This window comes from Plectropomus leopardus, chromosome 16 (genome assembly GCF_026936395.1).
Source record: "Plectropomus leopardus strain MGB_pleo_1.0 chromosome 16, ASM2693639v1, whole genome shotgun sequence".
In the NCBI taxonomy this organism is placed as follows: Eukaryota; Metazoa; Chordata; class Actinopteri; order Perciformes; family Serranidae; genus Plectropomus; species Plectropomus leopardus.
The window spans coordinates 6,066,636-6,305,000 of NC_142191.1; the positions used below are offsets into that span (position 1 = coordinate 6,066,636).

Here is a 238,365-nt window from a genome sequence, read left to right on the forward strand (position 1 = left end):
CAATATGATTGTCTTTGCATATCTTGCAGCCCTGATATAAAGCGAATATATTGCAATAGTTATGCTGGAGCAAAGAAGGTTCAGATCCAAATAATCCCTAATGACTTCCAAAGATGAAAAGTACCTTGTAATGCTTGGTGGATATGGTAATGGTTCAGCGATACTCAGGCTGTGTTTTTTTTTTGTTTTTTTTTGCATGCTTCCACTGTTTTGACTGCCTGTGAAACATGAACATCAGATATGATGTTCCTGCTGGCAGAAGCACTGAGAGAACTGGCTGTGTTGTGATTCGCGAACTGTCTGTTCTGTGCTGATATTTTATTTTGACATCCACTGTTTCTTTCTTTTTTTGCATGAGACTGAAAAATGAATCACAATGGGCAATGTCCATTGAGTTGTGCAAAATTATGCATTTATGAATATAGTTAAACTACTAATATTACTAGTATTACCCAGGTTCAAAGGGTTATACTACATAAGATAAGAAAATCCTTTCTCATTCCCATAATGGGGAAATTTGCATTGTGACAGCAGCAAGATGTGTAAAAGATAAAAAAGAGAAAGAACAATATAAAAGCAAAATGAGCAATATAAATGAAAAAAAACAAGGTGTAGCAGTAAGAAATTTATATCAATTGCACATGGAAGTCCAGTTGGTGTGAGTGGTCTACTGAGAACGGTGCTGGTTGTACAGTCTGACAGCAGCAGGAAGGAAGGACCTGCAGAGCCGCTCCAATGTTTCATTACCTTTAGTTTACTTCTCCCCAAAACTGTTCAACACATACAGGCAATATATCAGTTAGCTGGAGCAAAGACGGTGCAGATGAAGAGAAGCTTATGACTTCAGTTATTCTGGTTTAAAAATACAAACTCTGTATTTATTTGCTGCGTGCTCACACAGTTTTTACTGCCTGTGAAACATGAACATAATGTTCCTGCAGACAGGATCATTGATACAGCAGGCTGCATGTTGTTCTTTGTTGACACATTTTTCTGCACTCAGCACGTTTCACTTTGACATCCATTGTTGAGTCCTGCACAAGCTTTATTCAACATGAAACATGCACACAGTATGTCAGGCAAACGAGAACACAAACAGACGTGAAAGCACAGATATGGCATTTTACACAGAACATAATAAATAATCATAATATCAATACATAAACCAATAAAAAAGAATGGACACAGACAGGAACTATTCCTGACAAAATCAGAGAAATTAATTTCAAAATTTTGCATTAAATCTATCTGTGGTATGTAGATGTTGAAAACTCTTGTTCTTTTTGTGGCCAGGCTGATAAAACTTGTGTAAAATAACAAATTTTGGTCTGATTTAAGTTATTATGTTTATGATAACTGTAACATCACTCATGATTGTACCCTTAAATATATAATGTGTTATTATGATGACACAGGTAACAAATCTTTTATGTATTTTTTTTAAATGGAGAAATTTTTTATCCATAAACATTTTTACCCCTCTTTTTATTTTTTCTTGATTAATTTCAACTTTCCTCTCTTGTGTTTACTAATAACAAAAAACAAATTTGACAATTAAGAAAACTTATTTAGCGAAATCCACTTGATGTGATATGAATTGTTTTTGTTTTCTTGCTTTCTGCACGTGACCTTTTTTTTTTATGCACGAGACTAGTAAACAGACCCGACGGTGACGTCACGGCGGCGGAGCCGGTAGCGCTCACAGACCGACGGACAGCCGGTAGTCGGACATCATGGTGAGCTCTGAGTGTGTTTGGCGTTCAGAAAGTCTCTGTAATAGTCAGCTACAGGTTGTCGGCTGTTTGTTTTGTCGTTTTCAGTCAGTTTTCGTGGTTTCCTGTGAGGATTTTGGCTGTTTTGAGGAGCGCGCTGTGACGTACGGCTGTTTGCTAACTAACGGTTAGCTTTTCGACTAACGTTAACTCCGCCGCTGTTTGTTTCAGTGTTTTCGGTTTGTTTTGGGAGTTTTATCTACAAGTTTGATGCTTTCCGAAGAACATGCTGTAACGTTACCGTGTGATTTCTGGCTAACTGGCTTTTTTTAAAACTAACTTCGCGTAGCATTCAAGCTAGCTAACTTCAACATAACTGACGCTAACTGAATGAATGAGCTGAGAAACGGCGACAACAGAGCAGCTGGGACAAATGTGTATCAACAGCAGAAAGGTTAGACCCTTTTTGGGGTTATCGTCATCATTTTAGTGTCGGAAGGGTTAACCATAACATACGACAAGCGAGCAGTTACGTTAACTCTTTGCATCCTGAGCAAATGGGTTTGATTTCTTGTAAAAACATGAGGAAAAGGTAATGACCAACTTGGAAAAAAGTCCCATAAATTGCATGGGATTAGTAAAAGGTGATGAAGATCCGAAGATTACAAATACATATTTTTTATTTTTAAAAATAAAAATAAAAAATGGGGAGACTTATTAGGAAATTCTCTAAAAACAAACAAAAAATCAGGGAAAAATATACAGGAAACCAAAATCATTATGATTATTTCAAATTATGTTAAAGAGAAAAACTTACTCGTTTTGGGTTTTTTTCAGGTAATTTTCTTTTTTTTTTCTTTTCACTTTTTTCTTATTTCTTGGTTGCTGTTTTTTGCTCATGTTCAGGTAATTTTCTTTCTTTTTCTTTCCTTTTTTTCTCATTTCTTGGTTTCATTTTTTTTGCTTATGATCAGGTATGATCAGGTTTTTCTTTTTCTTTTCCCCTTTTTTCTTATTTCTTGTTTTTGTTTTTGCTAATGTTCAGGTAATTATCTTGTAATTGTTTGCTAATTTTTTCCTATTTTATTGGTCATGTTTGGCCTTCTCCCTATGTTTTACTTTTTCTTTGCTTATTTCAGTTTTTAATTTTTTTTTTAACTATCTTCAGGTAATTTTTCTTGTAATTTTTTGGACTAATTTTTTCCTATTTTTTGGCCATGTTTTGCGTTCTCCCCATGTTTTATTTATTTATTTATTTATTTGCTTATTTCAGTTTTTTGGGGTTTTTGCCTTTGTTCAGGTAATTTTTTTGTATTTTTTTACTAAGTTTTTGCTATTTTTTGGCCCATGCGTTGCCTTCTGCCCAGGTTTGTGAAAAAAAATGTAAAGGTGTCAAAGGGTTAATGCTCTCGCCCCCTTTGTTATTGAAAAGGCTGGCTTATCCATTCAAAAATATGGGAAGAAGGCAGCGAGCAACAAAAGAAGAAATTATCCCCAGCTCAGCAAGAAGTTAGTAAAAAGTACAAGAATCTTTCCTGAAAATTCATGAAAAAACAAAGAAGAAAAAAAAGTCGCTATATTTTTTTTAAAGAAAATGATCTGGATAAAGGTGCTTTAAAAATATAATAATTCTATAACATAATTTTAAATATGTTATTAAAATTCTAAATACAGTTTTTCCCTGAATATATTTTTCCCCCTAGCTTTTGAAAAATTAGCTTCTGAATCTACAAATTTCTTGCATTTTTTTCTTGTAACATTTTTTGTTGCTCATTGCCATTTTTCCTTGTTTTTGAAAGAAATCGCACCAATTTGCTGAGGGTTCAAAGGTTTCAGTGCTTGCAAAAGGCATCTGAAAGAAGCACAAGAGAAGTGATGTTTCAATCGCAGTTTTGTGAAATATGGCTTTTTCTGATCCCCTGACTTACCACCTGATGCCAGCGTAATTTTTTTTGCTTTAGTTTTTTTTTTTTTTTTTAAATAACGTGTTTCTATTAGGTGTATTTTATATTTGCAACTTCAATTTGTGCAGTTTTAGGGTTAATGAAAACCTGCCTAATTTCTGGCTATATTAAATGGTAAATTAAAAGTAGATTTTTTTTTTTAAAGCAAACATGCCTATTAAACCCACTTGTGTGTTTTGGGGTATTTATGATATACATAAACTGTATGCCCCTCCCCAAAGCCAAATCCAAAAACATAACTCCCTCCTCAGTGCACCATGGAGAGTTTGCATTTTTGTTGTATGCTTGTTCATTTAATAATAAATAAAGTTCTTATTGGTGCCTCCCACACTTTGCAGCCCCTCTCATAAACACCGAACAGTCTGTCTCTGTGTTGGATTCACATCCAGACAGACTTCACCGGCAGATAAAACGTCCCTCTGCTGTTCGTAGTTTCAGTGAGTCACCGACAGTGGATTATTAACTTTATAGACTCTGCTGCACTAGATTTTCTGGTTCATTTCTGTCAATGCTTCTGCAAAAGTACATTTATTTTAGATATAAAATTCAGTATCAAGACTCGAGCACAGACACATCCAGCATAGAAGCATCCTGAACTACCCCGAAGCACCAGAATAATGGTTTAAAAACAGACGCTTGATAAAGCATTCACTCGAGAAAAAGACATCTACAGCATTATTCTGACATTATTATCTCTGAATTACGCTATTATTTTTATGTAAAAATGATCTTTTTCTTAAGTAACTTGATTATCTCAGAAGTATAACATTGAATGGAAAAAATAATCTGTTTTTCACCAATAACGAGTATTATCTCAGATTTATGAGAGCTTTTTTTGAAAAAATAACTCCTTTTAAAAGTGATGAGGGTATTATCTAAAAAATATGAACTTTTTCATGGAAAAAAATCTACTTTTTTGAAGCAATGAGTTTATTGAGTCGACACTATAAGAACATTGGAAAATAATGGAAAATCTGTTTTTCTGAAGTAAAGACAATTTTATCTTGGCATCATGAGAAAACTTTATGGAAAAATAATTTTTAAGTGAGATTATTATCTAAGAATTATGCGAGAAAAAAAAATCTTGGAATAAAACCCTGCTTTTCTTTTTTTAATATATCCATAAACCTGTTTTTTTTTTTCATTTTTCAGAACAACAAACCTTTTTTTCTGAAATGAATGCATTAGCTTCTGTCGAAACTACAAGCAAACGTCACTGGTAATCTTTTAAAAGATCTTGCATGTGTGGCTTATTTATGAACAGGGTTTATCACAAAAATCAACTCTCTTACAGATGGAGTCTAGTTTCCATTATAAATTCTTCTCATATTGTTTTCTTGGTTTGGAAATGTTGATGTAGTCGGATTAAGCATGCAGCAGGGAGAACGTTGTTTGGGACACGTTCTGCAATGTGACTTTGAGAGTGCAGTGTGACTGCTGCCTTTATTCAGCAGCGGGACTTGAGCTATTTAAGAGCTACAAGAAAGTTTTATACAAATGTTGCAAAAACTCAACAGGATTATAAGGTGATGTGAGTGAATCATGCGCGGCTTTCTCCTTTGTTCTCCGAGGATGACACACTTCCTTCTTTTGCTCTGCCTCAGAGCGTCCTGCCCACTGTGGAGCCACAGATTTACTTTACATTAATACAAGTCACCGGAGACCGCAGTAAACCCACAGTCGCTTAAGCACACATTTACACACCGCCAGACTGGTGAATACTTTTTATAAATATGTGCTCTTCTCACATACTGAGAGGTAAAGCATGTGATGCCCCATGATGAGTTCACTGGCAGTTTTTTTTAACACATAACTGGATCTGTACACTGAGGCCTGCTGGAGTTTGATGTTTAGTATTTGCATCTTTTTCGTGCAGAGAGCAGCTTTAAATGAGCAAACATGCAGGCCGCAAATGAAAATGATCTTATGCGTCTTTTTTAACGTCGCACAGAGGAGCTCACACCCTTTGCAGAAGGCAAATAAAACCTTTTTTTGGCTATTAAAGTTAACAAAAACAAAAATAAAAGCTAAATCTAAGTGTTAAACTTGTTAAATAAAAAATAAACTAAAATGTTATTGTGCACTTACAAATTAAAAATAAACAGGAAATGTCTGTTGGTGTTCTTTGATTTGGTTAAATTTGTATCAGCGTTAGGAGGCGTTAGTATGTGTATTTTTTCTAAACTGGTGTGTTGACATGAAAGTGAGTCCGGTGCCTTCACAAAGTGTTGTTTGCATCGCACAAATATAAATCTGAACTTCTTAAATCTCCTTTATAAATACTGCCAAAATAAGAAAAATACAAATAAAATAACACTAATACTGTAACAAAAACTAACGAAAAGTGCAAAACTATAATAACTGATTTGAAGTCGTTTCTCTTCTTTACAGATACCATTTAGCTTCTGAAACATTTCAGCAACAAACGAATGATAACAGAATAAGAGGACACAGCCGGGGGGGTCTGGTTGTTATTCCTATGGCATGTCCAGTGTCTAATTGCAGCATTTCTATTAATTTTTGTGACTCGTTTCACACAAAAGCACAAGATAAATGGCGAAGAAATCAAACTTATATTGGAATTCACAGGCAGTAGAAGTTCTCACACAAAAAATGTCTTCAGTCTCTTGAATTTTTTTGTAAGCAGACTGACGGTGTCTCAACAGGACTTTCCTAAAGAGCTGCCTGATTGAGGCTATAAAGAAATTCCTCAAATTAGATATCTGAGTTTTGTAGAGAGCTGTGGAGACGCGATGCTTGAGTCGCTGTGTATTGATTGAAGATCAAGATCAAAAGGTTTAAGTCGTCAAATGTTAACTTTGGTATTTTTCAACCCGGACCCTGTTTTCCCATGTTTTTGTGTCTGAATGACACAAAAACATGGGAAACACTAATGGAAACACACTAATGGCAACAACATTTTTTTGGGCTGCATTTCCTGTACGAAAGGTGTTGTGCAAATAAAGTTTATAATCATTATTATTATTATTATTATTATTATTATTATTATTATTATTATTATTATTATTATTATTATTATTATTATTTGACATTGTTCCAGCACTGAATGAGAGGGCTGCAGCCGGCAGCTGTGAAACAGGCTGCAGTGTAACCGCTCGGGGTGTTTTCGCACCATCAGCTTACAACTTAACACTGATGTTGCATTAATGACACAGATCAGAATAGAGGAACCAACAACACCCCTATACATTAACCACATTTAAACAAACGACAAATAAACAAGCTTTTCTTTTAGGGGAATAAATGAGAATTACTTTTCCAGGCGCTCCACTCTAGAAAGTTTAAAAAAAAACATAAATTGTCAGCATTTGAAGTCGATAATTTAACTTTTTAAACTTTTCAAACTCCAGTTTTTGTAAGTTCATGTTTGTTTTCCCTCAGTATTGGTTATTGTTAAATTCGTCTTTAATTTCATTCTGAGAGGAACTTTTAAAAAAAAAAGTCTTCAAAAGTTTTAAATCTAACTTGCCTTAAGCTGCAGGAGCTGAGTCTGAGTCCAGGAGTCGACTCAGCAGGTATGGAGAGGCTGATTTTTGGGTATGTCTCTGTGGTTGCGTAGAAGTCTTGCAGGGTGTGGTCTAATGTAAATAACTATTGCTTCTTACTCCTCTGTTGTTTGTCACGCTGTAATTTCAACATCCTCCATTACTAGTCAGCAGCAGTTTGAGCAGCTTTTTTCAGGCAGTCCAGAAACATTTAACAGAATAACGTCTTTACGGTGTTTTAACAAAAACACCTGTAATTTTCCTCTTTGGTCCTCCAGAGTGAAGATGAAGCTCACCGGGACACTTCCACTCCTGGTCCTGCTGGCTGTCGCAGGTCTGAGCCGAGCCCAGGTCCAGGCCTCTCCGTTGGATTTGACCAACAGCATCGGGAGCATCATTCCCAGCCTGAGCCGACCGGCGAACCACAGCCGCATCTTCTATGCCGTCATGTTTGATGCTGGGAGCACTGGGACACGCATCCATGTCTACACCTTCATCCACAGTGACTCAGGTAATACTGGACCCGCTTCTCTCCGCGCTCTCAAACATGTTCTCGTTAGGGGTCGACAGACGGCTTTTCAGGGCCGATGCCGATGATTAGTAGTTAATGAGATCGATTACCGATATTTGGAACCGATATGAATTTACAGTAGTTTAGTTCAAACTTTGTTTGAATGTCGTGTTTATTCAAAATGTCAAATCAAAACTGAAATGTTCAACATCATACACAGCAAGTTACTTTTAACTTTTAAGTTTTGTTTTTTTTAATAAAATCAAGTGAAAATTTAAATTAAACAAAAAATGAATAAATAAAAAACAGACCCCAAAAATAAAAGTGTCTCCCATGCTGAAACTTTCTTTGCACTTTTTAATTAATTAATTTTACGGGTGATCATTGAAATAAAACGCTGATGCTGATAATATGAAGCAGACATAGGATGCAGCAGGATTTAGGATCACTTTAGATTTAATTTCTGCTTAAACTATATTTAAGAAAAATGACAATAAAATTTCCTCGTAACTCGTTTAATCGGCAAAATGCCAAATATCTGCCCAAATGATCAGCCAGGCCGATAATCTGTCGACCCCAGGTATCATGTCAGCATCACTGCGTGGAGGCATGTTGAATCAGATCTGTGTTGATTGCAGCGACTGCTTCATGAAATGTGTTTTCATTGTCTGCGATCAATGATTTACAAAGCAAACAGCAGAGTAACAAACTGATTATGAGGCTTTTATTCCTCCGCTCAGCTTCCAGCTCTGTAAACCTGTGAATTTCCACCTCGGGGGACAGAGGTTATACTCGACTTCATTTACTTTTGAAGAAATAATCCTATTTTGTCAGATTCAAGTCAACGTGCCTCGTCTTGAGAGAGGGGATCTATTCTGCATATGTATGCTAAGCAGATTTAGGCCTCTTAATGCTTTTAATAGCTGCTGTATATTTGATGTGGGCGGATCTTGTATCTTTCAGAGGAGCTGCCTGTTTTGGACAATGAGATGTTCCATTCCTTAAAGCCGGGTCTGTCAGCATATGCTGACTCCCCTGAAATGGTGAGTTCATTGTCAAATCTAATCAATTATATTGAGCCGGAGGAAAAGGTCCTCTGGCTCTACATTGTATTCAGAAACGCTGCCAGTAGCCTCCCTCTGCAGGGAATCACATTGCTAATGAAAGTAAGTAGGAAGTGAGAAAACCAAAGTGAATATTCAAGCAGCCTGATATGTAACACTGCAAGTGTTTTCTCAACTCCAGCAAGTCACCCTGTTGTGCAAAGACAGCTCTGAGCAGGGCTGTTTTGTAGTAAAGCTGGACGACATGCAGAAAATCAAATATCAGGATATTTTGACCAGATATCTCCATCAATATGCCAGGCGGCTGCAGATGTGAATTAGCTTTGGCTATAATCTGGTACGATGCATCAAATGGCATCATTTATGTTTTAAACTAGACATGGTCTCTTTTAAAAATAAAAAATAAATCAATAAATTTTGCCTGTGACTATTGGTGCTTTCACAAAATATTTGCACAGTGACATTTTTGATAATCACCAGGAATGTGGATATAATTAAAGACATATTCGCTTGGGACTCGTATTATGTTGGGACCTCTGGTGATATGTAATAATTTCGGAGGATGTCTGTGATTTTAATCCCCTGCAATGGTCCATGTCCGTACTTTGTAAAGTAAAAATTTCAGGGCAAATTACCCAACATATTTCAGCAAACACAGAGGTCATGGGATCGGCATCTCTGATTTTCTGAGGGAATAATGTCAGTGAATTTGAGTGAAATTAGACATTACAAATGTGTTGCATGAAACACAGATGTATTTTTTAAATTACATGAGGTCCCCAACCAATACTTGTCCCATGGGAACAGAGTTTAAGTGGGTAAGAGCAAAGAAAACAGCCAGAACATTCTGGTAATTTCCAAATATTATAGAGATGGGAACCAAGAACCACATCCAAATTGTCTGATCGATCTAACTTGTGTTCCTCCGAGCTAATCAGTTCTTTTATCGATATAGGCATGTTTTTTCTGACAGTTGCGCATTGCAAAACTATGATGTCAATCTCATGCGTCTATGCTGAATGCAAAAAGGAGTCATTGAGGGGAAACGGTCCAAAGCGTGGCTTCAGTGCTGCTTGTAAAGTGTCGAAAATAATCATTAAATAAACAGCAGCAATATGCTAAAACACGAGCTGAAAATGCAGCGATGCTTTGTGTTTGCCGCGGCTTCCTCATCGGGCAGCACGGTTTCTCCTGACGGTAAATATCCTGTTAAAATAGCATTAATGGCACACAGGCAGGCTTAGCAGGTTTTTCCAGATTAAGATAAATGCTGTGCAAATATGTTTTGAATATTAAATATTGTTTTATCTTCAGTGTGCTCAGACTCAAAAGTCTTCTTTGCACTGGACTAGTTTTACCTTGGGACCTCTGGTAATTTGTAATTATTACGAAGGTCGTGACCTTGATCCCCTGGAAAATCTGCCGTGTATGTTATTTGTCAGGTAAAAAGTTCCACAGTGAATTACCTGTTATATTTCGCCAAACACAGAGGTAGTGTGACGATATTAGTCACATGCAAATTGGCATCTCGGTGTTTTTGTGTCGGAATCAGTTTAGTTTGTTTCACATTAAAAAGAAAAAAAGGGGTTAACTATACATCTCCATCTGCCATCATATCCACAGGATAACGGCAGTAAATTTACGTAAAATGCAGACTTTGCTCACCCTGTGTGAATGTGCCACACAAAACACAGACGTGGGGTTTATTTCTGAATCACAGGAAGTCTTCAGTCCCGTTTGAATGCGACTAAAGCAAATCAATCAGCTGCGTTGATGTTGGAAACTTGTGTACGCCTGCTTTTTATCCGGCAAGCTAACTGACACAAAGTGGTCGCTTTAACTGCCAATGGTAATATTTGCTCGTCTGGGTGTTAATATTGTGTTTTGTATTTGTTTGTACATAAAAAAGAGGACAGCTGTTTATATTGTAATGGGTCGTATGTAAAACTGCGATAGTTGTTTTGTATTGGGTTACATATACAGGTGTGTACTTCTCCCTACTCCTTTTCCAACATATTATATATTAAAACATATTTAGGTTTTAGTGACTTGAGTGTAAGTTAACTGAGATTGATGTATAGATTTTTTATAGGCCTTTTTTTGTCTTGTTTTTGTTCATTGCTCTCGGCCACAAGACTTTTCTTGCTTTTATTTGTGTGTTTTGTTTTTGCATTTTCAAAATAACGATTAAAGATCTAAGACAATATCTAGTCTCATATCACAGTATATAAAAATCTGTTTATTTATTTTTATTTTAGAAGATTATTTTTGGCATTATAGCCTTTATTAGATAGGATAGATCAATAGTGTGAAAGGGGAAGAAAGACAGAGAGAGAGATATGACATGCAGCAAAGGGCCTCAAGCGGGGTTTGAACCTGAGGCCACTGAGGCGAGGACACCTCCTTTATTCCTGATGCACCTGCTTTATCCACTCAGCCACAGACGCTCCTCATATCATGTCATCGACATAAAATCACTACATTGCCCAGCCCTTTTTTGTAGTGGTCGTTGTAGTTTTCCTTTTAAAAATATAGATACATTTTTATTTGTTTTAATCCTCAAAACACAACATTACAAACATAAACATTTTTTAAAAAACACATAAAAACAAACAGTGTTGAAAATCAATATAAATTTTCCACTTTTTCACTTCCTTCTCTCACAGACTCAAAGCGTCAAAGCACTTCTGTCAAAATAGTCATCAGCAATGTATCCTGTGCGAAGGCTCTTATTGATATAGCAGTCAGGGTTACATCAACATATTGCAAAAAGGGTTGCCATGTCTTATGAAAACTGTTTTAAAATGTGTTATGGATGTTAGAAAGTCCAGGGGCCTTAACAGATGTCCAGCAGATAACATGTTCTTCTCACACAGAGTCAGGATGTTAAAATGTTTTTTTCTTATGTGGCCTGATAATAAATTGTGTTTTTTGTGAAAGGCTGGCCACACAGTGCGGATGCTGTTGAAGGTGGCCAAAAAGACGGTGCCTCGTCTGGAGTGGAAGAGGACTCCGCTGGTCCTCAGAGCCACAGCTGGACTCCGGCTGCTGGCCGCAGACAAAGCTCAGGCTCTTTTGGAGCAGGTAAAAGAGCGCAGCAGTACTGAGACATGACACGTTGCTGAGATCTCTGTAGAGCGGAGCGCAGTGCTTTTTCACAGGGGAGTTGTTCGGCTCTACATTGTCTGACACTTCCAGGGAAAGTGCAGCGTCTCATCCAGCGAAGACAGAAGGAGAGAGAACATTTTCAGTGTTATGGCAGGTGGTACACAGACGAGAGGGAGAGTACTGTTATCAGAGTGGTGTGAGCTTACTGAGGACGGCTCTTGTGGAGGGGATAAGATAGTAATGGATGGCCCTGGGGCACCTTGGAAGATAAATGATACTTTATTAATCCCCCTGAGGGAATTAATTAATCCCTTCAAGCGGAGGGCACCTCTGGATGAGCTACCATTACAGTAGATAACATTAAGGCCATTTCTCTGCTGCTCTCCGTGGCGCCCTCGTGCTCTCACTTTTTCTCTCACTCATCCTGCCTCTCCTCCTCCTCCTCCTCCTCCTCCTCCTCCTCCTCCTCCTCAGGTTCAACATGTGTTTGATGAATCTCCTTTTCTGGTCCCAGACAACAGCGTCAGCATAATGAATGGCACAAACGAAGGTAACGTCTGCCCTCGAAAGCACCACATTCGTCAGTCATCGCAGCCACTCATGTTCCTCCTGCAGCTCGGTGGCACCGCTGATCCTTCCTCCCTGCTTTATGTCTGCAATTTCTATGAGGAATCTTTGTTTACTGCAAACGTTTAATTAAGTTGCAGCAGATTATTGCTGTCTTTTATGATGACACTTAAGAAAACGAAATCGCTCTTCCACCACAAAGTTGTTGTGACCCTAAACGTCTGTAATTATGTGGTGAAATAATGTTATTGTCTGTTGTGCCACGGTGTACTTGATTTGTCAGCATTTCAACCTTGTGTTTCAGAATTATAGCTCTCACTCACATGTTTGCACATGTTTGTTGTGCAGTAAGCATTGTCATTTCTGTGAACATTTGTCGTCAGCTTTTCTAAAATTGCCGCCTGAAGTGTCTGTTTCTTGGTTTGCGGATCTCTTTACTCTAGGAATCCTGGCTTGGATATCTGTAAACTATCTGACAGGTGAGTACTGTAAACTCACATCCAAATATAATTTAGTGTCTGATATTGTTGTTGTGTCTTATTATAGATCCTGCATCACAAATACAGGCTGAATGCATACAGCTATGTTTGCATTGCCTCAGGGGGATAGCTCTGATCTTTATCAGGCTCCGTGTTGGGATTTTATACTTCTGCGTTGCACATTCTGTGTCAAATAGGCCTTTTGAAGATAGCATCTAAGGTGTAACTGATTAGCTCTTCTCTGTTGTGGCTGCTGGATTAAAGTAGGAAATGTTTTCAGGTCACCTGAAAGCTCAATCCAAGAAGACCGTGGGGATCTTAGATCTGGGTGGAGGGTCCACGCAGATCACTTTCCTACCAAAAACGAGGGTGAGTTGTTTGTTTGCACATGTCGAGATTTCTGTACAAATTCAACTCTTTAGTGTTTATTAACCCACTACGTCCTTCATATTCCCCTGCAGGAAACCATCGAAAGTGTTCCCGTCGCTGATTACATTGCCAGATTTGACATCTCCAACCAAACATTTGAATTGTACACTTACAGGTAACAAATTTGATCATTAATGCACATTTTGTAAAGCATCAAGGCTGCACCAGATAGTTGAAAATTTGAAGCTCATTCATAAGATTGACATTCAAATTGTATTTCAACATTTGAATGCTGCTCAGCTTTTTTTTCCTTTTCTTTTATTTGCAATTTAATTCCAGAGGTGGCTGCATAAGATCGTTTCTAACTTATGATCCAAGAATTTCCAAAGCATATTTTTTTAAAAGTGAAAATGTATTAAAGAAAAGAAAGATGTAATCATTTGCAAAACTGACATGTTTTTACCTAATGAAACTTTCTGCTGCATATTATTTGTTGGAGTTGAGCCTTTGAAAAACATTTTAACTGGGGTCATGAAACTGCTCGCTCCGTCCGTCGCTGCACACAAAGGTTGGCCCTCACCGCTGTTAACCGGGCGGACCAGCAGCAATCTTACAGCATCATAAATTCCATTTATGCAAACACAAAAACAAAAAAATGTATTACGATTTTAAAACAACTACAGTTAGATGAGTTATATTCATCAAAAAAGTTGATTTGGTTAAAAAAGCCTGATTTATGGTAGGCACTTGACACCTAATGAGTGCTGCTTGACAGAAATGACGTTATTTTGATAGAAAATTGTGTGACTGAACACTTTTGTTCTTTGTTTTTGTATGTTGTTGGTTTACTCTGTGTAAAGGGTCCTTGGGTCTCTTGAAAGGCTCTAGATAAATCTCGTCCATGTCCCACATTCGTTTAACCAAAACATGTTCAGTCCGTAGCTTTGGCTGCACAGATCACCTTTTCATGCACATGTTTTTGTCTTCTCAGTAGAAATAAGTCGTAAATCACTTCCTCTTCAGGGAACTCAATTATTTAATTAAAATCCCTTTGTTTTCTAAATGCAAAAGGATACAAAGTGGCCCAAATACAGATATAAAACAAACAGCTGTCCGAAGGATATTTATATCATTCGGTAAGATAAAACGTAACTAGACAAGCCGGCAGGAGGATCACATCTGGTTACCGTGGATAGACTAACCTTTTGCCGAAGCATGAACTGAAAATTTTGCAGAGCTCCTCCCTCTAACCATTTTTAAATCAAAACTAAAAATCATTTTTTAAACTGCCTTCCCCACCCAGTAATGACAACTTATTATAAACTTGATTTTAAATCATTTAATATTTTTATCTTTGCACTGCTCGTCTGCACTTTTGCTATTTTTGATGGTGATTTTTATTTTAATTAAAAAAAAAAAAATTTGGTATTTATTGCAACATTTTATATCTTACCTCTATACTCTTTTATTGTAAATCTGTATGCTTTATTATGTTTTATATTTTATCACTCTGTACAGCACTGTGAATTGCCCTGTTGTATGAAATGTGCTGTACAAATAAAGCTGCCTTGTCTAATTTCTGTCAAGGTACAGTCATCAAAAGAGTAGAGCGCCCTACTACAAATCAGGGCTAATTTATTTAATCTGGTGAATCCCATTATTCAAATTGAGAATTCTGTTAGAGGCTTTTTACCATTTGTTTTATGGTGATGACGTCGTAAATCATGAGGACAGATAATTTAAGTTTATTTCGAAATCCTCAATAGAAGCTTAAAATGTAAATAAATCATTCAGTAAAGCCCTAATAATCCTACATTTGAATTATATCCGATCAAATCAATCCCCTGTTTAATCTATATTCAGGGCAATTTCCATATATTTTTAAATTGGCCTCCATTATTGACTAACTATGTTACAATTGCTGCTGACTTTGTTGTAACTTTGCAACTTCACTCGTATCTGTTTTTAATTAGGAAAACTTTTAAAATCCATTTAGTCATTAGGACGTGAATAATAGGCAGACACCATTTGTTTGGCCTATTTTCAGAATGACTTGCTTGTTACATGCACAGTCTGTTCCCGGCTGCTTTTGTAACCATTTAACAATGCTTTGATTTGACGCAGTTACCTCGGACACGGACTGATGGCAGCGCGGCTGGCCGCACTGGGCGCTCTGGGTGCAGAAGGTACGGTGCTCTGTTAGGATCGGCTGTGGGTCAGTGTTGTTTATTATGAGCGTGTCTCTGAAGGGTGCTGAGACACAATAGTGAGTCAGTTGTCAAAGTGCTCTCTCGGGTGTTGTTTCCTTCCTGCCTGTTCCTCCAAATACTGAGTAAAAGGAGGGATGTTTTTTGGGGGGGATGTTCTTTCAAATCTTCCTCTCTAATAAAGAATTCAAGCGAGACCCTGAGATGAATCACCGATGGGCTTCAGAGGAAACGTGTTAGCGGCTGAGTCAGTCTCAGACCGCGGTGACCAGGTGTGAAGCCGTTGAGCCAGTTGGAAGATTAAACGAGTCACTTCTGTGCTCTAACAGGGTTGGAGTGGCGGGTTTTTAAAAGTTCCTGCCTGCCAAAGAAGTTCAGGGATGACTGGAGATTTGGAGGGCTGACCTATCATGTGAGCGGGGACCCAGATGGTAAGATCATGTTTACTTAAAGGGATGGTTCAGGTCTTTTGAAGTGGGGTCGCATGAGGTGCTTATCCACAGGCAGTGTGTTAGCTGCAGCACACCGCAGAGGCAGGCACGGACACAGAGGATAAACAATGTACTGCTGTGGATTTGTGCAGCAGGAAGACGTTTTTGCCACCTAAAACAATCTGTATCGGTTTAAGTGCATGCAGTTTTTTGGAAGATTTTCACAGCTTTGTCCTGCCATCAGACAGGATTTCTTTAAAGATTTTTTTAAAGGTTTTTATTGCCTTTAATGAACAGAAAAGTTGCGTGAAAGAGAGACAACATGTAGCAAAGGGTCAAGGCCGGAATCAAACCTGTGGCCACTGTGGCAAGATACAACCTCTGTATATGTATATGGGGCAACGCTCTATCCACTGAGCCACCAGGCGCCCCTCAGACAGGACTCCTTTCTTTTTTTTTTAAGATTATTTTTGGGGGCTTTTATTGCCTTTAATTGACAGGACAGTGAGAGTGTGAAGGGGGAGACATGCAGTGAAGGGCTGGGGCTGGATTTGAACCCACGGCTGCTGCAGTGAGGACACAGCCTCTGTACATGGGGTGCTCCTCTATCCACTGAGCCATCAGGTGCCCCATCAAACATGATTTCTGACCGGGAACCAAAGCTGTCATATCGCTCTCTTCAAAGCCAGACTCCATTGAGAAAAACAGTAATTTAACGTAACTGAACACAGGAGCTGCGGATCTACCGCTGCCTCCATCAGTTAGTTTGTGATACTGTGTGACTTTGGCATTTTATAAGGTTAGTTCAAATTCACCAAAGTCACACAAAAACCCAAACTAACGGATGACCAGCAGCTTCTGTGTCAGCAAGCTAAAATGAACATTTCTGTCAATGGAGTCTGGTGGTTTTGGTGAAAGCATAGATGGAAGCTGCTAATTGACCTCCTGTCCAAAAGTGCTGTTTGATAGCAAGCTAAAGCAGTGGAAAATATTCTGAATACAGCCGCGTACACTTTTTTTTAGGCGGGCCTTTTTTGGCAGCTAAAATATGTTTTGTTGCTGACCCGTCCGTAGCAGTAAAACGCTTAGCTTCTGTGGCAGTGCTGCAGTCTGCTTCTCTAAACCGGGGGACTGACATTTAATGTATATAATACACTGATTATGGAGTACCACATAAACCCCACTTTAAAGATCTGAACTATCATTTAAAGTATAATCTGTCTGTTGAGTAGACTAAAATGAAAGCTACTGAATGTGGGAATTAACATTTTTCAACATACCTTTGAATTTCATTGTGATGGGTTTTAAGGAATAATTCACCCCCAAATCAAGACATGAAGAAAACGTTGTTGTCTCAACAGAGGACAGAGAATCCAAAAATGGAGAAAAGTGTTGTTGTATTGGAGTAAAATGTGTCCATGTTGAACAACAGTACAACTTTCAAAACATCAGTTTACAAACTCTCAGGTAACTCGATGCAGCATAATACGAGCCTCATTTATCCAGGTGAATGTGTGGTACTTTTAAAACTCACACATTTTTGCTAAAACCTTATTATTTACAACTCTTTCACATAAACAGTCTAACAGTCGAGGGGCGTGCCTGGGCAGCGATCAAACGAATGCACTTGCCCATGCACGCTGCTTGTCTGCAGAACTAATTCGGCAGCTTTCAACCAGCAGCTCAAGTTTTCAGTGAGGTAAAACTGCTGTTTTTTTTAGTGGAGTCTGGCTTCGAAGAGAGCATTGATGAGTTCAATTTAAAAGATTATAGTGAAAATGCATGTGTTTGGGAAGCACTGAGACTTGGATTAAACTGCACAACTTTGGTAAATCCAAATTAAACTCTCACAAATCTGAGAGTATGTAAACAGATGCATTAATTTCAGTTTTTTTATTGAAACAAGCAGGTGGTACAGAGAGCAAAAAGAAAACAGACAATATTTTCAACGGCCTCCAGTGAGAGTAAAATCTATCAGAAGAGCTATGAGAAACTTTTATTTTTTTCCGATTTCAAGAGTGACAGGATATTGTGCAACCAAACTTTAAATGAGAGAGCCGTGAATTCCACAAAAGAGGATTTTTCTTCCGGCTATTAGGGAGGCAAAGGCGATGACATTAGTTTTAATGGCTGTTGTAGTAACTTAAGTTGGGGCTCTATTGAAGACAACTGTATGAGGAGACGGATGGACTTTCAACTCCGAAATGTCAGAAAGCATAACGAAAAATGTTTGCCAGAGCCTGGACAATTTTTGAACTTGACCAAAACGTGTGTCAGGTCGCATTGGACCTGGGAACGTAAACTGATGCTTTGAAAAATGTTTGTTTTTGGATTCTTCGTTTGACATAGAGAGAAACAAGAAAAACCTTTCTTAACAAATTCAGCGTTACACAGGTTAAGTAACTGATACACAAACGATCATTTCTGGTTGAAGTATTCCTTCAGATGTAGGATTGTCAGACATAAACATCCAAAGTTAGAGTATTTGACCGATTTGAGCAGCTGAACATTTTGTTACAGCGACCAAACATCTGCGGTTATGTTTCCGAAGCCCATTGAAGTGATCATTGTTAAATTACGCTACATTTCAAAATGTTGTTCCAGCCTGAGATGCATAATTTACACTTCTGTCTCTGTTTCGTCTTCAGGTTATACAGGATACAAGCTTTGTTATCAGGAGGTACTTAAGGTGGTGAAGGGGATTATTCATCAGCCGAACGAGCTCCAAGACAACAATGTATTCTATGCGTTCTCCTATTACTTTGACAGAGCTGTGGATGCAGGCCTTATCGGTTAGTACACACACCGTCTGTACGCGCCTTACAGAATTATACAGAGCCAGCAGGATGTTATTACCCATTTCAGTGCGAGACAGAGGCAGGAAAATGTGAGTCATCTGCAGCCGTCTCAGTGGATTTGACGAGCTATAGGTGTGTAGTTATTACAGAAATTGCTATCCTCTGCCAGTACAAGCTGAAAGGGCACAAGCTCTGTCATTAGTACTGTAGAACTGCACATTTAGATTTATTCTCTTAATGAATGTTATAGCATTTAAGATATGTAGAGGATGACCCCAGTCTTACTCCCTGTTGCAGATGGAGTCCAAGGAGGGATGCTGGAGGTCAGAGACTTCAAGAAGAGAGCTAAAGAGGGTGAGTTAGGCAGAGGAATGCATCCTTACTATGACAGATCTGCAGCATCCTGTACATGAGACACGGTGTGCATGTCAGTAGTCTGGACTCGTGTCCTCGCTGCTCTCTGAAATCCTGCCCTCATCCTCTCAGCAGAATACAGATGACTGATTACTCGACCTAACAGCAGTGATTCCCTTTTGTCCGCTCAGTGTGCAATCAGATGACCAAGCACCCTCCCGTCAGTTCGTTCCTGTGTATGGACATGACCTACATCACCTGTCTGCTCAAGGATGGGTTTGGCTTTAAGGAGAGCACCGTGCTGCAGGTGAGCATCAGCAGTTTTTGTTGTGTTTCTTTGAACAGGCATCAAATTCATTAATCTGAAAATAAGGCCTCTGTTGGTATTAAAATGTCTTAAATCAATCTGTCAAAAGTCTCAAAAGATATGGGAAGAAGGATGTTATGAGTGACTTTTTTTCAAAGACTTACTATGACATTTTTGGGATGGTTTTATGACATACTACTACTGTGGCATCTTTATGACAGATTATACTAAGGCTTTTTTATTACTTTTTAATGACATGCTGTGCTATGATACTTTTTTTAATACTTTTTTAACCTTCTTTACTTCTTTGACATGTAATACTTTTCATGATTGGTTATGACAAACAATATTATGACCCTATATTATGATTATTTTGTGACTTTTTGGTGGCGTATAATACAATGACATTTTTATGACAAACTATACTATGACTTTTTATTCACTTTTTAATGGCATACTATACCATATCTTTTGTATGACATACTGTACTGTGACTTTTATGACTTTTTTGAGATACTATACTATGTAGTACTATACATGACATACCATAGTATGTCTTTTTGTTCTATTTTGATTGATATGCTGTAGTATGATTTTTCGCACTATTTTTGACGACATACTATAGTATGACTTTTTGGCACCGTTTTGGACAACATACTATAACATGACATTTTTGTGCTATTTTGAATGTCATAGTATAGTATGACTTTTTCGTGCTACTGTTGACAACATGCTATAGTATGACTTTTTCTTCCTATTTTGGATGACACGCCATAGTGTGACTTTTTCGCTCTGTAGAGGATTTGCACGTGACATCGCAGCATGCAGAAGTCACTGTGGTTATGCCCACTGAGAGGCAGAAAGATGAGTGGCAGAGTAAGCTTGAATGCTGCGAAAAAACAAAAACTACATACAAAATGGGGAAGAACTGTTGTGCGATTGACTGTTCAAAAAGATTCAACAAGCAGTCAGAGCTTTCTTTTTATCAACTGCTGAAAGCCAAAGAAAAGGGAAGCAAATGGATCACTGCAATTCGCAGAAACAACTGGAGTCTGGGTACTGAAACATGGATTTGCTGTTCCCTTTTCATATTAACTGCACTAGTATCAAAAGGCAATTTCTGGCAATAAATGTACTTAAGTATCAAATGTACACGTACATGTAAATTTTACATAAAGGCTATTTGCATGTGTTAATACACTATAAATTGACTTATTATCAGCTGGTTATTTGATTTAATATTTTGCTTTTTCTGATATTTAGCATTTTTCATTTTTGCTTTGCTTTTAAATCTAGCCAATTAAATTAATTTTAAAATATGTGTGTTAAGTCTGTTGTATGCCTTCAGGTTTTTGCATTGTGTATTTTTCCGGCATCAAAGCCAGGTACATAAATGACAGGACACCTGATTCGTGACCACATGTCAATGTCCATGGACCGCTGGTTCTATGGTAAACTGTAAGGATCATTGTTGAGTGCAACTGCCCTTAACTTGGGCATATAATCGTTTGTTTTACTCCCGGTTTTGCTGTTTCCACTGCTAAATTCGAAGGTTGATGGATGTTTTGCTGCTCAGTCCAACTGTAGGGGGCGAGTTTCTTTGGGACAAATGACGTCAATGCATGCCCTCTATTTTGGACGACATGTTGTAATATACATTTTTATGCTACTTTGGATGATGTAATATACAGTGACTTTTTTGTGCTATTTTATACAACATACTATATTTTGACCTCTTTGTGCTATTTTGGACTATTTAATATACTATCAGTTTTTCGTGCCACTTTTTGACGCTTTTTTGGAGTTCTTGATGCAGTTTCGGACGACAGGTTATAGTATGACTTTTTACTGACCTTTTTAATGACATATTATACCATGTCTTTTGTATGACATACTGAACTGTGACTTTTATGACAAAGAGATCGCAACAACAACTAATTCAATAGCATTACATCAATACATGATACACACTATATGATGAAAGACAAAGTAAACAGTAAGAGTTCTTTGGGTTGGTGTCTGAAGACAAGAGGTTCCTGTTCAGTCACTGCACAGCCGGGGCGGGCTTCTTCTTTATAGAAAAGAAAGACCAGACTCTGAGACCTGGTATAGATTAACAGAGCCTGAAAGACATCACTGTCAAGAAACGTTTCCCTCTGCCACTCATCTCGTCTGCCTTTGACCTGCTTCAAGGGCCCACCATTTCTACTAAACATGATCTTCACAGCGCCTACCACCTTGTCCACATCAGAGAGGGAGATGAGTTGAAGACAGCGTTCAACACTCCCACGGGGCCCTTTGGCCTCACCAGCGCCCCCGCCGTCTTCCAAGTCCTGGTCAACGACGTACTCAGAGACATGCTCAAAGGCTTTGTCTTTGTCTACCTCGATGACACCCTCATCTTCTCAAAGACCTGGGAAGAGCATGTCCATCTTGTCCAGTCTGTGCTCCAGTGCCTCCTCGAGATTTCCCTGTTTCTTAAAGCAGAGAAGTGCGAGTTCCATGCTTCATCTGTCTCCTTTCTGGGGTACATCGTGGCTCAAGGCAGCGTGCAGATGGACCCAGCTAAGGTCTCATCTGTCGTCTCATGGCCTGTTCTTGACTCCCGCAAACAACTTCAACGATTCCTGGGGTTGGCTAACTTCTACCGCCGCTTCATCCACAACTACAGCTCTGCGGCCGCCCCACTCTCAGCCCTCACCTCCTCCAAGTTGCCCTTCCAGTGGACCTCTGCTGCTGACGAGGTTTTCCAGACTCAAGTCCACGTTTACCTCAGCGCCCATCCTCCAGATACCTGACTCTGAGCGCCTCTGATGTGGGGGTGGGAGCTGTAACACTCGTGACTTTGTCAAGGCCTGCTTGGTCTGCAACCAACACAAAGCTCCCGTCAGGCCCCAGCAGGCCTTCTCTAGCCTCTCCCAGGCCCACATCTCCTCGGACTTTGTCTCGGGCCTTCCTTCCTCTAGCGGCAACACGGTTATTCTCACTGTGGTCGACTGTATTAGTAAGATGGCCCACTTCGTGCCCCTGCCCAAGCTGCCGTCGGCCAAGGAGACTGCCCAGCTGGTCCTGCTCGATGTCTTATGCCTACATGGTTTCCTTGTTGTGGTGGTGTCCGACCGGGGTCCCCAATTCTCCTCTGTCTTCTGGAGGAAATTCTGCAGCCTCATTGGAGCCACTGCCAGTTTCTCCTCCAGGTTCCATTCCCAATCCAAGGCAGACCAAAAGCAAGAACCAGGAGATGGAGACAGCTCTTCGTTGCTTTGGTCTCTCAGGATCCATCCTCCTGGTCACAGCAGCTCCTGTGGGTGAAGTATGCCATAACTCCCTCACCAGCTCTGCCACTGGCTTCTCACCCTTTCGAATATGCATCTTCCTGAGGAGGGGCCGTCCAACGATGAGGGTTCCCTCCCCTTTAGCCCTTTCTCCATCCCGGCTGGGGATGTGGACTGGTCTGGCTCCAAGGAGTTCTACTGCTTCGGCTCCCTTAAGAGATGGCCATTCTTCCTGCCATCTTCAGAGCCTCCCGCCGAGCGAAACATCTCTTCTGTGTGAATGCCTCTGGTATTTATCGTTTCAATGGTACATCGATTCCCCGCCTGTCCTCGTTGATCCTGCTGCCTGATCCTACTGGATCCGTCTGCCTGCCAGCCTAACGCCGACTCTGCTTCCTCCTCGACTACTAGCCCGGCCTGCCCCTCTTCAGAGTCCCTGCTTTTCCCACAAGCTCCCTGTTGTAAGTGTTCCTGCAGCTTACCTGATACATTCACCTGCCAGCTCCACGTTCACCATTTCTCCATCCAAACTCTGAACAACCCCTGTGAACTCTGCTCCACCCCAGAACTGATAACTGTCCCAACTTACCTGCAGCCTGACTATACTCGCCTTTGCTCTATTAAACCTGCCAAAAGATTAAATAAAGGTCATTACCAACTACTCAACATACTATTCTATAATGTCTTTGGTAATTTTATCGACATGCAATATTATGATGTTTTTCACCGTTTTCTTTCAAGGTTCTACACTTATGACTTGTCTTGACTTGCTATTTTATGTGGTTTTCAGCTGTTTTTTGGACATGTCATATTTTTCTTTTTTTGCCATAGTATAACCCTGCTTTTTTTGGTCAATTTTTAAACATGCTATTTTATTGTTTTTTTTGTCTGTTAAGGGATGTTTAGGGATCTATTTTATGGGATTTCTGGCCGTTTTTGGATGTTTTTTCAACGTTGTATACTTTAACATGACTCTACATGCTACACTGAGTGGTTTTCAGCTGTTGTTGGGAGATGTCATATTTTCACATTTTTCGCCATACTACAGCCTATAGCTTCTTTGGTCTTTTTTTTTCAACATGCAATTTTATGGGGTTTCTGACCATTTTTGGCTGTTTTTTCAACATTGTATGCCATAACAATACTCTACATGCTATACTAAGTGTTTTTCAGCCTTTTTTTGACATGACATATTTTGACATTTTTGCCATACTTTAGCCTTGCATTTTTGGTGGATTTTTCAACATGGTGTTTTATTGTGTTTTGGGCCATTTTTACAAAATCCTTTGCTGTGGTGTGTTTCTGCACACTATTTTATGTGGTTTAAGGTTGTTTACAGCAATTTTTTGCATGTGTCATATTTTGACATTTTTGCCATATTTTTGCCTTGCTTTTTTTGGTGGATTTTTCAACATGTTATTTTAAGCATTTTTAGGTCGTTTTTGCAAAATCCTTTGCTATGGTGTGTTTCTGCACACTATTTTATGTTGTTTCGTGTGGTTTTCAGCATTTTTTTGGATGTGTCATATTTGGACATTTTTGCCATACTATAGCCTTGCTTTTTTGGTGGATTTTTCCATATGCTATTTTATGTTGTTTTGGGCCATTTTTGCAAAATCCTTTGCTATGGTGTGTTTCTGCACACTATTTTATGTGGTTTAATGTAGTTTTCAGCAATTTTTTGGATGTGTGATATTTTGACATTTTTGCCATACTATAGCCTTGCTTTTTTGGTGGATTTGTCCATATGCTATTTTATGCAGTTTTAGGCTGTTTTTGCAAAATCCTTTGCTATGGTGTGTTTCTGCACACTATTTTATGTTGTTTCGTGTGGTTTTCAGCATTTTTTTGGATGTGTCATATTTTGACATTTTTGCCATACTATAGCCTTGCTTTTTTGGTGGATTTTTCCATATGCTATTTTATGTTGTTTTGGGCCATTTTTGCAAAATCCTTTGCTATGGTGTGTTTCTGCACACTATTTTATGTGGTTTAATGTGGTTTTCAGTATTTTTTTGGATGTGTCATATTTTGACATTTTTGCCATACTATAGCCTTGCTTTTTTGGTGGATTTGTCCATATGCTATTTTATGCAGTTTTAGGCTGTTTTTGCAAAATACTTTGCTATGGTGTGTTTCTGCACACTATTTTATGTTGTTTAAGGTGGTTTTCAGCAATTTTTTGGATGTGTCATATTTTGACATTTTTGCCATACTATAGCCTTGCTTTTTTGGTGGATTTGTCCATATGCTATTTTATGCAGTTTTAGGCTGTTTTTGCAAAATCCTTTGCTATGGTGTGTTTCTGCATGCTATTTTATGTTTTTTCGTGTGGTTTTCAGCATTTTTTTGGATGTGTCATATTTTGACATTTTTGCCATACGATAGCCTTGCTTTTTCTGTGGATTTTTCAACATGCTATTTTATGGTGTTTTGGGCCATTTTTGCAAAATCCTTTGCTATGGTGTGTTTCAGCATGCTATTTAATGTGGTTTAATGTGGTTTTCAGTATTTTTTTGGATGTGTCATATTTTGACATTTTTGCCATACTATAGCCTTGCTTTTTTGGTGGATTTTTCAACATGCTATTTTATGGTGTTTTGGGCCATTTTTGCAAAATCCTTTGCTATGGTGTGTTTCTGCACACTATTTTATGTGGTTTAATGTGGTTTTCAGTATTTTTTTGGATGTGTCATATTTTGACATTTTTGCCATACTATAGCCTTGCTTTTTTGGTGGATTTTTCAACATGCTATTTTATGGTGTTTTGGGCCATTTTTGCAAAATCCTTTGCTATGGTGTGTTTCTGCACACTATTTTATGTTGTTTAAGGTGGTTTTCAGCAATTTTTTGGATGTGTCATATTTTGACATTTTTGCCATACTATAGCCTTGCTTTTTTGGTGGATTTGTCCATATGCTATTTTATGGTGTTTTAGGCTGTTTTTGCAAAATCCTTTGCTATGGTGTGTTTCTGCATGCTATTTTATGTTGTTTAAGGTGGTTTTCAGCATTTTTTGGATGTGTCATATTTTGACATTTTTGCCATACTATAGCCTTGCTTTTTTGGTGGATTTGTCCATATGCTATTTTATGGTGTTTTAGGCTGTTTTTGCAAAATCCTTTGCTATGGTGTGTTTCTGCATGCTATTTTATGTTGTTTAAGGTGGTTTTCAGCAGTTTTTTGGATGTGTCATATTTTGACATTTTTGCCATACTATAGCCTTGCTTTTTTGGTGGATTTGTCCATATGCTATTTTATGCAGTTTTAGGCTGTTTTTGCAAAATCCTTTGCTATGGTGTGTTTCTGCATGCTATTTTATGTTTTTTCGTGTGGTTTTCAGCATTTTTTTGGATGTGTCATCTTTTGACATTTTTTGCCATACTATAGCCTTGCTTTTTCTGTGGATTTTTCAACATGCTATTTTATGGTGTTTTGGGCCATTTTTGCAAAATCCTTTGCTATGGTGTGTTTCTGCACACTATTTTATGTTGGTTAATGTAGTTTTTAGCAATTTTTTGGATGTGTCATATTTTGACATTTTTGCCATACTATAGCCTTGCTTTTTTGGTGGATTTGTCCATATGCTATTTTATGGTGTTTTAGGCTGTTTTTGCATAATCTTTTGCTTTGGTGTGTTTCTGCACGCTATTTTATGTTGTTTCGTGTGGTTTTCAGCATTTTTTTGGATGTGTCATATTTTGACATTTTTGCCATACTATAGCCTTGCTTTTTTGGGTGGATTTTTCAACATGCTATTTTATGGTGTTTTAGGCTGTTTTTGCAAAATCCTTTGCTATGGTGTGTTTCTGCACACTATTTTATGTGGTTTAAGGTTGTTTACAGCAATTTTTTGGATGTGTCATCTTTTGACATTTTTTGCCATACTATAGCCTTGCTTTTTCTGTGGATTTTTCAACATGCTATTTTATGTTGTTTTGGGCCATTTTTGCAAAATCCTTTGCTATGGTGTGTTTCTGCACACTATTTTATGTTGTTTAAGGTGGTTTTCAGCAGTTTTTTGGATGTGTCATATTTTGACATTTTTGCCATACTATAGCCTTGCTTTTTTGGTGGATTTTGCCATATGCTATTTTATGGTGTTTTGGGCCATTTTTGCAAAATCCTTTGCTATGGTGTGTTTCTGCACACTATTTTATGTGGTTTAATGTGGTTTTCAGCAATTTTTTGGATGTGTCATATTTTGACATTTTTGCCATACTATAGCCTTGCTTTTTTGGTGGATTTGCCCATATGCTATTTTATGCAGTTTTAGGCTGTTTTTGTAAAATCCTTTGCTGTGGTGTGTTTCTGCATGCTATTTTATGTGGTTTAATGTGGTTTTCAGCAATTTTTGGATGTGTCATATTTTGACATTTTTGCCATACTATAGCCTTGCTTTTTTTTTTTGGTGGATTTTTCAACATGCTATTTTATGGTGTTTTAGGCCATTTTGTAAAATCCTTTGCTATGGTGTGTTTCTGCACACTATTTTATGTTGGTTAATGTAGTTTTTAGCAATTTTTTGGATGTGTCATATTTTGACATTTTTGCCATACTATAGCCTTGCTTTTTTTGGGGGATTTTTCAACATGCTATTTTATGTTGTTTTGGGCCATTTTGCAAAATCCTTTGCTATGGTGTGTTTCTGCACACTATTTTATGTTGTTTAAGGTGGTTTTCAGCAGTTTTTTGGATGTGTCATATTTTGACATTTTTGCCATACTATAGCCTTGCTTTTTTGGTGGATTTGTCCATATGCTATTTTATGGTGTTTTAGGCTGTTTTTGCAAAATCCTTTGCTATGGTGTGTTTCTGCACGCTATTTTATGTTTTTTCGTGTGGTTTTCAGCATTTTTTGGATTTGTCATATTTTTACATTTTTGCCATACTATAGCCTTGCTTTTTCTGTGGATTTTTCAACATGCTATTTTATGTTGTTTTGGGCCATTTTTGCAAAATCCTTTGCTATGGTGTGTTTCTGCACACTATTTTATGTTGTTTAAGGTGGTTTTCAGCAATTTTTTGGATGTGTCATATTTGGACATTTTTGCCATACTATAGCCTTGCTTTTTTGGTGGATTTGTCCATATGCTATTTTATGGTGTTTTAGGCTGTTTTTGCAAAATCCTTTGCTATGGTGTGTTTCTGCACACTATTTTATGTTGTTTAATGCAGTTTTCAGCAATTTTTTGGATGTGTCATATTTTGACATTTTTGCCATACTATAGCCTTGCTTTTTTGGTGGATTTTGCCATATGCTATTTTATGTTGTTTTGGGCCATTTTTGCAAAATCCTTTGCTATGGTGTGTTTCTGCACAATATTTTATATTGTTTAAAGTAGTTTTCAGCAATTTTTTGGATGTGTGATATTTTGACATTTTTCCATACCATAGCCTTGCTTTTTTTGGTGGATTTTTCAACATGCTATTTTAAGCAGTTTTAGGCTGTTTTTGTAAAATCCTTTGCTATGGTGTGTTTCTGCACACTATTTTATGTTGTTTAATGCAGTTTTCAGCAATTTTTTGGATTTGTCATATTTTGACATTTTTGCCATACTATAGCCTTGCTTTTTCTGTGGATTTTTCAACATGCTATTTTATGGTGTTTTGGGCCATTTTTGCAAAATCCTTTGCTATGGTGTGTTTCTGCACACTATTTTATGTGGTTTAATGTGGTTTTCAGCAGTTTTTTGGATGTGTCATATTTTGACATTTTTGCCATACTATAGCCTTGCTTCTTTGGTGGATTTTTCCATATGCTATTTTGTGGTGTTTTGGGCCATTTTTGCAAAATCCTTTGCTATGGTGTGTTTCTGCAAACTATTTTATGTTGTTTAATGCAGTTTTCAGCAGTTTTTTGGACATGTCATATTTTGACAATTTCAAAGTCAAAGTCAAACTCTGCTTTATTGTCAATTCTGTGATATTTACAGCACATACAGATGATTGAAATTGCGTTCATCTAAGACCAAAAGTGCAGCCGGTGAAATACAACCATAAGAAAAAAGACAGAAAGGGCATGCAAAATCAGCAATATTTACAAATGAAACAGTCAATAATAACAACTAACAACAAAAGCACATACAAGGTTAAAGTGTTCAAGTGTTCTGGCTAAAATGATCAAGTGTCAAGTGTTCAAGTTTTCTTCCTTGTAAGGGGGAGTAGTCCAATGCTGCATAAAGTTACTGTTGCAGTCCCTGAGTTCAGTGGAACAGTTTCTGGGGATGACAGAGTTCAGTTGTTGGAGGGGCAGTTGTGGGGGGGCTATGTCCAGGGGGCAGAAGAAGGAGAGGGGACAGAGCAGGGAGAGAGTTCAGCTTCCTGACAGCCTGGTGGAGAAGCTGTCCTTGAGTCTGCTGGTCCTGGCCCAAAGAGTCCGCAGTCTCCTCCCCGATGGCAGCAGACCGAAGGAGCTCTGAGCCGGGTGAGTGGGATCACCTGCAATACAGAGAGCTTTGTGGATGAGGTGGGTGCTGAAAATGTCCTGAAGAGAGGGGAGAAAGACAACGACAACGGTTTAAGGTAGTTTTCAGCAGTTTTTTGGATGTGTCATATTTTGACATTTTTGCCATACTATAGCCTTGCGTTTTTTGGTGGATTTTTCAACATGCTATTTTAAGCATTTTTAGGTCGTTTTTGTAAAATCCTTTGCTGTGGTGTGTTTCTGCAAACTATTTTATGTGGTTTAATGTGGTTTTCAGCAATTTTTTGGATGTGTCATATTTTGACATTTTTGCCATACTATAGCCTTGCTTTTTTTGGTGGATTTTTCAACATGTTATTTTAAGCATTTTTAGGTCGTTTTTGTAAAATCCTTTGCTATGGTGTGTTTCTGCACACTATTTTATGTGGTTTAAGGTTGTTTACAGCAATTTTTTGGATGTGTCATATTTTGACATTTTTGCCATACTATAGCCTTGCTTTTTTGGTGGATTTTTTCAACATGCTATTTTATGGTGTTTTGGGCCATTTTTGCAAAATCCTTTGCTATGGTGTGTTTCTGCACACTATTTTATGTGGTTTAATGTGGTTTTCAGCAATTTTTTGGATGTGTCATATTTTGACATTTTTGCCATACTATAGCCTTGCTTTTTTTGGTGGATTTTTCAACATGCTATTTTATGCAGTTTTAGGCCATTTTGTAAAATCCTTTGCTATGGTGTGTTTCTGCACACTATTTTATGTTGTTTAATGCAGTTTTCAGCAATTTTTTGGATGTGTCATATTTTGACATTTTTGCCATACTATAGCCTTGCTGTTTTGGTGGATTTTTTCAACATGCTATTTTATGGTGTTTTGGGACATTTTTGCAAAATCCTTTGCTATGGTGTGTTTCTGCACACTATTTTATGTGGTTTAAGGTTGTTTACAGCAATTTTTTGGATGTGTCACATTTTGACATTTTTTCCATACTATAGCCTTGCTTTTTTTGGTGGATTTTTCAACATGCTATTTTAAGCAGTTTTAGGCCGTTTTTGTAAAATCCTTTGCTGTGGTGTGTTTCTGCATACTATTCTCTGTTGTTTAAGGTTGTTTTTAGCAATTTTTTGGATGTGTCACATTTTGACATTTTTCCATACTATAGCCTTGCTTTTTTTGGTGGATTTTTCAACATGCTATTTTAAGCAGTTTTAGGCCGTTTTTGTAAAATCCTTTGCTGTGGTGTGTTTCTGCACACTATTTTATGTGGTTTAAGGTTGTTTACAGCAATTTTTTGGATGTGTCACATTTTGACATTTTTTCCATACTATAGCCTTGCTTTTTTTGGTGGATTTTTCAACATGCTATTTTATGGTGTTTTGGGCCATTTTTTTACAAAATCCTTTGCTATGGTGTGTTTCTGCACACTATTTTATGTGGTTTAATGCAGTTTTCAGCAATTTTTTGGATTTGTCATATTTTGACATTTTTGCCATACTATAGCCTTGCTTTTTCTGTGGATTTTTTCAACATGCTATTTTATGGTGTTTTGGGCCATTTTTGCAAAATCCTTTGCTATGGTGTGTTTCTGCACACTATTTTATGTGGTTTAAGGTTGTTTACAGCAATTTTTTGGATGTGTCATATTTTGACATTTTTGCCATACTATAGCCTTGCTTTTTTTGGTGGATTTTTCAACATGCTATTTTATGCAGTTTTAGGCCGTTTTTGTAAAATCCTTTGCTATGGTGTGTTTCTGCACACTATTTTATGTTGTTTAATGCAGTTTTCAGCAATTTTTTGGATTTGTCATATTTTGACATTTTTGCCATACTATAGCCTTGCTTTTTTGGTGGATTTTTTCAACATGCTATTTTATGGTGTTTTGGGCCATTTTTTACAAAATCCTTTGCTATGGTGTGTTTCTGCACACTATTTTATGTGGTTTAAGGTTGTTTACAGCAATTTTTTGGATGTGTCATATTTTGACATTTTTGCCATACTATAGCCTTGCTTTTTTTGGTGGATTTTTCAACATGCTATTTTATGCAGTTTTAGGCCGTTTTTGTAAAATCCTTTGCTATGGTGTGTTTCTGCACACTATTTTATGTTGTTTAATGCAGTTTTCAGCAATTTTTTGGATGTGTCATATTTTGACATTTTTGCCATACTATAGCCTTGCTTTTTTGGTGGATTTTTTCAACATGCTATTTTATGGTGTTTTGGGACATTTTTGCAAAATCCTTTGCTATGGTGTGTTTCTGCACACTATTTTATGTGGTTTAAGGTTGTTTACAGCAATTTTTTGGATGTGTCACATTTTGACATTTTTGCCATACTATAGCCTTGCTTTTTTTGGTGGATTTTTCAACATGCTATTTTAAGCATTTTTAGGTCGTTTTTGTAAAATCCTTTGCTGTGGTGTGTTTCTGCACACTATTTTATGTTGTTTAATGCAGTTTTCAGCAATTTTTTGGATGTGTCATATTTTGACATTTTTGCCATACTATAGCCTTGCTTTTTTGGTGGATTTTTTCAACATGCTATTTTATGGTGTTTTGGGACATTTTTGCAAAATCCTTTGCTATGGTGTGTTTCTGCACACTATTTTATGTGGTTTAAGGTTGTTTACAGCAATTTTTTGGATGTGTCACATTTTGACATTTTTTCCATACTATAGCCTTGCTTTTTTTGGTGGATTTTTCAACATGCTATTTTAAGCAGTTTTAGGCCGTTTTTGTAAAATCCTTTGCTATGGTGTGTTTCTGCACACTATTTTATGTGGTTTAAGGTTGTTTACAGCAATTTTTTAGATGTGTCATATTTTGACATTTTTGCCATACTATAGCCTTGCTTTTTCTGTGGATTTTTCAACATGCTATTTTAAGCATTTTTAGGTCGTTTTTGTAAAATCCTTTGCTATGGTGTGTTTCTGCACACTATTTTATGTGGTTTAAGGTTGTTTACAGCAATTTTTTGGATGTGTCATATTTTGACATTTTTGCCATACTATAGCCTTGCTTTTTTTGGTGGATTTTTCAATATGCTATTTTAAGCATTTTTAGGTCGTTTTTGTAAAATCCTTTGCTATGGTGTGTTTCTGCACACTATTTTATGTTGTTTAATGCAGTTTTCAGCAATTTTTTGGATGTGTCATATTTTGACATTTTTGCCATACTATAGCCTTGCTTTTTTGGTGGATTTTTTCAACATGCTATTTTATGGTGTTTTGGGACATTTTTGCAAAATCCTTTGCTATGGTGTGTTTCTGCACACTATTTTATGTGGTTTAAGGTTGTTTACAGCAATTTTTTGGATGTGTCACATTTTGACATTTTTGCCATACTATAGCCTTGCTTTTTTTGGTGGATTTTTCAACATGCTATTTTAAGCAGTTTTAGGCCGTTTTTGCAAAATCCTTTGCTATGGTGTGTTTCTGCACACTATTTTATGTTGTTTAATGCAGTTTTCAGCAATTTTTTGGATGTGTCATATTTTGACATTTTTGCCATACTATAGCCTTGCTTTTTCTGTGGATTTTTCAACATGCTATTTTATGGTGTTTTAGGCCGTTTTTTACAAAATCCTTTGCTATGGTGTGTTTCTGCACACTATTTTATGTGGTTTAAGGTTGTTTACAGCAATTTTTTGGATGTGTCATATTTTGACATTTTTGCCATACTATAGCCTTGCTTTTTTTGGTGGATTTTTCAACATGCTATTTTAAGCATTTTTAAGTCGTTTTTGTAAAATCCTTTGCTATGGTGTGTTTCTGCACACTATTTTATGTTGTTTAATGCAGTTTTCAGCAATTTTTTGGATGTGTCATATTTTGACATTTTTGCCATACTATAGCCTTGCTTTTTTGGTGGATTTTTCAACATGCTATTTTGTGGTATTTTGGGCAATTTTTGCAAAATCATATGCAATGGCTTGTTTCTGCACACTATTTTATGTGGTTTAAGGTTGTTTACAGCAATTTTTTGGATGTGTCATATTTTGACATTTTTGCCATACTATAGCCTTGCTTTTTTTGGTGGATTTTTCAACATGCTATTTTAAGCATTTTTAGGTCGTTTTTGTAAAATTTTTTGCTATGGTGTGTTTCTGCACACTATTTTATGTTGTTTAATGCAGTTTTCAGCAATTTTTTGGATGTGTCATATTTTGACATTTTTGCCATACTATAGCCTTGCTTTTTTGGTGGATTTTTTCAACATGCTATTTTATGATGTTTTGGGCCATTTTTTACAAAATCCTTTGCTATGGTGTGTTTCTGCACACTATTTTATGTTGTTTAATGCAGTTTTCAGCAATTTTTTGGATGTGTCATATTTTGACATTTTTGCCATACTATAGCCTTGCTTTTTTGGTGGATTTTTCAACATGCTATTTTATGGTGTTTTGGGACATTTTTGCAAAATCCTTTGCTATGGTGTGTTTCTGCACACTATTTTATGTGGTTTAAGGTTGTTTACAGCAATTTTTTGGATGTGTCACATTTTGACATTTTTGCCATACTATAGCCTTGCTTTTTTTGGTGGATTTTTCAACATGCTATTTTAAGCAGTTTTAGGCCGTTTTTGTAAAATCCTTTGCTGTGGTGTGTTTCTGCACACTATTTTATGTTGTTTAATGCAGTTTTCAGCAATTTTTTGGATGTGTCATATTTTGACATTTTTGCCATACTATAGCCTTGCTTTTTTGGTGGATTTTTTCAACATGCTATTTTATGGTGTTTTGGGCCATTTTTTTTACAAAATCCTTTGCTATGGTGTGTTTCTGCACACTATTTTATGTGGTTTAAGGTTGTTTACAGCAATTTTTTGGATGTGTCATATTTTGACATTTTTGCCATACTATAGCCTTGCTTTTTTTGGTGGATTTTTCAACATGCTATTTTAAGCATTTTTAGGTCGTTTTTGTAAAATCCTTTGCTATGGTGTGTTTCTGCACACTATTTTATGTTGTTTAATGCAGTTTTCAGCAATTTTTTGGATGTGTCATATTTTGACATTTTTGCCATACTATAGCCTTGCTTTTTTGGTGGATTTTTTCAACATGCTATTTTATGGTGTTTTGGGACATTTTTGCAAAATCCTTTGCTATGGTGTGTTTCTGCACACTATTTTATGTGGTTTAAGGTTGTTTACAGCAATTTTTTGGATGTGTCACATTTTGACATTTTTTCCATACTATAGCCTTGCTTTTTTTGGTGGATTTTTCAACATGCTATTTTAAGCAGTTTTAGGCCGTTTTTGTAAAATCCTTTGCTGTGGTGTGTTTCTGCACACTATTTTATGTTGTTTAATGCAGTTTTCAGCAATTTTTTGGATGTGTCATATTTTGACATTTTTGCCATACTATAGCCTTGCTTTTTTGGTGGATTTTTTCAACATGCTATTTTATGGTGTTTTGGGACATTTTTTACAAAATCCTTTGCTATGGTGTGTTTCTGCACACTATTTTATGTGGTTTAAGGTTGTTTACAGCAATTTTTTGGATGTGTCATATTTTGACATTTTTGCCATACTATAGCCTTGCTTTTTTTGGTGGATTTTTCAACATGCTATTTTAAGCATTTTTAGGTCGTTTTTGTAAAATCCTTTGCTATGGTGTGTTTCTGCACACTATTTTATGTTGTTTAATGCAGTTTTCAGCAATTTTTTGGATGTGTCATATTTTGACATTTTTGCCATACTATAGCCTTGCTTTTTTTGGTGGATTTTTCAACATGCTATTTTAAGCATTTTTAGGTCGTTTTTGTAAAATCCTTTGCTATGGTGTGTTTCTGCACACTATTTTATGTTGTTTAATGCAGTTTTCAGCAATTTTTTGGATGTGTCATATTTTGACATTTTTGCCATACTATAGCCTTGCTTTTTTGGTGGATTTTTCAACATGCTATTTTATGGTGTTTTGGGACATTTTTGCAAAATCCTTTGCTATGGTGTGTTTCTGCACACTATTTTATGTGGTTTAAGGTTGTTTACAGCAATTTTTTGGATGTGTCATATTTTGACATTTTTGCCATACTATAGCCTTGCTTTTTTTGGTGGATTTTTCAATATGCTATTTTAAGCAGTTTTAGGCCGTTTTTGTAAAATCCTTTGCTGTGGTGTGTTTCTGCACACTATTTTATGTGGTTTAATGCAGTTTTCAGCAATTTTTTGGATTTGTCATATTTTGACATTTTTGCCATACTATAGCCTTGCTTTTTCTGTGGATTTTTCAACATGCTATTTTATGGTGTTTTGGGACATTTTTGCAAAATCCTTTGCTATGGTGTGTTTCTGCACACTATTTTATGTTGTTTAATGCAGTTTTCAGCAATTTTTTGGATTTGTCATATTTTGACATTTTTGCCATACTATAGCCTTGCTTTTTTTGGTGGATTTTTCAACATGCTATTTTATGTTGTTTTGGGCCATTTTTTACAAAATCCTTTGCTATGGTGTGTTTCTGCACACTATTTTATGTGGTTTAAAGTGGTTTTCAGCAATTTTTTGGATGTGTCATATTTTGACATTTTTTCCATACTATAGCCTTGCTTTTTTTGGTGGATTTTTCAACATGCTATTTTAAGCATTTTTAGGTCGTTTTTGTAAAATCCTTTGCTATGGTGTGTTTCTGCACACTATTTTATGTGGTTTAAGGTTGTTTACAGCAATTTTTTGGATGTGTCATATTTTGACATTTTTGCCATACTATAGCCTTGCTTTTTTTGGTGGATTTTTCAATATGCTATTTTAAGCATTTTTAGGTCGTTTTTGTAAAATCCTTTGCTATGGTGTGTTTCTGCACACTATTTTATGTTGTTTAATGCAGTTTTCAGCAATTTTTTGGATGTGTCATATTTTGACATTTTTGCCATACTATAGCCTTGCTTTTTTTGGTGGATTTTTCAACATGCTATTTTATGGTGTTTTGGGACATTTTTGCAAAATCCTTTGCTATGGTGTGTTTCTGCACACTATTTTATGTGGTTTAAGGTTGTTTACAGCAATTTTTTGGATGTGTCACATTTTGACATTTTTGCCATACTATAGCCTTGCTTTTTCTGTGGATTTTTCAACATGCTATTTTAAGCAGTTTTAGGCCGTTTTTGTAAAATCCTTTGCTGTGGTGTGTTTCTGCACACTATTTTATGTTGTTTAATGCAGTTTTCAGCAATTTTTTGGATGTGTCATATTTTGACATTTTTGCCATACTATAGCCTTGCTTTTTTGGTGGATTTTTTCAACATGCTATTTTATGGTGTTTTGGGCCATTTTTTTACAAAATCCTTTGCTATGGTGTGTTTCTGCACACTATTTTATGTGGTTTAAGGTGCTTTTCAGCAATTTTGTGGATGTGTCATATTTTGACATTTTTGCCATACTATAGCCTTGCTTTTTTGGTGGATTTTTTCAACATGCTATTTTATGGTGTTTTGGGCCATTTTTGCAAAATCCTTTGCTATGGTGTGTTTCTGCACACTATTTTATGTGGTTTAAGGTTGTTTACAGCAATTTTTTGGATGTGTCATATTTTGACATTTTTGCCATACTATAGCCTTGCTTTTTTTGGTGGATTTTTCAACATGCTATTTTAAGCATTTTTAGGTCGTTTTTGTAAAATCCTTTGCTATGGTGTGTTTCTGCACACTATTTTATGTTGTTTAATGCAGTTTTCAGCAATTTTTTGGATGTGTCATATTTTGACATTTTTGCCATACTATAGCCTTGCTTTTTTGGTGGATTTTTTCAACATGCTATTTTATGGTGTTTTGGGCCATTTTTTACAAAATCCTTTGCTATGGTGTGTTTCTGCACACTATTTTATGTGGTTTAATGCAGTTTTCAGCAATTTTTTGGATTTGTCATATTTTGACATTTTTGCCATACTATAGCCTTGCTTTTTTTGGTGGATTTTTCAACATGCTATTTTATGCAGTTTTAGGCCGTTTATGTAAAATCCTTTGCTGTGGTGTGTTTCTGCAAACTATTTTATGTTGTTTAATGCAGTTTTCAGCAATTTTTTGGATGTGTCATATTTTGACATTTTTGCCATACTATAGCCTTGCTTTTTTGGTGGATTTTTCAACATGCTATTTTATGGTGTTTTGGGCCATTTTTGCAAAATCCTTTGCTATGGTGTGTTTCTGCACACTATTTTATGTGGTTTAAGGTTGTTTACAGCAATTTTTTGGATGTGTCATATTTTGACATTTTTGCCATACTATAGCCTTGCTTTTTTTGGTGGATTTTTCAACATGCTATTTTAAGCATTTTTAGGTCGTTTTTGTAAAATCCTTTGCTATGGTGTGTTTCTGCACACTATTTTATGTTGTTTAATGCAGTTTTCAGCAATTTTTTGGATGTGTCATATTTTGACATTTTTGCCATACTATAGCCTTGCTTTTTCTGTGGATTTTTCAACATGCTATTTTATGGTGTTTTGGGACATTTTTGCAAAATCCTTTGCTATGGTGTGTTTCTGCACACTATTTTATGTTGTTTAATGCAGTTTTCAGCAATTTTTTGGATTTGTCATATTTTGACATTTTTGCCATACTATAGCCTTGCTTTTTTTGGTGGATTTTTCAACATGCTATTTTATGTTGTTTTGGGCCATTTTTTTTACAAAATCCTTTGCTATGGTGTGTTTCTGCACACTATTTTATGTGGTTTAATGCAGTTTTCAGCAATTTTTTGGATTTGTCATATTTTGACATTTTTGCCATACTATAGCCTTGCTTTTTTTGGTGGATTTTTCAATATGCTATTTTAAGCAGTTTTAGGCCGTTTTTGTAAAATCCTTTGCTGTGGTGTGTTTCTGCAAACTATTTTATGTTGTTTAATGCAGTTTTTAGCAATTTTTTGGATTTGTCATATTTTGACATTTTTGCCATACTATAGCCTTGCTTTTTTGGTGGATTTTGCCATATGCTATTTTATGGTGTTTTGGGCCATTTTTGCAAAATCCTTTGCTATGGTGTGTTTCCGCACAATATTTTATGTGGTTTAAGGTTGTTTACAGCAATTTTTTGGATGTGTCATATTTTGACATTTTTGCCATACTATAGCCTTGCTTTTTTTGGTGGATTTTTCAACATGCTATTTTATGCAGTTTTAGGCCGTTTTTGCAAAATCCTTTGCTATGGTGTGTTTCTGCACACTATTTTATGTTGTTTAATGCAGTTTTCAGCAATTTTTTGGATGTGTCATATTTTGACATTTTTGCCATACTATAGCCTTGCTTTTTTTGGTGGATTTTTCAACATGCTATTTTATGGTGTTTTGGGCCATTTTTTACAAAATCCTTTGCTATGGTGTGTTTCTGCACACTATTTTATGTGGTTTAAAGTGGTTTTCAGCAATTTTTTGGATGTGTCATATTTTGACATTTTTGCCATACTATAGCCTTGCTTTTTCTGTGGATTTTTCAACATGCTATTTTATGGTGTTTTGGGCCATTTTTGCAAAATCCTTTGCTATGGTGTGTTTCTGCACACTATTTTATGTGGTTTAAGGTTGTTTACAGCAATTTTTTGGATGTGTCATATTTTGACATTTTTGCCATACTATAGCCTTGCTTTTTTTGGTGGATTTTTCAATATGCTATTTTAAGCAGTTTTAGGCCGTTTTTGTAAAATCCTTTGCTGTGGTGTGTTTCTGCACACTATTTTATGTTGTTTAATGTAGTTTTTAGCAATTTTTTGGATGTGTCATATTTTGACATTTTTGCCATACTATAGCCTTGCTTTTTTGGTGGATTTTTCAACATGCTATTTTATGGTGTTTTGGGCCATTTTTTACAAAATCCTTTGCTATGGTGTGTTTCTGCACACTATTTTATGTGGTTTAATGCAGTTTTCAGCAATTTTTTGGATTTGTCATATTTTGACATTTTTGCCATACTATAGCCTTGCTTTTTTTGGTGGATTTTTCAATATGCTATTTTAAGCAGTTTTAGGCCGTTTTTGTAAAATCCTTTGCTGTGGTGTGTTTCTGCAAACTATTTTATGTTGTTTAATGCAGTTTTCAGCAATTTTTTGGATTTGTCATATTTTGACATTTTTGCCATACTATAGCCTTGCTTTTTTTGGTGGATTTTTCAACATGCTATTTTAAGCATTTTTAGGTCGTTTTTGTAAAATCCTTTGCTATGGTGTGTTTCTGCACACTATTTTATGTTGTTTAATGCAGTTTTCAGCAATTTTTTGGATGTGTCATATTTTGACATTTTTGCCATACTATAGCCTTGCTTTTTTGGTGGATTTGTCCATATGCTATTTTATGGTGTTTTAGGCCATTTTTTACAAAACCCTTTGCTATGGTGTGTTTCTGCACACTATTTTATGTGGTTTAAGGTTGTTTACAGCAATTTTTTGGATGTGTCATATTTTGACATTTTTGCCATACTATAGCCTTGCTTTTTCTGTGGATTTTTCAACATGCTATTTTATGGTGTTTTGGGCCATTTTTTACAACAGGATTTGCTATGGTGTGTTTCTGCATACTATTTTATGTGGTTTAATGTGGTTTTCAGCAATTTTTTGGATGTGTCATATTTTGACATTTTTGCCATACTATAGCCTTGCTTTTTTTGGTGGATTTTTCAACATGCTATTTTATGCAGTTTTAGGCCGTTTTTGAAAAATCCTTTGCTGTGGTGTGTTTCTGCACACTATTTTATGTGGTTTAAGGTGCTTTTCAGCAATTTTGTGGATGTGTCATATTTTGACATTTTTGCCATACTATAGCCTTGCTTTTTTGGTCAATTTTTCCATATGCTTTTTTATGGTGTTTTGGGCAATTTTTTGCACAATCGTTTACTATGGTGTGTTTCCTCACACTATTTTATGTGGTTTCGTGTGGTTTTCAGCATTTTTTGGATGTGTCATATTTTTACCTTTTTGCCATACTATAGCCTTGCTTTTTCTGTGGACTTTTCAACATGCTATTTTATGCAGTTTTAGGCCATTTTTGCAAAATCCTTTGCTATGGTGTGTTTCTGTACACTATTTTATGTTGTTTAATGCAGTTTTCAGCAATTTTTTGGATTTGTCATATTTTGACATTTTTGCCATACTATAGCCTTGCTTTTTCTGTGGATTTTTCAACATGCTATTTTATGGTGTTTGGGGCCATTTTTTACAAAATCCTTTGCTATGGTGTGTTTCTGCACACTATTTTACGTGGTTTAAGGTGGTTTTCAGCTGATGTTTGGACATGTCATATTTTGACATTTTTGCCATACTATAGCCTTGCTTTTTTGGTGGATTTTTCAACATGCTATTTTGTGGTATTTTGGGCAATTTTTGCACAATCGTTTGCTATGGTGTGTTTCCTCACACTATTTTATGTGGTTTCGTGTGGTTTTCAGCATTTTTTGGATGTGTCATATTTTGACATTTTTGCCATACTATAGCCTTGCTTTTTCTGTGGATTTTTCAACATGCTATTTTATGCAGTTTTAGGCCGTTTTTGCAAAATCCTTTGCTATGGTGTGTTTCTGCACATTATTTTATGTGGTTTTCAGTAATTTTTTGGATGCGTCATATTTTGACATTTTTGCCATACTATAGCCTTGCTTTTTGGTGGACTTTAAAGCATGCTACTTTTTTGTGTTTTGGGCAATTTTTAAAAAATGCTTTCCTGTGGCGTGTTTCTGCACACTATTTTACGTGGTTTAAGGTGGTTTTCAGCTGATGTTTGGACATGTCATATTTTGACATTTTTGCCATACTATAGCCTTGCTCTTTTGGTGGATTTTTCACCATGTTATTTTGTGGTATTTTGGGCCATTTTTGCAAAATCCTTTCCAATGGCGTATCTCGGCACGTTATTTCACGTGGTTTAAGGTGGTTTTCTGCAGTTGGAGATAATTTAACCTTTTTGCCACACTATAGCCTTGTATAAATGAATAAAGAAGCAAGGCTATAGTATGGCGAAAAAAATCAAAAAATGACGCGCAAAAAACAGCTGAAAACTACCTAGAATAGCATGTAGAGTCATGTTATAGTATACAATGTTGAAAAAACTTCCAAAAATGTCCAGAAACCCCATAAAAAAAGCATGTTGTAAAAAAGACAAAAGAAGCAAGGCTATAGTATGGCGAAAAATTTCAAAATATGACGTCCAAAAAACAACCAAAAACCACTTAGAATAGCATGTAGAGTCATGTTTTAGTATGCAATGTTGAAAAAACGTCCAAAAACCCCATAAAATTGCATTTTGAAAAAATGACCAAAGAAGCAAGGCTATAGTATGGTGAAAAATGTCAAAAAATGACCTTCGAAAAAAAACCGGAAACCCACTTAGAATAGCATGTAGAGTCCTGTAATACTATACAGTGTTTAAAAAACATCCGAAAATGGCCAGAAACCTCATAAAATTGAATGTCGAAAAAATGACCAAAGAGGCAAGGCTATAATATGGCGAAAATTGTCAAAATATGACATGTCCAAAAATCAGCTGAAAGGCCTGTTATACTATACAATGTCTATACTATAGTATACTATGTACTTAACAACTATCGTACTATAGTATTGCTTTTTTGACCTTTTTTTCGACATGCTATTATATGACGTTTTGACGCAAGCTTGGAGGACATAGTATACTAAGACTTTATACAGCATTGCATTATTATATTGGGAAAAAAACACCCCAAAGCTTTGTTTTTTCATTTAATAAATACAAAAGGCATTTTTGTGATTTGGTCTTAGTTTTTCTTTTCTCATCCCAGTTGACTAAGAAAGTGAACAACGTGGAGGCAAGCTGGGCATTGGGTGCCACATTGGACCACTTCCACAACCTGAAGATCCACTGAGGAGAAGGGGGGAACAAACACTGCTGATGTAGGTTTTGTTCAATAACAAACACGGGTAATGTGTGCCCTCTCTGCTCATGGGACAGATTAACCCTCATGAGTTATACTTAACTTACTTTAAAAAGCAGTTATTCTCCAGTGTCAATATATCATACTGTAACTGAGCAATATGTTGCCTCAGACGAGAAGTGAACCACTGGAGGTAAACATTTGAGTGAAGATAATCTCAGTTAATGCAGTTTAGGCATTACTGAATGCACAATCTGTTTGGAATATTTTGAGATTTTTTTTGTTTTCCTCAGGCTGATGGACACTTTGGCCTTGGTTACATACATAAGTGCAAAGTCTCTTCAGGATGCTGCAATTGCAACAAGTAACAACTTCAATCAATCACAGCAACTTTGCCAGAAATTTTACTTACTGATCCAATATTTTCTTTTCAAAAAACAGCTGTGAAATCCAAGAGGGACTGTTTGTGATTTACTTTGCTATGGTAAATTTTGAGGGAATACTTCTCATACAAAATGATAATTTGTATATTATTACTCGCCTCATGTTCTGTCAAATTTTTCAAGAGTACAAGACTGGATAAATGACACTTGGATTGTACTGCCTGAGTTGTGTGGTTTAATTTTGAACCCCAGTGACTTTAATTTATCGAGGATGTTTGCTGCTTTTGGATTCTTCATTAACTGTAGAAGCATACGAGAAACCCAGGTTCTCCGCAACACAAGGTTAGTGATTGATATATATGTCATTTTGTGGGGGAAGTGTTTCTTTGATGTAATGAGTTTCCTCATTAGTAATATGGATAACATTTCTGGTACATTTAAATTTGAAAGTTGATTATATAAGCCATTGAAGTTTTTAAAAAATAAGTGGGACTGGTTTTACAATATATTACTGCATTGTATCCAGACTGCTTTTTACACTGAAAATGCGCATAACAATTCATGATAAATTTTCATAAACTTTTCAACCCGTCTCAGTATTTCTTTGGGAGTATTTGTTTTCAAAAAGTTGAGAAAAAAATGTTTCCACAAACATTGCCATTTCATGTGTCAAAATAAAACCATTGGTTGCTAATTACAAATATCTACAGGGGTGAATGTCGGCGATTAATCTATTTAAAGATAGAAGTCTATATTTAGTCCGCTGTTTGTGTGCTGCTGACACAGGCAGTGTGTAAAACTTTTTCATGATGGTTGTGAGACTACAGCAGCGCCACCACATCGTCTCCATATGCATGGCCTTCGGTTGTCATGGTCACCAATTCGTGTGGCTGAGAGAGAACAACCACTGAGTCTGCAGAACCTGGATTAACAGACACAAAGGGAGGTTCAGAGAGAGATTTTTCTTTTTACGTAAATCTGAATGTACAGTCATTAAATCAGACAACTTTCAAATCAAAAATAAGCTAGCGCATTGCCCTCAAGTTACTACAAGGTTTCACTTAGTCATGCAAAATTGAAAAAAAAAAAAGTCATACCATTGTCTGACGTTCAAAACTGCATAGAAAAGTCATAGTATAGTATGTCGTCCAAAATAGCACAAAAATGTCATACTATAGTATGTTGTCAAAAACTGCAAAAAAACAACAAAGTATGGTATGTCATCCAAAATAAAAAAGTCATACTATGCCGTCCAAAATGGCACAAAAAAGTCATACTGCAGTAGGTCCCACAAAACTGCATAAAAAAGTCATACTCTGTAATGTCCTTCATAGTAGCTTGAAAGTGTCATACTATAATATGTCGTTCAAAATTGCATGAAATAATCATGGTGTAGTATGTCATCAAAAACAGGTTGAAAAAAGTCGCAGTAATTTAGCTCAAAATATTGATGTAGTCATAGTATAGTATGTTGTCCAAAATATGATAAAAAAGTGATAGTATAGTATACCAAATAAAAGTCATCGCCCAAAATCCCCTGCAAAAGTTATTATAGTATGTCATCTAAAACAGTATGTTGTCCAAAAAAGTGACTTTGGACAGCTCGCTGACTTACAGCCAAGTTACACCAAACGATCAAGATCACAGGAGTGCGCCACAACTCCAACTCAACATCGGAAATTTGTCTGACAGTTAAATCCCTTAAAACGTCGTCTGACTTCATGCTGGCATGATAGTGATCAAAAGACATTCACAAGCTACGACTGAAAAACACAAAAACACACCACAAGTTTGACTCATTAACACTGTGAGCGTCACTAAATGATTCTTTACAGCAGGTTACTGCACTGTGACATTTCGTCCGCGCTGTCTGTTATTGTGTTTTCTCTGTCATACATGTGCAAACAGCCTACCTGGGGATCTCAGCATGGCGTGGTGAAGATTCATGGGCTCCACAGTTGTTGTCATGGTGACCATACTGTCTCCGTTTTCACCGTCTGCCTCCAGCAGGCTGCTTTGTGTCAAAGCCTCTCCTGGAAAACAGACAACGAACTTTAGCCTTTCCAACCCTCGACACAAAACAAGTATGAAATGGAAAGACGGGCTGCAACTCACCATTTTTCTCATTGTCAATGAATCTGTTGATTATTTTTGAATATTTAATTATTTGTTTGGTCTGTAAAAATGGTGAAAAGTATCAATCAGTGATTCCCAAAGCCCAAGATGACGTCTTTGTTTTGTCTACAACTTAGTTACATTCAGTTAATTGTCATACATGAGCAAAAAAACCTGAAATATTCACAAGCTGGAATCAGACAATTTCCATTTTCTAATGTTTTTTTTTTAACATTTGCTGCAACACAAAATGCCCCGAAGAACAGATAAAAAAACTGACTTGAATTGAGTTGGCTCCTGCCAACAACAGCCTTGAGCAGAGGCATTATGTTTCTGGGTATCTGTCTGTTCGTCTCTTTGTCCCACATGAAATTTCTAAAAAAAACGCCTCGAAGAGATTTCTTCAAATTTGGCAAAAGCATTTGAGTGGACTGATTTTGGTGGTCAAAGGTCACTGTGACCTCGTCCGTCTCATTCTTGTCTACGTGATATCTCAAGAACACCTTCAGGGAAAATTTTCAAATATTAACGTTCACTCGGACTCAACTATCAGGTGGTTAGATTTTGATGGTGAAAGGTCAAGAGTGTTTTGGCAAAAACATTCACGTTGGACTCAAGAATGAACTGATACAAATTTGGTGGTCGATGGTCAAAGTAACCATGACCATGTCCATCGCATGATGGTATCTCAAGAACATCTTAAAGGAATTTTTTTTTTTTTTTTAAATTTGGCACAAACATCCGTATAAAATCAAGGATGAAGTGATTAGAATTTGGTGGTCAAAGGTCACCATGACCTCACAAAACAGGTTTTAGGCAATAACATCACACAGAATTTCACACAAATGTCTATTATGACAAAATGTAGGGGTCGACTGATTATCGACCTGGACAATTTTGGGGCTGATATTTGGCATTTTGCCGATTATCTGTATCTGCGTTTTATTTAATGATCGCTGATAAAATGAATTAATTAAAAAGTAGCACCTCAGGGAGCTTTTTATTTATTTATTTATTTATTTTTAATCTTTCCAATTGAAAATTTCCAATTGACTTTATTAAAAAAGTTGCTGGGAATTTCCTGTATATGATGTTGAAAGTTTTAGTTTTTATTAAACATTTGTTAAAGGCATTTAAACAAAGTTTTGTGTCGGAGTTGATTATATTCCATATTCTAAATTTTGACATAAAGATTTATATTTTTATTGTAAATGCATATCGGTTCCAAATATCCGTTATCTATCTCATTAACTACAAATTATCGGTATCGGTATCAGCCCTGAAAAACCAACAACGTTCAACTCCTTCTGACATTGTTTATACTGAAGAGGTCAAAGGTCACCTTCACTGTGACATTATAATGTTCTGCAAAAAACTTACTCAGAGTCATAAGACTGAGCTGAATAATTCAATAGTTAATTAATCAATTAATCGCTGAAGCTCTAATGGAGAGCGATGCACACTGTACTTAATCCTCCGTCTCTACAGACAGGAAGTTTGAGAAATAAATATTCGAAACTGAAAACTGCTCATTATTGACTTTAAAGTTACCTTTTGACGCTTGTGTAAAAATGTTTGTTTGGGAGGGGGGTTGTTTTGAGGGCTATAGTTATTCCAAGACAGTCGATTTAATAATTCATCCAGTAACTCAAAGTGCCCCTCTGTCGAGAGGCTGCATCTTCCTTTTTGCTCTGCTTTTACAAAAGACCGGCCTCTTTGGGGAGGCTGACCCGAATAAATCTGCTGTTTATAATTAGAGCTTTGGCAGCGTTTCCTCCGTGGTGATTCAGCTGCGGAGCTTCCCCACTGCTACACAAATGTGTAAAGGAGGCAAATGTGCTCTCGTTTCACGCAAGAAAAAAAAACATATTTAAGCAGATTTTGTAGAATTAGACCATATGTTGGAACGTAAAGAGCTCATTGAGAGATGATTTTAATCTGAAGAGGTGCTGAAACTGATACTAAGAATAGATGCAGGAGCGAACTCTGGTAAATTTCTCGCAGCTGCAGTGGAGATTTACTCAAGTATCCACTCATTTATCTCTGTAATTTGTAAGGTGACGGCAGAGGGACGTTTGAGTGAGAAGCTCGGAGAGACAGATTTGAGCTGCTGAGCCGTTTTAACTCGGTGATTACAGACTTTTCAGACAAATTTGACCCCATCACAAGACGCCTAACAGGCCTGTTTCTGCAGCAGAGAGCTGAGCTGTCGCTGCTTTTGAGCCGTCTGAAATTCAGCTACTGGCACTGATAATAAAAAATTTGAATGATAAATTTTTAAGAGCTAAAAGTCATTAATTATTCAAGAAATGTCCCTAAATGTAACTTAAACCAACACTATCTCTATGCACTTTTTAAAATGTATGGGCTGCTTGAAGCTACACATCCATGGATTAGCATAACCACCTACTGCCGTGTGTGTGTGTGTGTGTGTGTGTGTGTGTGTGAGAGAGAGAGAGAGAGAGAGAGACAGAAAAAAAAGATAATGTGAGAAAGAAAGAAAGACCTGTTTCTCTGCTTTCACTGCTGAGCCCCTCCTCTCCATGTCTCTTCCTCATGTGGACGTTTCTGCTGCCGGACTGAGAGAACGTCTTCCCACAGATCCCACAGTGATGAGGCTTCTCACCTGGGAAACGCACACACAAAGACGCCTTGTGATTCTGAATTGATACAGGAAGCATCTCTCCAAGGTGCATGATGATATACTGTTTCTGTGGCACACTAATTACAAAAAAAAAGCACTCAGCTGTCCAGCTGTTGCCTCTCTGTCCCGCTCACCAGAATGTACGAGCATGTGTTTTCGTAGACTGGAATACTCTGCAAAGGATCGCCCACAACCATCTGCTTCACACAGAAAAGGTTTCTCTCCTGGAAGATGCCACCCACCACACACACACACACACACACACACACACACACACACACACACAAACAAACAAACACAAACACATTGTTAAACTTCACAATACTGACATTTAGTCCCAGTCCACAAAAAAGACCTTTAACCCCCACCACTTTGCTGTGCCCTCTCCATTTCGAGCATTTACGTAAAGGGGTGGTGTGTTTGGGCCCTTCAAACGGACCCAAAATTGACTGTTACAAACATCACAGGCAAGATGGCTGCACAAGCAACAAAAGAAACACATTTTCTTTATTAATAAAGATGTAAAAAATTAAGTTAACTATTGTATTATCTTAATTTAATGTTGTTCCAATTTATTGTGGTCCTCTTCTGTCTAACCATAACAAAAAAAACAAAAAAAAAAGTGAGTAGCGGGCTGATGTCCCTCTTTTTAATTAGCTAAAGTGGCATTGTTATCGTTGATTGGTGCATGACAGTCCTTTACTCTCTTAAAATTGGACATAACTCCTGCAGTTAAGTTGCTGCACTTATTATCGCTCCTCTAATATCGGTGCAGATTGTCAGAAGGGCCGTTAGGGTTGCCAAACGTTAGCCTGGCGGTGATGTGACACTGTTTTTTTCCTTTTCATTACTTGTTTGATCAACTGAAAGCACTGAATGTAAAAATGTATTTCACTGCTGGAAAAATTGAAAAAAGGCTGTCTGTGCAGTAAAAAGACACAAATACTGACATTTTTACTACATATATAGAGAAAACAGAGAACAACGGCCTATAAACACTCCTGCTGATGGGTTGCATAATGTGAGTTTGGACTTTTTTTTCCACAGGAAACTATATTGTGGCTGTCTGGCAAAAACAATCCGGATAAACAGTTTAAGGGTGAGCTAAAATATATTTCTGAAAACATTTTAGGCGAGAAAACGGTAACAGTGACAGAATCTTGGTTTATATTCAATCAGGGCTGCTTCATTTTACAGCTCAGGAAACATTATGTCATCCACTTCTCTTTCATTCTCATGTTACAGCCAAACAGGGCACGAAAATATGTTTCTGAAGACATTTTAGGAAAGAAATAGACAGTCACATAATCTTGGTTTAGATTTGATCAGCACTGCTTAATTTTACTTTCTAATCTGAGTTTGAGAGGGAGAATCACGTCTTTCTCTCTATCCACTTCTATGCGCTTTGTGTCTGTGGTGGCGGACATACAAAAACGCCGATGTACAATCTGAAGTTCGAGCAACCACCAAAACAGTCAGTGAAAGTCCACCGGATTTGAGCAAGGAGGGAAGTTTACCACAAAACATTTACACAGAGTACACCCATTACTTTGATACAAAGCTGGTTTAAAATAAGCAAAATATTCCTTTAAGATGTGAACAAATCACCAGCACCCATGCTTTTCTATCTCAATAGATAAATGTCACTGTGATAAAAATCATTCTTAACATAGTTGCAATTTTTTATCTAAATGCCATCTACGATTATAGATGACATATCAGGGTCTTTAAGTGTTTTCTAATTTCACAGGGGAAGATTTCAACCACTAACTCGTGTAAATCTGTTCTGAGAAAACGGGGAGTCGGGATAAAAATAAGAAATTGGATTTGGCCTTAATGTAGTAAACTTGTGGTGACAGCTGACCTATTTTGATGCACAAAAGTGTAAAAAAAAATAAATAAATAAATAAATTATTGCATCCAGCTAAGTGGATATAATTGCTCATGGAAAGCTGTTCTTCCAGACATATGAGCAAAATATAAACACTGTGCAGTGTATCTGGTCTGCTAACTGGTCCCTGGATAGAAGGAGCAGACTGCAGAACAGGCCATCAAAAATCTTAATGTCACCCTAAATAAAATATGACAGAGTACTGTTACTCATTGCAGCAGTGAAATGGAGGCGCCAGTGCTGCTGACTCTTCAAATCTGCGGCCACGACTGCACCGAAGATGCATTAAATGAGCAGAGTCAAATGGCCTGAGTCAGTTATTGCCTCCAGCGTGTTTCTCACGCCGGTCCCCACCTGTGTGTATGCGTCTGTGGTTCTTCAAGTTTCCAGCCGTGGTGAACTTCTTGCCACAGTTCTTCTCCTTGCAGATGAAGGGTTTCTCGCCGTTGTGCGTCCTCATGTGAACCTGCAGCCTCTGCAGCACGTAGAAGCTCTTCCCGCAGCCCTCTGCGCCGCACCTGAACATTCGGTCGTTCCTGGGAGAACACGTAACCAAACAAACAAGCCTCAGTGTCTCCTGTGCGCACGTTTCATTTGCAACAGCCCACCACAAGGTCAGACGGGGCGACCACAAATAGATTTCCTGCGCTGATGTCAAGAGAGCTCCTGCAGAACAAATACACGCTTCGCTCTGAGCCTCAGCTGTGATTCTCCGGCTTGTCTGCCTCCGCCATAAACAACCTGTGGAAAACATCTCAACAGCCAACACATCTGTCTTTGTGATGAACAGTAAACCCAACATTTACTCTACCACTCTGACAGGAAGACGGCAGGATGAACTATTTCATTAGGGTTTTAATTAATATTTACTCTGATTTCTCCAGTATTATACAATAAAAAAAATGTCGGTAATATAATGAGTTCTTTTTTTAGAAAATACGAGTTCTTCTGGTCTTTTTAATTTATTTTTTTGGTAACATTTCTTGAAATTGTTTAGACAAAACTTTATTTTTTTTATGCTGTAGATTTGTGGTGCTTTATAAGCACATGAGGGCTGGTCATATGTTTGCATAAAACGAAGGCACAATTTTCACGCACGGAGAACAAAAGCACTTTAAAGCGACTTCAAACATCTGCGTTACATTTTTTTTTTTAAGTCAATACTGACTTAAAGATTTGCACTTTGCACATATGAAACTTAAAGTTTTTATGCATGAGTTATTAATTAAATTTGTTATGTTGGTTTTTACTTCTAAACAAACGAAAAATTATTCCCATAAATTTTTATCCCCAATGTTATTCTGAAGGAGTTATCTGTCCACTGCGGTGGACATCATACATCAATAGTAAAACAAGTGATCTAATAGATGTTACTATCAGTCCAAAAAAACATTACATTTACAGTGTTTACTAAGAGTCAATGGTATGAATACTTAAGACTTAAAACAACAACAATATTAAAACAACAAATATATTTTTTGGACCTTTATTAATTTCCAGCTGAAGCATGGTGTCCACCGCAGTGGACAGACATATACCCTTTACTGGAGCTGACAGATGTATTTTTGGTCCCAGAAATACTTTAATCCACTTTTTTTAAAACTCATATATTTATTTTCTACCATCTTATATAGTTGACAAATATTTTTCTCCAAGGTTTTCTCAAAATGACAAAAAAGAGAAAATAGAGTGAAAAAAATCAAATGAAACTGTAAAAAACACTTTTGAAGTCTATCACCAGGCGGTGTATCTATACATTTTGATTCTGAATATATGAAACTATGTCAATACTCATTTTTCAGTAGTACTGATACATCTGTACCCGCTGTGCTTTCTCTTATTGTTTGTTTCCTACAGTCCTGCTGCTCTCTGCTACTAACCAAGCGAGGAAAAGTCCTTCTCATGTACAGATTTGTTATATATGTCTATTTATTTATTACTTGTATCTTCCTAATGTAAATATACATCGAGATGTGTGTGCAGGCTGTGACTACTAGTCCTTCCCACTTAGCTCCTCAGTAGTCGGGCCTGATACCCTGGACATCAGTGATGTTTTTATTTATTTATTTATATCATTATTTCTGCTTATTCTTATTGCAAGGCACTACCTTTACTAATGTTCTATCTGGGATTATTATACTGTATTTAACTGTCTGTTATTTTCTTTTTACTGTACATTTCCACTGTTTCATAATTACACTGGTCCCTTGCAACCCAAGAAAGAGGTCTGTGGGATGGGGTAGGATTGACTAAATTTTATGGTTAGGGTTAAGGTTCTGATAACTCTTTGTAAAAACAAATCCCAAACTTGTTTAAAGAAAAGAAATATAAAAATGTTACTTGTATGCCCTTAGTGTCAATTTTTTCATGGTATCTAAAATGCATCAAATAATAAGATTTTCTAAAGTCCTGTATCAAAGTTAAAAATACAAATAAGGAGTTGTGAAATTGCATGTATAAAAAAGCTGACTGATGTACTTGCTTGCATTCATTTTTGTCAATTTGGAAAATGTATGGAATAGCAATGGTTGAACAGTGTTGAATCTGGAGCTTGAGCGACCGTGTGTGTGTGTGTGTGTGTGTGTGTGTGTGTGTGTGTGTGTGTGTGTGTGTGTGTGTGTGTGTGTGTGTGTGTGTGATTACCTGTGTGTTTTGAGGTGGTATTTGAGATGAGCCGGCCAGGTGAACGTCCTGCAGCAGCCCTCAAACGAGCAGCGGAGGATCTGCTTGGAGAGGGGGCGGCTGGCCCGAGACGGCAGCTCTCGCTTGTCCCCGTCCGCTGTCAGACTGTGTGTGTGGTCACCTAGGCAACAAAAGAGGAAAGTGAGCTGAGGTCCTGCAGGAAAACAATTCAGGACTGCCAGGTGGCCGGCCTCTGGAGCCCGGCTGTATAAAAGCTAATCATCGAGTGCTGAGTGAGACCTGCCGAACAACTGTGGCCAAAAGAACACCACCCGAAGCTGAACGCAATCACTCCCTTTTCACCTGCCCGGACTCCCCGCGCTGGATGCCTTTAACAGGCCAAATTTTGCTTACGGCGTGCTGGCAGTAATGCCCCAATAACTGACACCCAGCTGCTGACAGAACTTGTCTAATCTACAGCGAGTTAGTGGGAGGGCGCCATTAAACAGGCTCAGATAGTGGAGGTTTAATCCACCACTGAAACCACTTACAGGCTGCTGCAGACATTCATTTAACCAAGTATTTTAAGCTCCTGTTTAACCCTTTGACAACAAAACACAACAGTGAAGCAACCAAGAAAAGTCATGCAAATTGCACAAAATTAGACTTAAATTAAATTGAAACGCTAGGAAAAAAATATCCCCAAACATTTAGGATAATATTTATAATCTATTATTATTAATATATTGTTTTTGGGTTTTTTTTAAGTCTCAAAATTATCATGACTTTTTAAGCACATTTTCAAGTAATTTTCTTGGGTTTTTTTGTGTTTTACTTTCCTTTAAAATAATGTTTCAAAATTACTTTTTAAGTACTTTTTCAGGTCATTTCCTTGTTTTTTGGGCTATTTTTTTAAACAGTTTTCTGTTTGTTTGTATTTAATAATTTAAATTATTTTTTAATTGTTTTCTGCACCCTCAGCCTGGAATTGAAATGAAACTCAAGGAGCTGGTGTCGTTGATTGTTTTAAAATCTAAAATGAAAGACTTAGAAGCAGATTTAATGGGATGTTGATGTTTTTAGTCTATCTGGTTGTACAACTGACTCCCAAAAAGTTCTCTTTTGACTTACTGATAATTCTCTTTTAATGCACATTTTAGCTCTTGTGAACTGTATTTTGTCTCCTTTTGTGTTTCTGTCTGCAGCTTTGTGTTATGACTGCTGACTGTCTTGGCCAGTTCTTCCTTGAAAACCTGACCAACCCGGTTAAATAAAAGTTAAATAAAATACATTTCTTGCAAAAATCAAACCAGTTTGCTCAGGTATCAAAGAGTTAACTGGGGCAGAAGCTCAGAATAAGACATTTGTATTATGTGTAAAACACTTAATTTTGGGCGCTTTGATCACATCAAAGACGTCCACGCGGTTTAAAAAATGTTCCTTCCTTTGCCAGCTGTAAATGGAAATATAATGAGGTCAACGATAAATGTGGATAAATCACAGGGATGTAAGAACTCCTGCTGTGCTCTGAGAGTCCATAGGCTGCGTGATAGCCAATATATAGTGACAGCAGCGTAAACACACAACACGCACACTGAAGCAGCATCTCAGTAAAGCATCATAAACACAGAAAACAGATCCAGGTGGGGAGTAAATAAACCAGGAGCGGGAAAAAACTTCACTCTCGTATCACTTTTCTAACAAGGACCTCTGGCTGCAATTCGGCTCAGACGGAGTTCAAAGATCAGAGATGCAGCGGGGAGTCATGGTGCCTTGAATGTCATGGGCAAATTCTTTATCTATCAGGCCGCCTGTGGAGGGAAGTTAAAATGTGCTCTGATGAAGTGCTGACTCCTGGTGTGGGTCAACAGCTTTCTGCGGCGCTGTGAGCTGCAGGAAGTGAATGTGTGTCTCAGATCAGAGTCCACAGCTTCGCGGTGAAGAGAGTTTAGTAACCGACAGGTTAAGACATCATTTTGGCAAGTGAGGAAGCCGGAGTAAACAACTCTTTACAATCGAAGCAGAGTTTGGAAAGATGTTTTTTAACACTTTTTTTTTTATCCTACTAGATTTAGAAACTTTTCGAATCTGTTTGCCTGCATGAGTATGTTGGCAGAAAGCTCCCGTCCTCTCTTCAGCCAGTCTCTTTAATGGTTTCTGTATTCTGGGAGATTTGGTCATTTTACAGGCTGTATCTCCCAAAATAAAAACACTGAGGGGGAAGACGGGTCAACGACTCAGGTCATGTGACATCAACATTCAAAAATATATTCATCATAGGTATCAAAATTTAAAATGTAATCCTACGTGCACAAAGTTGATGGCCATGAGGTACCTGTTGTTGTTGTTTTTAAGTTTATATTTTTTGGGGGGGTGGGGGGTTAATTCTTTAAAAAAATAAGTTTTTTAAGGATAATTTTGTTAAAAAATAATGCTTTGCTTTTTTTTACAACTTTTTGTAAAAATTGGCAATTAATGTCTGTATCTCGGATGACCGAGATAAGTATATAAAATAAAAATAAGCAATAATCACTCACAGATATATTTGTGTTTTTAGATACAGATAATAATATAAAGGTGTGAAACATCAATTGTTATTTATTTTCTATTTTTATTGTTTTTCTTCCTGTAGCCACTGCACCAGATAAATTCTCCACTCCACTAAACACGACTCTGCATGTGATATTAATAATGTCGGAGCACCACAGTGAAGATGAGTGAGTGTAAAAACGGGAATTCACTGTTTTGTTTCTAAATGTTAACAGGTCGTTGTTTATCCGTTATTTATTTATTCATTTTTCGAGCATTCAAAAAATACTGCATGTAAATAACAATTGTTTTTTTCACTTTTAAATAAAAAAAAATGCAAAACATGAAATAAAGCAGCTAATTAATTGTTCATAAAATGTTCAAAAAGTTTTCAAATGAATTATTCAATAAAATGCAAAGTGTTATTTATACCCTAAATGGGCACTGTATCTCAGTGAGATATGAAGTGTAATTTGGAAACTTAAGGTTGTTTTTTGAAAAAGAAAAAAAAATCACAATATTCTGCTATTTTAGCCTATTTAGATTAGAAATTATTATCTAATTGAGTGAGAATTTTAACTTTTTATGTTCTTTTAAAAATATTTTTAAAAATCAATTATTAAATCTGTTGGTGATAATTTTTATAATTGACAACTAATCAATTAAATGTTGCAGCTCTTTGTTTGTTTTGGACAGTGCCAGGCTAGCTGCTTCCCCCAATTTCCAGTCTTTGTGCTAAGCTAAGCTAACTGGCAATAGCGTCATTTTTGGCGTACAGAGATGAGAGAGATATCAATCTTCTTATATAACTCTCTGGGGGAAAAAAACTAATTAGTATATTTCCTAAAATGTGGAACAACTTAGAACCATCAAACATTTTTCCTGATCACCTGTGTGTCCTCTCTCCTTTATCTTTCTGGTTTCTCTCTGCAGGCTCGTGCCCCCTCTCTCCTGCATTAGCCTCGCCACTAAATGCACATTAAATCATCACAGACGGCACCACAATATGTGCTGAAGCTTTATCGTTTCACCATAGTTCTGCATTTAGACCTTCACTGGATGTTTGCAGCCAGACTTTTAAATCTGTGCAGACAAAGTTACAAATTCACTCTGATCCAGAGACGAATGAGGAGAAGTGTTGAACACAGTTTCAGTCGCTGCTGATTTCGCCACATTTTCATCTCATCACTGACCTCGTTTCTCGTCTTTCTGTCTTTGATGTGTGCCGTACGGAGACCGGCTGATGTTATCTCACCGTAGAAATGTGAAGCTTCCTGTACACAGACTAAATTTCTTATTTATTTTTGTTTTACTTTGTAGTCGTAAACCTGACGTTACATCACAAGCTGGATGTGACTCACGTGCATGAGGCACCGCACACATCCACCGACAACAAGATCAGCGTTCATCTGGGCAGCTATTTTAGAATTAGTCTGCTTATTAGTTTTTATCTCCAGTTTTAGTTGACCACAGTCATTACTTTTAGTCCAAATGTTGTCTCTCTTTGAACTAATCAAATTGGACTAATGCAGGCATCGAATATTAGAATCAAGGCGACAGGTTGTGTGATATTTCATTTCAACCTTTTTTTTTAAAAAAACTAGAAATAATTGCTACACATTTACAAAATTTCTCCATCAGCGTTTCTGACAGGTTTAAAGGACGATTTAAGAGCCCACACTGACTGACTGTCATTTAAAACACTTGAAATCTTTGAGACCAGAAATTACGAAACTGAGACAACTAGACAACTATTTGTAAATCAGCTTCCCTTTAAACTCTGACTTGTCTGAATGTTTGATAAAAGCATGCAGTGTAATATCACTGATAGTTTTTAGGCTTGGCTAATTCATGCAAACAGTGAAGTTCAATGACGTGAACATCAACAACCAACATCTGCGCTCTCTGCGGCTTCAAACAGGAAGCAGCAAACTGGGAGACTGGGAGCTGGTAGACATGGAGGGAGCGAACCAAACAATTCTCAGTTTCGTTGCATAAAAGGAGAAACTAAGAGGAGAAACTGGTGGAGTTGTGGAGTAAAAAAATGGTCTGTGTTTAACTCGAATCTGATCCAACTTCAGCACTTATTTTAGTGAGAAATTTTCATTTTTGAAATCTCTCATTCCCACGGTCAAGAAAGAAAATAGTGACCCTGAAAGATCTGCAGTCTTTGCAAAATCAAAAGTCTTAAATGTGAGGGTGAATCAGACTGAATTTTTCCTCTTTATGCTGGGCATCAATCTGGAGGTTTAAACTCAAATCTCCTCTCAGAGTCTGTTATGAAAAAATAATTCTGAGTAAACATGGCTGCTTATTTATGGTCGAATTACAGCTCAAAACTGGCTGAAACACCCAGGTGAAAACTATTTATTGGTGTTGGTGCTCGGGGCTCATGTCATTATGGCATTAGGAATCTTGTCTCAACAACAAAAAACAATAAACATACATTTTGTAATAGTTTCCATCATCAAAGATCTATTTTTAGCTTGTCAGCGTCTCCTCGTGGTCATGGAAAAAAATCCCGACATAGTTTTTGTCAACAAAGTTACCACTGCTTCATATAATGTTATAAAGAGCCTGTTTGACTTTACTTTCTTGTGTGCTGGACCACTAAACCCGCTTCCACCAGTGTTGATAAGAAGATGTGACTTTACCGTTGCTGACGCTTGCAGCTCTGGCGTCCTGGCTGGCTTTGGCATCTCTCGCAAGCTGTGCCCGCGTGGCGGCAATCAGGCTGTCGTGTGCCAGCTCCTGAACCCGCAGATACCAGGGAGCACTGCCATCTATGCCGTAGTCGCCTGATGAGACCCCCTCATCGTCGTCCTCCCCGGCGCCATCTGCGGCGAAGATCAGGGACTCCGAGGAGGCTGTGATGCCTGAGAGGGAAGAAAAGGCAGCAGGAGAATCACTGTGAAACCAGGAATTTAAGGCCAATGTAACAATCTGCATGATCATCAACGGCCCGAGCCCCTCCAGCTCTGAATTCATTATTGTCCTCCCATCGCACTCAGCAATTTAATGTTTTATTCTGAAAGGCTGAGAGGATGCTGGCCAACACACATTCGAGAAACACATAAAAACAATAAAAAAAAAACAATCCCTGTTTTTTTCCAGATTTGAAGTTAATGTAACAATAGACAGAAAGTGATCCTGCCGACTGAAAAGCCTTTTTTCTATCCTTCACGTCGCTCACTGAGTCACAGACAGAACACGGCGCGCCGCACAAAAGGTGCATGTCAAGAGACCAAAATTAATTTTTTGACTCTCCTGCCAAGGGCTGATGAACCAAGAGAATGTGCCTGCCAAGGATCATTTCTTTCAGCCAAAATAATTCACAGTTCCTCATGAAAATGTGTCACCCCATTTCTTTTTAACGCTGTGTGTAGAAGCGGGAGCCGTGCAAGACACACAAAGGACTGACACCAGATCAGATTTAGAGTCTTAATGCAAAACTTTTTTTTAAAGTGATGTTTGAAATCCATCAGGAAGTGACTCAGGAGGAAAGTTCGGACTTTGGCACACGTGTATAGTTAGAGACACTTTGCTGATTTTCAGCCAGCTTTGTATCATAACAATGAGGGTAGTGTGTGGAAATGAACTGTGGAAAATTCCCCGCCATCTTCATCTGCTCATCGCCCAGCTCAAATTTTCACTGACTCTTGGGATTGTTGCTGAGACTATCGATTGTACTTTTGCACTTTTGCACTTTTGTACACCCGTCCCTAAAACGGACACAAAAAATATGTGTGGAATAAGTGGATTGAGACGCAGACGCCGCTCTCTCTTAAATTCAGACCAAACACTAAAAATAAGCAGTGCTGATCAAATATAAACTACGTTTCTGTTACTGCGTTACCTATTTCATACTAAAATGTATTAGCTTATTACTTAACTGTAACACCCAGGTCACACCGCATGCATGTGCAGTGTGTGACGGCTTCTAAACTGCTGTGGCTCGCACGCTTGCGGTGTTTACACTGACTAACGTTTATGGGGCACTGCTGCAGAGCTGCCTGCCACTATAACTACTTTATTTCCACAATGAAATTATTGAATTTCCAAAAACATTAGCGCCATCGTATTGTCAACAACATGGTCATGCAAATATTTCAAAATAAAAAGTCTTGTAACTGAGGGGGTTCTGCTGACAGAAATGTTGTCAAAGGTGGGACAATGTCAGTGTGACCATTAAAACACCATTTTCACTGTCTTTTTGCTGAAAACTACAATCGTCATGTGGTAAAACTTAACCCTGAATACAGATGTACGCAGCTGAGCAGCGGTGTGGCTGCTGGCGGGCATATTCTGTGTCAAAATGGACAAACTTGCATTGCATCACCCTCCAAAGATGAGTGCAGTGTGGTGCAGTGCATGCTGGTATTTGTGGGTTTTCTACCTCTTGAGCAAAAGCGAATGCCACATTCTTTTCACTCTGTTTTGTCTGGTCATGTAGCACCATTTTAAAAATAAAAAATAAAATTATTTGTATCTTTCTACTGCGTAGACAAGACAAGTTTTATGAAAAGACCATCTTTCCAGCAGTGAAATACTTATTTTAAGGGTTGGTTTCTTACCTTTTGCGAGGTTCAGCAGGACGTAGGAAGTGCTGTCTGACTGTTGGAGGTCATGGAGGATGGGTGGGGGGCTTGGTGAGGCCCGTGGATGAGAGTGAGTCTGGACCACCAACGGGCTTCGCTCTGACACACCTCCAAACTCTGACAGCGAGGGAGACGTCTCCGGCTCATGGCTCAGGCCTCCGTCTGAGGAGAAAAGCAGCGTTTATTCATTTTAGTCCAAAAACACTGCAAATTAATATCCAAACTATGGTTTACACTGTAAAATAGAAAGCACTGTGATTGCTTTAGTGGCATGAAGGCAGACTAGCAAAAATATAAATGTAAAAAATAACATTCTCAATTATGTAATAAGCACAAAATGTATTCAACACATAAAAGGCTTCAAGGATACACATAATGTAATCTGTAAGAAATCACTGAATATTAAAATATCAGTGTTTGTGCTCAAGAAAACCCCGCAGGGCATGTTTTTATATATAAATACATACAATATTTATGACTAGATCCATCTGCGCACACACACATAAACATATTGGGCCTCATGAAGGACGGACGTGATATAAGAACAAATTCCTCCCTTTGGTTGATATCCAACATTTTTTCTTATTTTGTTCACCTGTGTTTTGTTGGGGGTTTTTTTTAAACTATATTTATTGGTTTTCAGGTTTACGGGTAAGTTGAATGGTGATCATTTTTGTGTTTTGCATGCAAAAAACCCAAATGGACAAAAACTAAATAAATCATTTACAGTTGTTCGAGTTGTTTAAAAATTCCTTATAAAAAGATGCTCTGATGACAAATACTGTAGTAAATACAAATGCTGGTAAACACCGTCTGCATGCTACATGTGAGGATATTCAAGGCTTACGTTTAGTGTAGAACAAAAAAGAGACGCCACATTTTCTGAAATTTGTCAGCAGATACTCCAATGATTTATGAAGCTGTGCAAGCCATGCATATATTTCAAAATTAAAAGTTATCAACTGAAGGAACAGAAACATTGTCATAGGGCTTTTATTTTTAAATGTAGCCAGGAGTGATTGAGTAAATCTGATGCATTTGTTTTTCTTCATGTCTGTGATAGATAAAGACCTAAAAACCTGCATTTCATGTGATTTTTTTTTGTCATTTCTTAATAAGTTGCTCACTGCCTTTTTCTTATGTTCTTGAAAGAAATCAAGCCAAATTTAGAAATCTACTTAAGATCTTTTACAGCCTCTCTTTGGGGCATCCCTCCAATTTTTCAGCATGTGCCAGAGTCTTTGCACACAGCACATACATCATACAGTGTTTAGGGGGTATTATGTATGCTTATAAGTAATTTATGATCAAGTGTGATTCATCATTCAGCACACATGACTAATTTGGATGGTTAGAAATGTTTGGTGCATCTGGAATTGAAAAAATAAGATCATGCAAGAGAAATGTTGCTGCATGAGGCCCATTTAGCCTCATGCAGGGCAGGTTTTGTGCCGTGTGCAAAGACTCTGGCACATGGCCGAGACTGGAGACATGACACCAAAAAAGTCTGAAAGAACTTCTGCAGTAGAGAAACTTATTTTTAGCTTATTTTTTATTGTGTTGTACAACAATTTGTGGACAGTGAAAGTGAATGTTTTTCTCTTGTCTTGTTAAAAGTGCTCTGGACCACTCGTAAAATGTTCTCTTACCTAAGAGAAAAGCAAAAATAAGAAAACGTTGGTGAATCCAAAAAAAATCATTGGGCACTAACACAATAAGAACAAATCCTGGATACGAGAGAAAATTTGTTCGTATATAGTTTCTTACATGAGGCCCATTGTGTCATAAGTGTCAGCTGTCCATCCAAACAGAAAAGCTGCGGATGTTGAAGTATCCAAAACAACTAATTAACTATTCTCAATAACAGAGTGAGATTGCTTATTTGAATAATTCAGGTTGAGAAGCAACGCTGATGTAAATCTCCTTGATCCAACTCTGAAGGGCAAAGAGGTGAAACAAGAAAAATACCCATGAACATAGAAAAGTGAAAAACTGTGACATAAATAAAAAGGTGTAGATACAGAGAGCCAGAGATATTTTAAACTTAGTGGCTGAGGAGAATCTCTGCACACCTGAAACAAACGCTTGCACAGGCGTGCTGCTCATCTGCACTTATGCAGAGGTGCTTCAGATAGTAAGGTTTAAGTTTTTGGGAAAAAAACAAGAAAATGTGAGAAAAACAAAGTTTTCTTTACAAATGTAACATAACAAATGGTGAGTGACTAATATACAAATGATCACTTTGTGTGGAAGAATTCCTTTAAAAAGATTCAAACAACATGTGAGAAGTAGTAGCTGGTACTGTTGGTATTTTGACCTGCGGTTGATAAAAGATCAGTGAGCAGCTTCTGACCTGTTAGCTCCAGCGGGCTGCACAGCGAGCTCTCAGCTGGAGCCAGCAGAGGCAGGCAGGAGGAGTGTTTAGACTCCGAGTCCTCCAGACCCTGCACCAACGGGATGGACGCGTTCTGCACAAACTGCACCAGCAGCTGAGAGGTGAAACACAGAGAGCCATGGCATGATAATACTGCTTGTTTCTTACATTTCATGCATTATTCTGAGTCACAATGATATGGGGAGTAGCAAAACTAAGAATGCAGACTGTGGCTAATAGCTGTGTCACAGTTGGTGGTACCAATTATAAGCACTTCTAATGTAACGTTACGTTCTAGTTTATTTATTTAACATAGACCATGTAAGTAAAGCAGCAACTTCTCCGTTCGTTCTCAGTAGAACTCAGACAGCCAAGTCCAACCTATTTACCATTTCGAAACAAGTGGTGATGAGACAGGAAAAAACAGCCGAAGTCACAGGGCTGCTGCTGAGTTTATTTGAAAGACAGCCCTTCACTTCAGTGGAGTAGAGTTGGTTTAGGTATGCTAAGAATTAAGTCTAAAATGCCCTAATAACAAAAACATTAATTAACAAGGACTCTAGTTAACTGTTAAGATTCACATGACAAGTTATATTGTAGAGAAAACTTGCAGTTTGTGTAGGTAGTGTCAGTCAAAGAAAAAGCTACATTATCAGACATACAGGACAGGAGAGAAACCTTATTGAAATAAGTTATCAAATATAATTTAAACAGCCAGCATCAGATGAGGGGTCATACAAATCAGTGAGTTGCTCAATTTGGGGCAAAAACAACATAACTTTTTTCACAGTTTTCCATGTCATTTCTTTTTTTCTGCATCAAATAATTCAGATTCAGACAACTTTATTTATCCCAAAGGGCAATTCAGTTTTGCAGTCTACCAGACCATACATAGAGAGTAGTATCGATAAGTATCGATACTGATAACCAGCACTGGTATTAGTAAAATCGAAAAAATACCCATCTCCACTCACTTTAAAGTATCCTCCCTCAATAATAAGCATGAAAATGATAACATGATTACCTCTGGTTTGGAGTCGAGCTCATCAGAAAGCATGGGTCACCCTGTGTGAAACCTGTAGAACAACAGGACAACACTGATCAAATACACACACAAACACACACATATATATACCTGTGTACTTGCTTAACTCGTGTTATCCACACTCACCTCAAATTTGCCAAAAGTGAGATTCTGCGTCGGTCATAAGCGCAGGCTGCAGGTCATCTTTGTGCCAAAACCATCGCACAACCTGCGATCAAACAACAACAAACAAAATGATCCGGTGAACATCTCGGCTCTGCTTGCAAACAACGAGTAGCTACAAGCTGACAAAAAAACACTAAAAACTAACAAACATTGCAGCTAAATGTAGCTAAAGCTCCGCCAGAGTCTGAGCTGTGCTGTTGAATCAGGTGTTGGAGTTAGCTAGCAGGGTTAGCAGTTAACAAACTAGCTACCGGAGCTAACGGACGGACGTTAGCTGCCCGGTGTTAAAGTCCGGCACTTAGAGAGACACCGAGCGCTCATTTAATGCCGTTAAATCTTTAGTAACTTTCAACTAACTCATTTTACCTGGTTAATGTTTTGAAGCTAAGCTAAAGAGTGAGAGCTCCATTCCTCTTCTTCTTTGAAGTTTGACGGCATCTTCACCCACTTCTTCTTCTGTGGTTGCAAACAGGATACAAACCAACATTAAAGGTGTTATACCGCCCCCTATCGTACCGGAGCGTAACAGCAGGACTTGGCGTGTTCGTGCATATGCCATACATTTTGGCAAGGTTGTGTATTTTTGTTTAATTTTGGAATTTCCAGCTTAGTTTTTACAAAAAGTCTTGAAAAAATTAACTGAAAATCATTACAGACTGTTAAATGCAACAAATGTGCCATTGAAACCCATTCAAAATGCATTTTTTTTTTTATCCCGCAGTCACCAAAGCATAAAACATGTATTGTATTATTTCTGGGTGTCATTCTGGGCTTTTGCCTTGGAATTTGTCATGTATTTTATTTTATTTTATTATTTATTTTATTTTATTTTATTTTATTTTATTTTATTTTATTTTATTTATATTAGCCATATTAGGCATATGGAGAAAATGCATGCTGTTTTAACTAGGTGCGCTGTCATAATTAATATTGCTGCAAATCACTGACAAATCCCAGGCTGTGAATTTTTTTAAAACTTTGTATGTAGTATATTGAAATTTTTTTTTTCATCTAATAACATAGTGGTACTATGACAAAGATCTTAAATTTAAAGGGTTTAAATTTTTTTTTAAATTAATGAAAACTCATGATTGGGACTGATGTTGGTTAGAAATAACTAAATGAAAATAGAAAATAATATCAATGTATGATATTTTTAATAGACTGATTCTGAAAAGTGCATATTGTGTGCAGAGCCATACCAGTGCATGTGTGTAACTCAGATCTGTTAGTTGTGATGCCTCTGGTTTCAACCAGTTTTTTGTTGTCTGTTTTAGTGTTGCTGCTCTTAAATTTCTAAAATGGTACTTTTTTAGTTTGTTTAGATAGTAGCTGTGTTGTTTAACCAACTAAAAATTGTTTTTCTTCTTACGTTTTTATATTTTCATGTTACAACCTATGGATAAAACAAGAAACTTTCCTTCTTTTTTGCAAGATATTTCATATTATAACAAGATGTTTTGCCACAAAAATGTAAAATAAATAAATAAATAAATAAATAATATATGGCTGGACCGTGTACAGTGGTTCCCAACCTTTTTCCTTCAGGAGCTTCTTTACTATCACTGAGTACACTGAAGACATATCTTAGGTATATTTTATATTAAATCAAGATAAATGTTGAAAAAAAGACATTGTGCCTGTGGCCCCAGGACCCCAAATCTCTACATCTGCCCCTGGTAATAATAATAAGCGCTCAATAAAAAAAAGAAAAGTTTTCCACACAAGGATCTTGTATCATTGTCACCATCCAGTGGTCAAAACTGTAAACTACAACGTCCGACCAGACGACTCACTCTGGAATCACAGAGGTATTAAGGCTTTATTGCTTTATTGCAAGTTAATAAATAAATATATATATGCATTCAAAATACCTGAAATATTAAATATACTGTAGGTTTACAGTAAGTGACCCGAGAATGTCTTCATCCTTTTATTGTATTGTGATTTTACCTTTTTATTTTGCAACTACAATTGACAACATATTTTGTTTTCATCTTAATTGATGTTGTGTATTTTATCAGAAATTTAATTATTTGTTTGATTATTTTCTCTATAAGAGCAGTAGTGTACAAAAACTGGAGCCAAGATGAGAATCCCCCCTTCTTTTTTTGGCTGTAAATTTAAGTAGAGCTGCAACGATTATACGAATAACCAACTATTTATCAAGTGAAAATGTGCAACATTTGGTGCTTCAAGCCTCTTGAATGTGAGAATTTGCCCTTTTTCTGTTCTGTTGGTTTTACAAAAGAAGCAATTTGAAGGACTCTGGGAAACTGTGAAGTGCATTTTTCCACTTTTTAAAAAAGATGAATTAATTCATCATGAAAGTAGTTGCTAGTTTTCAGCTGTATTTTCAAGTGCAAATATTTGAAAGCTTAATTTAAAGGCCTCATATCCACAAAGGTATTCTTCTGTTATTATGACTGATGAGATCTTCAGGTTCAGGTTGAATTTGGGGGGAGTAACAGTCACTAAACTACACAACACTTGTCTTAATACGACAGCTGTGCAGTGTCCCACCAAAGACTTTAATCTAGTGATTTACTGCAAATTATTTAACAAGATCCCTTAATTAAGGCCTATTTGAGGGGAGGTACACTGAAGAGATTAAATGGTTAATCCTCCGTATGTTAACAAAGTATAAAGTGTGTAACAAATAAGGTGTCTACCACTGATGTCCATAAATCACATATTTTATGATTTGGGATATTTACAACAAGCACAGCAACTTTAGTTTCAAAAATGTAAAGAATAAACCTAAGAAATATTTGACTGCAGAGGAACAGATATATGTAGATATATTTATGGTATAATCTCTCACTTTGGTAAATCATCTCATTATTCAGTGATTTTGTTGTCCATTTGCACAACTCGAGCAGAGGTTTATTTTTAATTTCTCCACATCTCCAGGTTTGCTAGGCAGATGAGAGGTGTGTGGAAAACTGCAAAAATAAACACCTCAAGTCCCTCTCACCTCTATCAAAGATCCAAGACTTGACACTTGAAAACTCAAGAGGCAGCAGCATTAATTCAGCGATAAAGTGAAAAAATTAAGCATATAAAATCATATCCAAGAAGTAAAGTTTCTTTGGAATGACATTTATTACACCAGCAATGAGCCTCTAACGTAAATGTACAAAAATATTCCTAAAGCATGTTACAGCAAAACCTTTCTCAAGCAGAGATTTTTGATTGATATAGCTGAAGTATCATTATTTATAACTGATGTTTTGCATTTATATTTTTAGAATAGAAAATGGATTGCCGGCAAACCACAATACATCCAATCTGCCTAAATCTACTGAGGTGTTTCCACCACAATTCCTTTGTTTCACATAAAAAAACAGCAATTATTTGGGCTGATGATCATTTTGTCCATCATGAAACATTTTGATAAAATATTCACAAATATTTTAAAATGAAAAAAGGCCCACATTTTGAATAAAAACTTCAAAATCCAGTGTTATAAAATTACTTGTCGTATTGTACAAGCAAAACTAGCCGTTTTGAGTTATCAGAAAATTGCGGTCACATAACATGATCATTTCACAACGACGGCAACAACAATCTTTAAACAGCATGTAGCATATATGAACAGAAACATATGATCGGATACATAAACTATCCTAAACGTTATATGACAGTGAGCTCATGGTAGCCGCTCTCATGAATTCATGTGCTATGTTTAAAGCTGATGGCAGCGAAAAAGTAAACCTCTTAAAAAAAGGCTGGACATGACCATTGTTGTTGTGCTTTTTAAACAAAACTTCGACCTTTTTTTTTTTTATATATATTTTCACTCGAGTATTGGATAAGCCAGACCTAATTTCAGCAGAAGGCAAACAGATCATTTCAAAGATTTTCTAACTGTACAGAAAAGCTTTAGAGGAGCAATGTGTAGGATTTAGTGACATCTAGTGGCAAGGATTGGGGATTACAACCATCTGAAATTCCCTCTGGTTCCTCCATTGTACATTGTACATTTTTATCGGGAGCAGATTTTCAGCAGAGGTCTCCTCATCTCCAAAACAAACGGACCAAGTGATTAAAACCTGTAAAAACGCTGAAAAAGCAGTTTTACATCCCACTTTTGTGCGTCTGTGATGCTGTTCGGGTGTTGCCGACGGGCTGCTAGCTCGGGCTGGCTGATTTTACTGGTGGCCGAATTAACCGCAGAGTTCTCTTCGGCTCCAAATCAAACAGACCATGTAATTTAAACCTTTAGAAACACCGAATACAACAGTTTATGTTAAAAATCAGTGTTTTTACAACACTTTTTGGCTCGTCATTAAGGGGCTGTAAACTATAGCGGCTGACATGAAATGCAAATGGCCCTATCTAGAGCCAGTGTTTGGTTTGTCCCTTCTGGGCTGCTGTAGAAACATGACTGACTCTGAGAACGAGGAACAGCTCCACATTTACATTTAAACAGCTCGTTCTAAGGTAACAAAAACACGAAAACTCTTAATTTCAGTCGATTATACATTAAGAACACAATCTTATCATATATGATTTCTGCCATTACATCGCCCTAAATCCTACACACTGGACCTTTAACAACAATATCCACATGAATTCCAAGAATATAGTACTTGTCGTTGCATCTGACTGAAGAGAAAATGATCAAAAAAATATTTAATTATTACATCAAATATTAAAATACAGTTAAAGACACAGAAAATGCAAAAAGTGTGAAACTGCAAGAAATTAAAAAAAAGAAAATTGGACAATGTAAGTGTTATGCACAGCTGTCCGTTAGGAATAGTACGTATACACTGGTAGTGTGCTTATGATGCCTCTCAATGCACTTCAAGTAATTTAAAAAGACTGCCTCAAAAGGTGCTACCGTAGCTGCCGTTAAATTCTGCCCAGAAATTGCTTAAGAGCTGCTCTCAGATTACTTTAGTGCAAATGCAAAGCTCTGTGACAAGGTTTGGATATTAAGGCCATAATTTATAAACATACAAAAAGTTTATATGAAGCATCAAAAACTGTTCCTAATTCGGACAACAAACTTTTTCCGGACTCATGAGGCCCAAATTTGAGCTGGTCTCAATCAAGAAACTCGACTTGATGTTCGTCTTAGTGGTTCACAAAATGATCATTTCATACAGGTGAAAAACAGACAAAGCTTTCAAAAGTCTGCACTTAAATTAGACAATACACGCTAAATTACATCCATGATTATATAAAAAAAACACAAAAAAAATGACAGAACTCATACACCAGTTAGTGATAAATATACAACAGGAAGCACTCTTTACACTGGGATGTTACCAGGAAGCATCTGAATGTCTGTTAAGAGCTTCACTTCCAGCCACTTTGCACTACAGCTGCCATCAACATGATGGGAATGATAAACTTGAAACAGTCATCGAGGCGTGCCAAATCTTCCACATCAAGTTCAAAATGCAGCAGGAGTTTAAAAAAAAAAAAAACACTTTAGGCACATTTGTCTGTTTTAAGATGCTGCCTGGCAGGAGGCCATTCAATGTGACACGAGATCATTTCCATAAGCCTGTCATAATGATTATCAACTTTACATAATTGTAACTGCTGCCTAAAATAATTTGGATTATGCGTACTCTTTGACTGTTGACTGGATGTCTGTCAGTGGAACATAGCTGAGAGGACTACCATGAATGATGCAAAACTGTTGAAACAACAGAAACGTCAACTGAATTCAATCAAAGTAGAGAGACATTTTCAGCTGTTTTTCAGTTTTACATGAGAACACCTGGCCATGCACTGTTAAAGTTTACATATGCAGTCTTTAAATTTTGCATAAAAAACAACACAAAAAGCTGTATTCACTGCTTCATGCATGGGATCCAAATCTCTCAAGGATCTTGATTGCCGATGAGCAAAAGATTTCTGTGCAACAGAGAGGCAGTTTCAGCGGAAGAGTCGAGTCAGACTGTAGTGTAGCAGAACTGAGCTGTGGTTTTGGCCCCGTTTCACCGTAGGTCCCAAACACACCGAGTCGGCAGCTGCTTACCGAACAGCACCGTCAGTGTGTGGCCGACCATCGCACATAGTTTTTTCTCACAGTGTGTCCTTCACTGATGGCACTGCTCGACCTTATCTGTGGCTGTCTGGGTGATTAAGCTTGTTGATTCAGGGACAGAATAAATGGTGAAAGGTCTCAGTGACCCTGCAAATCCATGATTTCACTGATTAAGTGAGGGTTCTTCTCGTTTTTTTCACCTCTATTATTTTCTTTGTCCACAAGCTAAAGACATGCCCCACATGCTGGAAAGCTTTAATCATTTCCATGGTAACTAAAATCTAAATCAGTCCTCTGATGCTTCCCTTTTTTTTTTTCACTAGTAAATTGGTGGAGGAAAGAAGGTGGCCAGTGTCGGACACGAATGAAGCCAGTGTCCTCAGCGCGGGCATTGACCCCCGCTTCAAGCAATTAAATTTACTGTCTGACAAAGAATAGAAACAGGTGAGTCTAACTGTAGCTGAAAACTGTGGGTGTTTGCTTTGCATCTAGTGATCTGGCCTGACCCACAGTGTTCGAGTTATTAATAATTAACACAAAAACTGCACACAGTAATCCACCTTCCACCTTCTCTCCCCCCTCTTTATAACACAAGGGCAGTGGCACCAAGTTCTACCAAAGTCAGGTCATAATAGTGTGTATGAACGACACCCTCAAGTCCCATCGCATCAAATCGAAGCTTCGAATATTCACACATGATTCGGTGTTTCCCACAGAATGACAGTATGTGTGGCAGTAGCTGACGACGAGGGGGGCGGTGGGTGTTCTTTCATGTTTTGTATTTTTGAAATCATTATAATATAATCATATCATGCAGATGTTTGTAAGTGAAAGCGAAGTTTTAAACCCAGCAGAATGAACGGTTAAGTTTCACTTTCGATGCGCCTGACATTCTACTGCACCGTCTCTGCCCCAGTGCATTATAAATAACCAAACGTGTATATATATGTATTAATATACTCCTTATACCGATATTCTCACTTCATAATCTGAGCGTCATGAATTCAGAGCGAGTTTCACAAATTCAGTGGCAAAAAAAATGGTAGTTTGCTTCTCAGTGATGTTTCCTGGATTGTAAAAGCTGACCACCTCTCTCACAGGTGCAAAACTTATGTGCTCGCTGTCAACTGGCCGTCAGCTACAGTTTTATCAGTCCAAGCACAACTCTTAACAAAAGAGGCAACAAAAAGTCTTTAACTGCACTGATTCTTCGAGGTCGGCTTGGTGTGTCAGGGCCCTCAGGCAGCCGGCAGCCAAAATGTAGGCCACAGCACACTGTCTGAATGAGAGAGTTGGGGGCTGGGTGTGTATTGAGGAGCACATTACTTTCGGTCCATCTGTCTCTACACACACCACCCCCCCCCCGAACACTGGCCTTCCTTTACCCATCTCAGTCTGAAGGATTACCCTCTCGCCCTAGTCTAGGTCTAATCTGCCTTTAAGCTGGTCTGGGCAGCTCTCTCCCTCTCTCTCTCCAGCCTCCTCCTGAAGGCTGGCCTGCAGCTTTACAAAAATGCTGTTGTCGCCGCTACACAGAGCCTGAAGGAAGAGGTCTGTGTGCTCTTTTAGCCGGTCCAGGTCGCTCTGGGTGCGTCGGTTCTGCCTGGTGAGCTCCTTAGTGCGCATCGCAATGTCCAGCAGGCCGGATTTGCTAAGGATGTTGTATGTGTTGCAGAAGCGCTTCCTCTTTATGTCAGCGTCACTGTCACTGAGGTTACATTCTGCTGGCGAGCTGCTCTCCTGGGTGACCATCCGGGGAACAGGGCCAGTGGTGTGAGTAACAGACAGGGAAGTGGGAAACTCGGCCTGGCTGACAACTAATGAAGGCTTCTCCCTGGCAGGACTGCTGCTGGCCCTGGTTTCTGTTGTGGGGACAGAGAGTCGGCTCTGGAGCAGAGGGGACGTGGTGGCGGGGGTAACAGGAAGACTGGGAGTGGTTGAGGCTGATTTAGTAGTACACAGATTTCTCTGCTGCTTCTCTCTCAAACAATGTTCCCGGTGGCTGGAGGTCAAACTGCTGCCCTTCTCTGACCCTGAAGAAGACGAGGAGGAGGAGGAGGAGGAGGAGGAGGAGGAGGAAGCAGTTCCTCTCCCTGAGGAACTGGAGCTGTCCCCAGGATGTGGAGCGATCTTGGGGTAAGATTTCAGGATTGGAAGATACTTCTTAGGGCGCCTGTGTCGAGAGGAGGCTTCTTTGGAGGCAGGTGAAGCTTGACGAGAGACCACAGGCTGAAGGAAGACCACCTGAGGCTGCTGGACTACAGGCTGGACCACGGGCTGGACCACCTCCACTGTAGGACTGAACCCCCAGGGCTTCAGAGCAGGAGGATTATCACGAGGCTGCAAAGGGAACAAAGACAAAATTGAGAGCATTAAAAAAAACGGGTCCCACGAGCACTTGCCTATTTTACATTTGTTCGTTTTCCTTTGTTTGTTTGAGAACAATAAAATGATTTTTTTTCCAAAAAGTGAGCAACTGCAACTCTCTTCGCAGAAGATAAGAACAGAAACCATGAACATATCGCACCAATTAATCATTTAGTCCATGAAACACTAACACCCTGACAAACACCCATCACAAATATCCACAAAGCAGAGATTCCAGCAAAATTAATGACTTAATGCAGCAAACAAACCCATAAATCATAAACTTTGTGTGCGACAGGAACAATAAGATTTAATTAGGGTCCCATGAGTGCAGCGATGCAGAAAACACAGACGGAACAGCAGAATTTGACGATAAAAATGGAATTAACTTTCAAAAGCAGAAAGTGGTTGTTATATGTTGAAACTAGGAGCAAGAGCTCCTAAGCTAAAAAAAGGGTGTCTTCCACATTATTGGACTCTTCAGTAATGTGGAAAACATCCTCTAAAGACATTGTCACAAAAGGAAGGAAACGTATCAGAGCACTGTCTAATGAAATGTTGTCTTCAAAATTTTCAAAATTATTCATACTCATTAATTTTTCTTATCAAATTGTTGACATTTTATTTATGCACGACATGATAGTACACTTTTCTAATGACAAAACAGGCTCAGAATAAAACAAAAACACGGAATGTGGGGATAATCATTAAAAAGGATTTCATTGGTCCTTTTTTAATCATTTAAATTGTCAAAACTTCTAATGTTTTTTTCTGATGATTAACTGTCTATAATAGTGTCTCCACTGCTCCCCACAGAGCACTGTCACAGCCACATAGCAACCCAATTAGATGTTCTCAGATAACTAATCCCCGTTTAGAGGATTGGTGTCTGATGCAGATCTGACTACACAACCTGAGTCTGACTCATTCATGAGGCAGCTGTCACAGGTCAGACTCCAGTCTGCGGCGGAGTATCCACCTTACCATTAAACCACAGAGTGACGTTACATAATAATCAAATAAAGCTCCACTTTGACCTTTTAATGTCTCACTCACACTCTTGCTTTTCTTTTAAACATAATAACTGTAGGTATTTTATTTTATATGATACACTTCAATAGGCCAATAAATTATTTGAATTTGTGAGCATCTCCTAACAGAGAAAAAGAAAATAAAAATATGTGAACTTGAAAAATATAACCTATCAAGGCAAGTATTATGTAGACTAATGACAAAATTGTGGTTATATGCATTCAATATGAGATAAATACAAATTAAAACACACACAGTTTTGATGACAACACTTGGCAAATTATAAATTACAGTAAAAGAAAATATTTCAGGTTTAGATAGTCACGGATTTGAAAACAGATCCATTTTGTTTCACACTCTTGCTAACCCTCACACTCACGCTCTCCGCTTCTCTCTCTTCATCTTTAGGTGCCCCAAACGAACTTTTGTCCGATAATAGAACTTAATGAATTTCTGTCCCAGGGTCAGATGACGAGTGCTGATATGCAGTCCATTCATTCAGACAAAATGCACATGCAGGTTACACCCACATTGGGTTCGTCATAATGGAGTATGAATATTAAGGATACACAAAAATACAGAAAAATAACTCAGCTTGAGGTACAAAATGTGCCAGTGACAATTCTACATAAGCAAAAAACAAAAATGACAAGTTATTTTAAGAAGAACAGCACTGTCAGCAACATTGTGGTGATATGATGGAAATAAGTAATTTCAATTAATCATTAAAAATTAAAAGGTTTAATGCAGACTTGAGTGATCTCATTGAGTTGAACTAAACTGGTGTGCTCAACAAAATGTTTGAAGACATAATCTTTGTCATAAAATCTTAAATGACCCATTAGAGAACCAGAAATCAATTAAACATCATTTTTGGTTTTCACGGTCTCATCTTTTTGCCTATTTTCATTCTTGAAATAAGTCGGCTTTCATTTTGAGCTCCTCTACTTCAAGTTTACGTCCCTCCTGTTGGTCACTCATTTGTGTCAACCCTGAGAACCTAAACGCATTTTGCTTACAAAAACGACGTAACAATTTCTACTCGATGTTCACAATACAGTCATTTTATAAATTGCATGTGAAAAGAGAATATTCACGATATCGCCCACCCCTATTTAAGGTTTAGGAATGAATCTGAGTAGAAACGGGGAATAAGTTCTTCCACACAGATCAAGTTATCAGCGTTATGTTATAGTTTTGAGTAGCAGCAGTGTACCTGCTTGAGGAGGACGTTGTTCATGATGATCATCGGAGAGAGGCTGGAGTAGGAGCCTCCCACCACAGCCAGCTGCGAGGAAGTCTGCGGTCCCTGCTGCACCACAGGGCGGGGTGAGTCCTCAGAGTCTGTGGTGTCCATGTTGCTCATGTGCTCTGAGCTTGCATCTATAGACCAGGAGGAAGAGTAGCTTCAGTGAAGTGATCCAGTGTAATCTAAGCACTGTGACAGGAGTTTGGTCAAACCTGAGAATCCAGAGTCTCGCTCTGAATCAGTTCGCGAGCCTGCAGACTTCATGATGCGTGGTCTGTTTGCTGCCCTCGAGTGGGTCTCTGCCTTCCTCTTGGTGCTCATCTCGTTTCCTGCTGCACTGACGACGTCCTTGGCTCAGCAGGCTCTCACAGCAACTACATGGCCAATGACAGAAAATGGAGTTGTGCACTTACATTTATAACAAGACAAAAAGCGTTAGCTGACGGGTTAAGTTAGAGCCTGGCAGCATAGGCGTAGTGGTAGGTGATGAGGTGGGTAGTTAACGAGAAGGAAGTGGGTATACTCTCCTATACACAGACCAGCCATAAAACTAACACCACTGACAGGTGAAGAGATTAACCTTAGAGATCAACCGATATTGGTTTGTCGGGCCGATACAGATAGTGATTATACTCAAACTCAATGAGGTTTTACAGTAAAAGTTCCTCCCACGCTGACACTTCTTTGCATGTATTGCAGACTGCCTCCCCTGGTGTTAGCTGAGCATAATACGCACACTTTTTCTTTAATTAATTTCATGTATGATCATTTACCTAAAACGCTGATACAGATAATTGGCAAAATGTCAAATATCGGGCCGATAATCCGCCAGGCTGATAATCTGATGACCCCTAGTTAACATTGACTATTTTGTTATCAAGAAATTTTGGGCTGGGAAACCTGGGGTCCTGGGATTCATGTGGATGCCCCCCAAAACACTCAACCCACCAAAACACTGTTGCAACAAAGTAACCCCCCTAATGGAAATGGCACTCCCTTGATGACCCTCCAGGCAGGACAATGCGCCAAGCCACACACAAGGAATTTGACAAAGAGCGTCAGGTGTCAACCTGGCATCCAAATTCCCTCGCTACAAATCTGATCGAGTATCGGATGTCCCGGTACCTCACCTCACAATCCATAGAACCCAAAGGATCCGCCACCAGCACCCCAGTGCCAGACACTTCAGGACAAGCCAAAAAGGCCTGTGTCCATGTATCGACAGGCCAGAGCAAAATCCAAGGAAACCTCGTTGTGGTTCCTGGGTATCTTTCGGGAACCAGCACGTCCCATGTAAGCTCGCTAAGATAGTGATCTGGGATATTTGTGGCCAGGTTGATGTCTTGAGCTCTTTCTTACATTCCTCAGGCCATTTCTGAGCAGTTTCTGGGGTGTGGCATGATGCATTGTCCTGCTGTAGGGCCACAACCAAAGGGAGTGCCGCATAGCCTCGAGTGTTTGGGTGGGTGAAGGGCGACAGGTGGCATCTACACAAATGTCAGAACAAAACGTTTCCCAGCGTCACATTGCATTGTATCAAAATGGTCAATGTTGTTCACTTCACCCGTCAATGGTTTTAAAATCATGGCTGATAGGTGTATTTCAGTGATAGGTGGGTATACTATAGTTATTTCAATATTGTGATATAAAACAGCTGTTAATGGTTTTACAGGCTGCATTAACATTATACATTGTCTGACCTTACTGGACAGTTCAGGGTGAGCATAATTAACAATGACACCTTTTATATTACCTGTTTGGCCATCTTTTTTTCCCCACAAACAGCATTTAAATCATCCTCCTTTAGTTTTGCCCAATCAATGCCACTGAATAAAAACATCAAACACCATAGCTATCGCACAAAACATGTTGTCAAAGCACCCATATTAATATTAAAGTATTCAGCGCTCTTCTCCTTTCTTGCTGTTCTGATGACATCCTTGACTCAACAAGCTCTCACAGTAACTACATCAGCATTGAAAGAACATGAAGATTATTTCTTATATATAAGATAAACACAGAATGCTTTAGTTAAGAGGTTCAGTTAAACAGTGGTGTAGTTGATAAGGTGGATGTACTACTAGGTAGATGGTAGGTTACTGAGTCTGAAGTGGCTATATTTTCCTATATATTCCAAAGGTTTTTTGGCTGATAGGTGAGTATACTGTAAACGGTCAGAAAAAGAGGTGGTTATACCCCCACTACATGTGTAACCTCCACTACACCAATGCTGGGCAGCATAGCCATATCATAATATGTTGGTAATACTATACTAAAAGAGATGCACTTACACTTTTTTTTGCAATTTTAGTACACATAAGGTACCAGAGTGCATTAAACAGCATCAAAATAGAACATGTTTATCAAAAAAGAGCCAGTGGAGGATCCCCTGCACCCTGACAAAGGTCCAAGCTGGGCCAGTAATGTCCTAAAACTATAGAAATATCCTAAAATCCAAGAAATATCCTCAAATTTGAGAAATTTCCTTAATTCCTAGACACGTGCTAAAATCTTAGACATGTCCTACAAGCCAAGAAATGTAACAACATCCTAGAGTCGTCCAAACAACTTAGAAAGTCCTCAAATCCTCGAAACATCTTAGATCCTTAAAACGCCCTCAAATTCAAGAAATGTCCAACAACCTAAGAAATCTCTGAAAATCCTTGAAACACCCTAATATCCAAGAAATTTCATACAACCCAAAAAATGTCAGAAATGTCAGAAAACCTAGAAAAGCCCTAGGTCCAAGGAACATCCTAAAAATCCTAGAAACGTCCTAGAAACGTCCTAAATCCAAAAAATGTCCTAAAATCCTAGAAACATGTTTGGGGCTGCTGCACTGGCCCCTGGCCTCCTGTCATTTTGCACAAGTGGCCCCCATGCAAAACAAGTTGAGTGTGCCTGATAGACGCTGAATAAGCTGAAACCACAAACGTTAATTTTGCACGTTAACATTAGCTTTAACTGTTGATATAAGACGACCTAACGTTAGCTAACTAGCTAAACACAAACGAACACTTCATGAATGAACACAATAATAAAAGTTAGCACTTTTTTTGGCTACCATTAGCGTACGTTAACGCTAACGGTTAATTCAAAAGCTAACGTTAACCGACGCGAAGTACTTACAGTTAGGGTTAGTTGACGTTACAAAAAACACCACAAAACGTTAGAGAAACACTAAAGAATATGCCTGAGTTACGTTGTCCTCGGATATGCTCCCACGACGCTGATTTAAAACCCGGAGGATGCGAGCTTTCAGCCGGGTGGAGGTGTCCGCTGTGTCTCGGTGACTTGTTTCCGTCGGTGTGGCCGCGGCTGCTGCTGCCGCCCAGCTACGCTCACTGGAACTCGGTGTTCCACGGTACAATACACGAGACACGCCGCCCCTCCCCTGTCCGCTCGGTCACATGCGGAGCACGGTGGCAAAAACAGCCGTTAACCGTTGCAGTTTAGTTGTCTTTTACAGCCGCCAAAACAGAAAACAGACCACAGACGGGCGGTGCGCTTTCACTCACCTACAGACTATTGTTCCGGGGCAGCGGAGGACAAAACGGGCACGGTGTTAGGTTCAGACACGCTGCCATATTTGGTAGTGAAGGGCGTGGTTTAGTCAGGAGTAGCGTACACGTCACCGCTACTCCCGCCCACTGTTCAGATTTCCTGGCTTCTGATTGGCCCGCGGAGCCAGCAGCTGAAAAACGTGACTAGCTCCGAATGTGTGGCAAGTTAAGGACATTGTGTTCAGTGTGCAGTCAGGAGGTGTACTGTACAGCGCAGGCATCTCAAATGTACTGTCGGGGAATCCAGTGACGCGAGGTTGGGAGCGTAATGTACTGGTGTATTACATAACAGCCTGGATGGCCCACAGCTAACCTAACCGAGCAGAGCACGTCTGATCTGCAGCGTGTTTTAAAGGAGTAAACAAACATTACCCCATCGGAACAAAACGTTCTCACGTGCAGACATGCTGCTCCTGACTTTATTAATTTTTTTATGAACAGCATGCCAAAAAAGAGGATGAGGTGGCATGGTTTCTGATGGAAGTGTGTAAAGAGAAGTAAGACGTAGACCAGGGATACTAAACTTGCTTTGATTTGGGGGACACTTTTGCAAAATAACAAGGGCCCAGTCACAACAGCCCAATATCTGTTTCTAGGATTTTAGGACATTTCTTGGATTTTATGATGTTTCTAGAATTGTAGGATTTTTCTCAGATTTGATGACTTTTTAATGTTTTTTCTCAGATTTTATGACTTTTTAAGGATTTTAGGGTGTGTCTAAGATTTTTAGATATTTCTACAATTTTAGGACTTTTGTAGTATTTATCAGATTTTAGGAATTTCTCAATTTTAGGACATTTGAGGCATCACTAGGACCCCTTTCAGGGGATGCTGGATCCTCAACTGGTGCTTTTTTAAATATATAAACAAGCTCTATTTTGATGGTGTTTTATGCACTATGGCACCTTATGTATACCAAAATGTATACCGCTTTTTGTCTTGTTGTATACAAAAACAATTCCCAATGTGAATCATTTTATTTTCATTGCGAATTAGAAAATGATTAGGGGGTTCAGTTCCTTAATTAACACTAAGTAAAAGTACTAATACCACTCTGTGAAAATACTCTTTTACAAGTTAAAGTCCCACATTGAAATGTCACTCAACTAAAAGTAATTAAGTATAATCAGGAAAATGTACTTTAAGTATTAAAAATAAAAGTAGTCAATGAAGAGACGAACAATAAAACCTCAAAATTATATATATATAAAAAGAAAAAGACTTAAATGTTAATCAAAATAGTTGGCATTTAATTTTTCCGTCAATTTGCTAACTGATTTATCTGCCAGTCATTTCTGCTGTTCTTTCATAAACTCTTCTTCTACAGTAAGATAAATATAAAATACAACCATTTAAAGTTGTAAGTGCCTCCCTCATGCCAAAATAATACACATAAATCCCTCTCAGTGCTCAAAGAGTTATTTGACATGCCTCCCCTAGTGCCCCAGTGACTAGCCCTTCCCTTCTCATAAATGACAAATAGTCCCTAAATCATACATTTTAATGACAGCTACTTTTCATCGCTTCACAATGCTGGCGAGACTGAACATCCAAATATGTGAAAAGAGGAAGCTCTGTCTTGTTATGTGCAATACCAAATGAGGAAGCATTGTTGTTTAATTAAACCACACCTCTATCATCTCACATGTCTCTGGAAGGCTGTGAGCGCAACACAAGTCAATTGATTAACAGTAACCTCTTGTGCTTCGTTAATAATGTGCCTATCTGCAGAGCGGTGTCAGTGAAAGAGCTCTCCGTGTTCTTACGTGTTGCAGATTCTGATAGTCTACCCGATCAAATAGAGATGCCACAGAGGTTCCTCACATTTAGGCTGCATTTTATTGAGTACTATGTCCCATTATTAGTATAAAAAGTTACATACTTAATGTTTTTTGTCAATTTCAATACACATATAACAGTTACAACTCTGCAAAAGTCAAAATGAACATGAAGTCATGAAGGTTTCCAGCCTCTCTTTGAGTTTTGCTATTGGTCTGACAGTTTATCAGTGAACACCTGAAGATGGATTAAGGCCTTAAAGGGACAGTTCATCCAAAAATCAAAAGTATATATGTTTTCCTCTTACCTGTAACGCTTTTTATCTGTCTATATTGTTTAGTGTGAGTTGCAGAGTGTTGGAGATATCAGCTGTAGAGATTTCTGCCTTCTCTCCAATATAATGGACCTAGATGGCACTTGGCTTGTGGCGCACAAAGCGCCAAAAAAATTAGATTGGAAAAAATCAACAGCAATGTCTCTTTTCAGAAATCGTGACCTGGATACTCGAGGTAATCCGCAGATCTTGTCAGAAGCAGATCATGGAGGAACCTTTTTTTCCTACCGAACTATGCTCGCTAACTGTATCACTGCACAAAGGGAAGTGTGCATCGTCATTCACTTTGTTACTGGTGGTGGTATCTTGAGTCCAGTACCAGTACCCAACGATTTTTCCATACATTATTCCATAGGAGCTCCATGACTGGCTTCCTGTCTTCGGGGCATTTTGCAGTACTTCCACCTCCTTTCTGACTCCGCAAAGTTCCATTTTCTCCACTGCAAAGCACCCAAAGTCGGCCAAGGTGTTCTCACCCAGATGCACTCGTAGGTACCGGACTGATTTAACATGAATCAGGACTCGGCGGTACCAACGCAATTCGGTTGGTACCCTAAAGAGTACAGAGCGTGGGGCGTTAGGTCACCTTGTTGAGCGGGCCTCATGCACAAAGGCTATGTCCTTGCCACAGCGGCCACGGCCCTTTGCTGCATGCAATCCCCAATCTCTTCCCCTGTCATGCTATTATTGGGCGGCTGTGGCTCAGAGGTAGAGCGGGAAGGTCGGAAGGTCAGCCTTTCGATCCCCAGCTCCTCCAGGCAACCTGTCGAAGTATCCTTGGGCAAGATACTGGACCCCTAATCGCTCCCAATGCTGCGTCATCGGAGTGTGAGTGCGTTTGAATGGTGAGTAGCAGGTGGCACCATGTACGGTGTGTGTGAATGGGTGAATGTGACATGTAGTGTGAAAGTGCTTTGTGTGCTCAAAAAGAGTAGAAAAGCGCAATACAAGAGCAGCATATTTAACATACCAGTCCTATCTAATAAAGGCACAAAAAAGTACAAAGCATTACAGCAGCAGTAAGTCGAGGACGCCATTAATGTTTACATCTTGCACTGTCATCAGCACGAGCCTCTCGTCCATGAGTAGCTGCTCGCATAGGTCTGCGTGGTGATACAGTCTGAGGGTTTAGTTCAATAGAGAGAAAACAGATCCTTCATGAAACTGCTTATAACAATGTCTGTGGATTATCTTCAGTAATCAGGTCATGATTTCTGGAAAGAGACTTTGCTGTTGAGTTTTTGAATGTGTTTTTGGGGCCTTGAGCACCAAAAGCTGAATGCCATCTAGTTCCATTATATTTGAGAGAAGGCAGACATTTCTACAGCCGATATCTCCAACATTTGGCAACTCACACTAAAACTATCTAGACTGATAAACAGCAAAACAGGAAAGAGGAAAAATATGTATTTTGGATTTCAGGTAACTATCCCTTTAATCTTTTCCCCTGGCAACTGATAAACTTTCAGCATACCACCAATTATCTCTTTACCTGTTCTGAATCTGTTGTCTTTTTTTTAAAACCTCCCACAAGCTTTCTAAAATTAAAACTGCCAACGATTTGTGTCTGTTAGAAACACGAGTTAGAGCCACAGAGTTTGCAGATATGTTTGTTTGCTTTGACAATTAATCAAAGAAGAAAAAAATGTCATGGACAAGTGGGGATGTCTGATGGATGCACTGGAGGACGAAAGATACACAGACTGAAGATGAATAGTCAGAGATGATTAATTGACAAATGAGCTGTTGTTTGCCACTCCAAAATCACTCCTTCAAATTAAACTACGGACAGATGTGAATCAGTGAAGATCAATCTTGTTTTGAGGAAACTGGCACCTAAAAAAAGACAAAAATAAACGATTAAAGACATTCACGTCCGGTATATCAATGAAAAACATCTTGTCCATCTTTTTAACCAACACTTTTTGACTTCCCCGAATCCTATTAGAATTTCAACTCTCCCAACGATGCAGCAAAACATTTGTTGTTAGTTATATTCATGAGACACTACTCTATTTTACTGATCTCATTGCTGGATTTGTTCTCCATCAACAAAATACTGCAAGATTGGAGGAATTGGTTATTGGATATCATTGTTTGCTCTCCAGAGGGGAAACGGTTCCAATGCACCATTTAAATCACATCAAAACATTGGAGAAATAATGAGAAGTAACTGTTTCATGTTTTATAGCTCTTACATAACATCTTTGAGCAGAAACCAAAAGCAAAAAATCATTAGTTTCCATAAAACTCATTTTAAGCAGAGACATATTACATGAATCAGGACTGAGACACTGTTTCAAGTCATGTTGCTGACTATGACGCTTTTTTAAAAAAAACAAACTTTACTCAGATGTTTTTGGGGTTGAATATGATCTACATTGTAAGTCAGATAAAGCACTCTTTTCACCAACAGATGAGCTTCCTAAAATTGTTAATTCTCTGTCTGATGCCTACAAACGACCCAGATCAAATGACTCTGCAGCAGTCATGGGTATTTATCGCTTTTGGCTCCGATCGGCATTGATGGAAACACAACACCCGAATGAACACAGTAATTTTAGCTCCTTAACCACTGACATGCACTAATGTGCTGTAACTAATTACTGTCCTTCTCCACCTAAGCAGCGCTAAAATATCAACCCAAATTAGTCTGCAACAAGTTTGTGCTAATTTTGGTGGGAAAGGGGTAAGAGAGAGGGCGTTTGGCTGTCTTACAACTGCAGATGTGCGTACACGCCCCTAAAGTTGCAATTCCAGCATTGGCAACAACTGCCTAGACTGCAAAGCAACAGAAAAAAGGAAGACTGACCTAAAAGAGAGTCTGTTCATCTTTAATGTTTATGCAGCTTGCGAGAGCCTCGAATCACAATATGTCCTTTGCTCTGCGTCACTCTCTGCAGCTTCACAACAGATTCCCTTCCAGCTCTGTTTAGGCTGCTGGATGAAATGTCCCCCTCGCTCTCCTTCTTAGTGGAGGAGATAGTAAAAGCGTATAGTTTCAGACAACTGACCTAGTTTTCACCAGACTGAGCACCTACTTTAAATCGTCCATTGTTCCTGTTCCCCTTGAGGGAGACATTTACGCGCTTCAGTGACTGAACGAAGAGTGATGCCTCCAATACTGATCCTGAGGATCTTTGATGAGGGCTTAAAGGACAGTTCACAGGTTTTCAAGTCTGTCTTAACAGCACCCATTTATACCTTAAAAGTCTTGATTGTCCCTGACTGTGAGGACATCCCTCCATATTGTCCTCAGACTTCCTTCTTTGCAAAACTGCATTCTCACGTTAAGCTGAAGCCAATCTGAGGCCTCAGCAGTTTGAGTTAGACCAACAGAAAGGTTATCTTCCAAAGTTGCAGTCTTTGTAGTACGACATGCTTTCTTCATCTTATCACAGATAGACGGTGTTTCCTTGCTGAGTCAAGGAGAAAAATAGTAACATAGCGTTTTTTTTCTAATTGTACTAAAAGAACTGTAAGTTACCCAACTGATTTATAATAACAATAATAATATTAGCTTTATTTATAAAGCGCTTTTTGAAACAAAGTTTTGAAGTGCTTTACAAGGTTGATCGCAGATTTAAATAAATGCAGGATTTAGGCTTTTTGAATGAGGGAACTTCAAGAAAAACAACACAACACAACCCAAAAATAACATTAATACCATCTATGAGCAAAGCTGGCAGCTCAGAGCCCAAAGGATTGCACTGAGGCATATAAAATCAGACAGTTTAAAATGTTTAAAATTAAGAGTGTGCTAGAATTAATCAAAGGCTTTTTTGAGCAGATACGTTTTAATAAGTGATTTAAAAGATGTTACTGATTCTGTAAGACTCAGATGCTCAGACCTTGACTGCAAACGTCCGGTCACTTGACAAACTCAGACAACTATATTCAAACATCTCAGCCTCAAATAGTTTCAGTGCAACTTTATAAAAGCTGTTTTGCATAAAAACAGGATGCACAGATCTGAAAGTGAAATTATTTTTTTCAGGGCCAACGTGGACAGGAGCTCTAACTGCAGTGCAAACTGTTTCAGTGTACACATGCTGTCTAAAAATAGACAAAATATGTGAACTAATTGGTGATTCAGTGTTGCACCTCTGTAAAGTTCAGGGTCTTGCGGTGCTGATCGTCCCTGGATCCTACAGTTCCTAAAGTGACTGTCATGAGATCTGAAGTTTGGCCCCTTTAACAGAACCACTTCACACTCTGCAGAGCTGGCTGCAGTTTTAAAGTCGTCTTTTATAGCAATGCCTTCATTGTGCACTAATATAATATTGGTTACGATTTCCTGAGTCAAAGGAGAATTACTGCCTCATGATTGTACAAACCAGTCGAGCTGCACTTACAGTTTAGATCAATCTCCGTGAAAACATGGATGCTTCACACACGTCTTCGCCCCAGCAAACAATCAGCACAGTTTCAGTTATGACGTTAAGTAATGGCCAGAAAAGTGTCTTTACAGACCATTATGATGTCACATTTGAGTTGACCTTTGACCTCTTGGATATAAAATGTCCTCACTTCCATCATTTTATCTTCTCAGACATTTTTGTGAAATTTTGCCATAATTAGCCAATGAATTCTTGGGTTATGGCCAAAAATAATACTAAATTTGATTAGATTTATTCCTGAGTCCAAGTGGACGTTTGTGCCAAATTTAAAGAAATTCCCTCAAAGTGTTTTTGAGCATCGTGTTCACAAGAATGAGACGAAAGAGGTCACAGCGGGGCTCCTACAGCCTAAGACGAGTTAGATTTAAGACTTTTTAAATTGCCTCTCATAATGAAATTTAAATCCAATTTCACAATCACCACGACTGAAGGACAATTTTGCCCAAATGTTTATTATACTATAAAACAAGTCCAGTGAGAACGTTAAATGTGTGAAGTGTTGAGAAAAAAAACCTTTTTTAGAGTGGAACGAACGCACAACAATGAACATATTCTATTATAATCATCTATTTGGTTTACCAAAAACAGTGGGAAATATTTGTCAGTTTTTGTCTGGTTTTCTTGACGATTTTGATTTTCACTCTGCATGTGAAATTCTGCTGCCTGGATTCTCATCATGACCAGTTTAAGAGAAGGAATTTGGTAAATTATTTAAAAGACAAAGTTATTTTGAGATTTTAAAATGCAATATCAGAAAAAAACTTAAAATCCCACTTTAAAACTTTTGAAAGATTAATTGAAGTCATTTTAATACAAATTAACGCCTTATGTTTGGATTAATGAATTTAATGCCTTTTAAGACTCTTTAAGGAACCGCGGGAACCCCGTCACAGTGACCTTGACCTTTGACCCATGTCACCAAAAACTTATCAATTCATCGTTGAGTCAAAGTGGACGTTTAAGTTCCAAAATTGAAGAAATTCCCTCGACACGTTCTTGAGATATCTCGTTCACGAGAATGCGATGGACAAACAAACGACCTGAAAACACAATGCCTCCAGCTGAGGCGAACACCTGCGCTGAGTCATAATAAAAGACGAAAAAACAGCAGAGGCACAGAGAGATGATCTGTGACACATGCTGCCATTTTCACCTTTATGTGGAAAAAGTGAGCTCACAGACAAATCAAATACCAAACTCACTGCACATAAAACTCATAGAACAGACTGTAAAAGTCTGATGTTCCTCCAAGATTGAACTGTTTGGGCTTAAAAGTTAATTGAATTCTACTAAAACAAAAAAAAGGCATTTTCACTTGTGTAGAAGGTAAATTCGATTGCTTTTTGGATTAATCCCTTCATTAAATCACATTCTGCCTACAAGAATGTGACAAAAATACACAAACACATTGGTTTTCTGAGGAGGTGTACTGCGACATTGAGGCCCTATCTTTACAGATCTCTTTCCCTCTCTGGTGTTTCGTTTTATTATTTTCCCTAATATGTGAATCTGGTTATTTCTAGACTAAACCTTTACGCATCAGTCTTTGGTTGAAATCATCAGCGGCTTTGGATTATTGTGCTACGAATGCTCTGTGGAGGAGCAACACAACAGGCAATATGTTGTGATATTGTTAATCTCATCTGTCCTTTGTGGTTCGACAGTGTGGAGGAAAGAGAGATGAATGCAGCCGTAAATGTCCAAATATTATGATGCAGTGTGTGTGTGTGTGTGTGTGTGTGTGTGTGTGTGTGTGTGTGTGTGTGTGTGTGTGTGTGTCACAGGAGGGCAATCCATCTCTTACTTTCCGCAGCCGTTTGCTGTCTTCTTGTGTTTCCTCCTCCTCGGTCTGTTCTTGATAGAGTCGCTGCTGCTGTGGAGGAGGAGCAAAGTGCACTGAAGATATTGATGTTTTCACGTTCCGATAGATAAAAAGTTCATCTACTGACCTTTTATTATTCGTGGGTTTCTGCCTGAGTCTAAAAAGACAGAAGAAAAAAAAAGTGGCTGTTAACTGTGTTATAAAAATCTCAATTTGCATCTGGTGTTTATTAGAAAGATTTACCTGCATTCACATCTCTGATGCTCCACAAATGTGAGTTCAACATGATGCATAGATAACATGGGGTGAATCCTCATCACCTGACAGACAAAGTGAAGGGAAAACTGAATATTCTGCTATTTACTTAACACTGGTATATTTAAACGTCTGAAAACATTATTGTTAAAATATCGCTTTCTGTCTAAAAAGTCGCTTCGGACACTATTTTCCCATGTTTTTGTGTCCATGTAACTAATAGGAACAGTAATTTTTGAAACTGGGCCAGTATTAAGCGAGAGGGCTGCAGCAGCCAATCAAGCTGTAATCTAAAAAACGTAACCCTAAGAAAATCTTAACCCTTTAAAACCTGAGCAAACTGATGTTGTTTCTTTTTTTGGAGAAACATTCATGAAGAGATAATGAGCAACTTGACAAGAAATTACTCAAAATTAGCACAAAATTTCTAAAAATAAGTAAATAAATAAACAATAAATACCTGGAAATTATAAAAAAGATTTTAAAACAAGAATACAATAAAAAGGAATTACTTTAAAAAAGTGCTAATATGAAAAAGTGTATACATTTCTGTTACATAATTTTTTAAAAATACACTTTGAATAATTTCATCTCTCCTTTTAAAAAAGAGACAACAGATTTCAGCTCATTTTCTTGTCATCTTTTCCAAATTTCTTGCAGTTTAAGAAACCAATAATTTGTCTTGTTTAGGTCTTTGAGGTTTTAATGCTTGCAAAAGGCATCTGAACGCAGCACAAGAAAACTGATGATGGTCCAGGTGTTAAAGGGCAATTATGCACCATCGATGTGCATCCACCAAAAGTTGACAGGTGTAGATTGGTATTTAGAGTGTCTGCCAAAATTAAAGATAGGATCCCTATAGAGACCTTTTTTAAAACAGTAAGATACTTTTTGTTTACCTGAAACAGCACTGAGATCACCATCACCAACCACACCAGACTCCATTTAAATATGCAGTAAGTTTAGCATGTGTAGAAGAAGAAAATTCTCACATCTAACTGAGTGAATTAAAGGTTCATTTCAACCAAACCAGAGCTGGTGATCGCTGTAATGGCGGGAGGACAAATCAAGATGGTTTTTATGGGTTTCATTTTGTTTCTGCCGACTATGAATGAAGTGTGTTTTAGGATGATAAAAATACTGTTTCTTTAAATGGAGTCTGGTGCATCTGGCAACAGTGATTTTGACACTGTTTCTTAATAAAAAAAACCAAAAAGGATCTTACTCTTTAACAAAAAGCTCTGTCTCCGTAAAATAACAATCTCAGCCTGTCAGCTGCAAAAAAACAAAAACCTTTAGTGGACGTACATTGATGATGCACCAATGCCCTTTAACATTAAATTACAGCCTGTTTCACTGCTGCAGTCCTCTTGCACAATACTAGACCAATTTCAGAAATTGTTGTTCCCATTAGTCACTCACAAAAAAAAAAAAAAACGGGAACATAGAGTCCAGATTGAAATGTACCGCAGCTACTCCTTAAAGAGAAACTGAACTTTTATTATCCTCCAGCAGGTATTTCTGATAAATCATGTCTGATTAGAGATCTTAATGCACCTGCAGAGTGACATTGCGTTCCAGCGTCGCCTGGCACTCCAGGTTCTCGTCCCCACAGCAACCAGAGCAGCGCCAAAGTGGGACACACGCAGGCATGTAGATGAACTCCACTTCTCCTGGGTACTCGTGCTCCACATCCACCAGCTGCTCCATGGGCCGACACAAGCTCTTCGCCCACACCTCCTGAAACGCCATCACTACGGGACAAAATAAACCTTTAGTGATGAAATCATTTTAGAGAGAGGTGGGAATAATCATTTAGTGGGACAGGCCTTACCTTTTGAGTGACCAAGTTCTGGAGGATGTGAAATCTGCAAAATATTAAATACAGATTAAAAAAACCCTTGTGATCGAATCTTTAATTTCACTTAATAATTTAAGTTAATGCTTTTAAATGTTCTGTTTTTAACAGTTTTAAAGCTTTTTTACTGTTCATTAGTAAGTAGTTCTATTTACATAGTATTTATTATTATTATTTTTTTAGAAGTGATTTTTTAAAATATTTATTATTTAGTACTTATTTTTAAGCTTTTTTATAAATGTTTCTGTGTATATTACAGATGTACTTTTATGTTATGTGTGTTTAGCTGTATTTTATTTATTAGTATTTTACTTATTTATCTTTTATTATTGCTATTATCTTTCTTTCTCTACTTGTTTGTTTATTTATTTATTTCAATTTGTAGTAGGTTTTATTCTGGTATTTCCTAAATTATGACAGCAGTCCCTGAGTTCCTGGTTTTCATGAGCACTTATGTTTTTAGTGCTTTAGTTATTCACAAAATCCTGTTTTTGTGTGCTTGTGTGCAATAAGAATGCATCTTCAAATGGCTAAAACCCACTTAATAATACCAGAAAAAATAAGATGCAATGCAAAGTTGCAATGCAATGTTAAGTTGGAGCTACTTAAAGGGTAAAGTGAAGAGATACCTTCTTAGTTGCCTTTTGAAAATATCTAGTGAGGTGGCCTCGGATAAATGAAGCACTTTGTGTAACAGTTTGTATGAAAAGTGCCATACAAATAAAGCCTGATGTAGTTTGTTCATGTGCAGTTGCAGAGCGCCCTCTTGTGGCACAGAAACAAGACGCACACACAATGATCCAGTGAAAACAGTGATGCAGCATGATTTCAGGAGCGCACCACTGAGCCGCTGTTTAAGCAGTAAAACGAGCCAGAAGCAACAACAAAAACTTGCTTGATTTCTCAATCTGATGTAACACTAGAGGGTTTATTGTCGTAAGAAGCAGAAACCTACGAAGAATGCAAAGAATAACAGCAAGAATAGTCGCTGCCTTCACTTTTGGGAGTTTTTACACACAATAAACAGTTTAAACAAAGGAAAAAGTGTCATGACTCAGCGTGAACTGCTTGAAGTTCTCACAGCTCGACCTCAAAACTCACAGTGACAATGTTACTGATTTCTGAGCGCCAATTTGAGCAGAAACAAAGTTGATTTTGGCCCGCTTCTTCTTTTCAGTATCAACAATCCTTTTCTGACTCCTCACCTCTCCTCTCACATTGTGAGCATCGATGGGAACATTGTCTCCTGAATGTGACACGCAGGGAATACTTCATAGCTTTGTTTGCTGGAAGTGAGTTTGCATTTGTGCCAAAGAGTCTGTGCTGCTTCATCCAACAACAGAGCCAGATGCATTACAGCAGCTATAATTGGCATAAAATACACACACATGCATAAACATTAGAGTGTGATTGAAGTGGCTGATGAGATGAGAACTGAAACTGTTGGCTTACTAAAAAAGGAAAAAAAATGGAGAAGAATTAAACATTATTTTTCTTCGTCTAATTCTGTAACTTCCACAAAGCTGCCAAACAATTGCAAGATGGTTATTATCATAATAAAGGTATTTGCAAAGCTGCATTTGGGACATTGTTTGGAAACTATACAGAAAGTGTGAAACAGTCAGGAAAGATGAAAAAAAATTGTGGTCAATTTTTAAAAATGGCATCATAATTTATTAAATTGTAGATGCATTTGTTCTGATTCTGGAAACTAAATCCACATTTCCCTCATGAGGACCCTTTGAAAACTGAACCAATTGGCTTGATTTTATTTTTTGAAAGCATAAGAAGAAAGCACTGAGCAAAAAATAAAAGTAATATAAAACTGTAAAAAGTACAAGACAATTACCTGAAAATTAGCAAAAAAAACCCCCAAAACAAAAAAAAGTGCTTTAAAAATTATAATAATTCTGTAACATACTAAGTATGTAATTATAATAATTATAAAAATAGTTTTCTGTAGATTTTTTCCTTTTTTTTACCTAGACATTTTTAAGCTTTTTAAAATCTAAGTAAATCTCTTCTAAATAAATTTACTAGTTTCTTGCAATTTGTGCAACGTTTCATACCGAGTCACTCACTGTCATTTTTCCATGTTTTTAAAAGAAATCACACCAATTTGCTCCGGGTTTAAAGGTTAAAATACTTAAAGGGCTTTTGAAAGCAGTAAGAAAAGTGTTGACTCAGAGAGTCAATGCTGTGGTCATTTTAGATTTAAAATGATTTAGTTGCATTTGAACTCAGACAATTAAAGTTATTTCCATCCTCAACACCAGAGCTGCAACGATTAGTCGACTAATCAATTAGTCAATCAACAGAACAATAATTGGTGACTATTTTGATATTTAATTCATTGCTAAGTGGAATCATGCAAAAGTGACATAAAACGCTGTCTTTAGCCTCAAAAACTCAGATGTCTTGCTTTCTCTGTTTCCTGGCACATTAACTGATTTTATTTTAAAGAAATTACTGTAGAATTTGAGTAACTGCGACTGCTGTGTTGTGTTTATGTTAATGCTTTTACCTTGTAGCACTTTGAGATTAGTTTCAAATGTAAAGTGAATAACAACCATTTTTTTTCTTTTGCCATTTAATTTTTAATTATTTTTTGTGTTTAAAAAATTTCCCTGTGTATTTCTGCGATTTTAAGTGTAAATCCCTTTGTAACATTGGTTTCGATAAGTGCTACATAAATAACCTTTATTATTGTATTATTATTAAATGAAATCCACTACTATTATCATTAGTATTATTATAAACAAAAATAAGAAATAAAAATATTCAACTCCAAAACAAACAATATAACACTCACAAAGAACACAAAATATACTGAGACCCCAACCATTAACACCTTTAAAAGAAATCTTTAGCATTTTCATAATTTATATTTAACAAACCATCTTCCCCTGTCTCTTAATCCCTTGTTTTATTGTGTTCTCATTTGTTGCATTGTTAATTATCTTGTATTTGAAGTATGTTAATTTATATAGTTATTTATTTTTCTCTTTTTATTGTCAAGCGCCTTGTATTGCAATTTTGTACAAAAGGCGCTTTATAAATAAAGTTCAATTGAACTGAACGAAGAATTACGTAATTATATGTTATAAGTGAAACTTAAACACAAGACAAATTTAAAGACCAGCTAAGATTCACTCTAATATTGGCAAACAGAAAAAAAGTCGCGCAACCTAGAGGAATAAATGTTTCTTAAATAAATGTCACCTTAAAAAAATCGTGAGTATCTCTCGAGTAAAAGAAAAACTCGACTCGTTGTAAGTAGCGTAACTAAAATGAACGTTTTGAAGCGGTTTGACTCACCTGCGCAGGTACCAGCTGCAGCAGAAGAACCGACAAGAGGTGCGACACTCCGACGAAACTTTGCATCTCTGCGCCAAACACAAGTTTCCGTCACCTCCTCCTCCTCTCCGCTCCTCCAGAAACTGGGAAAGTCAAAATATCAGCAGCCTCGTGAAGCGGCGGAGGCTCTTTTGTGATTGGCGCGCCGTCTGCTGTGCGCGAGCTGGGAGGATGGAGAGCGCGCGCCAAAGCATTGAATAAATCGAGTTGATAATCGGGAGGAGAGAGAGGCTGAGATGAGATAACACAGACTCTCTTACTCTTACACACACACACACACACACACACACACACACACACACACACACACAATTATTAATATATATCAATAGCAGCAAAACAGTATAATAGCCAATAAAGCCAATAATAAACAAAACTTACCTGTAATTTGTGAAGTAATCACGATTAAAGAAAGCTAAGGCAAAAACTATGAATTAATATCTACTCAGGTACATTTGTTTTTGACTCTGTCTGTAAATAAATGTATTTTTATACTGAACTAAACTTTGTAGGACACGAAATATCAATGTGGCTGCAGCTTCATGTCCAAGTTCGTCATCTATAGTTTTTCCACAGCAGAATCATAGGTGATAAAAGCACGCCTATGCTGTCTTCCACAATTAACATGTAACTGAAATATAGGCCTACTCTGCAAACCCTGCTGCTGTTTTTGGTGGATTTTACTGTATTTGTATGAAGAGGCACCCATTGATTTCTATTCATGTTAAAGCAAAATAAAAATCTACAACACAGGTTTTCTGTAAAATGTCTCCAACTGAAGGGTGATATTGATTTTTATTTTATTTGATCTTTTGATAAAATTTAAGAGTTAGGTGTTTCTGATAGATTAATTTTCCTATAATTTTCCAATAATTTACTTCCTGTCATCGGAAGGTCAGAGGTTTGATTCCCGGCTCAACATGTCAAAGTGTCCTTAGGCAAGATACCGAACCCCAAATTGCTCCCGATGCTGTGCCATTGGTGTGTGAGTGTGTGTGAATGATTACTGAGTTGCAGGTGGCACCATGTATGTCAGCCTCAGCACCAGCGTGTGAATGTCACTCGTAGTGTGAAAGAAAAAGCACTTTACAAGTGCAGTCCATCTACCAGCTACTACTGCTAACATACACAAACATTTTGAAAACATAATTTCATTGTTGAGTTCAAGTGGACGTTTGCACAAAATTTCCTCAAAGTGCTCCTGAGATATTCACAAGATTCGGATGGATGACCCGAAAACATAATGCCTCTGACTGTGGCTATTGCTGGTGTGGAGGCATAAAAATTAAAAAAATACCTCAAAAATGCTAAAACTGTACAGCAAGCAAGTGAACAAAAGTTAAAGGGAAACTTCCCCCATTTTTAAAATTCATACATTATTCCCACAGTCGATGACAACAGATCCCAGCTGGTCAAAAGTGGGTCGTGGGTCCATTCTGAGTGGACCACAAGTGACTCGAAAACGTGTCAAGTTTGTAAAAAAACACACCTACAGACTTTGAGGACCTATTTTATCACACCAGCATGTTTTTGCCAGTACAGCAACTATCTGATTGGCTTGTCGTTGGTATCATTCGGCCCATTAACATGCTGTGCCTTTGCAGCGTCACTGGTCTTGAAGCAACAATAGGCACTTTTTTTGATTGCAGTCCTGTTTATTTAAGTTTTAAGTAATTGCACTTTACTCTTGCAATGGGTTTGATTTCAGTGTGTTCTGACCCCTCGAGTTGTTTACATTTTGTGAAATAGAAATGAATATGTGGTATCTTAGGTAATGACTAAGGAGAAATCTGGACCCTGTGGCTGGACCAACCGGGAAGACAGTCCAAAAAGTCCAACTCTCCCAAATCCAAAAGCTAAAGCTCCACAGACAATGAATGTTGAAAGATGTTACTGATGACACTGAGGATATTCAGAGTTTATGGGAATATTTTCTGCTTGAGAACTGAGAACAATATGAGAAAATAAAGCTCATTTGGGTCTAAAAAAGAAAACAAACATTTTGTGCTAAATCGAGCTCATACTCATCGTCTGTGGAGCAGCTCCAGACTTTATTCTTGGTGACATCACAAGTTAGAGACTTCTCTGGTTTCTGGCTTTTTGGGGAGAGTAGTTCACAAATACTGATTAAGCTTTCCTAGACAGTAATAATGCTTTCTTTACATGCTCCTCCGAAATATGATACATTATTTACGATTTACAAGCACATGAACGGCCCTCCAAAGTCGTCTTTACGAGTGGGAAATTGGGAAATTTCGATGATACACGAGCTGTGATGTTTCAGGGCAGAAGAAACAGCGTGAAGAAACAGTGTCAACAATTGATGGTAAAAAATGATATATTTTGTTATTTTGTTCCTATTAGCTATCATTTCATTTTAGTAGTTGCACATTTTAGTATTTTTGTTGCACCTATTAGCTGTAAGTGAGCAAACAAATGTTTAACTGTAAAGCATGAAAGGCGGGTTGTCAAGAGTTGTCTACTTGATGTCATAAATGCATAAACATGGCGGGCAAAGTTTGGTCAATGGCAAAAAACCTTTTTTTCAATAATCCATGTATCAATAATAAATGTTTCATCATATGTTAAGTGTAATATTGTATTTATGGTAACTGCTGTCCATGCAGTGACCTAGATAAAATATGAAAAAAATAAAATTATACAAAAAGGTTTTTTTCCGCCATGATTGACAGCTGTGACAGCCAATCTGTGCGCTTACCTTCAAGTGAGGCTGCTCACGATTAGTCTGGCGGATGTTTTGGCGGGAAAGCCTCCAACGTGGAGATTCTGGCTCTTAATGACGTCACCGGCGCCAGATGGCAGCGATAACATCCGGGATATTTTAGCTTGACTTCAGCATAAACGAGGGCTTGTTGTCCACCTTTATATAAACTCTTCGGATTATAAAAATGAAACTGTCTGCCACAGAGCCAGGAGGTATCTGCGCTCACGGCCGACACACAGCAGCTCTGGATCTGGTTCCTGGTTTCAGCGCTTTGTTTATGCACTCTGACCGTCAGCGTGCTGCCTGTTTAGTCTTGGCACAAACGCAGCAGACCTGAAGTTATCAACACTGATGCTGCAAGAATGAGCAGAAGTCTCAGAGTTTAAACCCCCCTCAGTCCTGATTATGCCGTGTTTACGCACAATCGCGTGTTTACGGCAGATAACACGTCCCTTATCATCAGTTTATGTCTGGTACGAGAGCTGCAAACAACTGCTGTATGACCGTAGCCTTCTTGTTACATAATGTCTGGAAAAAATGTAGATGCTTTCAGTCATAAATGATCCTGATTATGTACTATCAGCCAAATCATGTCTCTACTCGCTCTGCAGGGCGTGAATGGCAACGATGGAGGCGCCCCTACACTCACATGGAGGGCTCAGGTGTTTTTTTGTTTTTTTACAGCTGCTGTGATTTACAGGATAATTGGCTCGATGGGCTGGCCTCTGTGGAGGAGATAACTCTCTTTTATCCACAGTCAGCTCTCACACTCCCTGCAGACTACGATAGTGGACCGGCCTCATGCAAAGTCAAGTTTGACATAAACATGACTTGATTTAATGTGTGGATTGAGTAAAGAATAAATTACAAAAATTAGTGAACTACTAATCTGGAGCACGGCTCTTCTCTTGTGCTGCTCTCAGACACCTCTCACAAGTATTTAGACCTTTGATCTCTGGTGCAATTTCTTTAAAAAACATGAGAAAAATGCAATGAGCAACTTGGTTAAAAGAAAAAATATTTCACAAATTGCAAGAGGTTAGTAGATTTAGAAAATTATTTTATAAAAGATAGGAAAAAATGTCTATGGAAAAATGAAAAAGATATAGAAGAACTATATTCATAATGATAATGATTACATATTTAAAATGATGTGACAAAGTTATTACAAATTTTAAGCACTTTTTAGGTCATTTCCAGGTTGTTGTTTTTCATTATTTATTATTATTATTATTATTATTATTATTATAGGCACATTTAGTTATTTATTTTCAATATTTTTCAGGTAGTTTTCTTGTACTTTTTATTAATTTCTTAGTATTTTTTTGGTCATTTTTTTTCATTGCTCTCTTCCCATGTTTTCAAAATTAAAACAAAAATTAAGCCGATTTGCTGAAGTTTCAAACCCCATGCAGAATACAGATTATGTATCAGGATTTCATCTGTAACCCGCCATGAACGCTGACAGATTTGGGCGTGTGAACTGCTTTTGAACTTCCTCGTCCTCCAGTGAAAAGCTTGCCAACTCTTCTTACGAGCTGGGCCCGGCTCACCCACTTTCCGGGGGTTTCCCTCCCTCCCTCCCCGCTCACACTCCCAGTCTGACAGCCAGAGGTCATACAGACAGACAGGCAGCTGCTGCTTCCTGTCTCTGGGAACCACACTGACGCTCCAGTCCCAGTCCCCCATCAAGGGAGGATGGGGTTTCCCTCAGCTGGAGCAGCGGCAGCAGGTGGGACGATACAGCTCTGAGTCCCCAGATGTGGGCTGAGTCTGTCTTTAGCTGTATGGTCAGAAAAGGACAACGTGAGTAAGTTTAGACTTATGCAGACGTTAGCCTGCATCCACAGGTAGGAGCTGCTTCAAAGCCTGAAATATTTGAGTCACAAAGCTCTTATTTTTCTTCTACAAAATGGAGTTAAAGAAGATGCATTTTTTAGCAACCTCAATTTCCAAAAAGTTGGGAGGCTGTGTAAAACATGAAGAACTAGATTTACGGCCACACGTTTGTACGGCTCCGTGCACCGTTACACTTCCTGTTTACATCCATGTCTGTGAAAACATAAATGCTTCACACACAGAAGATCTGTACAGTCAGCAGTTTCAAGGTGGTTCTCCTGCAAAAACATGCTGAATGAGCTCACCATGACCTTGACCTTTGACCACCAGATTCTAATCAGTTTATTCTTGAGTACAATTGGACTTTGAGGAAACTCCCTCAAGGCTATCTTCAGTTCACGAAAATGTGACAGATGCAAGGTCACAGACCTTGACCTTTGACCACCAAAATGTAATCAGCTCATACTTGATTCCACTCAAACGTTTGTGCCAAATTTGAAGAAATTCCCTCAGGATGTTCTTGAGATATTGCGCTCAAGAATGGGACGGACACACGGACTGTTGGACAATCCCAAAACACACTGCCTCTGTGCCGGTGACAGCCGCGGATGTGCAAATCTATTCTGACCTTTATTCAACTGTTACATAATGCCCAAACTGATAAAATGGATTTCTTGTGAATATACACTCATTCTGAGTTTGATGCCTGTAACACGTTTTAAAAAACTGGGGGGCGACCAAAAACTGGGAATGTTCAAAAACACCAGTCTAGGACATCGAACAGGTAAACAGGTGAACTGGTAACAGAACTGAGTGTCATTACAAGACAAGAAAAGCAAGGAATTACGCGGCTCCGTAGGAAAAGAGTGCAGGTACTAGACTGGCCAAACTGCGGTCCGGACCTGTCTCCCTCTGCAAATATGCAGCGCATTATGAAGCGCAAAATACAACACACGGACACCCTGGACTGTTGAGCAACTGTAGCCGTATATCAGGCAAGAACGGGAAAGAATTTCACTTTCAGAGCTTCAGGAATTATTGTCCTGTTACCAAACGCTTCCCGAGTGTTGTTACAAGAAGAGTCGATGTAAAACAGCGGTTCACATTCTGATGTCCCAACTTTTTTGGAACTGGTTGCAGGCATCAAATTCAGAATGAGAGTATACTGCAAAAAAACCAATGAAGTCTGAACATCAAATATCTTGTCTCTGCACTGTATTTGATTAAATAAAGGTCAAAAAAGGGTTTGAAATGATTGCATATTGTTAACATTTGACAGAGTGTCCCAGCGTTTTTTTGGAACTGAGGTTGTTCGGCTGATTAAAATGAAAAATAGCCAGATTTTAGCCTTAAAGTCACGGTCGTTCACCTACAAATCGCCAAAATCCCTTGTGGTTAATTCCAGTGAGGACAAAAATGGTCTGGGGAGGTTGTTTATAGACCTTGAGAGTTGCTGAGTTTTATAGCCGTCACTGACGCAGACAGTAGACACAAACTTATTATCCACACTTTGATTGCTGCAGTCTTTGCTTCTCCTCCGCTCGATGTTTATGCCTATTTTTATGTCTGTGATCAGAATCCGGACTTTTATCTGATTTCCCACACTTTTTGCCAGTCTTGGGTTGCAGGTGCATTGTGGGTAATGCTACTGGTTCCCACGCCAACAGTGACTAGACAGAGTGATGAATGTGACCCAAAAGGCCAAACAGATGCAGCTCCATTCTGGGACATTAACAGTGTGTTTGGGGGTTTCTTAGATGGAAACACACGACACTGGAGATTTGTTTTTTTGCTGGATAAAGCTGATTAAAACTGAGAATAAAGGAGGAAAAAAAACAATTGTCAAAATATAATTGGTATTGAACACTTCTATCGTACCATGGATATATAACTTAATTATTATTATTATTATGAAGTGGACATGTTGAAACTTTATTTTTTTTTATTTTTATTTTTTTTCACCAACACTTTGGTTAATGTGGTTATAGCTAATGGCTTTAATGACTAACACATAACCACATTAAACAAAGTGTTAAGTTATTTTTAAGTTTCTTAGTTTTGAGTTAGTGAGTTATGTTAATATATATTTTGCCAACAGTAAGTGCAAGTATAAAGTGAAAGGACAATATTAGGTTTAGCGGTAGTTTAAAGATTTGTTACATCAGAAATGTGAACTTTCACGCTGAAGAGCTTGACTAATTTTGACAAAAATATATTAAAAGATAGATAATTGAAATTATATCAAATGTGTGAGACAATTAAGACTGTTTAATGACTTTTAAGGCCTAATATTTATAACACTGAATTTAAGACATTTTAAGAAGTTTTTTTTAAAAAAAAGTTATTTATTAATTTTTTATATGTAGGTTTTTTTAATCATCTTTATTTAGTGTATGCCTGTGTGTGTGTGTGTGTGTGTGTGTGTGTGTGTTGGGGGGTGTCAAACATACATAGAGGACAGAAATTGTCCGACTGTATATTGAAATATGTATTTGTTTTAATAGTTGGGTTTAAGGGTAACAGAGCTAGATGGCATTGTTCGGGAGATGTTTCACAAATAACCGAGAAGACCTGTGTGAGTGTACGGGACATTTATTGAGTTCAACAACCATTTTACACGGCAAGATCCAATCAATAAATAAGTGGAACCTTTATTGGAGGGTGGGGTAGAGGAGTGGGGGGTGGATTTTTAGGGATATTACCCTCAAAACCAACAGTCAGATTTTTACAGTTTTGCTGACAAATTGGGGGAATAAAGATCAACTTGGTAATTTTCTGGTAGCATTTCTGTTGCAAACGGTATGTTTTTCAGTTCAAAATCCAGAACAAAGGTGAGTAAGAGTTACGGTGAGCACAAACGGGTTCATTCTTTCTCATCAGTCAGGTTTCCATCAGAATTTAGTTCAATTTTTTTCCAAATTTTCCAAAAATCAGCAAAAGAAAATGCCAATTTATGCACCCTCCCATCCACTACTATTATACACATATTGGGAGTTGGTTCATTGAGATGAGGAGTAGTTTCTCCACTCAGGTGCCACTAAAGAAGACGCCGCAACGAGATGCTGTAATTAAAAAAACGGCAGTCAAATCTCAAACAAAGGAAAATAATGGATGTATAAAGATGAGAGCACACTGGACAATGGAAATATTGAGTTTTGAGTAACTTATATTTCAGCTCTGTGCTCTTGGATGAGTTCTGGTGACAGACCTGTGTACATGTAACCATGTTAAATACCATATTCGGCGCCGTGCAACAACAGCAGGCCATCATTGATTCACTAAATCTGCTCCAACTGAACTTTTGTGTTATTTTGAGATTTTTTTTTTTTCAAATGTGCAATTCAAAATGCTCACAAAAAGAGTTTGACAGAAACGCACCTAATGTGAATTCAAATGAAAGCGGAGACGCGGCTGCATGTAGCACAGGACCTACGTGAAATTCTAACACTGTAATCCTCGTAAACATCAATGCAAACACCTAAAATCCCGACATCTGCTCTGTCCGGTGAGGTCAGAAAGCAGCTCAGCTGATCATCAAACAGTTGTGCATACAAACAAATATTCATGTGACTACTAGACATTAAGAACATCTAGCGCTGTTTGTGTCGTTAACACTTGAGCTTGTGTTGATGTTACGTTTAAGATATCTGAGCTGTTCTATCACGTAGAGTTAAGGAGAGTAAATGTTTGAATTGTGTTTCAGCGCGTTCTACTTCTCTGTGGAGAAAGCTCTCTTCATCAGCGGAGGAGGCGTCTTTCCTGCTTCGTACAGAGACTCGGGAGGAGGCGAGCTCAGGCAGCACCAGTCTGGGATGCGGCCTGTCTGGTTGTAGTAGTCTCGGGACACCGACCTGCTGCCCAGGACGTCCTGCAGCGCCCCGAAGATAGCACCTGTGGAACAGATGATATGAATTAGGGGTGATAATAATTCATAAATTATTGATTAATCAGGTGTTAAGAATTTAATAGAATATACTAAATTTGACTGATTATTCGAGGCACATGCAGTACGATGTTGTGCCCCTTAATTAAATATATATGCTGTTGTTTTTGTTTTTTTCAAATAACGTTAAATCAATTAATTGGTCGTTAATTTGACCAATAATAAGTAAAAGAAAGTGCTTACAATTTGCAACCCAGATATGAATACAAATAAGACTTTCCAAAAATAATTTTAGAGGCCAAAAACACTATTTTTACGGACTTTTCTTAAAAAAAAAAAAAAAGGGGGGGTTAAATTTTGGCTTCTGTAGTATGCTGATGGTAGAGATTTTTTTAAAATTTTCTAACTTGGATAGCCCTCAATTGTACGGAGCCCCCAAAAGGGACATGGAGGAGAAGAACATACACTGTGGGAAACAAAATCATATAGTGAAAAAAAAAAAGAAATTAAATGGTGAAACAAATGGTGTAAAAATTATAGTGAAAAAGAAGATGGTTAAAAATAATAGAGTACCAATAAAAGATGGAGATAAATAATGGGTGTTGGAAAAAAAAATCTGAGAAACATTTGCGTTCTCCTGAGAAAGGTACTTCTTTTACTTATGTTATACTGAAGAAGTAGAAGAACATCGAAATCAAAACCCAAGGAAGAAGAAGACGACAACGGGCCGCCGGACTAGAGCGTAATAGGAGGATACAAAAGTTTCCCGGAAGAATTTTTTTTCTCCACCATCTATTTTTTTCATAACATCTAATTTTATTTTCACCATCAACTTTTTTCCGCCATCATTTTTTTAGTCATCCTATTTTTTTATCTTTTTTTTTTTTTTTACATCTAATTTTATTTCCACTATTAATTTTTTTTATCATCCCATTTTTCTCCCTATCATCTATTTTTTCTCCCCCATGTCCCTTCAGGGGCTCCATAAAATTCAGCAGGTAGTGATAAATATTTAACCAAAATCTCATCTCTGACCTCCGAGCCAGGCGGTGCAGTTGGGCTTGGCGGGTGGAGCGTGGATACGCAGGCTCTTGCTGGCCAGCACGTCGCTGTACTTTGGTTTCTCCACCAGGAGGCGTATCTCAGCCAGCAGCCGGTGCAGGAAACCCGGCAGCATGGCCGTGCCTCCGATCACCACCAGGTTCTCTGAGAGCACCTTACGGGTGTCAATCGGGCACTGAGGGGAAAAAAAAACACACACACACACACACACACACACACACACACACACACACACACACACACACACACACACACACACACACACACACACACACACACACACACACACATTTACCAATCCAGATCATTTATAGAGAAAACATGTCGTTATCAGTCACAGAGCTGCAGGAAACAGCAGTTCTTCCACTGCAGGACAGCACTTTCCTGTTTTCAGGTGCAGACTGAAGTAAAATGTGATGGATGAAAGCAGCTGAAGTGGCATTACTGCAGCGTCTTCTCTCCTGTGTGTGCTGATGTATCAATATATCCTGAGCGCAGAGCTGCTGCACGGATCTGGTTTAAACGCTTCACTGTAGCAGAGTAAATCTGACGCTGTGTAATGTTTGCTGCTGCTGCTGCTGCTGCTGCTGCTGCTGCTGCACCCGCTGAGATTAATTAGGCCAATTTGATCCCCACACGGAAAAATAAAACTGCTCTCTGGTACATGGAGTGGCCTGAGCTGAGAGTTGCCATAGCAACTGTACCGACACTAAACTCCACCGCTGTGCAACATGTGCAACCAAACGGGGTTCCTTTTGTCAAAGACACTGAAGGTTTGCAGCAGCGTAACTGCAGAAACTGGTCTTGTGTGGCCAGGCCTCCCTCCACAGCACTGTGTCAGCGCTGGAGAAAAGCTGGTGGCACATATTCTCCTACAGCGGAAAAATGCTCTGGTCTGTATTTCTTTAAACCCATCTCAGTCGTCTTGTTTTGTCTTTTTTTTACAGACTCCTAGTCTGGAAAAAAGCACTGAACTGAAAAACTCTCCAACATCATGATTAAGACTCTTAATCCCTGTGAAGGGTTGTTCCTGTCCTGGCAAAGAAAGACCTTAAATCTCCAATTTATTCACATTTAGAGGCTGCATCAAGTAGGCGACTGCTCATAAACATCTTGCCCTCAAACATGCCACCACATACAGAAAGAATAAGTTTTCTCTACCTTGACCAGAGCGTCAAGTATCAGGGAGGCCACACTCTTCTCCTCGTTGTCCTGTTCAAACAGGATCTCCATCACAGAGTCCCTGAAAGAGAAGAGAGAAAAAGTAATGAAAGACAACTCTGAGACAGAAATCCAAGGACAGCGCAGACAAATATGCTGAGACACAGACTGACGGTACAGAGGACAATCAGAGATTCGATGAGGACATCACAGCATCTCATTTTACAGACGGACCTTCTACGACAAATGTGACTTCAGTGAAGTATCTCAAGTTTTAAATAGTTTTTATACTGACGAATAAAACGAAATCTCCCTGTCTGCTGCCTCAGCTAAAGGCAAGAGCAGATGTAAAAGTATAATTTGATGAACTACCTGATGGATCCTTTGACGTGCAGGATTTTCTCACCATCCAGAGGATAATCAACATCTGGAGGAGGAGCTGGACGCTTCGAACACAATTCACAAGAAAGAAGAAATGTAAACGAATTCACAGCAAAGCAAGTTAATGAAAACACATATTTACAGACTGAGAAAAGTCTGACACCTTTTTACATCTGAGGACAATGTGAGTTTTTAGTCACACAGCATACAATTTTGGAAAGACATTTTAGTCTGCAGACCTAAATCATACCTGCTGCGAGACCAAAACATCATTTTTTCACTAATAAATATGTCATCAGTAAGAGGGACAGTGTGCAGGAGTTTCTCTCTATGAACTTATTTTTAAGCAAAAGCCAAAACAAAATATATTTAAAACTTTTCCAAATCATTCTGTTAATCCTAAACCATTTTTTTCAGGAATGTCATGACTGTGGGAACCCTGAAAAACTGACAATGATATTATACATGTTTGATTTTGTCTGAACTTAAAAACAAGAAAAAAAAGACCGACCTAAACCAGCTGGGACTACACATTTTTTGAGACTGTCCAAAAAAGTCATACTGGTCTTTCTGAAGACTGACATACCATTACACCCACTCTGTCTTATTTTAGGAGCCAGATGGAATTATGAAGAAGAAAAAGGTTCGTTTGCTGCGTATCCTTTTATTGGTGGCAAAAAAATACGAACAAATGTACTCAATGGAGAAAATAAAGCAAAACTCGTGTTCAGATGGTCAGGGTTTTGATTTTATGGGCTCCTGTAATCATGTTTTTCAGGTTGTCCATGTGACAAGGCGCTGAACTAGTTTCATGTATTTTTATTTTTTATGTTACTTACTAATTTATTTTCCTGAAACGCCTTTGTATAAGCACATATCGCCATGATTCATAATTTGTACGTTGGTGTGCCGAATTGTGACTAGTTCTTTATTTTTAATCCTTTCTATTGTCTGAGAAAATAACAACGGATTTTTTGACTAAACACTGTTAAAAATAAACAGCTGGGGCTAAATCCATGACTACCTTACACCAAACAATCAAGAACATGACACAGAGGAGGAACGTCCGACATTAGCAAATTTGTCTGAGAGTGAAACTGCTTAAAAAGCTGTTTGGTGTGAGGTCGGCGTAACATAACAAGTATAAAGACAAAACATTTCACTAACCTCGGCTGTACCGTCCAGGTTAAATTTGGCTTCCTGGATCTTGAGACCTCTCTGCAGATCGCTGACGAAACATGTTCTGACTGCAGGAAATAAAACGAAACCAATGAGCTGACATCCAAACTAAAATACAGGTGCATCTGTAACTAAGAAAGAACATTTAAACCATCGTCTTTAATGACCGTATACAATATTAACAGCTGATAATGAATCTAAAGGTTATAAATGCACTTTATTCCTCAGTTAAAGCTTTCATTTCATTAATGACTTTAGCTATTTTGCAGCACAAACCAGGTAAATATGATATCTGCATCATTATGAAACACACTTCAGTTTTTAGCTGCATAATATTCCAGCGGACGAGTAGTAACGAAGGAAGCAGCCACAGTCTCAACACAAGTTTGGATTTTTTTATGTTGTTGTCTTTTGGGAATGCTGCCCTTGAAGAGAATAACTGATAACAATCCATCAGCCTCACGGGAGCAAAGCAAGGGATGAAAACTTTAAAACCGAAAACAACTCCGTCAAACCTACCCTTAATATCCTCCACAGTCTCCTCTGGGATGGTCCCTGAAGAAGAAAAAAAAGATGATAAAGAGATAAAAATGAAGTGAAACTTAAATTTTCTTCGGTTCACTTATTCACAGATCAGCCTTCTCCCCAATTTCACATCCAAGTTAGATTTATGATGAGGCTGAATCAGCGTTTGGGGAGTGTGTGCGCTGACTCTGCAGCAAAGGACTAATTGTGACTGCTCGCTGTAAAACCGGAGACTGAATAAAAATAATGGACGCAGCCACCGTGAGGTCGACCACTGGTGTGTGGACGCTGTTTTGAAGCCTCAAGTTTGGCATTTTGACCCTTTCTGGAGCCAGAAGTGGCCATATTTGGACGAGGGGGTGCAGATAACACTAATGTTAGCTGCCAGCTTGGATAACATGGTGCATTTACAGCAATGATTAAAATAACAATTAAAATAAACTGTACTCATAAGAACAACTGAATATCTGATAATGTAGAATCTTTTAGTACAACCGAATGCTGAACAAGGCTTTTTTAGGAGACTAAACAGTTACAATTATCGTTAATGTACTGGAAAAACACTGAAATAGCAACAGAGAGGCCTGTAGTGAATCTACGGATATCGCCCCTCAATGGCCAAACAGTGGAATTACAACTTGTGGGTCTGACGTGTGATGCCATTGAACCCAAAAACACTTAAATCATCAGTGGAAGCATTTTTATGAGCATCAAATCCCCCCAAAAATGACTTGTTTCACTATCAGGATTTGATCCATTATGTCCAATATCATTTTGAAAGTCTAGAAGAGCTGCATGATTAAATTATTTTAATCCCCATTCAGGTGAGCCGACAGCTACACCTGAAGTTTAGCTGCTCAGCCACTGAAGACTCTGCTGTGTTTGATCGATGGCCCTGAAATGCAGAAGATGCAGTAAAATTCCCATCACAAAAATCGAACTTTTTTGCCTGCTTGCACCACAGAGTGACTTAAATGAACGGAGTCCTGCCGTAACGCTGTTACCGCTTCTTTTCATATCAGTGATTTAGCATCATCGTTACCTCACTAACATTGACGCTGAGGCACCAACTTGTCAATGGACAGCATCCATCTGTCATTTAAAGGGACTTTGCCCTTAATTATGCATAACTTTAGGCATTAATAACTTTAAAACAGGAGAAATTAAAATTAAATTGAAATTCGCTATAAAGACGAATACTATTTTTGTACCAGGTTGGAAACATGTTTACTTCTTCAGTAAAGTTGAGCATTTTAACATAAAGGTCTGCAGGTATTTACTCAGTTTTGGAGTCAGTCTCAAGTGGACATTAGAGGAACTGCAGTTTTTGGCGCTTCTGTGTCAGTCTTATTTTTCAGCCTTGGAGGTTGCCGCTTGCATGAAACAATCACAAGTTTGAGAAAAGTTGTTGCAAACGAAGCATGTTTTACAGTTTTTTGTTACGACTGTCATAAATACAATTAAAAATCCCAGCATCAGATTTGGGGTATTCATTTCTTCTCTGTTAATCACGCTCAGTTTAAGGGTTGATTACAGAGATCTCCGCCTCTCTGTAACTGCAGAAAAGTAGTTTGTTTAACAGTCCGCTCAGGTGAGTCAGCCTGCTGTCTGTCTTAATTATTGATGCACAGATGTGTAGCTTCTCTCACTCTGCTGCAGCTGTACGTCTCACAGCACAACACCACCATTCGGTTTCCTCCAGCAGGACAAAGCGTGGAGAGAAAACTAAAATAGACTGTATGCATATGTATAATTCACAAGTGGAGAGAAGGATTCACTCGAATGTCACACAGAGACAAGTTCTTCTTATGAATAGTAAATGATGCATTCTGGGTCAAAGCCACTACATTGTTCTGCCACTGTTAAAGTTAAAGTCTCTCCCTTAAAAGACAAAAGTATTTTTCTATAATTACCGATGACGGCCGGTACGCTCTGCCCAGTGGTGGTGTCTGTGTCCACGGTGCACTGTTCCACAAGAAGTCCATTTAATTCTCTGCAAGAAACAAAGACACAAGCAGTCAGGGGGTTAGCGCTTAAAAAAGGTACTATTTTATGGTCACAAGATTTTCAGTCGACACTGAGCAAACTGTTAAAAAAGAGATGTTCTTTTTACAGCCACACAACAGTCGCACACAAATGTGTTAGAGCTGCTCACTTATGAATGGATTTCCCTCCCAAAGGCAAAGCCTCCCAGGCCGGCAGAATAGGAGTGCACTCATACACCTGAATTCACAGTTAGGGAGGCAACGTTTTAAGTTTACACACAAAATAATAAACTCTCTTTTTGCTTTTACACTTTCAGAAATATCACAGAATAATAAAATCACACACAGGGTTCCTACAGCTTGAGGCCGGTTAGGTTTGAAACTTTTTAAATGTTCCTAAGAATTAAATTTTACAATAATTGAAAGTAAAGACAACAAAACAAAAAAATGAAACATTAATGATGTAGGGTTAGGGACAATTTTGACCAAATGTTTACTGTATACGTGGAAATACGTGCTGTTTATTTGTGGGTTTTCTTGGCAATTTTGCATTTCTCACTCTGCATGTGGGATTTCACTGTGCCAAGTCTGAAAAATGTTTTTCAAAAAACACGTCTGGTATGCAATGCCTTCTACCTGTTTCAACCATGCTGCTAAATCTTGCTAAAATAGCCAAATCTGTCGATTTTGCGGGATTTCCATGTTTTCCATGTTGGTTTCACTATTCTGATTTCATGACAATAATGTGGGAGCCATTTGGTAAATATTTCTTTGTTAAAATAGATATTACCATTTATATAGAGATTTTACAATGCAACCTCAGAGAGAAACAATTCGTATCCTCCTTCCCACGTCGCAGCATTTTCAGGAGTTTTGAAAGATTGATTTAAGAGATTTTAATACCAGTTAAGGCTTTATTTTTAAAACGATGAATTCAACGCCCTCATAGACTTTTTTTAGGAACCCCGGACCCGTCAGCAATCCATCAAAACTTGGACCATTTTCATCATCTCTCCCAGTCTCCTGTCTTTGTGCTGGTCTTGGCTAAATGTTTCGTAGACGACTCTCTTCACTGAGCCAACGGAGATTAAAGTGATATCAATATTCTCTTCTAAACTCCAGCAGGAAGCAAAAAAATCAATTTCCCAAACAGTGGGAGTATTCCTTTAAGGGTCACTGGAAAAGGATACAGGTAGGACCAGCGTCTCTGTGTATCCGCAGTCCATCACCAGAGCAGAGTTGATGCCCAAAGTCATGATGGCCATGAGGTGACTCGGGGCAAACAGCACAGAGGGCACCTGGAGAACACCAACGAAGAAAAACACTCAACGCGCTGAAGCGTACACCTACTGTCACAGCTGCAAGTCAAGTTAAAATAAGTGTCTCACTGCAGGACTTTCTCTCAGCAAACATTAAGTCCTCATGCTTTTCTAACTGTACATACTGTTTACGGTGTTTAACCCTTTGAAACCTGAACAAATTGGCTTGATTTCTTGCAAAAACACAGGCTACAAGTTAAGAGCTACAAGGAAACTACATGAAATTTAACAAAAAAAGGGTAGAAAAACAAAACAAAGAAAAAAATACAAAAAAATAGTTGACAGTTTAGAATAACTACACTAGTTATAAATACAGCTTTTTGACATTTTCTCCTATTTTTAAAATCATTTTTAACTTCTAATAATTTCTCCCTCTCTCTTTTTTTAAGCAATTTTCAGGACATTTTCTTGTCACCTTTTCCTAATTTCTTTCAGTTTTTGGGACATCTCTCACCAAGTTGCACATTGCCTTTTTGGCCTTGTTTTCAAAAGAAATCAAACCAGTTTGCTCAGGTTTCAATAGTTATATAAAGGTTTTCATACCTCAAACTGTTTGAAGAAAACCCTGGTGAGCGTCTCCCTGAAGTGAGACGGGCAGAGGATGGACTCGATGATGACCACTCTTCTGTCGCGAGGATTCACCAGCAGGTGCCTGAATGAAACGAATGTGAAGACAAACTTTGACTTGATGAGGCTTGACCTCTCCATTTTTAAGCTGAAAGTGGTAAATGTGCCTCACCTGAAGTACAGTAAATGGATAAACTCTTTGAGGATGACATAAAGCTCTTCTGTGTTGATGTTGTATTGAACCACTTTGATGGCCTGAAAGTGAGACATCACATACCACATGAATATATATATATTTTTTTACAATTTCCAAACAAACAATTACAAAGCACAGCGGCGTCTCACCTGCTGCTGTCCCGGTTTCCGGATCTCGCTCGGAATTATGAACCTGGGCCCCGTTTCCCCGGCAAAGCCGCATCTGCAAGAAGAGGAAACTGTCATCTGAGCTGCAGGAGGGCGTGTAGGGAAGATAAAGGTTTACGATTGTTTACTTAAACTAAAATATTATCAAAATTGCAATATGACAGGGCCAAGTGCAATATCCGAATCGCAGGGACTGCAATTTTTTTTTTCAAAGGTCAAATGGGTCACATCACCAAAAGTGAAGAACTGTGGTGCTACAGAGATGCTCCGGCCTTTTTTAACCCCAACCAAAACCGCGTCATCATTTTTATATTATTTTCAGAAAATGCAAAAATTATAATTCACACAAAAATTTTAACTCATAACACAATCACAGTATCTATGAATGCTGTAAAGTGCAAGCAAGATTAATGCAATCGGTAACTTTTTTTAAGGGCTCCTACATGCACTTTAAAAAAATGATGACTAGAGACTGTAATAAGGTCAGCATAATCATTTTAGAAAATTACAAGTTGCATATAAATAAAATAAAAGCGCAGCTTTGTGTCTGTTGACGTGGGACAGGAACTGTAGACAAAAACATCATTATAATAAGAGAAGAAAACGCTCCTCTTGATCTTCATGTGACTTGCCGCTGGCTAGTTTCTCAACTTAATATACATTTGTCTAAAATTCAAGCAAGATGGCATGACTAATGTAACACTGAAGACAAATATATAAATCTACCCTGTACCTTGTATATATGTCAGGTTTAATGTTGGATGAAGTGACTTTTAGGAGCAGACTGAGAACAGATTAAGAGGTGCTTAAAAACACTATTTAGGTCACTCAAACTGCAGTCATCAGGACAGCTGTCTGGTCTAACAAAACAAATACTGCATTGTTAAATTGGTCATTTTCATCTACTGTAATCCAGTTTCAACCAGTACAATAAAAGGCGTCTTAAAACCTTTATTTAGCTGGATTACTCTGATAAAGTTTAGCTTTAACATTAAACAGTCTTATTGAAATCGACCCAAACACGAACAAATGTAAAGAGTTAAAAACTGAGATTTGGCAGTGTAGCTGTCTGCGAAGCTATAATCCTTTAGTAAAGTTATTTTCTTTACTTTAATAATTTTATCTGAGCTTTATTTTGTTATTAGCTTGACATGTCTAGTTAGCATTGACCGAGTGGCTAAAAAGCTAACACTACTAAAGCTACAATGTTTTCTATCGCTTTATGCAGCTCCGTATGTGGTAAAAATCATTTAATTGTTAGTTTTAACCCCTGTGTTAGACGTATGGTGTCATGGCAAAAGCTGTTAGTTAATAAAAACTACGTTTAACGTACGCTAGCATTGATGCTAACAGACCCGGCTCCGTTAACGGGGCGTGCTAACGGCTAACGGCTGATACTCACTTTGTAAACGCTGCTCCCAAATCAATAACGATCGCTGTCTTCTCTCCTCCACTTCCCAACCCATCAAATAAGGGCATTTTATTAATTTAGGTACTAAACTTCAGTGCTCAGTGTTGACAGTCGAGAATTTGCATCGTATCAAAGGATGAAAAGAAAAATCTGTTGTCTTCCGGTTGGGTTGGGTCTTGAGAAAAACGCGATGACGTCACACCGGTTGCCTGATTAAAATGATTTTATTGATGAAAATTTCCATTCAAACTAAATATTTAAAGCGGATCAAACGCGGACTTTTCAAATACGAAAATGTGAAAACTTTAGGAATAGCTCGTAATTACACACCATTACAATGTGCATTTCCTATCAGCGTAACATTACTATTAACTTTATCTTTTTCACATATTGCAGATACTTAGTGTATATTGTTGTGTTGTGTCGTGTCGTGTCGTGTCGTGTCGTGTCTGTGAAAAAAAGAAAAGAGAACAGGGTAAACACAACAAAACTAAAAGAGCAAAAAACAACAACAAAAACCTAAAAAAAAAAATTAGATACAATAGTATAGAATAATAACATAAAAATATATTATAAATACAGTTTTCTGGACATTTTCCGCTATTTTTAAAATTATTTTTTAACTTCTAATACGTTCTCACTCTAACTTTTTTCCACCTTTCCTGAATATTACGTTTATATTATGTTCTAACTTTGTTCTCTCTGATATTGTCAATACATAGATGGATGCTGATGGTGTAATCTCACTGGGCCACCACAGGGGGTCTCTGGACCTGTCCCAGCTGGAAACCCACTCCAGTTTTGATGGGATGTAGATGGAAGGATCTCATATGTACGACTCTTATCTCTGTCCCCACAGGAGACACGTTTCTCTTGTGGAAATACAAGTACATTCAATCCCACATTATAATATCATCACCTGTATTCAGTGTCCTTCAGTTCCTTCCTGGTACTATGTGCTCATGCATGCACCTGCTTGTTATATTTTGGAATAACTGCTAATTGAAACAGCCAGTCCTATTTGCTCACAATCTAGTGGTATGTAAAAGCTGTTTGTGCATAATAAATCACACTACAGCACTGATACCTTCTGTGCTCACTTCTTGTTTTCTAACTTGTTTTTTTTTTCTTCTTATCTACAAATCTCAATCCTGTTTAATAGATAATCTGTCTTTCTTAACCTGATCTGTCAGTATGATGTTGCCTCATTAATGACTCAGTTTATTCAATTTACACTGATAAAACAATGTTTAACTCCTTGACCAGTCCCTCCATCCCAACCCAATATTTGCAAATTTTTGGTCAATTTCCTGTTAAGTTGCTCACACCCTTATTTCCAGCTTTTTCAAAAGAAATCAAGCTGCTCAGGTTTTAAAGGGTTAACTGGAGGTGGAGGAGCTGTCCATTCAGCACCACCAGGAGCCTCATTTGACCCCTTTGGAAAGACACTTTTAAAAAAGATAAATGAATAGAAGCACTTGTCTGTAAGTCAATGGTGTGGTATGTCAGATAAATCCTGTAGTTCTCTTATATATCTGCTGTATCCATATTTCCTGTGTATTCTGGTTGTATTCTAGTACAGAGACTACTGAGAAATAAATATGTATGATCATTATAACTTTGCTTAAACTATAAACAAAATTATAAATTATAAAGTGGCCCAAGACTTTAACACATTATAGTATTCATTATTATTAATTTTATTTTAGCACTTCTAGGTATTTTTCTGTTTTGGTTTGTTACTTTTCATTCTTTATATTTATGTATTTATTTTGTGAATATCAGTCACTTTTTTACAGATTTCTTGCAATTTTTAATTTTTTTTTTTTTTGCTCAGGTTTTAAAAGCTTAATTAGAGGTGAAGGAGCTGTCCAATAAGCACCACCAGGAGCCTCATTCGACCCTTTGGGAAAGACAATTTAAATATATATACTATATACTATATACTATATACTATATACTATATACTATATACTGTGTATATACATATATATATGAGCGACTGGTTATTGAACAAGGAATAGATGCACTTGGCTGGAAGTCAATGGTGTGGTGTGTCAAACAAATCCTGCAGTTTTCTTGTATCATTTGGTGGCAGCACTTGAGAAGCGGGCGGACACACGTAGAGAAGACGGAGACTTCGAGTCAGTGACGCCGAGCTGCACAACAACAAGCCTCTCCTTCAGCTTCCACACTTGACTACATCCTCAGTTTCTATCCGAGCGAGCTGCATTTTATTTTGCACGCTGCAAAGAGAAGCTCTGCGTCCTCCGGGCTCAGCGATCCGTCATGAACTCTGGGAGGTATTTTATTTTTAGCCTTATGCCACTTTAATTGTTGCCTCCTGTGCATTTCGCTCCCATTGCAAGAATATGACGATGTGGTGCGATTTAAGGGAATGCATGCGAGGATTAGCTCCAGTGTGGAGATTATGTGATTCAGCACCGCAGTGTGAATTTGTTTACAGCCCTTTTTGTGTGTTGTCAGGTAATAGACTGCACTGTATTGATCACAGCTGAGGTGCGCAGGCTGAAAAAAGTGGGTTGTGTTGTGACATTGTTGGACTGAGGCATCATCAAAGCTGGATGATGGTTTGTCTGAGACTGAGTCAGAGAAAGGGTGTCACCCTGTGAGCACCAGACGGGCTGTTTTTATATCCTCCTTTTATCCATCATTGATTGATTATTAGGTGATTATTGCTGACACGTCATGTGAGGCAAATAATGCACATATTGTTTGTTTTTTTAATCCAGTTGAGTGTGTGATAATGCGCATAATTCTGTTTGAAAATTTGCCCTCTTTTCCCGGGAGATGCAGCTCTGTGTGGTGTAGAAAATGTAACATTCATGGATCCATCTGTAGAGGAGAAAACCTGGTGCTATTTATAGCTGAAGTGCGGAGGGGTGCTAAGGATTGCTGTGTCAGATTCCCACTCTCTCTCTCTCTCTGTTTGTCACTCTGCCTTTATGTGAGTGTGTGTGTGTGTGTGTGTGTGTGTGTGTGTGTGTGCCCACATATTCTTCTGTTTATACAAAATGAACACAAGAGTCTGAGATGAAAAGGAATTTCACCCAAATTATTCAAAAAACGGTGAAACTGCAGCATCAAAGCGAAGGCAGACAGACACGCAGGGTTAATCCTGTTCTCTGTGGTTATCACCGGCTATATGAAGTTATGAAAAATGCAAAAATACACTTTGCATTCTGACCTTTTAATCTGCGGCTGCACACTTTTGAAATGTGCCCTGTCACCACGGGCGGATTATGAGACTATGGGCCCCGGGGCACAGATATGAGGGGCCCCACCACCTCTCCTACACAGGAACAACACACACTGAGTTTGAGGCAGTTTTGTTTCCCTTAAAGGCTTTTTATTGTGGCTTTTTTGTTTTTTTGTCTCCTCGTAGTTGTTTTTTGTCTCTTTGTAGACACTTTGTGTTTCTCTGAGGTCAGTCTGCCCGTTTTGTGACCATTTTGTGGCTTGTTTTGTGTCTCTTTGTGAATGCTTTTTTGATTCCTCTTTTGTAGTCATTTTGAAGGTAGACTTATTGGTAATTTTTAAACCAAGTTTGAAAAACAAAATGCCTTTTGTCCTTTATCCTGCTACATCTTTGGAGTTGAAGGGTGAGCGGATCAGGATTTGAAATCAGCAGCTACTATGAAGATTCTATCAGGTTGCTTGATGATGTTGCCGCTGATGGCACCATTCAATTCCTGCAGTGCATTTTTTGAATTTGCATCAGAGTCTTGTGTCCAAATGGCTCCCAACAAGGTCGTCCATTCAGTGCAACAGCTTGACCTCGGATGTTAAGGGGTTAACCACGTCTCTGTGAAGTTGTGCGCAGAGCAGTCTCTGATTTCCCGTTGCTGAATGAGCCTGAATTGCATCTCATCCACTTTATTCTCCTGCGACCGGACATTAGCCAGAAGAAGGCTTGGTAGAGGGACACATCTCGGTCCACGTCAGGTCAGCCTTGCCCTGATGCCAGCTCTCCTCCCTCTCTTTGTCCAGCACTTTTGGTTTTGAGTCTCCCCTCTGGTCTGACTTGCCGCTCGGCACATGCTACCGGTAGGGATCCGCTCACGGTCTGATGCCTTCAGTCCAAAACCCACACAACCTTTCCTGATGTTGATAAGTGCTTCTCTATCGTGGAAAAGTCATGCTTCAGCAGAAGGGGTCATGGTGTTGAAAAAATAGAAAAATATAGCAGAAAAGTAGCATCTAGATGCATGTCCTGGTGGTTCCTTTGTGTCTTCTTGTGGCTTTATTTGTTTGTTTGTGGTCACTATTTGTCTCTTCTCGGCTGTTCTGCCTGTTTTTGTAGTCATTTTGTGTCTTCTTTGTTTTTTTTCTCTTTTTGTTGTTTTTGTCTCTTTGTGGTTGTTTTGCCAGTTTTGTGGTCATTTTATGTCTCTTTGTGGTTCATTTTGTGTCTCTGTCTCTTTGTAGTCATTTTGTGTCCCTTTGTGGTTGTTTTGCCTGTTTTTGTACTTCTTTTGTGTTTCCTTGAGGTTCTTTTTTTGTTTGTAGTCATTTTGTGTCTCCTTGGTTTTTTTTGTTTCCTTGCAGGTTTCATTTTTTCTCTGCAGTCACTTTCTGTCTCTCTCTGCGGTTGTTCTGCCTGTTTTTGTGGCCATTTTGTGTCTCTTTGTGGTTGTTTTTTTGTCTCTTTAAAGTTGATTTGTGTCCCTTTGTGGTTGTTTTAGCTGTTTTTGGGGTCATTTTGTGCCTCCTTGCGTGTTTTTTGTCTCTTCATAGTAGTTTTAAGTCTCTTTCTGGTTGCTTTGTGACACCTTTTTCTCCCTGTAATGTTTCGTGTGTCTGTGGTTGTTTTGCCTTAGGCCTGTGCCCTATAGGCCTGTTCAGTAATCCATCCACACCCGCAACTTACTGTCGTCCAACACGCCGTCATCTCTGCTCTGTCTCTCTGTCCACATGGGTGACAAAGCGTTGAAGTTGCAGGCAGGGACTGTTCACACCTCAGTTTATGCTTGTTAGCATTCATCATTTGTGCCCCCTCTCTGCAGGCACTGAGACGAGACAGAGATGCTGATGTCTGGGACGCTCCATCGCCTCCTCCTGGCTGCGACCTGTCTCTGTGTCTATGGAAACCCTGTCCAACTCCGAAACTTCACCCCCACGCAGGACTGTGACGGGCAGTGCGCCAGCTCAGGAACAACTGTCGGGTCGACGCACGCTACAGACGTAAAGCCTGAACCCTCAGACACAGAACATGACGGGACCGACCTGATGCTGAATGTAGGCGCAGGAGGAGGGGGCGGCCCACATGGACGACCTGAGGGGATAGCTGCGGTGACGCAGACAGGAAACGGGGACAGCCTTGATGGAAGATCTGGGCCGAGTGAGGCTGCCGGAGAGGCATGGAGCCAAAGAAGCGGGGGAAAGAAGATCGACGGCATATCTGAGATGGGAGACGCTCAAAGACAGACAGAGACGGATTCGTCTGTTGACCCTGAAGGTAAAAAGGAGGACGCACCTGCCATCAGAGAGTCTCTGTTCAGTCCTACAGGTGGGAGAAAGCAGTTGGACACAGTTGTGGGTACCACAAAGTTGACTCCGGGTGTATTTTTCATCTCCTCCACAGCGTCACCGCAGCTGAGCATCACAGGCAGGGAGGACAAAGACCAGAGTGGAACAGATCCACCTGCTTATGGAGACTCTGTCCAGGACAAAGACCCAGAAACAAGCTCCACAGAACCTCCAAATTCTGGAGCACCAATCCAGAAACTGACCTCCCACATGCCTCCGTTGTTCTTTGTCTCTCCTCGGACCTCTACGCATTTGTCAGTTTGGGGCCACGATGCAGCTACCTCCCTACCAGACCCGCTGTTACCTGAGATCGGGCCAAACCTGATGCCCAGAGAGGACGGACCAGAGAGCCTGTGGACTGAGGCGGCGAGGCCCGGTGGAGGTGAGTCCGAAAGATTTCAGTTAATGTTGGAAAATGGCAGAGAGGTGACGAGTAAAGTCACAAATTTGATGACTTCAGAATTGAATTGAAGACAAAATAAAATTTAAAAAAAGCCTCATAACATGACTTAAAATGATTTGATCCTGTAAGACCTGGATCTAAATCAGTTTCCCTTTGCTGCGATTTAGACACCTTTCACAAGTATCAACCCTTTGAAAACCCTTCTTTTTAAAAAACATAAGGGGGAAGGCAATGAGCAACTTAAAAAGACATGTCCCAAAAATTAACAAGAAAATAGCAAAAGGTTACAAGAGAATTACTTTAAAAATAAGCAAAAATAAATGAAGGAATAAATAAATAAACAAATATATAAAAGCAATTTTAAAAAACTAAAAACATTACCTGAAAATAAGCACAAAAGAAAAGTAAAAAAAAAATAATCCCTTATGTTGTAATGTAATCCCTTATACAACATACCCAAATTAACTCTTTAACCCTTTGAAACCTGAGCAAATTGTCTTGATTTTACTCAGACATGGGAGACATGAGGAAGAAAATGTTAAGAAAACAAAAAGTACAAGAAAATTACCTGAAAATTAGTAAATATATATATATAATTCCTTAAGATAATTTAAAATATCTAAATATCATGATATTTAGCTATAAAACAGTTTTTCCTTAGCTTTTTTTTTCTTTCCTTGGACATTTTCCCCAAACGTTTTGAAAATAAGTTTCTAAAGCTACTAATTTCTTGCATTTTGGCATCAAGTTGCTTACAGACTTTTTTCCCATCGACATCAATTTACTTGTGCTGCGTTCACCTTTCACAAGCATTTAACCCCCTGAAACCTGAAAAACAAAATCAGACACCTTTTTAAAACATGGGAAAAAACACAATGAGCAGCTTAACCAGGAGTGTCTGTCAAGAAACTTAGTTAGAAATTAGTAAAAGGCGACCAAAAAGAAAAAAAACAGAAAATTAGCCAGGGGTGATCATTTGAAAATGCCCAGAAAACTACATTTCTGCATCAATTTTGTTTCTTTTTTTTAAAAAAATTATTGTAACTTTTAACTAATTTCTTGCAAATGTTGTTTGGCTTATTTTCAGATCATTTTCTTGTGACTTTTCGACTAATTTCTTACAATTTTTTGGGCCATCTCTTGATAAGTTGCTCGTCTCTTCTTCCCCTGTATTTTTTTTTGGACAGAAACAAGCCAATTGGCTTCGTTTTCAAAGGGTTAAGACACACAGAGTCCCTGGTGTAACGGGGTAAGTTAAAGCTCTGCAGTCGTTGTCACCCTGAAAGGCTTCTTTCCACAACAGGCAGTATTTTCTGGCTCGCTGGAGTTTGCAGGGTTTCAGGAGGCTTCATTAAAAAGTGAGGCGGAAATGAAAACGACACGTCGCAGCGGCAGAGATTGCCTTTGATGATTGCCAAAGAAAGGCGCCCGCTTTTCCACGCTCCACTTTGAACCCCAGCTGGGACCCGTGGCAGTCTAATTACTTTCTATTCCTGACTCGAGCCAGGAAAAAAAATAAAATAAAATAAACGGGAACACACACACACGCACACACACTGCATGGAAAGGGCTGGTGGCAGGGTGTGTTATACAAGTCTTTGGAGGATTCAACCTGTCTCTCTCTCTATCTATACACTCCCCAAACCTCCTCTCGTTCCTCCCCACCCTTCACACTCCCAATCCAAACTATTGTAAAGAAACAGGCAGGTTATTATTCAGGGCGCAGGAGAGGGAAACGGATTAAAGGAGTCTGTCTGAGCCAATATGTGTTCCTGCCGTCCATTTGGGGATCGTCTGTTTGATGAAGCTTCCTCCCAACAGAAAGGAAACTCACAAAATAACTCCATTCCCAAAATGGCATTATGTAAAAGGATTGCAGTCTTTATAAGCATTTTTCAGCCTACTTCAGAAACGCTTTGGACTAAAGGGAATGCCGCAGAGATATGCAGTGACGGTTTCTCCTGTGACAGCCCCCTCTGTGGTCGTCTCTTATCTATAAAAGAGCTGTTTTTTCAAACAGTCCTCCTTTCATTGTGTCTTAGCTGCACCGTGAACTCAGAGTGCTTCTGATGAGAAAAAGACTGCGTGTCCAAAGAGGTACCTGTTTCAAAGAGCTGCATCCTGACGTGAATACTTCAGAGTTATATGCGCTGGATACAGTTTCTGCTTTGCATTTTGGCTGTCAGCAGAGTTTTGTGCAAAGTAACTACCAGCTCCTCCTTTGTCTGCCCTACTTTAGTTAACCCTTTAAAACCTATGCAAATTGTTTTGATTTCTTTCAGTAACATAGGGGGGAAGGCAATGACCTACTTAACAAGACATGACCCAAAAATGAGCAAAAAATACCTGAAAATAAGCCCAAAATAGGCCCAAAATCAAACAAGAGAACGGGCCTACCAGGCACAGTAGTGCAAAGAGTCAAGAGTCCCTCTGGACATCAACTGCAAAATGTCAAATTAACACGCACTGGACAGAGGAGACTCAAAATGACCATAAAGAGATGCAAAATGATCACAAAGTCTGTGTCTTGCTCCCATGAAGGAGAGGTGGTGGGGCCCTTTGTATATTTTTGCCCAGGGGGACATTATCTCATAATCCACCCGTGAGCTGGGAGGGTGTCTCACATTATGTTTTGACACTTTGTAAAGACAATATCATAAATAAACATGGTTTTATTATCGTTACTCACCAGGAAGCAGAGCTGCAGCCAGCTCTGGATGAAGTACCTGTAGGTGTAAACTGAATAAGGCTCAGACAAGTCCTTGGTGATCAGTCTCATGATCCACATCTGCAGCTCGGACTCGTAGCGGACATTTCGGATGCCGTGGTTGTCCTCTGCCGCTCGGCCGGGAGAGCTGCTCAGGTCGAGCCTCGAAGCTACACAGAAAAACCTCAAAGAGATGCAGACGAACTGCAAAGAGACACAAATTAACTACAAAAACTGTTAGAACATCCACATAGATACAAAAAACAATACAAAGCAACAAAAATACCTCAAAGACAAAACAACCACAAGAAAACATAAAATGAAGAGAGACAAAAATGACTAATAAGAGACACAAAATGACAAAAAAGAAACATAGAACAACCACAAAGAGACATAAAATTACTAATAAGAGACAAAAAGGCCACCAGGCAAAAAATGACTTAATTCAAAAAGGCCAAAAAGAGACACAAAACGGCTAAAAAACAAAAAACAACACAGCCACAGAGACACATAATAACTAAAAAGAAACACAAAACAGCTATAATGAGACACAAAATTACAAAACAGCCAAAAGGAGACACAAAATGACTAAAAAGAGACACAAAACAGCCAAAAGGAGACATAAAATGACTGAAAGGAAACACAAAACGTCTGCAAGGACACACCAAATGACTAAAAAGACACATAAAAAGTGTACAACAACTACAAATACACATAAAACCAACACAAAGTTTGTGTGTCTTGCTATGGTGTAGGAGGGGTGTGGGGCCCCGTGCATGTCTGTGCTCAGGGGCCCATTTTAAATGATTTGAAATGATTTCAGCTCTGTTACTCACTGAGTTGGACCGAGCAGGGAAAAATATTTTTTACCAGAAGGTCCAAACAGTTCTGCTCTTTGTGAGTGAGACACCGCGCTGCGTGTCCTGACCCTCAGTCTGTCTCTGATCACAGTGGACACTGCGGTCCCGCCGTCTCAGGATGAAGCCACGGAGGGCACCATGTCATCAGAGGCGCTCCCTCTCATCTTCGAGCCTTTTGAAGACGTCACACCGGAGGCACCAGAGGCAGCGGCGGCGGTCACTCTGGTGCCCGGCAGCGCTCAGCCTCCTGCTGCCATGGCGACCGGAGGAATGCCTCAGTCAGAGGTGGACCTGGACCAGCTGGTCACCGTGGAGACAGACAGCGACGGTCCCTCGCACGCCCCACCCCTGCTGATGCCAGACTGGACGTCACCGTGGCAGACGTCCGGCGGGGAGCTGCTGGAGCCGATGGGCTCCTCGGGTCCGTCCGCGTCACAGCGGCAGACCGGATCTGAGCCGGACGATCAATCTGAGAGAGGTGAGAGGTGACGAGGCAGGAAGTGGATTAATGAATCTCAACATAATATTACAATAATGATTAAACAATTAACATTACAGTCAGTTACAGTTAACATAATAATTGAATTATTTGCAATTATTTACAATTATTGACATAAAGTACAGCACAATACGTCACCAGTCCCAGCTGCAGTGTAGTTGTCTCTTGGTCGGACATTAGTATATATTGATTAATTAATTTTTTTGACAGGATTTTACACTGTGTTTGTGTTTATTGGAATAAAGGATTGAAATAAAAACAACAGCCCATACCAATAAGAGTAAATGCTGTTTGAAGAATATTAGCCGTAAAAACAGAAACAATAGTACTAATAAAAGAAAAAAAACATTAAAAGAACAAATTAAAAGATATGATCAAATACAGACAAAAACAGATGAATTTAAACAGACAAATCCAAATTAAAAAATGCTTAGAATTAAAAAATTCAGTGTTTTGTTATTTTATCATGACTTAATCTTTTTTTCTACAGCTCACATTTACCTCCTACCACTCTGAATAATTCTCAAAGCAGATCATTAGATTTCAAGTGTTTTACAAACATAACTGGTTTTCCATTATGCTAATCTGTTATGAGAATATGCATTTAAAAGGGACAGTTCACCCCAAAATCAAAAATACATACATTATTCAAAGCCCTGATGAAAACTGGCAGTGGTCGAAACATTTTTCATGTTATTTAATGAAACTAGAAGGCACTCGACTTGAGGAGCTCAAAGCTCCAAAAATATATTATATATTAGTTAAAAATATATTAAAAAAATATATTGTCAATACAATGTCTCTTTCCAGAAATCCCGACCTGGTTACTGAAGATAATCCACAGACCTTTTTGTGAGCAATTTTCTGTAGGAACTAATTTCTTTCCATCAAACTACATCATTTACTTGTTGTTAATCTTGTTTTTTATCCCCTCTGATGTGACGCTGTCTTCTTATACTATTTCTCATTTTTATTTATCTTTTATTCTTTAATTTTAAAATTGATTAATTCAGTACTTTAACTTCATTTCGAGATCTGCCTACTTTATCACTTTTATTCCTTTTATTGCTGTAATGTTGTTTGACTGTTTTATATTATTATTATTATTATTATTATTATTATTATACAGTGCAGCAGCAGAAGCAGAGTTTTTAGTGCAGTAGTTTGTAGTTTGCGCCTGTCTTCTCTGGTTTCTGGTTTTGGGAGAGAGTAGCTCATGTTCACAAATGGAAATAACATAATTGGAGTTGTTAATTTTGTCGGTGTTCCACTTTTAAAATGAGCCGTGAATTGCAGCTGCGGTTGTGCACGGTGTGTGAAAACCTCCTGTGATTTGGGACGTGTAGGTGCTGCGAGGACACCGAACCTTGAAGACAGCTTGCCCGCTACCAGCCCCTCCCTCTCATCCCTCCAGCGTGCTATGACAACGGTAACCATGGCAACCCATCATCCGGCGCACAAATCCAGATTGGGGCTGGAGGAGATGGAGTCTGAGGGTAAGATGAGTTTTATCACCAACTGAAAGGAGAAAAAAAAAGGATTTCATTTTAATTAGCACATTCTCAATTTCTTTTTTCAGCCATAAATGTGACGCTGAGTGGAGACTTTTTTATTTCGTTCTTTTCACAGAGGAGCCGGATGAAGATGAGGACGATGAGAACTCGGAGGAATCGGTGGAGGACGAGAGCGAGGAGGACCTGACAGAAACACCGAAAACATCCTCAACGCAGCCTCCGTACAGCCTCATCCCCCCGCCTCCTGTCTGGGTTCAACGCAACCAAGGGCTGAGTACGCCAAAATATGAATCATCTTTTTTACTGACAGAGTGTATTTAAGGGCCATCATCCATCAGCTGCCACCAGGAAGACAATCAGAAACGTTAACCCTTTGAAACCTGAGCAAACTGCTTTGATTTCTTTCAAAAACACAGAGAAGGCAACAAGCAACTTAACAAGACACGGCCCAAAAATTAGCCCAAAAGTAGTTAATGGGTACAAAAAAGCACCTGAAAATAAGCAAAAGATAAAAGTAAAAAACTAAAGACCTGATCCACCCTGTTGGCGAGACGCCTTGTTCGTCTAAAATGTTCAACCTCCTGCTCACACGGTGGTTGAAAGACATTTTATTGTCCATCAGACCGCAGAAATTTAGATTTTCCCTGGAAGGTTCCCTTCATTATTCTGAAAAGATTTAGAGATCTAAATTATATTATACTTTATATATAATATAATATATATATATATATTTTTCCCCTGCCAGGTTGTGATGACGTTGAGTCTCATTGTTTATTTGTTTTTTTATTTTGCTTTCTTTTTTGTTTTATTTTTCCCCCAATTTGATCGCTTTATTTTTGAGTCATTTTCATCCAAATATTTATTTATATTTTTTTGTCTTATGTGTGTTAATTATTGGTAATTTTAGGGTAATTTTGGGGTTTTGTCATGATAGTTGCCATTAGAATGCTTAGGTGCTCTGTGATTTATATAACTTGTATTGTTCTTCTAACAAAAAAATATTTATTAAAAAAGATCCTATGTGTATTTGTACTTATATTTAGTTTTTGTGGACACGTTCCCTTAGTTTTTTGAAATTCCAGGTTATTTTCTTGCCATCTTTTACTAATTTCTTGTGACTTGTGGAACGTTTCTTGTCAATTTGCTCATTGCCTTCAAAAGAAATTAAGTCAATTTGTTTAGGGTTCAAAGCGTTAAATAGCTTGTAAAAGTCATCGAAACGCAGCAGAAGAAAACTGATGTCAATTCAGGTTTTAAAGGGTTAAAAATACAACCATAAGAGATGAACACTGCTGCTTTTCTGAACCTCTCTTCTTTTCTGTCAGTGCGGAGCTGGGTAGAGCTGATCAGAGAAAAGGTAAGACTGCCCCCTGCTGTCCTTGAAAAGTCCTTGATGTCCATCAGAAAATGTCAGTTTACTGTTTTTGAGGATAAAGCTTTTTTTAAAAAAACAGGACTTATAATATAAAAATATTTTCTCATCTGATAGACTGCAGAAGTCAACTTTCTTTATCCAGGAAAATTAGCTGCTACTATTTGGGACAGGGACATAATCATCTGTATATTTTACCTGATAAACTTAATATTTATCATATATTTATATTTATGGGCAAAGAAACATCTTCAGTGTAGACCTTATATAACGAAACGGGGGGGGTATCTCTAGGAGGATTTTTTAGAAACAGCTACACAGATAATTTTAAAGCTTTATTTATTTATTTATTTTAGGTGTGGTTGCTATGCAGTTAATTTTTAGAGGTTGGATGTATAAAGCCAGGTTGTTGGCTACAGCATAATAAACATAAAAGATGTAAAAAAAATAAATAAATAAAAAGAGAGAGATTAGTAGATGTAGAAGTTCTTTAAAAAAGCTAGGGAAAAATGTCCTGTTAACTATATTCATAATTATATATTTAAATTATTTTTATAGAATTATTTTAACTTTTTTTCCAGGTCATTATTTGCTTTGTATGTTTTTGTTTTACTACTTAACATAACTTAACTACTTAATTAGTTTTGGTTTTATTTTTGGATTTTTTTTTTTTTTTTGGCAAATATTTAAGTAATTTTCTTTTACTTTTCACAAATTTCTTGCTAACCTGTGGGTTACTTCTTTTTTTTTTTTGTTGCTTATCACCTTCTTCCCATGTATAGAATAAAATAAATTTGGCCAGGTCTGTAACTTGTAGCATGTTTTGTGTGAAAGGATTAAAAAGCCCGTCCCATGTAGACACCTGTCCCAAATATCAGCCTGTGAAGTTCAGTGAGTTTTATCGTATATTTTAAACGTGGCCTAGATTTGGGGTTAAAAAACAAAATGACCTATCTGGAACTTGTTTAGGCCAAAACTATATTTTGACCTCTATTTTTTCACCCTCATCAGGCAGGTTATGTGTCCGGGATGTTGGCCCCTGTGGGCATCGGCATCACCGGGGCCCTGTTGATCGTCGGCGCCCTCTACAGCATCAGGATGATTCACCGCAAGAGGAGGAACAGCTTCAAACACCAGAGGAGGAAGGTCAGGCAGCCAGAGGTCAATACCCCGCTCGTACTTATCGCTCGTCATTATCCATCCCGCTTGTTAACCAGGATCAATGCCGTATTGATTACGTTAATTCTTCCTCCGCAGCAACCTCGGGAGCCGGGGACCAGCCGTCAGGACCAGGCCATGCTGCTGGCCGACAGCTCCGAGGACGAGTTCTGACGAGGCCCGTCTGGGCTCCTTTTGTCTGTGACCAACGGCTGACGCTCCCGTAAAGGAGGCTCGGCAAACACCCCCATCGCTATGACAACCGCATCTCCCATCACCCCGGGCTGTTTGGCTCTGACTCATCTGATCCACAGAGAGCGGCTGGGTAGAGGGCACAGTTTGCACAGGCTGCACAAAGGTCAGCTTTGTATCCCCCCCTGTCTAAAATGTGAGCACTTTTCTGAATGTCGTCAGGTGATGTTGACTCTAATGGCTCGGCGGGGCCGGCGTGATGCACTTTGACATAAAAACATAATATTGCTGCTTGTAAAAAAAAAAAGAAAAAAAAAAAAGAAACGCATTAGCAGGGTATTGGCAGGATGAAAGTGTTGCTGGGAAATTGTAGAGTTGAGAGAGAGCTGGTTTTCTGTCAAGTAATTAAAAAAAAGGGCTGTAGAGGAGTTACATAACATAAACAATGTAAATACTGTATGTAGCTGACTGTGTCAGTCGTTTTAGTGTACATAAAGTTTTATTTCTTGCTTCACATCTAGGCTATTTAAAGGAATCGTTCAATATTTTGGGAAATATGCCTTTTTGCTTTCTTGCACGCCTTTTTGTTAGCAGCCAGCTAAATAGGAGCGTTCCCACAACATTGACTAACGTTACCCACAAGTTGCACTAATGTTTTAAAGAAAACGTTTTAATCTAATGTTCAAAGAAAGTTTTAAGGATGTTTGTCATTTCAAATAATGTTCTTAGAAGGTTAAATGTTGGCGTTTTAACTGCAACATCCTGAGGATGTTTTGGTGAAAGATCAGAGAGCGCTCCTCTATAAAACATTCCCACAACGTTACATGAGAACACAGGAGCAACATTTTCAAAGCAGCATTCAGAACATGTTATTGAGGACTGGGAATACCCTTTTTTTATGAAAATGCTATGTGATAACGTTTTGGTTTGTTTTTTTTAAAAAACAAAAACATTTTTAAAATGTTTTGATGTTTATAGCGAATGTTACCCAAACTTTAAGAAGAACATTCTGACGACTTTATTCTCGTCAAATTTCAACTTTTTTTTCTCTCGTAAACGTATAACTTAATTCTTATAAAATTACATTTTTCCCTTAAAATTCTGACTTTTTTTCTAGTAAAATTACGATTTTTTTAAAAAAAAATTCTAACTTTATTCTTGGTAATTGTACGAGTTTGTTCTCATAAAATTACAACTGTTTTTTTCCCCGTAAAATTATTACTTTATTCTCATAATATTCCGAGTTTATTCTCAGAATATTACTACTAGCTAGCTAGCTGTATTTTTTTAAAAATTTATTTTGATAATATCTAAAAGCTTCTCCCCTTTTCAGTTCATTTTTTGTTTCCTTTTACTAGTGTTTTGCCATTTGTGGGACATTTCTTGCCAATTATCTCAAATATTTGTTTCCCATGTTTCTGAAAGAAATCAACCAATTTTCTCGCGTTTAAATGCTTGTGAAAGGAGCCTGAAGACGGCACAAGAAAACTGATCTTCCAGATGTTAAAGGGTTAAAAGGGAAACCGGGGAACAGACAGCACGGATTCAAGACGCTAGTCAGCCGGTTAGCACATTAACAACGAAACCTGATGTTGAAAGAACAATTTGTATTTTCAGTAAACCAACAAGAACACAAATGAATCCAAAAACTTTCTGCTGAAGAAAAAATAAAAATAATCTTACCTGATGTTTGTTCTAATCTCAGGCCCTCTTTCCTCATTTCTGCTTCTCTTCTCATTCGCTGATGTGCTCCGTCGCTGATTCAACCTGCTGAATTGGCCAAATGAAAAAAAAAAAAAACGTTGATAAGTGCTTACGCCGAAAACTCGGTGACAGGCGTTCACCCACTGCCCGAAATATGGCCGACTGTGGGTTTGGTGTGTCAGGGCCTTCCTTCTGCGGTGGTTGGACAAACTAAAAACAACATAGCTCCATGACTTTGCAGCCCAAGGCTAAGTTACAGCCTTGTTTTTGAGTGCGTACACTTTGATAAAAAAAAAGACAACAGATTACGTACCTAACAAGATGGCGTCCCCGTCCCACATGGCGTGCCGTACCTTCGCATTCTCTACAGATACACAGAGTAAACTCAAACTATTTTAAGAGAGTGCAGCCCAATAGCCAGAAAAAAATGTTCATATTGTACATTTTTGCAAACAATGTGCATCATTTTGGAATAAAAATTAATTGAAACTTTCTCAGAAACGCTGTAGTGTAGGTGTGGTTGGGTTTAGGCATGAAAATAATTCGGTTATGGTTTGGAAAAGATCACATTTTGGCTTAAAACACCCACATTTGACAGTCCAAAAACTGCTGAAAAGGCAGGTACAAGTCTAAGAAAAATGTCCCCTGCTGGGAAAAAAACAGCTGAAAACTTGGGTTAATAAAACGCTAACTCGTCGTCAGACTGGTGACTTCTGAGGCTGCATTTCGGCTGATGAGTTTGACCTCTTCACACAGATTTTGCTCGATATTTGGGCGAACAGAGATGCTGCTTTTTCATACTGGAAAAACCAGCCTCTTGCCATGTGACACACCTGCGCTCCGCATCCTGATGATAAAAGTAAGCTCGTATAAGTCACTTTAGAGACGTTTATATGCTGCGTACGAAATGTGCAAAAGTAACGTATTTATGGTTTGCAGAAACGTACAATGTCAACATTTCGTCCCGGGAACAGAGAGTGACAACAAAGCGACGTGAACACATCAGGACGGTTCTAACAGAACATCCAACAGTGAAACCTGCAACGGTTAGCAGCTACCTGGCTGCCTGTTTTCTCCTGTCGTCTTTATGCTAAACTAATCAAAGCAGGAGAACGCAAACTTCTCCTCTAACTCTCCACAAGAAACTGAATTATGCGTTTCCCAAAATGTTGAACTATTTTCCTAAAGCAAGATTTCAAACACATTTCAGAAACTTCCACATACAATTCATTTGAATTAATGCTTCGTTTAAATGTGAATTTTGTGGAAATGTAAATGTTTTATTCAAAGCCATTTGTTGATAAAAGTTACTGTGAGAGACGCACATACAAATACCATAATCCTACAAAAGTATGTAGCATAAAACAGATTTTGATGTAAAATATAACTCTGATATGAATTCATTCTTTTGCGAAGTCTTTTTTTGTTGTTGTTTTTTTTAGTGCATGACTATTAGGTCTATTCATACACACCCTGCTGCAGGATTTGTCTCGGGTGAATGAAGTGTTTCTGTTGGCTGGAAAAGCACAAACATGAAGACAGAAGGCAGAAGTTCATATATTCACGTTGTTTTTTTCCCTGTTTGTTTAAACCAGCTCATTTTTGCACAATGGTGGTTTTTGTGTGTTGACCTGGTTCAGATAAGGACAGATAAAGGACACGCTGTGCCCGACACATCCGGCCCAAAAATGTCACAATGCTGGGCTGTGATGAGACGTGGTCAAATCAGGTCATTACGCTTTAAGAGAAAGGGGGAATCATTTAATAAAATTGTATTTTCTGTAATTCTGAAATAAATATTTTGACACTACTCCTTCAAGCCATGTTTGTAACACCAGTGACGATAACACAAAGTCTCGTCTTTTGTTCAAAGAAAATATATTTTCCGTAACTTCATGAGCCATCTGATATGCTTCGTGTACAATAACTGCCTGTTTATATGCAATAATACTGTTTTAGGTTAAGTGTGATGTAAAATAGTGAACACTTTTATGATGTGATCAAATAAACAACTCTTTTAGATGTCTGATTGTGACTCTTTCTTGCAATACAGTTTAAAGGGACATTTCACTCCAAAAATCCAAAATACATATTTTCAACAGGAACATTTTTACATGCACTCTGGGAATGTAAACGTGTTTACCCATTTTGGGGAAATGTTGTGGATCACATAGGGAGGTGGTCGGGTACGACGACACGTGAATCACCTGCCTTTTGGCGGAGCAAACAGCAGTGCAAAATATATTGAAATATGACTTTGTTGTGATGAATGTATGAGTGACACAGCTGCTCGAGTGATCCTCAGATTTTGGAAAAATACATTTCCTCCAGATTTTGAAAAATGGAAGGAAGCTCTGTTAGAAATTGTGTCATATGAACACGTTAGTTGGGGTCAGTGGTGAAGTTGAAAGGTTTGAGAGGTCGTGGGCAGGGTTTTTTGTTTTTAATGTCTGCAGCATCTTAATGATTTGGGGTTTAGTTGTAGTTGGTAGCTAAATTACTTTTTAAAATCTAAGAATGTAAGCTACCAGAGGCCGATGGATATGTTATGATATATATGAACAATACTGTCGGTTTGTTTATGTTTGACTGAATAAACAAATAAGAATTTGAATTATCAAAGAAAAAATACATATTTTCTTCTTGTTTGTTGTGCTGTTCGTCAGTGTGGATTGTTTTGGTGTGAGCTTCACAGTGATGGAGATATCTGCCTTCTCTACTTTATAATAGACCCTGATGGATCTGTGCTGGTGCTCAAAGCACCAAAAAATACATTTGAAAAACTCAACAGGAATATCTGTCAGAAATCATGACCTGATTACTCAAGATAATCCACAGACATTGTTGTGATCAGTTTAAGTAGGAAATATAATTTTTGGAAAAGATGCTTGTGTGCTGAGCTAATTTTGTAGTGTAGTGACACCGTCAGCTGATGCCGTGATCCGTTCCCCAAAGACGTTTTCCCATTAGAGTTCTCAATCTTAACCGGAGCGTGATGGGTACCAAAATGCCAGATGGGTCTAACCTGGTTTAGGCTGAAAATGTGTGCGGACACATTGTTTTTGAGCATCTCGTCCCTGCAAAATGACTTTTTATACCTTTTCTGCAATAATTTGTGGTGAAAATTTCTTTCTGTCCACGTAAAAGTCTCCTGCTGCAGCTTTAATGGGACACGTCTCCTGTGCCGTCCAACAGTCTACGTTTCAGGTGATACAGTTGGCAGGTGTAGTTCATTTGAAATTAAATAGTTCCTAAAACTGCTCACAGGGTATGTGTGTTTGCCTAAGCAGGCACGTCCAAAGTCCGGCACAGGTGCCAAAAGTGACCCACAGACGGATTTTAAGCAGCCTTCAGTTTCGGACACACCTGATCGTGAGTAATCAGCTCATGTTTCCTGGATAGAGACATTGCTGTTGAGTTTTTGAAATTATTTTTTAGTGTTTTGAGCACCACAAGCTGAGCGCCATTTGATTCAAGTATCTTAGAGAGAAGGCAGACATCTTTACCGCCGATATTTCAACACTGGGACACTCAACCCAAAACTACCTCGACTGATAAGTGGCACTACAGGTAAGAGGAAAGATAAGTATTTCTAATTTTAGGATGAACTGTCCCTTAACGTGTGACTTTTTTAAATGTAAACCACTCCAGACAGCAGACAAGAGAACGCAGTTTACAGCATTAAAAAAATCAAATAATTTATTTCTGTGTTCTTTTTCCACATTAAATAAAAGCTATCGGACATTTCCAGATCAAAATCAAGAGAGGGGACTGGAAGGAGGAACAGGGGAAACAGAAATCTGACATGCAAAAAAAAAAAACTTTTGCTCTCCCCTCTGCACACTCGTGGATGGCGGTGGGGTCGGGTGCTGGCCGCCCTGAATAGACTGCAGGAAGCCCCTGCCGTTGGATAATTGTAGGGACTTTTTGTGGTGCAGCATGACAGCCAAGACACGTTTATCTGGGGGAATTTACCATTTTAACACTAGAAACGAAGATGTTGCCCGGACAGAGAAGTGGTGATTGTTAGAAGCGACCTGGATCGGCACAGCGGACATCCAGGTACTGGGAGAGAAACTGCCTCGGACGTCTGTGAACACTGACCTGGCGTCAGAGAGAGCCATGGCTACAAACTGATATTGATGACGAAGCCCTTCAGTCGGTGATCCTGAGCCGTTTGGCTCTTTGTGACCGGCTGTAATGCCCACATGGAACTGCCAGAGTTTCACAGAGAAAATACAAACAAACAAAATAAATCGAAAACACCTCCTCGTACTGATAGCTGGTGTGAAAGACATTTTATCAGGTGTTGCCTCTCCTGTCCTTTCATCCATCAGTAGTCACGGTATAAAAGAAGAAAAGTCCCGGACAGTGAGGGGACAGACGAGGGGAGACGAGTGTCCAACACTGGGACAGAAGATTTAAACCTCCAAAATAAACCGGGAGGAGTTTACACAGGGTGGTGAGTGAAATTTAAACCGTCAGATGAGCGGTAAAGATAAGAGTTGGTGTTCAAGAGCCGCTCGAAATTCTCCTCTGGATGGGCAAATGTAGCACAGAAATTACAAATAAAACTCAAATCTGATAAATCAACCCAAACCGCCCTCTTCCCAACAGAAGATTCACCAAAAAAAACATGCTCTCAATATATCTGAGGAATAGAACAACACTCATATACAAATCTGCAAAAAAAAAAAAAAGAAAGAAAGAAAACGAAAAATAGATCCATTGTTCCGAATGCACAGACACACGTACACAGGCTGTTACGAGGGTGGCGACTCTGTAAACATCTACTCTCCCTTTCAGTCCTGGGCTCCTGCAGTGAAACATCTGAAGAGGAAATAAACCCAAAACATGAACAAGGTCCTGTAGTTTCATTCATGGAGACTGTCCTTAAACCATTAAAACATCTGACGACCACGAACACTTTTGTTTGTTCTGTAGTCAACATTTTGCAGCAGATTTTTCTGTGAGTGTCTCGCAGTGCTCTCTACTCCGAATATTGTAGGCAGGATAAAAGCATGCAGATGCCAAATTGCATATTTTGAAGTAAAGAGAATATTTGTGTTTGTGGATGTCCAGTCAGTGTTAAATGTAACTGATTCCTCACAGTGTGCTTTAGTGACGGAGAAAGCTGAGTTTGCAGCTGTAAAATGTCGCTCTTCTTACATGCCAACATTTAATGAGACAATCCGCAGGTTTCCATTACAGATTTGTACAATAACTTAAAGTTTTCTAAATGTGGATTAAAAACACAAATGTGAGATGACTGCGTTTCCACTGAGTGATGTTATGCTACTTCTCCTCTCACAATAACACCCCAGTAACCATGGCGATGGATGTTCAAAACATTAGCAGCTTTATTTCTATTGCAGCCATCAGGTTTCCATTGGCAACAACAGATGAGCCCGAAATACTGACCACCAACCCTAAAAGCCTGAAAGCTTTTTTGTTCTCAGACAACAGTTGATGGATTCTGAGTTTGCAAACTGCTCTGAGTAATTTCAGTTGGGCTTTTATTGTGAAAACTTAAAAAATGGAAGGAGTAAAGTGGTTGTCATCTTGGTTTTCACTGATTCAGACTGACGGAGCCGCTGTGTTTCCATTTTGTTACCTGCAGAAATACAGGCACGACTCAAATGTTACTCGTGGTTACGACAGGGGAGTTGTGTACGCGATATGCAATGTCATTGGTGCACCGCTGCTAGGCAACAGCATCATGTGCGACTGTCGACAACCAGAAGGCGCCGGAGCCGACAATAGACGATCTAGCAATCGGGTAGCAAAATGCAGGAAAATCAAAGGTATAATGACAGAGGAAAAAGTTGGTTGTTGGGTAAATCAACATTTTCCATATTATAAAATGAATAAGAAAAACTTTATACAGCTAAAATAACAATATATTAACTTTATTATCCACCGAAAAATAAACCTCCGTGGCCTCTGCCATTTTTAAAATTCCAGCAAACGCGTCACAACTCTCAGCTTTCACTTGATTTCCACTTACAAGGTCCTGGTAAACACGGTAAGCATAACCCAATGTAAAGGCAGAATTTTTAGCCAACAAAGTACGCTTGCACACAATGCACCCTGGGACATGTAGGCACTGTCGGCATGGCTCTGCAAGCATGAGAACTCAGCTTTCTCAGTCAATATAGCACAAACTAAAACACGTTTACTGCTTCAGTTGAGTACGTTTACCATTAATACTGATTGGAAATCCACATAAAAGGTGGTGAATTTGCTCTTTAAAATTGCATCAACAACATGTTATGCTGGGTTGTTTTCCAAATCGACTAAAAAAAAAAGAGCTGGTTCAGGGTTTATTCTCCCCTCAACTATCAACCGAATTGTCTCCTGCCCTCTCCATCACACGGAGCACAAACTCGAATCCTGAAAAGCTAAAAAAAGAAGAAAAAAAAAAAAACGTGTGTGATTTGTTCCTTCCTGTTGAAACAAAACACCTCAAAGGCTGCGTTCTTTCTGTGCGGGGCCTCTGAAAGTAGAGAAATACAAGTCTAACAGATCCACACCATTGTCAAAAATAACAGGACACATTCACTCACACTCACACACACACACACACACACTCACACACACACTGCAGCAATTTCCAAAGAAGTGCATCTGACCTTTGTTCATATTACTTTGAAGAAAGAAAAAAAAAAAGCGGTTGAAGCAAACTCTCTTTGCCATAATTAGTGTGGATTGGATCTACGTGTTCCAGGCTGGAGATCTGAACATGTTAGCGAGGTTGGTTGTGCATCGAGTTAGGGCACCTGGGAAGTGCATCGTGGACTCAGCCGCTCACGAGCAGCGTGAGGTCAAACAGGTGTATATTAGACAATCTAAACAAACTGAAAGAATAAAATATAATCTGCTAAGAATACTTGTCTATTTTCCTTTTTTTTTTAAATCAAGATAAACACACACACACACACAGCATATTCAAACAGGGTTCCAGCATATGTAACACTTCGCCTCCGGTCTCGTGCTGAGTGCAGACCAGAAGCAGGCCGACGCTGACGTGTGACGCCCGTTAGTGGTCGCGTCACCGCAGTCGTGGCTGAGTGCTGATGGATTGAGTGGCACTTGCAATGAGGAGAAACAGACGAATCTAAAAGGAGTAAACTGAGACGGCGAGGACACGCTTGACCAGTGGTTCCAAACTGGTGGGTCGTGGTCCACAAGTGGATCCCAGGTCCATTTTGAATGGACTGAAAGTGATTCGTGAACGTGTCAAGTTTGTAAATTTAAAGTACCGTGAATTTAGAGCACAGAACTTTTAATTAAGTGCCCAAATTAAAAAAAAAAATATCACCAAATAATGTTTAAAGGGAAAATGCCAAAAAGTAAAAAAAAAAAAAAAAAAAAGACAAAAAAAAAAGAAATCGGCAAAATGTTGATAGGATGGAGAAAAACTTTTTTCAAAGAATACATGCCATCTAAACCAAGGCAAGTTTTCTTTAAAAACTTTACAAGACAAAAAAGAAAAAGAAAAACGCCATAAAAAAATAAGGGAAAAAATTGCCATAAAATGGCAAAAAAATTTAAAAAAGGCCAAAAAATTTAGAATTTTTTTCCCCCTCAAGAGTTCTGGCCCCCAAAATCTTCAAATCCGAAAAACGCCCCTAGGTTTCATGTAATTGCACTTTATTTTCTCAATATTTTTTTTCACTGTGTTTGAGGTTATTATTCACATTTTGTGAAATAAAACTGAATATTTGGTAATTATCTTATGTGTGAACCTTAAACTAACGACTGAAGTAGAAATATGGAACCTGTCCCTGGACCAGTTGGGAACCACCGTTTGACCACGCCATCGTTGGCAAAGAGACTATCATCTCCTTTTTGGGAATTTTGCAGCAGCTGGCAGTGCAATCGGGGAACACGAGTTGCAAAAATAGGAAGAAAAAAACTCCTCACCCACACTGTTAGGGTTTGATGATGAGATTTCGTGATGCAAAAAGGTGTCAGACTGACCAGTCTGGAAAAGTTTGAGGCGCTAATGGAGTGATTTCTATCATTGCTCTGCACCAACATGCTTACACCGAACGCAGGAAGGGTCTGAGCCCCAGACGGGATTAATCAACACACACTCGTCACACTTTTCCCCGCACTAAAATAAATGCATGCATATCTTTACAGGCTTCAGTCCCGGAGGCTGAGGCAGGTGATGGAGACAGCAGCACGGAGAGGCCGCGGCGGCCGCTGGACAGGATGGGAAACAGACAACAAGCATGCGCTCACGCAGTCGCACAAACACCTGCTCAAAGTGAAACCAACCACGCCACGTACACATGCACACGAAAACGAGCCAAACACTCCAAAAGGAAAAGAAAAAATGAGGCGGTACAAACGCACAGTCATACTTTAGCTTTTTCCCGTCCCCCGTCCAACTCACAAGGTTAAAAAAGAAACACAAAAATAAACTCCACAAATATTTTCTTCCCAGTCTGTTTTTTTTACCGCTTCCTTGTTTCACGCGTTGTTGTTGTTTTTCTTTAAGTCTGTTTGTGTTCTGAAGGAGGATCCGCTGTGTCTGTCCTCTGGGGTTCGGACGCACGCCCTCGCTCGAGCTGCCTCATGTTCAATGTGGCGTCCAAGCTTGAAGGTCAAAAGGTCATCTAGTCCCCAGTCAAGGTCATCCCAGAGACCACCCTCGCTCGCCCCCCCGTCCTCGTCACAGGAAGTATCAGGGGCCCTTTAATCAGGTGTCAGTTCGTTTCTGCCTAAACAACAGTTGTTCGGAGGTCAAGGACAAAAAGAGGGTGTGTCTGCGTGTCTATGCGTATGTGCATACTCCTTATGTTTGTACACAGGTGTGTGTGTGTGTGTGTGTGTGTGTGTGTGTGTGTGTGTGTGTGTGTGTGTGTGTGTGTAGAGTGAAATGACCAGGGCAGAGCTGAGGCTGTCAAGCCGGTAGCGTTACGAGGTGAACAGCACCCGCTGTCCCGTCCTCCCCCGTCCCCTCTTCTTTCCTCTTAGCGCAGCCACAGTTTGAGCCGCAGCGCGTCCACTCCGTTCAGGTAGTATCTGAACAGCCGCTTGTCTCTGACAAAACCCAAGTTCTCGTACAGCTTCAGGGCTGATTTGTTGGTGATTTCAGTCTCCAATACAACCTGGGGACAAACAGACAGACATGTCAGTGCTGCGTTTTATACATGAGTGGACTGACTGATCCTTGTAACCTGGAAAAAAAAAAGACATGTTCGCTTTTTGTGCACTGTTTCTGGATCCCAACAATAGTTTTGTATATTTTAGTTTATTAAATGAAAATGTAGAAAATTAACACTTTATTTTCTGCCACAGAAGTTCAACAGTGTTCATACACATTTTTACCAGTAAATATCCATGACTTTTTAATGAATTTGAGGCAGGGCTGGGGGGGGGGCACACAACTTTAAAAGGCCTTATTTTCTCTATATTTTACTGCTGATTTTAATGAAAACATGCCTCCATTTGTATTGAAACAATTGAGGTGATTTTTCTTTAAAAGTCTTTGTTGATTTTTTTAAAGAAAACATGGCAATTTCTTTTGTAATTTTTCTTTAAATTTTATTTTTATTTCTTTGAATTTTTGTTTCTTTAAAAAATGTTGATATTCAAAGAAAAAAATGTGGCGATTGTTTTTTCCCTTATTTTTCTTTTTTTTTTAAAATGTCTTTTTTTAACCATTTTTAAAATGTATTTATTTATTTTTTTCTTTAAAAAATGGTGTTTTTTTTTTTTTTTTAAGAAAAATTTCCTCCAAACCTATTGGCTGCAGGTATGGAAGGCATGGTTTCTTAAATAAGTATTTAGTGGCGGCCCGTCATTGAGGTTAAAATTAGGGCCCCACTTATTCATTTTTCCATCACTGCTGATCGAAGCTGCTTAGACCTGATAAAGACCAGAGACCACTGCAGAGTCATTTGTCTCGAAAGTGACTGCTGATTGTAAATAAAAAAATCCAGATGTTGTGGGTTTTTTGTGCAGTAAGAAAGGGGCCTTAGACACAAAATATGTAAAGACAGGGTCCAGGTTGAAATACTGAAGTTTTCCTTTAAGGCATCTGAAGCCTTAGAGGCTGTGTGTAGTTTGGGAGGTCAGTTGTTGATGGTCAAGAATAGCTTCAATGAGTGAGCTCGCTGCTGCTGATTTCACCACCATGTCTCATGCTCTATTTTAAATACACACATTCAAACTGGGAACGGGAACGTTTTGAAGTTGTTGAAAATAAAACACCTTTGCCCGAGCAAAGTTAGCAGTTTCCCACTGCTTCCAGTCTTTATGCTTCGGCACAACACAGCACATTAACATTCAAGATGGCTCGGTCCCAGTAAGTCATGACAGTGAGGCAGCATGCACAATTACTAAAACAAGTATATGCTTCAGTCAGTATTTCATGAGGACAATCAGATGATTAAAAAAGAATTCAGTGCAGTGATAAAAACAAGCTAAACATTGAGTATTTCTCATTCTCTGCACTACACAGCAGGCAACATATTTTTGCCAAAGATATGTATTCACGTAATAATTCAGTAGCAAGAAGGGATTTAAGCCATATTTCTTGTTTGTGCAGTCAAGGCAGGTCTGATATTGAAGTTGTAAAACTGTCGACATGTTTTGCATTTACAAGCAAAGCAGTGGGGAAATTAAACTCTGATGACAAAATGAATTTGGTCGTCTGGGATATTTGCCTCTGAGTGTTTGAGAGCACAAAGCGATGGGGCCTGAAGATTAAACAGCAAGAGTTGGCAGCAGTGTGAAGTGCTGCAGTTTAGTGTGTGTATTAATACACACAAAAAAAACCCTGCTGATACACAAGAGCCAAAGCTGAAACAAATGCAGCTTTAAAGACGGCTACAGTGTTTGCAGATGGTGGACTGATGAATAAATAAATGTCTTTAAAAGCCTGAATTTGTGCGTACGCAATCACACTGACAGAAAAATCATTTCTGTGGTGAATCATCATCAGTCCTTTGACCTCAAACAGATCAGAGAAATTTTAATACTGAATCTCATTTCCACCTCAAACACCTGCCATTTCTACAGATTTCTAAGACTACTTTGTGTGTGTGTTTGTGTGTGTGTGTGTGTGTGTGTGTGTGTGTGTGTGTGTGTGTGTGTGTGTGTGTGTGTGTGTGTGTGAAGCAGGTTAGTGAGTTTTCAGCTATTCGGAGGCAGGTAATGTCTGTCCAAATGAGCTTTTTCGAAATCTGATTCGACTGAGATAAGTCCTATTTTATGAGTATCCTATTACATGAGTTTAAAGTAATGAATACGACAGATTCGCTTTTACTGAATTTTACCGGCTGTTTCACTATACAGAACAGCTGTTTCACAACGGGGGCATTACGTGATCGAGCACGACGGATGCTTTCCCCGTTTCTGTCTCCACGGACCTTTTCCACAGCAGACATTTGTGACTCATCATGGCAGGAAAAGCACAGGTGAAACTAAAAACATTAACGATGGCTCACTTCCATTAAGTGTGCCAGTAAGTTATTCCAGTAAGTCATCATGAATAATGCCAGGTCCTCCCATAAATGGAATGCAGCCATCATTAATGCTGCACTTCTCCAGGACTTTGTCTCTGACCGGTTTGAGGAGCTCCTCGTTTTTCATGGTCCCCATTGCTTACTGGTGCTGCAGACTCGGGGTCCTTTCAGAACACGTGTGTATACACGCTAAGATCATGGGACAGTTTGACTGAACACAGGCGGACTTTATTTAACAAATTATGTGAGGTGAAATGTAAACAAGGGGGACACAGATGAATCTCAAAAAATAGAAAAACTGTGAAAAAGTTCATTATTTTCCATCAGTTAATTGAAAAGGGGAAGATTTTATATATTCTTGACTCATTACATAAACTAAAATGGTTTTTAATTGTGGTAATTATGGCCTACAGCTAAAAAAAATTAAAAATAAATAAATAAAATATTTTTAATTTTTTTTTAAAAACCCAACATAAAAAAAATGCAGATGAGCTGCAGGCCGCTATCAAAGCAACCTGGGCTTCAATAACACCTCAGCAATGCCACAGGTTTATCACCTCTGTGCAACAGTGATGCAGTAATTCATAGTAAAGGAGTCCCAGCCAAGTACTAAGTATATAAATTAACATACTTTTCAGAAGTTGAAGATTTCTGTTTTAAATCAATTAAAGAAATATTCTAATAATATAAGATACTGAGCTATATAAGCCATAATCATCAACATGAAAACAAAAAGGCTTGACTATTTCAATTTACATTTAATGATTATGCAATATATGAAAGTTTGCCTTTTTGAATTAAATTACAAAGAAAAATGAACCTTTTCATGATATTTACATTTTTGGAGATGCACCTGGCTTTTACTTTCGCTGGCAAGCGCATTTACAAACAGTAACTGACAATCTTGCATGTTCATGCCTTTAATGTTACTCCCCCGACATTAAAGGCATGACCACGTAAAAAGAGAGGGCCCGCTTGCTGATAACTGTCAGATATTTGCAGAGCAGGTAAAACAGCTTGTTGTGGAGCGAAGATACTGAAAGGCTCGGAGTAGCTGACACTCAAATCAAGGTTACCATCAAACTCAGATAAGTGAAGAGCAGAAGAGAATCTTTGTCTTTGAAACACAAGCAGCAATTTTTTTACATTATTTTTTTGGTTAATGCTCATACAGAGACTTTGGTTTTGGCCCGACACCAAAACCAAGAAAAAAAATGTAAACAAAAGTCCCATTTTAATCATTTTTCAGTGTGTTATTTTATGCATTCACTGTATTTTTCAGGGATTTCTGGTGTTTTTTCTGCACAATCTGGTTCAGTAATGCAACACTGTCCTCCAGTCTGCTGCTTACATTAACATTGGGAGTGAATATTTTGGCACGCAGCTAATGCAAATGTCGAAAATAAACACTGTGTGTGTTTACACCAGCCCATTAGTGTGTTTCAGGCTTTTCTCAAAAACTGAAATATTCTCTGGATGTACTAAAACAGAAATTGAAAAAGGAAGTTGTGTGCATTGATTAGGACATCCTTCAGTGTGAAGGGTTTAGATATCTTACCTCGTCACAGTCTCCCTCCACCATGGCATAGATGGCCTTTTTCACCAGATTAGTACCTGAAACACAAGAGTTTAAGTCAGTGACGGCACACCGATAAACAAAACACAAACTTTTACAGAAATATCACTTAGTTTTTCTGTTTTCATGACTTGAATCTTGCAGTAAAAAAAGGCAAAAGGTCACATCAACTCAGAGTGTACAACTTATCTAAATACTGCATTTGCATTGAGAGATTTGGTTATCAAAGAAAACAAAAAAGACTCTCTTGCACAACTTGTTCCACATTTCAAAAGGACAGAAGAATTCAGTTCAGTATTCATACAGCAGCTATAGCTGCTTTATCATTTAACCATTTGAAACCTGGAGCAACATCAGTTTTCTTGAACTGCTTTCAGAAGCCATTCACAAAGTATTATCTTTGAACCCTGAGCAAAATGGTGATTTCTTTCAAAAACACGGGGAAAGGGCAATAAGTAACTTGGTAATGTTCTATAAATGACAAGAAATTAGTAGAATTAGAAAAATATTTTTAAAAAGGCTAGGGTGAAATGTTTCTGGGTCATTTCCTTGTTTTACTATTTTTATTTATTTTTTACATTTAAGAAAAATTTTAGCTACTTTTCTTTTACATTTCAAGAATTGTCAGATAATTTTCTTTTTTTTTTTTTTACTAATTTCTTGCTATTTTTGGGTTATTTCTTCTCTCATTGCTCATTGCCTTCTTCCTGTTTTTTTTGAAAGAAATCAATCCAATGTGCTCAGGTTTCAAAGGGTTAATACAAAAAAACATGGACTGACTTTTAATAACATGGGACCTTTAACCCTTTGAAATCTGGACTGACATAACTGTTGTGCTGTTTTCAGAGGCCTTTGAACCTTCAAACTCTGAGCAAATTGGTGCAATTTCTTTCAAAAATGTTGGGAAAGGAAACGAGCAACTATACAAGAAATATTCCATTAATTGCAAGAAATCAGCAGATTTAGAAAACTATTTTTTAAAAAAAGGTAGGGAAAAAAGAGAAAGGCTAGCAAGAAACTATTTATCATAATTACATTTTTAAAATTACGTTACAGATTTTTTTTTATCATTTTAAAGCACTTTTTTCAGGTCACTACCTTATTTAATTGTGTTTTACTTTCTTTTTTTTGTTTGTTGTTTTTTGTTTTTGGGTCATTCTTTCATTCCCCATTTCTCTTCCCATGTTTGTGAGAGACAATAAGCCAGTTTTCTCAGGTTTCAAAGGGTCAATATTTATTCTGTGAGTGACACGCAGAGTCCAGATCTCACCGATGCTTTTCCTTCTGTGTTTCGAGTCCACGGCCAGCATGGCGATGTAGCCACGACGGAACATCTTCTTGTGCATGTCAAGCTTACATACGATGGCTCCGACACACTCCTGCTCCACCATGGCCTGTGACACACACACACACACACCAGTTAGACCCTCTGAGTGTATACGGCGGTGGTCGCTGAGAGCCTAGCAACAGTTCCTCTGCAGTTTTTGTCATCCTGCCAGTTCTACTGGTTCTCTGAGTTGAACTCTGACCTTTATTTCACGGCACTTCCTCTTGTGTTACACGCGTCGTTCCAGACAAACTGGAACTGGGAAGTTTACGACCTTGAGGCTCGGAGGATAAGCAAAGAAACGACGGTGTTTGTCAAAGGAGAAAATCCTGACACAACACTGTAGGTGCAAGAGGAAACGCGTACTTATCGCAGATAACTCTCCTATAAAACCGGAAAGTAAGGTTTTTAAACATTTGCTCGCTCCTAAATTTTTGTACATATGACAGGACAAACATGCAAGGGTTGGCTTTTCTTGATTTGACAGCTAATAATTCACACTGAATCCACATAACTAGCAGGGATCGAGGCTTTGTGATAGAAAAGTGGGTGTTGTTGCTGTTAAAAGACACAATAAAACTTCCAAACAAGTGTCCTGTCAGTGACAGATTTACATATGTGAGATTAAGCTGTGTGCGCTCACCGTTTGGCTGCCTTTGAGACACACTGACAGGTGATGACAGCATGCAGTCACACCCAACCCCAGTAACGCTATGCAACTTTAGATTAGCAATGTCCCTGAGCTAAGAGCATAGACAGATTACTGAAGGGCCAACCAGGGACAGGCGCAATCTCCAAAAGTGACGAGGTCCTTCTTGGCCTTTTAACTGTTTCAACATGTCAAGTTAACACAAACCGACCAGGAAGACACTTAAAGGTGAAGTGCGTAAGATTTAGGGCAGGCATGTCAAACTGGTCCACAGGGGGGCCGGTGTGGCTGCAGGTTTCTGTGCCAACCAACCAAGAGCACACAGTTTGACCAATCAACTGTCTGAAGACGGAGATCAGTTGATTAAATGAGTCAAGTCTGGTGTGCTGCTACTTGGTTGGAAACAAAACCAGCAGCCACACCGCCCCCCCTGTGGACCGGTTTGACATGCCTGATTTAGGGGGATATATGAAAGTATGTTTTCTTTAGTGTATAATCACCTGAAAATAAAAATCGTTGTGTTTTCGTTACCTGAGAAGCCATTAATACAGTTTCTACAAAGGAAGAAGGTCCCTATTTTATGGAGATTGACATGTTTTTTGTTGTTTTTTTTAAAGATATTTTTTGGCTGTTTTATTGTTTAATTGATAGGACAGCATATGTGTGAAAGGGAGAGAGAGAGAGAGGGGAAGACATGCAGCAAATGGCCGAGACGGAGTCAAACCAAGGGCCGCTGCAGCGAGGACACAGCCTCGACATGTTGGATGTTACTACGGGAGCCCAGAACAATCAAACCAAACACTGGCTCTGGATTCGGCCATTCACGTCTTCATATTGTCCCATAGTGAGAAGCCCAACTGTAATGATAATGTGAAGGTCCTTTTTTCAGTGTTTCTAGCTGTTTCAATCACCTGATCTGTTTGTTTTGGAGAGGAAGGGACCTTTGGGGATGATTCAGCTTCTGGTAAAAATCTCCTGAACGTCTGGATCAGAAGTTATCGGAGAGTCCACAGTGTCCACATTGTCATGCCAAAGTGTGTCAGAAAAATGTGTATTTTTAAGCTGAAACTGCTTTATTTGGTTTTTGATTAGTTTAAATCACTTGGTCTGTTTGTTTTGGAGAGTAAGAGCCCTCTATGGATAATTTGGCTCATGGTAAAAAACCTCCTGAACGCCTGGATCAGAAAAAGATGAGCACATATTGACTTATGAGAGAAAAGAGGTGAGCATGTTGTGGGCGTGCAGTCCATCCCCAAGATACCAGAGATTTATTCTGTACATTTATAAAGACAGTGTGGTTAAAGCTTGATTAGGCAATTTAACTGGACTACTGTCCTGATCCCACTATACAAGCACATTGCATACCAAACAGGTTAGCAGGCGGTAAAGGGGTTGCATGTCGAAAGGTGACAACATGTATAACATTTGATGCTGTAAATTTTGTACATACTCTGCACTTTACATTTTACAGTCTTGTTTTTTTCCCAGCTTTCTTCTTTGAATTTATGAAGTTTGACTTCTGGGTCAAAGCTCAGTGTGATGACTGGGAGCACATGCACAGAAAACCTAGGCCAGTTCAGGTAGAGGCGAACACATGAAGGAGTCGCTCAACCTCCAAACGCATTATCTAGCTGTGTTAGCCCGAGTGATTTGTGACATGAAACTACTTTATTCAGTTTTGATTTTGAGAGGAAAAGACCTCTGTGGATAATTCAGCTCCTGAATAATGACTTTTGACATTCTTTATTAAATTCTGATAAAAACAATAAAAGGGTTTATAGCCAGGAGAAGTTTTAGCTGGACAGACACCACCAAATCTCCCTAAATTTTACACTCTTCACTTTTGAAATGACCACAAAGAGATGCAAAACAACCACGAGCAGAGACAAAACGAACACAAAGTTTGTCTGTCTTGCTCCAATGTAGGAGAGGTGGTGGGGCCCTTTCCGTATCGATGCCCAGGGGGACACTGTCTCACAATACGTCCATGACTCATGAATTTGACCCAAAGTTAAACAGTGAAAACAGACATTTTCATGACTGACATGGTTTCAGTGTCTTTACTCACCAGGAAGCAGAGCTGCGGCCAGTTGTGGATGAAGTACCTGTAGGTGTAAATTGAATAAGGCTCAGACAAGTCCTTGGTGATCAGTCTCATGATCCACGGCATCTGCAGCTCGGACTCGTAGCGGACATATCGGATGCCGTGGCTGTCCTCCTCCTCCGCCCGGCCGGGAGAGCCGCTTAGGTCGAGCCGGGCCAGCTCCGCGGCCGGCGGCTGCTGCTGCTGCGGGTCAGCGGGGCTGTCCCCTCCGCCGGGCCCGGCGTCCGGCGGCTCGGAGCTCGGCGGTCTCGGCGGCTCCGTAAGGTCAAACTCCTCTTTCCCGTCGTCCCCGGGTTGGCTGCGGGCCGCCTCAGTCCTCGTTAGCGCCGGCATCCCGTTCATGCTATTGTTAACCAGCGGAGAGAGGCTGCCGTTTTTGGAGAAGGGGCTGTGGCCTTCATGCTGGCAGTGCTCACTATTGTTTCTGTCGGCCGGAGCCTCCTCGGTGCTGCCGCTGCTGCTGCTGTCACAGTTGTCCACGGACGGTCTCGGGTTGTCGGGTCGGTTTCCTGTGTGCTGGTGGCTGTCAGCGGCCTCTGAGGGGCTGGCCAAGCCGTTCAGCTGCTGCTGCTCTCGGGCTTGCATTTTGAGGTGCAGCGCCGCCGGGCTAGCTCGAGCTAGCATGTTTTTCTGCTTCTTGTTGACCGACCTGTTGACGTCGCTTACCGGCTCCGACGTCTTCCCTGTGCCGGCGGGTCCGCAGTCGTCCCTGCGGCAGGCCGGCTGTCCGTCTGCCCCCGCCGGCTCCGCGCTCCCAGCCCCGGGGAAAGGAGGACTCTCAGCCGGGGATGCAGGCAGTGCGCTACTAGGCCCAGGCGGCACTGTGGCCATCCCACCGCATTAAGGTGGAGATTCACGCGGGGAAAACGTTGAACACAAGCTCATCCACGAGGCGAAGGGATATACAATCAATATACGCGTCAGTTCACCGAATATCGCATAAATCCAGAGGTTTTTGGGGCGATACTGAATCTGCTGGCGACGTTTGTCGCTGCTTTCTCCTCGATTTCCCTGCTGCCGGAAAGTGCTGTCGCAGCAAACGCCATTGCAACAGCAGTCAGGGACGTTTTACGACAGTGGAGTAACGCATGACAGATGAGGTCAATCAGCTCCTGAAGTCTGTGGAGGAAGAAATATTAACAGCCTTTAATTAAATAAAAGTACTAATACCGCCATGTGAAAATACTCTGCTACAATTAAAGGCCTGCTTTAAAATGACACATAAGTAAAATCAGAAAAAAATGTATTTAAAGTATGAAAAAATAAAAGTACCTAATGCATAAAAAAGAACAAGCCCCAAAACTCCAACATATATTTAAAAAAAAGAAAGAAAAAAACACCCAAAACCTTTAAAATTACAAAAAAGGAGAACAAAAATATGTATATATTTACTTGCTACCTAATAATGTTACTCCTCACTAGGTATTTTACAAATCAAGATTTTTGCATAAAAACATAATAAGTGGTTGTAAACTAAAATGTTTTGTAACAAATTCAATTACCAATTACCAAAAAAGATTATATAAATACAATTGCAACAATTAGTAAATTAACCAGTTGCTTCACAAAAAAATCATTGCTACCTATTTTGATAAACCAGATACAATTTTATTTATTTTTAGGGGGTTTTGGATGCTTTGCAAGTTTTTACATATTTGGCATTTTTTATTTTAAGTTTTTTTAGATTTATGTTTTTATGGTTTTTTGTAATACATTTTCTATATTTTATTTTGGTGAAAGGTGCTATATTTATATTATTATTATTATTATTATTAATAATAATAATAATAATAATAAATAATAGTTGTAGTAGTAGTATATATTTATTATTTTAATTTGTATCATATCTGTCCATATGCATTTTAACATGTATTATGTGGTTGGACAACCTTAAATTTCAATTGCAAAGGATGCCAATTTTGAGCTTTATTTGAATTTTTTTTTCTCTTTATATCAATGCTGCAGTTCCTCCAGTAGATGTCGCCAGTAGATTAGTTAAATTGGCCTTTCCTTAACAGTTTGCCATAATCTTCATCCTGGAAAGTATGCAGGACAAGTTTGTTTTGAGGTTGTGAGATGTTATACTACTTCCAGAGGGAAATATTGTACTGTTTTCTTCTTTTATTGCAGACAGAGCTATAACACAGGCAACAATAGCCATGGCATTTTAAACCCTGCTTTGCATTTTCCTGATGACCAACTCAACCAAACTGAGACAACTGCACTCAAGTGTGAACCCAGTTTCTGAAAAACTGTACTGCATTAACACAGGTTTGTTTTTCCACATTATGGCACAGCATGCATTGTTTTACAAATCAACTGAAAACAGCTGTGACACGTTTACATGGTTAGTGTTTTAAAATCTTAACAGACAGTTAAAGTTACATTGGCTTCCTGCTCAGTTGGTGATTTGACTTCGGTTTATTTACTCATTGGACAGCAGAGATCAGTGATGGATTTTGAGGGGTAGAAAAGGTTGAAAACATTAAAAAAAAAAAAATCCCATCTGCACAACAAATTTATCCTTAGATACTTATGAGGAGACCGTGAGCCTTGACTGTGTCTGTTTTACAGTAAGGGCAATGAAATAGCTACAAGAAAAAGCCTTTAGTGAAATGCATTTTTTAATTTAAAAAAGCGCAACTAAAGTCAGACTTCCCCAATAACCGGACAGAAGTCTTAATGTCCACATTTACCTGCAGGGTGCTGCAGCTCATCCTAGGTGGCAGTGTTGCTCTATTGTGTCCACAAGCTCATCCACGCAGAGTTAAATCACTATTTGGAGAAGACATAGTGTGAACTTTTTAGTCAAAAAGTACTGCATTATTTCGTATATAGACTGAAAATCTGACAAGTTGATCTTATTTGCAATAATCTTCAAAAAGTGATTAAAGTAAATTTAACTATTAATCTAAATTTATGTTTACTTTGATAAGCTTATTTAAAATTTAGCTGTATCTACTAAATTTTGTGAGGTTGTCGCAACTTAAAAATGAAAGTGAAATTACCTTGTTTTTTTTTCAGTAAACTTCAGTAAACCAATTTAATCTGAATTAACGTGATCTTAGCAAAGAGGATTTTAACCAACGAGGAAGTTAGAGGATCTGCGAGTTCTGTTTTGTTAACATTTTTAAGAACATGCAAATATGATTGACAAGTTTGCAGGCAGCAGGATACACAATGAGAGTAAACTTGGTTTACTGAAGCTGCTAAAACTTTACAAGATTGGTTTGATTAATTCAACTTGTCATTTTTAAGTTGCAACAACTTCACAAAATGAAGTAAATATAACTAAATTTTATGCAAACTTAACAATTAGACATAAACAACATAATCAGTGTCCTAGATTTTTTAAGTCAATGAAATTGTCAGATTTTAGATACATACATCACAAAATGGTTTGAGAAATTGATTTTGCACATGTAGAAACAGTCAGTGCACATACTTTGACTTTGTTTCTCAACTTTACAGATTGAAGCGCACACACAAATTTACAACGTATACATCATTTTATCATTTATACCCAAATTTTATGTCCACTACAGCCAAGAGTAACAGACCTGAGTGTATAGATAGATAGATAATAGATAGAGATGCTGGTGAACACCTTCTCCTCTCTCTGTCCTACGTTCAACTATCATAAACACACGTGTGCTTCATATGCTGAAATGAGAGTCAAATTTTGTTTGTAGATGTATGTTGAAGGGAAAAAGACGGAGAGATAGACAGCGAGAGAGACGACGGCCCTTTGAAAGCTATAAGCCTTGGGGCTGAGAACTCTCTGAAGAGCTGGAATCAGACATGCACAATCAGTTCCCCTCTTCAAATCTCCTTTACAGGCCTATCTACTTGAACAGGCTTCTCTTAATTACTTTCTCTATCACTTAGCGCGCTGTGCCTGGGACTAGCAGCAGCGGCAGCATCTTGCCAGAGACACTTGGCTGGTTTGAACCCATATTTATATATCTTCTCTCTCACAATCCTGTCCCGTACCTTCCCTTTTCCTCCCCCCCTCCTCCTGCTTTCATTCCACGCTGCTCTTGTCTCTCCGCGGCTCTCCCCTCTTCCAAATATCTCCAGGGCATCGGTTGCGTCATGTGACTGGTGTGCTTGTGATTACAGCAGTTGGCAGCAGCACTCACATGAGGAAGAGCCCAAAATACCTTGAAAACGACAGCGTGTATAAGTATAAGGTCAGTGTGGAGCGCAGGACAACGCAGGCTGACAATGACACCCAAACACCTCCTGTGAATCTCTGAAATGGTCTCAGGGGCTGGAGGCCAAGCTTTGGATCTCCTTTTTTCTCCCCTTCTCTCCTGCATTGGCTTCCTTCTCTCCTACATTGGCTCGCTCTCCTTACTCTGCTCACTTCTGTGTCCTCCTCCTCCTTTTTTTTTTTTTTTTTAGTTTTTCTGTCTGGCGTCTGGTCCACTAGAGCTGTATTTAATTAGTTTCTGTTGGGTTAATTAGGGGGTAAAGTTAGGGGGTCGGACCAGAACAAAAGCGGGTCAGGCTGGACGGATGCAGGTGCTCCGGTGTGGCTGCCAGATTCCACCGTTCAGATTAAGATGGCTGCGAATTGTCTGGAGTATTTGGGGAGAGAGAGGGACCGGAGGTTTTCCACCACATATGGGGTGGTGCCTGCTTTTACACCCACCATGCTTCATTACTGTATTTGCAGGGGCGTCGCAGTGGGAGGAAAGTGAGGTCTGATTACCCCTGAAAAGCCTGCATGGAAAAGTTTGGATTTACTTGCATTTTTTTCCAGTTTATACCATAAATACATTTAAATAGGCAGAATGAATCTGCCGAAAGACTGAACTTTGTAAAAAAAAAAAAAAAAACAGTGGAGGCCCCTCTCACCCCTTAAAGATGCAAAATGGTTTAAGGTCTGTTTATACAGCAACGGTTCTTGCATGAAATGTTAAACTTTTGTTGTGGGGGACTGTGTGCATTTTCTGGGGGCCACAAAATGCATACTTTTAAAACCAGGTTACAATCTTTAGAAAATGTAACCCCTTCTGTCGCCATGTAAACTGCAGATGAGCGGATCCTGTGAGAACGGTGATATCACAGCCGCACTTTGCACATGACGTTTCAGACAAACAACCATGTGCAAGTAGGAAGACAACAATGGTAACAATAACTATCATTAAAATGTATTGACTAGAAGTTGGAAAAATAGTTAAATATATATATATGTATGTATGTAAACAGTAGTGAAGTTTAACTACATTATTGTACATTTATTCCAGTGCAAGTACAGAATAATAGATTATTTTCTTTTTTATTATTAGGCTATTCTTATTAAAATATTATCTATATTTTTAGGTTGTTGTTTTTTTCAGAACATTTGGGGCTGAAGCCTCAGACACCCAGGGACCCCGTAGTGGGGGGAGAACTGGGACTGATTACCCAGGGCCTGAATGAGAGGGGGGGGGCTCTCGAAAATCCTGGATGGAAAAGTGTGGTGTTGTTTGCAATTTTTTTTTTATTTCTATTTATTTTTATTTGGTAATTTGTGCCATAACTAAATTCAGATTGGCTGAATAAATTGGTTTTAAGAAGGTACTTTTCTTTTTTTTTTTTAAATAGTTGAAGCTGTCTGAGGCCCCTCTTAACCCTTAAAGGCGCAAAATGTATTAATTCACCCTTGCACTAGTGACTGCTTTTGTACCAAAAAAAAAAAAAAAAAAGAAAAATTAAAAAGGAAAAAAAGAGAAGGTAAAGAAAACAACCCAACTTTGTATAAATAAATACATTTTTTAAATATGTGTGATAGAGACATGGATCAAGAGAGGAAGGGGGGCAGAGACTGCTTATACATACGACCCCAAAAATTTGGTGCTACGCCCCCGCCCAGGCCAAACGATGCCACTGCCTTTCAACATCTTGTCTTTGCATCTTCCACTAGAGACCACCTCATACTCAACACAATTCAAGCGTGCTTTCATGTCTCCTCCCTCTCATATTACGCTGGCACACATCACACAGAGCCGATCTAATGTATGGTGCTTTCAAGTGATGTCTTTGCCGGTCTGTTTCCCCGTCGCCACACAAGGTGCTGTGTTGTATCTTCGCGCTGGTATCGCTCCCAGCACTCAGCCCCCCTTTCTATTCATCTACGAGTGGCAGCTATACCCTCGTCCCTTGGCTTTGTTGGTTGGCTGTGTAGAATGAGAAACATGTGAGGGGGACATCAAATGCCAGACAAGTGAAGTATACATAAAATGAGGTGATTGAGGCGTGTGAAGTGTACATCAGTTGTTTAAGTGCAGTGATCATGTAAATGAAACGAATGGAAACAGTAGATGTGAGTGCAGAGAAGCTGCAGCACTTTGAAGGTTACCTGTATTGTACTTTTGGCGTGCTTAAAACATGTTTAAGTGGGAGCTTTTTGTATTATAGATAGACACGTAGTATGTACTTATGCAGACTTATGCGCAACTTTGATGACAGAACAGAGCGAGAGGAGACACATTTTGACCTTTTCTTCCGTCCCGTGGAGATGAAGAGGGACCAGATGAGCTGATATGAGAGGAGAGAAGAGGAGGGAGAGGAGAGAGAGGGCATCTCTGGCATGGCTGGAGCCCCTCAGTGTGTGAGGGTCCTGGGGCCCTTTAGACAGGCGCCAGCCCAGCAGGGAGGCAGAGACAATCACGCAGCACCAGATTCAATGCACGGAGATGGAGGGATGGAGGGAGATGAGGAGACGCAGAGGGGGAGGATTGAGGGGGGATGCTGGGACAAAGTGCATGGCCGAGAAAGGTGGAGGACGTGACAAGGAGACGAGCGGACGTGTCCAGGTGGAGATGGAAAGAGCTGCGGAATAAAACAGTGGAGAAGAGATGGAGAAGATCAAGAGGAGGTGAGAGGAGTAAAAGGAAGAAAGTGAAAGCGAGAGAGAGAGATAGCATATATTCCCTCTGTAACAGTCTTTATCACCAGCCCAGATCGTGGCGTATGAACAGTGATCCAAGTCAACCATCTGCTGAGGCTAGATAAGCCTGGGAGAGCTGGGTATTGAGCTGTCACTCAGGGAGGAGCGCAGAAAAAGAAAGAGAGGAGGGGAGAGAGAAACAGAAGAGAAATAAAGACGGAGAGGGAGAGAGATGGAGAGGCAGGCAGGGAGGGAGGCAGGGAGGGAGGGGTCTGCGCAAGGTAGAAAAATTCAAAGACGATTTGTGCAGACTGGAGAGCATCCGTCTTGTTAGAGAAAGACTTAACGTCAAACAGACGTCCAGCCCTGTCCTGCCTAATCTTGAAATAATCCCTCTGCTAATGAGAGGAACAATAACACCAGGCTATTTATTGGTTTTTATTTTTGTCAACCCACACACACACACACACACACACACACACACACACACACACACAAACACGCACACACACACTCTTACATGGACACACACTCACATCACTCCTAATCACAATGACATGAGGCTGTTTGTTGTTCATTTTCTGTCACTAACACTCACACATTCATAAGTGTCACCAGTTAAAAGTGCAAAAAAGGGTGTTTTTATTTTCTTTAAATAACTCTGTAATTCACAACACACAAAAACATGTTATATATTTGCAAAAAAGTGTGTATTGTCTTGGCTCATTAGACCAATGTATCTCTCACAATAGCTTGTATTAGGGGTCGACAGATTATCGGCCTGGTTTATCGAGGCCGATATTTGGCATTTTGCTGATTATCTGTATCAGCATTTTATTTTAATGATCGGCGATAGAATTAATAAATCAAAAAGTGCAAAGTAAGAATCAGCATGGGAGGAACTTTTACTTTGTAAAACCTCTGGGACATCATTTTTCATGTGCTATGTTCAGATGCCTTTGCAAGTATTAAAACCTTCAAAATCTGTGCAAATTAGTTTGCTTTCTTTTAAAAACATAGGAAAAGAGGCAATGAGCAACTATTCCACAAATGGTAAGAAATTACTAGATTTGGAAAACTGTCTCTTGAAGAAGTTTGAGAACAATGTCCCAAAAAATGTTATTTAAAATGATCATAATTATATATTTATAATGATTTTTTTTACAGAGTTACTATTATTTTTGGCACCTTTTATGTACTTTTCCTCTTTTGTTTTGTTTTGTTTTTCTTGTTTTGGGGTAATTTTCTTGTACTTTTTCTGTAATTTGGGGGTCATTTTAAGTTGCTCAATGTCTTTCCCAATGTTTTTGAATGAAATAAAGCCAATTTGTTTGGATTTCGATGGGTTAAGTACTTCCCATAAGATAAGAATTTAAGGTAAAGTTACAAAGGATACATTTAGGAAAAGAAATATAGTGGTGACTTACCTTAAAAAAGTTCAGAGATAGGCGTCCAGTAGCTCAGATGTCCTATATACAGAGGCTACATCCTCACTGCAGTGGCTGTGGGTTCGATTCCAGCCTCGGCCCTTTGCTTTTGCATGTCATCCCATTTCTTTTTCCCTTTTACGTTTAAGCTGCCCTATCAAATAAAGGCAAAAAAATAATCTTTAAAAAATAGCTCAAAGTTGACTTGGTTTCACACTGGACACAAACACCAGTCTCCTGGTGGAAAGTCCTGTGTTTTTTTGACTAACAACAACCTGCCTTCTTACACCAGCTTTCGCCCTTTATGTTCCTTCTTTACTACCATCAGCACATTGGCCACATGATTGCAGCCTTCCCGATTACATGGGTTATTCTCAAATGACCGGTTCATGATTCTGTGGGTTATACATGAATTCTGGTGCATCACTTTTCGTAGTTATACGTACAAACAGTGCATGAGAAAAGCCTGATAGACACCTCTACTGGTAAAGTGAAAGACGGGTTACTAGTTGATTAATCCTGTGTGTAGGTGATTAAGTTAAATCCCACTTAAACATACCCCCCTAAACCACTCACTGCACAACTATGAATGACATTATTACTCTGTGTGTGTGTAGGAAAGAGAAAAAAAGTTAAAAAATTCAAAATCGGTTGGTTTGTGTCATCATTCGACACCATTTTTGCGATTTTAAGATCCAAGCTCTGTTTTTTCGGATGTGTGTTTATAGTGTGATACTGTGGTAGTACGGGGGCATGAATTAAGGCCGGGAGGGGGGTCAGGCCCGGGAGTGGGGGTTAGGAGGGGATTAGCCGAGGCCAGTTGGATCATTTTACAGCCGGAGGACCCCCCCTCACCCTCTGCAGTCTCCTGGACAATGAGGATTAAACTCCTCTTGTTCCTCAACTCCGAAAAACGGCAGGGCGACAAAGACACTATTCCTCCTGGGTCCCCTGGCTGTGGCTGGGAGCTGAGCTGAGCTGAGGAGGGAGGGAACGAGTGAAGAGGAGGGAGGCAGGAGGAGGGAGGCAGGGGGTCCATCATAAAATTAATCCCTTCACAGTTTCCTCTGGGTGCAAAGTGAGATATGAGGCAGACATGTCTAATGAAACGCTACAGTCATCTAAGGGCGCAGCGATAAAAGCATATATTAAACTAATGGAGCTCGTCATTAGTGCCTCTATTAAGCGGATCGAGAGGGTCTCGCTCTCCGGTGATCGCCACGGAAGATTAATCAATACCAATAAAACTTCCCACATTCTCCTGTTTCAGTGAACGGAAATATGTAAGATCACTTTCCCATAATCCTAAGAGTTGAAACTATACTTTACTCAAAGCTCTTCAGGAATGAGTAAAAATTAGTTAGTATTTTTCCACTACTGGTGTAGTGAGATCTATTAGCAGCAATATCTTTAAATGGACTACAGCATATGCAGTATTTGTACACCACAACAACTTTAGATTTTTTTCCTGGAGCCCTCTGAGCAGAGGATGAGATCAGCCACCATATAACAGAGAAAGTAAAAAAAATTGCTATTGCCACGTTAGACCGTTGTTATTGTTTAGAAAGTGCTGCCGAAATCCACGTTCCACGTCAAACTAGAGGCTGATGTTGTTGTGTACATGCCACGCCTCTTTTGCTTCAACGATGGCAGCATGTTATCTCAAATCACACAACAGAGCATGATACTGCCGTGTAAAAAGGTAAAGGCGTTAAAAAAAGGATTTTGTAGCTATTTCCAGTCTTTATACTAAGCTAAGCTAACTGTCACCTGGCTATTTCCACAAATGTTCCTTCAAATTAACTTTGTATGACACAAGTAGCGGTTGCAGTGTATCACTTGGGCACTCTGGGAACAAAAAGTACCCCGAGTATAGTAATTGAAAGATAAATCCAGTGTTAAAGCTGAGTGTTGAGCGCTGTGTGATCATAGCCTGAGGCACAGTGATTAAAGATCCCTATGTGGCAAAGTGTCTACCCTAAGGTATACTAGTGGGCTCAGTATGTGGCAGAGTTTCAGGCTTAGGAGAAGGAGACGAATTTAGTGTCCCTCAATGTTTGCAATTAAAATACATTTTTGATGTTGCCGAGGATCAAATTTACTGGTCAACATCCAAGTGAGGGGGACAAAAAAGAGGAAGACAAAAGAAACAGAAGTCCGCTGGTTTTAATCTGAGAGACAAAAACGAGGGAGTCAATATAGGAACGTAAAGAGAGGAGAGAAAGAGAACCGAGGAGGAGGGCGAGGAGCACAACAGAACCCGAGGAGAGCAGAGGAGGGGCCTTTCATACAAAAAAGGCTCTCTTTTACTTATAGAAAAAAAAAAAGAGCAAAAGAAAAGCTTCTTCTCGCCTCCTGGACGCAGTGTCAAACCCAATCAGTGTCTGGTCTGGCAGCGCTGCTCGTCTCCCAGGCACCAGCTCACAATGGAGGCCAGCCTCGGCCGCCACACCTCTCACTTCCAATCTGCATCCTCCAGGACGGGCCTGAGAGCAGGGGGCCGCGGGGAGGGACGACAATGCACCTCAAATGTTCAAATTCTCATAAAAAAATCCCTGTGTGCCGAGAATTGGATTAACTAGTAAAAAAAAATACTTAAAGTAGCTTTAGATCAGTTCATGTTGATTTGGACAGTTAATATCGGTTTTTATTGTGAGGGAACGTGGCTTAGGATAAACGGGCGGGCGTAGGTAGCGGTTATTGTTCTTAGAGATTCTCTAACACAGGTGGAAAAGAATGGGACTTAGTGTCAGAGTGCATATATGTAAAGCCAAACACAAACATGGATAACGACGATTACAACGACCAACAATCCCTGAGCTGCGGAGTCCCGCGCTAATAAACGTGAGCAACAAGGCTTGATCCTTAAAAACCTCGCCACTCAAAAAAAAATGTCTATCTTGAATAGACACCCCCCTCCTAAATCGCATTGTTGAGCAAATCCTGTATTAAAAGGAAAGAGTTACTCTGCATTTATACTCCTGAAGACTTTAGTTAAGCCAGTGCCTCTGCCACTCTGCAGCGCGGGCTTCATCGAGTAAATCCGTCTCTCAATGGCGATTGGCTGAAGCCGAAGGGGCATCTTTTTCACACGCTTCCTCGCTCGCCCCCCCTCTCGGCTAGTGTTTACCCGTCACCAAACAATAGCTGGTTACTGGCAATTAAACAGCATTTTCCGAGGAATCCGTGGCACTGGTCTAATGGCATTACTGGTGGATGATTCAATCCTTGAATAGTCAACAGGATTTTGCCTCTCACCAGGAAAATACTGCTTCATCGAATTACCCGTATTACATAGATTTACCCAAAGCTTATGATTCAGGGTTCACAGATTACTGCTCCTCTAAAGATGGCGGGAGAAAGGAGTGATAGGCCCTGAGAGTGATGACTCCAACGCCTCAAAGCTGAGCCCCAAAAAGGCAAAGATTTACACAAAAAGGTTTGCAGATTCAGATTATTAATTTACCTGAATGCAAAGACTTCGGTTTTTTGCTTTTCTGACCTCAATATAAAATGATGCAAGTCACGAAAGATGGTTTGCATCAGTAATACTCAACTTACAGCCCGCGGGCCAAATCTTGCCTCTAGTAGGGTGCTGGGTGGACCCCCCAACCATTTCTAGTTCACAATAAAAATAAAATGATTCACACTGGGAATTGTTTTTGTACTTTTACTATACATGAGGTGCTAGAGTGCATGAAAAAGCATAAAAATAAAGCTTGTTTATCAAATAAAAGTGCCAGTGAAGGACCCCTCACCCTCTGACAGAGGTCCCAGCTAAGCCCCTGATGTCCTAAAATCTGAGAAATGTCCAAAAATCTGAGAAATGTCTTCAATCCTATACATGTCCTACCATCTGAGAAACACCCCAAAATCCTTGAAATGTCTTTAAATCCTCAAAATGTCCTAAAATCTGAGAAACACCTTAAAATCCTAGAAACATCCTAGTAATCCAAGACACCTGCTAAAATTCTAGAAATGTCCTCAAATCCTACAAACGACTTCAAACGTCCTAAAATTCTAGAAACCTCTTTAAAAATCCTAGAAATGTCCTAAAATCCTAGAAACATCTATCCTGCTGTGACTGGCCCCTGGCCTCCTATAATTTTGCAAAAGTGGCCCCTAAGCAAAGCAAGAGTGTCTCTGGTTTACAGTCACACACACATGCACACACAAGCATATAGGAGCCAAACTGCACATTGTGCCCTTTGACCTTCCATGGGTCGAGTCAGCCCGGGCAGCTCGGGGAACCAGGAAGACCGGCCAAGTCCATTATCTCACAATGAAGGGCTAATTACTGGGCCTGCAAGCCTCAAATCACACGGCAGCAGACTGCCTGTCTCTGTCCTCCGCTCACCCAACATCTTAATTGCTCTTTTATTCTCTCTCTGTTTCCGCCGTGCCTCTCTCCCCGACTCTCTCCGACTCTCGCCTCAGCCATTTCACACATAAAAGCAAGATGCTAATTGCCTGCTATGGAAATATTGGGCCTGTGATTAGCCAGGCAGAGGGTTTGGCTGGCCTGTGTTTTTTTTTTTTTTTCCTGTCTATGCGCGGGAGTGTCGAGCCAGCACGCCGGGGCGTAAAAATAGGAAACTGCGGTCGTCTGCGGTGAAAGGAAATTCATTTTTCTGTCATTCACATGGCGGGGCAGGGTTGAAAGTGTCATTGTGCTCCAGTGGCAATTTGTCAGACTGCTATGTTGGCAAAATGTTTACAGGAAATCGGCTTGAACAAAATTACAGGAAAATTAGTTCAGCTGCTTTTAGGGAGAGTTGGAGCATTGTTATGGTTTGCATTGACATCATTATGAGACTAATTATTTATTTTTAAATATCTGGACGAGCAGTTTGGACGTCTAACTGTCAACCTGAGTTTAAACAGATGAAAGAAACAGTGTGATCACATGAAAGCGTTGGTGCACGTGGTTGGTCGATGAATTTATCATACAGGTATCAGTGGCAGATCTTCCATGAGGTAATGTACTGTACGCCTTCCGATGCTGACTTATTATCTCAACTGGTTGGAAATTTACTCATGATGAGACACATAATCATCTAACAAGACTACACGGGTCAGTCTTTATAGACTCCAGCTTGGGAAGTATAGAAATGAGACCACAGTCGAGGAATTTGCTTCAGTTTCTGTTTTGTATGTGCCCTCTAACCTGCTTGCTTTCTGGTAAATGTTTCAGTGGAGACGTAGCAAACTTTAACCTATCTGTGACTCGAGTTTTTTTCTTTCATCATGAAAAAAGCAGTACAAAATACAACTACGTGTACCAATGAACCAAACCGTGGCAAGCAGCAAATTCAGGACTTTCACAGGTACATTTTAAAATGCAGCTTTTCCGTTGTGTTTTTGCCTCTCATTTACATGCAAGCTCTGTTTTAGGTCACTGAAAATCACCCTTTTGTAAAACTGCATCCAGGGTGAAGATTTTCAAAACTTCGTTTTCAGTGTTGACAGTGTTGACATATAGAAACAGTAAAAACAGACTTTTTGGCTCGTATTACAAGGAGTGCACCATTATCTCCTTTGTGAGGCGTCACAAATAAAGCCACATTTAGTGTACTGGCGGAGATGGCCAAAATATTGCTGGTTCTAACCTTAATACCAGGACTTACTCCTCCACAATATTGAACGACAGAGATGTAAGAACGCACTATGGAGGTCCCTGCTCCAGGTCCTGGATGTATAAAGACAGCTGGTGTTGTTGGTTATCAGCTAGAAAGTGTATAACCTACAAAGTTATTTAATGAGGAAAATCAAATAAAAATCCCCCCAAAAATGTTTTGAGATGCTTTTCAAAGGCGTACTGATTTGGCTTCACTGAGACTTAGCAGCTGCAACTTTTCTCCCTCTACTGATTTTTATTCTAATAAAATGCCTCCTGTGACCTTTAGCTCTTTTCATGCACTTCAGATGTTAGCAGGTTATTTTAGTAACTTTTCTTCATTCAGAGTCACCTGCCATTTGACCTCGGCCTTGTCCCAGAACCAAACCAAAGCTTTTCGAGAACCTCTGCGGATATTGAAATGCTCTTTCAGACACTTTCTCTTTGCAGCGGTCCCCCAAGTGCTTTGTCAAAGATGTTGGAAAAGATGGAGAAGGAAAAGAGCGCAGTTTTCCCAACGATGGGAGCCGTGGAGTGTTTGGGCAGTGATTGGTGGTGGGGAGGTTTCGGGGGGCCAAGAGGGGTGCAGGTCGGCTGTTCAAAGGCTGGCTTTTTGCATTGTTGGTCAGTTGGGGATTAAGGTCCTCTGTGCAGCAGAATAGCCCCTCTAATTAAAAAGGATAAGAAGGCAGAAAAATAGTGAGAGGCACGGGAGGAAGCAAAGAGAGAGGGAGAGGGGAGAGCAAATTTGCAGAGAAAAGAAAGAAAAGAAAAACTGTTTTCAGTGTCACTCCTGCAGCCGGGCCCTTCGATTCAGACTGGATTAACTTTACACTCCTCCTCCCTGTTTCTCTCCGTCACTTTCTCCCCCAATCTCTGTCCGTCATTCTTTCTATTTTGCAATTTCCGAAGTTTGTTCTCCACATGCTCTTTATTCTCTTAAAAGTACAGTTAAACAATGCTTTCAGAGTATTTGGATGTGCCTCAAAACAGTACATCTTTATATTTTTGGGGTGGTCTTATAATAAAACCTTGATTGATTGCTTGCAGATAATTTCTCATTCTGCTGCAGGTTTGTGAGCTGGGGCATTTCTGGAATATGAAGACAGTGACTTTTAAAAGATTTTAGTAATTTTGTTTTTCTTTCGGCTTTTTTTTCTTTTAAAACTCTATGGTGATTTTTTTTTCTTTTTAAATTTTAATGGGTTTTTTTTCCTTTACAAATTTGTGGTGACTTTTTAAAAACTTTTTAGGATTTTTTTTATTTTTTATTTTTTTTAACCTTTTAGCATTTTTGTCTTTATTTTTTGGCAATTTGTTTTTTAAATGTATTATTATTTTTAATTAGCTTTTTTTTTTTTTTTTACAACTTTTTGGTGATTATTTCTCTAAAATGCTCTGCTGATTTTGCTTTTATTTTAATGTTGTTGTTTTTTTCCTTTAAATTTTTTGGTGATTTTTAAAAAATGTTGGCGACTTTTTTTCTTTAAAATTTGTGGCAATGCCTTTTTCTTCAAAAAGTTTTGCTGGTTTTAAAAACATTTTGGCGTTTTTTTTTTCTTTAAAATTTGGGGGACTTTTTTTTAAGGTTTTTTTTTGTTTTAAATTTATTTTTGGTGGTTTTTACAGAAAACATGCTTTCCAAACCTGCAGGCCCACATGAATAAATATTGTGTGTGTGTGTGTGTGTGTGTGTGTGTGTGTGTGTGTGTGTGTGTTCTCCTCAGTATTTGCCGTCATCAGAATGTGAATAGAGCGGCTGTGTGCTGTGCCCCAGATGCCGGCTGACAGTAGGTGGGCTGTTTGCCGTGGGGATGCCAGGTTGTGTTTTTGTTTGGCCCTCCTCTGTCCCGCCTGCCTCCCTCCCCTCAACCCGGTGGGGGGTCCAGGGCTCCCGGGGACGATCCCTGCTGACCAATACCCAGGTATGAGGCCTCTCAGTTTGGCTAACACTAGCCGCAGGCCGTGGGAGGTTAACGAGGTACCAGCAGGGACAAGACATTCAACCCTCACAGGGGACAAACCACAAGTGGTAGATGTGTCTCAGTGAAGAGCATGAATATGATATGATGTAGGCTGCAAGTGGATGCAGAGGGGGTGAAATGGTAATAATACTTCAGGTACAATATTAAAAACTCTCAGCTATCAAAGACAAATTCTCCACAAACTCATTTCATTTACCAAAGTGCTTTTCAGCTGATCAGATCAGTCTTCAGGCGCAGTCACGCTCCCGTTTAAAATGGGGGCATTTAACAGCAAAATCAGATTATTTGGATGAAATTATTGTGGTGGCGAAGTAAATCTGTGCAAATCTAAAGTGTCAAGTTAAACTTTGTTGAACATGAATTTGTGCAGTTGACCACTAGCCAGTAAGTGTGAGAATCACCAGAGGCCCAACGATATGTTATTATCACAATATTTATGACGTCAAGTCAGCAACTCGTGTTATAAAATAACATTGTTATTAATGTTAGTATAGTCGCCTGGCACGCTTTATGGTTAAAAGTTTGCTTACTTGCTACAGCTAATAGATGCATATACTAAAACATGCAACTCCTAAAAGCAAACGATAGCTACAAGGAACAAAAACAATAAAACTGTAAATTGTTGACACTGTTTTCATGCTTTCCACCATTTCTGCTGCCCTGAAACATCACGCAAATGTCACAACTCGGCAACTCGTGTATCATCAAAATTTCCCCCAGTAATTGCTGCTTTGGAGGGCCGTTCATGTGCTCGTAACTGGTAAATACGGTGAATACAATATTTCCAAGGAGCACAGGAAGGCAGCATTTGACCCAGAAGACAAGTGCGAATGTCCAGTGTGAAACTAAAAGTCAACTTTTAGCTCTTTTTATCACATCAGTCGATTCACACGATTAACGTCAACCACGTTTTACTAACTAGCTGCTGAACCCCTGTGTCACCATGTAATGCAGAGGGCTGACCCGGCTTGACTTCATCATAACGACAGCTGTCAAAATATGACAGTTAGGGGGTTGCGTAACAAATATGTTTTTGGCTTGCTAGCGTGTGCGCTCCAGCTAGTCCCTATGTCAACAAAAAAGCTATCAACACCTATCTTGCAAAGTTGCACTGGTGAATGTTCTTGTGTCAGTTTCTGGTGAGATCCGACCTTTTAACTGACATTTTGAAACAATAACAGCCAACTACGACTGTGTTGTTTTCCTCAAAAACACCTGCTGTCTGAAGCTCATTTAGACTCCTTTGATAATGGGACAGCGGACGCTTGCTTTGGTTTGTTGTAGCATCATCAATACATGTATCGCTTCCTCCGCTGTACCTATCAATAAATCTATCAATGCCAGTTCTACGGTGCAGATGGCAAAAAGCAAGCAGTCATAATGTCCAATACAGTTTACTGCGTGTGTTCGTGTGTGTCAGTGTGTAACAGATGGGGTTGGCTGAGTGGGCCGAGTCATTGATTTGACCTTGAATATGGACAGCTGAAGTGAACTGAAATGGTCCGTGCAAAAAATTAGCATTTAATAATATTGAGCACTAATATTATAAGATAGATAATCAAAATTAGTGTCCTGCATGACCCCAAATCTATGCAAGCACAAAACTAATTCACTGCAATGCCCCTTTAAAAAATGATTTTAAAGGTTATGGTAATAAGCGATAATAAAAATACCTATAATAATGAAGGTAAATTAAATAAAATCCCATAGTCACAAAGGATTCTTACGATTTTTGACATAAATTATGGTCTGTAACCATATTACCCAGTCCTACGGGGAGCAAACAAAAGGCTGCTGCAGTGAGAGGAGGCAGCACATCACACTCTCCTCCTGCCAGCCGGTCTTATCCAGCACACTGCGAGCGAGTCGTATCTCAGTCCCACGATTCTTAGCCTTCAATTCGTCTCCCTAACAGCAGGAGAAACCGTGACTCCGTCGATTGGCCCGGAGACAGGGGGAGGGCATATTGCCACAGACATTAACAAGCGACTTCACCTTTTTACAACCACGGCAACGTTTAGCCGAAACGCTCCCCAGGGCTATTAGATATTTTCCGATGAATTATATATCAGAGCAGAAGATGAAAGGACTCTGCGTGAGCCAAGAACATCGCTGTGGGACAACAAGGGGACCAGATATTTAAGCCCCGTTAGGCTGTTTGTTTTAGTGTGAGCGCTCTGGGAAAATGGGAAAACTCTGCTTATATCAGAGCTCTTTTAGTGACCAAAATCAAATTACAATGTTTAACATTTTTTTATTTTAATTCCAGACAATTTTATATAATTGGTTTAATTAATAAATAATGAGATATTCCATAACTGCCATGGTTTTCTGTACAATAGAGTCCTCAGTTAAAAAGGTCGTATTGATTTTAGTCTTGTCTAACAAGCCAGCAGCCTTGCAGTCTGTTCATCTGGCATGAAGACTCCTAATTAGTTCTCTAACCTGCTGCTTGTTTGGGAGCGTCAATCAAATCCTTCAGTGGGGGCTGCTGAGGCCAAAGTTTTGTCAACATTGAAGTAAACCAGTTTTTAAAAATTTACACTGTTAAATCTGACAAGTTGATAAAAAAAAAAACAATCTTGCAAACTGATTGCCTTGAAGAAGGAAAGTAAATAGAACTATTACTCTTAATTTATGTTTAGTTTACCTAACATCTTGCTGTATTTACTTAATTTTGTGAAGTTGTTGCAACTTGAAAACGACAAGTGAAATTACCTTGCTATTTCTAAGTCTTAGCAACTTCAGTAAACCAAGTTAGTCTGACTTAACTTGATCATGACAAAGAGGATTTGGCCAATGATGAGGTTTGGAGATCTGTTTCTTCTGTTTTGTTAACATGTTTAAGAATATTACAGATATGATTGACTACTTTGCAAACCTCCAGAATACAAACTTGGTTTACTGAAGTTGCTAAAACTTAACAGCTAGTCAGTTTTAAGTTGCAACAACTTCACAAAATTAAGTTCATATAACTAAATTTTAAGTAAACGTAACTATTACATATTGAATAAACTTAAATCAATACTAATATATTATATTTACTTACATGTTTTAAGGAAATTTGGTTATATAGATTTATTAAAAGTATAATCAACTTGTCAGATTTTACAGTGTATTATAAAATTAAATTCAGAATACAAAATGCAACAAGCCCCCTTGGACACATATTGAAGGAGCATAATGGGTGGGGATGACAGGGTTTTGGGGGGTCCTCTGCAAGAAAACTTGCAGATCAGACACCTTGCATCCTTGCATTTTGTTGCATTTTCTGCACCAATTTGTGTCTTTTCTGCATCATTTTATGCTGTGATTCAGAGGTCGTCAACGTTTTCAGGCCAAGAATCCCGCAGCTGAAGTAGAGAGAAAGCAGGGACCCCTCCTGCATATGTATAAAATAAACTGTATCTTAAACTGGGCCTACAATGACCGGTAGGGTGGTGTAAAGTGCCTTGCATACAATACTAAGCTATTAAAAATAAACTAATGACAGATTCATATTTTACAGCTTATTCTGTGAAATTCAGGAGATTAGAAGCAAACTGTTTCTCACTGACAATGAAAAATGGTCTATTGATATATAGTGTAGAACCACAATTATGAACTTACTGTATCATAAAGAATTGATACAGTGTAAGTAAAATTCAGATGAAAGACAAAGTTCCCAATGCCCACAGTCATGCTCTGGACTACTACCATTAGCCTTGGAGATTTTTAGGTTTAATGTCCCTCCAGAAGAGGGTTGACTTTTTTGTTGTGTAAGACCAGACAAATTGAGAATGAGGTTTATTTTTTGTTTTACTGTCCTGCCTACACAAGGGATGTACTACTTAAAATGATCATCCATCTTTTGGGTTATGCTTTAGAAAGTAACCTTTTTTGTGTAACCTTATCTTGTATCGATCGCTGCATTAATATTGTATTGGTGTCCTGTAAACCCATGAGTGTTGGGCACGTTTGTGTGCATGAAAAAAAGCAATCAATCATTTGCAAATACATGATAAATCCATTTGACAGGTATTTATGGTTAATATTTAGCCTATCATCAGCGAATTATCTTTGCTAATGACATTGGATTAATGTGATTATTTTAGACCTATTTTAATTTTTGGAGAAAAAAAATGTAGAAAAAAAAGATCAAGCAATCAAATAGCAATCTGTAACTCTGAGGACCCCCTATGGGTCACGGACCCACGATAGAAGACCCAGGGTGTAAATGTCTTTAATTTTGCCAGAATAAAAGTCCTCTGCTACATTTGTGTTTTCATGTGACAAATCAAATCAAAGGGGACATGCCCCCTCGCCCCCCCCAAATCTACACCCATGGAGTCGCAAGAGTAAAATAATATATCATGCATGGTGTAAACCAAGAAAATTTGATATGCAACACATAATTTAGTCTGCTATTTTCTTTCTCTCTTTTTTTAAGAACAGAGAAGTGGTGGTGCACACACAGCATTACGGGCCACCATTTTTCCCCCCTTAAATCTCCTTTACAGGGTTACACAGAATCAAACCGTGACAGATCCCCGAGAAGTTATTTTCACCTCTCGCTACAAAACACTGCTTCCGTTTTGCTTGCTCAGCTTATTTTGACAATTAAATCTGCAAGCTGCAGCTAAAATCTCTTGATTCTTACTATGGGTTTTAAACCACTATAATTTGACGGTCACTTAAGTCCGTGCAGGTGCTCGCCTCTGATTGGTTGCTTAACTCTCCACACCTACATTGACATTTTTTAGAGCTGTAAACGCTAAAAAAAAATATTAAAATAAAAGCTGTCGTCTATATTAATGCTAATGTTTTATTGCTTTTTAAATGATAAATAAGCACAGTGAGTGGCAGCGGTGGTGCTTTAGAGCTGCTGTTGCCACCATCAGGCCACTTCACTCCAGCTGCTGCACCCTCTCACACCTCTGCACATCATCATATTTTCTCTCATTTCTATTGGCTGCAAAAAAACCCTCGCTGTCTCTCTCTCTCTCTCCATAAATACCGAGAGTCCCTCCGTCTTATCCGCATCCAACGAGCTTACCGGGAGGAAACTAATCAAAGCCGCTTGATGTAACCGCTCAGCTCTGCCGTTTAGAAAAAGACCTTTTACTCAAGTAAGTGACTTGTTTAACTTTCTCTGATATTTTCTGTGTACATTTATTTAAGTGCGCGCGATGGATACGCAGATAACAGCCTACGGGGAGATAATTGGGTAGGCGTGTTTTAAGAGGAAACTTTTCAATGGGCTGCTGCGCGCTGCAAAGGCGCATTCAAGCGGTTAATAGCAGGCCGGCGGAGCAGTCCGCAGCCTCACATAATACACTCTAACTGCTGCATGTTTGACTGGAGACTTTGGATTTATTCAGTCATGCAGAGGAGGGAGGCTGGACTCCTAAAGTCAAGTTGTAGGTTGACAGAATTTCATTTTTAAAAACCTTAAATCGCATGCCATGTGCAAAGTTGCAATCAAACTCTTGGCTACAATATAAGCTACGACAATTGTGTTATTTTACAAAATAAAATGTAGTATTAAACGTGTCAATTTGCACAATAACAACTTGTGTTTTTATTTATGGGTGAATTTTGACCTTGAAACTTTTGCAACAACAAAAAAGTACACTGTAAAATCTGACGTGAAGTTGTTTTTTCTTACAAATTAATAACTAGACAGTCATATTTGTATTTTCTTAAACATTTTAAGAAAAGAAAACTTGCAGTTTTCCTGACTTCATCATAGCCAAAATCCTCTGTCATGATCAAGTTCGGTCAGATTAACTTTTACTGAGGTTAAAACTTCTACATCTGTCGTTTTTTAATCAACAACTTCCCAAACTTATGCGAATACAGCTAAATTTTATATGAATTTAACATGAGATGAGATGAAGTAAACAAATTAAGATTAATAGTCAAATTAACTTTCCTTTGTCAATGCAATCATTTTCCAAGTTTATATTAAGTAAGATCAACTTGTCAGATTTTACAGCCACACAAACATACAGGAGGTCACTGGACAGGATAAAATAATAATAATAATAATAATAATAATAATAACAATAATCATCATCATCATCATCATCATTATGGAAAGTGCATTTCCTGCAGAAGATGCAGTGTGAATGCTCAATGCATTTTGAAGTACTGCTGAAAATGCAAAAGTGTGAATTTCTTTAAAAACGCTTAAAACCCAAATTAATAATAATAACAATAATAATAATAATAATAATAATAATAATAATAATAATAATAATAATATGAGGATGCATGTGTCAGTTTGGGAAAGTGAGATGCAGAGCTGCTTGTGCTGGGGTTTTGGGGGGGTCTGGGGGGGTCGGTTGTCTGGCAGTCAGCTGGTCTGATAAATACAATGCCAGTCTTTGTTTTATTTTCGTGACGCAGAAAATTAAGGAGGCCTGAATGCGGAGTCGTGGCTGGCGTCCTGTAATCAGGCCAGCGCGTGCCGTCCGGATTATCTCGTTAATTTCTTACAGAAAGAAAAAAATCTCTTGTAGCCAATAATAATTAATGGCTGGGCCCCGGGTATTTATTATTGAACGGATGTGGAGCAAAGCTGGGGTGAAAAAAGTGACAGATTGAGAAGGCTGAAGGAGTGGCCGTTATTGGCTCTATAAGAACCAGGGGGTCCGGTTAGAGAGAGGAGGAGCACCCTGGGGTCCTGGGAACTTTATTCTACAGGTAGGTGTCACTGGAAACGTTAGAGAGGCCGCAGACAGCAGCATATGGAAGATAGACTAATTAGCTATTATTAAAAAGAGCTCATCGAAGAAAAAAGTAAATATAAGGCTTTATTAAACACTGAAAATGCGTTTAATATTTTTTTCCTGTGGGGGATTAGGCCTAACAATGGCCTCATACCCTCTACAGAATAATGATAATAACAATAATAATACTTTTTCTTATTTTCAATAGACTGTATTATAACATTCTAAATAATTACTATTGGCTTTATACATATTTAATTGTATATAACTGTTTTTATAATATTTCTTTTAAAAAAACTTAAACATGTCTCGCAAAATATTCTTTGTAGTAATTGTGTTTCTATAATATCCATATAAGGCTATAGAATATTGCTGTGGATCATTGTTTATGTTGTTTCTGTTTTTAGTCTATTTTTCTTTTCCTATTTTGTTTTTGTCAATGTTAGTTGTTTCTTTTTTTTGCGTTGGTAATTTATTGTTTCTTTTTGGGGTTTTTTGTTTCTCTCTTCTTTTTTGCTTTGTCATTGTCAGTTTTGTAAATTTTAAAGATTTTTTTGCTAGATCATTTTAATATATCTCGTTTAGATAGAGGGATTATATTATTTTTTAAGTAAAATATGAGGCTGAAATCAGTGGGTTTTTTCTGTTTTTCCACACTACCTGGAGACAAATTTAGTGGGCCATCTCCTTGTTTGTGTAGATTAAGATTAAGTGCTCCTCTCTAATCAACACTCCTCGATAGTGTCACCTTCCAAATCTAATTACCGGGAGCAATTCATTAGGAAAAGGAGGGGGAAGTGTCAATAATATGTCAGAAATCACTTAAATGCCTCCATGTTTCTAATTATTTGCCAAAGTTGTCCTCGGTATTTTAATTCCGTTACATTTGAATGTACAAGAGTTTTAGTGGAGACAAACAAAGGGGCTTGAGATATAGAAATGAAGCTGCTCGGTTGTTTTTGAATGAGCGCTCAGTTTGCAGTATTGGCCCTCTTTGTTTGTTCCCAAAAGTCTTTTGTTATCAGCATTACTTATCGGTCAACAGTGGGCTTTGTTTCTGCAAATGGCCCCCCAATCAGCTGTCTATTTAGCTTCGCCTAACCTGTGGGTATATGCTAATTGAGAGACCGGTTGGGGCCCAACAGAGTGTGCGCATTTTAACGACAATGTTTTGTTTTGGTGGGAGAGGAGTGTGTTTGGGGGTGGGAAGAGGCGGGCTTATAGTAGCAGTTAGTGTGTGTGGTGGTGGTGGCCGGGGGGGGGGTATGGCGTAAACGCCTGTCAGCCAGACAGAGCATCCTCAGTCCAGCAGGGGACAGCTGGGGGTCTCCACTCGGCTTTAAGAGCGCCGCGAGTCCGAGGACGCCCACTTCTTTAAACCCACCGCGGTGCGTGAAAGGCTGCGCGTAAAAGTCCGAATCTCATCAACGCTGAAACCACCCTGTTTTGTGTCCTGACTCAGGTTGATGTGGACGAGGTGAAAGACCAAACGGAGACGCGTGAGGATTAAAACACTATTCCTGCCATATTTTTTTTGGTGATTTCTTTCGTCCGGCCGTCAGAATGATGTCCTATCTGAAGCAGCCGCCGTACACGGTGAACGGACTGAGTTTATCTACCTCAGGAGCGGACCTGCTGCATCCCTCAGTGGGATACCACGGTAATATACCCTAAGGTGCACCCAGTGTGCAGACAGTGCGTGCGTAATTTGGATAGTTTATGCGTAATAAATGTCCAACCTTACTTGCAGTCATTTCAACATAGGTTGTGTATTATTTACATTAAAAATTGACTCGCGAATGGCTACTTGCATCATAACGACTGTTTAAATATAATTAATGAATCAAATACTCATTAAGTTATTCTCTTGAAGTCTGTCTGTTATTTTATTTCTTATATCCAATGTTTTCGTTTTTCCTTCTTATCAGGAACTCCTCGCAAACAGAGGCGAGAGAGGACGACCTTCACCCGGGCCCAGCTCGACGTGCTGGAGAATCTGTTCAATAAGACTCGGTACCCTGACATCTTCATGAGAGAGGAGGTGGCCTTAAAGATCAACCTGCCCGAGTCCAGAGTGCAGGTGAGTCTCCAGGAACAAATACTTCCAGCCACACAGTTTATTTTTTCATGTAAAATCGATGATTAATTGGTCATTATGTGTTGAAATGGCGAGACGCTCCACTTCAGGGTAAAGTGGACTCTTCATTTGTTGGATAAGTGCTTGAAATCAATCACTTTCAGGCGATGTTTTGTAGTTGTTTCGTTATTAATTCCTATTGTGGATTGCTTTTCTAGTTTCAAAATTAAGTTTATATAGAGAATTGACTAAATGTAAAGCCTTTATTTTGGGAACATTTGAAAAATAGCATAATTTTCTGATAGGTAACTGATTTTTTTGTTGTCTTTGTAGCTAAGGCAATATGTTGATATTATAATGGTATCATGAGACTATATATGGTCTTAGATTTCAGATAATATCAAAAGTGTTGTCTTTTTTAGTTTTTAAGGCTGCATTACAGTAAAGTGATTTAATTTTCTTAAGTTACCAGACTGTTCTATCTTTTCTATTAGGCCTATTTGTCTTTACATACTTATCCACATAAGTGATTATATCAAAATCTCACTGCAGAAATATTTTGTGAAAGCACCAATAGGCAAACGCAATATTGAGTTTTTTTGTCAAAAATATCAAGACAATTGATTTTATCCATATTGTCAAGCCTTAATTGTTCATTAAATTGATTCAAATGTTGTTTTTCAGGTTTGGTTCAAAAACCGGCGAGCCAAACACCGCCAACAGGCCCAGCAAACTCAGAGCGGAGTGCAGAACAAGGCGGTCAGCAAACCGGTGAAAAAGAAAAGCTCTCCGGTCCGAGAGGCCAGCTCCGAGAGCGGAGCCAGTGGCCAGTTCACGCCGCCCTCCAGCACCCCAATCCCGGCTGTGAGCAGCAGCGCGGCGCCGGTGTCTATCTGGAGCCCGGCCTCCATCTCCCCGCTCTCAGACCCGCTGTCTACCTCTTCCTCCTCCTGCATGCAGCGCTCATACCCCATGACCTACACCCAGGCGCCGGGCTACAACCAGGGCTACACGGCGTCCTCATCCTACTTCACCGGCATGGACTGCGGCTCCTACCTTTCGCCTATGCACCACCAGTTATCAGCCGCGGGCTCCGCCATGAGCCCCATGGGCAGCAACGGGGTTTCCGGCCACCTGAGCAACGCGTCCTCCCTCTCCTCGTCGGCGTACGGAGCGGCGGGGCTCGGCTTCAGCGGCGCCGCAGACTGCCTGGACTATAAGGACCAAACTGCCTCCTCATGGAAGCTCAATTTCAACGCGGACTGTTTGGATTACAAAGACCAGGCAGCGTGGAAATTTCAAGTGTTGTGAGAACATTTAAGGGACAGTTTTCACAGACTAAATAAAAAACCCAAGGTTGGGAGCAGCAAGAGCGACTTTTTTCCACCACAAAAGCCCCAACTTCTACCTCCTCGGGCGGAGCAGAGCAGGACTGCCAGCCGGTTGTCTCACTTGTTGGGTTAACTTATTGAACACTGACTGACTTCTCCCCAACTTTGATCAAGGACACGGAACAAATGTGTTGACCAAAAGGAAAAAAAGGATCAAAAGAGTGAAAGTTTGAGGAATAGGTCAGGGTTTTTCTAAGCTCCTTAAAGAATCTTTTTTTTTTAATTTTGTTGGCACGCTGAAGGGCCCCTTTGATCAAAGCGCATGAGTGTGTGTGTGTGTGTGTGTGTGTGTGTGTGTGTGTGTGTGTGTGTGTGGTGTGTGTGTGTGTGTGTGTGTGTGTGTGTGTGTGTGTGAAAGAGAGAGAGAGAGCAGCTCTGATATGGATGCACTATTAATTTATGAGAAATGTTTAGTTATAAGAGACAATCAGTCCGTTTCCATGTGCTCATAAATGTCCCTTAAGTGTTTTTTGAATTATTTTCCCTCCATGTGTTAGTTTCTTTTTCTTTTTTTAAATGTGATTCTTTGTACAACCTGTATGCAATTTTGCTTCGCGCCACAGCTGTGAATTTGATAGATTTATTTCCATGTCTCGAGTGTTAAATGATAAATTATTCTGAGGACAGATTAGCTGAATGAAATAGGGAGTGCAGAGTGAATCAAGACACACTCAAACACACTAAATAACAATAAAGACCACTTGACCTGACCTGGCTGCATGTGTACATCTATGTTTCTTCCTGTTTGTATCATCTGTTTCTGCACACAACACACCACAACATGTCAACAGGGCACCTTATTTTAGCCACATGATTATTTAGATTTTATACTTTTTGATTTGGCACAAATCTAATATGATAGTTGCGCCAAATTTCATCCAAAATGCGTCATAATTCGCCCACTTTAAAAAAAAAAAATGTCTACTGCATCATTAGAGTCCGTGATTTCCGTCCAAGGCAGGGAGGAATGTGAATTATGTGAGAGCTATGTTAATCCCGTCTCATAAAGAGGATAATCCAACATTTTTATTGACGGCTGCTCTTTGGTTCAGGGCGCACCGTTGGCCAGTTCACACGCAGAAATGTGCGCAAAAGTCCAGGGGCGAACAGGAGTTTACAGACGAGTACAGACCAAATAAAAAGCAGAACACTGCCGGTTAAAGCTTCAAACAATAACTATTTGTTATTATTTGTCATGCATATAAAGGTGGGTAAACCGGGTAATATTTTCAGAAAATAAAACGCGTTACCCTTACTAGACGGTAACGCGCATAGTTTAACAATCTCTCAATCAATGCATCTGTTTCAGGGATCCCTGAATTAATCCTGATTAATCCTGCATTGCATATGTGGATCTGTGTGGACATGCAACCTCTTTGGAGTTTTAGTAAGAGAGAGCGTGAGCAGGTCCGAGGGCTCGTGCATGGATTAAAGAAGAGAGCTCGTGCTATCGGTCTAATTAGGATGTGGCAGGGGCGGTTTCTAATAACTGGCGTGACTTTTTGCTGCCGTTGAAGTGCTTTGTTGTCCATTTGACCCCTAATTAGCACCGTATTACACAGCAATTAATAACTGTATATTCTAATTAGATTTTATTATTTTTTAATGAAAAAAAAGTGATTATTTTTAAATTATGACAAACGAAGAACCTGGCAACCTAAAATTGAAGACAAGATTAAAAAAGAAAGAAAGAATAAAGAAAATAAAAACAGTGTCCAAGAAGGACACAATAATGCATAAAAATAGAAATATAGGCCTAATTCAATATAAACAAAATAATGGGGGTAATAACTCTAATTCTCAGTGAATTTAGATTGATAAAACATTACCCAAGTGTCCATAAAGATTGTAGTTCTTAAATTTTATCTATGACAAGTTCTGGAATAAAACATCTCAGTAGAATTAAAAAGTAAATAATTAAAAACTTGCTTATAAATAATCTGAATTCTGTAGCATATTTTTTGTCTCCACAGTCCTCTAAATGTCTTTTTCGGAGTGATATCCAAAGCCTCAACAGGTTCATAATCGTCAGCAGAGAGCAGTAAGTCAGGAGCGCCGGGGGCCCCCGAGTATCCATTCGGTTTTAATTAAGCACAAGCGGCCCTGAAGGGGACATATGGGTCCGGCAGACGCGCTTCATTAATCCTCTCATCGTATTTGAGGATGTTAAACAATAAAAAAGGGCCTCGGAAGCCTCCTCTTGGCTGAAAGGACCGCACATTTTGTCGACCGCCGCCCCCGAGGCAGGGCTTTCCCCAAGCGGCAGCACTTCACCACCGGCCGGGGATTTCCAGGATTCCCCTCCGGAGGAGAGGAGACCCGAACCTGGAGGAGAGTCTCCATCACAACTAGCTACAATATTTTACTGCTGTTTTACTGCTGACACAAAAATCTAACATGAACTGTGATAAAATTATTATACTCAACATCTAAATAATGGTAGCCTGTTTTCACTTAAGATTGGAAGCCAAAACAAGCAGCATAAAGCATACACTTCTGCATATAGTGCATTTGTTAAATCAATGTATAACTTTTCATATCTCATACTAAAATATTAAAATATCACTCTTAAATGACCTTGGGGTTCTGTGAGTCACTGATGGCCTTGTGGGCTTTAATATAACTTTATATATATAGCCCAGCAATAATGGTCACTGTCAGTGTACCATTAAAGGCTACATACTGAGGCTGGAGAGTAAGGTCCTAGCTTTACTTGACTGTATTTTCGGCTTTTATTATTTGTTATTAATATATTTTTTAATGTATTTCACTTGCATATTCCTAATTTGATTCATGATTTATGTGACTGAACACTGGTTTTAATAAAGAACAAATCACATGATTTCAAAAGATATATCAAGAATTTCTCTGCAAATGACACATAAAGAGGATATCATATAAAAACTGCATTTGTCAATATATTACGTGCAAGAGATTGTATTTAAATATGTATATCTATTAGGTTATAATGAAAACGATAAAAGGCATGGGTTTCATTGCAACCTCAGGGGTGACACAGGGGGTTAATGGGTCAAAAACTTAAGTTTTTGCATTCTGGTGAATTTTTATGCACCATTTTTTCACCATTTTTGTATTTATCTGTGGTACAACTGTTTTTAACTTGTCAGAATATAAGTATTCTGCTGCTTTTATGTTTTTATTGGGGGGGACTAATGCACATGTATTAAATATTGAGGGGGGTGTCCCCCCCTTTTGTTTTCCCTGAAATGTACACCTATTAATACTACTAATATTAATTCTACTACTACTACTGCTACTACTACTAATAATAATAATAAGCAGAAAAATTAACTAACATTTATTTAGTGCATTTTGTGCAAAATTGCAATAAATGACAATATTATGATGAAAATGCAACAATATGATGAGAAGAAGTGGAAGAAGAGGAAGAAGACGATAAAGAAGACAAAGAAGCAGATAATAAAGAGGAGGTAAAAAAAAGAATAGGAATAAGAAAAAGAAACAGAGAGGGAGGAAGACGAAGAGGAAGAGAAAAAAAGAAGAAGAAAAGGAAAAAGACGAAGAGCAAAAAGAGGAGGAATAAGATGCGAATGAGAAGAAGGAGGAGAAGATGACAAGAAAACCTAGACTAAAAATAATGAGAGGAAGAATATGACAAAGAGGAAGAATAAGACGAAGAAGAATAAGTCAAAGAAATATGATGATATTGATGATTGTCTGGAAAGATCTTTGATTTGTTCCATTTATCATTACAGAATACATCCAATACGTGTTTTACAACACGATAATATTTATTCTGCTGATGTTCTGTGAACTTCTAAAAGTCATAAAGCCTTTGTAAAACTATAGGCATTTCTCAAACGTTTCACTGAATCGGTCTTGGTAATGGCTTGTTTAGATGTAAAAATATTTCAGATAAGCTTTATATAAAAAAACACATCCTGCATGTCTCCACAGCTCTTTTTGTATTCATTTTATGGACTGATTGTTTTGTTGAGTCAGACCAATAAAACAGGCCTATTGGGAACAAACCAATATGTCAATTATTGTCTGCAGAGAGGAAAGGCATGACGTTAAACATCAAGAGCCGTTTATGAAGAACAATCAGTGATTTAAACAAGCCTATCAGAGTTAATTTAAATAGGCTATGCTATTATCAGCCGCACAATGTCAGTGACAGGCATATGACTTTGTTTTTTTAAAGAATTAGTGAAAGTACTGGGGCAAACAGGGCAACAGTCCTGCATATCTGAATACAGTAACCGCCGTTTGGTGAATGTGGAGCTGATTTCTCGACAGCAGTTGCATAAAATCAGCACGAGATGAACTGAATATAGTTTCTTTCATGAAGAAAAGAACAAAGGAGATAAACGGCCAATTTGTTGGTGAGAATATAACTGAAGACTATTGTTATGCATAAGTATGTGTCCTACATTCCCAGAGAGACGATGTCTATCACATATCAACACAGAGCACATACATAATTCATCCGCAACAACAACAGTCATTTAAATGAATGAAACAATAGTGTTTCTGTGCTCCCGTCAGACTGGCCGTTGAGAAATATGGTAAATGGTTAAAAAAGTACACAGCCTTAACTCTTCATGACCTTCTCTATCTGTGTTAAGCCGTGTAATGTTAAAGAGTGATTTCATCTCGTGGATTACACAATTTGATGAGATTAAGCTCAATTCTATCAGATGCACACGCTAAATGTTGCCGTGCGATGTTTTAATGGGACTTAAAGCGGCGCAAAATGTTCTTTTAATTGGAATCCAGGAATGCCACGGGGTGGTTGGTGGAGGCAGCGCTTTTATTCTGCTCTAATGTAAAACATGTTTTCATTTTTAGAAATTGTTTCTTGAAAAAGAGGCGCAGAGTTGACAAAGTGAAGCAGAGCTCGAGGGGGAAGCAGTTTAAATTGTAAATGTTGCTGATGATTTTGTTGAAAAAGCTCAGCAGTGGTGGAAGAAGTACTCAGATCCTGCACCTAATAAAGAGTTTTTTTGCTTTAACTTAACTTATCATTATGGAGTAATTTTTGTATTGTTATTATACAAGTGTCACCAATTCAGTATTTTACCAAATGTCTCTGCCTCTGTTCCTCAGTTATGATGCTGAGTACTGGCCGTAGAAGTGTTTTTCCAGCATGTTATGATGTCACAATTGACCTTTGACCTTTTGGATAGAAAATGTCATCACTTAATCCATTTCTCCTATTCGACATTTGTGTGAAATTTGGCCATGATTAGTGTAAGAAATCAAAGTTGTGACCAAAAACATGTTTTGTGAGGTCACAGTGACGTTCAACTTGACCTTTAACTACCAAATATTAATCGTCATAGTGGCTAAGCGGACATTTTTTCCAAATTTTAAAAAAAATCCATCAAGGTGTTCTTAATATATCACGTTCACAAGAATGTGATGTTTGTATGTTGTTCAGACCTGAAAACATAATGTCTCCAGCCACAACTATTGACAGTGCGAAGGAATAAAAACACTGTTGCAAAACATCATTTTCACAGCTAGTGCCAAATTTTAGTAGGTGTTTAAGGAGAGTTTGGTGTTATAAGCCACAAAATTAGGATCACGGGGCCATGTGGTACATTTATTACAAGGTCAGTTTGGCTCTTTTCCAATTTACGATGGATATTGCTCCCAAAAATATCCACAAACTAGACCTCCTGAGAGCCTCTCCAATAATAATAGCTGCTTTCACCTTCTGTTGATGCTATTTTTGTATCACAAACATGGCACTCTGCATGCACGTTTTGTTATTCTCTTGTGAGGAGAGGGACACTCTGCTAAACACAACTTTGTCTATGGATAAAATGATCAAGAACATTGTGCACTGATGAAGGACACTGGCTGACACATCTGTATACCTATCTTTTTTCTCTCAAATCCTTTAAAAATCAACTAAATTTAGTTTGAGTCCACTTAGCATACATGGTTTTTCTACTCAAAAAAGAGAAACCTCTTATACGCAGGGTTCCTACAGCTTAAGGAAATTTAGATTTAAGACTTTCTAAAGACGTTAATTCCCAGCAGAATGCAATTTGAGACCAATTTTACAATACCCGAAACTGAAGAAAAATAAAACCTGAACTGACATCAATTATTTGGGTTTGGGACAATTTTGTCCAAATGCTTACTTCAACACAAAACATGACATTTTGGGGTCAAGTTAAAAAGTTGGATAATCTATGTTAAATGCTAAAAACTAAAAACAAACTAAGTTGAACACGTGGAAAAAAAATGACCTTGTGAAATGATTCTTGATATCTTACTTTCAGTGTCCTACCATGTTTTAAGTCTTCTATAAGATCATTTTCAGACAATTAATACCAATTAAGGCGTTAACTATAGATTAATGAATTTAATGCTTTTCAAGACTTTTTAAGGATCAGCATGAACCCTATGTTCTAAACTCATAAAACGCTGATTTGTATCATAATCTGTAGATTAAACTGAGCAAATAATGATTCAATCTATGTAGAATTAACTGATTTCCATGACTTGAGCCTGTTATGAATGTATGCAAACCTCTTACAAAGAAAACATTAGTGAAACGTTAAACTAAATGACGTTTGAATGGTGCAAGGATTTTTGGTGGTGTCCACCATATGGCTGCAGTTACACATGTGAGCCAAAAATATTAATAATGCTGAGGTACCGTCATTTGAGGAAATGCAACACTATAAAACACGTCGCGCACACACACACACACACACACACACACACACACACAAAGCTGATTAGAGGTTTAAAGAAAATCCAGCATATGTAAAACAATGAGTTGCCATCAGAGAATTAGTGCTTTACATAAAGTTAATGCCTAGTTAATGTTTCTTTCTCTCTTTTTTTTTTTTCAAAGCATCCATTTAGCTTCAGGACCTTACGACCCTGGATTATGTCGACGGTGGACATCCAGCCAACAAAGCACTCCTGCCCTTATGAGAACAGACCATTAGCACGAAAAAAATCATAAATCTCCTTATGAAGACCGAAAAGGAGATGTTGTAATAACAGATTACATGCATTTAATGGCCAAATTTACATCCATAAGCTGAAGCTAAAAGCATTTGACGCAAACAGATGACTGAGTGAAGCTTTGTCGAGGAAGCTATAGGACAACGAGGAGACGGCAGTGTTGGGAGCTACAGAAAAAATCAAATCAATCATTACCTGAACGGAGATTGTTGCCAGTTATCTCATTAAAGTTTGAGTTAATCTGAAGCTTGCTGTCTCAAAGATTACACTACTATACGTCTTCCATCATCATTAAATCTGAAATTTACCTTTGTATCTAAAACTAAAAATCCCAAATGTTCACGAGATGAAACACGGCAGGAAGACCAATCTGAAACCTCAAATCTGTGCCCGTTCACGTGGAAACACTTCATCCAAAAAGGAAGGCCATTATTTCTATATGTACAAACTGGACTGGAGAGCTTATGTCAGTCACGTTAACAGCTGAATATGTACTAATGTACTAATGGAAGCAATACATTTAGCCAAATATTTGGCTAACCTATCAGCGCACCAATGGTGAGTATAGACATGGATTATGCTTCAGGGTTGGTCTGAGATGTTAATGTGGACATATTGCTGGTTTTTGTAACTGAAATGAATTCAAGTAATAACAATAAAACCACCAGCTTAAGTGACTGAGTGCTAGATACTAATACAATTATTACTTCTATGTAAAAAAGGTAGCTAGATGCAATGTGAAACATTTGTCAGAAAAAATATCTTAACTCAAGATCCATTTACTAGCTTTTTTTCAAGAGCTTTTAACAGTATCTTAAATGAATACTTCACTCCACAGTGACCATTTGTAAATCAGTTACTCACCTTGTGTTATTCATGATGAAAACTTCATTTTTCTCGATGCCTCCAGTGACAGAAGAATCTGAAAATGGAAACGGAAAATTCATGATTAATTAAGTCACAGGGGTCCACGTTAAACAACAGCAAAACGATATCAAAACATCCATTTACAAACCCTCATAAAACTCCTGCAGTATAATCTAGTTTCATTTCTCAACTCGTCTGATCACTATTTCCCAAGCAGACAGACCGTTCTGACAGCAACGTGAACTAAAAGTGAAACTTATCTAAGCTCTCTTCAAAGCCAGACTCCATTGACAAAAATAATGATCTAAAATTCTTATTTATCCAGATGTGTGCTCAGTACTTCAAAACAGAGCTGCAATGATAAGAAAGAAAATTAATTGACAACTATTTTGATAGTTGTTGATCATTTCAGTTCTTTTTTGAGCAAAAAATCAAACATTTGATGGTCCCCGCTTATTAAATGTGAGAGTTTAGAGTTCTTCTTTTTCATATATGATGGTACATGAAAAGTCTTTGGGCTCTGAACTGTTGGTTGGACAAAAGAAGCGATTTGAGGACGTCACATTGAGCTCTGATGAGCATTTTCAATAACTTTGTTTTTCACATTTCATAAAATAAACAATTGATCTCAGAAAATGGAAATTGCTCTCTTCAAGCCAGACTCTTTTGACACAAACAGCAATTTTACCTCGCTGAACACAGGAGTTGTTGGTCTTCCACTGCCTCGATTGGTAGTTTGTTTGCAATATTGTGTAACTTTGCTTCAATTCATTGAAAATTTTTACCATTTTCGGATTCTTGTTCACTGCAGGCATCTGAGAAATAAATGTTCTTCAACATAACGTGGGCTTAGTATTTGACACAAGTGGTTGTTTGGTTGTCAAGCTACAACTACAAACTTTCACACTCAAATAAGGTGAAATAACTTCCTTCAAATTTAGCCCCAAAACAAGGTGTGAAATAGATGTCACTAAATAGACAACCTTTTAAACACGCAGTGACCTCAAACTGCCAAACCTCTCCTTTACAGCAGAGGTCAAAGGTCAAGGGGCCTCCTATTGCTTGTCAGAAAACTGTACAGTGTTATATGACCTCACAAAACAACACACAGCTCAATAAATGTCCATTTTACTGTAATTAGAGACAAGTAGGACCTGATTTATGAAGATAATTAAAAAACATGACTGTAAGCTACAGCACAGGCCTGATGATTACAGTTTTCACTACATCATTGACCTTCCTCCTCACTCCGTCTCCGTCTGGGCAGATGGAGAGGCAGTACAGTAGAGGAGGACGGATGCAGAGTTTGTTGACAGATGCCTCTCTCCCTGCCCCGCCTCGTCTCTGCCCACCTGTTCAGGGCAGCAGCGAGCTCCTGGAGGCAAGCGTGTCTGTTGCAGACGCACGCCGGGAGGAGGTGGCCGGGGAGGGGCGGCCTGGAAATGCTGGCACGTGCTTCCCTGCAGAGATCTTCCTCCAGTAACTAGTCTTATAACAGGGCGTGTGTTGCATAAGGTGTGTGTGTACGAGCGCAGGTGTCTCTATGTGTTTCCTCTCCCCCTGTGGTAATATAAAGCACAGAGTGTGGAGCGAGCATCGATGTGTTTGTTGATCAATCATATGTGTGTGAGCGTGTTTGTGTGTGTGTGTGTGTGTTTAGGGGAGCAGGAGGAGTGTGTCCTCTCTGCACCCCCACAGCCGCCACACGCCTGACCACCTGCTCTGGGATTAGAGAGCATGCGGATTACACGCGTCACAATGGAGATACACAAACACAAATATGCCCTCGGCCAACAAAGGATACACACACACACACACAGGACAGCCTCAGCGCTAATCGCTTTTAGCATCTTCAATATTTTCATAGTTTGGGAAGCAATGACTCTGGACGCAGCGTACGACATGGCAGATGATGTTTATATTGACTGATGCTTCTAGGTGCAGGAGTAGAGATTTTTCCCTGTTTTTTTTTTTTTGTGGATTCATCATTTAATGTGTTTATGAGGATTATTAATGTTATTGAACCATTAACTAGACTTGTTGTTTCAGAGGATTTTAACATGTGTGTGTCTATGTGAGTGTTTGTGTGTGTGACCCACAACAGACCCACTGTCCTACTTTTCAACCATCAAAAACACTGTGACGTCATCACAGAGACACCAACAGGCGATCATCACCAAAGACAGTCCTAAAAATCACCGTTTACAACAACAGCATGGACAACATAAACACAAACAATAAAGCTCGTTCACGACAATCATTGGCAGTTCTTGTGTGTTATTTAAAGGCCACATGCTTCAAGTTACAGTAAAAAGGATCCACTCAAAGACGACTCAAAAGGCCTTTCTTATGGAACTATGGGATTCAGTGAAGCATGATTAGTCACTTGTTTGGTCGCTGTCTGGGTTGTGTTTATCACAGGCGCTTTATGAGGTCAGAAACTACGATATTTTTAATATTATAACATTTCAGAATCAGAACGAGTCGGCCCAGTAAGTATGTTCACATACAAGGACTGCTTTTGTTTATCACAGTATACTTGCACATATATAACAGATAATATTAAGGACAACAAGGCTAAACAAGATAAATGTTACCATTGATGACTGCGCATAGATATAAAGGATGCATCTATTGATCTGCTGATAGGTATCAGCCGGTATTCTCCTTGTTAACTGTCATCAGCCTAAACTGATGATGATGCTTACATTCACATTGACAGTGATAATATTTACATGTTAAACTTCATAATAAAGTCTTAAATATAGCTAAATGCACAAAGTGGATGAGATGTGATTGAGGCTCACGCAGCAACAGGAGATCAGAGACTGCTCTGCACCACATCTTCACAGAGACATGGTTAACCCCTAACATCCCAGATCAAGCCATTGCACTGGATGGTGCAATGGCTTGATCCGGACCTTGTTCAGAGCTGACAGGACAATGCGAATAAAAAAAAAAAAAACACTGCAGGAATTGAATAATGCCAGCAGCAGCAGCATGCCAGCAGCAGAATTTGACTTGGAGGAAGAATAACAATATTATTATTATTAAATACCTTTAAATGCAATAAGATATAAAATGAAAACTATAAAGGCAATGGAAAATATGAAATGAAAAATTAAATCTAAAGAACCTAAAATGTATGTACAAAAGGGGCAATGGAGGAATATCTTCAGACCGAATTTACCCACAGACCAGTTAGTTATTCGGGCAACTTCAGCTTTATAAAGATTTATAAATAAAGTAGTGTTTTGAAGTCAATGGCGAGCAATTCCTCACAGGGACAGGGACATGAATGAAAAGTGTCACCACTGAAGAATCAAAGGAAAGCAATATTACAAGAATCAACCCGCGGCTTGAGAGTAGCCTTCAGTTTCTTGCTTGTAAATTTAACAGTTGTCACTGTAACATTTGCTTTTGTATGCATGATGTAATTCAGCTCTTCAGTGTCATTAAATATATTTTAATGACATGTTTGAACTAAACCTATCGCAGAAATACAGTTAGGTGATGTAAACGGGTGCCAACATCAGATGTGCAGCCAAAAAATGAATCTCCGTGTTTGAGGACGTTTTTAACACTTGACCTCTAACACTTGTTGAAGGGTAAAAGAGACCTTAAAGACAGTCGTGGTGGGATGTTTTGGAGGGGAGATGTTCTGCTGCCGTCTTCCCCCTCTTCCTCACCTCCTTTTGCCCCACGGGGTCGGCGGGTTTGTTTTGCTAATGACCCCATCCCGTTATGACCTCATTCAGTTTGCGCTCAGTAATTGGTGGCACACTGACACACTGCGGTGTCGGGGGAGGGGCTCACACGCCTGGAGGGGGCGATCCCATTGTAAACATTCCTCCCTGACAAATAAGGTATTGTTATTGATGATTAACGGCAATGAGGGGCACAGTGTGTGTGTGTGTGTGTGTGTGTGTGTGTGTGTGTGTGTGTGTGAGAGAGTGTTTGGGCAGGGAAAAGGATAATGAGGATGATGTAGGTGATGAATGACGATGAAATGTGAGGCGTTACCACAGTTAACCTCAGCATGTAGAGAGGAGGCAGTAATGAAGATGGATGACAGTATATTTTTTTGTCGTCCTCTGATCATGATCATACTCTTCACACCTTCAGTGGCTGAAGCTCCATCATGCACTGAGTCCCGTGCAGCTCAGACTCAGTGTTTTTCTGTGTACAATGTGCTTGTTTCAATGTGTCTAATATTTAGAAAAAAGCATTACCGTGCATCCTATTTTGCTATTAGAGCAAATTTCACAACACATTTACTGCATAAAGTAAAAAATTGATGAAAAAGACAAATTTCCACTGACTGACAATTAAGTATATCTATCTATCTATCTATCTATCTATCTATCTATCTATCTATCTATCTATCTATCTATCTATCTATCTATCTATCTGTCTATCTATCTATCTCATTCTGCCAAAAGATCTTGTCCAAGTCTGACTTGAAATCTTGACTTGAATGAAGTCAAAGTCAACGTTCTTGTCAATTCTGCCTTAGAGGACACCCCTGGTGTAAACATTCAAGTACATAAACAAAAGAATAAAAAAAAAGTAGAAAAAGTAGCAACATCAGGTATGAATGGGAAGTGAGTGAGTATTTATATTAAGCAGTGAATGATTACTGTGTAAATGAGATGAGTGCAAAAATAATAAATTGTTCAAATGTAATAAGTAGAGCAATATATCTTACTGATGTGTAAGTAATGTGTAAAGAGGGATTTACTCTGAAGCCTTTCCCAGGACAGGGACACAATCAAAGCTAAAATAATGCGAAAGTATCTTTTTATCCAGAGGATGACTATTTATTGCACTTTTTCATGTTGGACTTTTCTTTTTATATCTGAGTTCCCAATGCGATGGATTGTAGCATTAGGTTCAACGTCAATCCTATGAGCCCATGGACCAAATCACCATGACGTCACACTAACAACAAAAATCACTTTCTTTTTTTAATTGCGTAGATTTGTGAATTTGGCTTATGCTGGCTGATGTATGTGACGTGGGGATTTTTGATCCTGAAGTCTACAAAATTTGAATTGCTTTAAGAAACGCTTCAAGGATGCCCTTCAGACCTCACTCTGGTTATTATAATAAATTTTGCTAATGACACTTCTGTGCATCTGTAAAAATCTGAAAACAGTATTTTTACCTGTGATTTTTATATCGAGGTATTGCAATTTGAACTAAAGTTAAATATCACATTATCACCGCTACACAAAGGGTCCCTACATCTAAATATGCCGCACTAACGTGGTGTATAGAGTTATTATCTATGACAGAAGTAAGTTCCTCCACCTCTTTTTCCAAAACTTTCATTTGAATCACAGATGGATGGGAGGCAAACTATTAGACTGGTAATATAGCACAAAATTATATCCTCAAGGTGTGTGTGTGTGTGTGTGTGTGTGTGTGTGTGTGTGTGTGTGTGGTTAAGCATTGAGTGGTTGCATGTCTTCTGTGAGAAATGCCTGGGGTCATTCATGGGTTTTTCTAATGTGTCTGTCTACATGCCATTATTCAAATGAACTCAAGGGGAAGAGTGTCATTGTGTGTGTGTGTGTGTGTGTGTGTGTGTGTGTGTGTGTGTGTGTGTGTGTGTGTGTGTGTGTGAATACATTCCACTGAGGACTTGCAGCAACACTTGTACATCAAAAAAGTCCCATGATAGCTATCAGTGTTAATAATCATCTGTGTGTTATATGTAATTACAAAGACGTTATTGCCATTAATTATAGAGCTTTTATAAATTAACCCTTTATAACCTGAGCAAACTGGCTTGATTTCTGTTAGAAACATCAGAGGAGGGTGAAGAACAACTGAACAAGAAATAGCCCAAAAATGTGCAAGATAATGAGAAAAAAAGTAACAAGACTATTGCCTAAAAATCTTTATAAAAATGAAAGAAAAAAATATGCTAAAAACAAATTAAATACATTTTTTTCATGTTACATTATTACCATTAATTAGAGCTTTTATAAATTAACCCTTTGAAACCTGAGCAAATTGGCTTGATTTCTTTTAAAAAAACAGACATCAGAGATGTCAGAGGTGATGAGTAACATAACAAGAAATGGCCCAAAAATTAGTAGAAAGTTACAAAAAATTGCCTAAAAATAAGCAAAGAATGTAAAAAAAAGACAATGATTTCAAGAAAATGCTTTAAAAAATTTTTAAATTTCTTTTTCTGTAACATAATTTTAAATACTAGTATATGTAATTAAGAGAATTATACATCTATATCTGGAAATGTTTCCCTTTTTTAATAATATCTAATGATCCTCAGACTAATTTTCAGTTCAATTGAAGTCCATTCCTTCACCTAATAATAATAATTAATAATAATTTTTGGCAGTTTGCGGGAAATTTCTTGCCAAGTTGCTCATTTTATTTCTTTTCTGTGTTTCAGAGGTTTAAATTCTAATGAAAGACATCTAAATGCAACACAGGAAAACTGCTGTCTGTTCAGGTGTTAAAGGGTTAATTAACATGTATTAAGTCTTCTTTGAGTGTGTGTGTGTGAGTGTGTGTGTTTGCGTGTGCTCTGTGACGATGGCTCTGTCAGGTTAACAAAATGTTCTGCTGGTGTTACATCGTGTGTGTCGTGCAGGTACACACCACAGGGACGCTTCACCAAACAACAACAACAACAACAAACAAAAACATGGGATGAAAGTGCTTCTGGTTTATATCTGAAAAAAACAAATAGAAACACGTGTGCACATGCGCCCACAAATGCAAACACACATGCACAATCTTGTTTTTGTTTTTGTTTTTTTTTTTACTTTTAGTGGGTGGCAGCAAAAGTCATCCCTGCAAGCTCCCTCCTCCCCTTCTCTCCCCTCCTCATCCCACTATCACATCGGACAGGGTCTACTTATAGTACCACGCCAGAGAGCGGAGAATGGGGAGAGAAAGGGTATTATGACAGTGAGGAGAGAAAAGAGAGGGAGCGAGAGAAAAGAAGGGGAGACAGGGTATTATGAGAGAGAGGGATGAGAGCAGTGAAGGCATTTGGAGTCTTTATTCGCCTTCCTAAGCCACGGGCTCCGCTCCCAATCCGATTGGTCGATACGGCCAGCCATGTAAATGAAATGCAAAGCAGAGAGACCCTGACTTCCCTTTGCCAATTTGTGGGGCCCTTTCTCTCTTCCTCCGCCGATGGCTTCCTTCTTTTATCAGCCTGTCTTCCTCTCAACATGACGCCTTTCTTCCTCAGTATCAGAGCCCGCCGCCTTCAACCTCTGATTCTTCCTCTCTCTCTCTCTCTCTCTGTCTCTCTCTCGCTGCAAGATAATGATTTGCCTTTTTTCTGTAAGAGCTGAACTCTGCACTTCTCCAATGTTCGGCTCGAAGGATTTAATCCACGCTTTTTTTATTTCCTGGGAAACTCCAGTGGTGATTAAGCATATGCTCTTTTGCATGCGTGCTGCTCTGCTGGTGTGTGTGTGCAGAAGCATATATGTCTCCTCACGCTCTTTGCATAACGCAGGATTTGAGGCCATTAGATGTAGTTTGCTCTTCACTTGCAGTTTTCCTCAGCTGCACAGGTCTGACTCTTACTAAACTTCTACAACTTATTTGTTTATATCACAATATTTTTCCTTCATTTAGATGTTTCATTTTATATCCATCATCAACTCAATCACCAGAATAATTGTTGGCACTGTCTGGTTCTACAGCTGTACTTTATTACTTTATTATGTCACAGATATGTTGAATCTTTATGTTTATCTATATTTATGCTATATATGTGGCTGGTTTCTTGCAAAAAAATTACCCAGTTTTGGTGGAACAATCTTGGCTGGAAATTTCACAGATGTCGTGCATAAAACATACAGTTTTGGTGGCACAATCACTGCTGGAAACGCTGGCTATGTTTCCCCCCCAAATGCCCAGATTTAGTGGCATGTGCCCTGCTGAAAATATCACAGATGTCTCACTCAAAACACAGTCTTGACGCACAAGCTTTGCCAGGAGTGCTGTCGATGTCTCCCCACAGTAAATCCAGTTTTGGTGGCTGCCATTGTCTTGCTTAAAATACCTGTATTTTTTGGCACATTCACGGGTGGAAACGTTGCTGACGTCTTGTTAAATAATGGCCAGTTTTGATTTGCACAGTTGTTGTTGGAAATGCCAGTGAACAATCGCTAAAATTACCTAGTTGTGGTGGCACAATCACTGCTGGAAATTCTGCTTTTGACTCATTAAAAAAACACCAAGTTTTGGTGGAACAATCACTGCTCAAATGGCACAAAATATCTCACTAAAAAAGCCCAATTTTGAAGCACAATCACTGCTTGAAATTTTGCAAATTTATGCAAAAACAGTTTTGGTCACACGATCGAAACTAGGAATGCTGCCGAAGTCTAGCAAAAGAACGTCCAGTTTTAGTGGCCCAATCACAATTGTAATGCCGCAGATGGTCTGCAGCATGGCAGCCGTCTCAACAGGGCGTCAAACCCTCCACCATCCTTTAGAAACGTTGATATGATACGTATAAAATGCAGAAATGTTATGGATTCATGGTTTGCAGAAACCTACAATGTCAACATTTTCTTCTGGTCTGCCATGACGGAGACCCTCCTCCACCCCTGCAGGAGGAGGGTCTGTTGACACTAAACTCTTCCCAGGGGGTCGAGTACCAGTAATGGGGGTTCTGGCTGCGTAAAGCCTTGGCTGTGAGATTTAGGTTGCTGTTTATTTTATTTATTTATTTTGAAGAGTCTAATCAGCTCCAGCAGTGTTTCGTGTTTTTTTTTCCTAACAGGATGGGACGGGGTGACGGGCCGATAGATGGGGCAGGACTGACGACAGTTTTAAGTGCAGACAAATGCCACAGTCTGTCCCAGATTAAAAATGCCCACTACCGCTGTAATCCCTGTAACGCTGCCAAATTGGTATTTCCTTTCCGCCCCTGAACTGAGCAGCACTGAATGGGCAGAGACCGGGACAGGAAGAGAATGAGCATCACTTGTGAGGCCTGATCTGACTGAACTCTCTGGCCCCGTGTACAGCTGAATTTCTCTCTAGATTCCTCTGCAGAAACACAGCTAAAGCCAATGACCATTACTAGAAATAAGCTTATGGAATTTGTTGCAATGGTGCTCACAAATGGCAAAAATGTATAACTCAACTTTATCTCTACAGTGAAAAGAAGTATAAAGAGAGTTGTGGATTCACTTCTGAAAATGAACAATTATGAGTAGTGAATATATGGCAAAGATTGAAAAGAGAGTCAAAAAACAACAGATATTTAGATGGGTAGAAATGCAAGACTGGAACAAAGTAAAGAGCAGAGGGAAGTTCAAAGGTCAGCAGCTATACTTTTGGACTTTTCATCATGCAAACACTGCCACCTGCAGGCTGCCCCGCTTCATTGTAACATACATTCACATGCACAAAAACCACACACAGTTTCAAATACACATGCACAGACAAATTCACATATCAGGATAGAAAATTCAATATGCATAATGCATATGTTGAAAAAATGATAACAAATGACTATTTGTCAGTTTTCTAACAAAACAATTCCTATCATAAGGTCGATGTACTTATTTTTTCTCCGGCTTATTTTTGTTTTAAAAAGTGCTTAAGAGCAGCCTGACTCTGGAGGGAGGAAGGCGTCTTCATTGTGGTGCTTGCAACATTGAAAAACTACATTAAACAAAAATCTACAGCACTCAGTATGTTTACATGCACAGTTTAGTTGAGCTACGGTTAAAGCTCGATTTGGGCATTTAATTGGACTACCGTCCTTGTCCCAGTATAAAAGCACAGAGGAGAATCACTGTATTGACAGAAGTATATCCAAATCCACCTTGGCCCCTTTCAGCTTGTTGCTACAGACCTTTATTATTTATACAGTCTATGATATAGACCAAATCACAGTCATAAATGTTTATTTACAATAACGTGGTGGAGCTGCTGGTTTACTGCAACCTCCATCAGCTCTTGTGAAAGGTAAAGAGGAGCAAATATTCAACAGTGCACACTAACACTGGTTTTGATTTTTTTTAGGTGGCTAAAATATGTTTTGCTGAAGGCCTGTCCACAGCAGTACATCATTTAGCTTCTGTGCTTTTGAAATTGTATGTCCCTCACTTAAGCCAATATTAAAAACACAAGTCCCTCCTCGGTGCTTACACTTTTTTTAATGCCTGACCCGTTATGCTGTTACCCTTTCATACGCAAGGAACAGAGCAGTCCCTGTCCGTAACCACAGAGGGAGGCTGGCACGGCGACGAGAAGCACGCAGAGAACATCCAGTCCAGTTGAATAGCTCAACTTCCAATCACATGGGTGTGCTTGTCCAATTTTGAGAAATTAGATTTAGTCTAATTTCAGTCGGACTAACATGTTTACATGTATTTTAAAAGTTCAGTTTTAGTTGGATTAACACATTAATTTGGCTTTTTCTAAGATCATGTAAACATGCTGACTGTGTCTTCTGAGCAACAATACTCCAGACAATCTTAAGAACTCAGTTTGAATAGTTTTTACTGAAACTACATCATACATAAAAAAAATAAACGTAACCTCCGCACTTCAAACCAAAACTATCTGCATGACAAGAAGTGAAAGAAAATATGTTTTTGGGGCGATCCTTTAACTAAAAGGCAATCCAACCCAAACTGTAAACGTGGGTATGTTTGTGTTTGTGTGCACGCAGGTCTGCACCGTGATGTTCGATGTGTGGGAAGCTACTCTACAGCTGCCTGACAAGAGGGAGGAGGCCTCATAACACACGTCAGACACACACAAACACACACACCTCCTCACCAGCCTCTCCTTCCTCGTCCTCCCATCAACCCTCTCTTCGTTGCCCCCCTCCTCCTCCTTCTTCCAAACCCCCCCAAACAGTCCTGCCAAGCTGACAGCTCCAAGCTCCGTGGAAAATGAGTCTCGCTCGCATTACAATCGCGCAGGACAGATTCCATTAGCACTATCTGAAATTGAGCGCGGGGAGCAGAGAGCGGGAGGCGGCGGCGCGTGGCCTTATCAGAGGGAGAGGGTGAGTTCCGCCGACGTCACTAATCCACCGGGCGGGATTGAGCGCACACTTGGGGAAGACGCGGCATGCAAACACTCTTTCATATACTGAAGACAACGGGGACAGATAGAGAAACATACCTACACACTAACACAAACAGGAAGTGAAAGGCTCGTAAACACGCAGATGCCACAACTCACATTCTGAGTGGTGAAAAGGACCAAAATTTGCATTTAGCTAGAGGACATGATGAAACTGGTGGAAAACAGGCAACAGTTCAACACTCACACAGCCACTGTGCGTGTGTGTGTGTGTGTGTGTGTGTGTGTGAGAGAGAGAGAGTGTCTTTTCCTGAGCAGTGCTGGCAGGTCTGTTCAGTGCTGTGGCTGTTGGGATTTGTAACATGTCAGTCCGTCGTTTTGGGATGAAACTGAGCCTCTCTCGCACTTGCTGTGTGATCTCTACCTCCCTGTGAGTGTGAGTGTGTTTGTGTGTGTGTGTGTGTGTGTGTGTGTGTGTGTGTGTGTGTGTGTATGCACACTCTCACTGCTCACAAAAATCATGTACACACTGACACATTTGCAGGAACACATCAGGGATACTCAATTTGCTTTGCTTGGGGGCCACTTTTGCAAAATGACAGGAGGCCAGGGGCCAGTCGCAGCAGCCTGATACATGTTTATAGGGTTTTAGGACATTGCTAAAATTTTAGGACGTTTCTTGAATTTTAGAAAGTTTCTTGAATTTTAGAAAGTTTCTTGAATTTTAGGACATTTCTAGGATTTTTTTTTTTTTTTACCTTTTTAGGATTTTAGGACGTTTCTAAGATCTTAGGACATTACTAGGGTTTTAGGAAATTTTAAGGATTTTAGTACATTTCTGTGATTTTAGCACATTATAGGATTTTAGCACATTTCTAGTATTTTGGGACATTTTTAGGATTTTAGGACATTCCCAGGACTTTAGCATGTTTTTGGATCTCAGGACATTTCTAGCATTTTAGGAAATTTCTAGGACTTTAAGGACATTTCTCAGATTTTAGGATGTTTCTAGGATTTTAGGACATTAGGGGCTTAGTTAGGACCTCTGTCAGGGGGTGTGGGGGATTCTCCACTGGTCCTTTAATTTTATAAACAAGCTCTATTTTGATGCTGTTTTATGCACTCTGGTACCTTAAACACTAAAAGTACAAAAACAATTTTCAGTATATGACTTTTTTTTTTGTGAATTACAAAATGGTTTGGGGGCCACCCAGCACCCTATTGGGGGGCCAGATTTGGCCCGTGGACCGTAAGTTGAGCATCACTGCCCCACATGAACCCCCCTGGTGTCCTCATCCTCGTAGTTATTAACCCTTGACACATAAATCCAAGGGTATGTGGGTGTGTGATATTAGCCGTGTGTGTGTGGGAGGGAGGATGGGGTTAATCTTTATGTAGTGGGGATCTTTCACACAAGATCACTCAATTTAAATAGAGCAGGAACACTTTGATGTTTCCAGCCCTCCCTCCTTTTTCTCGCTCTCCGTCTCTCATTCACCCCCTCTAATTTGCTTCATGTCGCCCCCCTCTGTGCCCCAGTGATAAGGTGTAATGAGAAATGTTTTCAAAATGGCTCTCACCTACCATGCGATGCTAATTGGGCGTGTGCTTGATACAGCCATGAGAGGAGAGCGCTCATCCCTGACCGCTGAAAGGTGCTGAGGAGAGGGAGAAAAAAAGAAGGAACAGTTAGTTTTTCCGACCATGAGTGGAGAACAGAGAGTGAAATAAAAGTGACACGTGCTTGCATCAACCGCTGACAACCCTGCCCCCCTCAAAGACACAAAGTAATGAGGGGAAATACCATCTTCATTAGTTGTCATTTACAGGGAATTACGACGACGCCTCCTCAGGGCTGATATTGGTCACGCTGAGAGCAAGCAGGGAGGAAGAGGAGGAACTTTGGGAAGATGTGGGAACAGAGGAGTGTTTGGCCTACATTCATTCAGCAGCAGAGGGACGCGGCTGCGGGAGCACTTCGCTCATCAAAAAACAGGACACAAATGAGCTCGGTTTCAATAGCAAAATACAAAAAACGATAGAAATTAAAATATAAATCAGCTGAGTTTCAATTAGAAAATAGAAACAAACAACTAGGGATGCATGATACTGGATTCATGCCAATATGACATGCTGATATTATCGTGCATCCCTGCAGATAAAAAGAAGATTTAAATCAAATAAGTGTAGTGTTCCCATCGATGCCAATCAGAGCCGACAAAAACTCATGTCTACTGCAGAGTCATTGGACCTGGGTGTGAATATCTATCAAACACATTCTCATTACATTAAAAAAGCATAAATGATACAAACAATAAACCGGCAAATGACCATCAAACACCCCATTGGCATGACCAGTTTGACACGCTGGTCACACCAGCATTTCCAACTGGTGGCCCATCCGGCTAAACCATCAAAGACTAGCAAGAACTGAGTCAGGACCATCTAAGACCATCTTTGACCAACTAAAACCGACTAAAAGCAGCTCACAGAATAATAATATGTGTTTTAGCTGCTTTTTTTTCCAGCAGGGAGAAAAAAAATGAGCAAACAATAATCATGTGGTGGACGAGTTGCTCGTCTCGGAGATGCCAAACTGTCTCTGAGATGAACTTATTTAATTCATAAAATGACTCTAGGGACCCTTTGGACCCGCTTTAATATTACACACACACTCGAATCTCTCTACACACAAAATGCACTTTAGAAAATCAAGCTTTAAAAAATATTATACATTAATATTATTTTCTGCGTTCATCTAGTTCATTTTTAACCAACATCAGCCCTAATCATAAATATCAAATATTCATAATTTTTAGAATTTTAATCATTTAAATGCTAGGTTTTGCACATGCCACAATGTTTTAAGATGAATATATATATATATATATTCAATATAATACATGCTTAGTAGTTTTTTTTTTTTTTTATTATCACAGCCTGGGATTTGTCAGTGATGTGCAGCAATATTGGTTATTACAGTGCACCTAGTAGAAATAGCACGTATTTTCTCCATATGCCAAATACAGTAAAAATAATGTAATCAGGTGGAAAACAGTAAATATTACAGATTCAAAGGAAAAAGCCCAGAATGACACACAAAAATAACACAATGTGATTTTAGGCTTTGTGGGATTAAAAAAAAACAACCAAACCTGCAGTTTGCACTTTTTTCGTTTTTACTTAACAGTATGAGTGAAAAACTTTTCCACGGTTTGTTTTAGACTTGTTGTATGAGCCGAGCTGGAAATTTCAAGATTAGACAAAAATACACAAACTTGCCTAAATTTACGCCATATGCAACAACAGTATCCTCATTGGTGTACTGTGAACCTTTAGCTGAGGACATTGGCTCCATTCTTCTTCCTTTCTTTACTTTCATGCTTTTTTGAGTGAACTGAATTTTCACATTTGCACTGCTAGCTAACATCGGGTGAATTCAAACATTTAAGCTAACCGTTAGCTAACGTAAATTTGGTCACTCTTGCTGTTTCCAATTTATGAGAAAAAAACAGCTCAAGTGTTTTAAGAAAGTTATACAAAGTTACACTGAAATGTTGTTTGTGCTAAAGTGCCAAAAATATCGGGTTAAGAGATAATTTGGAAACTTACCACCGTGTTTCGTGTGGAGAAAAAACGCCGAAAATTAGCTCGGTTTGAAACGGGAAGCAGGTGGGCGGGGCTTCCAGGACAGGAGGTGCGCGAGGGGTGCGTTCAATGTCACACCGGCGTGCACCGTTTTTTTACGGTTTTCATGTGGTCCTCGAAACGGGGTGATGCGGTTTGGAGGTACGTTTTCTGTCGTCTGGTGGGTGTGTCAGACGTGTTAACCCTTTAAACCTGGGCAAACCTGCTTGGTTTCTTTTAAATGCATGAAAAGAAACACAGAAAATACAAGAATTACCCGAAAATAAGCACAGAAACCACGCCCAAAAAACCCCAAACAATCAAATAAATAAATGGGAATGAACTAGAAAACTGAATAAAATGTTTAATAATTCAGTTTAAAAAAATAAAGATAAATAAAATAATTAATTAGTTAATTTTCTATTTCTTTCACTTTATTATTATTATTATTATTATTAAATAATTGTTAGCTGTTAAATTACCCTTTCCGCAATATCTCCTATACTTAAAGGCCTTATCACAATGCCACAAATAACACCCAAATGGAGAAATATTAAATCTTTTAATTATTAACCTAGGCATATTCCCATGTAAACATAGACAGCCTAAAATACTGGAATCCAACTAAAAAATACCCATCATGTGCAGGTTTTTGACTGTTAAATGTAAACTGAGGACGTGACCTCAGCGTCACCACTCTGCTCAAAGTGTAAATGCAATTAAAGGCAAAATATTGAAATTCTGTCTCTATGAAAGTGAGCAGGATTTGGTGGTTGGATAAACTCCTGAAGGCTTAAATTGAGATATATGTTGCATGACAGGTGTTGAAACAGATCCCCTCCTCTGTCGTTTTCTCATCCAGGTCGGGCCTTCCCTTCCCAAAGTGATGTATGACGACGCCAGCCTCCATGGCGGCGGAGTGAGACCACTCGATGAGACAGTCTGGATTATCAACCCACTGCCACAACATCACCTCCCTAACAGGATAACACCGCATAATAAACTCCATAAAATAATCAAACTTATTACAACTCTTAACCCCTGTTTAATACACTCTGTTAGCTTACGTGTGCTGGCATTCACCGCCGGTCGAGCCACAAAAGAGAATAGTCTTATAAGACTGGAGAACACAGGACAGCAGCTTGTGATGCCTTAATATCGGCTTTAATTGGATTTGTAAATTATGTGGCTAAATTAACACTTTCTACGGCTCGGTGACTTAGTGAAATGTGTCGAAGGGAAGAAAAAAGAAGTGAAAGTCTTAAAGTTAATTAATCGTCTGTGGCCCCGGCTTAATTAAAGTTTCCCAGTGTTTGTAGTTAATGGGTGGATTGATTGAACAATGGCATGAACTCCCCCTGCTACCTCCAGAGTCAGTCCGCAGAGAGGAAGATATTTGGAGTCGTTGATTAACACACACACACACACACACACACTCACACTGACTCACACACACGTCAGCTCAGATGCCTTCACATGCTCTCCACTTGTACAAGCTCATACAGTGTTTATGTGCATGCACTCAGACTGACTGAAGCATGTAAACACACACACACACACACACACACACACACACACACACACACACACACACACACACACACACACACACACAGAGTCCCCTTCAAACTTCCCAGCCACAGATACCCATTACTCCCCATTGAGGGTTTCACATTAATTAGCTCGGATCAAAACCTACAAATCCCTCCACTGAGAATTGGACTGTATTGCTAAACCCGGCCTCCATCATCTTTGCTACATCCCATGACACACACACACACACACACACACACACACACACACACACACACACACACACACACACACACACACACACACTGAGCATGGACGGATAAACGCGCAATGGAGTCTGAGGGCTGCTGGGGCCCCATTAACCCCCCCCAGTTCCTTTCCTCTCTGTGCAGCATGTACAGTACTTCTGTGCTGGGATATTTCATCCTTTCTGTGGTAATTTGATTGAAAAAGACATAATTTAGGAAAATGCAGCATTGAAAAACAATATTGCAGCTGGATTTTTTGACATGAAAGGGACTGAAATTTAGGTACTGAAGCAGGACTTGCTTTAAAGTGACAGTTCGGGATATTTGAAGCTGTATGAGATTGTTATGGATAGTCAGTGTGGCAGTCGGTGCGTTCCTGGTTTGCAGAAACATACAGGCTGTGCACCCTTTTAAAACGTGTCTTAGCCACTTTAACAAAGGCCTACATAAAAAAATCAGTATCAGTCTAAGTGGACGCTATATTAAGGGTATTTTCATCACTTTACCTTGCCAGCACACAGCCTATTTGGATGGTGGCACATGTCGATGCAGCAGCCAATAGCTCCTCAAATCCTTGCTACTTTTTTTTACTATATTTTTTTTTTTTTTCAACTCCATGGCTCCTTATGCTGAAGAACAACTTTTCTGTGATAGACAAGCATTTATCATCATTGGGAAAAACTGAGTGAGTTTTGGATTAAATGCATGAGACTATAAGAGGTTCCCATCAATGGCATACACCGAGCGGCCAGTCAGACCAGAGGGGAGAAACAAAACTGGAAGCACCGGACAAAGAGAGGGAGGAGAGCCGGAATCAGGGCGAGGCTGACCCAACTTGGACCAAGAGCTGTTTCTCTACCAAACCTCCGTCTGGTGAATGTCGCAGGAGAATAAAGTGGATGAGATGTGACTGAGACTCACTCAGCACCAGGAGATGAGTGAATTCTCACATCTTCACAGAGACGTGGTTAACCCTGAACATCCCGGATCGAGCTGTTGCACTGGATTGGCAGACCTTGTTCAGAGCTGACAGGACACAAGTATAACAAACGCACCACAGGATGTGTATGACTCCATCAGCAGCAACAAGCAACTGGGTGGACTTTTCATAGTAGCTGATGATTTTAATCAATTCATCCTTCAACTCCAAAAATGAAGCAGGATCAAGGACAAATTTTGAAAATACTTCTATACTAATGTTTAAAAAATGACTTCTAAGTTTACCTTGTACCTTTGCCTTTTGGTGCTACATTTCTCATCCACCGATGGTCAGCTGTTTGGGTCAGAAAGTGCTGTTAGCAGCTGTTATGTGATTTGACTAAAACAAAACTTTACATTGAAAACACTCTCAATACAGCACTTAGACTGATATTGTATTTTTTATGTAGGCCTTTTTTGGCTAAAATATGTTTTGATATCAACCCCTTAATACAGCAGCGTAATGTCTGTTTCTGCAAACCGGGAGCACGCTGAATGCCAGCTACTATATGTTATAGACTACACATAGGAATCTCATACAGCTCATAAACTCCTCCGCTGTCACTGAGTTAGTACACTCAACAGTCACTTATTGCAACAAACTATATGAAAATTACAAAATATTTTAACATGTACCATCATTGATTTTGTTCACACTGTCTCTTTTGTGGAGTTTTGGCTTTTGATTTCTTCCTCCCCTGCTCTGGAAGAAATTAAATGTAGTGTGGCACTGAGATACCCATGAAATAGGCTTCATAATCTTTGAAAGAAAAAAAAAAGCCTCTTCCCCATGGTTCACGAGTGAAATAATTTCTGAACAAACTTCTGTATAAAGCCACTCTGAGCAGGTCTTCAGGAGTCTTTCAGCCGACATCCTGAATACTTCTCAAAGAAACAAACTTAAATCGTTTAAAATGCTATTTTAAATCAGGCGTTCTGTAATTTTGCAGACATTTGCGGCGTCTTATCACATTTGCGTGGTGATGAACATGACTGCCAAAACTGCTCATTAAAACGGCTGATTATTTTAAAGAGGTGATGCAACTCAGAGCAACATCATCCGCGTGTGTGTGTGTGTGTGTGTGTGTGTGTGTGTGAGTGTGTGTGTGAGTGAATGTGCACTGCTGTCAGTGTCAGAGCGGTTGGAGAGCGCCCTCTGCTGACATATTTATGCTGATCTACAACATTTCAAACCCCGAACAGGTTCATACACATTTTTACCTATAAATGAACCTGACCTCTCAGTGATGCTGAGGCAAAGTGTAAAGACCATACTTTCTCTGAAACAACCATCGATACTCCTTATCATTTCTTTTTTATTACTATGTAATAGCTTTTTTAAATATATATTATTTTAAAAATATATGAATTAAGCAAAAGATTAGAACTGAACTAACTAACTAACTAAGGGACTATTTATTATTTAAGAGAGGGGAGGGGGTGGTGCAAAAAAGGATAGGCATGTCAAATGATTTTTTAAGTACTGGGAAGTTTGTTTTTTTTAGGAATTTTTGACAAAAAAACACTGCCAATTTTATTTTTATTTTTGGCAAATTTTAAGAAAACATTCTTAGCTATTTTATTTCTACAGAAAACATTTTGGAGATTTTTAAAAATTATTTATTATTTTTTGATGAAAATATCTTGACTTTTTTTCCATTTACTTTTTAAGAAAACATTTTGTCTTTTTTTTTCTTAAAAGATTTTTGGTGATTTTCTTTAAGAAAACATGACGGCATGTTTTCTTTACAAATTGCCTTACAAACCTGGGCCAAAGATTTTGGAAGGCATGCTGTCCTTGAACACATCACATGTTATTATTGCACAGGTTTGTGAAACAAAATTCCGTGACTTTTCCAAAACTTTTGCTATCTTCAAATTCCATGACTTCTCAAGGTTTTTCATAACTCTATGAACCCTGCTCTGCCTGAGGAAGAGGCAATCATAAAAGCCGAGCAAATTCAACTTTTTAACAGGTTTATTGACATGTGTATAGCGATTGTCTGTGCACCGGACGATTACAGAAGAATATGATATAAAATAATACAAAATAGCTGTACATAACACAGATGTATTAAAAGGAATGCATTATTAACTGTGAGGTTTTTACGCTGTATAATACATGTCAGCTACTCACTCACCTACAGGAAGATGAGCTCAGAAGTTGAGGAGGTTGAGGTTTTGCCATCTGGAGTAAAGGTCAATTGAAAAGTGTAAGAATAAAAAACAAAAAAAATAGTGAAGGAGCTGCTAATGATGTTACTGGTGGTATCAAACAACCTAAAATATTGTTTCTGATAAACTCATAGATACTAAAATCTAAAAACAAGAAAAGGGAAATTGCATATGAACACCTAGAACCCAAAGAGGGCTGAAATGAAGACTAAAACAAAGAAAAAGTAACTAAAATAAATGTTTCAGGTTATAAACTAGAAGCCAATGAGGGTGCTGCAACGGTTCTTCCATCCACATGCCAATGGTGTTACATTAATTGTTGTATATATCATCTTCAAAAGCAGGTTTCACTGGATTTGGCGTGCTTAGTAAACGGCAGCTGATCGAGATGTTGTTATAGCCTGTTTGTGCCTCGACCGCTTTATTAAAGGAACACTTCACCCAAAAATAATCATATGTTTTTCATTTACTCATCCTGTGTTATGTTGAATTCCTGACAACAACTTTGTTTTTCGTGCATGCCTCCACAGTGAAGAATCCAAAAACTCTTCTTTGCATGTTAAACAACAGCAAAACTATTTTAAAACATCTGTTTAAAAACTCTTTCACAAGTCATGCAGTATAACCCAATCTTTTTTTCTTTTACTAGGATATTTGTCTGTACTGCAGCTGCTGTTACAAAGTAGACTAAGAGTCAACAGATCACCAGCCTGGCCGATTATCAGCACCGATATCTGGCATTTTGCTGATTATCTATATCAGCGTTTTATTTCAATGAATCACTGATAAAATTAATTGAGCATGCGCATTATAGTCACCAACACCAGGGAAGGCAGTATGCAATACATGCAAAAAAGTGTTAGTGTTAAACATTTGCTAAAGGCATTTAAACAAAGTTTTGTGTTTTAGTTTGTAATATTCCAAATTTCAATAGAAACATCTTCATATTATTGTAAATGCATGTCAGTTCCAAATATGGGTTGTCGGTCTCTTTGAGTACTAATAAACGTTAACAGCCCTGAAAAAATGTCTGTCAACCTCTAAAGTAGACCCTACGTACTGTCTATGGAGTATGCATATAACTGAGAAAAACTACATCGTCATAATACTGAAATTTTTTTTTTTTTCCCTCTTGTTAAACTTTATCCCATAACAATACACTGAGGGTAAGAAAACGTCAATCACTGAGTTTGCCAGAGACGGAAAGCTCTGCTGTTGTTGTCTATTTTCAACTTTAAAGTTATAATTGGATACATTGTAAATTCTAACATGCAGTCTTATATTCATGACAGTATATTTACATACTCATTTCTCTGTCGTTTTTATTGATCATAGTTATGTCTTTTTGGTGCCGGTCATGTTTCTTATAAATATTATGTTCACTTTAACAATTAATATTCTTATTATTCCAACTCGACTGGTCCTCAGTCACTTGAATGCGGCGTCATCCATCACTGCAGCTTCTGTCAGCTGTCAGCAAACTGTCAATGAGCTCTCATCTGTCTGTGGCTCAGTCGATGTGACACAAATTCTGCTGCACAGGGGATTTTGGGTCAGAATAAAAGCATGCTGGCTTGCATACTGCAAAATGCAAGCGGATGCAGTGAGATATTCTGGTATTTTTGGCATACTGCCTTGACATATTATTTATTGGGACACACTAAATCTTTTCTGGCTTGCTAAAAAGTACGGCAGTATGGGCACTGGAACGCACAGCGAGTCTCATTTATTCAGTCGTATGCTTGGTGCTTCAAAAACACATTTCACTAAAACATTAATATTCAGAACGCTTTGAGGAGAGTGAAGCGTGTTTGAACCCTGCTCAGTGAAATGCACAGATGCACCTGTTATTAAAAGTAAGGTTTTAGTGAAGATGCATGTGTTTGGGAAGAACGAAGCATACGACTGGATAAATGAGACTGAAATTACACTGCATGAGCTGTGTGAGAGTTTGTAAACAGATGTTGTGATGTAGTTTGGGTTAAACATGGACCCCTTTTACTCCAATTCATCAGTTTTTGGATTTTTCATTCACCGTGGAGGCATGCCAGAAAACACATTTTTCTTCACTAATTCAACATAAAACGGGGCGAGTAACTGATATATAAATGATAATCCTGCGGGTGAAGTATTCCCTTTAAGACCCGTATGTGACTGATCCTAGACCTGTGGCGATCTACCCTCCAGTATGCCCTCTGCTTTTTGCCATTTACATAAGATGGTTACCCTCACGTCTACTTTTTATGTTTTGCAGTTGTTAAAACTTTTTGACCGAACGCGTCTTCTCCCAGGCTTCCTTCGGGCCTCGCCAGCTGTGAATCTGAAATCACTAATCCTGAGCTACAGTAATTATCAACACTACGTCAATTATCCACCGCACTACGGGGAGTTCAAATCTTATATTTAGACTTCAAACGGCATTTTGAAACCAGCAGGCTGGCTTTCAACAGCTTGAAATGTGCCACGATCGGTCTAAATACAAAATGAAAACAAGTGTGGACATCTTTCTGCAGTGAGTTGGTTTGGTGGAAAATATTAGCATAGTAGTACAAAGTGGGATTTGATAGGTCTCATTCACAAACGTCACGCATCTATCAAGTATGAGGATTTTTTTTAGGCTCTCTCTGTATTTTTGTTTTCTTTTGGAGAGGTCTTCCAAAAACAAAAACAAAACATAAATGCTGCGGTTTTAACAACTCGGAAGACATCTTGGTTTGCGACAAACGCTCTCAGCATGAATAACAGGTTGGCAATCAACCGTGCAAAGTTTTTCGAGTAAGTGTACGTGTAGTGGACATACTGTATGTGTACGTTCAGCACATGCAAGCTAGACACAATTTCCATGTGAGTGTGTATTATCAATTATACGTCTTTCACACTTGAGGCTATTATTGAAATTATCTGACTTTTTCGAGCTAGTTCACCAAGCTACACCATAATATTCAGTTACAAAAATAGTATCACAATATAGACCATTCAATATGAGCACCAGGGAAGGCTAAATATAGCCTGAGTATTTGGCTACATTCATTGTCTGGGCAATGTTTTTTTTCAACGGTAGCAGTGTGTTAAGTGTGTGTGTTTGTTGGACACAGTGTTGGCAATGTTTTCTCACTCACAAGCTCTCCTACATCTACCACACGATAATATTCGGAAACATACAGAACTTGCTTACACTGAGTAACATCAGTTAACTAAAACCAATTATCAGTTAGAAAAATAGTTGTTGTTTTTTTTTTTTTTTAAACACTGAACATCTAAAAGAATTCCTCCCGCCTCCCCGAATAAATCCCTCCCCCATTTCCTTACAAAATAGTTTTCTTTGAAACAAAAAACAAAAGGTTATCTTTTGAGGTTATGCAAGGTCAAACCTTTTTGAAACTCCACCACGCGAACATGGACCCTGTTTAGCATAATTCACTAACCAGAGGTGTGTTCAAATCAACACAACGGCTGCCGTGTTCTCCTGCAGCCTAAGTATGCTAACATCTGTCAGCATGTTTAGGCTATTAATGCATTAAAATAAGTGTTTAAATGAATGTGTTTAAAGGAATACTTCACGCCCCCGAGTGATTATTGATTTATCAGTAACTCACCCTGTGTTACATTAAATATGTGAAGAAAACTTTGCTTTTTTTGCATACCTCCTTGGTTAAAGAAGACTCAAAAACAGAAAAAACTCATGATGAATTGAAGTCATAGGGGTCCATGTTTAACAGTGAAACAGTTGTTTAGAGACTGTAACAAAAGTGCAATCCAAGTCTCATTTATCCAGTCGTACGCTCACTTCCTTCCAAACAGACAAGCGTTTTCTGATGGGGAACTGAACTAGAAGTTAAAGTTATCTGTGCTCTCTGCAAAGCCAGACTTCACTGACAAAAACAGTAATTTTACCTCACTGAACGCAGGAGCTGCTGGTTTACCACTGCCTTGATCAGCTGGTTATTTTGTGTTATTGTGCGACTTTGTTGAATCCAAACTAACACTTTAAAACACCAAAATCACAAAATAACACAAATTCACTCACTGATTGAGGCGGCTGTAGACCACGAACTCCTGTATTTAGTGAGCTAAAATTCTTGTTTTTTTCAGTGGAGTCTGGCTTTAAAGAGAGCGTAGATAAGTTTAACTTTCTGTTTGACGGCATGGTTATGTAATATTTTGGAAGCACTGAGCATACGACTGTATAAATATGACTTAGATTATACTGCACACGTTGTTTAAGAGTTTGTAAACAGATGTTTTGATACTGTTTTACTGTTATTCAACCTGGACCCCTATGAAGCCAGTTAATCAAAAATGTGTTCAGTTTTTGGATTCTTTGTTCACGATGAAGGTGTGCAATAAAAACAAAGTTTTCTTCATGTATTCAAGGTAACACATGGTGAGTATCTGATATACAAACTGTTCTTTTGGGGGTGAACTCTTCCTTTAATCACTGATTAAGTTGCTCATCTTTAAATTCTAGTGCTTTGGTTACATCACACACACATGGAAAATAAAAATAAACCACGATATCGAACACGCCTCTGGTTGAGCCCTTAACCTGGAAACCATTTCAGCCATGTTTGACCGCCGATCTAACACCTGGCTAAACATAGCACAACATCTAGCTTATCTATGGGAGTGCTGTTATTGCTGTAGAGAGTTATGAAGTGGATTTCACCCAGTTTATCTCCCGACTAGTGCTTATCCTCACTCTGTTTGATGATCCGGACGGGATCTGGCTTTAAGAGGTGAATTCTTTGTGGTGCGATCATGATACGTGTCGTGCTTCGGAGGGAAGTCTGCAGATTTTCATTCCAACCTAAAACTACACAGGAGGTCGTATTTGTGGGGTTGCTCTGCTGCATAGATTTCACACTAAAAAGATGAACAAAGACAAAAGATGAAAACTGCATACACTCATTTTAAGATAATAATTTCCCCTTCAGGATCACTTAAACATTAAATAGAAGCACAAGCCTTTCACCTCCCACATTTACTGTAAGTAGTTATACGGCCTGCGGAGAACATGAATATAAATCAGCTGGTCATTCAAGAAGGAAGACGTGCAAATCTATAAAGAGACTTGGTGTAAATTAAAGCTGTTTTTTGCAGGAGCTGAGCCCAGGTGAGTTGTACTGTTTGATGAGTGGCAACATTTCACAATCACAATAACATGTTTTAGAAATTAAGAAGTGGTCACGTCGGGTCAATAAGTGCAAGAGCTGGTGTTTGTTTCACCGAGTTAAGGACACACGGGCGCTGCAGACGTGTAACGACGCTGCAGATAAACTGAGTAAAAAAGGCAATTCCTTTCTTATGTGCAAAGAGCTACGTGTCATTTCATACATGGCTTCTGAGAGAGACAAAGGTGTTCAGATCTGTTTGGTGTATAGTTAGTGGAGGAATGATGGAGGGCAAATGACTTTGAAAAAGGGGAAAGCAGCATTTTTTAAGCTCCTGTGTAGGTACAGTTTTACTTAGGAGAACCCTCTTTTGGTAATCAGTGAAAGTGTTTGGTTGGAATGAAAGACAGCAGACACCGTTCAGACTAAAAACTGTCCACATGACAGTAAAGATCATTCACCTTTTCTCCAGATCTCACACCGGTCAACAAGCATTCAAGAATAAACAAAGGGAAGGATTTTCAACCTCAAACTGCATTCAGTAACATCGTTGGACAGTGTTTGTTAAAGGCTGCATTCACACCAAATCAGGCATTGCAACACAAACGCCTCTCCTCCTATTCATTCTCTTTTTTTGTATTTTGGGGGGCTTTTTGCCTTTACTTGATAGGACAGCGTAAGCGCAAAAGGGGGAGAGAGAGGGGATGACATGCAACAAATCTGCTTCTTTTTACATCTTTTCTTAAAAACTATAAAATCTAGTCTTTGTCTTCTGTGTGTATCGAGCACTGCGATTGGCTGTTAAACACTATGATGTTGTCGCTTAAATAAGAAATTACTCTCTCTCTGTTGCAGCTCCCGATATAAATAAAACTGCAGCGTAAAAACGGAGTCAAACGTTTTCTAAAAACTTGATTGTTGCAGTCAAGCCCTCGGCCTTTTGAAATGATTCAGACTCTTCAGAGGTCTGAATCAACGCCGTGGTCATTGTGGCGAGGACGTATCCTCTGTAAATGGGGCGCCCATGAGCTACTGGGATTTTTATTATACAACATTGGCAACTAGTTTTTTATCATATATTTTATACAGATTTTTTTACTAGATGTATTTTGATTTGTATCTATTTATTTTTTTATGTTTATCATATGAAGTTACTTTTATTTTCAGATTTCTATTATTTTACATTGACTTTTGCACTTTTTATAATGCATTATACTGGGAAAATGTTTCTTTCTTAATAAATTGATGCATTTTGTTAACATATTCTATGGTCTATAATATTGTTTATTTTTTTGCAAAGGCATTTGTTAGTGTGACTGTTAAATTGTTAAACCATCATAAACAAACGTACTGAAGACAAATATTCGGTCACTGAGATACGTAGATTGGCTTTCTATAGTTGGTCCATTCTACAACAAACAGGCCAATTTAACTGACACTCCTACATCACGCACATCCCTGCCGCTAATCCGCGCAACGCCAGATTTGGTGTGAATACAGCGTTACAGAACACTGATGTTTGCACCATGAATGAAGCTCAGGCGTCTTTCTGTTACTGTGATAGTGGTGGACTAGTGAGGAGTGGCGACTAGTCGATAGGGCCCTGAAAGATGAGCCGCGTCCAGCCGGGGGTGCTGAGGGCGGACGAGCAGAAGGGGCAGACGGGTCTAAAGGCGTGCGTCCCGTGTGGAAGCGGGGTCTCGGCCCAGTACCTGGCTGTCCTCTCTGAGCAGACGTGGCCGCACGGCACAAAAGCGTGAGTGGGAGCTCCAGCGTCCACGTACACAGCAGGCTCGCAGCCCAGCCACAGCGGCACGTAGGGGCCCACGCTCCTGCACAGGGGACATTCTCGGCGGGTCGTGGAGCCCTCGCCCTCTCCTGGCATCTCCACTCCCTCGGATCTCTGGCCCCAGTCGTGGCGTCCGTGGACGTGGCCGCAAGCGAGGTAGACCCAGGGCTGACGCTCTTCAAGGCTGAAATAAGACATCGACAGAGCGTCCGGATTTTAAACTTTTAATTAACTGGCATTAATTTAGAAAAAGAAGGATTTTTTTTAACACAGGGTTCCCACACCTTTTCATGGACAAAATCTAAAACTTTTCAATGACTTTTCAAGGACTCTTAATATTTTTTTTTGTCTTGTCCCACTTATCACCCACCGCCTGATGTTTTTCAAACATATCAGATCCAAACTCTATTCAAAAGTAATTTCAGGTAGCTGGCATACATGAAGGGAGAGATGGAACAGAAAAACGAACAAAAACAGAGAAACGTACACAATGGAAAACGAAAGTCACAAATTGGCACATAATAAAATGACAAAAGCATGACAGCTGGAAGAAAATACATTTGCTTTTATATTACATAACCTGGAAGGTTATTCATGAAAAACAATTTAATTACACACAAAAGAATTTTCCTGACTTTTTCCGTGACTGTGGGAACTCTGGAAATATTTGGTGGCTCCCACCTGTGGCTGCGTGGCAAGCTGGGAAAGGCCAGCGTGCTGAGGCCGACGGGACACTGGGGCCGGGACGCATTCAGCTCCTGGCGAAGTGCTTCCAGGTGACGTAGGGTGGGAGCGCGCATGAGCCCCTCGCCTGTGCGCCACAGCAGGGTGGCACCACACAGGTCGACCAGTGAACCGTCTCGTAGTGCGCTGCTCTCACCCTCCGCCTGTAAAACACGATGCACAGATAGACCAGTGCTAACTATGAGACCAAAAACAAATGTCACAACCCCGATGCAGCCAAAATGCAACAACACAACAGCCAAACTGGTGACTCACCAGTTTGCCCCGGCTGGGTCCGGAGCGTGTCTCCCGCAGGGCGTAGACGTCCCCACAGACAGAGATCTCCCTCCACAGACCCTGTTTGGGGTCCTCTGGGAACCCCTCCGGATGCATCACCAGCACCCCGTTGGTGGTCAGGCCGTCCATGTGCCCATCAGGGTTTTTCCATTTGGTTGCTTTTTCCTGTGGTGGGAAAGACACGAGATTACAGACTTTTATGAGTGTTTTATGTAAGAACTTTTATGTTGTGTATATTGTGAGCAAAAACTTCAGGCTTCAGACTGTTCAGTATGTTTTGTTTCCAACTGTTTTTTTCTACTTTGGCTACAATATGATGTCAGATCATGACAGATTTCTTTATATGGTATCTGCTCCGGGGACACTGCTGCAAGTGTTCACATTACGTAGCCTATACTGCTACAAGCTAACATCAGGGAAACATTCATTCTTGGTTGCAAATGTTGTTAATTTTGTCCAGATCTCAGAACATATTCCCACTGGAACATGTTCAGGCGTGTTTAGAAGCTTTCACTGGTGATTTTTAATGGGAAGAAATGCCGCTATGGGCGCTCATTCCCTGGCCGCATGTACGATAGTAGATGTGGCTGCATGCTAACATCAGGGAAAAATGTTATCTTGGTTGCCGATTTCAGATCTCATTCCTGCTGCTGTGGGGATTTTTTATTGTGGAAATTGCAGCTATTACCCATTACAGTTACTCCCTTTCCACCAAATTAGTTGTATTTCTTGAACTGGTTCCATTCAGGATTCTTGGACCTTTAGTGCCATCTTTCGAACCAGCCCGCGTTTTCACCAGAACCATTGCAACACCGTGTCATGAACTTAGGACACTGCACAATGCACAACAGGAGAAAACACAACAGGCAACATCTCAAATAACACTGACTTTTCATTAAGAACCTACAGTATGTTGCTGTTATGATCATCGGTCCACTCACCCCTAAGAAGATATTTTTGGAGGAGTCGAAGCCTGCGGCGTAGATGCGTGCAGTGTAAGGTGGGTTGCGTTCACACACCACTCTGCAGGCGAAGCGTGAGATGGTGCTGGGAGCGATGGAGGGGTCCTCCCCCTCCTTCCCCCCTCCAGAGGTGTCTGTCACCACGAAGTCAATGGGACTTTCTGTGGAGCGTCCGATCTGCGAGCACAGCACAGAGAAACGCTCACTGTAGGTCACACTCCCGCGTCGATGGAACTATATTTACTCAAATACAAATAAGGCGTACTCGTATTTTACAAATATGAGTAGTCTTTTCTTCTTATGATACTTTGTACTTTTATTCCACAACATATCAGCATGAAATATTGTACTTTTAACTTTACTACAATTAAAATATGTTTTCTTATCAATTAAACTACCCAAAAGTCCAAGCACAGAAACGACTGATTACTTGATTCTAAAAAATGTATTCACAACTATTTAAAATATACAGGCACACATTTAGGACCTGGTTACAGCAAACTTTCCTCAAAATAAAATTAGTTTACATCCTGTATCAAAGCCTAACATTTCCAAAGTTTCTTTAAAGTCACTTTTTTTTTTAATAAATTCCAAAAACATCTCTCAAATTTTGACTGCATTAATTACTTATATCTATAATACTTTAAGCACATTGTCCATATTTTACTTACATACTTTAAAAAATAACATTTTCAGTGCAGGACTTTCACTTGTAAAGGAGAATTTTTACAGTGTGGTATCAGTACTTTTACTGAGGTGAAGAATCAGAATAAAAATGAGTACTGGTATATGTAACTATACATTAAGTCAGAGCTTTCGATTCACACTAGTTTCATGCAGGTTTTGGATTTTCTAAAACCTTCAGAGTTTTGTTTCTCACATGATTGTGACGTTCATTACTGTGAGTGAGCGACACGTATATCATCATTTACTGGACATTAAATAAATCAGTGATACTATTAGAAGAGCAGAACTTTGTGTTTAAAAATAGACTTTCTTGGGAGATTTTCCACTAAAGTCTTTACACTAATGGTCACGATGGACCTAAAATAATCCACCCACTGTAGAAATCGCTTTGATGGCGTTACATAACAGCGTATTTTCGGAGAAACTCATCACACGTGTAGGATTATTTTAGCTGTAAAAAGAGCCATTTTAGTTAAAAGGAGGATGTGTGAGAAAAGTCGCCTCTGTTGTTCTGATTTCCTCGGTGGTTACCTGGAACATGTCTGTGTTGTTGTCATGGCAATACTCCACCACCACCGTCTGGTTACGGGACAGAGTGAAAGAGATGCTGTGCTGCCCCCTGCTGTGGACAGCCTGCAACGACAGCAAGCAGAGATGATGATGCACTCGTCTTCTGGAAAACTCTTTTTTAATTTTTTGGACAAAAGACCCAGAACTGCAACTTGTTCAATCAACATTTTCATCTGTTATGGATTATGGTGACGTAATCTATATGCACTCCTCTGCCACTACACTCAGTCCATCACTCCGCCCTTAGATTCATAACTGGATGCATCATTGGATGCTGTGTGGGAAAGATGTTTGGCAGTCACATGGCAGCAAGAAGATATCAGCAATTTATTCTGTTTATTTACAAAGCACCTCTTGATAAACTTCCTGGGTATCTTGCGGGTCTTTTAAGTATAGAACAATGTCTCACAGCTCTAGATCAGACTATTTGGTCCTCGAAAATCATTATGTCAGTACTGACATCGGGAAATTGGCTTTTAAATATTATGCCCCACACAAGTGGAACATTTTTCACAAGCTCTTATAATTAGATGCAATAATCTCTTTCAATCAGTTTAAATCTCTGCTGACTGACATGGAGCACAGTGAAAGCGTGTGTTTTCCTTGAGTTGATGTCCTACGTGTTGGTGTTTTGCAGTATTTTGTTGATGTATGTAGTGCCCGTTGTGTGTTTTTAACATGTATTTTAGTAGCTGCCACACTTCTCATGTTTTGTTGATGTATGTTGTAGTGTACTTTTGTTGTTTTTATTTGTAATGTATTCAGGGCGTCCATGGCCTTTCCTGTTTAAATAAAGGTAAAAAAAAAATTGGACTGAATGATATCATTACCCAAAAAAATCCATAAGATGTACCTGCATTTGATAACAGTGAAATACAAGTTTCATGCTTTAATGTTACATATGATGGCAGCATGTGACGATGACCTCATGGTTATAAAAATATTTATCTTTATTCAATGTCATCAACATGTGTCAACAATCATGCATCCGTATGAAGGCGCACACGCACACACACGCACACGCATGGATAGACAGCCCACACACACCGGTCATCATGCTTAGTCATCCTTCCTTTGGCTCTTTCATGAGCAGAAACAGGGAGTCACAGGAAGGAAACTAATGTTGCACGCTGATAAAACAATACACAAACACGCTCACACACACGTACCTTGCTGTCCTGTGGCGTGTTGAGGATGTGCACAGCGCTGGGTTTGACACCGTTGGCCTTGGCCCTTCGGTACAGAGCGAAGCGGCTCTTTCTGCGCCCACGGTCTCCGCTTGGAAGAGAGCCATTGTACCTGGAGGAAGAAATAAAATGTGAGCGCGGACAGAAGCACATCACAACTCAGTCGACAAGCTCGCATGTGTTCATTCCACTTCATCTATTTATCGAGGAAGCCTAATGATGCGGGAAACACTGTTATTTTGTTTGCATACTGTATTTATGATCTGTCATTACTCCTGGGAAAAGTAAAGCTATAAATAAAGTCACTGATGCTGCCAAGATGTCTGGAGACATGAGTGCAATTAGAGCACATGCTCCGATGATTTTGGGCATCTTTACAGCAACATTACTGTAGTTTCTTTTGAAAAGCATCGCACTCAGGCCACTTGCAATTCATATAAAAGTGCTGAACCCTTTATAAAAAGGACAATTACCACTTGATCTCACTCACTCAGCTCGTACTTGATGCTCATACTTATGGAAGCAGAGCTCGCTCTTTATCTTAAATGCATTTTCAGCAGGACAGAGTCATTTTCACGACATCATCGCACAATATCATTAGCCAAAAAGCCTTGACTCACTGCTTCGGTTAGATTCTGTATACGACTTTGAAGTTTTGTGTTCATTAATAGAAATGAAAATTAATAGAAATGAGAGTGGTAAATAATGTATTCTAGACCCTGAGAGTTTTATAATTCAATATCAAATCTATTTTAAAGAGATGATGTCAGATTTCATGTTATTTTAAAAACCAGCAAGGCATGGTGTTAAAGAGACAGTTCACTCAAAAATCAAACTATTTTGCCCCTTATCTGTGGTGTGATTTTATTGTTTTTTATGGTTGCATTGCACGTCTGTCCGTCCTGAAAGAGGGATCCCTCCTCAGTTGCACTTCATGAGGTTTCTACCGTTGTTTTCCCTGTTAAAGTTTTTTGGGGGCAGTTTTTCCTAAGTCGCTGTGAGGGTCCAGGGACAGAGATATATCATATACTGTAAAGCCTTCTGAGGCAAATTGTGATTTGTGATAATGGGCTTTATGAATAAAATTGAATTGAAAAGTGCTCTTTATCAATCTCGATTATTTTAGTGTGAGCTGCAGAGTGCTGGAGATATCAGCCGCACAGATGTCTGCTTTCTCTCCAGTATAATGGAACTAGAAGGCTCTTGGCTTGTGGTGCTCAAAGCGCCAAAAAAATACATTTGAAAAACTCAACAGCAATGTCTCTTTCCAGAAATCATGACCTGGTTACTCAAGAAAATCTGCAGATATTCTTGTGAGCAGTTTCATGGAGGAACTATGTTGTTTCTACTGAATTATACTCGCCAACTGAATCACCATGCAGAAGGTACCAAACTTGGTAATTTTAAGGATACCAACCAAATGACATTGATACTATCATGTACTTTAAATCTATTCATTCCAAATGCTGAGAGCACATTTGGGTGAGAATGCCAGCTTTAGACAAGAGGCTGGAGTGCCGTTAAGTGCCCTGAAACCTGAAAAAAAAAAAAAAATGGAGCTCCCAGAGCTCCATATTCGCTCCAGCACCTACCCAGTGAGCCAAAACTATCGCTGTAATGCCAATCTGCCAAGACAGTTTAGGCGTCTGGTCTATTTTCTTTGATATTATTTTAGTAATAGCCCAGTATCACTGATAGACATGCAGACACACACACGAGGACAGACAGAGACAGCAGATTAGCTCTGTGTGTGATTAGAAATAAGCACAATTTCAGTTGAATCTCCTGCATGCAGCTTGTTCAAAAATTCCATTTTTGTGGTTTAAGAAAATTTTAAGTACTGAAAAAAACGGTATTGTTGTATCAGTTACAATATGAACTCTATCCAACCCTAAACAGAAGGAAGTGGCATCTTGTCCTAGCTCACTTGGCACCACTCAGCTGCTAAGATTACAACGCAGCCGACAAGGATGCTGTTAATGTTTACATCTCACCTTGTCACAGGTATAAGAACGTGTACGCGTGTGGATACAAGCTTCCTTCTGCACGGTGATACGGTTGGTGGGTGCAGTTTGGTGGAAAAAAAATAGTACCTTCATGAAACCGGATTCTTCTCTCTGTGTTTGGTACTTTGAGCACCTCCAGCCGAATGCTATCTAGTTCCATTATATCAACGAGAAGACAGACATCTCTACGGCCGATATCTCCAACACTCTGCACTCACACCAAAACAATCTGCTCGGATAAACAGCACTAAAGGTAAGAAGGAATAGCTTTGTTTTGATTTCGGGGTGAACAGTCCCTTTAAAACCTTTCTGGTGTCGGTGCAAACTAAAAAACTGACTTTGCCCCACATTCTTCTTGAGGCAGAGCAGAACATCATTGTCACAGTTTGAGTTCACGCAGAAGGTAGCGAGCCGGTTTTAGGCTTTCCACTAATCAGCAGAGCATGGCTCTTATTAAAACTATTCAGAGGATACCCAGAGGGCAAGAAGACTTTGAGGGACAATAACAGTCTTCACTGGCCTTCAGACTTGATCAGATCAGAGGACATCTGGTCCGGCTCTGCTCTGATGTGTCTCTCCGTGTCCTCGCAGTGAAGGCAGAAGAAACCACTGTGTGCTTTGACAGTGTTTGTACAATAAAACTGAAACTATGATTGATTCATCGAGGAGTCTCTCTTAATAAAAAATTAATCAATGACAATTTTGAAAATTGATTTAGCAATTAATACATAAAAAGAAAATGCCAATAAGCTGCTGGTCCTAGCTTTTCCAGTGCAAAAATGTCCCTCTACATCTTCATTTTAGATCATTACTAATGTAATACTTTGGGTTTTTTCCTGCTGGCCAGACTGCAGTTTTAAGACGTCACTTTTGGCTCTGGTAACGTGTGGTGGGCATTTGTTATATGTGTTCTTGGGCTGCGTTTAGACGCTTTTTGCAAGCTGTTTGACCCTTTGCAACTTGAGCAACTTGGTTTCTAAAACGTATTTGTTTTCTTTCTAAAACATGGGGCAAAAAATCAATCCCCAACCTGGCAAGAAATGTCCCACAAATTGCAAGATATTAGAGAAATGTGACAAGAATATTACCTAAGATTTAGTTACAAAAAAAAGGAGGATTATATAATATAAAATATTTAAAAAAAACAATATTTATACTTGTTATATGTTATATTTAAAATTAGTTTACAGGAAAAAAAATACTAATAATATAATAATACAAAAAATATTAAAAACTATATATGTTTCATAATTTACATTTGCTTATTTTCATTTTTTCTCATTTTTGGGCTATGTCTTGTTAAGTTGCTTATTTTGAAAGGGTTAAGATAGAAGTCCAGTCAGTCATCAACATTTCTGACCTGAGTTGTTGCAAAAATGAAATATTTTTTTACCTCTCTTGTTTTATCTTGATATGATTTTTTTTAATGTTTGGGCTAGCAGATTGTTTTTGATAGAAAAATGTTTTTTGCTGGTTAAGTTTGTGTGTGTGTCTGAGGGAAGTTTGTTGACACTATGCATTTTTAATCTGCTTCACTTCCAGGAATCTCAGGACCAAAATTAATATTCTGTGGGTACCAACCCTAACGCCAGATCAGGGCATGCTGAGGATCAAATCAGGTGCAATAGCCGGAAAAACCTAAAAACAGGCCACATTTACTTATAATCACAGACAATGACCCAGTGCTACCTGCTCCCTCCACGGCCCTGCCTGTCAGTTTAAACTGGACCCCGGCTGACAATAGATGGTCTGTGTTGGGAAATGAAGACACACGAGGAGGACGGGCTTCAGAGAGGTCTGGTTAAAAGCAAAATATATGAAATGGGAGTGAGAATAAGAGGGCACAGGAGAGAAAAATCAGCTCACAGAAAGAGAACGGTATCGTTGACAGAAACAGAAACAGAAAAGAAGTCAGATGCCATCATGAGCAGCAGAAGCAGAAAAGGTAAATTAATGCAATGAAAGGGCAGGGTGCAAAGAGACAAGAAGGAGAGAGGATGCTAGGCAGAGGGTCGAGGGTAAAGGCCGGCGGAAGAGCAGCTCCACAAGATCTGCCTGGGCAGTTCTGGCCCGCATCACGCATGTGTGCACGCCATAAAGCACAGTATGAAATATTCACTCCCTCTGCCCCTCGACACCGAGTTTATTTTCGTTGAGGGCAAGCCACCGAGGAGGGTCTGCCTCTGTGAAAGTCAGCACTCAGCAAAACACTGGGAGGCTGGCAGCAAAAGGTCTGGGCGAGAGACGGAGGAATGCGACAGTGATGAGAGGGGTTAACGGCCAAGATAAAAAGGTGTGCGGGAGATGAGAGGGTGACGGGTTACATGAGTGAGATGCAGGGGCCGCACTGTACACGGTGTCCAGGCTAAGTAAGGTAACGAGCGGTGGCAGGCAGCCACTGCAAAGATCACAAGGCCTGCAGTGAAGCAGGCATCGACCACACGGGGCATGTGATCATCAAGGCTGACAGATGCAAAGTCGAAATACACTTTGCGCAAAACAGGCCGGGAAAATACATCTGACAGGAAGCAGCAGAGAGAGCAGTCTGGTCTGACACCTGGTATCTGCTGACAACAGCCCATTTTACACTGAGATCGGACTATATAGGGCCGCTATGAAGTCCCTTCTTTATGCGTCCTTTGCATTTTTACACAAAATCAAACGACAGTGAGCATAATTCCGCTTCAGTGTGTGATTTTAGACAGCATGCCGACATCGCAGAACCAACATGTTTTCTTTTTTGGCTGTTAAATTGTTGCTTTGGAGTTGTATATTTTGATCAATGTTGTTTTTCTGTAGCTTTTGTTGCTACAGAGGTTTTTCTGGTTAAATAAATAAATACATTTTAAAAAAGAGCTGTGAAGGGCATGACATTTAACACAACAGCAGTCTATAGTGTGAAATAAAACATACGTGTCGGCAGCTCTTTCTGAACAATAACAATAGTATCAGCATGCCAATATGTCATGTTATATGCATTAAACAGTCACACCCATCCTGCTCCCTGTCAGTGCTGTTACTACTTTTGAAATTGGTGCTACAGGACTAGAGAAAACAGAGAAAAAGATGATTTTGCTCAAGAGGTAGAAAACCCTCAACTACCAGAACGCAACGTGCCATAACAGACTGATAAATGCTCCATCTGTTAGGTGACAAAAACAAAACAACGGCAGCCAGCCGGATCTTGTATTGCTGTTAAACGGAAATCTAAAAATTCTTTCGGAAACATCTGAGGTGAGAAATAGGCAACGCAGTGACAGAAACTTGGTTACGTTTGATCAGCACTGCTTACTTTCTCAGTACGGTCCCCACTTCCTGTTCACAAATTCACACTATCACAGCTAAACAGGGCGTTAAAATATGTTTCTGAAAACACATTTGGCGAGAAACAGGCAGTGCAGTCACATAATCTTCAATCAGCGCAGCCTAATTTAATTGTTTGTTCGGATTTCGGTTTGAGTTTGACATACTCTTTGTGTCCGCGGTGGCAGCACGGTTGGCGGTCAACACAAAAATGCAGATGTACAGTCTAGTTCGAGCAACATCTGTAAAGCCAGCAAAACTCCGCCCAACAACATGTCATTTGGCTGAGTTTTGCCGGGGAAGTAGAGATTTCTAGGCACTGGTTAGATCCTTTTAAAAAGCGAGACAACGCCGCCCTCACAATCTCACCTTTTATACAAAACAGCAAGACCAACGGCACAAAATGTTAAGCGGGGACACAACTGAAAATGGGTCTGAACCATGAAAAGTCCCATTGATCTGGATTCGGGATCACCTATGTAATGACGTTAACACAGCAGTGAACTGCAACTGTATTTCAGAATGTGACATTTTTAACAAACTAAATCATGCTGCCTAACAAAATAACAGAAATAACAGAAGCAACCTTAAAGTTACAGCAATATCGATTTCTCCTGACATGATACCTATAATAGCCTGAAAGCCTGTGGCCATCACTTGCCAAACAGCATCAATCCAAACCTCAATCACTACTCTCTTAAAGCGAAATTATACAAATGCAGCCCTCAATGAGCCACATAAAGCATGGTGGTGCTCGCCGCAGAGCACGCTTGCATTTAACTTGCATGCCCCAAACCTCAAAATAGGCATTAAAACGATCAATTCTGGTCCGAGGGTGTAACAGGACCGCTCTGTTCAAACAAGTCAGATGACGAGGACTGATCAGTATTCTGATGCAGGCGGGCTACAGCCTCCTAACTCCATGTTCAGCCAGAGGGGAAGAGATAGGCCATTAGGTCAGTTATCTTTGGCATACACAGGAAGCTCTGCAGGGCAAAAGGGAGGCCTGTAAGCCTGGATATGACTGTGTCTGTGTGTCTGTGTGTGTGTGTGTGTGTGTGTGTGTGTGTTGTGGCATTTCTGGTCCCTGCAGACTCTGCACAGTGTGGAGCTGTAGGGGTGGAAATGCTGTGGAAGCTGGTGGCTGTCATCAGCACATCCTGCCTACTGTGTGTGGGTGATGTCGAGGGGCTTTTCTCCTCCTCCGTCTCCTTCTTCCTTTGGCATGGGTGGTCATCTGGCTGTTTATTAATTAGTTATAACATCATATGAGCAATGCATTTTGCAGACAATGATATCACCCTAGTCCTACTTTTAGCAGCATAGTATGACATCATTGGGATTTTCAGCCTGAGCAGCCACTATACAACCATTGATGAAAAAGCTACATCCGTAGTAGCCTTGTGTGCTACAGCTACAACACATTTTGCAGCTTTAGCACTCCATGCATGATGTGGAAACAACACAGTGGCATAGTTTTGAAAATATACTCTCATTTGTGGCATAAAGTTAGTTTGTAACATTACTACACAGTCACAATTTGGTGATATAGGACGGTTTTGTGCTATAAATGAGCTAAAATGTGCTTCTATTGAAGATTTAGTGAGCAAAAAAACCCGACTATAAAGCGTTGGATTAAAGCTAAACTCACACGTCATCTGTTGGCTTTATTGTGCCGATGCTGCCGCTACATATTAAACGTTAATTTGCCGCTGGAGCGTTTCACCCTGCCTACACATTTATTTATTTTTTTTTACTATGGCTTTAATTTGGAAGAGACTTACCCCAAAATGACCAATTCGCCGTATTTTACCGGGTCTTTAACGGGCACATCATCATCTCCGTCTTTTTTCGGTGAATTCATCAAGACTGGACTGCTCCAGAAGAAAAAAAAAACGCGTCCACAACGGCAACAGTGGTGAGATAAAACAATGCTAACACACTCGAAACTGAAAGGAAGTGATTTAAACTGGTAGTCTTATCAAAGTTTGGGCACAGTTGGGCAAAGTTTTTCCGGACTTCTTGGCGTTTGTTTTATTGTTTTAATCCCGTGAAGGCGCATCTTTTCGTGGCTTTTGGGCCAGTGTGTAGCTAGTTAGTATCGCAACATATCTGTTCAGTAGCTCGGGATACAACAACGGCTAACGGCAGGGAGTGGCGCGTACCAATGTTTTGTAGGGGTGGTCGTTCAAAATGTATGTCTAAATTGTCCACAGAATTACATTAACTATAGAAAAATACGTCACTGTCAACGATTTTAGCGCTTAAAAATGCCACGCTAACGAATACGTAAATAACATATATTAATAAATCATGTTAAAAACGCGTTTTTAAAGACGACCCCCCCTTATTGGACACGAAATGTACGCAGCCGTGATGTGTGGCTCTCTCCCTCTGATAGAATAAAATGAGGCATTTGGAAAACCAGACTTAGTGCCCACATTCACTGACATATAGCGGCGTCCTGGCACATTTAAAGTTAAACACCAGGTCATTTTGTGTCAGGTGTGTTAATAATACAGCTCTGCTCTCGTGGGTCATTATGGAGTCTGACGTAATGAGATGCTCCGGGGGGTGTGGTGTAGCGCGAGGATTTGGGTCACCATTGCGCCCCAGACGAGACACCTTCTTTTCTTCTTGTCTGCATTTCATGTGGGAGTCTGGAGACAGATATAGGCCGGCTGGAGGAGCCCACACTTTCAGCTCTCTCCCTGTGTATCTGTCTGTCTGTCTCACACATGCACAGAGAAAATACTCTGTGTAGTTACTCATAAAGCTCTGACCACATGAGGGCAGTGCGCCTCATCTGCAAAGTGCAACTTTTCGGGCTATGAAGTTTGTCAACTGCAACTATTTACATCAGGGATACTCAAACTGCTTTGTTTGGGGCCCACTTTTGCAAAATGGCAAGAGGCCAGGGGGCGTCAGTCACAGCAGTCCTATACATGTTTCTAATATTTTCAGAAGTTTTTAGGATTTTAGGATTTTTCCAGGATTTTGAACCTTTCTTGAATTTTAGGACATTTCTAGGACTTAAAGATGTTTCTAGGATTTTAGGACATTTCTCGGATTCTACGACTTTTTTTTTTATTTTGAGGGCAGGGTGCAAACCTTTTACTAAAAGTACCTAAATAGTTCCCAATGTGAATCACTTTACTTTTATTGTGAATTGGAAAATTGTTGTGGGGCAACCTGGCACTCGACGGCCTGATTTGGCCCACATGCCACAGCCTGCGTTTTTCTACATAGGTGCAAGACACAACATTTATGGTTCTTTTGCCTCTTTTTGTTATTTTTGTCTCTGTATGGTTGTTTTGTGTCTCTTTGAGATTAATTTGTGTCTTTTTGGCTGTTTTGTGTCTCTTTATGGTGTTTTAAGTCTCTTTCTTGACGGCATATATTCAATTGAATGTCATTTTACAGGTGAAAGCCACATGGTCCTTTTGGCCCCTGAGGACAGATATGCAAAAGGCCCCACCAGCTCTACACATACAGGTAAGACAAAGACTTTGTGGCAGTTTTGCCTTTTTTTCTTGTTTGTGTCTCTGTAGATGTTTTGTGTCTTTTGGCTAATTTTGTGTCTCCATCATGTATTTTGTGTCTTTTTTAGGTTGTTTGTGTCTCTTTGAGATCATTTTGTATCCTTTTTGGTCGTTTTGTGTCTCTTTGTGGTCTTTTTGAGTCTGAGTCTTGATGATACATGTTAAATGTAGTGACATTTTGCAGGTGAGGGCCAGAGGGGCCTCTAACACTTAAGGCCACGAGGCACAGATATGCAAAAGGCCCCACCAGGTCTTCTACACAGGGGCAAGACACACAGACTTTGGGATGCTTTTGCCTCTTTTTTGTTGTTTTTGTCTCTTTGCAGCTTTTTAATGAATCTTTGAGGTAATTGTGTGTCTTTTTTTTGCGGGTTTTGTTTTTCTTTGAGGTATTTTATGTCTTTTTTTGGTTATTTTGTGTCTCCTAGAGGTAATTTTGTGTTTCTTTTGGCCAGTTTGTGTAGTTTTGGGGGTCATTTTGAATCTCTTCCTGGTCAGTACAGGTTAGTTTGAGTGACATTTTGCAGGTAAGGGTCAGGGGGGCCTATGTGTCTCCCCCATTAAAATCGCTGCCTTGCACTGGACTATTAACACCCACTGTATTCCCCTATGTGTGTTTTTTGTTGGAGTAACATGTTAGGATTCAGATGGTTAGAGTAACATGAATGAATGGGATGGAGACCTGCTGTTGGCTCACATGCAGCTGCCTTGTCACATTCTTGACACATTTTCCTCCAGCAATAACCTTGCATGTTGTTCATTGTTGTCTGATGAGACAGAGAGCGTTCGCTGGGGGCTTTTTGGACAGAGACGGGGTGTCAGTAACAGAATCTGTAGCGGCATGGCTGCCTTCATCTGGAACAGTAGCCTACCTGATGTTCTTGGCGGGCTGCAGTAACATGTAGTGGCTTGCGTGTAAGTCACAGAGGCGCCATGCAGTACTCTGCATGACTCTGCAGCGTGTGTGGTGATGTTGGCCCTTGCTGTCAGGTATGTCGGTGCCATTAAAACATTTGCCTGTGCAAATTTACAGATGTTACCTGAGTGATATGATAACAAAATGGAAATGGTCATGCTCCCTCACACGACTACAGAGAGTCTATTGAAGAGGCGGCGACTCATCAGTGAGCTTCAGCATTAACAAAACCAAACAACCACACCCTTGATCCTTGTGAATGACAGCTCACTCAGGAACTTATCAACCGACTCGAGTGCTGACTCACCTCTTTAGGGTAAAGAGTAATACAGTTTGAGAAGTTTAACCTCCCACATACTTTTCATCTGAGATACAAAGTAGAAACTGGCTGGACCAGATGTGTGTGTGTGTGTGTGTGCGCGTGCATGCATGTTTCAGTGAGTGTGTGTCTTTCTTTCCCACTCTGGGATTAAGGTCACACCCTCCTCACTCTGTGTTCCTCTCTTTCTATCCCTTCTCATTTTCTCTGCTCTTTCCTCTGCTGTTTGCTGTCCTTCCACGTTTGGCTGAAATTGAATATTAAAGGGACAGTTCAACCAAGAATAAAAAATAAAACACATTCTTCTTCTTACCTGTAGTGCTATATTTCAGTCTTAACTGTTTTGGTGTGAGCTGCAGAGTGTTGGAGAAATCGGCTGTAGAGATGTCTGCCTTCTCTCCAATATAATGCAACTAGACGTCATGCGGCTTGTGGTGCTCATAGCACCAAAAAAATACATTTGCAACAGCAGTGTCTCTTTCCAGCGATCATGACCCAATTACTCAGACTTTATTGGGAACAGTTTCATGTGAGAACTATTTTCTTTCTATCAAAACAACACCCGCCAACTGTATCACCATGCAGACCCACCCACGGTCCTTTGCTACATGTCATCCCCTTTCTCTTTACTGCTATACTGTTGAATAAAAGTAAAAAACTAAAAAAAAAAATGATCGCAAGGGGGGGCTTTTCATGGATTTAACCATGCAATAGCATCAGAAAGTCTTAAATACAGCTATAGAAGGCCACCGCTTTAAAAACAAAGAATATATTTATTAAATACGCTCACTGCAGAACATAGCAATAGCAGAGCACTTTTTTCTTTTTTCTTTTTTTTACAATATTTATCAAAATAAGCAGCAAAAGGCAATTCCTTTGCTTTGTTTTAGCCCTAGATAAAGTTTTATCGTGGTCAATATTAGAGGGGGCAAAACAAGACTTAGGCTGCATGTCCACCAAGATGGGTTTTTTTCCCAGCTCAAAACGCCAGTAACGCGTCAGGAAACGCCCAGCTGAGACGCTTTGGTTGCGTCTGGTTGTGTCTGGTTGTGTCTGGTTGTGTCTGGTTGCTATGATTTGGGATATTGGCAGAACTAAACATGTTGGCACAGGGAGGGTTAGAGTAGCCGACCTGCTGAAGATGAGGGGAAGGCTGAAGCATGCTCTGACGGACCTGCTGATCTGTGTGGGTTCATGAGAGGAAATAGTATTTATAATAACAGATTTCTCCTCCATTGTTGTTGTTGTTGTTGCTCAGCACTTGTACTTGTCAGATGTGACAGTTTATCATCACGACAGGCTGTTTGTCCCCTCTCCACTGTGACTGGACAGCTGAAGTGACAGTGACGAGCACAGCGTTTTTACCCAGAACAAATCATTAAAACAACATATGTTGGCCTCAGAAAAAAACCCACCTTGGACATAAGGGTGCTAAACCCCCTCAAAAACCACCTGTGTCAAAAGCACAAGCCTCTCATAGACGCACGCTTTCTTCTGCACTGTGATGTGATGGTGGACGCAGTTCGGTAGAAATAAAATAGTTCCTCCGTGAAACTGCTCACAACAAGGCCTGTGTATTATCATGAGTAACCAGATTATGATATCTTGAAAGAGACATCGCTGTTGAGTTTCTAAAATGTATTTTTGTTGCTCTGAGCACCACAAGATGAGCCGTCTATTATATTTGAGAGAAGACAGACATCTCTACGGCCGATATCTCCAACACTCTGCAACTCACACCGAAACTATCTGTACGGATAAACAGCCGTATGATAAGATGACAATCGTGTTTTATTGACTTTGGGATGAACTGTCCCTTTAACGGAAATATGTTTGGCCTCCATTATGCAGGAGGAATCTGCACTGGGCAAGGATCCAGGGACTATTTACTCAGTCTAAGAGGGAATTTACAACATAAAGAAGAATACTGAATGAATAAAACGATTATGTAGAGCTCCATTAATCCCCGGAGGAGAGTTTCTCTTTTCACTGAGGTCATATAACAGCGAGAGGGATTCATCAACCTGCTAAAGTATACTCAGCAGGGCAGATGCTTGTCATTACACTGCTGACTTTTTGTTTAGAAACTGTCTTTCCGCTCACAACATCACCCCACTGCCACAAATAGACGAGGAAACAGTTTATATGGAAACAGTCTTTCCATGATGTCACCAGCTCTGTCATCTCTGCTCACAGTTCACATGATAAAGAGAAGCAGATGTTAATTAATAAAAAAAATATTGGACATGGCAGTTTTGATTGACAGACGCTTTGTTGTGCGAGGGCCTCGTCATCAGCCAGACAAATTCTCCTGAGCTGATCACAGCGTGAGGTCTCGGCTGTAGCTGCTGCTGTACAGTAGTTCACCTCAGCAGTACATAACAACTAAAAATCTCCATGTATGGCAGCTTGCTTTGACATTTATGTCACCCTGCTTTAACATAAGGGATCTAAAAAGCCCAGATTTGAAAGGAATGCATAGCCTACTTTGCACCAAAGTAACGAACAACCACGTTGCATCACACAAGTCATCTAGAAACCATATTTGGTGAGCAAATCACACATCGGATCGTATGCCTAATTGTGAACATGTGGAATGTATTACTTCTGCTATCATTATGCAGCTTTTGGCAAGCTTTATTTCAAATCTAGCAAAACATCGTGGGAGGGGAAGCTACTGATCATTTATAAGTGCATGCAGAGTGTACACAAATACTGGAGTGACTCAAATGTGGATCTGCGGATATACAAGAATATAGCCACTTATTCACATATGATTAATATATATACATTTATTAACGATACACTGAACATATCCCGGAAAATAAATGATGCATCAGAATAAATCACATTATTGAAAACAGGGATTTAGAAAACTCTTTTTAAACATGATATATGAACATAACTGCATGATATCATTAATGCTTTGATATTTCTGGCTGAGGAGCCTCTTTCACATATTGTACACTATCAGACCGAGGTCATGACCTCTGGGCTGTTTCCTTATTGAAACACAGAACGACAGTTTAACAGTGACATAAAGACGACCCTGGGACGACTTCCTCCATCTGGATTTAGTTGATGCCGCTTTAAAGGTCCAGTGTGTTAGATTTAAGGGACTTTAGTGCCACCTAAAGATGAGGATTGTAGATCGCAATCAGCTGAAACTTCTCCCAGTTAGATTTCTTTTAGAGTTCGTTGTTCAGGTTTTTACCAGTAGCCAAATTATCCATGAAGGTCTCTTCATTTCCAGAACAATCGGAATTGGCGATTTAAACCGGTTAAAACACTGAATAAAGCAGTTTCAGATTAAAAATCAGTGTTTTTCCAATGCTGTTTGGCATGTCAGACATGGCTGCTAATCTGTGCTCACCTTTAGGGGGGTTTTACCGTGAGATGAATGATTCCCAGAGGTCTCTTCCTCTCCAAAACAAACAAACAAACTGGTGATTAAAGCCACTATAAACACTGAATAAAGTGGTTTCGCATCACAAAAAAGTGTTCTTCTATGCTGTTTGGCACGTCGCAGATGGGTCAGTAGCCCAGCACCAGTTAATGTGAACTCACCTACTTTCTGGGATTACTTAAGATCCAGATATTCAGGAGGGTTTTTTTTTAATGAGAGCCGAATTATCCGCAGAGGTTTCTTCCTTCAAAAACAAACAGATGTGGTGATTTAAACTGCTAAAAACACTGAAAAAGCAGTTTCACATTACAAATAATTGTTTTTTCTATGCTGTTTGGTGCAGCACAGCCCACCTTATTTTGGATCCAGACATTCAGGGGGATTTTAGCGGGAGCTGAATTATCCATGGAGGTCTCTTCCTCTCCAAAACAAACAGATGTAGTGATTCAAACCAGTAAAAACACTGAAAAAAAAGCAGTTTTACATTAAACAATGTGTGTTTTCCAAAGTTTTTGTTGCGGAGGGCTTGTGAACTACAGTGGCCGTTGTGAATGTCCCCGTTTAGAGCCAGTGTTCGGTTTGTCTTTTCTGGCCTACTGCAGAAACAGTAGACGAGGATCTGCTCCCTACAGTTCAGTTCATTCTAAGGTAACGAAAAACACAATGAATCTTATTTTTAGGATTATACAGTAAAGAAAACACTTATTACATTCCATTTTGCCAATATATTCCCCTAAATCCCACACAGTGGACCTTTCAAAGATGCGAACAGACAATCGTCTGAAGAATGTGAGTAAGCGATGGCAGTCAAGACAGTCAATTCAGACCGCTTAGATGTGTTACAGCCATCTGCTGCTGAGTCTTTGTCAATGTTGCCATAGAGACAAGAGCAAACAAAGAAAAGGTATTTCTGTCATTTAGCAGCTCTGTCTCTCCTGTTTCAAGTAACAGCTGAGATAGACTGGTGAACCAGGAGCCAAGACTTCTGGATCCAAACCAAACAAGAGTTATTAAATCACTTTGAACAAAATCATGCCAATCCATGTAAGCATCTTGTATAAGCACATAAGGCTGTGCTTGTAACAAACAGACAGTGTCCTACCCGAAATGCACGAGTGCACACATGCCTGCTGGGTGTGTGTGTGTGTGAGACACCACACCCCCTCTACTTAAGGAGGAGGCAGACTCCGACATAGAGCCGGCAAGATACTGCAGATGGCTCAGCATATTCCCGTTCTCGGACACAACAGGCTCCGCTAGTGATTTTGGCACCCTGCAGAGAACACTAATTGCATACACAAGCGGGTTTGTTGCAAAATAAAGAAAATGAATGGCATTATAAGCTGATTGTGTACACTGTACATAATGGCTTTAACAGGTCATCATACACACTCACATACAGTGTATGCATTATCATTTAAACAGTGTGTTATTTCAGTAGTTTTGAAACGTGCAGATTTGGGGGCATTTTGTTGACACACGATGATACTGTAAGATTTGGCACATCATGGAGTAAGACGAGAAAAGATCATGTGAGACCATGTGAGAGGCAGGAGATACGGAAGTCATTTGAGGACTTCATAGAAACAACTTTTGAGCCGAATCACAGTCAGATTTGGACCACATGTGAGAGATTTTCCTTTTTAGTTAGGCAGAACATTTTATTCATTCCAGTATTTAAATTTTAATGAGTCGCTGATTGATACACAAATAACTTAATACTTGCAACATTGTTATAACTTAATTCAAAAAGTTCTGTAATGGGCGGATTATGAGATTATGGGTCCCTGGGCACAGACATGCAGAAGGCCCCACTGCCTTTTCCTTAAGATACACAGACTTTGTAGTTTTTTTTCTCTTTTTGTTTTGTTGTTATGCATATATATAGTAATTTTGTGTTTATTTAAGGGATTTAACAACTTTTTGTTGTCATTTTTTGTGTCTTTGAGGGCAGTTTGTGTTTCTTTCTGTTAATTTAGTGTCTTATTTTGGTCATTTTTTGTGTCTATGTAGTAGTTTGTGTCTCTTTGAGGTCATTCTGTGTCTTTTGTGGTTGTTTGTTGTCAGTGGTTGTTTTGGTCTTTGTATTTATTTTGTGTCTCTGCAGTTCCTTTCCATCTCTCTGTGGCCTTTTTGTGCCTCTTTGCCGTCTTTCTGTCTTTTTGTAGTCTTTTTATTTGTCTTTGTAGTTTTCTTGTGTCTCTTTGTTGTTCTTTAGTGTCTCTTTGCAGTTGTCTTGTGTCCAGTGTCTCTGCATTCTTGTCTTGTGGTCCTTTTGTGTCTGTCTATTTGTAGTTGTCTTGTAGTCTTTTTGTGTTTTCTTTGTAGTCCTTTTGTGTTTCCATGTTGTCTTATTGTGCCTCTTTGTGGTCTTTTTGTGTGTCTTTTGTGTTTTTTTTGTGTCTCGTGTTTTTATCATCGCCTTTTGTGTCTCTTTGTCATCGTTAATTGTCTATTTGTGTCTCTTGGTCGTCTTTTTATGTGTCTCTGTATACCTTCTGTGTCTCTTCGTGGTCTTCATGTGTGTCTCCTTGTGGTCTTTTTGTGTCTCTTTGTGGTTTTTTGTCTCTTCGTGGTCTGTTGCATCCTTCTTTTTGGGCCCCTGGCACTTTGGGCCCCTGGTCCTGTGCCCAATAGGCCCATTCTATAATCCATCAATTAGTAGTGTAAACCAGGAAAGCTTATCCCGGCGTGGGAAATGAAGCTGAACATCTACATCATGAGACCTTTCAGCAAAACAACCGCAGCTCAGCTTAAACACTGACCAGCGAGCCGAGACGTTCCTCTCTGATTGCTTTCAGCACGCCGCGTCCCTTCACAAATCATTGAGCTCCACAGAGCACCTGCCAACAACCTGCCATACATGTACATGACCCGAGCACACGGGCCACGCGCACAGCTGCTGGTGTGAGCTCCTTACACGAAAGCAGATGGCTCCTCAGACGGGTCGTTAATAAGAGCCGGTGGGGCGGCTGTGTGCGGTGGGCTATTTTTGGATTCAGTGTTGTGGGTTATTTAGGGATGAAAGTTGTAATGGTGACTCTATTTCTGTGTTTGTGGAAGTGGGTGGTTGCCAACAAGCCGAGCGACATTTAGAGTAATTGGCTCCCTGTTCAGCCTGACAATATTCCACAGCAGATCCATTAATAATTACACAACGTGTGAATGGCAGCCTTTGACCTGCTCCACAGGTCTTTATTGCCACAGCTTTTAAATAATGTGTTAAGGTACAGTGACACTTGTTGTTTTATCACCACTCAAGATGAAGAAACAGGAGGTAGGTAACTGTGGAATAAAAACTCCTCTTGGCCAAACTCGCATAAAAGAAGTTTCTGCATCAACATTTCTAGTCAGTCCAGATAATCACAGTGCTGTTTATCAGATAATTGACTCGTATTTTGATTCAGACCCAGGCAGACACGTCTATTGTGCTTCTCTCTACTATCCTATTAATTGTTTTTTCTTATCTCAATGCATCCATCTGTCATTGTGGTGTGTCACACAGGAAGGTAGCAGAATATGTCACTTCCTGTCACACAAAAACACAGCTCAGAATCTGCTCAGAAGAAAAACGTCCTACTGTAGGTGTTTTTTTGTTATCTGCAGAAGCATTTTCATACCTATACCTCTGAGTGTTAACTCACTGTTCATGTATTCAGTTCAAGGCCGTAGCTATAGAGGCAACACTGGGGGGACCAAATCCATTATATTATTTATCACTAGCAAGTACAGATGTACAGTATATTGTACAAATATGCAACAAATGAACATGTGAAACTGCAGTACACTTTATTACTAGAATCAGAAGTAATGATAATGGCAGTTTGTTATGTTTGTTTACGACTAATTACATTTGCTAATGATTATTTCAGACAGCTCTGCATCACATAACCTTTTTACAAAATATTTTTATATCAATATATTGGAGGGACATTTTAAATGAACATTCTGATCCCAAGTTGTCACTTATTGCAGTGGACTTCTGTGTCCACATATTACGCCCGAGGTATCCTTCTGTGGCTGTTATTTACGTTCCAGGATGCCACGACTGTGATGTCAACAAATGCAGTGGGATGCACATGGTTATGTTTAGACAGCACATGACAACAAACGCTGAGACCACAACTAACACACAAGGCGGCATGGACGGTTAGGATTTGGGGAAGGAGGCACATGATGGTGTCGAAAAAAAAAAACCCATAACTCTTGCATGAAAGTCTTTTTTTTGTGGGACAATCCACCACCCCTGATGCCCGCCCCTCATGCTCCTTATATTATGTTGTTATGGGCAGCGTTTTAACCTGACGGCGTCCTGCTCTTCCTGCACGTCGAGCATCATGTGGACGGGACAGGTGCAGGTGTTGTTCGGCAGTCCACCGGCGTATAATGACACCGCAACCAGAAATTATGTAGACATAAACAACTCATTCTAAGGTAACAACAACACTTATTTCAGGTGATTATACACTGAAGAAAACATACTAATATTACAGTCCATTTCTGTCAATATATCTGTCCCCCTAAATCCTACACACTGGACCTTTAAGCACATCTGAATATTTATTATTACCGCCTTGATTCAGTTTACTGTGAAAGTGATCAGTTCACATACATTCAGCCCACAAAGCTATCATAGCTGTACAGATAAGATATTGATCACTGCTGCACCAATGGCGTGTAAAGTGCAGATAATGTGAGCAAGCCTCGACCATGCACAGTGTGAATCTGTGCAGCAGGCCCGAGGGTGTTTGTTTTCACTGTTTTATGCAAACATAAGGTCTCTCCACCTGCTCCTCTTTTACATTTTTCAACACTGTGGTAAAGAAGAGTCTCTAAAGGATGTGAAAAAGCATTACTCTCAACGCGCAGCCGCGATTAATTACATCTGAATCATTACTGCAGCACACATCCCTCCCACTGCACAACTTCTCCGCCAAATGCAAACACAGGCCTCGGGCTCTCTGTAATTATTAGCACATTGTCCGAGGCGGAGGGAAACGAAATGTGCGAGAGATTCTGAGGAGCTTACAACTGCCTGTAAGCTGAATGTCACTCTGCACGCTGCTTTTACGACACTGTTTAAATCGCCTCCATGACAACCAAGACTTTCTGAGCCGCAGCTCCGGCCCATCGAGCCGGTCCTAAAGTCCCTTTGTGTGTGTGTCAATAGTGGATGCTGTTGGACAGGAAATGCCTGTGAAGATCATCATTCAATCAAAAGACAGTGGGTTTTAGAAAAAGATGGAAAACAAAAGCAATCCACGGGTGAATCGTATCCTTGATGAGCTGAGCAAGAACTGGTCAAAGAAAGATTCGGTAGAGGGGGGTGTTTGAGGAGCACAGACATTTTGATTGTCCTTTTCCCCATGGCAACTGGAGGATGCACAGTCCTCAGCTGGAGGTATTAGAGGCTGGGGTAGTGAGGGCAGGGCTGTGACAGCCAAATAAATGGCTGTAAAGTCAATTATGAGAGTGCTCAGTCTGTAAACATCATGTTTGGGATGAGCAGAGTTTGGGAATGCATTTAAACAAAAACAATTATCCCTTTAAAACTTGCATTGACATCAGTTTTCTTGTGCTACGTGCACAAAATATTTGAGCCTTTAAAACATGAGCACATTGGTTGGATTTCCCTCTAAAACATGGGAAAAGGCAATGCCAACTTGGCAACAAACGTCCTGAAAATTAGATGAAATTAGTAAAATGTGACAGGAAAATTACCTAAAATATAGTTTTAAAGATGACAGGATTATAAGAAAAATATCTTATATGTGTGTGTGTGTGTGTGTGTGTGTGTGTGTGTGTGAGAGAGAGAGAGAGACTTTGTTATTTATAGACTATATAACAGAAGTACTGCCTCAAGCTACAAAATAGCCTGGCATGTAACCCAAAATAAAACTATTGGTAGTAATATTCATTTTTGCATTTTTTGTGCAAATTAAATAAATGATGAAATATAACTTGCTAACCTATGATTTTTAGAGTTGCTGGTAGACACATTGTGGACGAGCTTGTGTACTACGCTGACCTAACTGCTGGCTGTCATGGATGGATTACTGAACAGGCCTGCTGGGGCCCAAAGTGTCCAGGGCCCCCTGGCCCTCACCTGCAAAATGTCACTCAAATAAACACCAGCCAAGAGAAACTGCATATATGCAGTCCAGGGGCCCATTGTTTCATATTCCGCCCATGCTGGCTGCAGACAGTTTAAGATTTTTTCATTTTACGGAAAAAGGATCGGGACCATGTGAAAAATATATTGCAAATACACTTTTATTATGGTTCTCCCCGTGTCCGCGTGGGTTCTCTCCGGGGTCTCCGGCTTCCTCCCACGGTCCAAAGACATGCAGCTCAGGTTAATTGATGACTCTAAATTGCCCTTAGGTGTGACTGTGAGTGTGTATGGTTGTTCGTCTATATGTGTCGGCCCTGTGATAGTCTGGCGAACTGTCCAGGGTGTACCCCGCCTTCCGCCCAATGACAGCTGGGATTGGCTCCAGCCCCCCCGCGACCCTTACGAGGACAAGCGGTTACAGAAAATGACTGACTGACTTTTATTATGGCCCCGATTCTCTTCTGTATCATGTAAATCTCCACCAGGAAGTGAATAAGTGTATTTCCCAAGTGTCAAACTATTCCCCAAATTATGAAATAGTAAATATAACGGGGGAAGTAGCAGACAGCTAAACTTCATATAGGTGGTCCATGCATTGCAGTAATTTTTCCTAAATTGTAAACTTTGTCTGCGTTCACTGTTCACTCCGCAGATTTTAAACGTATCCACACCAACTGATTGAGCTCACACTTACACACATATACACATTTTGTACAAACATGATGAGAAAAAGCTCGAGGGTCAAAGTAAAGAGTGCTGAAGTAAAGTAAGCATACCATCTCTAATCTCTGCAGCTCTGTGGAAACAACGGTGGGCAGAGACAGACAGCGACGGCCTGAGGTGTGTGAAAAGCAATGATGAGAAGTGTTTCTACCGGACTGAATCTGTCAAGATGTGTGTGGCCGTTAACACGAACACCATCAATGCAACAGCTTTAGCACTTACAGGTGAATATTTCTTAAAAAAGCATATTAGAGGAATTTCTGTGTGTCATATTCGCTTAAACATGAGCAGCCGACTCTTTCATGTTGAAATGAACATTGTCTGCATGTGACAGTTTCCTGGTTTGCGGATTGAAGAACTGAAGTGAGATTGAAATCAAAGAGCCTGAGTAAACAAATGACAGAGGAACTGCCAGTGAGCTCCATTTAAAAGTATTGTTTGAGAGCTCCCCCTTCAAAGGGCGTACAATAGTCCGGTCCACCCCCCCACCCAGCAGCGTACAATGGCAGCGCTCGGAGCTGAAGCTGAACGAACACAGAGCTCGAGCTTTCATTCAAATCCAACACTTCCGCTGTGAGCTTTCACTGGGAGGCCGCTCACAGGAAACACGCTGCAAGTGAATAACATAAGTCTTGAAGTGACTGATGATGATGATGAGGAACTGAAAGACATGTGTCACCGTATCCGTGCGGTTGCAGGGTAAATGTGAATAACTTAAAGGGAGTGTTCAGGTTTTCTGAAGTGGGGTTGTATGAGGTACTTATTGAAAGTCGATGTATTACACACAGTAGATGACAGTCAGCACGTTCCCCGTTTGGAGAAGCAGGCTGGAGTACAAAGCTAAGCAATGTACTGCTGTGGAGGGGTGAGCAACAAAATGTATTAAGCCACCTAAAAGAGTCAAAATCAATTTAATTGAATGCGATACTAGCCACATTTACACTGCTCGTTCATGGTGGGAATATTACACAGTTATGCTGCATGTATGTTACATCCAAAAAGGGGGAAAGAGTGGTCTCGCCTCTGAGCCAGGAATGGAGGTAGCAACAGCCAGTAAAGCCAGAAAGACATGAGTGGTACCAGTGTGATGTTTTGGTGACATATTCATGCGTGCAACCCAATGCAGGAGATGTAAAAAACAGCTGTAGCAATTAGCGGCTAATTCAAAAAAGAAGAGCGGCCACCATAAATGTCCGTAAACTGGGAAAACAATGAGGTTCGGGAGCTCCTTAACCTCTGAGCAGAGGACGAGATCAGCTACCATCTAACAGAAAAGGTAAATGATGGTGATTGTTATGCCAACCCATATGTTTTATGGCGATAATACAGAAGCGAAAGGTGGCTTTTGGCGTCAGGATCATATTCAAAAGCACTGTATAAGTGGCAGCATTTGATGACCTTGTAATAGAAATGGTCATATAAGTTCTCTGAACACGGGAGCTGCTCGTCTACAGCTGCTTCAATCAGCTAGTTTGTGTTTTTAAACACCAAAGTTACTCAACAGCACAGCAGCAGTAGACCAGCAGCTCCTGTGTTCAGTGAGCTAAAATGACTGCTTTTGTCAGTGGAGTCTGGCATTGAGGAGAGCAATATAACGGCTTCATTTTTCTGTTGGAAATCTCTGTTTGACATTAAGGTAAAGTGCTGAAAATACTCAGAACATACATTTAAACTGACATTGATATTTTTAGGTGTGACTCTCTTTTGGTGGCTAAAACAGGTTTTGTTGCGGCCCCCATCCACAGCATTACATTGCTTAGCTTCCATGTCAGACACCTGCATGCCTCTCTAAACTGGGGGCATACTGACTAACATCTACTGTATGTAACACACTGTCTATGGATAAGGACCTCAAACAACCCCACTTTAAAAAAATATGAACTATCCCTTTAAGAACAGAATGAGCAACTTCTCTGCTCGCGGCGGACTGTCTCAGGCAGGTTTTTCTTGACAAAAATGCAGTTTTACAGAGTTCATACCTGGTTAAGTAGGAGTGACGATACAAACTCTTAAATTGTGTCCTTTAACTGAGGGCCACAGGTGAGCCTGACAGCATTTGACACCAGCCAGTGTGTGCATGTGCATCTGCTGCAGAGTGCAGTGACAGCTGTACAAAGGGCCTCTGACATGTGCAGCGTGTTTCACTGAGTCGGCGCTGACGTAACATCAGGAGCTGTTTCAAATTGCTCTTGCTTTCCATATTTCCTTTCCTAAGCAATGAAAAAACTTCACTTTGGAATTTCCACATCCACAGTGGAAGTCATGAATGGAAAGTTATAAGCAAACAAGATCATACTTGACACTGCAGAGGCACTGCCCTCAACTGTTCAAATAAAGCGCTTTCATTACAATAGTGGGCTCTGAAAATACAGGAAATTCCTCCTGGTGCAGCTTCTAAATCCCCCCAAAATTTGCTGGAAAGTGAGCAGTTTCAGGAGAGATAACAGGCTGTGGCATTTGTGTATCTGTCTCAGTTTAACTGTCTGTCCCTGTCCTTCATGCTGGACACGTCACATGCCCCGGTGCAGCTTTCAACAAAGCAACAGGTCAAACTTCAAATCAGCAGCCACAGAACAAACACTACATGAGCAAACAGAGAGAAAACAGAGATAGAGAGCAAGCATTCCTACACAGGAATTCCTGGACTGTGACTCTACAGCAACACATGAGAAAAAGAAAACGTGGCCTTCAAAAAGGGACATTTTTTGGATATTTGTGGGGGATTCCTGCATTGCATGTTCAGAAATTAACATTTATATGTTAATCTTTAACCTCACACTTACTATCTTTGCTCACCGACAAGCGAGCTGCACCTAAACCACCAATTTCCATGACAACTATTTTCGTATTTCAAGCGTTTCCTGACTTCACAAGGTGATATCACTACCCACAATTCACACCCGCCTCTTTTGATGCGTGTGTAGGGGAAGCTGAACTTAGCTTAGCTATTTTTCTCCTCTTATTGCCTGGAAACACATGGAACTCAGAGCAGTTATACTGTATAGTCAGTGGTTTAGACAAAATAAAATATGAATAGCTGAAAAATTGTGGCCTGATATCCAGTGGCCCTCCCAAGAGTGAGCCAAGGAGGACCATGGCCTGCCTGACACAATTGCTGGCCAAACAATTGGAGGCTGATATAATACCCTTTCCCACCAAAATTAGTGTGTACACATGGATTTTTTTACACACGGTTAAACCCACTAAATATGAGTGATTGGCTGTATTCCCACTGCCACTGAAGTGACCTATGGAAAGCGAGTCGGCCTTTCTGTCTGCTTTTGTATGTTTGTGTGTGTGTGTGTGTGTGTGTGTGTGTGTGTGTGTGTGTGTGTGTGTGTGTGTTGTCTTGTTGGTATGTCCGTGTGACGTCACTGACAGGCAGGAGAACAGGTAAACAGCAGAGAGCAGTATGATCAGTGATCTTTGAAAACTTTTCAGTGGTTTCTTCTCTTTATTTATCACATATGGAGTCCCCCTTTGAAACTCAGTGCAGATGTATTTGGATTTGTGTTTTAGCTGCTTAGGAGGAGACGGATGGTAATTAGTGTTGGCGTGTTTCTGCATCTAGCCGGTTAAAGAACTGAACTTACCGCTTTCACTCCGGTGTTGTATTCCCATCAATGCTGATTGGAGCTGGAGGCATTAAAAACAGTGCAACAGTGCGGGATGCACTGCAAAAACTGGGCGACAGACGCTCACCGACAGCCCAACAGTGACCAATGGTCGATTGACAACTTTGTGTGTCTGGGCCTTAACGTGCATAGATACATCTCATTAAAAAAGGATTGTTGTGGAACTCAAAATGTTAATGATAATGCACAATCTATTCACATCGGAATGAGTAGGGCTGTCAATCGCTTTAAATATTTAATTGCAATTAATGGTATGACGGTCCATAGTTATTATCAACAACGGAGTGGACAAATATGCTTGCTTTATACTAATTTATGTTTATTATTATTGCAACAATACAAAACAATATCCAGAATACTCTCAGGAACAAGTTACTGCATGCACAAAAAATATGCTGAAAGCATACTATGGCAAACTTAAACTCAACTAGCAACAACATTGCTGTTGAAAGTTTGTCGCTTGTAGACTTGTCCAGGCGTCTCCCTTGCAAAGTATCCAGCGTGGTCTGTCTGTGGCGAGGAGGAGGAGGACTGTGTGCATCAGCTGTGTGTTTGGCCAGCAGAAACTCGACATACTCTGGTGGTAACTCACGTCACATCGACAGTAAATGCAAATAACTTTGATCGTGTTAAGAGAATCATCTGGCTGGGCTTTACAGCTGAACTTGTCATTGGAAAAAAAACCAAACCCTTTCTTTATCCATTTCTGTGTGCGGAGGTTTGTTTCTGCTGCTATTAGCAGTGTTACTGCTGCATCGCTTTCTGATTTCCCAAACTACGAGGTGGGTCATGATTACAGAACGTACGTGCGTTAATTGCGTGTCAAAATTCGAGCAGTATTGACTTTGACAGCCCTAATAATTAGTATTTTTAACTGTAAGATAATGAACCAAAGTATATCAATATGTAATTCCTCAACTCTCATGAGACATATTTTTCATTAGCTTATATACTTCAACAGCATAATCAAATTTCTGAAATTCAGTTGCCGTTGGTGTGACACCGTAAGATTCCCATCTGGCCACCCCTACGAAAAGGTTTTGGGGGCATCACTGCTGATCTCAAGTCTGCCCCTTCTGGCAACTGACGAGGTAAAACGGCAGGCTGGCAGAGCCCTTTTTCGTGAGGCTGACTGTCACCCTAACCTCAGCAGTTACACAATCATGAGGTAAGACGCTGCTGTCTTCAAGTTCTCAGTGACCCAGATTCACTCTCCTCATGAACAAGTTCTCATCAGACTGTTGCATTTTTTTGTTGTCACGACATGATGAGAAATTTGAGAAATGTGTATTTCCTGTAACTTTTAACAGCACCCTCGTCGAAGGTTATCCATTACCAAGAAAGCAGAGTGTCCTTTTAGCTTGGCGTCTTTTACCAGCCCATGGTTCAAGATCTGGACTCCACGTTATACCTCTTTAATTTGCCTCCTTTGTTTGAAAATGTCAAAAGCCATGTGAGGAATCAGCTCCCCGATGGACAAAGTGATACTTTAAGACCTGCAGCAAAGCGCGGATTTACCTGACAGTCACTTCTCTGAAACTAGAGATCTCATCACTTATTCACAGCCGGCGTGACTCACACATGCACAGTACAGAGAGCAAACAGGCCGAGGCTCACCTCGCTCACCTCGTCCTTCTTTCAAACTTTCTAACGGCCCTTTAAATCTCACTTCCTCCTTGGCGTGTTCAGAAGTGAAATATTACTTTTCTAACGGTCGCAGATTGAAAAGGCGTCACTTCCGTACTGATCTGGATATATTTTTTTATTATTTCATCAGCATAGCAAAAAAGGGAACAAAAAAAAACAGAGTATTAACAGAGTTTGTGTGTTTCTGCAGGACCTAAAGTCATGATGATGAATAAAAAAAAAATAATCTAAAAGAGGAGAGTTGCAGTCTCTGAAGTCCTGTTTTTGTAGTTGTGCATAATTTAATTGCAAAATGTTCGGTTGATAAGAATAAACGTCCCTACAAATTAAGGAGATTGACAACATTAGAAAGAATTGAAGCCTTAAAGATGGATCTTAGAAATTGTAACTGGGACGAAGTTTATGTTGATGATCCAGATCTAGCATATGAAGCATTTTTATTTGCATTTTTAAAATCATATAATAAGCATTGTCCTATAAAAATGTGTAGGGTGAAAGATCAATATGAAGGTAAACCCTGGATTACAAAAGGTCTGCAAAAGGCATGTAATAAGAAAAACCAACTGTACAAAAAGTTTTTACAGCTGAGAACTAGTGATAGTGAGGAAAAATACAAGCGCTATAAGAACAAACTAACTACTATTATGAGGACTCAAAAAAAGGAATACTATAGTAAATTGTTGGAGGACAGTAAAAATAACATACAAAAAACTTGGAAGGTAATCAATTATATTACACAGAATAAAAGTAATAATTCAGAACTCCCAGATTTCTTTATAAATAAAGTTAATAATAAAGTGCATGATTTAAGAAGTATTGTTGACGAGTTCAATGACTATTTTGTAGATGTTGGGGCTTCTTTGGCAAAACAGATTACTGTACCTGATGACAACAAATATATGTTTAATAATTTGATTAATACTAATGCTAGTTCTATGTTTTTAAGTAGAATTTACATGAAACTGATATTATTGAAATTGTAAGAAAATTTAAAAATAAGAGATCACTTGACATACATTCCATTGATACTGTAATTATTAAAGATGTTATTGATTATATTGTCAGACCTTGACCTATGTTTTGTAATCTGTCTTTCCAAAAGGAATTTTTCTAACGACATGAAGTTGTGAAAGGTGATCCCAATTTATAAAAATGGAGATAAACACTATATGGAAAATTACAGACCAATATCACTTTTGCCACAATTTTCTAAAATTATAGAGAAATTGTTTGTGAAACAATTAAATTTGTTCATTCATAAAAATAAATTATTAAGTGAAAATCAATATGGATTCAGAGAGAGCAGAACTACTGCCTTTGCAGTAATGCAAATGGTAGAAGAAATAGCAAATGCAAATGAAAATGGTGAGTGTTCTATTGGTCTGTATATTGATCTGCAGAAGGCGTTTGACACCATAGATCACGGACAGTTATTGAAGAAGCTAGAGATGTATGGAATACGAGGGGTTGTTCATTCTTGGCTGGAAAGCTATTTAGGCAATAGACACCAGTGTACAAATTAATGATACTATGTCAGCACTGAGAAAGATTACATGTGGTGTACCACAAGGATCAGTGATTGGTCCAATACTGTTCATTCTTTATATCAATGACATCTGCAATGTAACCGATTTTTTAGATATGTAATATTTGCAGATGATACCAATCTGTTTTGTTCGGGTAAGAATTTAAAGGAACTTTTGTGTTGTGTAGAAATGGAGCTGGAAAATCTCAAGACTTGGTTTGATGTCAACAAATTATCCTTAAATATTAAGAAAACAAAATTTATGGTATTTGGGAATCCAAATGAAAGTGACTGTAATGTTAAATTAAAATCTGTAATATTGACATTGAAAGAGTCTCTGAGACTAAATTCCTTGGGGTTGTCATTGATCAAAAGCTAACATGGAAACAACACATTGAGTATATTAAAGGGAAAATCTCAAAATCACTTGCAATCCTATATAAATCCAGAAATGTGCTAAATTCCAAGGCTTTGCATTTGATCTATTACTCATTGATTGTTCCCTATATGTCTTACTGTGTGGAATTGTGGGGATCCACCTTTAAAACCACCATAAATTCAATTGTAAAATTGCAAAAACGAGCTATACGTATCATCAATAATGCTAACTATTATGCACACACAGAAATACTTTTTCTAAATTCTCATGTTATGAAATTTAATGATCTGTTTTATTATAAAATAATGCAAATTATGTTCAGAGCAAAATCAAAAATGCTCCCTGACTCAATACAGAGGTTCTTTTCAATTCAGGACAGTCCTTATAATCTTAGAGGTGTTTACAAGTTCACTGTACAAAAAGCTAAAAAAGGTATGAAAAGAAGATGTGTCTCCATTATAGGCGTTAAATTCTGGAATGATGCCGACATAAATTTAAAAACATGTCATTCTTTTTTGGTTTTTAAGAAAATGCTTTGTAAAGCTATTTTTGAAGCTTATAAGTGTGATTAATTATCTGTTGTTGTGTCTTCTTTGTTTTTCTGGAGGTTGGTGGACCAAAAAGTTGATAATATAGGATAGGCTTTAATAAGCAGTCTGCTTCTGCCTATGCCTTTTCAGTCAATATTCAACACATGATTCTTGAGTAAATGATTTTGTGATTTTGTGTGAAATGTCAATACTGTGTACAATATTTGGTGTTGTCATGACTGAATAAAAAAACTAAACTAAACTAAACTAAACCTATGCTGGAGGGTGTGGTGGGGGGTTGGGAGTTTCGTAAACACTTGCTGGGGTCCAAAAGTCAGTCAATCTAAATGTGCACAGCCAGCTAGTTGGTAGCCACCCCCCCCCCCCTTCTCCCAAAGTGCAAACTCAGCAGTTGAGAATACCGTCTGCCGTAGTCTTGATTTGGGGGCACCTGTAACCCGGGTCCCTCCTAACTAAGGCAGCTGAAACTACAAATACTCAGCAGTAATAATGGAAGCTCTGGGAGAAACAACAGAGGCAGTAATAACTGATGGTAACAGCTTCAGACCCTGAAACAACAAAAATATATATCCATATCACAGTGTGTGTGTGTGTGAAGATCCGGCGTCCACAGTGTCTTTTCAAACAATGGAAATAATCACGTTTCCTCAATCATCCCAGTACAATCAATTATTTTTTTGTGTTTGTGAAAGGTCCTAACATATTCAGAGTACACATTCTTACAAATTACACAAGGCAGTTTGAGCCATGATATGCTGATGTAGGCAATGGTTTCTGGACTTTTCCCATCCTTTGGATATGTAGCTGATGAGAATACTGAATGAGAGTCAAGCGGGGGTAAAAGTAGAAGTCCCAAAATCCCCTAAAAGAAATTATATTTTTTAAAAAAGAAAGGAAAAGAGCTCAAAAGTAAGCGTAATGTATATTTCAACTGATTATACAGAATGTGAACCAAAGCAAATATGGAAGCAAATAAAAGTCTTAAATATTGGAATTTAACAGCCGCTGAATTTATAGTATTGAATTATGTTTTACTGTGAAAACCATGTATCTTTAAATTCGTTTGTTCTGAATTCACCTCTTTGGAATTCAAATCCGACATGTCTTGATTTGCAATTCATTCATGTTTTTTACCCCAATGGTTTCAAATTCAGAATTTTCCAAAGAAATTTAAAAAAAAAAAAGATAATTGAGGCTGCTCAAATTTGATTGGTCAAAGAAATTCAAGAATTAGAATTTAAAAGAAAACAAAAGAAAATTCAAATTTGAAAAAATTGAAATCTCAAAAAAAAATTGAGATTGCTCAAATTTGGTCAAATTTAAGCCCCAGAATTTAAGTGTCACAATTTCCACAAAGAAAAAAAAGAAAAGGAAAAAAGACTGACGTTAATGGAATTTGATTGGTCCAATTCAGATCTAAAAATTCAAGTTGAAAAAATTCCCATAGCAACATGCCTGCTTCCTTGGACAGGATAGGCAATCACGCTTTAATGTTCCTACCAATCGAATACGATTTTTTTTCCCAATTTGCGTTTTTAAATATGAATTAGACTGTTCAAATTTGAGTGATCTGAATCAATTTTGTTCAAATTGTAACACTTGAATTTTTGAATTGGAATCAAATGTAGCTTTTGAAACAGCAAATCAAGAAATGTCAAAAAAAAAAAAACCTTCAGGTGGCTTTCAGGGTAAAATACGTTGGTGTTAAAATTTCATCACTAAGTATTCAGTGGCTGTTAAAAACAAAATATTCTTGTCACCTATTCGCTTCCACTGAAAACTACAAAAAAAGAACGTCAGCCAAAAGAAAAATAAATTGTCTTTGTTTAAATGAAATCTGGAGTTATAATGAAGAAATAAAACAAAATATAATTGCTACTCTCTTTGACATATACTCGGCAGAGAGGTCATGGTATTAATTGCTTCAGATTGCATTTTTTTTTCATTCTCAGCTACTTTTTTGTCGCCTCCAAGTGTCCGAGCTGGTGAACATTAAGATTTGTAATTTGAGGTAAGCCAGGTAAGGCCCTCGAAAAGTCCATCCCCCGACGTCGCACACGAGGGCTGAACGTACCAATTCCTATCTCTGATCCGCGTCAGGCCCAGCTTCTCCTGGATCTCGTGGGGTTTCATGGCGTCCTGGATGTCTTGTTTGTTGGCGAAGACCAGGATGATGGCGTCCCTCATCTCCCGGTCGTTGATGATCCGGTGGAGCTCCTGCTTGGCCTCGTCGATCCTGTCCCTGTCGGCACAGTCCACCACGAAAATGAGGCCCTGGGTGCCCGTGTAGTAATGTCTCCAAAGCGGACGGATCTTGTCCTGCCCCCCCACGTCCCACACGTTGAACTTGACATTCTTATAGGTGACGGTCTCCACGTTGAAGCCGACGGTGGGGATGGTGGTGACCGACTGTCCCAGCTTGAGCTTGTACAGGATGGTGGTTTTCCCAGCAGCATCCAGTCCAAGCATCAGTATTCTCATCTCCTTGTTGCCAAAGATCTTTGACAGCATTTTCCCCATCTTGTTTGCATAAAGACTTTTCGTATGAGAGAAAAGTTGGTGTTTTTTTTACAGTGTCAGTGTGTGCTGGAGGGCCCTCCACGTGATGGCAGCTTTGGGTCAGTATTCAAAATAAGAAAAGGCGGCGACTTTCAATTAGCTGATGATGTGACCTGAGCGGGCGATCTTTCAATGGGAGCAGAGTGTGTGTAGCCCTCGCAGAATTGGGTGTGGATGTATTTTCATGATCCACTGCCCTCCAATGTAAGATGAAAATATTACATCCCCTTGTTTTAAACTAGACTTCCTTCAAAATCCATATTTCAAATCTTTTTTTAAAAAGAAGATCCCCTCAGTTGAGCTGGATTTTGATTTTTTATTATTATTATTATTTTGATTTTTTAAAAAGCTTACTATAAATTAGGCCCTGTCCAAGCCCGGGGTTTCCACTTCCTCCTTGGCTGCCGGCTGTCCACACTTGCCCTTATCCACTTCCAGTCGATGGATTTCAAAGCTCAGTGTTTTTCTTCTCCAAAAATCCCCCAAAATGTGAGCTCTCCGGTCCGTTTCTGCACCGGGACATCCAGAGGAAGAGCGCTCAAAAGGTCATTGATTCATCCGACTTTCTTCTCTTCCCCTTGTGACACAAGAGAGAAGAAGGGAGGGGTGTTAGTACAGAGGACAACTTTGGAGCCGAAAAAATATTCTCTGTGCGCGCGGAAAAGCAAAACAAAAACACACAACACAGAGAGCGGGATTCATACCTGCGTCTGCGGCGATCCTCCCCCAGTCCCCGGGCCGTTTCTCCCCTCTCTTGCCGCTCTCTGGCTCTCTTCCTCCCTCTCTCCCTCTCTCCTCTCTCTCCAGCCGTTCAGTCACAGCGGTGGCGGTGCTGTGTTACCGGAAAAGGTGCGGACCCAGATCAGCCGCTACTTCCTCTACACTGCTCACACACACCACTGCTGCGTTCACGGACTCCTCAGGAGCTCCGACATCTGAGGACGCAGAAAAAAACATCCGATTATATGAAGACTGGAGTGTTTTTTTCTCTCCATATTTCAATTATCTGTTTTAATTTATCTATTTTTGCTTATCGCACTATTTCTATGATAATGCTGTTTAATAACAACAATGATAA

At 39.2% G+C, this 238,365-nt stretch overlaps 10 protein-coding genes and 1 long non-coding RNA gene across 17 annotated transcripts; 3 read left to right on the forward strand and 8 right to left on the reverse strand.

The window, feature by feature from the left end:
- The first annotated feature begins 1,655 nt into the window (after positions 1 to 1,655).
- Positions 1,656 to 42,500, forward strand: entpd5b (ectonucleoside triphosphate diphosphohydrolase 5b). 2 transcript variants are annotated; one of them, XM_088089356.1, is made up of 14 exons: positions 1,656 to 1,736; positions 7,461 to 7,693; positions 8,657 to 8,736; positions 11,698 to 11,841; positions 12,340 to 12,415; positions 12,876 to 12,911; positions 13,192 to 13,280; positions 13,373 to 13,455; positions 15,405 to 15,466; positions 15,817 to 15,918; positions 18,567 to 18,710; positions 19,014 to 19,070; positions 19,262 to 19,377; positions 41,808 to 42,500. In XM_088089356.1, the coding sequence occupies exons 2-14, from the start codon at positions 7,468 to 7,470 to the stop codon at positions 41,889 to 41,891; spliced, it is 1,299 nt and encodes a 432-aa protein (XP_087945482.1). In that variant the 5' UTR covers positions 1,656 to 1,736; positions 7,461 to 7,467; the 3' UTR covers positions 41,892 to 42,500. The 2 variants fall into 2 exon arrangements, with proteins under 2 accessions (XP_087945482.1, XP_042359571.1); XM_042503637.2 differs by lacking the exon at positions 41,808 to 42,500 and having other exon boundaries at positions 19,206 to 19,335.
- znf410 (zinc finger protein 410) lies at positions 41,736 to 62,780 on the reverse strand. 2 transcript variants are annotated; one of them, XM_088089354.1, is made up of 12 exons: positions 62,633 to 62,780; positions 62,228 to 62,309; positions 62,081 to 62,132; positions 61,036 to 61,171; positions 58,659 to 58,844; positions 56,739 to 56,960; positions 51,577 to 51,736; positions 49,288 to 49,469; positions 47,177 to 47,266; positions 46,905 to 47,024; positions 44,197 to 44,316; positions 41,736 to 43,205 (listed from the first exon to the last, which is right to left on the reverse strand). In XM_088089354.1, the coding sequence occupies exons 3-12, from the start codon at positions 62,111 to 62,113 to the stop codon at positions 43,105 to 43,107; spliced, it is 1,350 nt and encodes a 449-aa protein (XP_087945480.1). In that variant the 5' UTR covers positions 62,114 to 62,132; positions 62,228 to 62,309; positions 62,633 to 62,780; the 3' UTR covers positions 41,736 to 43,104. The 2 variants fall into 2 exon arrangements, with proteins under 2 accessions (XP_087945480.1, XP_087945481.1); XM_088089355.1 differs by lacking the exon at positions 41,736 to 43,205 and adding an exon at positions 44,399 to 44,459.
- A 2,567-nt stretch (positions 62,781 to 65,347) lies between these two features.
- cipcb (CLOCK-interacting pacemaker b) lies at positions 65,348 to 76,436 on the reverse strand. The gene is given in 4 exon segments (XM_088089402.1): positions 65,348 to 69,755; positions 69,757 to 70,616; positions 72,892 to 73,058; positions 73,137 to 76,436. Coding segments are annotated over 4 exon segments (1,188 nt in total). The 5' UTR covers positions 73,246 to 76,436; the 3' UTR covers positions 65,348 to 69,703.
- A 1,871-nt stretch (positions 76,437 to 78,307) lies between these two features.
- Positions 78,308 to 93,672, reverse strand: LOC121955958 (vascular endothelial growth factor A-like). 2 transcript variants are annotated; one of them, XM_042504057.2, is made up of 8 exons: positions 93,012 to 93,672; positions 90,254 to 90,553; positions 86,912 to 86,945; positions 86,635 to 86,831; positions 85,066 to 85,142; positions 84,950 to 84,979; positions 84,805 to 84,870; positions 78,308 to 80,436 (listed from the first exon to the last, which is right to left on the reverse strand). In XM_042504057.2, exons 2-8 carry the CDS (start codon positions 90,317 to 90,319, stop codon positions 80,400 to 80,402), a joined length of 507 nt encoding a protein of 168 aa, XP_042359991.1. In that variant the 5' UTR covers positions 90,320 to 90,553; positions 93,012 to 93,672; the 3' UTR covers positions 78,308 to 80,399. The 2 variants fall into 2 exon arrangements, with proteins under 2 accessions (XP_042359991.1, XP_042359990.1); XM_042504056.2 differs by having other exon boundaries at positions 84,805 to 84,873.
- A 3,760-nt stretch (positions 93,673 to 97,432) lies between these two features.
- actr10 (actin related protein 10) lies at positions 97,433 to 108,887 on the reverse strand. Its single transcript, XM_042503944.2, has 13 exons — positions 108,684 to 108,887; positions 107,264 to 107,336; positions 107,091 to 107,173; positions 106,895 to 107,003; positions 106,223 to 106,330; positions 105,203 to 105,270; positions 104,961 to 105,040; positions 103,042 to 103,077; positions 102,511 to 102,590; positions 101,335 to 101,408; positions 100,963 to 101,044; positions 99,775 to 99,976; positions 97,433 to 98,747 (listed from the first exon to the last, which is right to left on the reverse strand). Exons 1-13 carry the CDS (start codon positions 108,758 to 108,760, stop codon positions 98,566 to 98,568), a joined length of 1,254 nt encoding a protein of 417 aa, XP_042359878.1. The 5' UTR covers positions 108,761 to 108,887; the 3' UTR covers positions 97,433 to 98,565.
- Positions 108,888 to 110,769: 1,882 nt separating this feature from the next.
- Positions 110,770 to 126,673, forward strand: armh4 (armadillo like helical domain containing 4). 3 transcript variants are annotated; one of them, XM_088089209.1, is made up of 9 exons: positions 110,772 to 110,995; positions 113,720 to 114,171; positions 114,298 to 114,624; positions 118,304 to 118,690; positions 120,058 to 120,207; positions 120,341 to 120,499; positions 121,551 to 121,582; positions 122,609 to 122,743; positions 122,855 to 126,673. In XM_088089209.1, exons 2-9 carry the CDS (start codon positions 113,739 to 113,741, stop codon positions 122,927 to 122,929), a joined length of 1,698 nt encoding a protein of 565 aa, XP_087945335.1. In that variant the 5' UTR covers positions 110,772 to 110,995; positions 113,720 to 113,738; the 3' UTR covers positions 122,930 to 126,673. The 3 variants fall into 3 exon arrangements, with proteins under 3 accessions (XP_087945333.1, XP_087945335.1, XP_087945334.1); XM_088089208.1 differs by having other exon boundaries at positions 110,773 to 110,995; positions 122,609 to 122,758; XM_088089207.1 differs by having other exon boundaries at positions 110,770 to 110,995; positions 113,720 to 114,624; positions 122,609 to 122,758.
- Positions 126,674 to 128,323: 1,650 nt separating this feature from the next.
- naa30 (N-alpha-acetyltransferase 30, NatC catalytic subunit) lies at positions 128,324 to 144,713 on the reverse strand. Its single transcript, XM_042503159.2, has 5 exons — positions 144,487 to 144,713; positions 141,755 to 142,909; positions 138,981 to 139,104; positions 137,693 to 137,748; positions 128,324 to 133,773 (listed from the first exon to the last, which is right to left on the reverse strand). Exons 2-5 carry the CDS (start codon positions 142,619 to 142,621, stop codon positions 133,636 to 133,638), a joined length of 1,185 nt encoding a protein of 394 aa, XP_042359093.2. The 5' UTR covers positions 142,622 to 142,909; positions 144,487 to 144,713; the 3' UTR covers positions 128,324 to 133,635.
- Positions 144,714 to 147,967: 3,254 nt separating this feature from the next.
- On the reverse strand, positions 147,968 to 190,480 carry LOC148186802 (uncharacterized). The gene is made up of 5 exons (XR_015779086.1): positions 190,387 to 190,480; positions 188,359 to 188,432; positions 175,720 to 175,777; positions 150,098 to 150,251; positions 147,968 to 148,612 (listed from the first exon to the last, which is right to left on the reverse strand). It is a non-coding gene; the product is annotated as an uncharacterized LOC148186802 (long non-coding RNA).
- On the forward strand, positions 162,705 to 168,590 carry LOC121939799 (homeobox protein OTX2-like). 2 transcript variants are annotated; one of them, XM_088089653.1, is made up of 4 exons: positions 162,705 to 162,807; positions 165,875 to 166,072; positions 166,341 to 166,492; positions 167,174 to 168,590. In XM_088089653.1, the coding sequence occupies exons 2-4, from the start codon at positions 165,976 to 165,978 to the stop codon at positions 167,798 to 167,800; spliced, it is 876 nt and encodes a 291-aa protein (XP_087945779.1). In that variant the 5' UTR covers positions 162,705 to 162,807; positions 165,875 to 165,975; the 3' UTR covers positions 167,801 to 168,590. The 2 variants fall into 2 exon arrangements, with proteins under 2 accessions (XP_087945779.1, XP_087945780.1); XM_088089654.1 differs by lacking the exon at positions 162,705 to 162,807 and adding an exon at positions 164,249 to 164,386.
- Positions 190,481 to 195,120: 4,640 nt separating the features above from the next.
- Positions 195,121 to 214,129, reverse strand: LOC121955390 (E3 ubiquitin-protein ligase pellino homolog 2). The gene is made up of 7 exons (XM_042503331.2): positions 213,755 to 214,129; positions 206,644 to 206,773; positions 205,436 to 205,537; positions 204,197 to 204,394; positions 203,235 to 203,420; positions 202,917 to 203,122; positions 195,121 to 202,419 (listed from the first exon to the last, which is right to left on the reverse strand). The coding sequence occupies exons 1-7, from the start codon at positions 213,832 to 213,834 to the stop codon at positions 202,035 to 202,037; spliced, it is 1,287 nt and encodes a 428-aa protein (XP_042359265.1). The 5' UTR covers positions 213,835 to 214,129; the 3' UTR covers positions 195,121 to 202,034.
- Positions 214,130 to 234,447: 20,318 nt separating this feature from the next.
- arf6a (ARF GTPase 6a) lies at positions 234,448 to 238,149 on the reverse strand. Its single transcript, XM_042503206.2, has 2 exons — positions 237,992 to 238,149; positions 234,448 to 237,864 (listed from the first exon to the last, which is right to left on the reverse strand). The coding sequence occupies exon 2, from the start codon at positions 237,246 to 237,248 to the stop codon at positions 236,721 to 236,723; it is 528 nt and encodes a 175-aa protein (XP_042359140.1). The 5' UTR covers positions 237,249 to 237,864; positions 237,992 to 238,149; the 3' UTR covers positions 234,448 to 236,720.
- Positions 238,150 to 238,365: the final 216 nt, after the last annotated feature.

Coding starts and splice junctions, on each gene's coding strand:
- entpd5b (XM_088089356.1), top strand. CDS start 7,468: ATGAAGCTCACCGGGACACTTCCACTCCTGGTCCTGCTGGCTGTCGCA. Junction 7,694..8,656: donor CTTCATCCACAGTGACTCAG/GTAATACTGGAC, acceptor TGTATCTTTCAG/AGGAGCTGCCTGTTTTGGAC. Junction 15,467..15,816: donor GGGCGCTCTGGGTGCAGAAG/GTACGGTGCTCT, acceptor GTGCTCTAACAG/GGTTGGAGTGGCGGGTTTTT.
- znf410 (XM_088089354.1), bottom strand. CDS start 62,113: ATGCTTTCTGATGAGCTCGACTCCAAACCAGAG. Junction 56,961..58,658: donor CCTGCTGAACCTCGCAAAAG/GTAAGAAACCAA, acceptor CTTCCCTCTCAG/GCATCACAGCCTCCTCGGAG. Junction 51,737..56,738: donor AGCTGCAAGCGTCAGCAACG/GTAAAGTCACAT, acceptor TTTGTTGCCTAG/GTGACCACACACACAGTCTG.
- LOC121955958 (XM_042504056.2), bottom strand. CDS start 90,319: ATGCAAAGTTTCGTCGGAGTGTCGCACCTCTTGTCGGTTCTTCTGCTG. Junction 86,946..90,253: donor TGCAGCTGGTACCTGCGCAG/GTGAGTCAAACC, acceptor AATATTTTGCAG/ATTTCACATCCTCCAGAACT. Junction 86,832..86,911: donor AGAACTTGGTCACTCAAAAG/GTAAGGCCTGTC, acceptor TTTGTCCCGTAG/TGATGGCGTTTCAGGAGGTG.
- actr10 (XM_042503944.2), bottom strand. CDS start 108,760: ATGCCCTTATTTGATGGGTTGGGAAGTGGAGGAGAGAAGACAGCGATC. Junction 101,045..101,334: donor CACGTCAAAGGATCCATCAG/GTAGTTCATCAA, acceptor CTTCTCTTTCAG/GGACTCTGTGATGGAGATCC. Junction 98,748..99,774: donor CTGCACCGCCTGGCTCGGAG/GTCAGAGATGAG, acceptor TCTGTTCCACAG/GTGCTATCTTCGGGGCGCTG.
- armh4 (XM_088089207.1), top strand. CDS start 113,739: ATGCTGATGTCTGGGACGCTCCATCGCCTCCTCCTGGCTGCGACCTGT. Junction 118,691..120,057: donor GGACGATCAATCTGAGAGAG/GTGAGAGGTGAC, acceptor TGGGACGTGTAG/GTGCTGCGAGGACACCGAAC. Junction 121,583..122,608: donor TAGAGCTGATCAGAGAAAAG/GTAAGACTGCCC, acceptor CACCCTCATCAG/GCAGGTTATGTGTCCGGGAT.
- naa30 (XM_042503159.2), bottom strand. CDS start 142,621: ATGGCCACAGTGCCGCCTGGGCCTAGTAGCGCACTGCCTGCATCCCCG. Junction 139,105..141,754: donor GGCCGCAGCTCTGCTTCCTG/GTGAGTAAAGAC, acceptor TGTGTGTCACAG/GCCATGGTGGAGCAGGAGTG. Junction 133,774..137,692: donor TGGAGGGAGACTGTGACGAG/GTAAGATATCTA, acceptor GTTTGTCCCCAG/GTTGTATTGGAGACTGAAAT.
- LOC121939799 (XM_088089653.1), top strand. CDS start 165,976: ATGATGTCCTATCTGAAGCAGCCGCCGTACACGGTGAACGGACTGAGT. Junction 166,073..166,340: donor TCCCTCAGTGGGATACCACG/GTAATATACCCT, acceptor CCTTCTTATCAG/GAACTCCTCGCAAACAGAGG. Junction 166,493..167,173: donor TGCCCGAGTCCAGAGTGCAG/GTGAGTCTCCAG, acceptor GTTGTTTTTCAG/GTTTGGTTCAAAAACCGGCG.
- LOC121955390 (XM_042503331.2), bottom strand. CDS start 213,834: ATGAATTCACCGAAAAAAGACGGAGATGATGATGTGCCCGTTAAAGAC. Junction 204,395..205,435: donor ACAACACAGACATGTTCCAG/GTAACCACCGAG, acceptor CTGTGCTCGCAG/ATCGGACGCTCCACAGAAAG. Junction 203,123..203,234: donor GACCCAGCCGGGGCAAACTG/GTGAGTCACCAG, acceptor CGTGTTTTACAG/GCGGAGGGTGAGAGCAGCGC.
- arf6a (XM_042503206.2), bottom strand. CDS start 237,248: ATGGGGAAAATGCTGTCAAAGATCTTTGGCAACAAGGAGATGAGAATA.